Source organism: Atractosteus spatula, chromosome 6 (genome assembly GCF_055471065.1).
Source record: "Atractosteus spatula isolate fAtrSpa1 chromosome 6, fAtrSpa1.hap1, whole genome shotgun sequence".
Lineage (NCBI taxonomy): Eukaryota > Metazoa > Chordata > Actinopteri > Semionotiformes > Lepisosteidae > Atractosteus > Atractosteus spatula.
In genome coordinates, this window is record NC_142711.1 from 16425229 (window position 1) to 16692105 (window position 266877).

The following is a 266877-nucleotide window of genomic DNA, read 5'->3' on the forward strand; positions in this document are numbered from 1 at the left end:
AATAGGGGCTACAGTCCAGTACAGTAGACCAGTCCAGTTACAATAGGGGCTACAGTCCAGTACAGGAGAACAGTCCAGTTACAATAGGAGCTACAGTCCAGTACAGTAGACCAGTCCAGTTACAATAGGGGCTACAGTCCAGTACAGGAGAACAGTCCTGTTACAATAGGAGCTACAGTCCAGTACAGTAGACCAGTCCAGTTACAATAGGGGCTACAGTCCCAGTACAGGAGAACAGTCCTGTTACAATGGGAGTGAAGGGCTCAGGCTGTGCTGACAAGTTGCAGACACTCTGCACACTCACAAGCACTGGACAGACACACTTACAATGAACACTGGAGACACGCAGGGAAGGAAACGTGAGGGGAGGGCGATGGGGAGGACGCGCTTGATTGGGTCCTGAGATAAAATAACATTTATTAAAATAAAATAATGGTAAAAACTGCTGCTAGAATAAAGAGCCTCTTGTAGAACGAGCAGCTTTCGTCGCTGCGACACGAAAAAGGCGAACCTAAGCAGCCGCGTCCGCCCTTGATGTTGGAGGATGGCTAGCGTGATGGCGGACTCGGTCGCTGTACAATCGCTCTTTCTGCAGCTCCAGGGAAGCTCCAGGTCTTCCCCATTCCTGGCTTGGGGCTGCGAGCCGGATTCCCTGAGGACGGGGGTCCCCAAGACGGCGGCCTGGGGCCTCCTAGTTAGCAGGGTGAGTCCTGTTTCATTCAGCGGAGAGACCTCCCCTGGGAGCTCGGGCCCAGGCCATGACACATCTGCGGCTGGCAGGGTGGAGCTGTGTGAAGGGCTGGGGCACGCACGGTGTTAAGTTGTACAGTAGGCCTGGGTGTCGCTGGAGCTGTGTGCGGTAAGAGTTGCACAATGGGACTGGGGATCAGCGAAGCTGTGTGTATTCAAGATGCCTGCCACTGGAACCCTCTTTCAAGTCTGCTCATATAGCTGAGCCCCGAATCTGTGCAACCTTCTTGTTCACAGCTCCCTTAACCAGCCTCTGCAAGTGTGCACACCAGGCATGTACCTACTGCTCTGTTTGTATTTATTGTCTGTGTGATGGTCTGTCATTACTGTCATCAGCAGCCAGATCACCTTGCAACTCACAGCTGGCAGCCCACTGAAGCTCAGCAGGTGTGAGCCTGGTCTGTACCTGGATGGGAGGCCTCCTGGGAAAAACTAAGGTTGCTGCTGGAAGAGGTGTTAGTGGGCCCAGGAGGGGGCGCTCACCCTGTGGTCCATGTGGGCCCTAGCCCCAGTATAGTGACGGGGACACTGTACTGTAAAAAGGTGCCGCCCTTTGGGTGAGATGTAAAACTGAGGTCCTGATGCTCTGTGGTCATTAAAAATCCCAGGGTGTTTCTTGAAAAGAGTAGGGGTGTAACCCCAGGGTCCTGGCCAAATTTCCCATTGATCTTTACCAATCATGGCCTCCAAATAATCCCCATCTCTGAACTGGCTTCATCACTCTGCTCTCCTCCCCACTGAGAGCTGGTGTGTGGTGAGAGTACTGGTGCACTATGGCTGCTGTCACATCATCCAGGTGGGGCTGCACACTGGTGGTGGTGGAGGGGATCCCCATTACCTGTAAAGCACTTTGAGTGGAGTGTATAAGAAAGTGCTATATAAGTGTAAGGAATTATTATTAATTTTAATTAATATTAATTTTAGTGTTTTGTAATGTACAGTGTGCATTGTGTGGTGTTGTGTGATTGCACTGTCTGCTGCACCGTGCATGTCCTGAGAGTTAAGAATTTCTATGTACATGTCTGTATGGTAAATAAACTCCTCTGTCTGTGCCTATCTACTGTCCCCTGCAACAGAACCCCCTGCATCGCCTGCAAATATAACATCCACTACGACACACATTCCAGACCCTCTGGGCAATTCTGGATCACTCAGATGATATTATTGACCTTATTTACTGCAGAAAATACCCAGCTATCCCCATTGGTGAGACAGGAAGGAGACTGGCAGACCATTTTAGGGAATTTGTCTGAGCTGTGAAGATCAAAGATCTCCCCAGACCGATAGTTCCCCATTTCACCTCTAACGGCCTCGGCCTTTCTGATCTGAAACAAATAGCTCTGAACATAAATACACATTCAGGACAAGCGATAGTCTTGCACATGTTACACCACACACACACACACCCATCTCGCTCTGCCGGTATCACACCGTCACTTCACTAATCCGATCGCTTCATACAGAAACAGTCACTTCGAGATACCGGCGCCACAGGGAGGAGAAATATATCCATTTCTCCTGGCCACAGGCTGTCTGAACCTCCTCCTCCCTGAAGACAGCAGCTGGAAATGGGCTTGAAGAGGGTGGTGGGGGGGGGTCGTCGATGATCAGATGGGTTTTCCTTTGAACTGCAGTAGAGTACAGCTCCTGAAGCTCTTTCCGGGCTCGGCCAGTTATTTTCCTAGCGATGTTAACAATTCTAGCCGGTTTCCTTTACTCTAAATGTTGAGGCTGCCATACCACACTACCAAAAGTAAGGATGATTTCCGCCAACACTCTGTAAGCCCTCTCTAAACCGTTTTGACTCACCCCCAGCCTTTCAGCGTCCTGATCAAAAATATATGCTGGCTAGTTGTCCTAAAAATGCAGTTGGTATTCTCGGCAAAGTTTAAATCTTCATCTGTTACTATGCCTAGGTGTAACTGAAACACTGAACCGAGGGAGAGAGCAGGGCCGGCGCTACAGGGGGTGCAATGGGTACCGCTGCATCTAGCCCACATCTTAAAGTGGGCCCCTTTCCTAACGTCATTAAAATGACAGTTTTTTTTTAGAAAAGACCACCCGTAAAATAAACGAACAGGAGTTCGTATCAGGGGCGGGGAACGCTGTGTATTATCCAATAGCAATATGAGTCTGGCGTATTTTCAAATAAAACACAATAATCTATTTGAAAACACGGCTGTGCGGATGATTTGCGACTGGTCACTGGCGCGTCGATTCCAAAAGATGTTGAATTGGATAACGCGACCTGTTCTCCTGCAGGACAGAGCAACAGACCAGCTTACATTGAGCTAAACCATGTTCGTGAGTGTGCAACATGAACGCGATCCAGAAATGTAAGCCGGGTAGCCAGAAACGCAAAGAACAGAAAAGACAATTCGAGAGGAAAGGTTTTTCGATCGCTTACTGGACACTGTCATCAGTGAGACAGGAGAACGTTTTCTTTCTTGAGCGAGTTCAGTCGTCTTTTTGGCATTTTGTTTGACATGATAAATACCGGAGATAATTCAACCGAAGCAACGAACTTGCCTTGTTTTTAGGAGACATTCATGGCGGAGATTTAGCAACTGAACTAAAGTTTGTCTCAGCTGCTCCCCAGTGAAGTCAACTCTGCGTCTGACGTACTGCAGTATTTGGTCAACAAAGATATGAAATCTGCGTTTCCAAACACAGCGATAGCATGTCAAGCGTTTTCAACAATTCCAGTTGCTGTCGCCAGTGCTGAACGCTCGTTTAGCAAACTGAAATGGATCAAAACATATCTAAGGTCCCCCATGTCGCAGGGAAGACTGTCAGCTCTGGCTTTGCTGTCTATAGAGAACAGCACCGCAAGGCAGGTGGATTTCAGGGATATCATCGCTAAATTTCTCAAGTTGTAAGGTAGGGCCATGTTCTTCACTTTTAAAATAATTAGTTACTAAGTATCAAGGTGGGGAGCTGCGTCAGCATGCGTACTGTAGGCTGCAAAGGAACAAGTAATAGGTTTATTCCATACTGAAAAAAAGAAGAGAGAAACAACGTTTCGGCCGTGGAGCCTTCTTCAGGTGTGAGGAAGGCAGGTGGATTTCACGTCAAAAGATTTTCAATTTTTTTTTTACAATATAACTATCTTATTCAGATATCGATCTGTTCTTCCACGGTTACATTCATGCGGTGAATGTAATGCGGTGCCATCCGGATGCAGCGGCATGCGGTGCCATGGCCCTACCTTACAACTTTGACAAATTTAGCGATGATATCCTTGAAATCCACCTGCCTTGCGGTGCCGTGGAGCCTTCTTCACACCTGAAGAAGGCTCCACGGCGGAAACGTTGTGTTTTCTCTCTTCTTTTTTTCAGCATGGAATAAACCTATTACTTGTTACTAAGTATCAAGTTCAATATATGGGCCAAGTATGGGTTGCGCCGGCCGTGGGAGAGAGGTTGGAAATCTGACGTATTACTGTCACAAGTAGCCAGTTCTTTGGTTTTGTCAACATTAATAAGAAGCATGCTTGTACAGTAGAACTTTTCTGTAATTGTCACGGTGCTATAATATTAACATATTCAACTTGACAAACACAACCAGACACGCACAGCGCACAGTGTTAATCACGTGTTAAGTGATGATCGCATCTTCACAGCTTCACGGGTTGGTCAAGACTACTGCAGATGAAGTCATAGAGGTGGGCGGTTGCTATGGTTACAAGCTGTGTAGTAGTTCACAGCATCTGGACGGCGGTTAATGCAAGTATTTAATTTTATTTAATTTTATAGTGCTGTATACATATTTTGAAACAGAAAAATAAAGTAAGAAAAAAAAAGTCTGAAAATGTTTGATCATCCCCTCTCTTTCTCCGACGTGGTTCAACCCAACAGGAGATCCGCCTCCCTGTGAGCGATACCAATTATGGCAGAGGTGAGACTTGCTAAACGTAACTGAATATAACCGTGAAAGAACAGATCGATATGGAGAAAACATGAATAAGATAGTTATATTGTAAAAAGAAATTGAAAATCTTTTGACGTGAACTGATACTTAGAGGTCCGAAGGGAGATTTTACGGTGTTATGTTTCCTTGTCCCCCTGATGTGCTCCGCAGTAGTGTGTCCCTTTTGCGGCCGGACGGGGAGCCAAGATGGCGGAGGCGGCAGGGTCCCTGCTCGAGTATCGAGAACCACCAACCCTGGACAGCGACGGCGAGGCTACTAAGCCGCCGCCACGGAGGTGAGGAGTGGGTCCTGTCTGCCATGTGATCCTGGGCTTCACAGACAGGGAAAGAGAGGGCTTCTCTGGTCAAGCAGTATCGAGAGGACAGAGACGAACAGGGAGTGTGTGTGTGTCAGAGGGAGACGGACAGTGTGTGTGTGTCTTTCTGTCTGTCTGTCAGTCAGAGGGAGACGGACAGACGGACGGAGTGTGTGTGTGTGTCAGAGAGAGACGGACAGGGAGTGTGTGTGTGTGTGTGTGTGTCAGAGAGACGGACAGACGGACAGGGAGTGTGTGTGTGTCAGAGAGAGACGGACAGACGGACAGGGAGTGTGTGTGTGTCAGAGAGAGACGGACAGACGGACAGGGAGTGTGTGTGTGTCAGAGAGAGACGGACAGAGACAGGGAGTGTGTGTGTGTCAGAGAGAGACGGACAGAGACAGGGAGTGTGTGTGTGTCAGAGACGGACAGACGGACGGAGTGTGTGTGTGTCAGAGAGAGACGGACAGACGGACAGGGAGTGTGTGTGTCAGAGAGAGACGGACAGACGGACAGGGAGTGTGTGTGTCAGAGAGAGACGGACAGACGGACAGGGAGTGTGTGTGTCAGAGAGAGACGGACAGACGGACAGGGAGTTTGTGTGTGTCAGAGAGACGGACAGAAACAGGGAGTGTGTGTGTGTCAGAGAGAGACGGACAGAGACAGGGAGTGTGTGTGTGTCAGAGAGAGACGGACAGAGACAGGGAGTGTGTGTGTGTGTGTGTGTGTCAGAGAGAGACGGACAGACAGCTACACATACCTCGGTTTCACTATCAGCTCATCTGGGAGTTTTGACCTGGCAGTGAAGGCACTGAGGGAGAAGGCACTTAGGGCTTTCTACACAATAAGGAGGCTTTTCACCATCAACCCACCAACAAGAATCTGGCTCCAAATATTTGAAAGTGTAATCCAACCCATTGCCCTATACGGCAGTGAAGTGTGGGGTCCCCTCACAGACAAGGAGTACACTCAATGGGACAAATGTCCCATTGAAACTGGTCCTGAGGCTCACTGGCCCGAGCCACAAAGCCCTGCTGGCCAAGAGCTGAGCCCAAAACACACACACACAAATACAACATAAACTGTAATGCTACAGAACCCCCTAAACAGACAATACACACTAGCCGAATATTTGACCAAGATAAGAAAGAGGGAAAAGAAACAGACCCTGAGGAAGTACAGGCTCAGTGACCACAGCCTGGCCATAGAAACTGGGCGACACAGACAGACCTGGCTGTCCAGAGAGGACAGGCTGTGCTCCCACTGCCAGCGGGGAGAAACAGAGACAGAGGTGCACTTCCTACTGCACTGTGACAGATACTCTGGGATTAGAGAAACATTCTTCACCAAATTTACAAATGTAATCCCAGCACTTCCACACCTGTCAGAATCACAACAGGTCCCAATCCTGCTGGGAGAGGGAGGAGGGAACTCAGTTGAACTGGCAGCCCAGTAACAGTGAGTCTGTCTCCCAATAATGCTCCATCTGTCTACAGTATATGTAAATATTTTATAATATGTCTTTGTTGTAAATGTCTAATATGTCTGTAGATTTTATTTTACTTTTATTTTTTGTTTTGTTCCATGTTAATTTCATTATTTTATTTGCTTTGGCAACACTGATTGTACCCATCGGTCATGCTAATAAAGCACCTTGAATTGAATTGAAATTGAGAGACTGGCTCTGTTGTATTGTTAGTGGAGAGAGAGAGACAGAGACGGGTACTGCTGTATAGTTACTGTAGAAAGAGAGAGATGGGCACTGCTGTATAGTTTGCTATGGATAGATATATAATTGCTGAGGGTAATTGATCTGTTTCAGGTGTCTCTCCGTGAGGAAACAGAGGAAGGGGATTCCGATGAAGGTGCCAGAGAGACTCATCACTGAGGATGAAGATAGCCTGTCCGAACACAGCGACGCGTATTCCAGTAATATTGTCTCTGACACCCCCTCTCTACCTCTCTCCCTGACACACACCCCTTCATCCTCTCTCCCTGACACACCCTCCCCCTCTCTCCTTGCCACACCCCCTCCCTGACACACACCCCTTCCTCCTCTCTCCCTGACACCCCCCCCCCCGAAACACACCCCTTTCTCCTCTCTCCCTGACACACACCCCTTCCTCCTCTCTCCCTGACACCCCCCCCCGACACACACCCCTTTCTCCTCTCTCCCTGACACACACCCCTTCCCCCTCTCTCCCTGACACCCCCCCCCCCCGACACACACCCCTTCATCCTCTCTCCCTGACACACACCCCTTCCCCCTCTCTCCCTGCCACCCCTCCCCCTTCTCTCGCCCTGCCACACCCCTTCTCTCTCCCTTCCTGTACTGTCTGTAATAGCATCCAGTCTTTGTTAACCCTTCTGTCTCTCTTTAGGTACTCAGTGTGTGCGGGGATTATACCCTGAGGCTGTGGGGGTGCAGGATACCCCCCTCCCTCCTGGAGAGCTGCCCTACTATCTGCCAGACCCCCTGAGCAGCGATATGTGGTGAGAGGGAGGAGCAGAGAGAGTATGTCTGAGTGGAGTGATGTATTAAACATTAAACCTGCCTGTCTGTGTGTGACAGTATTAAACCTGTCTCTGTATGTGACAGTATTGAACCTGCCTGTCTGTGTCTCTGTATGTGACAGTATTGAACCTGCCTGTCTGTGTCTCTGTATGTGACAGTATTGAACCTGCCTGTCTGTGTCTCTGTATGTGACAGTATTGAACCTGCCTGTTTGTGTCTCTGTATGTGACAGTATTGAACCTGCCTGTTTGTGTCTCTGTATGTGACAGTATTGAACCTGCCTGTCTGTGTCTCTGTATGTGACAGTATTGAACCTGCCTGTCTGTGTCTCTGTATGTGACAGCATTAAACCTGTCTGACAGTTGTTAACCTGTCCATCTTTCTGACAGTGTGCCAGAGCTGGTAGAGGAGGATGTGGGCTTGATGGTTCAAGGAGGGCTGTATCGCGCTCCCAACTGCCGTGTCCGAGAGGTGCATTGTGGGAGCCAGGCACGTCTTTGTGTTTTTGCTATACGGGACATTGCCAAGGGAGAGGAGATCACCGTGGACTATGGTCTGGGAGACTGGAGTAGCTCTCTGGTGAGACGTCCTGTACTGATGGCTCTGTGTGTCTTGTGAGTGAGTGAGCTGTGGTGTGGGCTGTGATGTCAGTACTGTTGACTCTGTGTGGCTTGTGAGTTACCTGTGCCGTGTTCGTTCTTGATGCGTTTTTGCTGATATGACTGTGTTATTTGCAGAATTTCCACAGCATGGTCTCTCCAGTGGGCTACGACTGTGGTTCTGACTTAGACAGTGACCTGAAGAAGGTGAGTCAGACATATATGAAGTCATATGCCTCTTCATGAGAGTAGGGCTGTCCTGCTGTCCTCACTGAACTCCACACTGGGCACCTGCCTGCAGTGTTTGGGCATTCTGGGTACAATCTGGCCTTGCTAAACAAAGACCGCGCTGTGGGTTCAGCAGTTTAGACCACACCGTGGGTTCAGCGGCCCAGAGCTCGCCGTGGGTTCAGCGGCCCGGAGCTCGCCGTGGGTTCAGCAGTTCAGACCACACCGTGGGTTCAGCGGCCCGGAGCTCGCCGTGGGTTCAGCAGTTCGGAGCTCACCGTGGGTTCAGCGGCCCGGAGCTCGCCGTGGGTTCAGCAGTTCAGACCACACCGTGGGTTCAGCGGCCCGGAGCTCGCCGTGGGTTCAGCGGCCCGGAGCTCGCCGTGGGTTCAGCGGCTCTGTCCTCTCTCCATGCAGGACGGGCCGGTGGGAGGAGTGGCTCAGTATCTGCCCTCCTGGTCTCTCTCGCCCTCCTCCTCCACGTCCCACTCGGAGCACAGCGCGGCCGACATCGACGACGAAGACACGGGGGACACGCCTGACCCCCCCGCCCCGCCCGCCCCGGCGCGGCGTGCCCCCTCCAGTAGGAGGCACCGCTGCGTGTTCTGTGGGCGCCGCTTTCGCAAGATCGCCCGGCACCTGCAGCGCGCCCACGCGGGCGAGACGCGGGGGGCGCCGGGGCGTGCCAGGGGATCCCGGGACTGGGTGCTGAGAGACCGGGGCGACGCCCGCACCCCACCGCCTCCGCCCCCTGAGTGCGGGCCCTGCTGGAGCGGACCGGCGCCCCCGGGGCGGCATCAGAAGAGCGGCAGCAGGCAGCGGGGGACACTGTACACCGCGCGAGAGGAAGAGCAGCCCCAACAGGAGGAGGAGCGGCCGGCAGCGGGGCGCAGGTCTGTCAAAGAGGGGGGACAGGGCGAGGACAGACAGACGAGCTCCAGTGTGCTCCCTCGAAGTGACGCAATCTCGGACCTGAAGGATCTGGGGGAGCCCTGCAGGTAAGAATCTCTCTCTCTCAGTGCAGTGTTGATGTACTGGAGTGTCCAGTCAGTGTGTCTGGACTGTATTAACCCCTCTCTCTCAGTGCAGTGTTAATGTACTGGAGTGTCCAGTCAGTGTGTCTGGACTGTATTAACCCCTCTCTCTCAGTGCAGTGTTAATGTCCTGTAGTGTCCAGTCAGTGTGTCTGTACTGTATTAACCCCTCTCTCTCAGTGCAGTGTTGATGTACTGTAGTGTCCAGTCAGTGTGTCTGGACTGTATTAACCCCTCTCTCTCAGTGCAGTGTTAATGTACTGGAGTGTCCAGTCAGTGTGTCTGTACTGTATTAACCCCTCTCTCTCAGTGCAGTGTTAATGTACTGGAGTGTCCAGTCAGTGTGTCTGTACTGTATTAACCCCTCTCTCTCAGTGCAGTGTTAATGTCCTGTAGTGTCCAGTCAGTGTGTCTGTACTGTATTAACCCCTCTCTCTCAGTGCAGTGTTAATGTACTGGAGTGTCCAGTCAGTGTGTCTGTACTGTATTAACCCCTCTCTCTCAGTGCAGTGTTGATGTACTGTAGGGTCCAGTCAGTGTGTCTGTACTGTATTAACCCCTCTCTCTCAGTGCAGTGTTAATGTCCTGTAGTGTCCAGTCAGTGTTGATGTACTGTATTAACCCCTCTCTCTCAGTGCAGTGTTGATGTACTGTAGTGTCCAGTCAGTGTGTCTGGACTGTATTAACCCCTCTCTCTCAGTGCAGTGTTAGTGTACTGGAGTGTCCAGTCAGTGTGTTCACCCCCCTTTCTCCTGTCTTTCAGCCCCCCCTCCTCCCCCTCTCTCTGCAGTGCTCCTCAGGGTAGTAAACCCCACATCCTTCCCCTGCTCTCGGACCTCTCCTCCCTACACGCCCAGCTGCAGCAGCGGCAGGAGCGTGCCCGTCAGGCCCTGTTGGACCCTCAGCAGCGCCTGTCCACTGGCCTGGCGGAGACCTGGCGCTCCCTGTGCCACAGCAGCCTGGCGCTGCTCATCTTGTTCAACCGCCGCAGAGACTGCGAGGTCTCCAAGCTCCGTGTGTCCTCCTACTGCCAGCGGCGGAGAGTGGAGAGCGAGGCCACAGAGGAACGGCAGGCGCTGATGGGACAGGAACTGTCGCTCCTTGACAGAGAGAGACCACTGTGTGACCGCAGCCGCAGGAAGGTGCTGGGCGTCTCTGCAGCAGCTGCGCCCCCTGCTGGCAGGGAGGAGGACCTGGCCTTAGAGGCGGCGCTGTCGCCCTTCGAGAGGGAGGTGTTGTGTGACCTGACACGTGCCAAGGTTCAGGGGAAGAGAGGGAAGCTTGTGCCGCTTCTACTCACTGCGGAGATGGAGAGCAGCCTGGACCTGCTGCTGAGCACCAGAGACCAGGTGAGGGCAGGGCCGTCTTCTTCGAGGCATGGCTGTTATCCCCATCAGGGCGAGGTCTGTCTCGGGGTGTGGTTAATTTCCCATCAGGGCGAGGTCTGTCTCAGGGAGTGGTTAATTTCCCATCGGGGTGTGGTCTGTCTAGGGGAGTGGTTAATTTCCCATCAGGGCGAGGTCTGTCTAGGGGAGTGGTTAATTTCCCATCGGGGCGAGGTCTGTCTAGGGGAGTGGTTAATTTCCCATTGGGGCGAGGTCTGTCTAGGGGAGTGGTTAATTTCCCATTGGGGCGAGGTCTGTCTAGGGGAGTGTTTAATTTCCCATCGGGGTGTGGTCTGTCTAGGGGAGTGGTTAATTTCCCATCAGGGCGAGGTCTGTCTAGGGGAGTGGTTAATTTCCCATTGGGGCGAGGTCTGTCTAGGGGAGTGGTTAATTTCCCATCAGGGCGAGGTCTGTCTAGGGGAGTGGTTAATTTCCCCATCGGGGTGTGGTCTGTCTAGGGGAGTGGTTAATTTCCCCATTGGGGCGAGGTCTGTCTAGGGGAGTGGTTAATTTCCCATCGGGGCGAGGTCTGTCTCGGGGTGTGGTTAATTTCCCATCGGGGCGAGGTCTGTCTCAGGGAGTGGTTAATTTCCCATCAGGGCGAGGTCTGTCTAGGGGAGTGGTTAATTTCCCATCGGGGCGAGGTCTGTCTCGGGGTGTGGTTAATTTCCCATTGGGGAGAGGTCTGTCTCGGGGTGTGGTTAATTTCCCATCGGGGCGAGGTCTGTCTCAGGGAGTGGTTAATTTCCCATTGGGGCGAGGTCTGTCTAGGGGAGTGGTTAATTTCCCCATCGGGGTGTGGTCTGTCTAGGGGAGTGGTTAATTTCCCCATCGGGGTGTGGTCTGTCTAGGGGAGTGGTTAATTTCCCCATTGGGGCGAGGTGTGTCTCGGGGAGTGGTTAATTTCCCCATCGGGGTGTGGTCTGTCTAGGGGAGTGGTTAATTTCCCATCGGGGCGAGGTCTGTCTCGGGGAGTGGTTAATTTCCCATCGGGGCGAGGTCTGTCTCGGGCAGTGGTTAATTTCCTATTGGGCTGTGGTCTGTCTCTGGGTGTGGCTCATGTTCCCATCAGGGTGTGGTCTATCTGAGGCCTTGGCTAATTTTTCCTGCATGATGTCTGTCTTGGAGAGTGATAAATATTCACATCAGGGTGTGGTCTGTATGTGGGCGTGGTTAGTATTCAGATGAAGGCATGGTCTATCTGTGAGTGATTAATATTCAGATGGGGGGGGGTCTGTCTGTGAGAGTGATTAATATTCACATATAGGCATGGTATGTCTGTGGGCATGATTAATATTTGGATCGGGGCGTGGTATGTCTGAGAGTGATTAATATTCACATTGGGGCGTGGCCTGTCTCAGTGTGTGGTTGATATTTACATCATTTTTGTATATGTAGACATTTTTGTGTGTGTTCCAGTGAAAACATAATTAAATATTTTAGTTTTTAACTGCAGGATAAGTCCAGATCACATCAGGTAGTCTGGAGTTTTATCAGTTTCCTAACGGATCGATTGAAATTTCTCTTGTTGTCCAGGTGGGAGTGAGCCCTGAAAACCCCTATGTCTTTGCGCGCCCCTTCCACAGCGCGGCCACCCCTCTCCGTGGCGGCGACCTGCTGCGCCTCCTGGCCAGGAGCTGTGGCGCGCGGCGGCCTCAGAGCCTCACCTGCACCCGGCTGCGCAGGCAGGTGGCCATCCTGTCCCAGCTGCTCTCCCTCTGCGGCCGGGCCCAGCGCTCCCGGCTGGAGGGCTACCTGCGCAGGGAGTACCACGTGACCCAGGACTGCACGCGGCTGCAGGAGGACCCGGGGCTGATGGGAAGGGTGGCCAGGGTCGTGCTGGCCGGAGAGAAGGACGGGCTGATGTTTAAGGGCATGACCCTGGAGCAGATCTGCCTGGAGCTCGATGGTAAGGACGCACACAGACGAGCCATCAGTCTCGAGACTTCCTCCTGTCCCACGGTCTGGTCTGTCTCTTTCCGAGAGTCAGCCTGGGTTTCTGGTCCCCCGCCTGTCTGTTTCTGTTCCTTTGCTCTCCTCTTTCTTCTTGTTGCAGTGGGGCTGTTGTCAGGTCAGAGAGTATCAGGCCGATTCTAGATTCAGACAGGAGGACCAGCTCTGTCCACTGCTCCCAGGAAAACAAGGGGAGCTCTGTCAAATCCCAAGAAAACAGCGAGAGCTCTGTCAAATCCCAGGAAAAGATTTGAGGCTCAGTCAGATCCCAGGAAAACAATGAGAGCTCAGTCAGATTCCAAGGAAACAATGGGAGCTCAGTCAAATCCCAGAAAAACAATGGGAGCTTTGTCAGATCCCAGGAAAACATTTGGAGCTCTGTCAGGTCGTAGCAGGTGTGACTGATCAGCCAGGTTTAACACACAGCACAAGTATTGAGTCGGTACGGAATGGGAAGCACTGAGCCTGAACAGGGGATTACGAGACGATGAGGGGGCTGGATACCAGTATCCAGCATCCTCAAGGGCCCCGACACTGCCCGCCCAGTAGATCTGTTGCCCCACTATGTTATTAAAGCCGATACCCTGGTTTCCTTCAGGAAACAGCTATGTGAGACGCTCGTATCAATTAGCTACTAACGATCAGATGAGTCAGATGGGCCGAGTGGCCTCCTGCTGTGTGATTTGTTTATTGTCTTTATTTGCCAGCTTAGATGCTTTTGACTTTGCGCCTCTGTCTGCTCTTTTCCGCGCAGTGCTGTCGGAGAACTCTGCGGATGCGCTGTCGGAGGACGAGCAGGAGCAGGAGGAGGAAGAGGAAGAAGTGACCAGGAAACAAAAGCGCGCGTCGAGCTCCTCATCCCAGAAGCCTTTGCCCTCACCAGCACTCCCGCAGAGCCAACAGAGACAGAGGAGACCCCCCAGGGCACCCCCCAGTCTCCAGATGACGTCCCCTTCCCCGTCCCCGTCCCCATCGGCCCGCAACAGCAACAAGAGGAGCGGAGCCCAGCCCAGACAGGGTGAGAGATACAGACAGACAGGCAGGATGAGGGGGGAGGAGAGAGGGAGACGCATGCCTGGAGAGAGAGAGAGAAATGTCTGTAGATTTTTGTTTTATGTTAATTGTATTTGTTTTGCTTTGGCAACACTGTCATTACTCATTGGTCATGCCAATAAAGCATCTTGAATTGAATTAAAATTGAATTGAGAGAGACTGGAGAGATGCAGAAGGAGGAGATTGAAAGAGAGACAGGACTGGAGAGTGCGAAAGACAGGGAGAGGGGAGAGAGAGACAGGACTGGAGAGTGCGAAAGACAAGGAGAGGGGAGAGAGAGACAGGACTGGAGAGAGGGAGAGGGAGAGGGGGGAGAGAATGCACAGGGCTAGAGACACTGAGAGAGAGCAGTACTGTCAGACCCTGGCACTGACGGTCAATCTGGACAAGACCAGGTGAAGCCAGATCTCAGGGAAACAGGACAGGTACCACTCCATATTGAACAACAACACACTGAAACACGCCCAGCTACATGTACAAATGCAGCCATCGAGAAAGTGCAAGGTGTCGGCCGTTATACCACGGTACTATACTACTACTATACTAATGACGTTTTTATTCTTTTTGAATCATCTGATGCAAGACAGCACTGCTCTGAAAAAACTGCCAGGTGGCGCAGTGCATTCTTAAAACAACTGCAGCTGTGTGTAGTTGTCAGAAAAATCAGTACTGTATTAATATTAACCCATTAGTGCTTTCCTGCGCTAATAATACTGTACACATACTACTAGCAAAAAACGATTTCATTAAATACAATGATTGCACACAACTCCATATAAGATAGTGGATGTCAGTATATCATATAACTCTAATTATTAAAAACAGAATTATTGTTTTGTTAATTTAATAGAGTATATAGAATAAATAGTAAGAGTGTATAATTTACTGCTCATTATTTAATTAAGAATGTATTATACAGTGCCGTACTGATTTCCTCTATTATTGCAGTTTTTTTACACTGAATGTTTTCAGGTCTTCAACCAAAATCTAATGTTGGATAACGGGAGCCTGAGTGAACAAATAACACTTTTTTCTTTTTACTTATTTCATTTATTTAATTAACAAAGTTATCCAACACCAACTGGCACTGTGTGAAAAAGTAATTGCCCCAATTAAAGGGATAATTAGAGTCAGCTGATTGAACACAGTCAGGCTTGATTACAGCCAGCCCTGCTCAATATAAACCTCACTTATTTTGACCCTCACCATCCGAGTCAAGTTACCAGCACAAAGATGCGCTGTAGATGTTCTGCACAAAGTGTTTCGAAGGAAGTGTGTGGTTTCAGTCACTGCAGCTAAAGGTGGCGCAACCAGTTATTAAGTGTAAGGGGGCAATAACTGTTTCACACAGGGGATATGGGTGTTGGATAACTTTGTTTATTAAATAAATGAAATAATAATAAAAAAGTGTTTTGTTCACTCGGGTTCCCTTTATCTAGTATTAGATTTCATCTAAAGATCTGAAAACATCCAGTGTGACAAATATGCAATAATAGAGGAAATCAGGAAGGGGGCAAATACTAGTGGCTTTAAAAAAATTAAACCAGATATTGTGTTAAATTACATGAAATTCTGGTAAATTGTATTACATTTTTCAAACCCGTTAAATTTTAATAGTGATTCAGTGTATTTATAATTTAGTTATTACTACATTTATTATTAATATTAATTCAATATTTTTACACTTAATTTACAACATTTTTAAAATTAACATTAAAATGAACAGAAATGCCAGTTTAGTATACATATTATTTATTATATCTATTTTATTATTATATAGTGTTTTTTTAATCTCCAAGGAGCAATTTGTTAAAGAAAGAACAACTTGTGCATGAGCCGGGAATCGAACCCAGACCTCGTGCTTGGCAGGCAAGACATTCACCACAGAACAGTCTGTGCCTCACTCTGATTGGATGGCTGAACCTGTGGGATATTGGGAAATGTAGCTTCTTACTTCATGCATTTAGTTCAATGAGCAAAATGAACTGTTTTTTTTTATCCTGAAGTTTCATTTTCCATTCTGCTGAAAAGAAACATTATATAAAATATATATAGTATATCTAAACAACACAAAATGAGAACCACTGATGTTGTAATGGATTGCAGAGGAAGTGAAACCAAACCAACGAGAAGTGTTTCGAAAATAAATGATATGGATAAAAGCGCTGAAAGGAATCCACCGGTCGTTCATCGTATTGCGTTAATTCCCTCTTAATTCCCCCTGCAGAGACGGCAGCTGCAGCCCACTGGCCTGTTGTCCGTTGACAAAACACAACAACAGGTCGATTTGCAGGGTAAAGACGTCTCTCATGCAATTCAAATGCTGGCCGTGTTTTGCTTGGGGGGCAGGGAAATCAATGCAAATGCGCAAATTTGATACGATATTCCCTTGACCCATTTTTATTTTGTTTGTATCTAAAGAGGAACTTAGATGAAACATCTGTTAAATATGAAATAGTGAAAAAAAACCCTGCTTTGGTACTGTCCCGAAAGTCACATTTAAAATGAAACGTTTCATCAAATTAAGCAAATGAGGTAATATTCCTTTTTTGAGTAATTCAAACAAAAAAAAAATAGATGTAATTAAAATACTATTTATTTAAGACAAACACATCTGTAGGTGCCATAGTAGTTCAGGTGGATAGCTGCGTCAGCATGCGTAGGCTGCAAAGGAACAAGTAATAGGTTTATTCCATGCTGAAAAAAAGAAGAAAGAGAACACAACGTTTCGGCCGTGGAGCCTTCTTCAGGCCTACTCCTCACACCAGGCTCCACGGCTGAAACGTTGTGTTTTCTTTCTTCTTTTTTTTTCAGCATGGAATAAACCCATTACTTGTTCCTTTATAGGTAGCATTGTTGATATTAGAGTAAGACAGCTGTCATGAGAGTACCATTGTTGACAACGGTAATCATTTATTTGAAGTTAAGTAAAATTAATTAATATCACTGAATTCTAAAAAGTGCAAAAAACCTATTGAGGAAAAGCTAATTTTCATACTCGAAGAAATATGTAATTAAGGAGCTGATCGATCGTTGAAGGAACAGAGAATTCCAAGATAACATGGGAAAAGCTGGTAGGAAATGCTTGGGGAAAAAACGGGAAAACTGCCTGCAAAAACTACATCTCTCAGAAATCCAAGGTTCTGCTTCTCTGGGTACTGCAGGCCCTACCCAGCCTTGGCTGTGTACAAGTACTTACGTTTGTTCAGTGATATGTTGTTTATTGTTTTTAATTTGAACATTGCAAGTGTTCAAGGGAAATGTAGTTAAAACGAGTATGTCAAAACGTTTCCTAAATAACCACAGCAAGTAAGTGAGTTAAAGAATTTGATACATAAACTGTTAATGAAGAAGTGTCCAGTCAGTCACTGTGTCTGTATTAACCCCTCTCTCTCTCAGTGCAGTGTTAATGTACTGGAGTGTCCAGTCAGTGTGTCTGTACTGTATTAACCCCTCTCTCTCAGTGCAGTGTTAATGTACTGGAGTGTCCAGTCAGTGTGTCTGTACTGTATTAACCCCCCTCTCAGTGCAGTGTTAATGTACTGGAGTGTCCAGTCAGTGTGTCTGTACTGTATTAACCCCTCTCTCTCAGTGCAGTGTTAATGTACTGGAGTGTCCAGTCAGTGTCTGTACTGTATTAACCCCTCTCTCTCAGTGCAGTGTTAATGTACTGGAGTGTCCAGTCAGTGTGTCTGTACTGTATTAACCCCTCTCTCTCAGTGCAGTGTTAATGTGCTGTAGTGTCCAGTCAGTGTGTCTGTACTGTATTAACCCCTCTCTCTCAGTGCAGTGTTAATGTACTGGAGTGTTCAGTCAGTGTGTCTGTACTGTATTAACCCCCCTCTCTCAGTGCAGTGTTAATGTACTGTGGTGTGTTAACTCGTCTCTCTGTTTCTCTCTCAGGGAAAAGAGGGGTGTTGAAACGGCCATGGTCAGAGGCTGAGAGGCGAGCAGTGGAGGAGCACCTGGAGAAGAATATCCGTCTTCTCCGCGTTCCGGCCAAGGCGGAGTGTGAGCGCTGCCTGGCACACTGCCCCCTGCTGGGTGCCAACTCTCGGGACTGGAGAGCGGTGAAGTTCTACGTGCACAACCGCATCCAGCTGATCAAGAGGCACTTACAGAGGAGCGGCCTCAAGAGCTGAGACTGCAGGGGGCAGGGAGAGGAGGAGAGAGACAGGGCAGGAGATGGGAGGAGGGGAGAAGGAGGGGAGCAGAGGGAGATGAGAGGAAGAAGAGGGAGACGGGATGCCGAGAGAGGTGAGAAAGGGAGGTACTGTAGTAGAGGGACAGACTTACCTGTGGACGATCAGCCCCAAAACCTCACAGTGATGGGAGAGAGGGAGAGAAATCCTCTATTGGAATCTCACTAAACTGGACACTTTTATAGAACAAAGTATTTATTTGTTATTATTTATTGATTTTTGTAAAGATGGCACACTCATGTTGTTTCATTTGCTGTAATAAAGAAAAAAACAGATTTTGTCCTGTTTGTCATCCAGTATCCTTGTCTTGTTAACATTGTGTCCTTATACCTGTAGAACTGCAGACAGAAATATTGCTGCAATGCCTAAGTTCAGTCCTTCTCCTCTGAATGTTTCTGAGTCCACAGTGAGCTGTATGATCTCAGTCCTTCTCCTCTGAATGTTTCTGAGTCCACAGTCAGCTGTATGAGCTCAGTCCTTCTCTGAATGTTTCTGAGTCCACAGTCAGCTGTATGAGCTCAGTCCTTCTCTGAATGTTTCTGAGTCCACAGTGAGCTGTATGATCTCAGTCCTTCTCCTCTGAATGTTTCTGAGTCCACAGTGAGCTGTATGAGCTCAGTCCTTCTCCTCTGAATGTTTCTGAGTCCACAGTCAGCTGTATGAGTTCCGTCCTTCTCTGAATGTTTCTGAGTCCACAGTCAGCTGTATGATCTCAGTCCTTCTCCTCTGAATGTTTCTGAGTCCATAGTCAGCTGTATGATCTCAGTCCTTCTCCTCTGAATGTTTCTGAGTCCACAGTCAGCTGTATGATCTCAGTCCTTCTCCTCTGAATGTTTTTGAGTCCACAGTGAGCTGTATGAGCTCAGTCCTTCTCCTCTGAATGTTTCTGAGTCCACAGTCAGCTGTATGAGTTCCGTCCTTCTCTGAATGTTTCTGAGTCCACAGTCAGCTGTATGAGTTCCGTCCTTCTCTGAATGTTTCTGAGTCCACAGTCAGTTGTATGAGCTCAGTCCTTCAGGACTCGGGACTCGGGACTGCGGGCGGGTCGGGACCTCAGCCCAACAGAACCACATGCTGGATCTTTCCCCCGGTCTCAGCACTGCTCTGTGCTCTGCGTCAGCTGTACCGGAGGCGGCACTGTCCAGACGGAGTGGCTCTTCTCATTCGAACGTGGTGAAAAGGGGCTTGCGATGATCGATCTCTCAGACTGGATCCACCTGGACCGGCCGGAACCGCCACCGAACAGGAGCTGTGTCGCTACAGACACCGAGATGTTGGGCGAAGTATCTTCTGCTGCAGCAATGAGGACGCGCTCCGAGGGCGAGTTGGCAAGGTGTTGAAATGATCGCAGTGGTGCCAAGTGCTCTGCCCGGAGGAACTCATACTGAACGTCTTGTGCTCTGCAGCAGGCAGATCAGCTTCAGATACAATCTCATCATCCAGTTCAACTCTGGGAAAGATGTGTCTCTGCTGAGTATCATCTCCCTTTAGCGGGCTTGTCTTGCTTCTTGAAGCGCTCGGTGTGCGAGGTCACACCGCCAGGACACGTGTGGTATATTAAGGGTGTTGGCAGGGCTTGTGGGAGACTCCTGATCCTGGATGGACTCTGAGTCATTGAGGAGCTCGGAGCGCTGGGACCCTGCCAGGACACTCATTACTCTTTATTAACCCCTCTGACTTCACAATGGAGCTGCGCTGCCTTTTCCCTTTCCTGTCTGAGGAATTAATGTCTGAGGAAGCATGACCCTCCCATCCTCTCTCTTTCACTTGAGCATGGCCGGTCCGTGTCAGCTCCGTATTTTTCCCCAGTGTAGACTGTGTGCATTTACCCCTCTCTCTCACACACACACACACAGAATGTGTCACTTCCCTCTTTCTCTCTCCTTCCCTCTCTCTGACAGAGAGTCGGTACTGAGACAAGTCTCCTGCCCTGAAAACACAATGATTCTGCCCAAATCAAGCCGCTGGATTCCTTTCTGTCTGACCCTCGCACTTCTCTCTCAAGGTAAAAACTGCTTTTAATTATATTAATTCTTGACTTCTATCATTTATTTTTATAAAATAACCTGTTTCAATACAGAGCTGTAGTCAGTCCTGTTACAATAGGAGCTACAGTCCCAGTACAGTAGAACGGTCCTATTACAGTAGGAGCTACAATTTTAATACAGGAGAACAGTCTTGTTACAATAGGAGCTACAGTTACGATACAGAAGAACAGTCCCATTATAATAGGGGCTACAGTCACAGTACAGTAGAACGGTCCTGTTACAATAGGAGCTACAGTCACAGTACAGCAGAACAGTCTTTTTAAGATCAATAGTTACAATATGAACTACAGTGCCCTCACCATCTGTGGGATTATAATTTAACACCAATGCCTCTCATTCAGAACTCCCCTAAAACTGTGCTTTTACCCTCATCTCACTGGGCTGTACTGCACTACAGTTTTTACCATACACATAACAATGAGAAAATCAGGAAGCTGAATATTTGCACTAGGACACTGTCAGTGTATGAAACAGGTCTTTTCTGTTGTTTTAATCAGGATGATAAAGCCAGTATTTACTCACCCAGAGCCCTCAGACTTGACTAATCAAGTGCTGTTCTCAGGATGTGTGCAGTTCCCGGCAGCTTTGGCTCGTGATCCTTGGCACTTGTTTCATGTGGCTGCAGCCCTGAGTTTGAACTGTCAGGCTCTGTAGCATCATCTGTAAGAACGTGCTTGTTTTTCTTACCTGTGGGTCCAGTGAAAGAGCATTTTTCATATCGGTCTGGTGAGTTTGAGTGTTGCTGGAGTTTTTAGATTTCTGTGCTTTGTCTTCATCTCTGGGGCCCTGGGGCCACAGCTCTTACCTGGACCTGCACAGCGATGGGTCTCCCCCATCATGTCTGTCTGTACAGCACCGACCTGGTGCTCGGGGGACTGAAGGCTGTTTCAGTCCAGTGTGAGTATGCTCAGGGCTGGAGTTACCATCTTCCTAGAGTGGCAGAACAACAGGACTGGACACCCAGCCTTTGGTGACACCCTGAGTTTCTACTGGATGTAGTGGTGACAACTGTAGCCAGAGAGCAGAGCATGGTAACCCTGAGCATACACCCACAGCACCAACCACCAGCTCCTACAGACCTGCACCCATCTCAGCAGACCTGGACTCCTGCCCCTGTCCACAACACGTCAGTCAGTAGGGCTTCCCCTGTGTGCATAATGCCCTGCGGGTTAACTGTGCTGTGCAATCTCTCTCTGATCTGTCTCACTTCTGCAAAAGCCCGGAGAGTGAAGGCAACTACAGTTCTGTCTTTCTGATCTGCCGCCTGGTCAGTGCACTTACACTGCACACATTTCGCCCAGATCTCTCTTAGAACCCTCCTGACCAGCAGGACACTCTGCCATGCAGACTCCCCTCACAGTGGCCGCTGCCTTGCTGAGCCCCTGAGGTCTGACGGACCGGATTCCAGGGTGAGAGCAGGGCTAGACCCTGTCCGGTGATGATGACCCATCATCACCTGTGATGGCCTGTATAACTGCACGCACCCCCAGCCTGGAACGACAAACAAGTGCACCTTGTGTTACAGTAATCAGATCAGGGCTTGACACCAGTGTGCCTGGCAAATTCTGTCAGTTAATCATTATGCTCCTCTTGTCTGGGAATATGTAGAGGTCACAATGTGGAAATGCGGTTTCTTTGTTCACCAGCACGGTGAACACGTGGGCAGACTTACCGCACAAACGTTCACACTCGATAACAAAAGACAGAAAGACCCAGTATCTACTGCTGATATTTACAGAAACTGCGAGTACCTGAGCCTAGCCTTTTCCAGAACCAGGAAACAGGTTTTAACCCTGCAAACGAGGCCTAGATAAGAACACAGGAACAGAGATCTGATCAGCACACACTTAGTAATTAATCCCTGGATCTCATCCAGCTGCTTCCTGAAAGACGTCTGGGCTGTGAGAGTGGAGAAGAGTCTCGTTAACATTGTATCTTTCCTGTGCCGTCTCCAGAGAGCAAGTCTAGCCTCACAGAGAAGAAATCATGTGAGGATTCAATCTCTTGATATCTGTCACACACAACATATTCCCCCTGAAAACATACTGTCTGTAAGAATTCCCAGTCACAAGAAGAGCTGTGGAGCAGCTGTGGAATATTTCCTTCTTGACCCTGTTCAGAGATGAACATGTTGGCTCAGACTGAACCTCTGTCATCTCAATTAAACAGACACAGGTATCCATACAACTCATGCAATATACAGTTCCTCCCTAATATAAACCTCTTCAGTGAGAACCACTGAAATTCACCTTCAAAGTAAATTCCCAACCAATGGCAGCTTTTGTGCCTCCAATCTTCTGTATAAGGAGTGAGATGTTCTGTTACTTTTTCCCTGTATTTTCAAGCGTTCATTTGTGGGTTTTTCTGACGTTGCCCTCAAGAAAGGAGCTCCTTTTCAGCTTCACGAAGGGTCACAAATAGGGTTAGCTGGCCAGGTGAGTCTGTCCTCCCTGAAGTTCACCCCCAACCCCCCTGGTGCAGCAGTTCCTCTCTGCTGCCCTGATCTGTGTGCAGTGGGGCTGCTGTGTGTCACTTCACTGGGTGAAGTCCAGTACCCCAGATCACCCCCAACCCCCCTGGTGCAGCAGTTCCTCTCTGCTGCCCTGATCTGTGTGCAGTGGTGTAACGAAAGCATTCTTTCAGGACCCTGTGCAGATGACACGATCTGGGGTAGAGTGGGGGAAAACACGGGGGAAAAAGTATGCAGGAGTCGGGAATGAAAACAGGGGGCATGTCCATAGTGCGCAGGTGTTCTGGGGGGTGAGTCCGGGGCAAACAATCCAAATCAGAGTCCAGTGGGAAATCCAAGAGGAAGGCAAAAAGTCCAAAGCCAGGCGGTCCATCCAAGACGAGGACAAACAGGATTAAAAACTGGAGCGGGATCTGGTGGAGGATCGGGGGGGGAAAGGGGGAATGGGACCAGATGCTCAGATCCCAGACTCACTTGGTGTGGAAACCAATGCAGAGCCTGGAACAGAGAGGGCGTCTGGCTTTTAAGGTGGACTGGAAGGAGGCTGGAATAGGGAGCAGGAGCACAAAATCAAGTCTGAAGTGAAAGAGTCGGAGCTCCCTTAAGGGGGAGGGACTACAATCGTGACAAGTGGGGCATATCTCTGTGGCAGAAGTGGGTCTGTACTGTGAGTGGAGATCTTTAGGATCCTTCAGGATAAAAAAAAAACTCTGCTTTTATTCTAATGACTGTCATTAATAATGTCCTTAAGTTTTAACACAGACTCACAGAATCCTGTACTTGAACTCGAACTTTATTGCCATACTGTATGTAACCGGTACATGTGCTGGTAGAAGTAGAAATAAAATAAATAAATAAACAAGGACAGGCTGATTAAGAAGATCTGTTGTATGTTAGTAAAATACTGACCTGCTCTCTTGCCTGGGGGGCTAGTGTGCTGAAACTGACAGGAGACCTGTGTTGTCTTCCAGGAGCTGTGATGGGGAAAGCTGTGATCACTCAGGTCCCGAGTCTGGTCACTGGGACTGAGGGGCAGTCGGTCACTCTCAACTGTACTGTCCGTGATACAAGGGCTGGAGCAGTGAGGTGGAGCAGAAACACAGGCAGAGCCAGACAGCCCTTCTTCAGTACAGGAAGTGACATCAGAAACCCCCGCGTGTTCTTTATATTAGAAAACCATCTAACAGACAAGTCCATCAGAATAGACAACCTGACCCTGGGGGACTCTGGGGTCTATTACTGTGACAAGTACAGACCTGGTTCCTCCAGTGAGATCGCAGTCCCAGGACCAGGAGTGACTCTGACAGTGACAGGTGAGTGTCTTCAATCTCACTCCACTCTCTCCAGGATCAGAGCTCTCCCAGGGGCAAGAACAGATAACCAGAATAACCAGAGCTGCTCCAGCATTCACCCAGGCCTGATCCTGAGAGGTGAAGATACTGTACATCACACTGGAGTGAAAACATGACATTGTCAATGTGTCTCAGTGTGGCAGTATTAGCAATGGGTCAGTAGTGCTGTATTCACAGTGGGCCAGTGTGTGATAATCACAGTGGGTCAGTAGTGTTGTAGTCAGTGTGAGTCAGAGTGCTATAAGCAGCAAGTCAGTGTGAGTCAGTGCTGTAGTCAGGGCGTTAAAGCCTCTGACTTTGGAATAGCTTTAAAATGGTTTGAGTCTTTTTTTGTCAAACCAGGAACAATTTGGTTAATAATTAATAAAAATGGTCCCAAATGTTCCCACTCTCTTCAGGAGCCAATCAGTGGCTTCATGAGAAGACCCGATCCACAGTGAATTACAAGAAAGCCAAAAGAATAACATCTGAATGAAGTAGTTAAGATTTATATGATAGGTAAGAAAAAAAATAATGGAAAGACATAAAACAGAAAAGGGGAATATTAATATTAGTGTTATTAGTGTAATGTTATTACTCAATTAAACATTTTAATAATACACGTAAGTGTAACAACTTACACTGCCACCTAGAAATATAGACTCTCTCACAGCTTGTAAATCTAGACCCATATATTTGTTTAGTCAGGCTTTTCATTAGTGTCTGTACTTCTCCCTTTTCCACTTATAATCGCCATCTTTATTTCTTTGTTTGTGTATCGTGTTGTTCTGATTTAATTTCTCTATTTTTTGTGAGTTTTGTGTTTTTACCTTGTAAAGTGCCACTTTACCACTGCAGGGTGACAAGGGCACTGGAATAACTCCTTCTCACCCCTGATGTTGTAACCAGAGTGCCAGTCAGCCTCTCTCTTGTGCTGCAGTAAGACTACACAGTCCAGAGCTCCAGGGCCCTAGTGCTGGCAGAGTCGTGGTGCCAGGAAGCATCACTCTGAACTGCAGTGTGACTGGACCTCAGGGCACGGTTCTGTCCTGGAGAAAGAACAGCAATCGAATCAAGGAGGAACCGAAGGGACAGCTCAGCAGTGTCCTCACTCTGAACATCACAGCAGAAGACATCGGAAATAACATCACCTGTGAAGCATCACACTTTACTACCAGCAAGGAAAAGACCATACAACTCAGAGACCACATCGGCAGTGAGTACAGTAATACTACTGAGAGAGAGAGGGGTTAATACAGTCCAGACACACTGACTGGACACTCCAGTACATCAACACTGCACTGAGAGAGAGGGGTTAATACAGTACAGACACACTGACTGGACACTCCAGTACATTAACACTGCACTGAGAGAGAGGGGTTAATACAGTACAGACACACTGACTGGACACTACAGGACATTAACACTGCACTGAGAGAGAGGGGTTAATACAGTACAGACACACTGACTGGACACTACAGGACATTAACACTGCACTGAGAGAGAGGGGTTAATACAGTACAGACACACTGACTGGACACTCCAGTACATTAACACTGCACTGAGAGAGAGGGGTGAGAGGAAGAGGGAAGAAGATAGTGAAGAGAGAAAAATGCCGCAGAAGGAAGTCAGGGGGAGAAGTGGTTAAGCCCCATCGTCGTCTCTGTAGTTTCTGCAAGAATAAAACCAACTTCACCCTTTTCCGGGAACAGAAATAGAAATAAAGAGTAAGAACCTGCTGGCAGTTTTGAATTAGTGGATCAGTGAGTGTGAGTCCCTGTAGCCCTCTGCCTGTCTCTCAGGATGAGCTCTAGACAGGTGTAGACAGGTGCAGACTGAGGACAGGAGGCACTGTTTACACAAAGGGCTGTGGGAGCATGCTGCCAATCAGGGATGTAGGTTGTGAGTTGTAGTAACTTGTGTTTTGTGGTTGGACAACAGGTGTTTAATTTGTGCCATCTCTTTTTCCATGTGTGTTCACACTGAGGAAGTTAATTTAGGAACACGACCCAGGTCACAGAAGAGAGGAGGCCATCGGCCCATCTGGCCTGCTAGGAAGACAGTAGTTAATTGACCCAGGATCACATTGAACTGCTTCTGGAGAGAAGCCAGGGGAGCTTGTTGCACACAAACTGTGTCCAAACGTTTTTAAAATTAGTTTGAAAGGTTGTGTTTAGGTAGCTTCTTTTTAAGAATTGTTAGGAGTGAAAGTGTGCACTGTGAGGTACAGAAGAAAGCAGGGTCTTCAGACAGGTCACAAGCAAGAGGCGGCCATTCCACCTGTCATAGTGATCCTGACAGATCTTCAACACATGAGTGACCCACCCCGCCCTGACAACCCCTCTGCAAGCAGGAACCCCAGATTTCCCCTGAACCTGCAGCTCAGACACAGGCAGGAGCAGAGATCTTCATCTTCCTCACTGTCCCCAGGCTCTGGGACACAGGCAGGAGCAGAGCTCTTCATCTTCCTCACTGTCCCTGGGCTCAGACACAGGCAGGAGCAGAGCTCTTCATCTTCCTCACTGTCCCCGGGCTCAGACACAGGCAGGAGCAGAGCTCTTCATCTTCCTCATTGTCCCTGGGCTCAGACACAGGCAGTAGCAGAGCTCTTCAACTTGAAGTCTCTCTCTCTCTCTCTCTCTCTCGCAGTCTTGCTGTACACAAATGCTTTGGACTAAAATTTCTGCCCTTGCTGCTATTTTGACAAACCTCCTGATCTCCTATCACTCTATCCCCCTCTCTTTCTCAGTTGCCCCTCTACCCAAAATTTCAAAGGCGGCCTCAGTGAACCACACAGTCACTCTGACCTGCTCTGTTCAGGGCTACTACCCCATGAACATCAGCATCACCTGGAGCCACCAGGGCGGCGCTGCAGAGTTAAAGGATAACCCACTGCACGATGGAACCTTCAGTGCTGAGAGAAACCTGAGTCTCACTCTGCAGGAGAAAGACAGACTTACAGTGAACTGTACAGCAGAGGTACTGGGACTGAATTCACCCAAGATGACCCAGTTCGTACTGGACACACAGGAATCTTCTAGCACAGGTGAGATACAACAAGGGAGATGGATCAGACTCAGAGCCCAGCAGTCTGATCCTCTCCAGGGCTTTCTGACCCGATGCATCTCCTGCTCCTGCATCCTACAGGACAGACACACAGCCAGCCCACAGCTGGCACCAAGCCTGGAGTGGAGCAGACTGCTGTGCACTGGGAGTGTGATTGACAAGACTGTAAAACCTGGAGTGGATCAGACTGCTGTGCACTGGGAGTGTGATTGACAAGACTGTAAAACCTGGAGTGGTACAGACTTCTGTGCACTGGGAGTGTGATTGATAAGACTGTAAAACCTGGAGTGGATCAGATTGCTGTGTACTGGGAGTGTGATTGACAAGACTGTAAAACCTGGAGTGGTACAGACTGCTGTGCACTGGGAGTGTGATTGACAAGACTGTAAAACCTGGAGTGGATCAGACTGCTGTGTACTGGGAGTGTGATTGACAAGACTGTAAAACCTGGAGTGGATCAGACTGCTGTGTTATGAAAGTCTGTTACTTAAGAGTAAAATGGGTCAGGAAGGAAAGTCATGTTCTCCTTTGGTGTTGTATCTCCTTCAAAAGATTCTTAACCAGTATGTGAAAATCTCTTATTCCTGGTTTGGGGTTAGTACAGTTTCAGTCCATCTTTTTGAACATTTGTGCTGAATTCTACACTGTGATACTGTGTCAAAACACACAGTGGTACCTGTACCAAACTGAACTGGTCAAAATAGTCAGTCTTTCTGGTCTGTGAGGTGCTAGTACTGTTTAAGGTCTCTGTGGTTAGTCTTTCTGGTCTGTTGAGCTGTGAGAGAGGTTACCGGTTAGAGCAGGGAGCCGGTGTGTCTGTGTGAGATAAGGGGGTGCAGAGAGCAGGGGGTCGGCGTGTCTGTGTCAGTTACGGGGGTACAGAGAGCAGGGGTCTGTGTTACTGTGTCAGTTACAGGGGTACAGAGAGCAGGGGGTCGGCGTGTCTGTGTCAGTTACAGGGGTACAGAGAGCAGGGGTCTGTGTTACTGTGTCAGTTACAGGGGTACAGAGAGCAGGGGTCTGTGTGTCTGTGTCAGTTACAGGGGTACAGAGAGCAGGGGTCTGTGTTACTGTGTCAGTTACGGGGGTACAGAAAGCAGGGGTCTGTGTTACTGTGTCAGTTATGGGGGTACAGAGAGCAGGGGTCTGTGTGTCTGTGTCAGTTACAGGGGTACAGAGAGCAGGGGTTTGTGTTACTGTGTCAGTTACAGGGGTACAGAGAGCAGGGGTCTGTGTGTCTGTGTCAGTTACAGGGGTACAGAGAGCAGGGGTCTGTGTGTCTGTGTCAGTTATGGGGGTACAGAGAGCAGGGGTCTGTGTGTCTGTGTCAGTTATGGGGGTACAGAGAGCAGGGGTCTGTGTTACTGTGTCAGTTACGGGGGTACAGAGAGCGGGGGTCTGTGTTACTGTGTCAGTTACAGGGGTACAGAGAGTAGGGGTCTGTGTGTCTGTGTCAGTTATGGGGGTACAGAGAGCAGGGGTCTGTGTTACTGTGTCAGTTACGGGGGTACAGAAAGCAGGGGTCTGTGTTACTGTGTCAGTTATGGGGGTACAGAGAGCAGGGGTCTTTGTTACTGTGTCAGTTACAGGGGTACAGAGAGCGGGGGTCTGTGTTACTGTGTCAGTTACAGGGGTACAGAGAGCAGGGGTCTGTGTGTCTGTGTCAGTTACAGGGGTACAGAGAGCAGGGGTCTGTGTTACTGTGTCAGTTACAGGGGTACAGAGAGCGGGGGTCTGTGTTACTGTGTCAGTTACAGGGGTACAGAGAGCGGGGGTCTGTGTTACTGTGTCAGTTATGGGGGTACAGAGAGCAGGGGTCTGTGTTAATGTGTCAGTTATGGGGGTACAGAGAGCGGGGGTCTGCGTTACTGTGTCAGTTACAGGGGTACAGAGAGCAGGGGGCTGTGTTACTGTGTCAGTTATGGGGGTACAGAGAGCAGGGGTCTGTGTTACTGTGTCAGTTACAGGAGTACAGAGAGCAGGGGTCTGTGTGTCTGTGTCAGTCACAGCATCTCGCTGTCTCATTCAGGAGGGGTAAAGAGATCAGAATAAATGTTGAGAAAGACGAAGCACTTCTGCTTCTCTGTTCCTAAAACACAAAACCACAAGCTGCAGCTTCTGATCTCTGACCCCACAACTCCTCACTCAGCACACTGCAAAAACCTCCTGGCAACAGAGCCACCAGAACCAGGCATGAGGTTAGGAAAACTCCGCTCTGCCTACTGCACGACTTGCTCTCGAGCTCCTCAGTCCCTCAGCCTCTCACGTACGAGGCCAGAGCCTCCACCACTCCTCTACCGCTCCCTATGTTCCGTTCAAAGGGCTAAGGCCTTCAATAGCTGTGCCGTGCCATTCAGGATTTGAACTCTCAACCTCTCTGTTCCGTGCACAGAGCCCAGGCCAACCTTCCACACTGCAGCTTATAGTGAAGTATTCATCTGGGTGTACTGTTTCTGTTAAACCAGAACTCCTTCAGATCGGGCAGTGGGTATGTTCAGTGTGTGTTACAGTGTACAGTGGGTATGTTCAGTGTGTGTCACAGTGTACAGTGGGTATGTTCAGTTTGTGTTACAGTGTACAGTGGGTATGCTCAGTGTGTCAGTGTGTGTTACAGTGTACAGTGGGTATGTTCAGTGTGTGTCACAGTGTACAGTGGGTATGTTCAGTTTGTGTTACAGTGTACAGTGGGTATGCTCAGTGTGTCAGTGTGTGTTACAGTGTACAGTGGGTATGTTCAGTGTGTGTTACAGTGTACAGTGGGTATGCTCAGTGTGTGTTACAGTGTACAGTGGGTATGTTCAGTGTGTGTTACAGTGTACAGTGGGTATGCTCAGTGTGTCAGTGTGTTATAGTGTACAGTGGGTATGTTCAGTGTGTGTTACAGTGTATAGTGGGTATGCTCAGTGTGTGTTACAGTGTATAGTGGGTATGTTCAGTTTGTGTTACAGTGTATAGTGGGTATGCTCAGTGTGTATTAGTGTACAGTGGGTGTGTTACAGTGTACAGAGGGTATGTTCAGTGTGTGTGACAATGTACAGTGGGTATGTTCAGTGTGTCAGTATGTGTTACAATATACAGTGGAATGTTCAGTGTGTGTTACAGTGTACAGAGGCTATGTTCAGTATTTATAAAAACATTAACCTGTATTCCTCCACTCTGTCTTGGAGATGACACACAGGGGTGCCCCAGGATCTGGGATGGGCACCCCAGGGGTGGAGCACAGTGCTGCCTTGTCTGTGTCCCGCCCCACACTCTCCCTCGCAAACGCCGTTACATTCCCAAACCCACTGTTTCAGGATCTCATTCCTGACCGGACCCACCACACTCTCACAGGCACCAGATTCCACAGTTTCTCTCTCCTGGACCACTTATCCAACCGCGCCCCTCTCCCTTCAGTATTCCCTCCTGTAGAATTCCTCTTCTCGACCGATCTCCCGGTTCCTGATCTTTTCTCCTGCCTTTTTTGACCCCACTTTTTAGGTTTTATCTTTCGGATGGTCTTTTTGGGATTTCCCTGGTTACTGGACTCATTGCCTCTCCTATCGACCAAGCCTCAGGATTACGTCTTTCGGATATTGTCCCGGTGCTACTCTGCATTCCGCAGGGTTCACAGCTACGCATAAGGATCCTCCCATTCTACCTGACAGTCTGTGCTCATCCGCCCTGTTTTCCCTGTGCTCTTGGTCCTCCAGATAGCCCCAGTGAGAGTGAGACTCAGCCCTCTGTCATCGTGGTCAGCGTGGTGACTGTGGGGGTCATCCTGGTCCTGCTGGTGGCCATGGTCGTGTGGCGTTGCTCTCATCACCAGAAAACAGGTACCTGTCTCTCTGCACACCTCCCACTGCTGCCTCCACTGCAGCTGGTGACAGGGGCTGGGTTATTAGTGTGACTGCTGCTAGAATTGTTCATGTCTCCATAATCATAGTGGTGCTATGACTGCTGTTACTACTACAAGTATTAATGATATTTCTATTACAACTACTGTCTCTTCTACCGCTGTCACGCCCTCTGCAGCCAGAGGGCGCTCCTCCTCTGTCCTGTCCCTAGTTTCCGGTCTGCTGTCCATCCTGTCCCTCTCTTTCCCTTGGGCTATATATTTCCGGGTCTTGCACTCTGTCCTGGCTCAGCATTGACGTTCGGATGTCCTGAGACCCGCCTAGCACCAGGGCGCCCCACGTCCGCTCCCTGAGGGCATAGGTTTCTATACGGCATTCCTGAACTCTTTGCACTAATGAGCCCGGGCCTTTTTCCCGTTCCGCCGCTACCCATATGGGTCTTTTTCCGCTCTCCTGCTCCCCACGGTTAGTCCCTTTGGAAGTCCATGACAACAGCACCTGCTGTCTCTTCTACCACAACTACTGTCGTCTCTTCTACTGATGCACTGGATACACAGAATAATGGAAATGTATTTTATCTCTTTCAGGAGGACAGAAGGGAGATGTGAGGTCAGTGTCAAACACCCCTTTCTCCCTCTTTCTCTTTCTCGGCTCTCTTCTCTCTCTTCTCTGCTTTCTCTTCTGTTCCATAGTGCTCTCTTGCCCAAAGAGTGGCAGTTCCCAGGACATTCTCCAGTGATCTGAATTTCAAATAATGAAAGCCATCAGAGGAGTCTTATTCCTTTCATCTTGGTCTAATTAAAAAGGAGGAATCAGTCGGTGTCCCTTGTTCCTCGGACAAATGACTTTTATTGATCTTAATAGAAGTGGTAGCTCTTTCGAACATGGATATTTGAAATCTTAAAATCAAACATTTGTTTCATTGTCCAGGGGTTCCCAGCTTATTGGATATTAAACAGTATTCCATATGGTGACAAACCAGAGAGACAGGAATCTGTATGTGGGAGTCTTCTGGGTGTTCTAAATTATAATGAATCTGATTATCATGATAACATAGAGGAATCAAGGGTTCTGAGACTGTATGGTTCAGAGTTATTAAAATCTTTAGGGGGTTTAGAGATAGGAGTTCGGTACAGACATCTGGTATCAGATATCACACAGTCTGATCCAATGAAATTGGGGATGTCTTTGTTTCCCCTGTTGCAGCTTTTTCAAGACAAGGAATTGTTTGCAGATTACACCCAGAAAACCAACACCCAGCTGAAAGTGTGATCCCCAGTTCTTGGGTTTCTCTCTGCGCTGACAACTGAAAGAAATCCATTGAGGAACAATCTTCCTCTAAGAGCCCACCTCTCTGGTGCTTCAGCAGTCTGACAGAAACCACAGCCGACCCCTCTGGGGCTGCTGTTCCTGTGCTGTCTCTCCATCTAGGGTTCCACTTAATGATTGTCTCTGTTTTCCCTGTCACAATACAGGCCAGAAGATCCCATCAAACACACTTCTACTGAAGATGCAGTGAGTGCTTTATTATTGTTACTGTTGTTGAGATTTCCCAATATTACAAAGTGTATTATTATTTTCACTACATAAAGTGTCCGTGCTGTATTAACCCCTCTCTCTCTCAGTGCAGTGTTAATGTACTGGAGTGTCCAGTCAGTGTGTCTGTACTGTATTAACCCCTCTCTCTCAGTGCAGTGTTAATGTACTGTAGTGTCCAGTCAGTGTGTCTGTACTGTATTAACCCCTCTCTCTCAGTGCAGTGTTAATGTACTGGAGTGTCCAGTCAGTGTGTCTGTACTGTATTAACCCCTCTTTCTCAGTGCAGTGTTAATGTACTGGAGTGTCCAGTCAGTGTGTCTGGACTGTATTAACCCCTCTCTCTCAGTGCAGTGTTAATGTACTGGAGTGTCCAGTCAGTCGTGTGTCTGTATTAACCCCTCTCTCTCTCTGTGTCTACAGGAAGTGACTTATGCCCGACTCTCTCTTTCCTCCAACCCACCTCGTCACGCTGCAGTCTCACAGGCCGCTGAAGCCTGTGTTTATGCTCAAGTCGGGGGCAAGCAACCAGAGGGCACAGCAAGAGGGACTGGAGTGACACCAGAAGAGGTGACTTATGCAGGGCTGGATCAGTCCAGGCTGAATCAGGGAAGACGCAAAAGAAAGGACGACGCTACGCAATATCAGGAGACAGAATATGCCAGCGTCAATATTAGAAAATAGGAGTACTGTGACCTTTGACCTCGGAAGGAAATTGAATGAAAACTCTGAGTGCAATCACACCTTCCGGACACCTTTTTTAAACCAGACGTTTCAGTTCTGTTCCAGGGTTGATGGAAGAGAGGTTGTGTCTTATTATAGCTCACCACAGTCTGCTGTGAAATAATTATAATAAGAGCTTCCCGAGTCTACAGAGAATTACTTTAAAGAGCATTAATTCTCATATTCTCTCGGTGTATTAGGAGTGCTGCAATAAGAGATTAAGAGATGAAAAGGCAAGGTTATTGAAATCAGGGGTCGGCATGACAGTGAAGTGATTAGCACTGCTGTCTCGTGGCCCTGAGGCTCCGGGGCCAGCTCCTGGCATGCTGTCTGTGTGGGGTTTCTGTGTTCTCCTCGTGTTCCAGTGGATGTCGTCGGGGTGCTCTTGTTTTTTCTGGATATTCTGGAGGGGTTCATTGGTTTCAGGGGAAACTGGCCCTGTGTGGCCCTGTGTGGCCCTGTGTGAGTGTGCGCGTGTCTGTATCTGCGAGTGCCCTGCAAAGCGCCTTGCATTGCTTTTACACCAATTCAGTGCTTATTCAAATCAGCTTGGCTGTAGTCCTGCAAACTCATAAATAACTTTAATTGAGAAAAGGGAAGATTTCTGTCGTCCCGTGTGTTCTCACCCTGCGCCTCCACATTATCGCTTGCTGACTGGAGCAGACTGCCGCCTGTCTCGAGCACAGCTGGAGAGAGCAACCAGCCGCCACTGTCTGTATATTTCATCTGTCGTTTCTTATCAACTGTCGGCTGTAAATAAAGCTAAGTGTGAATTCATCACTGTCGGGGTGTTTGTTAGAAGAGTCCAGAAAGATCGTGGAATACTGCGGTAAAGTCCAATGAGATCATGGTATACTGCGATAAGACCAGAGAGATCATGGTATAGTGTAATAAAGACCTGAGAGATTAATGCATACTGCAATAAAGACCAGAGAAATAAGGATGAACTGCAATAAAGTTCAGAGAGACGAGGTCCTGTTCATGGGTGAGTCTTTAGTCCTATTCCTGGTTGTCTGGTCCTCTGTCTGGAGCTGCAGTCCTGTATATGAGGCTCTAGTCCTTTTCCTGTCCTCTGATCTTCCGCACCATGACTGAGGGGTGGAATTTCACACCACAGGAAGTAAGAGTATTGCAACAGTCTGGCACTGACTGCAGGCAGGGTTGTGAAACAGCGAGTCTGGTCACGTGACAAGCACACACACAGGACACCAGTCCATCACACATGGACAACAGGACGTTGATAATTGCTGGGTGCAAGCTGATTTTCTCCGGGGAGAATTCCTATTTTTAGCTGATGCTCTGTACTTCCTCAAACCATTGACATGAAAAACAGAAAGTTTCTGAATGTGTGAAAATAAACTGCCAGAAACCGCAATGCCCCAGATGGGGGAAATACCTAAGGAGATCAGCAGTGCAGCTGGAAACAGGGCATGACCTCTGACCTTTGACACAGGAATCTGGTCCTGACCTTCCTCATTACTGGCAGACAGATGGTACAAATCCTTTGCCTAAAAACGTTGATGGAAATAAACCAAGATAAAAACACTTACAGTAAGTAAGGGTGGGTTTTACTTGGAGCCCAATGAGGAAGTGACTGACGGCTGGCAGTTATTTTAATGTAATGTGTTTTTATGTGAAGTGTCAAATGTATCATCTTAGGGGAATCTGTAAAGATGGTCACACCTCTCTCTCATGTACTGCATTCGTGTAAGAACTTGCAGAGCTTCAGTAGTTTGAACTTCTTAATGCTCCCGATCATGACCTGTTGCTGTACCCAGCTGTCATTGCCTGCATCACTGATAACTGTGTCCATCTCATCACTCATTACTGTGTACACCCCATCACTGATCACTGTGTCCATCTCATCACTGATTACGGTGTCCACCACATCATTGATCACTGTGTACACCTCATCACTGATCACTGTGTACACCCCATCAATGATCACTGTGTCCACCTCATCGCTGATTACTGTGTCCATCTCATCACACATTACTGTGTACCATCATCAGTGATCACTATGTCCACCTCATTATTGATCACTGTGTCCATCTCATCAATGATCACTGTGTCCACCTCATCACTGATAACTGTCCATCTCATCACACATTACTGTGTACCATCATCAGTGATCACTATGTCCACCTCATTATTGATCACTGTGTCCATCTCATCAATGATCACTGTGTCCACCTCATCACTGATAACTGTCCATCTCATCACACATTACTGTGTACCATCATCAGTGATCACTATGTCCACCTCATTATTGATCACTGTGTCCATCTCATCAGTGATCACTGTGTACACCTCGTCACTAAGTACTATGCCCACCCCATCATTGATCACTGTATACATCCAATCACTGATTACTATATACACCTCATCACTGATCTCTGTGCCCACCTCATCACTGATCACTGTGTCCACCTCATTGATCACTTTGTACACCTCATCATTGATCACTGTCCACTTCATCACTGATCACTGTGTACACCTCATCGCTGATCACTCTGTATGCTCTGATCACTGATAATGTTATACACAGGCAGAAGAGTCGTCTAGCAGGTATTGACTGTGGAATGAAGGAATATCAGACACAGGAGGCAGTCAACATTGATAAGTATCTTCCCCCTTTACTTCTGAGACAATATGATTACATCACATCACCATGTTTTTACAGAACTGCATTAACTTCACATAAAAAGTAACATTACGCTGTCTACAACACAATACCACAAGAGGAAGCTTTATGAACGTAAAACTTTTCTGACTTTTTGTTATTTTCATTTCCAGTAGTTTAGCCTGAGCAGTTCCAGGAAGTAAAATGCTCTTAACTCTTCTCCCGTATTCAGAGCCTATTTGCAAAGGTGGTTGATAGTCTAGTGCAGAGTCAATTTATGGTGTTGACAGTCTGAACAGGTATGGATTAATGCTGGAGGTCGACACTGGACAGGTGTCCAATGTTGGGTCATAGTGGAGAATGTTGGTTCACTCTCCACTCCCTCCATAGGGTACTGGTGTGGATTCATGGCAGAGGTCAACAGTCTGGACAGGTATGGATTCATGGTGGAGGTCAACAGTCTGGGCAGGTGTGGATTCATGGTGGTGGTCAATGGTGTGGATTCATGGTGGAGGTCAACAGTCTGGAGAGGTGTAGATTCATGGTGGTGGTCAATGGTCTGGACAGGTGTGGATTCATAGTGGTGGTCAATGGTGTGAATTCATGGTGGTGGTCAATGGTCTGGACAGGTGTGGATTCATAGTGGTGGTCAATGGTGTGGATTCATGGTGGTGGTTGATGGTCTGGACAGGTGTGGATTTATGGTGAAGATCAGTGGTCTTGACAGGTGTAGATTCATGGAGGTGGTCAATGGTGTGGATTCATGGTGGAAGTCGATGGTCTGGACAGGTGTGGATTTATGGTGGAGATCAGTGGTCTGAACAGGTGTGGATTTATGATGGAAGTCGATGGGTGGGTGTGTTGTCAGTGGAGGCTGATGATCTGGCATGGTATCTCTTTGTGGTAGAGGTCAATGGTCAGGCATGATGTCAATTTGCAGTGTAGCTCAACAGTGCAGACTGTAAATCGTTTGCTTGACAGAGAACAAGAACCGTATCTTTCACTTAATTGAATTGATCACTGAACCTATAGTATACTACTTAGTAATTGTGAAGCCTGAAAACCACTATTACCATAATTGCCCTGTAGGTGGCAGCAGATGCAAACCACAGCAAGCACCAAGCACTCAACTTCTCTGAGTCAGTAAGTCAGTACTACTTGTGCCTCAAGTCCATATCTCTCTCTTTCTATGGCTACCTTAAGAAGAAGTCCATAAAGGGAAGTTACTGTAAGTCATGCATATCCTATTATTATATTGCAAGCAGCAGCAGACATTGTTTCTGGCTTTGTGCTTTCTGTTATTGCTCTTAATGGTGAGGCTTGTTCAGTCACTGTGCCCTGGGCTCTAACCCATACTCTTCTCACAATCTCTGGGCTCCAGGGGCCTGTGGCAGAAATGGTCTGTATGTATGAAGAGCACTGTGGGCCCCCCTCACCCCCATGGCACAGAGCCCGGAGCTCACCCAGCCTGTCCTTCAGAGGTCCCAGGAGAGTCGGGGCAGCACCTCATCTGGGCCACCTCCTCCTGTGGCCCTGACATCCTGCCCACACAGTCTCAGAGACACAGTTCCTCGCCATCTCCTTTCCAGCTCTCGTCCTGTGAAGTTTCTCCAAGACAGCCCAGTCCTTCATTGTGGTGTGGCATCCAGGATTGGTCACAATAGTCAAAATATTGTCTCTTTAGAGCCTTGCATAGTTAGAACACGTGTTTCAGGACTTCTGTCCCCAAGGCCTTAGCCAGTAATTGTAACAATCTGTCCAATGCAGAGCCAAGTCCACGTCATCTGAGGTCCAGGTCAGACACAAGGATCACAACAGGGGAAGATCATTAAGCTGTCCCTGGTCTTCAAGAAAGTTTCATGCTTTGGCGACTACAGTTAGAGTTTCTACCCTGCTGGTAGAACAGTTCAGAATTTCTGTCTGCTCAAGGGAATGCTAGTCTGGCCACACACTATTGTTCACAAGAGCACAACAGAACAGAGATATGGTGAGAGAGGAGACAACAGAAATTCTTTCAATAACACACACACACAACAGGGCAGAAGACACAGTGAGAGAGAAGACAAGAGAAATTCTTTCAATAACAAACACACACAACAGGGCAGAAGACACAGTGAGAGAGAAGACAAGAGAAATTCTTTCAATAGCAAACACACAACAGAACAGGAGATATGGTGAGAGAGGAGACAACAGAAATGATTTTAATAACAAATACACACAACAGGGCAGGAGATATGGTGAGAGAGGAGACAACAGAAATTCTTTGAATAATAAACACACACAACAGGGCAGAAGACACAATGAGAGAGAAGATAATACCTTAGCAATAAACAACATAAGATATACAGCAAGAGAGAGGAGACAACAGAGAATCTCTCTGTAATGAACAGAAAACAGGACAGAAGACACAGTTGGAGAGAGATGTCAGAGAATCCCTCTGCAATAAACAGACACCAGGACAGAAGACACAGGGAGAGGCACGAGATAACAGAGAATCCCTCAGCAATAAACACACAAGATAGGACAGGAGGCACACTGACACAGCTTGAATCTGATCTCATTGTTGAGCAGGGAGCTGTGCCATCAGTCGCTCACGTCTGGGTTGTCATTGGTCAGTGTGTGCCAGTACTCTACTTTCTTATCTTTGTGCTTCAGACACTCAAACCAGTGCCTCAGTCTCTCTCCTTTAGCATCGATTCCCAGCTGGATACCACCTGTGGGCATAGAGACAGAAAGAAGGGACTGACTGATACAGGCTTTTGGGGTCTCTGCAGTCTGTTAACACTGCACTGAGTACAGCACTGCAGTTTATTAACACTGCACTGTGGACTATTAACACTGCACTGAGATTCAGGATCAGTGGGGCAGTGTTGTAGGAGATGTTCTGTCTTTTTCACTCAGGACACTGTGCTCAGTAAGGAAGGCCGGTATTGAGGCATTCATGATACAGCAGAATATTTTGAGCCGGGCAGAGCTGGCTGCATCTCCGAGCTACTGTGACTCAGCATCTTGCTGTTAACTCTGTCTTGGCCACAAACCTTTCGTGGTCTGAGGGCTTAGAGTTTGTCTAGTGGCTCTTGGTTTGTGATCAGGAAGTCTAAGAGGGTTGTGATGGTCTGTTTATCTATGATTATTACTGTTTTACAGATTTTGTAATGCTTCTGCACTGGGTTACCTGTAGTCAAGAGTTTTGAAGCGTGTTGTTCCAGATTCTTTCATTTTGCACGCCCTGTTCTACAGGTAATGACTTTTTAGATTACTCCACTTTTGCAGTGTGCTCAGTAATATCTGAATTTTCTCATCATTAGTGGTATTTGTCCAGGCTGTTTGTAGCCTATCTTCATGCCTGGTTAAGGTCATACATGGCTGGTCTGTCACTGTGTCTCTGTGCTGGTGTGCTCTGATGTAGAGTGGTCAGAGACTAATGAGTTTGTGGCCTGACAGTGAAGGCACTGATACAGGAGGGGTCCAGGTCAGTGATGGCTTAGACCACCACACTGCTGCCCACAGCTGAGCTGTAGGTGAACCTGCCTAGGGAGTCCCCTCTGGTCCTGCCGTTGATGATGTACAGGCCCAGCACTTGACAGAACTGGAGCAGCTCGCGCCCGGTGCTGTTGACCGTGGTGTCATGGCTGCACCTGTGTGAGGTGACCGGTGTGTGGTACAGAGGGGATTGGATAGTCCAAATATGGGTGTTTCTCTGTGTGCAGGTGAAGTTGGCCAGTGTGCCTGATTGTGTGTTGAGGTCACCGCAGAGCAGGGCGTTTCCCAGTCTCTGGAAATGACAGATCTCTGTGGGAAGAATGTGGAGAATTCCCTCAATGTAATAATTGGATTTGGTAGGGGGAATGTACTGTAGACTGCTTTTTTTGTGCAAATGATATTTCTACTGATTTTGAGCCAAATGCATGACCTGTTTCTCTTTACAGGTTGTATGGAGTGACTGTACCTTCTCATCTGTAACATTCAGTAATCTCTGCTCTGAGTGACTGTAGTGCCTGTGCTCTTGAGGACATGCCTGCCTGCCACCCTATCTTAGACATCATCACATCCCTCCCTGCTGAAACACTGAGGAGCTCATACCGTGCACATCGCTCAATACTAATCTAGACATCTGTCTGAATATATGTAATTTCACACTTCTTATCTGGTATGAGAAACTTGTGCAGAATTTCCACACTATGAAAAAAACATTTGAAAAGCAGTTTAAAGTCACAGCTACGTGCTCTTATTCTTCAGAATGAGCTGGTTATTGGTGATTGATGAATATGCTGATGAGCTTAGTGCAAATGAAGTAGAGCCCTGTGACTGCGTGAAGTCCTATCTGGTGCTCAGTGATGAAGTCAAGTAGGGCCTGGAGTCTCTGGTGCCCAGTGATGTCCTCACAATCCTCCAGTCCCTACAGGCTCACCGATAAAGTCGTTGCTCATCCCCAGGTCATAATCCCACACTGAGATCTCGAGAGTCTTTTTTGCCAGCTCCTCATGAGGGATCTCATAGACAAACTCCTGAGAGACAGACAAGTCAATATATTAACATTGCACTGAGAGAGAGGGGTTAATACAGTACAGACACACTGACTGTACACTCCAGTACATTAACACTGCGCTGAGAGAGATGGGTAAATACAGTACAGACACACTGACTGGACACTCCAGTACATTAACACTGCACTGAGAGAGAGGGGTTAATACAGTACAGACACACTGACTGGACACTCCAGTACATTAACACTGCACTGAGAGAGAGGGGTTAATACAGTACAGACACACTGACTGGACACTCCAGTACATTAACACTGCGCTGAGAGAGATGGGTAAATACAGTACAGACACACTGACTGGACACTCCAGTACATTAACACTGCACTGAGAGAGAGGGGTTAATACAGTACAGACACACTGACTGGACACTCCAGTACATTAACACTGCACTGAGAGAGAGGGGTTAATACAGTACAGACACACTGACTGGATACTCCAGTACATTAACACTGCACTGAGAGAGAGGGGTTAATACAGTCCAGACACACTGACTGGACACTACAGTACATTAACACTGCACTGAGAGAGGTACCACAGTAATAATGCATATTTTAATGCCAGCTTCAAGACACACTAACAGAGGTGATATAGCAACAGACTCACCTCATTGAATTCAGGGTTTAGAGTCTTTTTCTTGACAGCTGTCTTGTACTTGGACTTCTTGCCTGTGTCAGGACGCAGAACACTGCAGAGAGATAGACAGCAGGCATGAGAGACAGGAGAGACTAGCGCACAGAAAGGGCACAGCAGGAGAGACACAAGACCAGACTGACATCTTGACGAAGGGATCAGAGTATCCGTTGGAGTCCATGGCTGCCAGGTGTGCACAGCGGACAATGCCGACCAACAGCGCCCCCCGCTGGACAGAGTAACACAGTGAAACCAAGACGCGTCCCCGATCTACACTGGCCACAGCCTGGGAGAGAGAGAAGTGAGAGTTAGGATATCGCTCTATGTATGGGCAGCTCCTGGTAAAACAGATACACCAAGCAGCCAGAAGGGAAAGAGAGAAGAGCTGTTGTATATCCAGTGTGAAGCAAAGCACTCAAAGACTGAAAAGCCTGCTCTCGTGTTTGACTTTCTAACTTCAATTCTTCAGTCGCTCTTGAACTGTCACAGCAAACCCGCCCCAGAGCGGACCATGGTCTTCTCCTGTCTTCCTGTGTAACCACACTGACACGTTCCTCCCCAACGCCCACGGCTCCTAGCTGTTATCGCCGGCCCCTCTTAGTGAAGTCTGCACAGCCTTGTTTCATTGCTCTCCACTCGGAGTTTCATTCCCTCGGATCTTCCATTATCGTCACTCATCACCCCGCCACCGTTCTTCAATGCCTTCACTCTTCATTAATCTCAGTTTCATCTAACTCCTCCCTCCCTGCTGATCCTGTTTGGCCCGTGACACCTGTTTGTATGCACTCCTCTCTCATCCTACTCTCTCTCTCAGGCCACACGCCTGTCCATTGATGGTGTAACCAGGAGTGATATCCAGCCTCCCACTCCCCTATCCAGCTATTCTCGTACGCCGTCCCATTAATCCAGAAGAGTGTTCATTTCCACTCACAGACTATCCTATCTGCTTCTTCCCTCTGGATGCCTGTTATCTAATTATCCTAGGGGCGCCTCATTTTATACTGGTTGCTCTCTCGTAACCCACCTCTACCTCCCTCACATGCTGATCAATTGTACCGAGGAGTGAGACAGAGAAAAGTGAATCTTCATGGGAGCCGAAACTCCTAAAACTCACAAGATTCAATGATGTTACAGCCCCTCCGAGAACAGGAACAGAAATACCCCCAAAACGCAGCCACGTTGATGAAGAAAAAGTGCACTGACCTCTTCCTCATATAGAGCCATTCCTCTCTCTGTGTTCATGGTGAGCTTCGTCTACAAATACAGCAAAAGCAAGATCAGCCTGTGTGTGCAGCTGTCGGGGTGCGAAGATTTGATTCTGCTTATCTGTGTCGCGAACAGGTCTGCTGCACTAGGGGACAGTGAGAGAAGAAACAGCTGCACGAGGGGGCAGTGAGAGAGAGAATAAATTTATCAAGCAGGGATGTTAGAACAGTCTGCTGCACCTGGCCTTGAACTACATGACTCGCAGATCACGTTAACTGCTCTACATGGATGACCTGGTCCTGTTGTCACCTGTTGTCACAGAACAGGGGCTTGCAGCAGAGCCTGGCACTGCTGGAACAGTACTGAGAAACCTGAGCACTAACAGTCAACCTGGACAAGACCAGAGTCATGGTTTCCCAGAAGAAAGCCAGACCTCAGGGAAACAGGGACCACTTCACACTCAACAACACATTGAAACACACAACCAGCTACACATACCTGGGTCTGATAATCAGTTCATCTGGAAGTTGTGACCTGACAATGAAGGGCTGTCTGTAGAAAAGGCCATAAAAAGCAGGCTTTTCACCATCAACCCTCCCACAAGAAGCTGGCTTCAAATATTTGAATGTGTAATTCAACCCATTGTCCTATATAGCAATGAAGTGTGGGGTCCCCTCAGAGAACAGGTTCACATAAAATGTGCTAAACACCCCATAGAAACCCTGAACATGGGGTTCTGTAAAAAACATCCTCCATGTGCAAAGAGAATCTCCAAACATGTGCAAGTCAGAATTAGGCACATACCCACTGCTGATCAACATACAGTATAGAAAAGATCAATATAGATGGTCACATCTAAAAAGCAGTAACCAAAACTCCTACCACCACAAGGCCCTGTTGAGCCAAGAGCTGAGCCCAACAAAGAGCCCTCTGATCCAGCTGGTCCTGAGGCACACTGCCCTGAGCCACACTGACATCAGCCAGCCTCAGGACAGCACTGCTAGAGCACCACAACTCAGACTCAACCACATCACAGCACAGATCAAACAGCAATATCTCACACACTGGGACACACACACAAACATAAACTGGAATGCTACAGAACCCTAACAGACAATACACACGAGCTTAATAATTGACCAGCAAATATTGCTGTTAAGAAACAGGAAAGAGAAACAGACCCTGACAAAAGTACAAGCTCACTGACCACAATTTGGCCATAGAAACTGGGTGATAGGACTGGCTGTTCTCCCACTGCCAGCGGGGAGAAACATAAACACTCTCTGCACTTTGTGCTTCACTGTGAGAGTTGGGGGGGGGACCTCAGCTAAAATGGCAGCCCAGTATGTGATCTCCTGTCACAGCCTGAGGAACAGTGAGCCAAATACAAGTTGCATATTATATGTAAATGTCTGTAGATGTTGTGTTGATTCTACATACTTTGGCCAAATTGTAATTCGTTGGTAATGCCAATAAAGCTTGTTGAAATGAATTGATAGTACTGCTCCTCTAGGGGGCAGTGAGAGACTGTACAGTTGCACTAGTAGGCATTGAGGGACAGAACAGCACCATTTATTGTATTAGCTGCGTCTTTATTAACTCTAGTTGTATTAACAAAGTCTGGATTCTCTACTGGTGCCCTAATTGCCAGCATTAACTGTCTATTTGCAGTGCCAGTATTAAATAGCAGCTGTGTAACTGTACAAAAACACCGTGTTACTACCAGCTGCTGCCTCTCCAGACAGATGTTGTAGTTCTTCGTCTGTCCAGCTGTCAGCTTCTTCAGGGGAACCCGAGTCTCCCCAATGAACTCATTGCGCCCCAGCCTGTCCATATCACAGACACACAGCCTGAGAGAGACACAGGGGAGAGAGCCACAGAAGCACAAAGGATGAAGAATGAGGGTCTGAAATTCACAACAAAATCCACATCAAGTTTTGTAAAAATCTCAGCTCCAAACTATGCTTTTCTCTCTACTTACTGACTCATCAGAGTCCATCACTACTGCTCTCCTCTCTCCTTACTGACTCATCAGAGTCCATCACTACTGCTCTCCTCTCTCCTTACTGACTCATCAGTGTCCTTCACTACTGCTCTCCTCTCTCATCAGTGTCCATCACTACTGCTCTCCTCTCTCATCAGTGTCCATCACTACTGCTCTCCTCTCTCCTTACTGACTCATCAGCGTCCATCACTACTGCTCTCCTTTCCTTACTGACTCATCAGAGTCCATCACTACTGCTCTCCTCTCTCCTTACTGACTCATCAGTGTCCTTCACTACTGCTCTCCTCTCTCCTTACTGACTCATCAGCGTCCATCACTACTGCTCTCCTCTCTCCTTACTGACTCATCAGTGTCCATCACTACTGCTCTCCTCTCTCATCAGTGTCCATCACTACTGCTCTCCTCTCTCCTTACTGACTCATCAGCGTCCTTCACTACTGCTCTCCTCTCTCCTTACTGACTCATCAGTGTCCATCACTACTGCTCTCCTCTCTCATCAGTGTCCTTCACTACTGCTCTCCTCTCTCATCAGAGTCCATCACTACTGCTCTCCTCTCTCCTTACTGACTCATCAGTGTCCTTCACTACTGCTCTCCTCTCTCATCAGTGTCCATCACTACTGCTCTCCTCTCTCCTTACTGACTCATCAGCGTCCATCACTACTGCTCTCCTCTCTCCTTACTGACTCATCAGTGTCCTTCACTACTGCTCTCCTCTCTCCTTACTGACTCATCAGAGTCCATCACTACTGCTCTCCTCTCTCATCAGCGTCCATCACTACTGCTCTCCTCTCTCCTTACTGACTCATCAGTGTCCTTCACTACTGCTCTCCTCTCTCCTTACTGACTCATCAGTGTCCTTCACTACTGCTCTCCTCTCTCCTTACTGGCTCATCAGAGTCCATCACTACTGCTCTCCTCTCTCCTTACTGACTCATCAGTGTCCTTCACTACTGCTCTCCTCTCTCCTTACTGACTCATCAGCGTCCTTCACTACTGCTCTCCTCTCTCATCAGTGTCCATCACTACTGCTCTCCTCTCTCCTTACTGACTCATCAGCGTCCTTCACTACTGCTCTCCTCTCTCCTTACTGACTCATCAGTGTCCTTCACTACTGCTCTCCTCTCTCCTTACTGACTCATCAGCGTCCTTCACTACTGCTCTCCTCTCTCATCAGTGTCCATCACTACTGCTCTCCTCTCTCCTTACTGACTCATCAGCGTCCTTCACTACTGCTCTCCTTTCTCCTTACTCACTCATCAGAGTTCATCACTACTGCTCTCCTCTCTCCTTACTGACTCATCAGCGTCCTTCACTACTGCTCTCCTCTCTCCTTACTGACTCATCAGCGTCCTTCACTACTGCTCTCCTCTCTCATCAGAGTCCATCACTACTGCTCTCCTCTCTCCTTACTGACTCATCAGCGTCCTTCACTACTGCTCTCCTCTCTCCATACTGACTCATCAGCGTCCTTCACTACTGCTCTCCTCTCTCCTTACTGACTCATCAGCGTCCTTCACTACTGCTCTCCTCTCTCCTTACTGACTCATCAGCGTCCTTCACTACTGCTCTCCTCTCTCCTTACTGACTCATCAGCGTCCTTCACTACTGCTCTCCTCTCTCCTTACTGACTCATCAGCGTCCTTCACTACTGCTCTCCTCTCTTCTTATTGACTCATCAGTGTCCTTCCCTACTGCTCTCCTCTCTCCTTACTGACTCATCAGTGCTCTCCTTCACCTCTGCTATTCTAACTGATAAGCTCCTTGATGTCTCTTCCTGAATGGGTCTGAAATGCTCCTAGAGCCTCTGTGTCATCCTAACTCCTCCCTCTTTAGGAGGTCTGAGCATCATCTCAGCCAGGGGGTTTAATCTCGGCCTAGTGAAAGAAGCCAACATTTCAGGGTCAATGTTACCGCAGTGTCTTCTGTGCCATGTCGGCCTCTGTGATGCCATAATAGGTCAGAGTCTCATTCCACACTGGGTTCAGAGTGTTACGCAGAGTCTTCGTACGTAATTTGTTTGCCTGAGAGAGAAAGAAAATGCTCTGTCTGACCTATATTATACTGAGAGAGAGGGGTTAATACAGTACAGACACACTGACTGGACACTCCAGTACATTAACACTGCACTGAGAGAGAGGGGTTAATACAGTCCAGACACACTGACTGGACACTACAGTACATTAACACTGCACTGAGAGAGAGGGGTTAATACAGACACACTGACTGGACACTCCAGTACATTAACACTGCACTGAGAGAGAGGGGTTAATACAGTACAGACACACTGACTGGATACTCCAGTACATTAACACTGCACTGAGAGAGAGGGGTTAATACAGTCCAGACACACTGACTGGACACTGCAGGACATTAACACTGCACTGAGAGAGAGGGGTTAATACAGTACAGACACACTGACTGGACACTCCAGTACATTAACACTGCACTGAGAGAGAGGGGTTAATACAGTACAGACACACTGACTGTACTGTAATAGATTCATGTTATAGATTTTAATGAAAGTTGACATATTGGTCTGTAACTAAATGGGTTAGTTTACTCACCCCTCTTATTCATGATCACTGTCTGACCATTTTCCAGTTTCTGGATTGTACCTGTGTCTTCAGTGGTTTTTGGAATAAGTGAGTCAGTGGCCTTTTAATAACACACCAATGTTATCCAACAGCACATTTGTCCTTCAGCTGTCTGGAGGCTGCTGTGATCACAGCTCCCTGATGTCTCTATCACCTCTGTCTTGAGTGTTTGACAAGTCCAGATCAAGTGGACATTCCCTCCCGGAGTAGCTCTAACAGACGGAGAGAGTAACAGTCTTTAGCCATGTCAATGATATCAGCTTCAGTTGCAGTCTTTCCTATCAGTTCTTCCCAGTCTGTGTGCGGGAAATTCAAATCCCCCATTATCACCACTTCTCCTGCACAAAGACATCCCTGATTCCATCAGATCAGACTGTGTGATATCAGACGTCTGAATGTGCTGGTCTTTACTGGACCATTATCTCTGTGCCCCTGATAGATATGAATAACTCTGGACCCTTGATTCCTCTAGGTCATCGTCGGCAGGAATGATTATGAAAACTGCAATGAAAGTGACCTGGTTGTCATTCCTCCTGAATTTCAGTTTCTATTTCACCAGGAAGTGTCTGTGGAGGTTTACTGATTATTGAGGTTTGGAGAGATTTGGTTTTAACCCGCCGGGTGAGGAGCCTGGGGCTCGTCAGAAGATACGCGCGGGACCCTGGAGCAGACCCAGCAGCTGAGAGGACCCCCCCAGGCACCGAGAGCATCGTTCACTGGGCCTTATTTCGGGGTGCTGAGATTGGTTCTGGGGTACGGGCGGTGCACCTGTGAAGACCAGCGAACACGTTGCTGGGCTTGTACTCAGGACAGGTGACTGGAAAGACTGTGCTCACCTGAAATGAGGGGCCTAGGAATTGTTTCTGGTTTTACAGGCTGGTGGAAGAAATGAGTGCAGGTGGATTCTAACAAAATAAAAAACCAACCCAGGGGGAAAATAATAGTTCCTTATACTTATATAGCGCTTTTCTGGACACTCCACTCAAAGCTCTTTACAGGTAATGGGGATCCCCTCCACCACCACCAGTGTGCAGCCCCACCTGGATGACGTGACAGCAGCCATAGTGCACCAGTACACTCACCACACACCAGCTCTCAGTGGGGAGGAGAGCAGAGTGATGATGCCAGTTCAGAGATGGGGGTTATTAGGAGGCCATGAGTGGTAAAGACCAGGGGGAAATATGACTGCCAAGGTTAATACCTCTACTGTTTTCCAGAAATGGCCTGGGTATAATAACCACAGGTTTTACAACTCATCCGAAGGACGGCACCTTTACGACAGAGTTGTGACCCCATCACTATGTGGTAGATGTGTTAGAAGAGAGAAGGAATGATGGAAATCACTTCCCAGCAGACCAGTGGGAACTCAGGCAACTTCAGTTCCTGCTAAAATGACGTTGTCTGGGTGGTCTGAAGGTACAGTCGGAAATGATGTTAGGAGGCAGATGAGATCAGAACCGGCAGTGATTCGGAACTGCACTGCCTTCGAACTTGAAAATGAAATTGAGAGACAGAGCCGTGGTATGGAAGAAGCCCAGAGCAGGAGCTGGAAGAGATCAAATTGACTTGAAATAGGAAGTCATCGCAGCCGAGGGGTGTAAGGTGAGCTGGAACAGCGAAACGGACTCTGGTTTGCAATTGCTGCCCCAGGAGAGGCAGCGATGTCGGCCGGGCACGACCTGAGCGGTGCGAAAGAGCTCCGAAACCCCTACCGAGGACCCTGATGAAACCGGGGGGCTGCTGGAGACGACAGTAACTCGCTGGAGAAGAGGGACGGGCCCTCCTGGTTCTCCAGAAAGAAATTCACCCCCGCGGGCCGTCCATGCGGCTGGACAGAGGGAGGAGATGGACAAGGAGAGGTCTGAGATCTGTGCCAGAGAACGTAGATGAGCCGATCGAGACGCGGGGGGGGCGAAAACATCAGAGCGCTGAGCAGAACCTAAAGACGTTTCTGAAGATATTCTCGAAGTCTCTGGAGGGATGAGGTGTTGTGTGAATGAATAGAAACATATGGATATTTCTACAGTCAGCATGCACATTGTTTCAGCTTCCAGGCACTGATGAGTTACAGCCGGAGAGGGACACTGAGTCATGCAGGAGCAGTGAGCTGTCTGACTGCATCACCAGCTCTGCTGCACACAGGAGCTTTATCTGAACAAATAACATCTGCAGTAATGACTAACACTAACCCCTCCCATCAACCTAGCATTCGATCTCCCCCTCTGTATCCTGTATCCACTCAGTGTGTCTGTATTAACCCCTCTCTCTCAGTGCAGTGTTAATGTCCTGTAGTGTCCAGTCAGTGTGTCTGTACTGTATTTACCCCTCTCTCTCAGTGCAGTGTTAATGTACTGGAGTGTCCAGTCAGTGTGTCTGTACTGTATTAACCCCTCTCTCTCAGTGCAGTGTTAATGTACTGGAGTGTCCAGTCAGTGTGTCTGGACTGTATTAACCCCTCTCTCTCAGTGCAGTGTTAATGTACTGGAGTGTCCAGTCAGTGTGTCTGGACTGTATTAACCCCTCTCTCTCAGTGCAGTGTTAATGTACTGGAGTGTCCAGTCAGTGTGACTGGACTGTATTAACCCCTCTCTCTCAGTGCAGTGTTAATGTACTGGAGTGTCCAGTCAGTGTGTCTGTACTGTATTAACCCCTCTCTCTCAGTGCAGTGTTAATGTACTGGAGTGTCCAGTCAGTGTGCCTGTAGTAACCTCTTTTTCATCCTTGTCCTCTGTCTCTCAGTGTCTGTCCTGGGGTATTTTTGTCAGCACCAGCATGTCGCAGTGAAGTCGCAGTGAAGTTCTGTTCCCTCTCTCCTGTGGTTTAAATATTTCATTTCCTCTCTATTTTTGGGAAGACATCTGTGTGGTTTTCACACTGTTAGAGGAGGCTGTCTGTCTCCCTCTCTTCCTCTTGTAGGTGAGACTTCACACAGCCCAGTAGTGCCATGGTCCCCAGATTTGCCCCCAGCAATCTCGGTCTCTGTACCTGCCCATGTCTGCCTCAGCAGTGGCTGTGCAGAGGACCGGTCAGGGCTCTGCAGCGCCCCCTGCTGCTCGGACTGTGAGCTGCTCTCAGTAGGGTTCTGGGGAGGGCTGGACCCATGTCCTGCTCGGGCCCTGCTGGTCTGGGGTGGAGTCAGCAGGTATCAAGCTCCTGTTCTCTCTCTGCGGACTGACAGGCCCAGGTATTCCCAGCTCCCTGTGTTTTCCGCTGGGCTGCTGTTTGAGTTGAGCTGGGGCTCATGTGTCTGTGTCCCTCTCCCAGTGACCTGCCGTGACCTTGACAATCTGCACTCGTCCCTTCGGGGTTGGGGGTTGGGGGTTGGGGGGGGGAGGAGGGAGGGAGCTGTGACAGCAGTGGGAGGTTGTCATGGAAACTGGAGAGATTGTTACGCAGGGCACGGAAAGGAGGGAGGGACAATGGGAACAGCCCCTCACACACCATTGGCTCAGCACAGCTGGGCTGCTTCCTCAGCGCCAGTTCTGTCTCTGTGTCCCAGTCACTGTGTTTCTGTGTGGATTTCTGTCAGTGTGTGTCTGTACGCCAGTGTCTGTGTGTCTCTGTGCTCCAGTGGCTGTGTCTCTGTACTCCAGTATCCGTGTGTGTGTCTGTACTCCAGCATCAATGTATGTTTGTACTACAGTGTCTGTGTGTGTTTGTACTACAGTGTCAGTGTGTCTGTCTGTACTCCACTGTCTGTGTGTGTCTGTACTCCAGTATCTGTGTGTGTGTCTGTACTCCAGTGTCTGTGTGTGTTTCTCTACTCCAGTGCCAGTGTGCGTCTGTACTCCAGTGTCAGCGAGTGTCTCTGTACTCCGATGTCTGTGTGTGTGTCTGTACTCCAGTGTCTGTGTGTGTGTCTGTACTCCAATGTCTGTGTGTTTCTGTACTTCAGTGTCAGCGAGTGTCTCTGTACTCCGATGTCTGTGTGTGTGTCTGTACTCCAATGTCTGTGTGTGTGCCTGTATTCCAGTGTCAGCGGGTGTCTCTGTACTCCAGTGCCAGTGTGTGTCTATACTCCAGTGTCAGTGTGTGTGTCTGTACTCTAGTGTCAGCGAGTGTCTCTGTACTGTTCTCACTGTGTGATATAATCTTCAATCTGGTACCACTGATGTACCTTACTTGCCCCAGGCAGCAGGTGCAGTTTGACATATGGGTCAGCCAGGCCATTAGAATCCATGGGTTTCAGCCCCTGTAGAGACAGAAGTGATGAATGTTGAGCACTCTGTGGGGACTCATTTAGCTACTGGACAGTCAGCCATTATCTCAGTGCTCCGCTGGGATCAGGGTCAGGATACTGGGGTCACTGGAGCAGGGAGAGTCAGCAACAGTCCTGGAATTAGTCAGAATGAACTGGCTTCAAAAACATGGAAGCTACAACAGAACATAAGATTACAGGAAAGTTGATTGTTAATTGATCAAGGATGTCATCTAACTGTGTCTTGAAAGAAGCCATGGCACTGGCTTCAATAACATGGCTGGGCAGCTTGTTTCACACTCCCACCACCCTTTGTGTTCTCAGTTATTAAATGCATTTCCTGGAGTTTCCTTTGTTTGTGTTTGGGCATATGGAGATTTTTGCTTTGTGGTACTCTGACAGACTCTGGGAGGTACTGGGATACACTGGGAAACTCTGAGACACTGTAATACTCTGGGAAACAATGAGATACACTGAGATACATACTGGTGTAGTGGTGATAATGATGATGGTGATGATAGTGATGATGGTGATTAATGGTGATGATGGTGATGGCGCACCTTGGCTCTGTGCACACTGCAGTTGAGAGCGTTGTTCTCCTGATCAAACAATAGGCTGAACTCCAGGGTTCCAAGGTATGCTGGGAGACACATCAATAACCAAAGAGAGATCAGTAGTTGAGCAAAGGATCAACCGGTTTGAGATGGAGAGATGAGAGAGAAATGCGCTCACTAGCATCATCCGAGTCGTAACTGTCCCCTTCTGCCTCGATGTCCGATTCCTTGTCCCGCTCTCTCTCCTCTTCCCTCTCTTCATCTCTGTCCTTCTGCTCTTCTGGAGGCTCCGGGGGGTCACAGCTCTGGATGGGGGGATCCCTCTTGGGCAGGACCGTAGCAGGGAAGTCGTGGAATCGGGGGAAGAAGTCTGAGATCTGCTTGATGGGCCGAATGGGCCCAGGGCACACATTGATCGCCATGTGCTCCTGGATAGAGATTTTGTGGGATTTGGGGACACTCATACTGAGAGACTTGCTGGCTCGTTGTAAAAAGTTACTGCTGAGAAGCTCTGTGCTACAGAGTGCTACTGTAGAAAAGGTCTGTGCTATGGAGTCTTACTCTCCTCTATGCAGGAGCTCTGTGCTATAAAGTGTTACCACAGGGGAGCTGTGTGCAAGAGATTGTTACTGTAGAAAAGGTCTGTGCTACAGAGTGTTTCTGAAGAAGAACTCTGTGCTACAACGTATTACTGTAGAGGAGCTCTGTGGTACAGAGTATTACTGTAGAGGAGCTCTGTGCTACAGATCGTTACAGTAGAGGAGCTCTGTGCTACAGTGTATTAGTGTAGAGGAAAGCTGTGCTATAAAGAATTAGTGCAGAAGAGCTCTGTGCCAGTGCAGGGTTAATGTAGTTAAGCTCTGCATTAGTGCAGTGTGACCCTGTGTCAGTTTAGTGTTAGGATAAATGAGCTCTGTGTCGGTGCAATAAGAGGGAATATGAGGTCTGTGATAATCTGTGATAATTGTATCTATTACTGCAAGGGTTAGTAGAGTGTAGCCCTGTGTCTGTGCATTGTTATTGTAGATACAATTGTTATTGTATCAGAGCATTTTTAGTGTAGAGTTACTCTGCGTCAATGCAGTGTAGCCCTGTGTCTGTGCAGTTTAGTCCAGTGTCAATGCAGGGTTAGTGTTGAGAAGCTCTTTATCAGTGCAGGATTAGTATAGTTGAGCTCTGTGTCAGTGCAGGGTTAGTGTAGTTGTGCTCTGTGTAACTGCATGGTTAGTGTAGAGGAGCTCTGTGTCAGCGCAGGGTTAGAGTAGTTGAGCTTTGTGTCATCACAGGGTTAGTGTAGTTGTGCTCTTTGTCAGTGCAGGGTTAGTGTAGAGGAGCTCTGTGTCAGTGCAGTGTTAGTGTAGCAAAGCTCTGTGTTAGTGCAGGGTTAGTATAGTTGAACTCTGTTTCAGTGCAGGGTTAGTGTAACAGAGCTCTGTGTCAGTGGAAGGCTTGTGTTGAGGAGCTCTGTGTCAGTGGAAGGTTAGTGTAGCAGAGCTCGGTGTCAGTGCAGGGTTAGTGTAGAGGAGCTCTGTGTCTGTGCAGGATTAGTGTAGAGGAGCTCCGTGTCAGTGCAGGTTTAGTATAGTTGAGCTCTGTGTCAGTGCAGGATTAGCGTAGAGGAGCTCCGTGTCAGTACAGGGTCAGTGTAGCATTAGTGTAGAGGAGCTCTGTGTCAGTGGAAGGTTAGTGTAGCAGAGCTCTGTGTCAGTGCAGGATTACTGTAGCAGAGCTCTGTGTCAGTACAGGGTTAGTGTAGAGGAGCTCTGTGTCTGTTGCTGCAGAAGACCTCTTAGCTGGTAGGTGTCTGTTCTGACTTGCTCCAGAGCTGTGCACTATAACACCTGTGATACTTGTGTCTTTGTGAAGTCTTGGTGAGGATAGGAGTTCTTATCTGTGCCTTGCAGTCTCTCTACCATGACAAAGAAATTCATGATTAACAGTAAAGTGGCACTCTGGCTGTTAATTGGAGTAATTAAGGGTTATTCATAGAACTGATCTCACAAACCAATGGGTGCTTTCTGATAACTGGCTGCTGTCATCTCATCTGGTGACTTCACACACCCAAAGAGCAGATTGACATGAATCCGTGAAAACATGGCGTCTAAATTTACTTCTCTTTAGTGTGTCTGTGTTTATTTTTACATATTTACGGACGTAAGCAGCTGTCTATCCCCGGCCTCAGTCACACCATCAGTCAAACACACACTACAGCTCGTTCGCACCTGCAGAGACCGCTAGTGTTCAAACTGTGCTAACGAGCTCCTGTGCTCCGGATGCGGTTGTTTGAGCTGGGCTTCAAATCTCAGGCTCCGTCGCCGTCCATCAAGACCGAGGAGATCTAGTTCCTCTAAGACCTTTGAGAATGAAGAGAAGGTACAGACCTTTCTGTGTGTGTCTAAGGTTTATCAGAAGGGGGGGTGGCCCTGGTGTGAGTGTGTGTTTGGGTCTGTGTGTCCTGGGATGGACAGGTGTCCCATCCAGGGTGTACCCTGCCTCGCGCCAGTTGCTTGCTGGGATAGGCTCTGGCTCCCCTGCGACTCAGAATTGGATAACGTGATTGGAAAATGTATGGATGGAGCTGGTTTATCAGGAGCGGGAGATCAGCCTGGGAGAGAGAATGTTAATGATCACCACCTGCTTACAGAAATCAGCCCAGACACAGAAACATTTAAATGCACAGTCTACAAACAGATAAACACACAGCGACAAGCCCTGTTACTGCCGTGTAGTACACACACAGACTCTCTCACACACACACACACACACACACACACACAGGTTTCCACACAAACATGCCTCTGGACACACAGACACTGCAGAAACAGGTGCACATGCAGTCAGCGTGTCACGGGCTCACAGGCAGAGACAGACGTACCCGCTACGGCAGATCGACATCAGTGGGCTTCTCTGCTTCCCCGTCTCCTCTGTGTGTCCGCTGTGTTTCAGCTCCACGCTCCACTGAGCAGCTCCCAGCGCTGAGCTGCTGTTTTCTCACTCTGTCACTCCCCCAGACCCCCCCACCTCCCCCACCCCCTCCTCGCGCTCGGCCTCAATAACGGCGCGTCCTTTCAAATCCCTGCGTCCTCCTTTCTCTCCCGGTGCAGAGGGAACACGGAGGAATTAACCTCTTCCCTCTCCGAGCAGCCTCGGGGAGCCCACACTCCCCCCTCGGAGGGAGAAGCACCCTCTCTCCCGCCTCCAGTGCCCAGTGGGGCAGGAGGGTGCTCCGGTGACGGTCCCGGGAAAGCCAGAAGACTTCATGCAGTCCTGACGCAGCTCGTCCGCTCAATGGCAGTCGTGGGCAGCAGGCTGGTGTGGTTCGAGCTCGGGAGCGTGGCACACTGGGAAGGTAAGGGGTGAAGTCAGAAGCCTCCTAAAGGAGCAGAGTGGACAGTCAGGGTCCTGACACCCTGGTCCAGATGCCCAGAGTGGACAGTCAGGGTCCTGACACCCTGTTCCAGCCCAGGGTGGACAGTCAGGGTCCTGACACCCTTCTTCAGATGCCCAGAGTGGACAGTCGAGGTCCTGACACCCTGGTCCAGATACTCAGAGTGGACAGTCAGGGTCCTGACACCCTGCTTCAGATGCCCAGAGTGGACAGTCGAGGTCCTGACACCCTGGTCCAGATACTCAGAGTGGACAGTCAGGGTCCTGACACCCTGGTCCAGATACCCAGAGTGGACAGTCAGGGTCCTGACACCCTGGTCCAGATACCCAGAGTGGACAGTCAGGGTCCTGACACCCTGGTCCAGCCCAGTGTGGGCAGTCAGCTTCCCCATATCCTTGTCCATCCCAGAATCCCTGCATCCCAACGCCCTGATCCAGATACCAAGAGTGGACAGTCAGGGTCCTGATTAACTAGTCCAGCCTAGAGTGGACAGTCAGGGATCTTGAGACCTGGGAAAGAGAGACACTCTGATCACAGGACAGAGAAGATTTTTTTGCTTCTGTCATTATTGTGCAGAAAAACAACACTCAGTCCCCCAGGGTGGCAGATCTCAATATCGGTTTATTATGCAGCTGCTTTCTCCCACTCCCACCTCCCTGCCTGAACCTCCTCCCCTCGCTCCCTCCTGCGCCCCTCAGCTCTGGCTGGGGTCCGCCACGCGGCCGATGAAGAGGGGGGCCCTGGCTTGGTCGCTCCACAGCAGGGTGATGAAGGGGTGCAGGGCGGAGAAGGAGGAGAAGGAGCGAGCGAGGGAGATGGACGAGGCGCCAGCAGCCTCGACTCCAACCTCGTTCAGGGAGATGCGGGCTTGGTGACGGGCATCCGAGAGGACCAGGATATCTTCTTCCACAAGACCACAGAGGTTTGGACTATCGAAGAGCACCCTGAGACCTGAGAGAGAGATTAATACAGCATTATACAGTACAGACACACTGGACACTCCAGTACATTAACACTGCACTGAGAGAGAGGGGTTAATACAGTACAGACACACTGACTGGACACTCCAGTACATTAACACTGCACTGAGAGAGAGGGGTTAATACAGTACAGACACACTGGACACTCCAGTACATTAACACTGCACTGAGAGAGGGGTTAATACAGTCCAGACACACTGGACACTACAGTACATTAACACTGCATTGAGAGAGAGGGGTTAATACAGTACAGACACACTGGACACTAGAGTACATTAACACTGCATTGAGAGAGAGGGGTTAATACAGTACAGACACACTGACTGGACACTCCAGTACATTAACACTGCATTGAGAGAGAGGGGTTAATACAGTACAGACACACTGACTGGACACTCCAGTACATTAACACTGCACTGAGAGAGAGGGGTTAATACAGTCCAGTCACACTGACTGGACACTCCAGTACATTAACACTGCACTGAGAGAGAGGGGTTAATACAGTACAGACACACTGACTGGACACTGCAGGACATTAACACTGCACTGAGAGAGAGGGGTTAATACAGTACAGACACACTGACTGGACACTCCAGTACATTAACACTGCACTGAGAGAGAGGGGTTAATACAGTACAGACACACTGACTGGACACTCCAGTACATTAACACTGTACTGAGAGAGAGGGGTTAATACAGTCCAGTCACACTGACTGGACACTGCAGGACATTAACACTGCACTGAGAGAGAGGGGTTAATACAGTACAGACACACTGACTGGACACTCCAGTACATTAACACTGCACTGAGAGAGAGGGGTTAATACAGTCCAGACACACTGACTGGACACTCCAGTACATTAACACTGCACTGAGAGAGAGGGGTTAATACAGTACAGATACACTGACTGGACACTCCAGTACATTAACACTGCACTGAGAGAGAGGGGTTAATACAGTACAGACACACTGACTGGACACTCCAGTACATTAACACTGCACTGAGATAGAGGGGTTAATACAGTCCAGTCACACTGACTGGACACTCCAGTACATTAACACTGCATTGAGAGAGAGGGGTTAATACAGTACAGACACACTGGACACTAGAGTACATTAACACTGCACTGAGAGAGAGGGGTTAATACAGTCCAGTCACACTGACTGGACACTCCAGTACATTAACACTGCACTGAGAGAGAGGGGTTAATACAGTCCAGACACACTGACTGGACACTCCAGTACATTAACACTGCACTGAGAGAGAGGGGTTAATACAGTACAGATACACTGACTGGACACTCCAGTACATTAACACTGCACTGAGAGAGAGGGGTTAATACAGTACAGACACACTGACTGGACACTCCAGTACATTAACACTGCACTGAGATAGAGGGGTTAATACAGTCCAGTCACACTGACTGGACACTCCAGTACATTAACACTGCATTGAGAGAGAGGGGTTAATACAGTACAGACACACTGGACACTAGAGTACATTAACACTGCACTGAGAGAGAGGGGTTAATACAGTCCAGAGACACTGGACACTCCAGTACATTAACACTGCATTGAGAGAGAGGGGTTAATACAGTACAGACACACTGACTGGACACTACAGTACATTAACACTGCACTGAGAGAGAGGGGTTAATACAGTCCAGTCACACTGACTGGACACTGCAGGACATTAACACTGCACTGAGAGAGAGGGGTTAATACAGTACAGACACACTGACTGGACACTCCAGTACATTAACACTGTACTGAGAGAGAGGGGTTAATACAGTCCAGTCACACTGACTGGACACTGCAGGACATTAACACTGCACTGAGAGAGAGGGGTTAATACAGTACAGACACACTGACTGGACACTCCAGTACATTAACACTGTACTGAGAGAGAGGGGTTAATGCAGTCCAGTCACACTGACTGGACACTCCAGTACATTAACACTGCACTGAGAGAGAGGGGTTAATACAGTACAGACACACTGACTGGACACTCCAGTACATTAACACTGCACTGAGAGAGAGGGGTTACTACAGACTCTCTCCTAGTCTCCTAGTATGAATTTGTGAGTGATCACCCTGACTGGCCACTCTCTCTAGTGCAGAGTTAGAGGCTTCTATCTCACCCAGACTCTCCATCAGATGAAGCAGATCAGTTTTAGAGTCCAGTTTGAGGTGAGGCAGGGCCACTGTGGCCTCCTGGGGCTCCACACTCTCCATGGTCTTCACCAGCTTCGTCAGAGTCTCCAGGTTCAGCCTGTCCTCCACCTCCCTCAGAGCCGAGGTGGAGAAGACCCGAGGCAGGAGCACATAGAGGCTGACATCTCCAGACAGGAGGAACCTGGCCACCTGAGAGAAGACAGAAGTTCGAGGCATATTGGAATGGTGGACTTCGTCCCCACCACACCCGGAAAAGCAATTCAAGTTCACTCGGCTTAGAGAGGGCAGGGAGCAGAGCGAGCAGGATGGATTTATCTCTCACCCTCTCTTTTCTCTTTCGCTCCCAGACTCTGAGAACTTCAGCCCAGCTTCGGCGAATCAGATCATGGCAATCATCTCACATGAGAGGAGGCTGTTCAGCCTATCTGGCCTGTTTGGCATTTAGATCAATCTCAAGTTCTCCTTCAAATGTCTCTTGCAGGAAGCCAAAGCACCAGCTTCAATCACACAGCTGGGCAGCTTGTTCCATTCTCTAACCATGTGTGTAAAGGCTGTCAACCTTTTGTCTCAGTTCCCAATCCCAGTACCTTGGCCTTCAGCTCCGCGATGTATTGGATGGCCAGCCTGTAGTTCTTGCTGTTCATGACTGGGACTCTGACACGCTTGTTCTCCAGCGTGGTGAATATCTGCTCGTCTGTCTCATTTTCATTGAACCGCATCTTCCACTTCCCTGTGGACACAGAAAGTCACTCATACTCTCTCTCTACCTGCGTCTAACCAAACCCTTCAATCTGATCCTGAGACTCACAGAGACTCACCTGCATCTAGCCAAGCCAAAACTCTGATCCTGAGACTCACAAAGACTCACCTGTGTCTAGCCAAGCCCGCACTCTGATCCCGAGAGACTCACTCTCAGCCAGCGTCTAGCCAAGCCCGCACTCTGATCCCGAGAGACCCGCTCCTCGCCTGCATCCTAGCCAAGCCCACATTCTGATCCCGAGAGACCCGCTCCTCACCTGCGTCTAGCCAAGCCCACACTCTGATCCCGAGAGACTCACTCTCTGCCAGCGTCTTGCCAAGCCCACACTCTGATCCCGAGAGACTCCCTCTCAGCCTGCGTCTAGCCAAGCCCACACTCTGATCCTGAGAGACCCGCTCTCTGCCAGCGTCTTGCCAAGCCCACACTCTGATCCCGAGAGACTCCCTCTCAGCCTGCGTCTAGCCAAGCCCACACTCTGATCCCGAGAGACTCTCTCTCTGCCTGCGTCTAGCCAAGCCCACCATTCTGATCCCAAGAGACCCGCTCTCTGCCTGCATCTAGCCAAGCCCACACTCTGATCCCGAGAGACCCGCTCCTCACCTGCGTCTAGCCAAGCCCACACTCTGATCCCGAGAGACTCTCTCTCTGCCTGAGTCTAGCCAAGCCCACACTCTGATCCCAAGAGACCCGCTCTCTGCCTGCATCTAGCCAAGCCCACACTCTGATCCCAAGAGACCCGCTCTCTGCCTGCATCTAGCCAAGCCCACCATTCTGATCCAGAGACACGCTTGAGTCTAGCCAAGCTCTGCACTTGGATCCCAAAACTCTTAGACAAGGGTGACGTCTAAGTTCCGCAGATCCTGAACCACACTGAAGTGTAGCTGCAGGAGTAACAGTCCCAGCACGTCCCTGAGAGGGTTCAGAGGAGTGTATCTGCCACGTCACCATGTTCTTGTATCTTTGTCCTGACGGGCTTTCTCTGCCTGTGAGATGAATGGACTGCAAGGGGAGATCACAGGGCTTGTGCTGGATTCTGAGACTGAAGGGCTGCTTGTCATTCTAAGTCATTCTAAGGGGTCATTGGACCAGGAGGCAGGTCTGATCTCCATATGTGTTGACACCTGTGCATGCTACTCTGTCACTGTTTTGATTTAACCTCTCGAATAATATACATGTATAGATCAATTCATTAATTAACCCTATTACCACCCAGACAGGCATCAAAGAATACCATTTACAGAAAGCCCAGAAAACACCTAATTTTTAGTCATCAAGGTTAGCAAAACCCACTTCATCCCTGATTAACTTGAATCAGCTGCAGATGTCTCATCTCAGAGGTTTCTCAAGGGTTTAAAGTGAGGAGATACATTCAGAAAAACAGTCCCCTCATGTAGCAGTAGAGAACAGTACCAATGTAGTAGACGGCATTCAGCAGCATGAACTCAGTGTTCTGCGGGACTGAGTCAACCAGATGCTTGATCTGATTGTGGGTTTTCTGGGCCACCCAATCATTGATCATCTGCAGGTTGGTGGCGCCGTTATTGGTCAACTGCTGAGGCTTTGCCCCATAGAATTGCTGCGATTGGTCACCAAAGAAGTCTGTCAGTTTCAGCCCTAGAGGTAGAAGCAGAAAGAACAACAGGCCATTAGGTGAAGACCCAGGTCATTTGGCCGATGCCTGAGGTGTGATGATATCTGCAGACCCAGCAGGTCACTCAGCTGATGCCTGAGGTGTGGTGATATCTATGAACCCAACAGGTAATTCAGCCGATGCCTGAGGTGTGATGATATCTATGAACTCAACAGGTCATTCAGCCGATGCCTGAGGTGTGATGATATCTATGAACCCAACAGGTCACTCAGCTGATGCCTGAGGTGTGGTGATATCTGCAAACCCTGCAGGTCGTTTAGCCGATGCCCGAGTTGTGATGATATCTGCAAAACCAGCAGGTCATTTAGCCGATGCCTAAGGTGTGATGATATCTGCGAACCTAGCAGGTCATTCAGCTGATGCCTGAAGTGAGATGATATCTGGGAACCCAGCAGGTCATTCAGCTGATGACTGAGGTGTGATGATATCTGTGAACCCATTGGCCCAGACAGCCAGAATGCTCTCCTCTGATCAGTAACAGAGCTGCTATCATGGCACTAGTAGCACCTGCAGCACTACCAGAGCTATAACATTATGTATATGATGATATCTGTGACCCCAGCAAGCTGTGGTCTGTGAGTTCAGCACTGTTCCTCTGACACAGAGCGACGGGATCAGGCCCTGTGTACCAGGCTTATAGTAGATCCGGGAAGCCATCTCCACGCTGCCCCTCAGGTGTTTGGTCAGGCTCAGCACCTCCTCGTGGACACAGGTGAAGTTCTGGGGGAGAGACAGCACATTCTCCAGCGTAGTCTGAGTGTCCCCCCGGGCACCTGGCAGGTGGAGAGAGACAGATGCTTCTCACTGTTTGGAAACAGTGCCTTTAGATCTCTGGACAGGAGGCACAACTTTACACAAAAAAGTGGTGAGGGTATGGAAGAAGATGCCCAGTCGCACTGTTGAAGCCGACACCCTGATTTGGTTCAAGACACAGCGGGATGAGATCCTGGGATCGATCTTCTCAATTGATCTCAAATGAGATAGGTGGTTATCTCATGGCCTCCTCTCAGCTGTATCCATTCTTACTGTCTCGTATTCTAGCCGTTACAGATATTAGAGGGGTTTAGAAAGGTGGTTTACAGGGAGAGACAGGGGAGACTCAGGACAGACAGAAGAGCTACTTTCATACTGAAAATGGCACAGAGACAAAAGATTTTATAATCCTGCAGACCAGGGTCCCACACTCCTGCTGCCTCAGTCCAACACAGCTTTATTGTGTCACTTAATCCCAAACTGAACCCACCGGTTTCATGACTGGAAGATTAAGAGAATGTTTTGTCTACTCAAAAGTTTGAATTAAGAAAACAAACTTCTTGGTAAAGAATTGGTAAAAGTAGTAGCAAAGGAAGTAAGTGTTACAACTTCCTGTTGCCGGATCTCGTGGGAACACCACAGTGTCCGTGCTTAATAATATCGCTGGAACACAGCAGGCTCTCTCACCCAGCAGGAGGAGTGTCAGCAGCTCAGCGACGCTCACTGGCGATATCAGCATGTTCCCCTTGTCTTCGATTCGGCGGGCCTCCTTGTAGAAGTGCAGGGCGAACTCCGTCAGCGATTCTCCCAGAATCCCCCTGCCTGAGGCGGAGGGACCCTCCGTGCACAGCGGCCAGGGCTTGCTGTGGCCGTGGCAATGCGATGGCGGAGTTGTTGGAGCTGGGGTTGCTGCATCAGTTTAGAGAGATAAAAGCATGAATTTGCACTTGTCTGAGAATCTGCGCGTACTGTACTTCTCAGCTGCCTATCACATCAGAGAAGGATGCGAGTTATAGGAGTGATTCACCTTGTGGTACATGGAGTGCTAATCCGAGAGCAGGGGCTGAACAGTTCACACGGTAAAGATCATCACATAACATTTCAACAGCTCAAAGTTCAGAGTTCAAAGTTCAAAGTTCAGAGGACAGGAGAGTCCTCTAACATCAAACAGTAGTGGTGTGCTGATTGCTTACAGTCACTGTCATTTGTCCCTGACACTTGTCACTGTCACTGTCACTGTCAGAATCACTGTCACTTCTGGAGTTACCATTCACTCTCTAACCTCCCTCACCTGCTCGGCAGTCTGCTTATATAGACTGGGGAAGGGCACATGGCTGCTCCCTGCTCTACTGATTGCCGAGAGCTTCCATTTTGTAGCTGACAATTCGGCCATCTTGGTAGGAGCAAAATGCCCAAGCAGTGCAGTACTTTATGGGGATGTGTTTGGCAGGGTTGCGTTCTGAGTGCAATTTGCCAGGGTAATGCAGGGTTGTGTCTGTTTGCTGGCGGGTTTCTGTACGTGTTGTGTGGCTTGGTGGGTTGGTTTGTTTAGCCCAGCTGTACTTCTGTTCTAATCTGCCACTGAATTTGAATTTCAGTGAATCAGCAACCTGTGACACAGTTAAGACAACAGCATCACTCGTACCCCCAGCCAAAGATAAAAGACACTCCTGTGCCTCATCGCACAAGAGCAATAAACCACAACCCGATAGGCAATTCAGAAACATCTGAATACAACACATGCTTATCAGACATGATCACATTGCTACTTTAAAGCACAAAATAGATCTATATGTGTTTTCTACTTATTTAGACAGAGCCTGATTGGTCACAGTTGAACCATGTGACCTCTGTCCTTGTATTCCAGACCAGCTCTGTGAATAAATTATGACTTCGAAGTGCTACATGTACATGGAGAGCAGACTTCCTTACCTGGGACAGTGATGGAGTTCAGGTCTATTGGTAACAGAACCATGAAGTCCAGCAGTGCCTCCTTCAGTGTTTTAACAAAATCACCCAAATCAGGAGCAGAACTCTGATGAAACATGAGCTCCATGTTGACTACGATGAATTCCTCACTAGACACACAGAGGAAAAACAAGGAGAGAAGAGACAGAGAGACAGACAGAAGGAATCACAGCCTGTCACTCTGCACTCAGTATGGTAATGAACTGTCAGCATGATCTTCTTACATGGATTCACAATACTGAACACTATAAACATAGAGATGTACCGAACACCGCACTGACCAATTGTTTAGTGTGTTAATGAACACTGCACTGTGTAACTCAGTAAATTAGGGCTGCACTGAGCACTGTGCTGCGTACTTCATTGTGTCATAGCTGTACTGGACACAGCACTGTGTATCTCATTGTGTTAGAGCCGTAATGAACATGACACTGTGTATCTCAGTGTGTTAGAGCGCTACTGAGCATGGTGTTATTTCAGTGTGCTAGAGCACACTGGTCAGTGTCTGTATCAGAGATGTGTGGTGAGCGTCTGTATCAGAGATGTGTGATCAGCGCCTGTATCAGAGATGTGTGATCAGCGTCTGTATCAGAGATGTGTAGTCAGTGTCTGTATCAGAGATGTGTGATCAGTGTCTGTATCAGAGATGTGTGATCAGCGCATCACTACACGTCAGAGATGTGTAGTGTATCAGAGATGTGTGATCTATGTCTGTATCAGAGATGTGTAGTCAGTGTCTGTATCAGAGATGTGTAGTCTGTGTCTGTATCAGAGATGTGTAGTCAGTGTCTGTATCAGAGATGTGTGATCAGTGTCTGTATCAGAGATGTGTGTGTGTAGTCAGTGTCTGTATCAGAGATGTGTGATCAGTGTCTGTATCAGAGATGTGTGATCAGTGTCTGTATCAGAGATGTGTGATCAGTGTCTGTATCAGAGATGTGTAGTCAGTGTCTGTATCAGAGATGTGTAGTCAGTGTCTGTATCAGAGATGTGTGATCAGTGTCTGTATCAGAGATGTATGATCTGTGTCTGTATCAGAGATGTGTGATCAGTGTCTGTATCAGAGATGTGTGTGTGTAGTCAGTGTCTGTATCAGAGATGTGTGATCAGTGTCTGTATCAGAGATGTGTGATCAGTGTCTGTATCAGAGATGTGTAGTCAGTGTCTGTATCAGAGATGTGTGTGTGTAGTCAGTGTCTGTATCAGAGATGTGTGATCAGTGTCTGTATCAGAGATGTGTGATCAGTGTCTGTATCAGAGATGTGTGATCTGTGTCTGTATCAGAGATGTGTGATCTGTGTCTGTATCAGAGATGTGTGATCTGTGTCTGTATCAGAGATGTGTGTGTGTAGTCAGTGTCTGTATCAGAGATGTGTGATCAGTGTCTGTATCAGAGATGTGTGATCAGTGTCTGTATCAGAGATATGCGATCAGTGTCTGTATCAGATGCTGGTTCCTTATAGACAGATTCAGACACAATAGATATGATTCCAGCTGTTGATCGTCCTGTGCTGCTCCTGACTGGGACACAGGAGGAGCCTCAGGAGCTCCACCAGGATCATTGGGAATACCGATCTCATGGGTGTTCTCACCTCCCACATGGGAGACATGGGATTACACATGGGTTCAGTTACATCCCTAAACCAGCCTCAAAGGCACAGCCCAACACCTACCCGACTTCTATCTTCTTCACTTCAGAATGAAGGAATCCGGTGGGATATTTATTCTTGTACACATTGTTCACCTGCAAGAGAATTGGAGATGCTCTGGAGATGACACCATCTCTGGCTCTTGTCTGAGCACCCTGTCCTACAGGTACAGGAACTAGCAGTGACTGTTGTCTCTTGGCTAGCCGATCCTGACAGGGGGAGATGCCTGTGAGACTCAGCAGAGACCATATTTGGGAGGAGGACAAGGAAGAGGCACGGCTACAGTGAGAGCCCACAAGCATCCACCTGCCAAAGGAGCCAAACAGTCACTGGCAAGACTGTGGAGGGCAGGTACTGCAGCACAGAGGTTCATGAGAAACTGCCAGCTGGCAGGAGGCTGCTTAGTCTTACAAAGGTACACAGCTAGTACTGGGTACATGTGGGTATAAGTGTGTGTAGTCTCATGTGACATTAGCTGGCACTGGGCATGTCTGGATATTATTATGCAGGAGACTGGATGAGGTTACCCAGCTGGCACAGGGCATGTAGGGTTATCATGGGCAGGAGGCTGCTAAGGTCAGTATGAATAGAACCAGCTGGCATTGGGATCGGCCAAGACGAGAGCCTCTGAAATTCTGTCTGTCTGGCAGTCAAGAGCCACAGAAGGACAGACAGGAAGACTTCTTGGCTCTCTAAAAAGAGCACTGCTGCCCATCTCTCGTTGCCCAGTAAGCCCCTGGATAATCCTCAAGACTACGACTGGAAAGTTGTCTAACAACTCAAAGATGTAATGAGGGAAGTACCACAGGAATCTCTAATAGGACCACTGCTCTTCCTAAGAATATCAATGATGTAATTAGTGGAGTTCTGCAGGAATCTGGTACGAGGTCCACTGCTCTCTATACTGTTATTATATCAATACTCTAGATTTTAATATAGGTCAATCTTCACACACTCTCACCTGCTCAGTAAGTCCAGCCTTAAAGGTCTCGGAGACCTTGGACCCCAAATCATCAAGACCTTCGTTTGTACTTAGATCCATGTTGAACTGGAGAGGCAGCGTGGTCCCTGGTAATATGCCTGCAATGTAGAAGACAGCGTTATCGAAGCCCAGACTGAAGATCAATGACCGGTTCAAGTATCAATCCAAGAATCAAACTTCAATGGCAATATCAACAATCAAAACCAAGAGAAAAGTGTAATATACAGATGGTATGTATTATGCGAATGGCATTCCACTTGTACCAGCTAACTGAAGAAAACAGTGTTCTGGAAAGATCAGTCACAACAGAGCAGCAGTGGTTTAAAAAATGCAAAGAAGGCAGATGTCATAATAATCAACTTGTTAAAGTACAATAAAGCCAATGAAACCTTTAAAGAATCCAGCCTCAATAGGTCCACACTGATAAACTGCTCCCTTTAGACCCAGGAACACATGCATGATTTTGTTATGGAAAAAGAGTAAAATCAGTCAAAGACATATTATTACAAAAATAAATGATTTTAGAAGAAGAAAAGAGAACTACGCTGCAGCTTGTGTTCCATCAGGTGATAGATATGAGTGATCACTGACAGCATACTTCTTCTCAGACTGTGAGCCCACAGTCCCCTCAGCAGAGACTGGGCATCAGAGACAGGACTGGCACTGCAATATTCTCTGACAGTGAGCCCATAGTACCCTCAACACAGACTGGGCATCAGAGGCAGGACTGGCACTGCAATATTCCCAGACTGCAAGCCCACGGTACCCTCAACACAGACTGGACATCAGAGGGAGAACTGGCACTGCAATGTTCCCAGACTGCAAGCCCACAGTACCCTCAACACAGACTGGGCATCAGAGGCAGGACTGGCACTGCAATATTCTCAGACTGTGAGCCCACAGTACCCTCAGCAGAGACTGGGCATCAGAGGGAGGACTGGCACTGCAATATTCTCAGGCTGTGAGCCCACAGTACCCTCAACACAGACTGGGCATCAGAGTCAGGACTGGCACTGCAATATTCTCAGGCTGTGAGCCCACAGTACCCTCAACACAGACTGGGCATCAGAGTCAGGACTGGCACTGCAATATTCTCAGGCTGTGAGCCCACAGTACCCTCAACACAGACTGGGCATCAGAGTCAGGACTGGCACTGCAATATTCTCAGGCTGTGAGCCCACAGTACCCTCAACACAGACTGGGCATCAGAGTCAGGACTGGCACTGCAATATTCTCAGGCTGTGAGCCCACAGTACCCTCAACACAGACTGGGCATCAGAGGCAGGACTGGCACTGCAATATTCTCAGACTGTGAGCCCACAGTACCCTCAGCAGAGACTGGGCATCAGAGGCAGGACTGGCACTGCAAAATTTGTACAGTATGTAGGAAATCACACCCAGTCACACACAATCTTTCTTCCCCTCCAGGACACCTCCTGAATTCCAAGACACCTCCTATGATCCTCCATTTGTGGGGAATTACTCTGTATTTGGGAGAGCTCTCTGATCCCCACACTCTTCCTGTATCTGGAAGATCTCTCTGATTCCACGACAGTCCCTATGTATTTGAGAGAGCTCTCAGACTCCTGGGCACTGTCTCTGTATCTGGGACAACTCTCTGATCCCTACACACTCTCTGTATCTGGGAGAGCTCTCAGACTCCTGGACACTCTTGCTGTATCTGGGACAGCTCTCTGATCCCCACACACTCTCTGTATCTGGAAGAGCTAACATGATTCCAGACCTGCTCTTACCTGGGGCAGTGATGGAGTTCAGGTCTATTGGTAACAGAACTGTGAAGTCCAGTAGCGCCTTCTTCAGGATTTCGACAAAATCGTCCAAACCAGGAGCAGAACTCTGATGAAACATGAGCTTCATGTTGACAACGATGAATTCCTCACTAGACACATAGGAAAAACAAGGAGAGAAGAGACAGAGAGACAGACAGAAGGAATCACAGCCTGTCACTCTGCACTCAGTATGGTAATGAACTGTCAGCATGATCTTCTTACATGGATTCACAATACTGAACACTATATTGAACAACAACAACTAGAGATGTACTGAACACTATACAACTATAAGTGTGTTAAAGCAGTGATGAAAACTTTCGTGATCAATGATTCAGTGTGTTAGAGCTGTACTGAACAGATAACAACCATTGACTCAATGGTTTTGCAGCAGTACTGCGCACTGCAATGTGTAACGCAGTGCGTTAGAAGTATAGAACACTGTACTGACCAATAACTCATTGTGTTAAAGCGTGACAGAACACTACACTGTCCATTCACTCAGAGTCTTGGAGATATACTGAGCACCGTACTGTGTTAGAGTTGTACTGAACACTATACTGAACAATGACTGTTATACAGAACAGTCATTGTGTCATAATAAATAATCCTTATGCTTATGTAGCACTTTCCTGGACACTCCACCCCAAGCTCTTTACAGGTAATGGGGATCCCCTCCACCACCACCAGTGTGCAGCCCCACCTGGATGATGGGACAGCAGCCATAGTGCACCAGTACGCTCCCCACACACCAGCTCTCAGTGGGGAGGAGAACAGAGTGATGAAGCCAGTTCAGAGATGGGGATTATCAGGAGGCCATGAGTGGTAAAGACCAGGGACACCAGGGATCACACCCCTATATGTTTTTGAGAAACGCCCTGGGATTTTTAATGACCACAGAGAGTCAGGACCTCGGTTTTACATCTCATCCATGTGTTGGAGTTGTACTGAACACTGAGCTTTGTAACTCAGTGTGTTAGAGCTGTGCTGAGCTCTGCACTCTGGGTTTCAGGGGTGGTATTATCTCTCAGATGCGAGACTAGGGATCGGTACAAGTTTATTAAAATGGCCTCGAAGGCACAGCCCAGCTCTTACTCGAGTTTTGCCTCTGTCACTTGGGAATGAAGGAATTTAGAGCCATATTTCTTCTTGTACGCCTTCTCCACCTGCAAGAGAATCAGAGATGGTCTGGAGTTTACTTCCTCTCTTTCGGGCTCTGGGTACTGTCATACCAACCCACTCGCCAGATTGCAGGAAGATGCTTTCGAGTAACTACGCTATCAGTGTAACCTGAACCACACTCACATTCAACCCATTTCCATGACAAGGCAATCTGGCAGGAAACTGGCTGTTAATGACCACCTACCTCATTTAGTACAGTGTGAGAGCAGAACTCATGTCACACTCTTGCACACTCTCACAGAAATTCCTCTCAAGACTCGGCACTGCTTGTGTTTGCTCTCCTGGCTTTTTGACCTCACTTCCTTGTATATCTCTTTATCGGATTTCACTTGAAGATATCTCCTGGTTCTGGACTTTGTTTTGCTTGTTTCAGTCTTGTCTTTCGGATCGTCCCATGCACTGTCTTTCTGTTACTTCCTGGCTATGAACTTTGCTACGTTTTGGATTACTTTCCTGGATTGTGATTAGTTGAACACTCACTTTGGAACTCTGCTCTCCAGTTATGAACCCTGCTATCCCCTTGACTCCTCCACTGAATGGCAGACCACAGAGGTCTGTACTAGGACTACTGCTCCGTTTTATGATATCAAAGCTCTTGATTTGTATATAGGGAAATCTAGAATCTCACACTCTCACCTGTTCAGTAACTCCTTGCCTGAAGGTGTGGGAGCTGTGGAACTTTTCAACATCAAGAAATTTGAGAAAAGGTAGCTTCATCTTGAACTGGAGAGGCAGGGTGGTCTCTGGTCCTGAGGCTGCAGTAGTAGGTACAATAGGCTTGGTGTCAGGGCTTCCCAGTGATTCAGCTGTGTCTGTTGTACCTAGAAGACCACAGAAAAGATCTCCAGCATATTAGAACTCCAGCCAACTAAGAAAATGATTCTTGTGTTTGGATTCAGAATTGCTTTTTGATTCCAAAAAAAGCAGGATCAGCAAACACTGTTGAAGCAGCACTTGAAATTCAGAAAGATTTCGATAAAATTAAAAACTGGACAAACATCTGACAGATGCTGTTTAATGTGGACAAGAGCAGGTTTTTTGATTAAGGTTGTAAAAATGTAAACTGCATGTCATGCTCGCCCCGCCTGGACAGCTGTAAAACAAGCTAGCCTTACCATGGCAACCAGCAAATTTGCTATTCACCTGTCAGCCGGTTGCCGTAACTATCAGCTCAGGCAGAAACTCTGTTCCACCTGCGTTCACTTTATACTCACGCCTGTCTCGTGAAGAGTAGACTGTTAAGGTTTTTCCTTGTCAGTGCTCTGGTCTCTGTTGTGGAGTTTTGTTCAGAGCCTAATCTTCATGCCCTAGTTCTTGTGTTTCTCCCTGGATTCTCGACCCGCTTGTCTCGCTCATTTTTCTCCTGTTTTTTCCCTTTGTTCTTTGAACTGTGATCTGCTGTGTCTCTGTGTCTACCAGGCTATGCACCTTGTTCTTTACTACGACTCTGGACTGTATTTGCCTATTCATTACCCTGCCTGCTTGTGCCTGCTCTGCCCTGCATTTGGGATCCTCAAGTGACCCGCAGATTCTATATAACATTACATGCTACATACAAAATGGGAAACGCTGAGCTATAAAATGCTGCTTTTAAAAAGTCTGAGGTGTTTTCATTGAGGCATCAATTACATCTTCTACACAGTGGGGAAGTAATAAAAAGTGCAAACACAAAGCTAGGACACATATTTATAAACAGAATTCACGAGATGTTTTGATAAAACTGCACAATGCTCTAGGAAGCTATGAACAGTTTTAACTCATTTATTGTGTGATCTCTTTAGTCTTAAAGGAATGTCCTACACTGACAGACTGAAGGAACTGAATCTCTTCAGTCTGAAGAAAATGTCCTACACTGGAGGCTGAAGGAACTGAATATCTTCAGTCTGAAGGGAATGTCCCACACTAACAGACTGAAGGAACTGAGTGTCTTTAGTCTTAAGGAAGTGTCCCACACTGACAGGCAGAAGAAACTGAGTCTGTTTAATCTGAAGGAAATGTACTACAATGACGCTACGACACAGAGACTCACTGACATACTCAGTCACTGATAGACACACAGCTCTTATGTACTGTAAGCATGTCTAAGAAGATGAAAAGCAACGTTTAGAAAAGTCAGTATCTGTACTGTTGCAAGTATTTTCTCTTGTGTGATGTACAGTACAGTATCTTCACCTCTCAGGATCAGGCCTGGGTGAATGCTGGAGCAGCTCTGGTTATTCTGGTTATCTGTTCTTGCCCCTGGGAGAGCTCTGATCCTGGAGAGAGTGGAGTGAGATTGAAGACACTCACCTGTCACTGTCAGAGTCACTCCTGGTCCTGGGACTGCGATGTCACTGGAGGAACCAGGTCTGTACTTGTCACAGTAATAGACCCCAGAGTCCCCCAGAGTCAGGTTGTCTATTCTGATGGACCTGTCTGTTAGATGGTTTTCTAATATAAAGGACACGCGGGGGTCTCTGATGTCACCTCCTGTATTGAAGAAGGGCTGTCTGCCTCTGCCTGTGTTTCTGCTCCACCTCACTGCTCCAGCCCTTGTATCACGGACAATACAGTTGAGAGTGACCGACTGCCCCTCAGTCCCAGTGACCAGACCTGGGACCTGAGTGATCACATCTTCCCCCATCACAGCTCCTGGAAGACAGCGCAGGTTTCCTTTCAGTGTCAGCTGACAGACAGCAGGAGGCGCACTTTTCCCTATAGTTCGGAGAAAGTATTCACCTGAGCTTCAACAGATCTTTTTTAATCAACCTGTCCTTAATTACTCAGTATGCCATTTCTATTTCTACTGGCATCTGTGAATCTGTATTAAAACTCAAAAAGATATCATTGATGACAATAATTACAATAATAGTAGAACCTTTCACCATGAAGGATCCTAAAGCTCTCCACAAACAGTACAGACCCACTTCTGCCACAGAGATCAGCTCCACTGCACACAGATCAGGGCAGCAGAGAGAAACTGCCTCACCAGGGGGGTTGTGGGTGATCTGGGGTACTGGACTTCACCCAGTGAAGTGACACACAGCAGCCCCACTGCACACAGATCAGGGCAGCAGAGAGAAACTGCCTCACCAGGGGGGTTGTGGGTGATCTGGGGTACTGGACTTCACCCAGTGAAGTGACATACAGCAGCCCCACTGCACACAGATCAGGGCAGCAGAGAGGAACTGCTGCACCAAGGGGGTTGTGGGTGATCTGGGGTACTGGACTTCACCCAGTGAACTGACACACAGCAGCCCCACTGCACACAGATCAGGGCAGCAGAGAGAAACTGCTGCACCAGGGGGATTGTGGGTGATTTCAGTGAGCCCTGAGGGGGTTCTGACAGGACACCAGGGCCATCACCCCTAATTTTAGGATAAGATTTTAATGAGCAACCCGTCAGGACTTCAGTTTAATGTCTCACAGGAAGAACAGTGCCTCCTACAGGACAATGCCTGTGATCTCCACACTGGAGAAGATGGCTTGGGCATTCTGGGAAGAGTGCCACCTGCTGAGGGCAGGAGAAGAGCACATGCCACGGCAGGACGAGAGGTGTGTGGGTCAGCTGACCACGGCCTACAGGCAGAGGGTTGTGTCTGGTTCCTCAAGTCTTTGCGGCTTGGCCGGAGATCCCTGCTGCAACATGGCTGACATGTTAAATAAGCAAGTCCAGCTGGAGCTCCAGGCCTCTGGACTCACAGGTGTGAACTCCTTGGTGAACTGACTTCACTGTTGCAGCACCTGCGGGGCTCGGAGCAGCTCATTCACGATCATGCAGATCAGATTTGCAATGTGAATATAGACCAGGCCGTGTCATTAACAGCTATTATAGTAAGAAGAAGGAAGAGGACCAGAGTGATGGAAAAGCTTCGTACCTCTGTACCTGGGCAATAGAATAGAGAGCAAACCCCCTCCCACTCCTGTCTCCTCACTCTCCTGTCTCTTAACTCTCCTGTTTCCTCCCACTCCTGTCTCATAACTCTCCTGTTTCCTCCCACTCCTGTCTCTTAACTCTCCTGTCTCCTCACTCTCCTGTCTCTTAACTCTCCTGTTTCCTCCCACTCCTGTCTCTTAACTCTCCTGTCTCCTCACTCTCCTGTCTCTTAACTCTCCTGTTTCCTCCCACTCATGTCTCTTAACTTTCCTGTCTACTCACTCTCCTGTCTCCTCCCAGTCCTGTCTCTATTTGTCAGTGTGACAGTGTGATGAGTGTGTCTGTGATGAGTGTGTAAGTGTGATGAGTGTGATTAGTGTGTCAGTGTGATTAGTGTGTCTGTGTGATGAGTGTGTAAGTGTGATGAGTGTGTCAGTGTGATTAGTGTGTCTGTGTGATGAGTGTGTAAGTGTGATGAGTGTGTCAGTGTGATGAGTGTGTGTGTGATGAATATGTCAGTGTGATGAGTGTGTCAGTGTGATGAGTGTGTGTGTGATGAGTGTGTAAGTGTGATGAGTGTGTCTGTGATGAGTGTGTCTGTGTGATGAGTGTGTCAGTGTGATGTGTGTCTGTGATGAGTGTGTAAGTGTGATGAGTGTGTCTGTGATGAGTGTGTCAGTGTGATGAGTGTGATTAGTGTTTCAGTGTGATGAGTGTGTCTGTGTGATGAGTGTGTCTGTGATGAGTGTGTAAGTGTGATGAGTGTGATTAGTGTGTCAGTGTAATGAGTGTGTCAGTGTGATGTGTGTCTGTGATGAGTGTGTCAGTGTGATGAGTGTGTCTGTGTGATGAGTGTGTCAGTGTGATGTGTGTCTGTGATGAGTGTGTCAGTGTGATGAGTGTGTCTGTGATGAGTGTGTCTGTGTGATGAGTGTGTCAGTGTAATGTGTGTCTGTGATGAGTGTGTCAGTGTGATGAGTGTGTGTGTGATGAGTGTGTCAGTGTGATTAGTGTGTCAGTGTGATGAGTGTGTAAGTGTGATGAGTGTGATTAGTGTGTCAGTGTGATGAGTGTGTCTGTGATGAGTGTGTCAGTGTGATGAGTGTGATTAGTGTGTCAGTGTGATGAGTGTGTCTGTGATGAGTGTGTCTGTGTGATGAGTGTGTCAGTGTGATGTGTGTCTGTGATGAGTGTGTCAGTCTGATGAGTGTGTCTGTGATGAGTGTGTAAGTGTGATGAGTGTGTCTGTGATGAGTGTGTCTGTGTGATGTGTCAGTGTGATGAGTGTGTCAGTGTGATGTGTGTGTCTGTGATGAGTGTGTCAGTGTGATGCACGTGTCTGTGCAGAGAATAGTGCTAATTCACACGCGAGCCTGCACAAAGTAACAAGAACATGTCTGCAGCTTCCTTCTGCACTTTGTCACTCAACAAACAACCCTGTGTGGGAGTATTGATCAGCGCTGGTTTTGATGGGTCACTCATTAACTTCCACACACTGGTGCTGCTGGCTGACCTGCTTCTGATTCAATAATATTAAACAGCAAAACAAATCTGGGGGTGCTTCAGGAAGATTAGGTGAAATCACCAGCCCTATTGTAGAAATTTGGGGCTATTTTTGTGATATGTGGGGAGACAGCTAATTTCAGTTTCCCTTTTGTTTAGAAACTTGATATACAGTCAGTTAGATTCAAACTCTCAACCTCTGGTTTCCATGACCCATGAGGTGAAGAGCTCAGGCAGCAGAGAGGGCACAGTACAATGGTCACCCCAAAAGAGTTTCCTGGGGGCAGCTAGAAGAAGACACCCTGGCCCAGCTGGAGCACGTGTGGGGAAATCTTTTAGCTCCAGAGGGATCCCAAGACTGGGAATCCTGGGTGCGTGTTTGCTGGGGCTCTTGTGGCTGTGTGGGGCCCTGCAGGTTGTGCAGGACTGCCCTTTTCTCTGTTACCCATCATGCATCAGCTGTAACAGTGTGCGGGGCTGGTGGTGTGTAATCACTGTGAGTCCTGACGGCGCCACGCCCTCTCTCCCCTCGTTTCGGTTTCAAATTTACTTCCAGCTCTGCAAGCATCTGAACAACATCTCCCTGAAAACTACCCTCCAGAAGGACCCTCAAGGTGTTTCACTCTTAAACAGCTAGAATTTTCATTTTTGACCAAACAAAGGGACAGAATGCCAAGAATTCCTCTTTGAGCGCCAGAACTGTCTCCCTCCCGACCAGCAGAAGACTGAGAAGAGATCTGAGCTCCAGAGCTTTCAGGACACGTGTCGGTGTGTCATCCTGACTTGCTGTCCAGCCCCCCTGCCCCCACTCACGCCTCCTGTCTCACCGTGCGTGTCCTGTTGGCTGGTCTCGTCTGACTCTCCTGTCTTGCCCTGTGAGAAGACAGAAACAACGTCAGTGTGGCGATTATCTTCAAGAAAATCTTCCAGAAGCACAAATAATAGTAAGGCTTTTGCAGTTTATCCCAAAACATCTCATTCCCAAGCAGTGGGTGGTCTCCGCTGAGGAATCCCGAGTGCCCCTGAACTTCCAAGAGTTCCAAGAGTCAGTCTAGAGTGGGGTTTAAGCCAAACACTCTACTTTCACAAAGAGACATGGGTGGTCAAGTGCTCACAACCTCAGTTCCACGTCACCTCCCTCACCAGCATACTGGAGAGGTGGTTCGGACATTGGGGTCCAGGGGGAAGAGCACCACCTGCTGGTCCATCACTGCTATTACCTCCCATCCCCTCAGCATCTGGGGCTTGACCAGATCAGGTGGGAAGACTCTTGTAGCAGCTCTTGGAGTCCCTGTCCAGAGTCTAAGCTATGCTATAGGATTATTGTCGATGAAATTCTCTAGGGACAGGAGAGCAGTGACAACAGGGGATAGGCATGTCTGCAAGCCTACAGTGTTCAAGCACCACCTCCACCACTTTGACTGACACACGCTGAATACCTGGAGCTGTGAGTGAGACACACAGAGGACACCTGGGACTGGGAGTGAGACACTTAGATGACACCTGGGGCTGGAGTGAGAGACACACAGAGGACACCTGAGCATGGAGTGAGACAGACACAAAGAGGACACCTGAGCCTGGAGTGAGACAGACACACAGAGAACACATGGGACTGGAGTGAGACAGACATAGGATGGGGGTGAGATATATGGAAGAGTGCAGCTTTTCTGCAGATGAGACAGGGAGACTGTTATGGAAGTCAGGGGCTAGCCGTGGAGAGAGACCGGCGAGACAGGAGGACCGTATGCGTAGCGGCAGGAACAGAGCAAACATGGGGGTTCAGTCCGGGCTCAAGGTATCGGGTGGAGTCGGAACGAGACGTAAGCCCTCAGGTAGTGGACATGAGGTGACCTGGTGAGGCGAGCCTCTCGACAACCGATCCCAATGCTGAGCCAGGAGGATAGGGAGACCCGGAAATATAAAACCCCAGACAACAAGACACACCGGAAGAACAAGAACAGCAGAGGGAAACTAGGAACAGGACAGAGCAGGAGCGCCCTCCAGCTGTAGAGGGTGTGACAGAGACAGTGTGACACTGTGACAATGGGATAGTGTGACACTGGGAGACGGAGACAATATGATAGTGTGAGAATGTGACACTATAGCAATGTGAGAATGAGAAAATGTGACAATGTGAAACTGTGACAATGCGACACTGGGAGACTGTGACTGACAATGCAACAGTGTGACACTGAAGCAATGTGAGAATGTGACAATGTGACACTGTTACAGCGTGACAATTTGAAACTGTGACAATGTGACACTATAACAATGTGACAATGAGACACTCGGAGACTGTGACAATGCAGCAGTGTGACAATGTGACACTGTAGCAATGTGAGAATGAGAAAATGTGACAATGTGATACTGTAACAATGTGACAATGCAACAATGGGAGACTGTGACAATGGAGCAGTGTGACAATGTGACAATGCAGCACACAATGTGACAATGCAGCACACAATGTGTGACAATGTGACACTGTAGCAATGTGAGAATGAGAAAATGTGACAATGTGATACTGTAACAATGTGACAATGTGACAATGGGAGACTGTGACAATGGAGCAGTGTGACAATGTGACACTGTAGCAATGTGAGAATGAGAAAATGTGACTGTGATACTGTAACAATGTGACAATGTGACAATGGGAGACTGTGACAATGCAGCAGTGTGACAATGTGACAATGCAACGGTGTGATACAATGACAGCGAGTTGTTACCTCGGCAAGCAGCAGAAGTGTGAAGACGCTCAAGATCCACAATGTCCTCATGTCTAAAGACAGAGGAATGAGGAGAGAGTGAAATACAGGCAGGAGCAGACAGGAGCAGCGACCTCTCCTGGGCTCCACGCCAATTACTTTTACAAATCCTGCTAAAACACAGGCTTGAGAAATAAAGAAGAGTCTAGGATAATTAGTCAGTATTAGTGTAACGAAGAAACCAGCGCCCTCCATCTTCCCCTCTGTCTGTCCCTGACACTCAGCCTGTGTCTGTCTCTCAAACTCAGACTCAAGAGTTTCACTGGCATATCTACACAATTACAAAAATAGGAGAACATTGTTGAGAGTCAGGCTCACTCTCTGTTCCTCAGGCTGTGACAGGAGATCACATACTGGGCTGCAGCTCTATTGTGATTCCTCCACCAGCATGTTTGGAAGTCGCTGGGAGATGTGGAAATTCTGGGATTAGATTTATTATTTTTCAGGAATAATATTTGTCTAATCCGAGAGTATTTCTCACAATGCAGTAGATCTCTCCCAGTGTTTTCTTTTGCTGGTAGTGGGAGCACAGCCTGTCCTCTCTGGACAGTGAGGTCTACCTGTGTCGCCCAGTTTCTAGTCCAGCCTGTGGTCACTGAGCTTGTCCTCTCTGGACAGTCAGGTCTGTCTGTGTCCAGTTTCTATGTCCAGGCTGTGGTCACTTGTGCCGGAGTGAGAGAGTGAGACTACCCCTCTGGACAGTCAGGCCTGCCTATCTCCAGTTTGAAGTTCAGGCTGTCATTGCTGAGTCTGTCCTTTCTGGACAGTCAGGTCTGTCTATGTCCAGTTTCTATATCTAGGCTGTGGTCATTGAGCCTTTTTCTCTTTCAGACTTACCTCTCTCTCAGTGCTCGTCAGTGTTGACTCTCAGACTGTCTGACTGTGTTTCTGTGAGAAATGCCATCTCTTTCTCTCTCGATCCTGATTGGTCGATACAGCTCTTCAGGCCTAACAGAGATGATTGGGAGAGAGGGAGAGGGAAGGGAGGGTTAAAATGTTAACCAGCAAGGTAATAATTAATACTGTTGCTCACAAAACACAAACAAGTAGCTTCTGCTAATATTTACAGTCCCCTCCTCTAATGTACCCTGAAGAAGCAGAGACTGTCTCAGATGTTTGATAAAATTCTATACTATTGTCTTTAAACAGCAACCACATGACAAAATAAATTGTTACAAACAAGAGTCCAACTGTTTCTAGGAACTATCTAGTCTCCCACAACCCTTTGTGTAAAGAGGTGTCTCCTGTTGTCCTCTTGTTTTAAATGCTGTAGATACTGAAGATGTCTGCTGGATTGATGCTGGCTGTGCCTTTGAGGATTCTGAACACTTGTATCAGGTCTCCTTATAGTCTTCTTCTTTCCAGACTAAAGAGAATAAGTTCCTGCAGCCTGTCGGTGTGAGTCTGGAATGTTAAACAGTAACAATCAGAAATAATGGCCCATTCGGTATTTGGGCAGTGGGGTCAGGGACTTGGTTGTAGTTCAATCTCTTGCTGTGGACTCCTTCACAGTAAAGATATCTCAGCTTTGGATTTGAATATTTTTTTATTTAAAAACGAATTCTCAGTCTCAACTCAAATACTTGAGTTTCCCTGAATGCCTACGTGCAATTTGAGAATTAATCATTTATGAGAAATTGTATCAAAAGCCTTATGAAAATCTAAATACGCCTTATTTTGTGTGTGTCATCTACTGCTGTTGCTTATTCAAAGATCTCTAAGAGATTGCTCTGGCAAGATCTACCTTTTCCAAATCCCTCCATTAACTACTATGACCTGTCCAATATTAAAGCTTGGTGATTTTAATATTCATGTTGATTCTGAATTTTTATCCACTTCAGACTGTTTTGATCTGACTCAACTGGTAAACGTCCCCCCCCCCCAACATCTGTGGTCACACCCTTGACCTGGGCTGTGCTCCTGGCCAGAATGTCTCAAACATTCATAATCTTCATGACCTCGAAGAAGACATTTCTGATCATAGTGATGTGTAATCTCATGTCTGTATCCCTCTTTCTTCAGTGATATGTAAACACACAGTTTGTTTTGGAAATCTGAAATCTGTGAACCACCGTGATTCCTTGAATCCTTAGTCCTCCACTTGTTCAAGACTGGTAATCTTCAACAGCTGTCACTAATTTGAACATTGCGTTGACCAATACGTTAGATAAACTCGTCCCCATTAAAACTCACTCAGCTTCCTTCAGGTGCTCCTCTCTACGGTACAGTGTTCACCTGAACTTGACTCTTTGAAACTAACTGGATGGTGTCTGGAAGCCTTTAGCAAAAAAATGCAGCCTAGTGGTTCGCAGTCAGACATATAACGAACACCTGCGAATCTCTTTTTGCAGGAACAAGGAACAAGCCTGTGCGGAACCGTGACGGTCACACAGGCAGCCTGCGTGTCCCCTGCGGAGTGTGTGTTCCCCCACTCAGCCCTGTTCCAGTAACTCGCAGCTCTGGGCTATTCCCTGCGTGCTTCCTGCAGGTTTCCCATTCATCCAGCATTTAGGTTTCTTATATTCCGGGATGACGCTATGAGTCCCATAGAGTCTCCATACTCTGATCTCTTGTCTGCATAACATCAAGCCCTGGTTGACATCAAATTCCTTGAAGCAAAAAACAGAAATTTTACTGGTGGGCCGCTAATGTCAGCTGGAACAATAATGGTGGATGGCTTCCCCATTCATACAGCCAGCAACCATATCACTCTGCAACTCACAACTGGCAACCCAGTTGTCAGTCTGAAGCTCAGCAGGTGTGAGCCTGGTCAGTACCTGGATGGGAGACTCCTGGGAAAAACTAAGGTTGCTGCTGGAAGAGGTGTTAGTGGGGCCAGCAGGGGGCGCTCACCCTCCAGTCCATGTGGGTCCTAATGCCCCAGTATAGTGACGGGGACACTATAGTGTAAACAGGCGCCGTCTTTCGGATGAAATGTAAAACCAAGGTCCTGACTCTCTGTGGTCATTAAAAATCCCAGGGTGTTTCTCTAAAAGAGTAGAGGTGTAACCCTGGTGTCCTGGCCAAATTTCCCATTGGCCCTTACCAATCATGGCCTCCTAATAATCCCCATCTATGAATTGGCTTCATCACTCTGCTCTCCTCCCCACTGAGAGCTGGTGTGTGGTGAGCGTTCTGGTGCACTATGGCAGCCATCGCATCATCCAGGTGGGGCTGCACACTGGTGGTGGTGGAGGAGAGTCCCCATTACCTGTAAAGCGCTTTGAGTGGAGTGTCCAGAAAAGCGCTATATAAGTGTAAGCAATTATTATTATTATACGTCAACTGTATTCTGGAATCTGGGAGTCACACTTGATCCTGTCCTGTCTTTTGAGCCTTCTGTGAAAAATTCAATTAAGACGTCTTTTTTTTCACTTTAGAAATACTGACCTCATTATTTCCATCAGTGTCTGATGCTGAGTGCCTGATTCATGCCTTTATAACATCGAGGCTTGATTTCTCCAACTCTGTTGCAGTATGTTGCAGTATGTCCAAAACTCTACAGTTAGACTTCTAGCGCACACTGGCAGCATATCACTCCTCCACTGAAGTCTCTCCATCGGCTGCCTGTTAAGTCAAGTATTGAATATTAGATCCTGTTATTGACCTTCCAGGCTCTAAACAATCTGGCTCCATGTTTACACTCCCTCCTGGAGACTCTTTCTCGTGTTTTATTTTTTCGCTTTTCCTTCTTTATCACCGTCTACAGTGTCCTTGGGTTTGGAAAGGTGCTTTATCAATGAGAAGTGTGATTATTATACAAAGGGAAGAGCATTTAAAGCTGTGAACAGGAGGCAGTTTACACCAAGGCTGGTGGGATGTGGAGTCATAGGGATGAACTTCTGGGACCAACTAATAAAATCAAGGATGTGATGATGTAAGTGGAGTGCTACAGGGGTCTGTACTGAGACCCCTGCTCATCTGAATTCTAGCAGTGATATAATAAGTGGGAAACCACAGGGGTCGGTACTGGGACCACGGCTTTTCTTTATTTGCTCTCTATGGGGCTCCTAGCATGAAATCAAACAAAATCAGAAATAGCTGCAACAATTCAAAAAAAGAACCCTGTGATTTCCAAGACACTGGCTGTCAGGTACACTACAGTGGTATGGTTTATATAATCAGTGGTCACTCGGTAACTAGCCATGAAATAAGAATGGTGGAATAAGATAGGAGCCAATTAGCCAGCCTATTTGGTTGTTAGTAGTTAGTACAGACCCCTAACTACACCACTAATTATATTACTGATATAAAGAGCAGTGGTCCCAGCACACAGGCCTGTGGGACTCCACTAATTGTATCATTGAGCCTTCTGAGAAAAGAAATACACCAGATCACCAGATGTATTTTAAGTATCCATTAGTGCTTTATCTAAGACTTCCAACAAGCTGATTAGGCAAGATCTTGCTTTTCTAAATATTATAAATGGTGACATAGACCTAATGTCTATGTGTAACAATACATATGATGACATGAAATCCCTCATTTAGACACAAAGTATTATTTGCTAGTGAATATATACTTTGGCTATAAAACAAACATAATAGTTTTGACTTCGCTGTCCAAATATTTTTGAATGCTGAGGTCTGTAAGAGTCTTTAAGATCTGCAAGATCATTGGCTGATGGCATTTAACCTCTTTCTAATACACTGCACTGCACAGAGGTGCATCAGGTGTAAAAGGGAAGACACAAGCCCTACAGGAGATGGGTGGCACTACAAACAGCAAAGAGACCTCAAGGGAGGTCAGTTGAGAAGGCGCAGGGCACAGTGAGACAGAGGAGAAGGACGCAGTGAGACAGAGGAGAAGGACACAGTGAGACAGAGGAGAAGGACACAGTGAGACACAGGAGAAAGACACAGTGAGACAGAGGAGAAGGACGCAGTGAGACAGAGGAGAAGGACACTGTGAGACAGAGGAGGAGAAGGACACAGTGAGACACAGGAGAAGGGCACAGTGAGACAGAGCAGGAGAAGGACACTGTGAGACAGAGGAGAAAGACACAGTGAGACAGAGGAGGATGTGAGTTTCACTGTTGACACCAGAAAGCAGTAGGACATGAGTTTCACCACAGACATGAGGAGGGCAATGCGCTCACAGTGAGGACAGAGTCCAGGATTGGTGCTGTTTGTCTTGGAGCCGTGCGGCACTGTTACAAGAAATCAGGAGTCTGGAACTGGCAGAGACTCTGATCAAACACACAGAGTGACTGAGGGAGCGGGCATTCCTGTCTCCCTGGGGCTTTCACTTTCAGAATGTCTCTTTCTTTCTCTCCCAATCCCACTCAACTCATCTTTCAAGACTCAGACAGCTCGGTCTCAATGTGATGTGGTCACAGAAGACAAAAGCATTGTGCTGAAACTGTGTAGCACAGTAGTAAAGTGTCATTTACAATACTGTGTACAATTTTAGTGACCATGTTATACCCAAGATATTGTTATCTGGAGTCAGTCCAGACATGGGCAACATGAGTGTCCCACACTAACAGACAGAAGGAACTGAGTCTCTTTAGTCTGAAGGGAGTTTCCCACACTGACAGGCTGAAGGAACTCAGTCTCTTTAGTCTGAAGGGAGTGTCCCACACTGACAGGCTGAAGGAACTGAGTCTCTCAAGTCTGAAGGGAGCTTCCCACACTGAAAGGCTGCAGGAACTCAGTCTCTTTAGTCTGAAGGGAGTTAAGTCCTGTATTTAAACAAAAAGAGTGGTGGGAGTGTGGGACAAGTGGTGTTGTAGCCAATACCCTGGCTTCTTTCAAGAAACACCAGGATGACATCCTCAACCACCAAACAGACTAAATGGACTGCCATATTTGAGACCGTGTTTTTTATGTGGGGAAGCAATAAACAACAAACAGAATACTCCAGAATACTTGCGTTTCTATAAACAAGTCTACCCATCCATCTTCTAGCTGCTTCATCCAATTCAGGGTTGTGGGGGAGCCAGAGCCTATCCCAGCAAGCAATGTGCCACACACACACTCACACCAGGGCCAGTTGTCCCAGTAGCCCATTCATCCACCAGCATGTCTTTGGACTGTGCGACGAAACTGGAGCACCCAGAGAAAACCCACAGGGAGAACATACAAACTCCACACAAACATCACCCCAGGAATCAAACCCAGGGCCCCAGGTCTGCAAGGCAGCAATCCTATCCACTGCACAACTGTGGGTTTTAAATCAAGTTCCAGCTTCGCAACACCTACATCTCTTTCAGATCATTGGACTCAGTTTCAGTCGGCAGACCTGATCTCAGGTTAAAGAAGTTAAAGCTCTTTAGTCCAGAACAGAGGGTGAGAGGAGATTTTAATTGAAGAATATAAGATTGTAAGGGACCAATATGAATAACCCGGAGTTCTGAAACAAAGACACAGGGTCACAAATGAAACTAGAAAGGAATTCATTTATATGGAGAATAGGAAATGTATCTTTACACAAAGAGGTGTGGGTGTATGAAACATCTTCCAAGCCAGGCAAGTGAGATTCACTTACTCAGCTACTAAACTGCCACACATTTTAGGCTTAAGAGTCTCTTCTCATTAGTTACCTTCCTCGTTTTTGTGTGTACCCTGTCTTTCCTCCCTCTGCTGCTCTCTCCTCTCCCTCTGTCTCCTGTGTCACTGTCTCCTGTCTCTGTCCCACTGTCTGTCCACTCTCTGTTAGTCTCCTCTTCCTCTGTTTCCTACGTCACAGTCTCCTGTCTCTGACCCACTGTATCTCCTCTCTCTGTTAGTCTCCTCTCCCTCTGTCTCCTATGTCACAGTCTCCTGTCTCTGTCCCACTGTCTGTCCACTCTCTGTTAGTCTCCTCTCCCTCTGTCTCCTCTCTCTGTCCCACTGTCTCTCCTCTCTCTGTTAGTCTTCTCTCCCTCTGTCTCCTGTGTCACAGTCTCCTGTCTCTGTCTCCCTGTCTCTCCTCCCTGTGCTACTCTCTTGTCCCTCTGTCTCGCCCCCTGTCTCCCTCTCTGTCCCGCCCTCCTGTCCCTCTCCCTCTCTCTGTCCTGTGGTCTCTCCGGACTCTGTGTTACTCTCTCCTCTCCCCTCCTCCTTATCTTCCTTGGTGTTTCCTGCAGTCTCTCCTTCTCTCGCTGAGTCCTTCTCCCTCCTCTCCCTCTCTGCTCTTGTACACTGGTTGTACAGTGACTGTAAGTATGTGAAGACACACAGGGGGTCAGGTCTGTTTCCCATCAGAAGCATGTCTGTCACATCCAGCAGCTGATCGCAGCCAGCCTCCTGCCTGAGAAACACAGACTGTCAGTGAAGAGACAGACAGGTCATCATCACACAGAGACTGGCAGTGAAGAGACAGACCGGTCTTCACACAGAGGCTGGCAGTGAAGAGACAGACCGGTCATCAGCACACAGAGACTGGCAGTGAAGAGACAGACCAGTCATCACACAGAGACTGGCAGTGAAGAGACAGACCAGTCATCACACAGAGACTGGCAGTGAAGAGACGGACCGGTCATCACACAGAGACTGGCAGTGAAGAGACAGACTGGTCATCACACAAAGACTGGCAGTGAAGAGACAGACAGGTCATCACACAGAGACTGGAAGTGAAGAGACAGACCAGTCATCACACAGAGACTGGCAGTGAAGAGACAGACTGGTCATCACACAGAGACTGGCAGTGAAGAGACAGACAGGTCATCACATGGAGACTGACTGGCAGTGAAGACACAGACCGGTCATCACACAGACAGGTAGTCACACAAGCACTGGCAGTGAATAGACAGACCGGTCATCACACAGAGACTGGCAGTGAAGAGACAAGCAGGTCATCACACAGAGACTGGCAGTGAAGACACAGACAGGACATCACACAGACAGGTCATCACACTAGCACTGGCAGTGAATAGAAAGACCGGTCATCACACAGACACTGGCAGTGAAGAGACAGACAGGCCATCACATGGAGACTGTCAGTGCAGAGACAGACAGGTCATCACACAGATACTGTCAATGTAGAGGCAGGTCATCACACAGAGAGCCTGGAAGGCAGACTCACTCTGCAGTGGTAAAGGCCAGGCTGAAGTTTCTCTCTCTGTCCTCAGCCCTCAGAGAAGAGAAGTCAAAGGCGTGAGGGAAGAAGTGGTGGACAAGAGCACAGAACGCCAGCCCATCAGACCAGGAGGAGGAGTAGTTCTCTATGGACACTCCCTGAGAGGAGAGACACCAGCATGGCTGAGCTGCCACACATACTGCACATTCTTAAATATAAACAGTCATACCTAGCAACCACTTCCTCCCCTTGTAGTACAGCCCCTCTACGCACAGATCAGGGGGGTTGTGGGTGATCTGGAGTACTGGACTTCACCCAGTGAAGTGACACACAGCAGCCCCACTGCACACAGATCAGGGCAGCAGAGAGGAACTGCTGCACTAGGGGGGTTGTGATCTTTAGGGAGGATCCAGCCCAGAGAGGGGTTCAGACAAGATACAGGGTGCCACATGCTCCACAGCCCTGCAGTCCAGAGCCCTGACAGCACCCCCATATATTGTCCTGTTCTGATGAAGTCTGGCTACGAAGAACCGTGTACACTGTAGTAAAGTGTCCGCTGCCTGGCACTCTGCTCATACAACTCGTTACTCTTGTTATTATTACCGGGTATCCCGCGGTCCTCTTGCGGCACCACTGCAGGAGGCGCTGTTTCACAGATGACCCGTCAGACACACCTGCCCTGCGCGACCTCTGAACTTTGAAGTTGGGGATAACAGGCCCCCTGAGTGAGAAACAGAGAGAGAGAATAATGCGTATGGTGCACTCCGGAAATGCTGATGACATTGAACAGGACAAATAGCAATCATCTAAAACCCAGTAATCTAAAGCCCAGGATGGCCCATGAGGAATGGTGTTCTAGAGCTGCTGTCTTTTCGGAAGCTCCCTTTCAACAGCATTTCACTCCTCAGAAACGTCAGCTTCCTGACAACCTTGAGTCCAATGCAAGTGGACGCTGTGCTGCAGTGCTCTGATCTGCCAGGAGGGGGCAGGCAGGTGTCAGACCAGAGAGGGAGAGGAAACATCCTCCACGTGCAGAATAAAACTCCTAACAGTGCGTGCAGGGCTGAATTAGGCCAATACCCATTATTGATAAACATACAGAAGAGAGTAATAAAGTATTGGCTACACCTAAAAAAACAGCGACCAAAATCACAAGGCCCTGCTGAGCCAAGAGCTGAGCCCAAAACAGAGCCCCCAGAGCCAGCTGGCCCTGAGGCTCACTGGCCGAGCCATACCGACACCAGCCAGCCTCCGGACAGCACTGCTAGAGCACCACAACTCAGACTCAACCACATCACAGCACAGATCAAACAGCAATATCTCACACACTGGGACACACACAAACACAACATAAACTGGAATGCTACAGAAACCTAAACAGACAATACACACTAGCCCAATATTTGACCAAGATAAGAAAGAGGGAAAAGAAACAGACCCTGACGAAGTACAGGCTCAGTGACCACAGCCTGGCCATAGAAACTGGGCGACACAGGCAGACCTGGCTGTCCAGAGAGGACAGGCTCAGTGACCACAGCCTGGACACAGACACTGGACACAGGCAGACCTGGCTGCCCAGAGAGGACAGGCTCAGTGACCACAGCCTGGCCATAGAAACTGGACACAGGCAGACCTGGCTGTCCAGAGAGGACAGGCTCAGTGACCACAGCCTGGACACAGAAACTAGACTCAGACAGACCTGGCTGTCCAGAGAGGACAGGCTCAGTGACACAGCCTGGCCATAGAAACTAGACACAGACAGACCCGGCTGTCCAGAGAGGACAGGCTGTGCTCCCACTGCCAGCGAGGAGAAACAGAGACAGAGGTACACTTTCTACTGCACTGTGACAGATACTCTGGGATTAGAGAAACCAAATTTACAAATCTAAATCCCAGAATTCCCACACCTGCCAGAATCGCAACAACTCCCAATCTTACTGACCCACTAAAGCAACAGGCCAGCCCCTCCTCCTGTGGCTCGTGAGGTGACTTGGCACAGGGACAGTGCACTGACCCACTGACAAGTTACTGTCCCAAGACACACTGAGACAGTGACACACTGACACCAGCTCCAGACACACTGACACTGACACACTGACTCCAGCTTCAGACACACTGACACTCTGAGAAACACTGACACACTGATACACTCTGAGACACACTGGGGCACACTGAGACACACTAATACACTCTGAGACACACTGCCATTCTGACACAATGACACACTCAGACACTGACACGTCTTATATTGATACAGGTACTCCTCCTTTGTAAGAATGGCTTGATTGCTGGGTATGTATTAGTGCAGTAGTTACTACATGCTCATGTGCGTGTAGTCAGTGTAAAGGGTACGGAGACAGTACATGAATGCTGCCCTGAGAGCAGTCAGTCCTCAGTGATCAGACAGCTGCTCACACACAACAGGCCCTACAGGATCCAAGCACAGTGGCACAGTCAGACAGACTCACTCGGGGCAGCTCTGCTGGAACTTGGCCAGGATGTCCTTCTTCGTCCCTCCCGCAGAGGATCGAGGGGCTGTTCTGGAGCGAGGGAGTGAGACAGAGCTTGGGGAGCTGGAAGACTTTGGGGTGATGGGCGCACTCTTCTTCTTCCTTGGCCCCTCCCCCCTGTTCCCAGCATGCTTCTCTTCTTCAGCGACACGTCTGGCCCCCTGCTGTCCTGCAGTGTCGCCTTTCTCCGGAGCCCTGCCCTTTCCACTGACCGAAGCCACAACCGTGTCTGTTGTAGGAGTGGCCATGTGCTCCGAGGGTACCTCCCCTTCATCCGTAACCCCACCCTTTCCACTGACCGAAGCCACAGCTGTGTCTGTTGTAGGAGTGGCCATGTGCTCTGAGGGTACCTCCCCTTCATCCGTAACCCCACCCTTTCCACTGACCGAAGCCACAGCCGTGTCTGTTGTAGGCATCGCCATGTCCTCCGGGGGCACTTCCCCTTCATCCGTAACCCCGCCCTTTCCACTGACCGAAGCCACAACCGTGTCTGTTGTAGGAGTGGCGATGTGCTCCGAGGGCACCTCCCCTTCATCCGTAACCCCACCCTTTCCACTGACCGAAGCCACAGCTGTGTCTGTTGTAGGAGTGGCCATGTGCTCTGAGGGTACCTCCCCTTCATCCGTAACCCCACCCTTTCCACTGACCGAAGCCACAGCTGTGTCTGTTGTAGGAGTGGCGATGTGCTCCGAGGGTACCTCCCCTTCATCCGTAACCCCGCCCTTTCCACTGACCGAAGCCACAGCTGTGTCTGTTGTAGGAGTGGCCATGTGCTCTGAGGGTACCTCCCCTTCATCCGTAACCCCACCCTTTCCACTGACCGAAGCCACAGCTGTGTCTGTTGTAGGAGTGGCCATGTGCTCTGAGGGTACCTCCCCTTCATCCGTAACCCCACCCTTTCCACTGACCGAAGCCACAGCCGTGTCTGTTGTAGGAGTGGCCATGTGCTCCGAGGGCACCTCCCCTTCATCCGTAACCCCACCCTTTCCACTGACCGAAGCCACAGCTGTGTCTGTTGTAGGAGTGGCCATGTGCTCCAAGGGTACCTCCTTTTCATCCATAACCCCGCCCTTGCCTCTGACCGAAGCCACAGCCGTGTCTGTTGTAGGCGTCGCCATGTCCTCCGGGGGTACTTCCCCTTCCACCTGAGCCACACCCCCTCCACTGACTGAGACCCCATCTGTGTCTGATGTAGGCGTGGTCTTGAGCTCACAGGGTACCTCCTCTTCGTCTTGAGTCACGCCCCTTCCATTGACCGAAGCCACGGCTGAGTCTGAAGTGGGCGTGGCCACCCGCTCCGAAGGTACCTTCCCTTCTTCTGGAGTCTCACTCCCTCCGCTGGCCGCGCTCATGGCTGTGTCTGCTGTGGGCGTCACCTTGCCCTCACTGGCACTGTGCTCATGTGAGGAAGGCAGATCTTGATGGACACTAGACTCACGCTCCGGTGTGCAGATCCCTTCCTCTTTTTCATCCACGTGTTCTTCAGAGTCTTGGCTATTCACAGCCTCACCTTCTCCTCCTAGGGACACCGTTTCTTCTGGGGACTCCTCAACCTCCTCTTTGTCTTCAGAAGAAGCTCCTCTCACGACCACATCCCCATCTTCCAGCTCTATGGATACACCTCCTTCTCCAGCTCCACTTTCCTCCTGTGTGGAGAACAACACAGAGACAGACAGATTATAATGACAACATACACAGCATAATACGAATGGTGAGGATGATGAAGGTGACAATAAAGATAAGTGACCTTGTCCCGGTTCTCTTCAGACTGGTTGGTCAGTTCCAAGCTCTCTGAATCCTCCCGAGCAGGTGCTGTAGGGTCCCTTGTGTCTCTGTCCACACCTGGTGAGTCCATTTTCAAATCGCAATTCATTAACTGACTAATTAATACACACTGTGAATAGTGCAGGCTACTCTGAAAGCAAGAAACCTCAGCCTCCGGGTCTCTGTCTGACTCCTTCAGCGATTCCTCCCTCTGTTTCCAGACGCTCTCTCAGTGCCACATCGCCAGTGTGCTCCTCTCTCTCCCTCTGTGATAATAAAGGTCACAGAGACCAGGCAGGAATCCCAAAATAGACACACAGGTCTTCACATAGCAGCTGCTGTCTCTGAAACTCTACACCAAGAGACAACACACACAGCAACTCACAAACAAACAGACAACACACACTGTCACACAGCGACTCACAAACTGACAGACAACACACAGTGACACACAGCTACTCACACACTGACACACAACACACATTGACACACAACACACACAGCAACTCACAAACTGGCAGACAACACACTGACACACAGCAACTCACAAACTGACAGACAACACACACTGTCACACAGCAACTGACACACTGACACACAACACACACAGCAACTCACAAACTGACAGACACACACTGGCACGCAGCAGCTCACAAACTGACAGACAACACACACTGACAAAAAGCAACTCACACACTGATAGACAACACACACTGACACACAACACAGTGTGCCACAGTATGTTCATATTATATATTATACACTAGTTTGTCTGTATTATGTTATATCTTATAATTTTTAAACTAGTGTGTCTACAGCCCCTTGTCTTACTATAGTTTCAAGTCAGTGAGTCTGTACTGTATTAACCCCTCTCTCTCAGTGCAGTGTTAATGTACTGGAGTGTCCAGTCAGTGTGTCTGGACTGTATTAACCCCTCTCTCTCAGTGCAGTGTTAATGTACTGGAGTGTCCAGTCAGTGTGTCTGGACTGTATTAACCCCTCTCTCTCAGTGCAGTGTTAATGTACTGGAGTGTCCAGTCAGTGTGTCTATACTGTATTAACCCCTCTCTCTCAGTACAGTGTTAATGTACTGGAGTGTCCAGTCAGTGTGTCTGTACTGTATTAACCCCTCTCTCTCAGTGCAGTGTTAATGTCCTGTAGTGTCCAGTCAGTGTGTCTGGACTGTATTAACCCCTCTCTCTCAGTGCAGTGTTAATGTACTGGAGTGTCCAGTCAGTGTGTCTGGACTGTATTAACCCCTCTCTCTCAGTGCAGTGTTAATGTCCTGTAGTGTCCAGTCAGTGTGTCTGTACTGTATTAAACCCTCTCTCTCAGTGCAGTGTTAATGTACTGGAGTGTCCAGTCAGTGTGTCTGTGCTGTATTAACCCCTCTCTCTCTCTCAGTGCAGTGTTAATGTACTGTATTTAGTGTATCTGAAATCTTCTACTATTTCTCAGTCAATCAGCACTAACCAGGTGTCTTCAAACATTTCTTAAACTGACTTCAACTGTCATTATCAACCCCCACCTCTTAGAATCACCTCAACACATGTGTCTTTATCTCTGTCAGCAGCTCCATTAAAATATATCCAGGGTTCAGCTCTTTACTTTCTCAGTACTTTTCCTCTTATAACACAAGACATATTACAACGTACAGTATTAGATTAGAGTACTTTACTGTGGGGTATTAGACTGCAGTACTTTACTATGAGGTATTAGACTACTCTACTTTACTGTGGGGTGTTAGACTGCAGTACTTTACTGTGGGGTATTAGACTGCAGTACTTTACTGTGGGGTGTTAGACTGCAGTACTTTACTGTGGGGTATTAGACTGCAGTACTTTACTGTGGGGTGTTAGACTGCAGTACTTTACTGTGGGGTATTAGACTGCAGTACTTTACTGTGGGGTGTTAGACTGCAGTACTTTATTGTGGGTTGTTAGACTGCAGTACTTTACTGTGGGGTGTTAGACTGCAGTACTTTATTGTGGCTTGTTAGACTGCAGTACTTTACTGTGAGGTGTTAGACTGCAGTACTTTACTGTGAGGTGTTCGAATGTAGTACTTTACTGTGGGGTCTTAGTCTGTATTACGTTGCTATTCAATGCCGGAGACCCTCTTAGAATTATTGAGTAAAACAAATTATTTCACATTATGAAATGATTGTTTTGTGCAAGACCTCCAGGCGTATGAGTCACCTCTAGTCCCATGTAGCTCAAAATCATCCTGGTGTAATTTTTAACTGAAGCACTAGCTAGATTACTGATATTGGGGTTGTCCAGCTGTAACTGCATTGTTGGCTTAATTCAACTCCTCTCGGGAATCTCCAGCATGGCTCGTTCTTCAGGGATAACTGTCCTCTCGGGAACCTCCAGCACTTCTTGTTCTCCAGGGAAAACTGTCCTCACAGGAATCTCCAGCACGGCCCGTTCTCCAGGGAAAACTGTCCTCACAGGAATCTCCAGCACGGCCCGTTCTCCAGGGAAAACTGTCCTCTCGGGAATCTCCAGCACGGCCCGTTCTCCAGGAACAACTATCCTCTCGGGAATCTCCAGCACTTCTCGTTCTCCAGGGAAAACTGTCCTCTTGGGAATCTCCAGCACGGCTCGTTCTCCAGGGAAAACTGTCCTCTCGGGAATCTCCAGCATGGCTCGTTCTCCAGGGAAAACTGTCCTCACGGGAATCTCCAGCATGGCCCGTTCTCCAGGGAAAACTGTCCTCTCGGGAATCTCCAGCACGGCTTATTCTCCAGGGAAAACTGTCCTCTCGGGAATCTCCAGCACTTCTCGTTCTTCAGGGACAACTGTCCTCTCGGGAATCTCCAGCACGGCTCGTTCTCCAGGGAAAACTGTCGCCTCAGGAATCTCCAGCACTTCTCGTTCTCCAGGGAAAACTGTCCTCTCGGGAATCTCCAGCACGGCTCGTTCTCCAGGGAAAACTGTCCTCTCAGGAATCTCCAGCACTTCTCGTTCTCCAGGGAAAACTGTCCTCTCGGGAATCTCCAGCACTTCTCGTTCTCCAGGGAAAACTGTCCTCTCGGGAATCTCCAGCACTTCTCGTTCTCCAGGGAAAACTGTCCTCTCGGGAATCTCCAGCACAGCTCGTTCTCCAGGGAAAACTGTCCTCTCGGGAATCTCCAGCACGGCTCATTCTCCAGGGAAAACTGTCCTCACGGGAATCTCCAGCACTTCTCGTTCTCCAGGGACAACTGTCCTCTCGGGAATCTCCAGCACTTCTCATTCTCCAGGGAAAACTGTCCTCTCGGGGTATCTCCAGCACGACTCGTTCTCCAGGGAAAACTGTCCTCTCAGGAATCTCCAGCACTTCTAGATCTCCAGGGAAAACTGTCCTCACGGGAATCTCCAGCACAGCTCATTCTCCAGGGAAAACTGTCCTCTCGGGAATCTCCAGCACGGCCCGTTCTCCAGGGACAACTGTCCTCTCGGGAATCTCCAGCACGGCCCGTTCTCCAGGGACAACTGTCCTCTCGGGAATCTCCAGCACTTCTCGTTCTCCAGGGAAAACTGTCCTCTCGGGAATCTCCAGCACTTCTCGTTCTCCAGGGACAACTGTCCTCACAGGAATCTCCAGCATGGCTCGTTCTCCAGGGAAAACTGTCCTCACGGGAATCTCCAACAAAGCTCCAGCTTAGCCTATGTCCAAGAGGAAACAACCTGTAAAGAATCACCATCACAGACTCACAACTTTTATTTTGAATGCTCAGGGGGATCCATAAGAAAGGTTAGATACAAGAGGAGGGCACTCAGCCCATTGTTCCAACTGAAAAGGGTCTGTAACATCATTTGCCTTCACTGAATGCCTATAGCAATTCCTGAGCCAGTCCTGGAGCAGGTGACTGGGGACTCAGCTTACAGCCACAGAGGTATTCTCGAAACACTGGCTCTGGAGATGACTGGTGTCAACAAACAGACAAAGCCAAGGTAAAGGAGGAACCGAAGGCCTGACAGCGAGAGACCAGTACCGACAGAAACAGTCAGAATTCAAGGTCAGACACCAAGAGACAGGTACTGAAAGGGACAGACAGAACCGAACGCCAGAAAGCGAGACACCGGTACTGAGGGGGACAGATGGAACTGAACCTCCGACAGTGAGAGACGGGTGTTGAGAGAGACAGGACTGTCCACATGGGAACGTTTGAAAGTGAGAGACCTGTGCTGAACCAAAGGTCCAAACCCATCAACGGTGAAACCAGTAAGGTTGACAATGAAGAAGCCAGGAGACAGCCCTGATGGGGGTCGTCAGGGAGCCACTAGAGACTGAGGAACTTCTCCATGTCATGTTCTGTTCGCTGGGAGAGCTCTACTGGACCTGACCAGCCTGTAACAAGATCCAAGACCCTCTCGACCGCTGCCTCTACTGGATCCACCCTTCCATGCTTTGGTCTTCTCAGCAGGGTCCAGACTGACGCACAGAGCCCCTCACAGCGCGCTGGGTTGCAGGGGGACGTTTTTTAAAGCTTCACTCTGAGAAAGATCTGAAGGTTTCATTCACCAGCTTCTAGGTCCACACAGGGGACCATAACCCGTCCAACCTGAGTTCTGCTGGTGCCTGCCAAGATCACAACCGGCCAGCAGAACAGAAGCAAGTCACAGCCCGTACACAGATCGTTTTTTATTTTTCTCTGTTTTTTATTGTCAGCTTCATCCTCAGTTTATTTTGGCACAGGTACAGAGACATGAAGTTTTCACTCTGTAAATGACAGACAGACACACTGAGACACAAACAAGCAGACAGACAGTCACTCCCACAGACAGACACTCAGTGGTTGTTCCACAGTACATCAGAGCCATTAAGGAATCACACAACAAGTTCATGAACAGGGACACTGGAAGAAGCCAGTCATTCTCTTCCACTGTAGTGATAAAACCCATGATTGTGCTATATAACACACCCGAATGAATCATTGCAATATTAAAATCAAAACAGGAAATTCAAAAACAAAAAGAAAAAGTAGAAATACAGTAATTAGGTAAAATACTGATTAGTTATTAACTGGGATTATAATTAGACACCCAGTGACACTGACAGCAGTCTGAGACACTCCAAGCTGTACTGGACTGACTTTACTGTGATCTTGATTAGTTATTAACTGGGACTATAATTGGACTCCCAGTGACACTGACTGCAGTCTGAGACACTCCCGGCTGTATTGGACTGACTTTACTGTTAGCTGGATTAGTTATTAAGTGAGATTATAATCATACTCAATTGACACTAACAGAGCAGTCTGAGACACTCCAGACTTTACTGTGAAAGTGATGTGTCAGAGAAGGAGGAAAAGATAACCCGAATTACTATTATCTGAATTTACTATTATTCTGCAGTTCAAAATAGACACAATGCAGAACAAATGTAAATGCATAAAAACTGAAAATACCCATGGTTAAGATGTGTTTCAAACATCAAAGATGTCACAGAGAGGTGAGAGTTCAAACATGTCTTGGAGGTCAAAGGTTAAGAATTCAAATGTCACTTCTCAAAGTAAGGCAGGTAGAAGAACCGGAATCCTCTCTTCCCTTGGACAGCGCAGTAGATAAAGATGACATGATACACTGAGAGAAAGAGAGACAGGTTATTACTTACCAGGACTGCCTAGATACTCCAGTACATTAACACTGCACTGAGAGAGAGGGGTTAATACAGTACAGACACACTGACTGGACACTACAGTACATTAACACTGCACTGAGAGAGAGGGGTTAATACAGTCCAGACACACTGACTGGACACTCCAGTACATTAACACTGCACTGAGGCTGTGATGAGGCTGAACAAGCTCATCAGGAGAGCAAGCTCTGCCATTGGGTTTGACCTGGACTCCTTGGAGGTAGTGGCTGAGAGGAGAATGATGTCCAAACTAGAGGCCATCATGGACAACTTCTCCCATCCCCTCTATGACAGGCTTGCAGGAATGAAGAGCACGTTCAGCAATAGACTGATTCATCCACGGTGCGACAGGGAGCGCTACAGAAGGTCATTCTTGCCGTCTGCCATAAGACTGTACAACGCATCCACCTTGCGTCTTGGCAGAGGCAACATCGACAGTGACCTGTTTCTGGACTAAACGCATCTACACATCTACTGCTACATCTGTTCTCTTTCTTTTTCTTTTTCTTTTTCCCGTTTACAACCACATTTTGTGCAATATATGCCAGGGACCTGTGCAATACATTTATATTTATATCTATAGTTACATCTATATTTATATTCATATGTGTGATATGAGTGTGATACGATTTTCTGTGTACTGTTCTGTTCTAGTTTGTTCTTGTGCGTCCGGACTGTGAGTAACTCTTGTATTGTATTGTATGTATTGTACCATTATTATATAATTCGTTACACTGTTACACTGTGGCTGTGTTGTGTGTGTTGTAAGCTGCTGTTGCACTGCAATTTCCCTCACGGGATCAATAAAGTATCTATCTATCACTGAGAAAGAGGGGTTAATACAGCACAGACACACTGACTGGACACTCCAGTACATTAACACTGCACTGAGAGAGAGGGGTTAATACAGCACAGACACACTGACTGGACACTCCAGTACATTAACACTGCACTGAGAGAGAAGGGTTAATACAGTCCAGACACACTGACTGGACACTCCAGTACATTAACACTGCACTGAGGGTGTTTGGTCTATGGAAGCAGTGTGGAACCGTGGTTCTGGACTCAGACATGGAAGGTTTTGGCTTTAAATTCCAGGTGAGATCTACGTCCACCTGTATGAGTCTGCAGGTGTAATCACAGCCCTTAAGGTTGATGTAGTTAATTGATGGGACTACTGTGTGAAATCATCCAGTATGTTGGAAGATGGTGTGACTAGCTGACTAGACCGTCGCTGCCCACTGTATTCTGTAGGCCAGGACGTATACTGTTCCCACAAAGATCGCTCTCTTTGACAGGCAAGAGGCTAGAAAATCACAGGGACTGACTGCTGCCGCTGCAATCAAGAATCTTTCGTGTGCATGAAGGGACTGCTGGTCCCTCTGATACTCCGAGGTTAGGCTGAGGCTCATGTCCGATCAGGAATGAATGACAGCTGCCAGGGACCACTGCTCCCAATACTAAACACACTTCATGAACCACATAACAAAACAAGTCCCAGACGATCCAACACGTACCTCCGGGAATGAAGAGGAGGAAACCAGGAACAAAGAAGATGGCACTGGACACACCTGGAGAGAGATCACGCCAAGACACACTGAGAGACCCCAAGATACCCCGAGACACACTGACACACTGACACCAGCTCCAGGACACTCTGAGACACTGACACACTGACCACTGACACCAGCTCCAGGACACTCTGAGACACTGACACACTGACACACTGACACACTGACCACTAACCACTAACCACTGACCACTGACCACTGACCACTGACCACTGACCACTGACCACTGACCACTGACCACTGACACCAGCTCCAGGACACTCTGAGACACTGACACACTGACACACTGACACACTGACACACTGATCACTGACACCAGCTCCAGGACACTCTGAGACACTGACACACTGACACACTGACAGACTGACACCAGCTCCAGGACACTCTGAGACACTGACACACTGACAGACTGACACCAGCTCCAGGACACTCTGAGACACCGACACACTGACACCAGCTCCAGGACGCACTGACAGACAAGATAACACACAGACACAGTGACTGAAAGACAGACAGGACGAGAGACTGACTGAGCACACAGATAGCACACAGGCACACTGACAGAGAGACAGACAGGACGAGAGACTGACTGAGCACACAGATAGAACACAGGCACACTGACTGAGAGACAGACAGGACGAGAGACTGACTGAGCACACAGATAGCACACAGGCACACTGACAGAGAGACAGACAGGACGAGAGACTGAGCACACAGATAGAACACAGGACACTGACTGAGAGACAGACAGGATGAGAGACTGACTGAGCACACAGATAGCACACAGGCACACTGACAGAGAGACAGACAGGACGAGAAGGGGGTATTATTTACCTGCAGCAGGATTCATCTGTACAGCTATACCAGCGAGTATCAGAGCTGGAACAGAGGGGAGGCACCAGGTCAGAGGGTAACAACACAAGATTTTCTTTTTTCTAATGGAATAGGACAGAACCAGTGGCCAGCAGGTCTGATTCTTATTTTATATCCTATTACTAATTATCCCCCTGTGGCAGACACGTCACCCCTAAACCACACCCACCTCCCCCACCGCAGACACGTCCCCCCTAAACCACACCCTCCCCCGGTCGCAGACACGTTACCCCTAAACCACCCCCCTTCCCAGCCGCAGACACAGACGGACAGACGGACAGACGGACAGACGGACAGACGGACAGAGGAGAAGACAGAGAGACGGACAGACCCAGTCCAGTGAACAGCAGCAGGAAGGAGGCGCAGACGACTCTCCTGTTCTTCAGGATCAGGGGGTGTCGTGTCCAGCTGTGGAAACAGCAGCAAACTGAACGCCATGACTAACTGGACCCTCCCCTGCTGTGAGGTCATATCCTTGCAGTAACACCCCCCCGCAGTGACACCCCCACGTAGTCAGGTCACAGAGTGTCACAAACCTCCCTGCAGTGACACCCCCAGTGAGGTCACACAGTGTCACAACCACCCCCCCCCCTGTATAGTGACACCCCCTTGCAGTCAGGTCACACAGTATCACAACACCCCCTTGCAGAGACTCCCCCTCAAAGTTGACCTCCCCCGTGCAGCTCAACAACATCCCATGAAAGTCCCAGTCCCAGAGAAGAAGACAGGCAGGAGAACTGACCGACCAGCTCTGTCATGTCACCTTCAGTGGCAGAGTCAAAAACACCCACAGCTGAAGCACCGAAGACTTCCTCACACACTGCCTCCCCTTGTCCACACTCACCTGTCTGCTGCCAGCTGCACTTCCCCTCTGCCTGCGAAGGACTGGGAGGCGCTGTCCCGCTGGAAAACGCAGTTCGGGACAGTGGAGAGACTTCTCCTTCAGACTCACCTGAAACACTCCCTGTAGGACCGCTGGGTGCTGGAGCTCAGAGTACTGAAGGACCACTGAGAGCTTCGAGTGGACAGAGAGCTGGGATCCCTGAGAGACAGAGAGGTCAATACAGACACTGACTGGACACTCCAGTACATTAACACTGCACTGAGAGAGAGGGGTTAATACAGCACAGACACACTGACTGGACACTACAGTACATTAACACTGCACTGAGAGAGAGGGGTTAATACAGTACAGACACACTGACTGGACACTCCAGTACATTAACACTGCACTGAGAGAGAGGGGTTAGTGACAGAGGAGACAAGAGGAAGGATCCCTATGTAATTCAAATAAGCAGTCAGAGAGACAGATTCTCAGACGCAGCAGAGAACCAGACCTGATTTTGAAGAAACTGTTAAAGGCATGTCCACCAGAACTCAACCCGTCCTCATCGTTCTGCAGGTTCTGATGGACAGACAGACAGACAGAACCAGTTATTGCTTAAGAGGAAAGTTCACAATCACATCGTATTAACTCATCCATTCATTTACTCAAGGACGCCCCGTCCTCTCTGTCTTGTATTTCTCTTAGTATTACTTCTTTAGGGTCAGTTTCCACAGAGAGACACCAGGGTCAGTCTCCACACAGACACCCATAGAGAGACTCCAGGGTCAGTCTCCACACAGACACCCACAGAGAGACTCCAGGGTCAGTCTCCACACAGACACCCACAGAGAGACTCCAGGGTCAGTCTCCACACAGATACCCACAGAGAGACTCCAGGGTCAGTGTCCACAGTGAGACACCCACAGAGAGACTCCAGTGTCAGAGTCCACAGAGAGACAACCACAGAGAGACTCCAGTGTCAGAGTCCACAGAGAGACACCCACAGAGAGACTCCAGGGTCAGTGTCCACACAGACACCCACAGAGAGACTCCAGGGTCAGTGTCCACAGTGAGACACCCACAGAGAGACTCCAGGGTCAGTGTCCACAGTGAGACACCCACAGAGAGACTCCAGGGTCAGTGTCCACAGTGAGACACCCATAGAGAGACTCCAGGGTCAGTGTCCACAGTGAGACACCCACAGAGAGACTCCAGGGTCAGTGTCCACAGTGAGACACCCATAGAGAGACTCCAGGGTCAGTGTCCACAGACTCCAGGGTCAGTGTCCACAGCGAGACACCCATAGAGAGACTCCAGAGTCAGTGTCCTCTCCCTCTCTCCCCTGTTCCAGTGTTTGTCCCCAGTCCCCAGTCCCCAGTCCCCTGGTACCTGGTATTTCAGGCTGGACTGGTCAGCCTGTGCGGAGGAAGACACCCCGATGGTCGTGTTCGTGGTTTTGGCTGGTCCCGTGTTGGCAGACTGTCGTGTGAAGCTGAGCGTCCCAAACCTGGAACCCCCTTCAGCCCCCTCTCTCCCGACCTCGGCCTCCTCGTCCCCGTCCAGGGAGAAGGCGTCGTCAATATTGAACTGAGTCGCCATGGCAACTATAGTCTCCCTCCTGACACTGACACTGAGGGGGACACGAACAAGGTCAGCCTGAACACCCCGAAACACCACCCCCGCTCGAGGTACAAGTCCTACTCTTCCTCATCACACACGGCCCTGACTACAGCTGGCATAGTGCCGTCTGGAGGTTCTAGAGTAATACCGAACAGTGCAGCACCACCGCACAATGAATTATACACTAAACCACATCAACAGCACAACAGTCCTGCTAACTGTATAACGGACTATCGCAGGGTAGAATTTAGTGCCTTGCTGTAGGTGCAGTTTAATGTATAACGCAGTATTATACTGTAGAATCAGTTTACTGCATAATGGATTACTGCATTGTAGACTTAGTTTACTGCATCATGGGACACATTCTAAGTATAGTTTCCTGTAGGATGAGTACTATGGAGTATTTAGTGTAGGCACAAATAACTGTAAACTGTATTTACTGAAGGCATAAATAATTGTGAAATATTATACTGTAGTGTTGGCACAGCTTGCTATAATAAAGTACAGTATACTGTGCTGTACCATGGTGTAAGTTTTGCAATCTGTAGTGCACTGTCTATTGAAGTGTACATGTTACTGTATAATAATGCACCGAGCTGTACTGTATGGTCTGTTGTGGGTATTTGGTGAGGGTGTATTGTACGTGTTAGTGTACAACATGACCCTCAGGTGTACTGTATGGTCTGTTGTGGGTATTTGGTCACGGTGTATTGTACGTGTTACTGTATGATAACGTATTGAACTGGGAGCCCCAGTCCCAGCTGGTCTTACTTCTTTCCCGCTTGGGTATCCGGTCCTAGCACCGTTCGATCCTGACCGCTCCTCCTCCTTCAACGAGTGATGCAGTCCTGAACTCAAAAACCAAAACAAACCATTAAGTATTTTTCGCAGATCCGGCACAACCCCGGCACTCCAAAACTTAAACTTCCCAAACTTTGTTTCCTCTTTCCAGAACGGCGATCGACAGGCGATGTCTGGTTTGAAGAAACACAGAAAGGCACGAATAATCGATATACGAGTCTGTGCAGCTACTGGCTCGTCTGCCAATCGGTGTCCGCGTCATCAGAACAGAGCGACTCTGAGACGCTGACAGGAGCTCCAGACTGACACCAGCTCCAGGACACACTGAGGCACTGTCACCAGCAGCTCCAGGAAACACTGAGACACACTGATACTAGCTCCAGACTGACAGACTAACACAGACACACACTGAGACACCGAGACAAACTGACACCAGCTCCAGGACGCACTGAGATGTAGTAAAACACAGCCCTACTCTGACAGAGCAGTAGGTAGGTGTGGTGAGGAGATGCATTCTGTGGAGTATATTTTGTATCATTTTTAGGTCATGTTTTCATCCACCCATCAATTTTGTAATTGATTTGTTTTCATTTTATGTTCACATTTATACTGTAAATAGTGTCTTTATGGTAAGTAAATATTTGTCATCTCCAACACTGTTGATTCATATTTATAAGCTGTAGTATGTTGCTCGTACAGTATAGAGCTGTTTATACAACGGAGAGACTCGATCCGACACGATTCATCACGAGTCGATCAGAGAGACCCGACTGAAGCCGAGTGGAGCCGAGCTTTACCGAGTGAGAGTTGCAGTCATGGAGGAGCAGATAGCGAGGCTCAGTAAGGAGGGGATCCTGAAAAGGGTGATCAGCGGCGGTAAGGGAGAGCTGTCGGCCTTCCTCGACGGAACCAAGGTAGGAAGCGAGTCGTTTTGATGGAAGAGGCTGTTTGGACGTGTTTGAATCTTGGCTATCTTAGGTCCTGGTTGCAACACAGAAACCGGACTCCGTTTCTCAGCCGTGATACCGCCTTCACAGCTGAGCTGAATAACGTTGTGTGCTTTGTGTCTTCGTTTACATAAAATCCAACCTTTTAAATATTTTTATTTCACAATATTTCCCTGCTTTTTTGAGGCAAAGGGTTCCTAAGCCCTTGGGACGAGCTCTGTGCGTTGGTGGGATGTCGCTGACCGGATATGCTTTGTGTCAAACGTCCGGCTGTCTTGTTCACGCTTCTCGCCTTTTTATTGGTCCAGTCACCTGTCGGTCACGGATTCCCCGCACGTTTATTGGTCCGGGTCTCTGACACTGTTTTTCATTGGTTTATGTTCCTGTCCGTTTTGGCCTCTCCTGGGTTTGGTACTACCCAAAGCCAAACACTTGAAAAAAAAAACACGTATTTTTTTAGCATAAATTAAGTTATTAATCATTCATCCACCAAAAAAAAAAAGAAGAAATAAAAGCATCGATGTTGTTCCAGTGATTAAGTCACTTATTTTACAACAAGGCTTGTCTGGGCTTTTAGCAAAACGGTTTTCAGTACCAGAAGTATCAGTTTTACACTGTGCGATTACCTGGGGGAGGTGTTAAAACAATATACTGGGCCGTATTTTTTGTTGTACCGGATTTAACATATTACAATGCATGAGCTATTATTGGTCCTATCCCATGAGAACCCACTTTACCTGCACTGCTGATCTGGAGTAATAGCCTTCACCCAGTGAAGTGACACACAGCAGCCCCACTGCACACAGATCAGGGCAGCAGAGAGAAACTGCTGCACCAGGGGGGTTGTGGGCGATCTTTAGTCTGGAGTGGAGTTTATACAACACAGTGGGGGGGATGGAAATACAGATCTGTATAAAACACAGATGTATTAACCCCTCTCTCTCAGTGCAGTGTTAATGTACTGCAGTATCCAGTCAGTGTGTCTGTACTGTATTAACCCCTCTCTCTCAGTGCAGTGTTAATGTACTGGAGTGTCCAGTTAGTGTGTCTGTACTGTATTAACCCCTCTCCCTCAGTGCAGTGTTAATGTACTGGAGTGTCCAGTCAGTGTCTGTACTGTATTAACCCCTCTCCCTCAGTGCAGTGTTAATTGTGTTAACTACTGTCACTATGTGATCTCAAACAGCCCATCCTGAGGCAGCAGGCTGTCCCAGTCCTCAGGGGGGTAGCTGCGTGAGCCTACGTAGGCTGCAAATGAACAAGTAAAGGTGTATTCCATGCTGAAAAGATAAGGAAACACAACGTTTCGACTCCACAACCGACTCAGGGTGGGCTGTTCGAGATCACATAGGGACAAGACCCGAAGAAGGCTCCACAGCCGAAACGTTGTGTTTTCTTTCTTCTCTTTTCAGCATGGAAGACACCTTTACTTGTTCCTTTCTCTGTTCTGGAGTTGTGATCACTGTTGCCTCTAAGCTGCGCGGACGCGTGCCTTTTTTTAAGCTGCGGCGCAGCACAGTCAGAGGGACATTTTTTGTGCGGAAATAATTTTGACAGTGACTGTGAATGTTGGCATTTTCCCGTTAATGTTGACCTTCACGTGTATCTACGGTTGTGGCTCTAGTATTAACTTACTTCGTGTCTTTTACATAAGTTAACGCACTATATTATACTTTCACCCCTCTCTATGTGAGGCGTTGCGTAAAAAGACAATTGTATAATATTTGAGCCGTACTGAACCGCCACCTTGCCTGCATTAAGCGCAGATTGCGAACGCGGATTCAGTCTGATGAACATTATAAAAACAAAGTCTCGACACCGGCTGGAAGAGTTACATTTAGACATGCTCATGGGAATTAAGTCGTACCAAAACACTGGAGAGAATATTAATGTCGACGAGGAGTACACGCGATGGTTGTCGTTGAAAGACAGACGCCAGAAATGATAACTGAACAATATGGTTGTGTACCGCACGAGTTAGGTTTAACTTGCTGTTTTTTATAGTGATTAGTGAACTGTTGAACTTGACTGTCGAAGTTAAAGATATGCAGTGCGTGATTTGCATTATAGTTGCAATGTTGTGAATAAAAAAGTCCATGGTAAAACTGTTTGCATTAGCGTGCACAATACTAAGTACGTAAGTAAGCGGTTTATTGCAATTCACAACAATCAACTGTTGAACAAACATCAAAGGAAATATAGAAAAATAGACATTTGCACGGTGTAAATTGAATCTTCAAGAACTTCATCAAAGTTTTTTTTAGAATTCGGAAGGTGCGGTTCACGCATAATTAATGACATTACTGAACAGCAAACGATCAAAAATTCAGAAAATGTGCCAAAACAAACGGACCTTCAGGGGAGTCGTTAAATAACACAATTTTGCAATTAATTATCAGTCAGCCCAATAGGTAGTACTTGAAAACATCTCTTAATACTACATACTGTACTGCAGGCACTTTCTTTTAGTTAACTATTGCCAACTTTCACAAAATCAACAACAGATATACGTGTCATTATGCCCCTTGGGCCTTGCCTGGGGTCTTTTCGGTCGATCACCGAGTTCTCACCTGGGACCGGTTGAAGCCCTGGGCATCCTGCACTACAGCTTTTTAAGTCATCCGCCCAGCAGGAGAAAAACCTTCGAGGGAGCATTGGTGGTGATGTCCTGCCCGCTCCTGTCCTGCAGGTGGTGTTTCACTATCGCACAGCCCTCTCCTCCGATGGGACGGTGCTGGATGACTCTCGGACCATGGGGGGGCGCTGCAAGCCCATGGAGCTCATCCTGGGCAAGAAGTTCAAGCTGGCTGTGTGGGAGACGATCATCAGCACGATGAGGGAGGGCGAGATCGCCGAGTTCACCTGCGACACCAAGGTACCGGCGGTGTGATGAATCACTGCTGAGCCCCCGTGACCGTCAGCAGCACCAGCAGAGCCCGAAACTGCCGCGTGTCCCCCCATCACCTCGCACTCGAGGGTTACTCCTGAGCCCCTGTTCACGCCAGCGGCCAGTGCCTCTAGTTCTCTGAGGTCAGGAGGAATTACCGGCTCGTCGGTGGGCGTCACTCCTCTCTCACCACAGCCTTCAGACCACCCAGAACCACTCAGGAGCCTCATTGACTGGAGGGGTCTGGGCTCAGATATTGGGGTGTTCTAATCGAGTGGTATGGGGTCAGGTGTTGGGGTGCATCAGTGGAGCACCCCACTGATGCACCCCATCAGTCTCAGTGGAGGGGTACAGGGTTGGGTATTGGGTTGTCTCAGTGGAGAGGTATAGGGTCAGGTATTGGGGTGTTTCAGTGGAGAGTTGTGGGGTCAGGTATTGGGGTGTCTCAGTGGAGGGGTACAGGGTTGGGTATTGAGGTGTCTCAGTGGAGGGGTATGGGGTTGGGTATTGGGGTGTCTCAGTGGAGAGGTATAGGGTCGGGTATTGGGGTGTCTCAGTGGAGGGGTACAGGGTTGGATATTGGGTTGTCTCAGTGGAGAGGTATAGGGTCAGGTATTGGGGTGTCTCAGTGGAGGGGTATGGGGTCAGGTGTTGGGGTGGCTCAGGGGAGGGTTAGGGGAACGAGACTGAACTGGACGTGATGTGAATGAGCTTGCAGTGTCTTGTCTTCACTGTGTCCGCAATCAGTTCAGTTCAAGCTGCTTTATTGGCACGACCAATGAGTGAATCAGTGCTGCCAAAGCAAAACAAATACAATTAACATAAAATCTACAGACATTTACAATACAGACACATCATAAGATATTTACATATAAACATGGAGCATTATTGAGAGCCAGGCTCACTGGTCCTCAGGCTGTGACAGGAGATCACATACTGGGCTGCCTGTTCAACTGAGTTCCCTCCTCCCTCTCCCAGCAGGATTGAGACCTGTTGTTATTCTGGCAGGTGTGGAAGTGCTGGGATTAGATCAGTAAAGTTGGTGAAGAATGTTTCTCTAATCCCAGAGTATCTGTCACAGTGCAGTGGAAAGTGCACCTCTGTCTCTGTTTCTCCCCGCTGGCAGTGGGAGCACAGCCTGTCCTCTCTGGACAGCCAGGTCTGTCTGTGTCCAGTTTCTATGTCCAGCCTGTGGTCACTGAGCCTGTACTTCCTCAGGGTCTGTTTCTTTTCCCTCTTTCTTATCTTGGTCAGATATACGGCTAGTGTGTATTGTCTGTTTAGGGTTCTGTAGCATTCAAGTTTATGTTGTTTTTCTGTCTCTCTCCAGCACACAGCTGTGTACCCCCTGGTCTCTCAGTCGCTGAGGAACATCGCTGAAGGGAAGGACCCTCTGGAAGGCCAGAGGCACTGCTGTGGTGTTGCCCAGATCCATTCCCATCATTCCCTGGGGCATGCTGACCTTGACCGCCTGCAGAAGGAGCACCAGCCTCTTGTCTTCACTATAGAACTGCTGCAGGTCAGTCAGTGTGTCTGTATTAATACAGTACAGACACACTGGACACTCCAGTACATTAACACTGCACTGAGAGAGAGGGGTTAATACAGTCCAGACACACTGACTGGACACTCCAGTACATTAGCACTGCACTGAGAGAGAGCGGTTAATACAGTCCAGACACACTGACTGGACACTCCAGTACATTAACACTGCACTGAGAGAGAGGGGTTAATACAGTACAGACACACTGACTGGACACTACAGTACATTAACACTGCACTGAGAGAGAGGGGTTAATACAATACAGACACACTGACTGGACACTCCAGTACATTAACACTGTACTGAGAGAGAGGGGTTAATACAGCACAGACACACTGACTGGACACTCCAGTACATTAACACTGCACTGAGAGAGAGGGGTTAATACAGTACAGACACACTGACTGGACACTCCAGTACATTAACACTGCACTGAGAGAAAGGGGTTAACCACTGGAGTGTCCAGTCAGGTCTGGACTGTATTAACCCCTCTCTCTGTTTAAGGTTCTGCCCCCAGGCTCGTACAGACAGGACGCCTGGGCAATGTCCGATGAGGAGAAGTTGGCTGCTGTTCCTATTATACATGAGGAAGGGAATGAACTTTTCCGCCAGGGCCAGATCACAGCTGCTGTAGAGAAATACCACAATGCCATCGCCTGCCTGAAGAACCTGCAGATGAAGGTTATCATGATGTAATTAACAGATCTGTGAAGAAGAAAGAAAACCCCTCACCCAGAGCTGCTTCATACAGAGCCTTCTGATGCAAAAACTCCTTCTCTCGGAGCCCCCTGACTCGGAGCCCCCTGACTCGGAGCCCCCTCACTCGGAGCCCCCTGACTCGGAGCCCCCTCACTCGGAGCCCCCTGACACAGAGCCCCCTCACTCGGAGCCCCCTCACTCGGAGCCCCCTGACTCGGAGCCCCCTGACTCGGAGCCCCCTGACTCAGAGCCCCCTGACTCGGAGCCCCCTGACTCAGAGCCCCCTCACTCAGACCCCCTGACACAGACCCCCTTCTCTCAGAGCCCCCTGACACAGAGCCCCCTCACTCTTAGCCTGCTCACTTGAGCCCCCTGAAACAGACCACCTCACACAGAGCCCCCTGACTCGGAGCCCCCTGACTCGGAGCCCCCTGACTCAGACCCCCTGACACAGACCCCCTTCTCTCAGAGCCCCCTGACACAGAGCCCCCTCACTCTTAGCCTGCTCACTTGAGCCCCCTGAAACAGACCACCTCACACAGAGCCCCCTTACTCTAAGCCCGCTCACTCAGAGCCCCCTGACACAGAGCCCCCTGACACAGAGCATGTTTGTCTAATTCCAGAATATTTGTGCAGTACAAAGCCTCTGTCTCTATTTCTCCCCACTGGCAGTGGGAGCACAGCCTGCCAGTGTCGCTCAGTCTCTATGGCCAGGCTGTGGTCACGGAGCCTGTACTTCGTCAGCCTCTGTTTCTCCTTGCTGTTTCTTCTCCTGGTCAGATGTTCAGATAGTGTGTGTTGTGTGTTTGGTGTTCTGTAGCATTGCAGTTGGTTTTGTGTTTGTGTGTGTCCCAGTGGGTGAAGTAGTGTTTGTGTTGTGATTTGTAGCAGTGCTGTCCTGTGGCTGGCTGGTGGCAGCGAGCCTCAGGACCAGCTGCCTCAGAGGGCTCTTCTTTGGGATCAGCTCTTGACTCAGCGGGGTCTTGTGGTGATAGGAATTCTGGTCACTATTTCTCAGGTGTAACCAGTATTTGATTACTCTCTTCTGTATGTTTCTTAGAAATGTTTATTGGCCTAATTCGGCCCTGCACGGGCTGTTTGAGGTTTGTCTCTGCACATGGAGGATGTTTCTACATTTGTCTCATTTAGTGTAACCCAGCTCTGCAAGCAGACCAGCACTTCACTGCCGTATAGGGCAATGGGTTTGATCACACTTTCACATAATCGCAACCAAATTGTTCTGGGGGTGGTTGATGTTGTAGAGCCTACTTCTAGTGGCATAGATGGCCAGTGTGTCTTCCCCCCCCAGAGTCTGCACTGATATAAGAGTACTGTAACAGTGATCTCTCTGTGTCCACCAGGAGCGGCCGGGGGACCAGTCCTGGATCCGTCTGGACCACATGATCACCCCCCTCCTGCTGAACTACTGCCAGTGCCGGCTGCTGCAGGGGCAGTACTACGAGGTGCTGGAGCACTGCTCCTCCATACTGTACAAGTATGAAGGTACTGTAGCCCTGCGCCGGGCCGTGCTGTAGTACGCCCTCTAGTCTGGGTCTCTGACACTGGTGTGACCAGGCTGAGAGAAGACAAGGAGAAGAGACGCTGACCAAATACAGGCACAGTGACGTACTAAAGTGTCCTCTGTATTTACCCCTCTCTCTCAGTGCAGTGTTAATGTACTGGAGTGTCCAGTCAGTGTGTCTGTACTGTATTAACCCCTCTCTCTCAGTGCAGTGTTAATGTACTGGAGTGTCCAGTCAGTGTGTCTGGACTGTATTAACCCCTCTCTCTCAGTGCAGTGTTAATGTACTGGAGTGTCCAGTCAGTGTGTCTGGACTGTATTAACCCCTCTCTCTCAGTGCAGTGTTAATGTACTGGAGTGTCCAGTCAGTGTGTCTGGACTGTATTAACCCCTCTCTCTCAGTGCAGTGTTAATGTACTGGAGTGTCCAGTCAGTGTGTCTGTACTGTATTAACCCCTCTCTCTCAGTGCAGTGTTAATGTACTGGAGTGTCCAGTCAGTGTGTCTGGACTGTATTAACCCCTCTCTCTCAGTGCAGTGTTAATGTACTGGAGTGTCCAGTCAGTGTGTCTGGACTGTATTAACCCCTCTCTCTCAGTGCAGTGTTAATGTACTGGAGTGTCCAGTCAGTGTGTCTGTACTGTATTAACTCCTCTCTCTCAGTGCAGTGTTCATGTACTGTAGTGTCCAGTCAGTGTGTCTGGACTGTATTAACCCCTCTCTCTCAGTGCAGTGTTAATGTACTGGAGTGTCCAGTCAGTGTGTCTGTACTGTATTAACTCCTCTCTCTCAGTGCAGTGTTAATGTACTGGAGTGTCCAGTAAGTCATAGTGCCTCTCTCTCTTTCAGACAATGTCAAGGCGTACTTCAAGCGAGGGAAGGCTCATGCTGCGGTGTGGAATGAGAAGGAAGCCCGTTCGGACTTCGCCCAGGTGCTGAAGCTGGACCCCTCACTGGCGCCAGCTGTGAGCCGCGAGCTGCGGGACCTGGAGAGGAAGCTGAAGGAGAAGGAGAGAGAGGAGAAGGAGAAGTACCGCCGCATCTTCAGCCAGAGCACCGCCCTGTGAGTCACAGACAGAACAGGAGGGGGAGAGGGGCTGGAGTCTCTGATCTCTCAGTATCTCTGCCTCTTACTTCTGGCAGTGGGAGCACAGCCTGTCTTCTCTGGACAGCCAGGTCTGTCTGTGTCCAGTTTCTGTGTCCAGGCTGTGGTCTCTGAGCCTGTCCTCTCTGGGCAGCCAGGTCTGTCTGTGTCCAGTTTCTAGACAGGCTGTGGGCAGCTAGCCTGAGGAACCTTGAGTTGGCCTCTGTAATAAAAATCCACCCATCCGTTATCTAACCACATTGTCCAATCCAGTGTCACAGAGGAGCTAGAGCCTAGAAATGCCCCTGGGCACTAGGCAGGATACACCCTGGAAGGGACGCCAGTCTATCGCAGGTCACACAGAAACACACACTCACACCAGGGCCAGCTTTCCCAGAATGCAGTGAATCTACCAGTAGGTCTTTGGCCTTTAGGAGGAAACTTGAGTACCCAGAGGGACGTGAACGTAGGGATAACATACAAACTCCATGCAGATAGCTCCCCAGGAACCGAACCCAGGGCCTCAGTGCTGCGAGGCAACTATGCTAAGCACTGTACCACCTTCTAATAATAATCCAAATAAAAAAATAGAGCTGCAGTCCAGTTTGCTCTCCTGCCAGCAAAGCTCTTCAGCTTAAGATTGGAAGAAGGGAGCACAGATGTGGGGTGAAGGAATGGAGAGGCCAACAGGACGTTTGAATGAATTAAAAACCACTCTGCTCTTGTTCATGTTTTCTGAGAGCCCTCTGCTTGTCTGTGTGTTTCTCAGGGCCGAGTGAGAGCGCTCTCTTGCGACGTCAGGCCGGGCGAAGGAAGCGGATGTTTGTACTGGTGGCCACACCAGCGCTGCTGGCGAGGCCTAGCTGCGGCGAGTCTGGGTGAGCCTCCCTGTGTGAAGACGTCCCGGTCTCCCCTCATGTCCCGGTCCCGGCTGAGCCCTGACCGGACCGGAGAAGGCTCTGGACTCCCTGGCCCGGCCTGCTCCTTACGAGCTGCTGTCTTCGGCTTTCTCTCCGCTGGTGTGAGCCGAGAAGGCGCTCAGCCCAGAGCCGCGCCCGGAAGCACAGGGATGCCAGTCCCATCGCAGGGCATCTTCCTAAACTTGTATAGAAACATTTAAAAATATATATTTAACCCTTGTTTGTAATTCCTGTATTTGTACCAATATTATTTTGTTGCTGCGATATTCTGTTTATGAAGTGGACTGTCTTCAGTTGCCAAGCACTGTTGTATATAAACTCTGCACTGTATCGCAAATATTAAACCCATTTATCCACCTTTCTGACATCCGAGGCTCTGTAGTTTGAAACACCCCTCTGGACAGGCACCTCACTGATTCTCTACCTGTTTAACCCAAGGACACTGGCCTCCGCTCCTGTCTCTCCCAGGACCCCAGTGTCTCTGTGTCTTCAATCCAGGGACACTGGCCTCCGCTCCTGTCTCTCCCAGGACCCCAGTGTCTCTGTGTCTTCAATCCAGGGACACTGGCCTCCGCTCCTGTCTGTCCCGGGACCCCTGTGTCTCTGTGTCTTCAATCCAGGGACACTGGCTCACCTCCTGTCTGTCCCAGGACCCCACTGTCTCTCTGTCTTCAATCCAGGGACACTGGCTCACCTCCTGTCTGTCCCGGGACCCCAGTGTCTCTGTGTCTTCAATCCAGGGACACTGGCTCACCTCCTGTCTGTCCCAGGACCCCACTGTCTCTGTGTCTTCAATCCAGGGACACTGGCCTCCGCTCCTGTCTGTCCCAGGACCCCACTGTCTCTGTCTTCAATCCAGGGACACTGGCTCAGCTCCTGTCTGTCCTGGGACCCCACTGACTCTGCGTCATCAATCCAGGGACACTGGCTCGGCTCCTGTCTGTCCCAGGACCCCACTGTCTCTGTGTCTTTAATCCAGGGACACTGGCTCCGCTCCTGTCTGTGTCTTCAATCCAGAGACACTGGCTCAGCTCCTGTCTCTCCCAGGACCCCACTGTCTCTGTCTTCAATCCAGGGACACTGGCCTCCGCTCCTGTCTGTCCCGGGACCCCACTGTCTCTGTGTCTTCAATCCAGGGACACTGGCTCAGCTCCTGTCTGTCCCAGGACCCCACTGTCTCTGTGTCTTCAATCCAGGGACACTGGCCTCCGCTCCTGTCTCTCCCAGGACCCCACTGTCTCTGTCTTCAATCCAGGGACACTGGCTCGGCTCCTGTCTGTCCCGGGGCCCCACTGTCTCTGTGTCTTCAATCCAGGGACACTGGCTCACCTCCTGTCTGTCCTGGGACCCCAGTGTCTCTGTGTCTTCAATCCAGGGACACTGGCCTCCGCTCCCGTCTGTCCCAGGACCCCACTGTCTCGCTGTCCCAGAGATAAGAGGGCCTAGTGCCACAGGGAGAGCTGGGAATAAATGATCCAGTATCTGGAGACTCATGAAGTTAGAGCTGAGAAGACTGATAAACTGATCAGAATTTGTGCTGCAACTTCCCTCGCTGCAAGCAGTGCACAAACTCAAGAGTCACTTCAAACAGACAGATCTTCTCCCTCAGTTCCTGAGCTAACTGGCTCAATGGCTTTTGAAAAGGAAGAGCATGAGCAATCTTGTGGGTTTCTCTGCACTGCTGTCTGAACAGGAAGTCTCTACACCTGCTTGGCATTACGATGTTAGGCTGGCCTGTCTTGAAACAAGAGTACTCTCGGAAGGGTGGTAGGGGGGTGGAACAAGCTGTCCAGCCCCGATGTTGAAGCCAATACCCTGGTTTCTTTCAAGACGCAGCTGGATAAGATCCTAATGACCAAACAGGCTCGATAGGTCAGAAAGCCTCCTCTTACCTGTGACTCTTATGTTCAAAAGCATAAAAGAGTATATAAATCCTTACATTTACTCCAAGATTCCACTACTTGGAAGCCCAACACCAGGCACTCAGAACGGGCTGCGCCATGCCCGACACCAGCTGATCAGAAGAGCATTGTGGGAAACCCTTGCTGCTTAACATCCTTTCCATACACCGCCAGGTTCATGGATTCAGATCCCCACTCCAGAATCCGAGAAGCACCCAGGTCTCCCCCAGCATCACAAGAGCATTGGGTCACACTGGACTCAGTGTGCACACAGTCCCTGTTCTCCCGTCGGACACGAGGGCAAGACTCACCTCTCCAGTCACAGATATACAAAGAGACACTGTTTTCATTGCAAATCGATTTTATTTAACTTATTGAAAAAATTCAGTTTACAAAATGTGATTAGAAGTTGTAAAAGTAATGATCCATGAGAGAGGAGAGAGGAGGGAACTGAGCTCATGAGAGGGGGCTGGGGGGGGCGAGGGGGCCGGTCGTTATGTTCTGGCGTTTCTCTCTGTCTCAGCCAGGCACTCCCTCACCAGGGCGCGGGCGTGGATGATACCTGAGAGAGAGGCGCGAGTTAATCCAGGATGACAGAGCAGGAACAAAACACCTGTGTCAGTGTGGAGTCCAGCAGTGTGTGTGCAGTGTGTCAGTGTGGAGACCAGCAGTGTGTGTGTGTTTGTGTGTGTGTGTGTGTCGTCCAGCAGTGTGTGTGTGTGTGCAGTGCCAGTGTGGAGTCCAGCAGTGTGTGTGCAGTGTGTCAGTGTGGAGACCAGCAGTGTGTGTGCAGTGTGTCAGTGTGGAGTCCAGCAGTGTGTGTGTGTGTGTGTGTGTGTGCAGTGTGTCGTCCAGCAGTGTGTGTGTGTGTGCGCAGTGTGTCGTCCAGCAGTGTGTGTGTGTGTGTGTGTGTGTGTGTGTGTGTGTGTGTGTGTGGAGTCCAGCAGTGTGTGTACAGTGTGTCAGTGGAGACCAACAGTGTCTGTAAGGTGTGTGACTGTGTTAGTGCAGTGTGCTGTACATCAGTGTACCGTTACTGATACAAAATCCATACTTGTGTTGATCAGTGGGAAAACATCTGTGTAATAAAGTAGGGCAAGGGTTCCCAACTCCAGAACCCAGCAGGTTTTCCATGTTTCTTTAAGTCAAGAGAAACTGGCCAGCGTTCAGTATCCGAGTGCAGTACCTCGTTTCAGCCTCTCCATGGCGCTCTTGCTCCCAGCGTAGGTCGGTCTGATCTCTTTGCCCATCTCTTCGATTACAGACAAGAGGTCGGCATAGGTGGACTGAGAGCCCTGCGAGCCTGGAGCCTTCAAGGACTGCAAGAGAACCAGGAGCTCAGTTACAGAGAGAAACCAGCAGCATCATATCCTCACAATGGGAGCTCTGCTGTGGTTTAAACACTGGATGAGCCTGAAGTCCATGATGCACCAATTCACTTCACTCTGTGGTGTCTAGTTCATCAGTTTCAGATAACTGGAACGACGGGTGACCAGGGAAAGTGCCGGTCAGCCCTTAGACCACGCAGGCTCTCGCTGAAAACGCTGACCACCACTCCAGCTCAGTAAATCCCTGGTTTCGATCGAGGAACCCAGGCTTTCTGAGCCAATCTTACCCTTTTTGCTTAATGTGATCGTCAGACAAGTAAGATTGTAGGGTTTGCAATGAAGAGGAGTTTCCCAGCTGACTGCATCAAAGGGCATTAAGGGGCTCAGCTTTCCAAATTTAGTATAAAGCTGCAGAATTGCTCCCAACACCGCCCAGTGAGATTCACACCAAACAGCTGTGAATCTCAGTGAATGTGTTTGTGCAACAGCCTAACAGCCACAGGAACTCGAGAGTTTCTTGCTCTAGAGGGGGAGAGAGAGACCAGACTGACCACTTGTTGACTTGGCTACAATCTCCACACAAGCAACCAACTCAGTGAACCCTAAGACACCCTTTCAACTCCAGGAAATGGTAATAATTCCGTTTGAGCATCAGATGGGAAATAAGAGGATTAAATTGCTACAGTTTAAGTTATACAACAGCAAAATGTCCAAAGAAATAAAACTATTTTTTGTAATATTCGGTGTAGATAATGCAAAGCACAATTTGCCCTGATCTGTGATGAAATGATGGAAACAAACCCCTGTAGGTCTGGTTTAGACACGTTAGCCAAGTATGCAGCATCAGCATTTAACAGGCGTATCGGTCTGTAGTTTGGTGGAAAGTCTCATCACTTCAGGTTTTCCAGTCAGTAGGGACCCTAACCTGAGTGCCTAGAGACCCCTCATCTCCTTTCATTAGTGGGGACCCCATCTCTGTACCCTAACCTGCCCACCCAAGGATCCTAGTGACCCCTCATGTCCTTCCATCAGGGGGACCCCATATCTCTGTACTCTGACTGACTGACCAAGGATACCAGTGGCTGTCCATGAATAACACCCCTCATCTCTTGGAGAAAGCCCCCGGATCACAGTCTGACCCAGGTGGGGGTGGGTTAATGTCCGGCTCCAACACTGATGCCCAGAACAAGCACGAGATCTGATTCCTTAGAAAAGGACTGCCTCACATCCAGTATCTACTGGGGCTTGCAGGTAAAAGTTACCGGCCATTGTGAAACTAACGTGTTAAAGAGGTTTCAGAGGGGAGCATTGTCATTGTCAGTGTTCTCTGGCTACAGAGGAACAATGAGGGTTAATTCCACACTGAAATGTGAAACACCAGCTTGCTGTGCCGTGTTATAATACTTCTGGATTAACTGTGAAACCAGGGCTCAGGTCAGCCCAACTTGGAGTTAAAAAGTCACTGGACTCCCCAGGAACTCAGAGCACTCTAACCTTATCATCAGATAAAGAGAGCCCTACATTTTCCTTTATAAAGCCTTCAGGAAATGCATAACCTTTCCCCAGTAGTCTACCTCACAACTAGTCAACTAGACACAGACCTGCATGACGTCACTCACTGCTCCACTGAGAATGCTGCTGCTGGAGAGGCTATAAAAAAAGCTGCAAATTGTTGTTTTGTAAAGCGCTCACTATGTCAATGAATAAAGAAATCCAAAACAATGCATATTTGGATGTTAAAAAAATATAATTTCCAAACCGAAAATATAAGAAATACTAATCACAACTCTCTCTTTGTGAGTATGCAAGTGAGCTGTGGATCCCCAGAAACACTCAGTTCCTTCAGTTTGTTGTTTCTGAAACTAAGAACCGTGACTTGGGTCTGCAACTGTAGATTTGTTACCTAAATTTCAAACACTTCCACCCATCCTCCTAATGCCACCCAGGATATATGTAAATACTGTATATCACTGCAGAGTGCGTTCAGGCCTGTACCTGTGTGTATTCAGCACACAGACCATGGAGGTTAGGGCCCATCCTTGACATGGAGTATGTGTTACAGCTGAGTGAGAATCACAAGGTGTCTTGTGTTTCAGGACCGTACCTGCACGTAGCCCATGGATGGGGGACCGAAGTCATTGAAGAGAGGCCTGTAACTGGAGGAGGAACCAGGAAGAGAGGAGGATGGAGAGGAAACACTGGAACCTGAGAGAAATAAAGAGGGAGATTAATATAGTCCATCAACACTGCACTGAGAGAGAGGGGTTAATACAGTCCAGACACACTGACTGGACACTACAGGACATTAACACTGCACTGAGAGAGAGGGGTTAATACAGTCCAGACACACTGACTGGACACTACAGGACATTAACACTGCACTGAGAGAGAGGGGTTAATACAGTACAGACACACTGACTGGACACTACAGTACATTAACACTGCACTGAGAGAGAGGGGTTAATACAGTACAGACACACTGACTGGACACTCCAGTACATTAACACTGCACTGAGAGAGAGGGGTTAATACAGTCCAGACACACTGACTGGACACTCCAGTACATTAACACTGCACTGAGAGAAAGGGGTTAATACAGTACAGACACACTGACTGGACACTCCAGTACATTAACACTGCACTGAGAGAGAGAGGGGTTAATACAGTACAGACACACTGACTGGACACTCCAGTACATTAACACTGCACTGAGAGAGAGGGGTTAATACAGTACAGACACACTGACTGGACACTCCAGTACATTAACACTGCACTGAGAGAGAGGGGTTAATACAGTACAGACACACTGACTGGACACTCCAGTACATTAACACTGCACTGAGAGAGAGGGGCTAATACAGTACAGACACACTGACTGGACACTCCAGTACATTAACACTGCACTGAGAGAGAGGGGTTAATACAGTACAGACACACTGACTGGACACTCCAGTACATTAACACTGCACTGAGAGAGAGGGGTTAATACAGTACAGACACACTGACTGGACACTCCAGTACATTAACACTGCACTGAGAGAGAGGGGTTAATACAGTCCAGACACACTGACTGGACACTACAGGACATTAACACTGCACTGAGAGAGAGGGGTTAATACAGTACAGACACACTGACTGGACACTCCAGTACATTAACACTGCACTGAGAGAGAGGAGCTAATACAGTACAGACACACTGACTGGACACTACAGTACATTAACACTGCACTGAGAGAAAGGGGTTAATACAGTACAGACATACTGACTGGACACTCCAATACATTAACACTGCACTGAGAGAGAGGAGCTAATACAGTACAGACACACTGACTGGACACTCCAGTACATTAACACTGCACTGAGAGAGAGGGGTTAATACAGTCCAGACACACTGACTGGACACTCCAGTACATTAACACTGCACTGAGAGAGAGGGGTTAATACAGTCCAGACACACTGACTGGACACTACAGTACATTAACACTGCACTGAGAGAGAGGGGTTAATACAGTACAGACACACTGACTGGACACTCCAGTACATTAACACTGCACTGAGAGAGAGGGGTTAATACAGTCCAGACACACTGACTGGACACTCCAGTACATTAACACTGCACTGAGAGAGAGGGGTTAATACAGTACAGACACACTGACTGGACACTCCAGTACATTAACACTGCACTGAGAGAGAGGGGTTAATACAGTACAGACACACTGACTGGACACTCCAGTACATTAACACTGCACTGAGAGAGAGGGGCTAATACAGTACAGACACACTGACTGGACACTACAGGACATTAACACTGCACTGAGAGAGAGGGGTTAATACAGTCCAGACACACTGACTGGACACTACAGTACATTAACACTGCATTGAGAGAAAGGGGTTAATTCAGTACAGACACTGACTGGACACGCCAGTACATTAACACTGCACTGAGAGAGAGGGGTTAATACAGTACAGACACACTGACTGGACACTCCAGTACATTAACACTGCACTGAGAGAGAGGGGTTAATACAGTCCAGAGACACTGACTGGACACTCCAGTACATTAACACTGCACTGGGAGAGAGAGAGGGGTTAATACAGTACAGACACACTGAGAGATGAATTCAGACGCGCCAGTACCCCATGTTCAGATATAGTCAGCTCAGTTTGAGTAACACAGAGTGAAGTTTTTTCAGATTCCAGGTGAGCCAGAAAGGTACGCAGGCAGGGATTTTTCTCGGACCCTGAGAGACGATTATGTGTAGTTGTGCGATCAGTGGAGAAGAGGTGAACATATACAACAGCACCAGTGTTACAGGTTCTTGTGCGAGGAAAGGACCACGGTCCAGCTTTCTTCAGGCGACTGCACCAGGAAAGCAGGCTGGCTCACCCGCCGGGTCTGGCTCTGAGGGGAAACGAGATTCTAGTGACTGGACACCCCAGCACATTAGCAGCACGCTTCCGGATAGGAGATCACGTATCGCTTGGGAATGGACAATAAATACCGAACGCATCGTTGTCGGTTTAACCCAAACAGCTGTTGAGGGGCACGAACACAGCAGTGCGGGGCTGAGGGTAAGTGGGGTCTGGCGTGCAGAGTCTCACCCCGACTCTCAGAAGAACCTGAAGGCGGGCGTGTGGTCCCCGAGAGGGCAGCCTGTGCCCCGTTTCTCACTCTTACACGCAATCACACTGGCAGCGCGTCTCTCTCACCGGGGGGAGTGTGGTTGGTGCCGGAGGGAGCCGGGGCGATGGGCTTGTAGCTCATAGCGTCAGGTCGCTGCGCCGCTCGGACTTCCGCCGGTCTTCGCTGTCTGTCCACAGGCGAAACACGCCGATCTCCCACGGGGGACTCGGGCACGGAGGGCACGGAGACGGAGCAGAGGAGAGCAGAAGTCTGGGCTCAGGAGCGAAGTTTAATCCCGACCGGGAGGGAACGCGCTTTATGCGGACAGAGGCGGATCAATGGCGGATCTCGGCTTTTTAAAGCTGGTTTCAAACCGGGAAGCGCCGCCGAGTTGTGTTTCGGAGAAAAAGAAGGAAGAGAACCTGAGCTTTTCGATTTTGTTTTGGGTTTTTTTTTTTAAAGTCGTTTCTTTCAAAACTCCAGAGCGCTTCCCTTGTGTGCTATGTTTGTGGATTTGTATAGTTATGCAGCTCCCCGCTCTGTTGCAGAATGAAATTAAATAAAGCAGTAATAAAAAGCGGAGCAGAGCGATCGTCGGGAAACCAGCCGTCCACACCGGCCTGCCAGCGCTTCCTGTCCCGTCGTGCCCTGCACCGGGCTCTTCCCGGGGAGGCGTGGTCCGTTTGCAAAATAACGATGACGCGCAGAAGCAAAGAGCAGCGATTGGCTGACATATTCCCACCCCTCATGTTCCGCCCACATCGTCACTATCGCCACTGCAGTCCGTCCACTGCCAGGGCCAAACAAAGGAAAACTACAGTTCCCATGAGCGCGAGGTACACGGCGGTTTTCTTATAAACACGAGATGGGGTCGCAGAGCTCTATGGGAATGGTATTTTTTTAACTCCCGACCTTTCATTATTGAAGGCTTATTCTCTCTGCTCTTTAACTGCACCATTTAAAGAGACAACATTATTTTTTAAAATAAGCAACAACCATAAAATATATACTATATAAGTTTTATATAGATAAGATAAGATCACTTTATAGGCCATATACAATTTCTTGTATTAGGACTTTGACCTTTCACATACCCCAGCTTGCTCTCCATGAGACACCCAGACAGGGAGAGAAGCTTGGGGGTCAGAGCACATGGTCAGCCATTTATACAGCACCCCAGGAGCAGTTGGGGTGAAGGGCCTTGCTCAGGGGCCCAACAGAGTAGGATTCCTCTGCCAACCACGGGATTCAAACCGGCAACCTTCCAGCCTCAGAGCCACCGCACCACCCTTTATATAGATTATATAGATTAAATACAGCATAGGAACATACATGTATACGTTTACATGCTATACATATGTTTATGAATGAGAGGGTGTCATTCAGTTTAATCATTCTCAAGCGGCAATTTCAGCAGAAAGCAGTGCTGGTGTAAAGTTCCATGTAGCTGCCACCCCCACAAACATCACAAACCATGAAACCCTCCTCGTGCGTTAGTGCCGAGTTTGTGCTGTTTTTGTTTCCGGGATATAGCGGTTTAGGGGTGTGACGTCACTCAGCCCCAAAATGGCGCAGGAGAGCCGGACCGGTCTTATTCAGTTAGTGCTGCGTTTGTGCCGGTTTGTGCCGTTGAAAGTAACTTCCCAGCTGCTTTCCTTCCTGAGATATAGCGCCTTGTTTTTGGGGTGATCACATGACCACATACGGCAACTTTGACCGCTACTAACCCTGCCCGCGATGATTTCAGACACGATTTCACCTGGGAGGAATATGATGACTCAACAACAGCAGCCACACAGTATCTATTATTGAAGAGTCTGCATCACTAATGGAGCCAGAGCTGTCAGCCTCAAAGCTTTAAGTCTGTTCTTCTTGGGAGCAGGTAGAGCTGTGGAGTGTGTCCAAACAGCAGAGCCAGTGCCAGTGTCTACAGAGAGCTGGAACAGCTGCTGACACTCTCCCCTCAGCTCTTCGGACAATACTTTAGTGTTCACCTGCTGCTGTGTTGACCGGCATCTTTTTACCAGAGTTTGCGACCACACAAGTTGGTATTTGCAGTTCCTGGAGTATGCAGTTGTTGGAGATCATTAAGTTGGGAGGAAAAATAATACTTTTCAAAAAGAGTAAAAAACACATTTAACAGGTCTCTTTGCTAATTCCATCCACCTGGATGGATTTGCAGCCCTCATAGATATTCACTTACTGTAGGCCTTTGGTTTAACGTCCTGCCAGGCAGTGCGGAGGTCACCTTGTTTTGTTTATAACGTGTATCCAACTGATGTACTGGTGATTTGCTAAACCATTATTTGCACTTTTAAAGCAGAGTAGTTCTAGTTCATGTTTCACTGGTCATTCTCAAGAAATCTGCTGGATTGATTTTGTCGATGCCTTTCAGGAATGATCATAGTCTTCTATGTTCAACACTTAAGGAATTCAGTTCCTTCAGTCTGTCAGTGTAGGGCACTCCCTTCAGACTAACGAGACTCAGTTCCTTCAGTCTGTCAGTATGGGACACTCCCTTCAGACTAAAGAGACTCAGTTCCTTCAGCCTGTCAGTGTGGGACACTCCCTTCAGACTAAAGAAATTCAGTTCCTTCAGTCTGTTAGTGTGGGACACTCCCTTCACACTAACGAGGTTCAGTTCCATCAGCTGTCACACGGCCTGTCATATGCAAATATTCTTATGTTCCGATGTTAATGCGGGTGTTAGTATGAGCTCTCAATAGTGAAGAGGCTGGTGTGGAATACAGTTTCCTGCGTAAAACAATTGTCAAAGCATGTCAGTTGAACATCATAAATGTCAGACTGTTTTGTTAAGGTACTTCGCACAGTCACAAGAGAACTCTTACCTTCATACTAAAATTTTTCAATTTGCTCTATGGTGCTGTCTCAAACAACAGCTGCAAGATAGGCTCATGAACATCAGATTCTAATGTCGTGTTTTCACTTTGCTGAATAGTTTAGTGGAAACATGCAGTGCTTCTTCCTTCCTACACGACAATGTTTCAATGTTTATTTGATCAAATAAGTAACACATGTCCCTGTGTGGATAACCTCATGTTCTGTCTTCTGTCACTCACGATTGTTGTTATACCATGGTCCTGTTGTCATAGATTGTGTTAGACACATTTTCTAAAAGAGACTGATACATATCTAGTTTATTATTATAGTACACACTCACAAAAATCATTATGCATTATACGTACATTTCTGAGGCATTGTACAGATTCACAGATATACAATAACAATTACTGTCTTCAACTCTCTCATCCTCAGTAATAAAAGGATCTGACTTTAAAACAGAGCAGGCCATCCTGCCTCTAACACAGCCCTTACCGGTAAACAGGCATCTAATATGAAACAAATACAGAGATGACGAAGCTCAGCAGACAGATCACACTGTTCCTGTTGGAAAGCATGACCAGACATTAGATCACCACAGGGCAGCAGCTCATTACCAGAAAACTGTGGACATAGTATAATCCCAGAGTTTCTAAGGAGAGATCTCACGGTTCCTGTGGGAGAGCATGACCAGGCATCAGATCGCCACAGGGCAGCAGCTCATTAATGGGAAACTGTGGACATAGACCCAAGTTTCTGTTAAGAGATCACATTGTTCCTGTGGGAGAGCAGGAATGGTTAATCAGATCGCCACAGGGCAGCAGCTCATTGTTGGGAAACAGTGGACAAAGGCGCCGAGGCTCTGTGGAGAGATCTCACTGTTCCCATTGGAGAGCATGACCAGACATTGGATCACCACAGGGCAGCAGCTCATTACTAGAAAACTGTGGACATAGTTGTAAGCCCAGAGTTTCTAAGGAGAGATCTCACTGTTCCTGTTGGAGAGAAGGACCAGATATCGGATCGCTACAGGGCAGCTTTTCATTACTACGAAACAGTGGACAGGGACCTCTCCATGGAGAGATCACACCATTCCTGTAAGGGAGAGCAGCATGAGACATCAGATCACCCACAGAACAGCAGCTCATTCCTTCAGACAGGTGGGGGAGCAGGACACGGGGGAGATCTGGGCGACAGGAGATGAAGAGTCATGGTGACATCGGGACCCAGGCAGTGAGCTGGAGTTCCGAGCTGGGGGAAAGGGGAAGGGGGCTGACTCTCTCTGGGGAGGAGTGGCCTGCACGGACTCCAGGGATCCAATCCCGAGGCTGCATCACCGCGACGACAGCATCATGACAAATTCTGTGGAAAGCGGGAGACGGGGGACAAAGTTAGCGGAACCGTCTCTGATCGCTGGGAGTCTCTGTGAATCTATCTCCGTGGGTTTGTGTGACTCTCTGAGGCTCTATTCGAGTCTTTGTGTGTCTTTACCCATGAGTGTCTCTGTGTGTCTCTATGAATCTCAGAGACTCAGAGTCTCCACCTGCGTGTGTCTCTGCAACCCTTGTCACCTTTCAAACACCCCCTGTCTCTGCCACACAGAGGGATCACAAAACACCCCATCATTCGATATGCTGCTGTCATGGCAACACCGGGGACAAAGTGGCACCGACCTTGCCTTCTACATGATCAGCACCGGGCTGGAGAAGCTCCAGGGGAAATACAGGACTCACATTGCACGGAAGAAAGAGCAGGTGTGTCTGCTGCCCTGCCCCTCTGAGCTCTGTGTCAGCGTGGGAGTGCATTCTAGAGCCAGGCTCTCCCTGCACAGACCCGGCAGCACAGCTGTGCTCAGTGCTGAACACACAGGCTGCGTCATCAAAGAAATCAATACTCATCTGAAGTGAAAACACAAAAAAATGTGCATCGATTTCTAGGCAGCTGCAACCTCCGGCACAGCTCTGAGGGCTGTGTCCTCTTGTCTGATTGTCGTGCAAGGGGGTAATTTCAGGGCTCTGATAACAACCCAGGGCTCTGTGCCCTTACAGGCAAGGCTCGTAACTCACTGCCCCCCAGAACTGCCTCTGTGAAAGTCCCCTGGGCTGGGCTTGTGTCACCAAGTGGCAAGAGTGGCTGTGGGGCAGCAGGAGTCGGGGGCTGTACTGAATTGTAAGCTTGCATGCAGCGGTCAGTGTTCTCAGTGTCTGTTTCCTCTCTCTGATCAGAGTCTTCATGCACAGTCGGTGGACTGCAGGACACACTGTTCGCCCAGATGCTCGTTGATTACCACACAGTTAGGGATGGCACAGTGAGGTGTGTGGTGGAGCTGAGCCAGTACAGACCAGACCTGGGGCAGAGGAGGGCAGCCTCAGAGAGAGAAGGCTGACATTGAATAATCCAGGGGTGTCTCCTGGACACAGGAGAGGACTTGAATAGCAGAGGGAGACTCTACACAGGGTAGCAAAGGACAGCTCCAGGCTGCTAGTATGTGTTTCGTCCTCTGGCTCATTATCAAGGAATGCTAGGCTCTGAGGTTCAACAGACTTGCTGAGTTGTTTTCTTCAGACTCTCATAGCCCACTTGAGTAAAGAAGTGCCTCCTGTTCTCAGTCTTACAGACTCTCCTCCTGAGTGGTAAACTGCGTGTTATCACTGAGAAAGACATTCCAGATATTCCTGCCTCGTAAGAAGTTACAATATTGCAGTTTTACTGCTCTGATTGCCCAAAAGAAAGGATTTCACAAAAATGTGACTTGAAACCATTGTTTGCAAGACTCCTACGATGTTTTGTTGGAAGGACTGAAGGATTGCATGTTTGTGATGTCAGAGGGAGAAAAGTTTAGGTATCTGTGATGTCAGAGGGATGGAATGTGGTGATGTCAGAAGGAGAGAGGTTTGGGTATCTGTGATGTCAGAGGGATGGAATACAGGTGATGTCAGAAGGAGAGAGGATTGGGTATCTGTGATGTTAGAGGGATGGAATATAGGTGATGTCAGAAGGAGAGAGGATTGGGTTTCTGTGATGTTAGAGGGATGGATGATCTGTGATGTAGAGGAGACTGATGGGGATCTGTTATGTTCTCAGGAATGGGGGACAGAAGGGGATCTGTTCTCAGGAATGAGATATTGATGAGGATCTGTTATATTCTCAGGAATGGAGGACAGAAGGGGGTCTGTGATGGTGATCTGTTCTCGGGATGGGGGGACAGATGGGAATTTGAGATGTTTTTAGGAAGGGGGGACTGCTGTGCTATGTGGGAGTGGGGGTTTGTTTCTCTAAGAGCGCAGACTGTTGCCTTCTGTTCTGGGGAAGAAGGGGGAATTACTGGAGAACTATTATTTCATTTTGTTTTTTACTTTTCTCTTATACAGTATACTGTATTGTATAAACTGTATATTTCCTGTGTATTTATTTCCATAATTTCCTTACATGTTTTGCCTTTGGAAAACTGACTCTGTGTTATACCAATAAATGACCTTGAACCTGAGCTCAGAGTCTCCCCTCAGCTCAGTGCCTCTCTGACTCTCCTCCTGCCTCTGTCTCACCATCAAAGTCCACATGTCCATCTCCATTGAGGTCAATGTCTCTCAGCACTTCTTCCAGCTCCTCTCCACTCAGCTGCTCCCCCAGCAGAGACCGGGCCGCCTCTCGCAGCTCTGACACACTGATCTCCCCGTCCCCATCCACATCGAACTGAGGGAGAACACAGAGACAGGACAGTGGACACCAGATCTCTCGGTGTGTTAGAATCACACTGAGGGTGAACACAGACACAGGACAGTGGACACCACATCTCTCTGTGTGTTAGAATCTCACTGAAGGTGAACACAGACACTGGACAGTACTGATGATAAACAGAAACAAGGTGATGGATTATCAGAGTTCTCTTGCTGTATAGAAGACAGTGTGATACTTATTCAGACTGATAGACAACATCATTGTGAATCATTAGGCAAAACATACAAACCTCCTTGAAGGCGCACCTCAGCTCTCGAACCCCAACCATGTGAGCCGTCTCAGCCAGCATCCTGGGCCCCATCAGATCACAGAAATCCTCAAAGTCAATCCGCCCGCCCACTGAAGAGACAGCAGGTACAGGTCATGTCTGTGACACAGCACAATCCACCCACTGCAGAGACACCAGGTATAGACAGAGACAGATGCACAGCGACAGAGACAGGTATAGACACAGAGACAGAGACAAGGTTATGTAGCAGCAAACACTGACGTCTCATCTTGATCTGCTGGCTGATCTCGATCAGCTCCATCTCAGTGGGCATGTAGCCCATGGTCCGCATGCAGTCGCCCAGGTCCTTGTAGCTGAGGTACCCATCACAGTCTGTGTCGAACTCCCTGAATGCTTCGCTGAGCTCTGCGGAGGGAGGGACACGGTCACAGCTTATCCACCAACCTGCAGCTGAGAGCAACAGTCTGGAGCTACAGTCTCCTCTGAGCTCTGGCCAGTTCACTGAAATCTGTCTGCAGCAACAGTCTCCTCTGAGCCCTGGCCAGTTCTCTGAGGTCTGGAGCTACAGTCTCCTCTGAGCCCTGGCCAGTTCTCTGAGGTCTGGAGCTACAGTCTCCTCTGAGCCCTGGCCAGTCCTCTGAGGTCTGGAGCTACAGTCTCCTCTGAGCTCTGGCCAGTTCCCTGAGGTCTGGAGCTACAGTCTCTACTGAGTCCTGGCCAGTTCCCTGAGATCTGGAGCTACAGTCTCCTCTGAGCCCTGGCCAGTTCCCTGAGGTCTGGGGCTACAGTCTCCACTGAGCTCTGGCCAGTTCACTGAAGTCTGTCTGGAGCTACAGTCTCCTCTGAGCCCTGGCCAGTTCCCTGAGGTCTGGAGCTGCAGTCTCCTCTGAGCCCTGGTCAGTTCTCTGAGGTCTGTCTGGAGCTACAGTCTCCTCTGAGCCCTGGCCAGTTCCCTGAGGTCTGGAGCTACAGTCTCCTCTGAGCCCTGGTCAGTTCTCTGAGGTCTGTCTAGAGCTACAGTCTCCTCTGAGCCCTGGCCAGTTCCCTGAGGTCTGGAGCTACAGTCTCCTCTGAGCCCTGGACAGTTCCCTGAGGTCTATCTAGAGCTACAGTCTCCTCTGAGCCCTGGCCAGTTCCCTGTGCAAAATCATGAACTTTGTGAAAGTACTGTATGGACGCCATGTTGTTGCTGGCAGTGGAGAAACTGCTGGTCTCGAAACCGACGAGAGTTCACATGAATTGTGACGTAAAAGTGGCTCTTTCTACTCACCAGTCTCTGTTAGTGGACGAGAAACGTGGTCTCCTAACGTTTATCCTTTTTTGTCTTTCTGAACTCCTTTATATATTTTAAATAATGTCGAGTATTTGGCTGTTTTGAACATAGTGGACGCGCACAAGACAGAGGATTGGATCAGCAGAAGCCCAACGGTTTCCTTTTCTACGGGATGGTCAGATAACCAAGAGATGGGTGATAAACATGGGCACTGATGCTGGCCCCATCGACAAGTCTCTTGACGAGACTCACCGCGATGCATGATCAAATAACTACAGGTTGTGCAGCAGATATTTCATCCCAGAAATCCCATCCGATCTGCGTGCAGAGTTAACAAGCAAGTAGTATTTGTCGGCAAAATTGTCTCGAGGTCAATATGTTGAATTCAGTACGATTGCACTTATTCAAACCAACTGTTCAGGCAATGGCACTGGCAGTGACGCAGCATGCCCTCCAGAAATATAAGTCCTGCTCGGAGTTTTCTTTTAGGAGTGATTTACCATAAAATAGCCACCCATGTAAATAATAGAGCACTTTTGAAAAACCTGACACATGAATATGTGTGTATTTTAGTTGATTGGCAGGTTGCTCTTTTTTTGCAATACTTCGATAAAGTATCTAGAAACATGTTGCCTGGTCTGTGTCAGTTTCGTGAAAATAGTTCAACTGAATATACAGTAGCAGCAGAATTGGTCTAAAGCTAGTTTACAATGTAATAAGGATGCTTTTGAGTCACCAGAGGTTGTGGTGCCTCGATCTGGATGACGACAATATGGCTCTACGCGTACATTGAAGCCTTTTCTCTTTTTTGTGATGTAACTTGACGGCTGTATATGTTTCATTCTGGACTGAAATGCACTCATCGTTGCAGATTCATTATAACCCCCGAAATGTAAAAATAACTCAGCAATTCCCCTTTGATATCTGAGCAAACTTGTAAAGATATTTGTGTGTGTCTCCTCCTCCTGGTGAGCTTGGCCCTTGCAGATCTGCTGTCTTCTCGTGCATTTTACTTCCCAATTCGCGGAGCACGGAGACAGCTTAAACAGCCGCATTAATCTTACCGTCTATCTCCTCAGGCACCAGGTCTCTCTCCTGAGACAACCAGACAGGAAAGAAAAGAGAAACAAGTTCTTTTCCACTGGGAAGCAGTTAATAGAACAGAGCATCGTTATTATAAAAGCACAAAAAGGCCACATTTGATCATAATTTCTAAGAGTTAACAGGAGCACGATGAAGAGGCGTGCAGTGCAGACTTAGGTATTAGAGGTTCGGATGTGTGTCTGATGCCAGGAGACTGTGTGTCTTTCTAATGCAATAAGCCGACAGTGCCGATGATGTCACTCGTACAGATAATGAGTCAGCACCCCTGCTCCAGAATGTCAGGTCACTGACCGGGCTGCAAAGCTAGATAACAGCCACTGCCTGATTTCTGGGTAAATTAGGGGATTTCCTGTTGGACACATTTGTGTCCACAAGGAATAAAGAGCCGTTAAAGTGGATTTCTGCCTTTTTAATCGGATTAGAGTTCTAGTAAGACAAACATGGAAAAATACACATTGACATGGACACACACTGACAAACCCACACTAACACAGACACTCACACAGACATGAACACATATACCAACACATTCACACTGACAAGAATACTCACACTGACATGGACACACACACACTAACACACTCACACTGACATGGACATACACACCCACACTGACACAGACACACTCTCACACTTGCATGAACACATATACTAAAACACTCACACTGACAAGAATACACACAATAACACACTCACACTGACGCACACACACTCACACTGACATGCTCACATTGACACACATTCACACTCACATTGACACACAAATTCACACTTACACACACTCACATTGACACACACACTCACACTGACACACACTCACACTCACATTGACACACAAATTCACACTTACACACACACACTCACATTGACACACACACTCACATTGACACACAAATTCACACTTACACACACACATTCACACTGACATGGATATGCACACTGACATAGACATACACACTTAGTTTGTGGTAATTGTTGTATATGTTTGTGGCTTTAATGAATAAAAGAGTTATAAAGCATCATAAAATGAAAGAATTTAAACATGTTGTGCAGTTCTCCGAAAGATGAGTGGTTTCTCTCCTGCACACAGCTTTCCTCTTCCTGCATGCCTCTATAGATCACTCGCCCTCATTACTGCTAATGAGGCCTGGCAGTCAGCCTCTGTAACGAGCTATTTATTCTGGAGTAAGACTGGATTATTGAGCTGAGAGATCAGAGGAAGAGAGAGAGAAACAGAGGTGGATCGAAGGGGAGAAGGTGGGATTTAACTTCTTCATTCAGTGGCTGTTATCTAACATGCTAACGAGATGAGATCATGTGGTCCTAGATACCAGTGAGCACCCTGCGTGCCTCTGTTTGTCTGCGTCGGTCTGCGTGTCAGGCTGATCACTTTTACAGTAACGAGTCTGGGTCTCAGCTGCGATAGGTGACTGATGACCAGTATCTCTTCTGCAGCTGCTGGAGTTGCTATTCTCAAATCAGCTTCAGCCTTTGACATTTAATAAGACATAGTATTAATCTGGAACATAAAATCTTGCATAACCTCTCTCATCCACGCATTTTAGAATATACTCTCCTACCCTCTGGAAGGAGCACCAGATCCCCTGTATAAGGACTAAGAGAGCATTTACTTCCTTTATACCATCAAAGCATTTAGGTGTTAAACAATGAAAAGCTTGTTTGGAGGAAGGAATATTATTATTGTTGTTGTTGTTTTAGATACTCTCACAGCTAATTGTCTGTTTTTAATCTAATGCTGTAAAATGTTGTGTGGAGTCTGGTGCTCACAAAGTGAGCAGACTGGATCACCCCAATGTGTCATCAGAGTGAGTCAAAAGTTTATATCATCAGAGCACAGATGAATAAAAAGACTATACTGATGAAATAAGTCCATTAGATAACTAGCAGCTGGGCCACTCAGTGCTGTAGAGATGACCAGGAGAGCTCTGAAGTCCATCTGAAACTTCAGACAGTAGTGTCTCTCCTGCTAAAACACGAATCTGTACGTGTCGGGCCTACCTGTCCAAACAGCGCGTTCAGGAAAGGGGAGTACATCTTGGTTGTCATGGAGACCTCGCTGTCCCTCTTGCCGCGGTTCCTGGGGGTCTGGCTGTCCGAGGAGGAGCCGCGCCGCAGCGGGGGGGCGTCCCCGGGGCAGCCTCGCTGAGAGACGGAGGAGCCGCGCCGCAGGGCTGGTTTCAGGGGGGCGGCCTCCGGGGGAGGGGGGTCCCGCGGCCCGGGGGGCACACTGACGTAGCAGGGGAGAGACAAGGTGCCTGTTAGCGCCCTCCCTACTCCGCGCAGCTACAGCGCCTGAGGCTCACCAGGTTTGCTCTTTAAGATCCCCACGAGAGCGCGGACAGGGTTCAAGCTGTGAACCGACGTGGTAGCGGAAAGACTACTGAACTGTTACTCTTCCCTTTCGTGGAAAGACTCGTCGTTGTATATAGCGGAGGAGACTCGCCTAACGACACGACTACACACCGGCACACCGGCTCGCTCCCTGGCTCAGGAACAGAAGCGCTCTGCCGGTGCGCAGGCAGTCCACGCAAACCCCTCACTATTACAGGAAATGTCGAGAACTGGAGTCTGATGAGACGCTCTGGGAAGCGTCATTGAAAATGCTGGTGGGGAAAGCTGGAGTTGTCTCCAATAAGGCTGCCAGTTGCAATGAGGAGCTGGCTTTGTAACAATGTCTGCATGCATGTAAAGGCACTTTAAACAACAGCTGGCTGCTGAGGAAACAGCGCAGACGCTGATCTAGGTATTCTCTTTGCCCATGTAAAGTCTGAAATAGAGACATGACTGATGGAGACCTTTTCAGTCTTTCAAGCACTGTATAAGCACAGCAGCCACTGGAGTCCCTAAAGTGTGTGTTTGAGTTGTTATTGACGTCCATGATTGTCCTCTGTCTTTCTCACACTTTGGGACAGGTTCTGACAGCTGGTTTGTTACTCCTCCCAGATCCACTCGGACTAGGACGCCTCCTGTGACTCCGGAGGCTGAGCAGGCAGCTGTTAATCCCTTTCCCAAGGAGGCAGGGACTCAATGCAGAGCCAGCAGTGCTCTGGTGGCTCTTATTTTAGTGCTGAAGGAAACCAGTGAAATAGTGCTGACAGGGGTGATTAGCTCAGCTGTATTGTACGCAAAATTAATGACACAGGAGCCAGTGCAAAAACACACACAGCCCTGGAAACAGTAAATGTGTCCCAGTTTTTAGTCCTTTGGTTTTGCTTCAGGCAGAAACCACGAGCATTTAAATCCTGCTGATTTAGTGCCACCTGTGATAAAATATCCCTTGCAATTCCACACCGACGCCCAGAGGTCCTGCAGTGTCCAGTAGCACCTGTGCAGGAACAGAGGACTGATCTGTGAGCCACTCTCAGCTTGGTGCGCACCGGACTGGAGGTACAACAATGCTACCGGTTCAAAATCGAACAGCCCCACTGCCTCTGATGCAGTGGAGCTCACAGGAGTTACAAACTGCACAACGATGACGGCAGGCAGATGACCTTCATGCCATCACTACATTAGGCATTCATTCATTCATTCGTTCATTTGTTCATTCATTCACTCTAGACTGAGACAGGACCCGTTCCCAGAGGAAAACAGCCAGAAAAGAAACCCTCTGCTCCTACTGCACGTAGCGTTGGACTTCTGGAATGATAGGCATTTTGTGATTAATTTGAGCCCTCAACATGCCTGTGAAATGTCAGATGAAGAAACAAATTTCTTTCAGGCGTATCTGGTTTTTAAATGTTATTTCTACAGGAAACAACCCATAAAAATCAAACTAACCTTTTATCCCATGAAGTAAAAAATAAAGATTTTGGGCTGCAGGGCACACAAACCCCACTCTCAAGTACAGAAGATGGTTTGAAGAGCTGATAAACCAGCTGTGATTGAGGGTTAGAACAGAGATTTCGGGTTTGGGAATGATAGACAAAAGCCCCTTTTTCTGATGGGAGCTGCGAACTTAGGCTGAAGGTGTATGTGTGCGCTGCGGACTGGTCACACAGGCTGCTGTGAGTTACAGATCGGACTGGCTGCAGCAGAGCGAAAGAAGATGGATTGAGCTACAGATATTAATCTGGAGAGGAACGTCTCGGGATTTCTAAAAGCCTTACGTTTTTCAGAATCGCACTGGTCCAGAGAAACAGTATAAGAGCAGTGCAGCTATACATACAGTATTCCACTAAAATATAGCTTTGCAAAGTTAATGTAGGTGCAGCTAACCCCTTTGAAACACAACCAATTCACTACTGCAAAGCCAATAATGTTGATAGTTATTTTCAATGAGCTACTCCCCAAAACTGAAAACTCTTGATGGGACTAGGGTGGGGAGCTGTGGCCCCAGATTGAACCTGGTTAATATGGAGGGAATTAGCCACATCACCCTGCAACTCACCACTGGCAGCCCACTGAAGCTCAACAGGTGTGAGCCTGGTCAGTACCTGGATGGGAGACTCCTGGGAAAAACTAAGGTTGCTGCTGGAAGAGGTGTTAGTGGGGCCAGCAGGGGGCGCTCACCCTGTGGTCTGTGTGGGTTCTTATGCCCCAGTATAGTGACGGGGACACTATAGTGTAAACAGGCGCCGTCCTTTGGATGAGATGTAAAACCAAGGTCCTGACACTCTGTGGTCATTAAAAATCCCTGGGTATTTCTTGAAAAGAGTAGGGGTGTAATCCCAGCGTCCTGGCCAAATTTCCCATTGGCCCTTACCAATCATGGCCTCCTAATAATCCCCCTCTATGAATTGGCTTCATCACTCCTCCTCACTGAGAGCTGGAGTGTGGGGAGTGTTCTGGTGCACTATGGCTGCACATTGTTGGTGGTGGTGGTGGGGAGTCCCCATTACCTGTAAAGTGCTTTGAGTGGAGTGTCCAGAAAAAGTTTCTATTAGTGTTATTATTATTATTATTATAAGAAATTCTCTGACCTGTCTGTGGAGGGTAGTCTTTCCTTCTCTGCCTTCTTGCGGGAAGGTTTCTCCTTCTGTGACATTGCGTGGTGAGTTGTGTCAGTGGGGGTGATCCTGTCAGGGTGCAGTACTAATGTGGATCCTTGCACACAGCAGCATCAGAGACTATCTCAGCGTCTGTGCGAGAGTGCTGCAGGTTATCAGTCCGATTCAGCTGTTAGTGCAGTTGGGCTTGTTGGAGTGCTAGGATGCAGTCCTTGCTTCAGAGTCCCTGCAGAGAGACAAGGACAATGTATCTTCAGCAGCACAGCTCAGACAGGTGGAGACAGTGTGTGCTGTATGTACCTGCCTCCTCTACTGTCCCATCCACTAAGGAGTCAACATTGAGCAGAATTCACTGGTATCAGCCTGACATATGTCCATCATTCTGTGCTGAAGAATAATAAGACCAAAATGTACAATATTTTCCTCATATATAGAAAAAAGAGTTTATAGGGAAAGATCTTGCTGCTCTCTGTAACAGAAGGGAGAAAGACAAACTGAAGAAACAAAGACAGAACAGGAGGAAAAGATTTTTAAATTCAAACTGAATAGGGACAAGGGGAGACTGAAAAACACAGACAGAGGGACACAGACACACAGAGACACAAACACACATAAACACAGAAACAGAGACACACAGAAAATGGACACACCAACAGAGAAATACACACACAGACAGAGACACACAGAGTCACACACAGACAAACAGACACAGTCACACACAAACAGACACACAGACAGAGACACATAGGGTCACACACAGACAAACAGACACACAGTTACACACAGACAGACACACAGAGAGACACACAGAGAACCTGAGACAAGAAGAGAGACAGTCGAATCAGAAAAAGCCTGCTACTCACCTCAGACAGACGGTAAGCAGACAGAGAGACAGGCAGACAAAGAGACAAAAGTAAAAGTTACTCTATCTCCTCAGTCTCTGCCTTCTTCAGCTGAAGAGATGTGAATGACCACTGGTGTCTCCCTTCTCTCTGTCAACCCCCCAATTACCCCCCCCCTCCGCCCAACCTAATCTTTTAAGATGTGATTAGCTTGCTAAATGTGTCCAGATTAGAAACTGAAACGTGTTTGCGATTTGAAGTGACTTTGAGAACCTATGTACTGTACAGTACACCTTTGTGTGCCTCCTGATTGATGTGTGGCAGGTTCAGGGGAGTGGTTGAGTCTTGGAAAGAGAAAGACAGTGAACCATGGAGATGTTCCTACTTTGACAGAGTGTGACTTCCAGATAAGATGAGAGCTAACGTAAAAGATAAGAGAATCCACCTTCTGGATGGTGTTTGACAGCGGAAGATCATTCCAAATACAGGTTGTGTCATTCACATACCCCCTCACTGCACCCAGCTGCAATTTCTCCTGGTGCCCTGCGGCTCACCTTTCACGATTCTTTCTGAGGACATTCGCTGGGTTGACTTTGTTAATGCCTTTAGGAATTTGGAATACTTGTGTCAAGTCAAATTAGAGTTTTCTCTTTTCTAAAGGACTCTCCCTTAAGACTAAAGAGACTCAGCTCCTTCAGCTTGTCAGTATAGGACACTCCATTGAGCACTGTTTCTTATTTTGTCTGTAAAATGTTGATTAAAACTATAAACAATATTCTAACTTAAGCCATACTAGAATGTTATTCATTTCTAAGGGTATATATCCTTATATATTGTTGGCCTTTTTATTGCTTCTGTACCTCGTCTTGAAGAGGGAAAGTTCTTGGAGATCTTTTGTCAGCTGGCAGTTGGCTTCTGCGTGTGATTAATCCTAATGCAGCCATATCAGCAGCCCTATCACTCTGCAACTCACAGCTGGCAGCCCACTGAAGCTCAGTAGGTGTGAGCCTGGTCAGTACCTGGATAGGAGACCACCTGGGAAAAACTAAGGTTGCTGCTGGAAGAGGTGTTAGTGGGGCCAGCAGGGGGCGCTCACCCTGTGGTCCATGTGAGTCCTAATGTCCCAGTATAGTGACGGGGACACTTTACTGTAAACAGGTGCCGTCCTTTGGGTGAGATGTAAAACAGAGGTCCTGACTCTCTGTGGTCATTAAAAATCCCAGGGCATTTCTTGAAAAGAGTAGGGGTGTAACCCCGGTGTCCTGGCCAAATTTCCCATGGGCCCTTACCAATCATGGTCTCCTAATAATCCCCATCTCTGAACTGGCTTCATCACTGCTCTCCTCCCCACTGATAGCTGGTGTGTGGTGAGTGTTCTGGTGCACTATGGCTGCCGTCACATCATCCAGGTGGGGCTGCACACTGGTGGTGGTGGAGGGGATCCCCATTACCTGTAAAGCGCTTTGAGTGGAGTGTCCAGAAAAGCGCTATACTGTATAAGTGTGAGGAATTATTATTATTATTATAATTATTATAAATATAATGAAACCTCCTAGCAACAGTGCGGAGAGCAAAACCAGACTCATGCTTTGTTTCTTTATCCCAGTAACAGTGGATCTGTAACATTAATTGAGGATTGTAAGATTGTAAGATTAATTGATAAATTGTCTGCTATGTTTTCGGGGAATTCGAAAGCTGACTCTACTTCAAAGCCACCAAATGCCGTTTGTTGGGAATGTTGGACATAAGCTTTAGCAATATGTAGGGGACTGTGGAATTACTGTGGAGAATCCCACTTCCAGCAGGAAGCCAAAAATCTGATAGCAGGGCAGGCAGCAAAATAATAATAATAATAATAATAATAATAATTGCTTACACTTATATAGCGCTATTCTGTACACTCCACTCAAAGCTCTTTACAGGTAATGGAGACTCCCCTCCACCACCACCAGTGTGCAGCCCCACCTGGATGACGTGACAGCAGCCATAGTGCACCAGTACTCTCACCACACACCAGCTCTCAGTGGGGAGGAGAGCAGAGTAATGAAGCTGGACGATGGACCAGTAAATAATTTTAAATTAGTTTACTTGATAGTTTTATGCTGCAGGTGAACATCACCCACCTACAGTATAAGACAAAACCACGCCAGGGCCAAGTAAATAGCTTGATAAACACATCAGTTTCCCTTCGGGATCAATAAAGTCTTATCTACAGCATCTAGCTGAGGAAGAAGGAACTTTGTCAGGCACTGGCTTCACATCGCCCCCTTGTGGTGCAAAGGAGAACTGCTCTCCTCAAATTGTCCTTCTCAACCATGTGTGTAAATAAATACCGGGATACAACTTGTGTTAACAATAAGCAGTTTTAGGAAAATAAAATAAAAACTGTTTTTTATTCTGTTTTTTGTTGGGGAAGATTATTTGTAAAGTTACCGTTTGAAAGTGTGTGAATAGGGAACATTCTCCTTTAAGAGTCCCTGTTGGCTGTAACAAGGGGGAGGAGCTTTCAGTATTGAAGGCCAACACGTGGGCCTCCTCAGGCTGGTCTGTTACTGGGTTCAGTCAAGGTGGGGGAGGCATTGTGCTGCTGTTTCAGCAATGGTCAAGGTTGGTTCCTGCCCTGAGTTGTGGGTGGAGCGAGCCTGTGGCTGAAGTGGGGTGGGGAATGTCCACAGTGAAGACACTCCCGTGTGGAGCCAGTAGCAGTATTTAAGGCAGACCCCTGGGGCCTCCTCAGGCTGGTCTGTTACTGGGTTCAGTCAAGGTGGGGGAGGCATTGTGCTGCTGTTTCAGCAATGGTCAAGGTCAGTTCTTGCCCTGAGTCCTGGGTGACTGTGGGTGGAGTGAGCCTGTGGCTGAAGTGGGGCGAAAGCTGTCCACACTGAAGACACTCCTGTGTGGAGCCAGTAGCAGTGGGAAGGTCTTCCTGGACTGCAGCAGGGTGGAGTGCTGGTTCCTGGGAGCAGCTCTGACTGTGCTGGTGGAGCAGGGACTTGTGGGCTATGAGGTGCTGTAGCAGTACTGGCAGAAAGCCCAGCTGAGGGAGGATGTTGTTGGAAACCAGATTGGAGGGGTTTGATTAGGTTGTATGTAATGAGATAAATCGTTACATGCTGTTACTACTCAGTTTCTAAATTTCTTCCAAGACAGGGTAAGTTGTTTAGGCCGTCCAGCATGATTTTGATTTTTAAGAACTTCATTTTCTTTTCACAAATACAGAGAATCCCAAAATGGAAAGCTTTACATGAATAAATATATATATACTTAAAACAGTATATAGGAATGCATCTCATTAAGTTTAGACAAGGTAACGGTTACATACAGTAGCAACAATTTATCTTGTGCAGGTGCATTTTTCCCCAAGTCATTTTTCATCACTCCAAAACGGGACAAATCCCAGTCTTCACTTTTACATGATAAAGTTATCACAGAGTCTTGAGGTACAGTCCTTTGCCCTCTATTTTCCAGAGCCTATAAGGACTCCTCATACTGGGGACAATGGGGGACGAGGTGATGCAGGACTGAAACAAAGCAGTGAGGGTGGGATCTAACAGGGAGATGGTGGATTTCATTTGCAAAACCTGTTTATTGAGGCAAGTGGAGAGAAGTTAAACTGGTTCCCCTTCTCTCTAAGCAAGCAGGGAGGAAGTGTGGGATTGAGGTCGTGGAGAGAGTATGATGGCTTTTGTCAATCTTTGTAACTAATGAACTCTTAATGTACTGTAACATTGGGATGAGGCAGCCAAAGAGGTGGGTTGGTTTAGTTTAAGCAATCGGTTTATGGTGGAGAGGTTTCTAGGGTTGTGTGAGAAATGGCTGGATCTAGTGGACTATTGCATTCTTGTATACAGACAAGTGCTCCTTCCGAGCCTGAAAATGTACATTGAGGCCAGAAAGGGTGCCACTTACTCAAATCTATGGGGAAACTGCCTTCAATGAAGAAAGCTTGTCAGTGTACCATAGGGCAGAGCGAGAGAAGGAAATGGTTTGTGTTTTAAGAGGAGCTACGGTGTTGAGGGTGGTAAATGAACTGTCATGTGAGAGGGGTGGGGGAAGAGTGTGAAACGGGAAATTCAAGATCCAAGAGAACAGCTAAGTGGTCGGTTCAAGGTACCTGAGAAACAAGTCATTTGCAATTGCTACAGTAAATCCAGGGTGTGTCCTTTACGAGGTGGCCTAAGTACAAGCTGGGTTAGCTCACAGCGTTCTGACAAAGCTAGGACATTCTTAGCTTAACTGGATGACTGTGAATCGGTATGGATGCTGAAGTCGCCAAGAACAAATCGTGCCAAATCAAGTCAAATGCTTTTTTGAAGTCAACAAAGTAGGCAAAAATTCTTCCTTGCTTTTTGGTGGACATGTTTGTCAGTGTGCATAGGGTGTAAATGCGATCTGGTAAAAAGCCAATCTGACTCTTGCTCGGGACATTGCGTTCGGTAAGGAAGGTCAGTATTCAGGATACTGCAGAATACCTTCCCCAGGTTACTGTTCACACAGATGCCCCGGTAATTGTTGGGATCGAGTCTGTCTCCACTCTTATAGATGGGCGTGATCAGTCCTTGGTTACGGGTCTAGGGGAAACATCGGGCTGTCATGATGAGATTGAGCTGCTGTGTCTCAGCGTCTCATTGTTGACTCCATCTTGGCCACAGGCTTTGTGTGGTCTGAGGGCCTGGAGTTTGTCCAGTAGCTCCTGCTCAGTGATCGGAGAGTCTAAGGGGTTTTGGTTGTCTTTGATACTCAATTCCAAAATTGAGTTTTTCCATAAATGGTGTTTTGGTCTGATTGATTTGTATTTGAGCTTTTGATAGAGATTTTCAAAGTATGTTTGCCAGATTGTTCCATTTTGGAAGGCCAATTCTTCTGGTTTTGATTTATTTAAATTGTTCCACTTCTCCCAGAAACAGTTCTGATTTAGTGATTCCTCAATTTCTGCAAGTTGTTTATGTATGTGTTTCTTTTCTTTTCCAGTGTGTTTGTAAAGTTTTACCGTGTCACAGTATCTGAGGCGTAGATCTGTGTTGTGTAGTTGTCTGTATTTTTGATTTGAGAGTTTTCATAGTGCATTTCTGATGTTTTTGCACTCTGTATCAAACCACTTTTCTTTTGTTTTTGGTAGTTTTTTTTAGTTGTTTATAGCTTAGATTTTGATGCTAGTTTGTGAAATAGGTGCTTTAGTTTTTGTGTGGCCAAGTTTATGCCTAATTTGTCCGTTTGATACGGAATGTTTAGGAATGTGTCCGAATTTCTTCATCGCCCAGTGCAGTTTGGTATCTGTCTAAGCCGTCTGTCCCATCTGTACGCCTGGTTGAGGTCGTACAGCAGGCTGGGCTGTGTCAGTGTGTCTCTTTGCTGGTGTGCTCTCTTCATGTAGAGTGTGATCTGGCTGTGGTTGGAGAGTGGAGTTTGTGGCCTGACAGTGAAGGCACTGATACAGGAGGGGTCCAGGTCAGTGATGGCCTAGTCCACCACACTGCTGCGCAGAGCCGAGCTGTAGGTGAACCTGCCTAGGGAGTCCCCTCTGGTCCTGCCGTTGATGATGTAGAGGCCCAGCCCTTGACAGAACTGGAGCAGCTCGCGCCCAGTGCTGTTGACTGTGGTGTCATGGCTGCACCTGTGTGAGGTGACCGGTGTGTGGTTCAGAGGGGATTGTCCGAATACGGGAGTTTTCCTGTATGCTGGTGAAGTCTGCCAGTGTGCCCGTTCGTGTGTTGAGCTCACCACAAAGCAAGACGTTTCCCTGGCCCTGTAAATGACCGATCTCCGAGTGGAGACTGGGGAAAATTCCCTCACTGTAGTAGGGGGATTCTGAGGGTGGGATGTAGATGGCACACAGGAAAACCTCATTTTCTGTACAGATGATATTTCTTTTGATTTTAAGCCAAACTCGTGACTCTTCTCTCTTTACTAATTGTATGGAGTGACTGAGCTCCGCTCTGTACCACACAATGATCCCCCCAGAGTCTCTGCCCCGGGTGATTTGGGTTTTTTTGACAGAGGGCACCATGATCTCCTTGTAGCCAAGTCTCCCCGACACAATGTCTCCTGTAGGATCATGTCTGTTTCCTTTACTTTCTTGATAAACTCAGGATCAATGCTCTTCAGCCCAAATGCTGATGAGCCCAGACCCTGAATGCTCCACATACTAATTGTTAGAGATCTCATTGTTAGCATTTGAATTATCTTTGCAATTTGTTATTGTTATCTGGAACTGTATCAAATTCTTTTGGACATTTACATCAACAAAAACAGTATTGTGCTGGATGTGTGTCTGTCAATGTGGGTGCTGGTAGTTCAGCTCATAAGCTGGATGCAGATGAGATTCAGGAGCTGCCGGATTTCTCCCAGCTCCAAACCGCTCGGGATGGTCTGGTCTGGCCAGGGCTGCGGCGTAGCTGTGCAGGAGGGGCTTGGTCCGGTTCTGCTGTTGTGCTGGGTGGGGTGGGTTGGTGGTTCTGATCAGGTTCAGCTGCTGGTCTGGGTGAGGGGTGTGGGGTGGGGCGCTGGTTCTGATCCCATTTGGTTGTTTGTCTGGGTTGGAGGGCTGTAGGGTGGTACTGGTTCTGTTCTTTGTGGGTTGAGCTGGTCTGGGTTGGGGGTATGGATGCTGGGGTGTTCCTCTGGTTGTCCTCCTTTTCTCTCTGGGGTGGTGTTTGGGTGTTTGCCCAGTGTGGTGTCTTTTCAGGGTCTTGGCAACAGGGTGGACAAGACAATTCGGGCGAGATTTCTAGTTTTCATAAATGATGCTTTGGTCTGATGTATTTGGGAGCTTTTGGTACAGATTTTCAAAGTATGTTTGCCAGATTGTTCCATTTTGTATGGCCAATTCTTCTGGTTTTGGTTTATTTAAATTGTTCCACTTTTCCCAGAAGCAGTTCCGATTTAGTGACTCCTCGATTTCTGCAAGTTTATGTGTTTCTTTTCTTTTTCAGTGTGTGTTGGTAATGTTTTACCATTTCAAAGTAGCCGAGCTGTAGGTGAACCTGCCTAAAAAGTCCTCCCTCTTTCTCCAACTGCAATCAGGTTGTGCTTGGATGATCATGAATGAGGGGTTCTTGCCTGGCACAAGCTCCAAGTTCCGACTCCTCTGTCTACAGTATGATCTTATATGGTGTTCCTGGACTGCCCATAGTAAATCATTTCCCCACAACTTAACTAGGTAAACTTTGCAATATTTTACAATTTATCTAAACAGACACGTTCTAGTCATCTACAGCTGTAACACTAGTGGTAGGATCCTGTGGAAGAGGATGGTAGCAGGAAGTGTTTTGTAAGTTATCTGGAGGCTTCGTTATATATAGGTCCTTTTGCCACACCATAACAGCACTTCCTTTGTCCTCTGGTTTGACCATCTGTTGCGGGGTGATGGGAGTGCCTGAACTTCTCCTCGGGTGAGGTTAGACCTGTTTTCTTGGTTTGGAAAAGGTCTTGGAAGCTTGATGGCTGCGATGGTTGATATTGAGGTTGTCAGCGATGAGCAAAGTGCTACGAGGCGAATCCTCTGGCGAGAACAGTTGAGGTTAGATGGGGTTTGGGTGATGTCCAGTGTCTTGAACTGGTACAAAACTGAGACCTTTGAACCGAGGCATCCTGTGAAAAGAAAAGGTCTGAGATATGGTAACAAGATGGGTATTAATGGAGGGAGTAGATACCTTAAGGGGTTTCTTTAAAAAAAATTATCTGCAAAAGCAGGTCTGGTATAGTTTGTAGTTGAGTGATCTGATGTGATTAGTAATAAAATGTGGAGCTGTTTACTGTAAAAACTGCTCCTGTAAGTAATATCTGAGGGGAAAAAATGATACAGTATTAGTTTCTTGGAAAATGAGTGAAGGTCTGACAGTATTGATCCAACAGCTGCTCCTGATCTATGGGCGACAGCAGGTCCAGGTCATCGGTTTAAAAGCGGGAACTTCAGTCTAGTTTGGCATGTGCACAAGTGCGATGAAATGCTTATTTGCATGAATGCGCCAATGCAGAGACATTAAGTGAACATGCAGAACATCCGCAACGGTTTTAGTTAACAACATTCATAGTCAGCACAAGCAATGTGCAAAAATCGGTGCGAGTCAGTGGCAGAGGTAAAAGTCAATCGGCCAGTTTGGCGGAAGAAACGCAATGAATTTCCAGTTGGCGTCAATGGGAAGGACTACTTCCAGATCTCTGCTCGGAGCCCTCAGTCTGCCCGTTTGTGTTGATGGGTTAGAGATGTTTTTTAGGATGGGTTGAGTTTGTGGAGGGATTGTCAGGGTGAGGTGTACGGTTTCGGTTTCCCTCTCCTTGTGCCGTCTCTTCTGGTAGTGTTGTAATGTGGTGAGTGTATATATAACTTTCTCGGGGTATTGGTGGTTTTGAGTGTCTGAGCTAAGACTGAGGTTTCTGTATCTCCTGTTTCTGGTCCTTGTTTTTGTGGTCTGTTCAAAAACCAAATTGAATGTCGCTTATTTTAAGATGGACTTTGGCATTACAGTAAATTGGACACGAATTCCATGGTATTTGTTGATACTCGCCTGCTCTCCTGTTGATGTTGGACTATTTTCTTAGCATTGGTAGGATTTGCAGGCTCGTATTGTCTAGCGTTTGCCACTGGGTACCAGTAATTGTTCCTTATGTGGAAGTGTTGGGCTTTATAGTGTATATAATGAGCTCATGTATTTATCCATACCTGCTGGTGTCTTGTTTTAAGAATGGATTCATTGAAATTGTCTAGGTGGTGAATTACTTGTATACAGAATTGATTCTCTAAGTGTTGTGATGTTACAACACTTCCCTACACCTCACAGTGTCGGAGTCGATAGTGGCTTTCAGTTTCTCTTCCCATTTCTTTTGTTCTCTGGGTGAATACCGGCTGGCAGGATGCTTACTGATGAGTCAGCCCCCAGTCCGGGGAGAAGTGGGAGTACTCCTGCCCTTTCTTTCTGCCAGGTGAGCCTGACTCTTGCTGTGGGTTGGTATGTAGTACTGCCTGGTTCTGTGCTCCGTTATGCATGAGCTGTGCTTCCCATCTTTAACCCTCTAGTATCTTATTCTCCTGTCTTCCTTCCTGAAAGGAGATTTCTTAATGGAAGCAGGCTGTTCTGGCTGCTTTTCTCCTACAGTTTCTGAAGGAGCTCCTGGAGAGAGGAATGGTATACTCACCATTGCAACATTCTCCAGTTGTATCCTGTTCTGCTCTAATTTGTTTAATCCTAGAGGGAATATTGTTTCTCCAGCTGCCTCCTGTTGATCAGAGCAGTGTAGGATATCCTTGAATTTGTAAGGTGTGATGTCTGCATCAAAGTTAACCTAACATGCACTTCTCTAATTCTGATATTGAAGGTAATGTGGATCAGATGGGGTAGGAGGGTTGCTTGGACCTCCAGACAATTGTGCTATGCTCCTAGAACATGCGATGAAATATTTGTATTAACGGTTTATCAAGCAGGTGGCCATGTCATGCTCAAGTGACACTGAGAACTGTAAGGCTCTTCTGATTGATAACAACCCTTTGTTAGGACTGCATGAAAACTACCTGGTTAGTGCTCCACCATAACCTGTTACTGTATCGCATTGATCACGAGTTACAGCTACCAGAATGCCGAGTCCAGATTTGACTGCTGACCTGAGAGTTGAAGCTCCTTTTAGAACTCAGTGGTGACTCAATTCTAATTCCCCTTTTTGTAGGGCGTTTCTCTGATTTCAAGTGAGTTTTTGCCCTTGGAATACATGGTTGAACTGGACAGCACCATCCAAGACACTAAGTCGGGGACGTACTTGGGTAATTGAGTATGCCTTAAATCAGACTGGACCCAAATCCACCCTTCTTGAAACCAGTCCTCGACTGTGAGGTCTCACTGGTGCAGAACAGGTGATAGTGACACTGCTTCTTGGTGGCTGGATCATGACCAGTGAGGTATTCTGGAAGTAAGGTCCTGATGCAGCAGAGTAACGGGAGGGACTGGATGAGAGATGGTTGCCTGTTAGGGAATCTGAATATTTCATACAAAGGTTTACCTACACCTAGTGAACACCCTGACCTTTTATAATGCCCCTGATTTTCTCCAAATGCTTGGTTAATCGTGTATGCTAATTTAATGTTGGTAATCAATGGTCAGCTACCTATTGTATATAAGTGTAACCTGTATCCTGTCTGTATAAATGTTTTGTTCCATATTCTCAAGAATCGAAGACTTCAATGTAAATACTCAATGATCTGCTAGGAACACTTAATTCCTTTTGGTTTTAAAGACAATGTCCTGGGACCTTGTGACCTTCAAAAAGGTATATGAAGTGAAAAGGCCCATTTCACTTAGCGTGAAGTCTTAATGAAGATTTCTAATCCTCTTTAACCAAGCAACTTGATGCCTCTCTGTAAGTACAGAGGCCCTTCAGATAAGAGATATAATGCAGAAGGGCTTTAGACTTGGAGTCCATTTCTTCCCAAGACCATGGTACAAGGTCACTGTTCATCAAAAGAAGATTCACCAATGAGGGGTCTGCAGGATGGATACTGGAGCTGCACCTGATAGCGTCTTAACCAATCACCAGCTGTGATATTAAGCCTTACAAGCTACAACCTTGATGAGGACGTCCTGCATATTTCATTCAAAGTTATGGCTGGAATAAGTGCTTCATTACACACAAACGTCAAGCAAAGCTACCGGGGGGCTGCTGCACAAGCCATAGTGCTCTCTCCTCTCCACTCCTGCACTGGGCCACCCCAGACAGAGCAAGCAGCCACCCCTTCGGACTGCAGACCTGTCCAGCCAGCTCCACCCTCTCAGGGGGGCGTTTCATCACCTCAAGGACTTCTACTCTCCTGGTCTTTTATACTGTGAATAAAGAAGTTTCATACTCAGTTCCTGAGTTTAACCATTCCACCCCCACACATCTGAGGTTTAGTTGAGCCTTAAATGCATTACCTCAGTATCTGTGAGTATGGGTGATAAACCGTAATGTTATATTGTATTTGAACTTAAGTTAATAACTCTACAACCGATAATCCCTGAGTGAATGATCAGCCTTTTGTATCACAGCAGGTCATTTCACAAATATACTATTGCATTTTTAAGCATGTTTTGGTTGTATCAAATAAATCAATATACAATTTACAATGCATGACTTTAAATGGTTTGATTCCTGAAAGTCTTCCCTGAAGTATTCTTGCAGTTTCACAATTTAGAATGTTACAGTACACCCTCACACATCTCCAGTGGTTTTAATTGGACCTTTTTACAGCTCTCTGGTGCTCAGGGGAGAGGGAAGCTACTACAAATGTCACATTTCTGCTGAAAACAAGCAGTATGAAAGGGGGGGAAGAACTACATTTTAATGTGGGTAAGAACTGATTAAATTGATACACAGGGAAGTAATTGAATCTTGAAATGACATTTTTCTTTGTCTTTTTTTTGTAGCAATTAGAGGTGTAAAAAATTAACCACCTCTTCCAGATGTCATGCCTATCACCCCCCCCCCACACACTCTTTTATTAATCTTAGTGACACATTCTCCAAGACCTGAAATCCATCATGTGTATCTGAACTGAAAGCCTTTGTCTTCAAAACTCCTGTATCGGAAAGATCTGCCCCTCCTAAATACTGTACCTCAGCTGCTAACTTAACAAGCTAGCTTGTGGAATCGACAGTCCCTGTGACATGAGGAATTTATTACTGGAACTGAAGTCACTTCAGACCTTGCTAAGATAGCAATTCTACCGCACCAGTGAGGTGTGTGCTTTCTATATTTGATGCTAAATTTTGCACTTGAAGTTTAGAAGTCTAGAGAATGCCTTTCACTCTTCTCTAGTCTGCTTTACTTCACTCGTGGGTCTCTGTTAGATTGTGCTACTGATGCGTTATCAAGTACTTCCATTTATTCCCCACCCTATATAAAGAGCAGAAACTGTGAGGCTGGGCTTCACCAATGAGGTCCTTAGAAACAAGTAGGGCCATGCTCCAAAGAAAACTCTTAGGAAGAAATCTGAGCATCTCAAAGTTATTGATGCTCAGCAGTCTGGAAAGGGTTATAAAAACGTTTCTAAGGATCTACTGGCATGTAGCAAAATGCCTGGAAAAACGAGGTGCGAGCGACTCAGTCTGACTTCAGCAATCACAGGAAACATCCAGTTGCAGACATTGCTGCTTGTTTTATCTTCCTGCAGTTAGAGAGTATTGATCGACGAGGTGCAGATAGCCAGTGGCGGAGGGGCGATTGTACTGTATTTACTTTATTTGCAATTCAGACTGAAGAGCCATGAGTTGTTTTTTCTGATAACTAAACCTGAAAGTATTTAGTGTTTTATAATGAGATTTTTATGATGTGTTGATAGCCATTAAGCAAATAATATAATAAGTGATGTGTACCTGTAGGAGTAATCTGTGGCTGCTGATTGCAAGTTAGCAGAGGCCCCTGGGGGAATGGGGGCCAAGGGCCACCCTTTTTTCAACCATCCGACACTGGAGGGGGTGTCCGCACCACACTCCAGCCAGCCTCTTAACCCCCGCACTGCTCATTTGGAAAGCAGGCTGAGTGGACCTGGGAGCCGGCTGGAAGGAATCGGAGCAAGCTACATCGCTTCCCCCTAGCTGGGCTTGAACCCGGGACCTTCCAGGCAGGAGCTAGACCCCCTTGCTGTGAGGTTAAAAGGGGCCAGGAGACTGTGGTTTGCAGTGATCTGGGAGGAATGCGTTTTTTTAAATGTGCACAGAAAGCTTCAGGAAACCCCATGCTTGTTTACATTTTTCGATTGTCGGTCTACTTCTCCAGATTTATGTACAGTAACATGCATTCCTAAAAAGTGATCCCATCTTACTAAACTAACAGAGCAGGCTGGTCTTTTTTACCATTGATTCTTGCTGTAGATGTGTGAAGGGGTCTAGCAGCAGGGAGCCTGGTGCTACTTTTTCCAGGGGTCCCTACAGAATACAGACCACTCCTCCCACACCCTGGGAGATTCGAAATAGATACTTCGAGTTGCACATCACATGAAACTACTCACCCACTACACCAAATTCAATTTCTCTCCTGTAGGATGGAGGGCAGGGTTGAGCATATTTTAGGAATAACTTCAACTGACCTTGTGCTGAATAAGCCTATTTAAAAGTATCAAATGAACAGTGACATGTTAAAAGTGAGAATATGAAACCAACTCTTGGTTGGTATAAGACCTTCTGGGAAATGTAAGGAACACATCTTGATGTGACTGCTGTTCTGGAAAACAAGGCTTGTGATGCTTATGAAGACAATAATATGGAATAATCTGAAGAAATACTTCCACTTACAGTATATACACCTGTCTAAGATGGCTTCAGCTTATTAAAAGTGTCAAATTAGGCAGCTTTGTAAATATTGTAATTAACCTTTAGACAGAACTGAAGTGGATTTAATAATAGTAACACTCAAGTATGACAAAGCCAAGATGCATTCACCTATACAGAACTGATGCCAGTGTAGTGTTTCATAGCCGTTCAGGGACGCCAAATATGTAATCATAGTGGCTCTCTGAAGGCACCAGTTCTGTAGGGTTTGGGCATTTACTGAGACAATTATCAATTGTAGCAGTAAATCACAAAGTTGATTCTTTTGATGGCTTTAGAATCCAACCACGCGACATAACTCAAACAACGCGCACACACAGGTACTAATACACGAGGATAAATTTATTAATACATAGAATATGCATATAAACCTAACAGATCTTATCGAGAGGGTTATCAGAATACAAAAGGTATATATTCAATCAGTTACGAAGTGTTACACATCAAGAGGACATACGTTCAGTATATCATTCATTAAGACCGTTTCGTAAAGTGAACTTGGTTACAACTTCTACATTAGATACTCAAAACAAGTACATAACCCTTAGGAATTAAATTGATATCAACTGGTTGGGATAGCAATTGAATTCTCGAGCTGTAATGCATTGAAGTTGAATACTCATCCAATTTCTGGGGATTCAGATCTCCTGCAGGCACAAACAATCAGCTGCAGGCTTGTTGCTGTCCAATCCGCGCTCTCTGGCTCCGTGCCAGGCTGTGCTGTGCGGCTTGCGACGGTGCGCTGCTGATGCTCACTGACCGGCTAGTTAGTGTTGGCTTTAACTAGCAAAGTTTGTGCACAGGAGAAAAGATGACTGTGGATCCCAGCAAGTCAGGAAGAGGACCGGTTCGTTCCTGATGAAGAGCTAGTTCTGAATAGTGATTCAGCTGTCCACAGTTCTGACCTGTCCACGAGGCCTGCTGCTGGTTACTCTCTGGCAACCTCCACTCTAGACTCTTAGAACAAAGGAAAGTTCTGGCACTCGGACACACTGGCCGTTCCGTGGTTGTCCGGGCTGAGTCTCGGGATGGTCAGGAGGCGCGCTGCGAGAATGTCCTGCCCTTGGGAGCCTTCTGCTCCTGGGCCGTCCTGCCCTGGAATTCTCCTTTGAATTCCCTTTAGAACAGTCCACAGAATCCTCTCCAGAATCTTACTGAATCTCCCGAATCTGAATCTTGTTGAATCTGAATCTCACAGGCTCTCTGTGTTGCCTGTTTTTACCTGGAGGAACTTCAGCTCGTTGATTGGCTGAAAGTTCCATGGGCATCAGAGTCCCACGTGGGTTACTCAGCCCTACCAGTCCCTGATTGGTTGATCAAGGTGAGATATGAGTCACTTAGTCCTGACACTTAGTAATGCAGTCCAGATGTCCATCCGGCACTCCCTAGACTGATAGGCGCCAGTGGATGACCATTGATCATGATAGCCAGACTTAGCTAAGTGCATCCCCCTTTGGGAGCTGTCCTAGGAAACCTTAAATCATCTTGCATGAATAGTTTCTCTGTGGCTGCACCACAGAGATGAACAGAGAAATGGGGCCTCATTTGGGAAGCTCAGAAACACTTAATTCTGCCTTATTATTAAGCCTCGCCGCTACATACCCCCCCTTTTTGAAGGTCACGAGGTCCTGAGGCGTTGTTGCCTTCAAAACAAAACAGAGTTAAGTGATGTCCCTTGCCATTAGAACATTAATCTTAAATGTCTACATTACTCCTCGAGAATTCATACCGGAACCAGCATTGGATACAAACAGGATGAATAACATCTGGAGTATGTATAAACACGGTAGGAGACATTATCTAAGTCTAGGAATTACACATCAGGAAGTTCACTGTCAATATCTGATACCTCTGTGGTAGATATTTGGGGAGAAGTCACTTCCTTTCTTTTGGCATGCTACCTTTGACTCATTCATGCTACCCGGAGTACATCTTGATGTAAGAGTACATCATTCAGAGTACACTGTCAGTCATGATCCAGCTACCCGGCAGCAGTGTTACAATAACACCAGTTCCTGTTCCCAGCCCCCCGATAAACCACAACACCTGTGTTGGGTATCTGCTAGGGTGGTTTGGAGGTTTGTTCCATTAAAGCAAACTAACTACCTGTACCACTTCAGGGCTTACTGTTTCTTGGATTTCTATCCAATTCCTTAGTGTGGCACCTGAAGGCATCCATGACCTCAAGTTTGGTCTTATGTTGTCTGGTTCTAGACCGTACAGTGTTAAGTTACCATGCTGTACTATGGCCTCCTCAGGAACTTAAAGGAACTGTTTTATTAGGTAGCTGCATCATGCCTGTCACAAGTCACAGTGTCAGTTAAACGTGGTGTGCTGACCAGCCATTTACTTCCCACCTGCTCTTCATGGGGTTCATTAACCTTCCTCTGCTCGTTAGTAGCTTTACACCCTTCATTGGTGAATCGTTTAGACACAGCCAATGGATAGCTTTGGTAGCCATACCCATCTCAAGATTTGGAACCGAATTCAATCTTGGTTTGCCTTCTGGGTGAGCTATGAACGATGGGGTTAATGTCACACACTCCTCTACTGAGAAGAGTGGAATCAAGTGGGTTGGGAATTGTGCCGTGGTTAGACTGGCTACAGTGGCACTAAGCTCCCTTAACAGGTCTTGTGTCAACATTCTGGCCTGTTGCACACAAGCATAAACCCACTGTATAACACCAACAATCATGTCCACTGGTTGGGGAATAAGGTTTAACCCTGTTGCATAGGAAATTGCCTGTAGGGTTTTCCCTAAGCTTTCCAACTTTTGATGCTGTCGATACAGTCTGTCACTACCCTCTGGTATCTCTGACACCTGCCTTCTTGGGGCAGTCAGGATGAGAGTGCCAGCAGCACACAAACCTACCAGAAAAAGCAAACGTGCAACAGTGGCGGCAGCAATCAGTCTTCCCAAAAGTCTTTTCGGGTGGCTGATCCCAGTCATCTCCTTCTGAGTGACTGTTGCCTTTCTAAGCTGGCGCAGCGTGTACATGGTGTCTTTCTCAGTATGCCATGTGGCATCTTGGGCACCAACATCCTGGAAATCTGGGGAGATCTGACACAGCTGCTGATGCTGCTCCTCCTTTTCCAGGGCATCTGCTTTTTCGATTTGTTCATGCCTGTGCTCTAGGAACCCTGCAGGGGGCGGTGCAGCGGTGGAGCATACCTGACCCTCGGCTGAGTGGTCATCTGGAGCACCTGAGTGATCTGGGATTGTTATCCCATTCTCACTGTTCAGGTCCACCCTGCACACTTCCTGATTGAGGAATCCCTCTATTGGCATGTTTACAATCGTTCGCTGGGCGTGGGTGTAGGACACCTGCTCGCTCCCCCCTTCCCTCGCTAGGGGTTCAGGGAGCTGCCCCAGCACTGGGATAGCTAGTTCACTGTCTTCGAACTCGCTATCACCCACCAGGCCCATGTCAGTGCAGGCGGGGATTCTGACACCCCTCTTTGCGATGTCCTGCACTGGCAGGCGGGTGACTTGACCATCCAGCTCCAGTCTGGCTGAACCACTGTTGGTCAGACTCAGACTGACAGACTGAGCTGGTGGCTGTAAGAAAACCGGCTCGGCTTTCATTCCCTGTCCCTTCTGGGGGACTGGGTGTGTTGGCAACCCTGCCGTTGAGGCAGGAACAATCAGGTCAGTCTCACTCACTACCTGGTAGTTGTGAGAAATAATGTTACCTGACTGCAGGTTCCCTGGGTCACAGCAGAGGGAATCGGCATCTGGGATCAGGTGTGTCCACAGCGCAGTAGTCTCAGCGTCCAGCTGGACCTCCTGTCTAACCTGTGAATGTTGCACCAGGGGCACCTGGCGGTGGCCCTGTGACAGCTGCTCAAGCAGATCCTCACTAATAGAGGACCTCTCAGGGCTAAGGGCGAGGGCTACATCACCAACCTGCTCTCCTGCCATCTGGATCCCTTCCACCACTGCAGGGTGGTGGTCCTGACCCCTCTTGGGTGCCAGGGTGCACAGGGAAAGCTCCTTTTCATCGCCAGGTGGGGAGATCTGCTCCTCTTTAGGGATGTAAAAGGTGTGTGCTTTACCTGGTGGATCAGGCGGCTGCTCGGAGCACCGCTCCTGTGGCATGGAGGCTGTTGGGACCTTGGCCAGGGCACGACTTCCCTGTATATCCGGGGAACAAGAAAATATTTTTATTTCTTGTCCAGAGGGAACAGAAGGAATCTCCGCATAGGCTTCTGTGTTCGGTGGGCACTGTGTAAGCACAGTCTGCCTCTTGGCCCCCCTTTCCTTCTGTACAGAAGGCTTAGGAGGCTTGACCTGTTTCCACACTTTGCCTTTCTGGTGATCCACCAAAGGTTCCACTCTGAGTCGCATACCCTTTTCTTTTTCTACCCGTTTGAGCTTGCCGTGTGACATCAAACACCTTTCAACCTCAGTGTCAATCAGTGTCTCACTGGGTAAGACATCTCCCATGGCAGCCTTGAGGTAAAAGCTTCGTGCTTTTCCTCTGTGTTTTACTGCCTGCTCTGTGACTTCAGGGGTGGAGTCAGCACTCGCTTGGGAGTGGCCGACCTCATCCAGGCAGGAACCCTTCCGCTCAATCAGATAGACTGAGGGAGGGAGAGGGGGCGGGTCTCCGCCTCCTCCAGTGGAGAGTATCAGCTCATTCACGCTTCCGGCAGCCTTGGGGAGCGGTTGTCCCTGTCCTAATAAAGCTTGTTCAAGCCTGGCCAGGCGGGCGGCTACTGAATCCTTTTGTTCAGCCTTTTCTAGCCCTTTCCCTTCCCCGGTGTTCTCATGGCACTTAGGACGCTGGGTGCGGTCCTGTGTGAGTGCTTTGGAACGGGGCTTAGCCAGCTCAGGAGCCTGTGCTCCTTCGAGCAGGGGGGAATTAACCCTGCTGGCTCTGACGGCGAACACAGTCGCTTTAGCAGCTTTTTGCTCAGAGCGACTTTGGACATCATACTCCCAGGCTTTCTGCGCGAATCTCTTAATATCAGTCATTTTCATGGTCTGTGCATCTGTATGCATTAAGATCATCTTTCTGACTGACGGGTGGAGATTCGCAATGAATAAACCCTTGAAATGTGTGTTCTCTTCGCAACCCTCATAATTTCGCCCTGCAAAATAAGTTCGTCTAAGTCTCTCGTAATATTCGCGAGGGGACTCTGCTCTCTCGTGCTTAATGTTAAGAGCGGCGGCTATCGCAGCAGTCGGGTCAATAAACGCACTGTATTCTTCGATAAGTGCTTGACATAGCTGCTCAAAGTCATTACAGACTTCTTTCATCTGCCTAGCCATCCACTCATGTACAGCTCTGCTGGTAGTTTTCCTGACCAGAAACACTTTCTCCTGTTCTGTGGCGTTTGGCAGGAACTGCAGGTTATACCTGAGGTCTTGAATATAACTCTCGATATTATTCTCTGACACTGCGGGGTCAAATCTCTCTATGTCCTTCGCTAGCTCTCTCAGAGAATGGAGATTTATTCTTCTAGCTTCTCCGCTGACGGAGATATGGAAGAGATCGTGGTCAGACTTGTCGCTGCTAGAGAGAGTGCTTAATAGCGACTCGAATTCAGACCTTTTAGCAACCATCGTTAAACTTAAAGAGTATTACTTTTAAGTACGAAATCACAGTTTTACCACAGAAAACCACAAGATCAGGTATGCAATCAACCTGGTAGATTGCAAAAGATCACAAAACACTCAAGCACTGCTTAAAGAGCAAGGGGAACTTTTTTTTTTTCGGCTTTCAGCACACTGTATTGTCGTGTATGAAACCCGCGGCGTTTTATATGAATTATTCCGCTTGGTTGATTCATTTCAGTCTTGCCACGCCGGTCCAGGGACGCCATAAATGTAGTGTTTCATAGCCGTTCAGGGACGCCAAATATGTAATCATAGTGGCTCTCTGAAGGCACCAGTTCTGTAGGGTTTGGGCATTTACTGAGACAATTATCAATTGTAGCAGTAAATCACAAAGTTGATTCTTTTGATGGCTTTAGAATCCAACCACGCGACATAACTCAAACAACGCGCACACACAGGTACTAATACACGAGGATAAATTTATTAATACATAGAATATGCATATAAACCTAACAGATCTTATCGAGAGGGTTATCAGAATACAAAAGGTATATATTCAATCAGTTACGAAGTGTTACACATCAAGAGGACATACGTTCAGTATATCATTCATTAAGACCGTTTCGTAAAGTGAACTTGGTTACAACTTCTACATTAGATACTCAAAACAAGTACATAACCCTTAGGAATTAAATTGATATCAACTGGTTGGGATAGCAATTGAATTCTCGAGCTGTAATGCATTGAAGTTGAATACTCATCCAATTTCTGGGGATTCAGATCTCCTGCAGGCACAAACAATCAGCTGCAGGCTTGTTGCTGTCCAATCCGCGCTCTCTGGCTCCGTGCCAGGCTGTGCTGTGCGGCTTGCGACGGTGCGCTGCTGATGCTCACTGACCGGCTAGTTAGTGTTGGCTTTAACTAGCAAAGTTTGTGCACAGGAGAAAAGATGACTGTGGATCCCAGCAAGTCAGGAAGAGGACCGGTTCGTTCCTGATGAAGAGCTAGTTCTGAATAGTGATTCAGCTGTCCACAGTTCTGACCTGTCCACGAGGCCTGCTGCTGGTTACTCTCTGGCAACCTCCACTCTAGACTCTTAGAACAAAGGAAAGTTCTGGCACTCGGACACACTGGCCGTTCCGTGGTTGTCCGGGCTGAGTCTCGGGATGGTCAGGAGGCGCGCTGCGAGAATGTCCTGCCCTTGGGAGCCTTCTGCTCCTGGGCCGTCCTGCCCTGGAATTCTCCTTTGAATTCCCTTTAGAACAGTCCACAGAATCCTCTCCAGAATCTTACTGAATCTCCCGAATCTGAATCTTGTTGAATCTGAATCTCACAGGCTCTCTGTGTTGCCTGTTTTTACCTGGAGGAACTTCAGCTCGTTGATTGGCTGAAAGTTCCATGGGCATCAGAGTCCCACGTGGGTTACTCAGCCCTACCAGTCCCTGATTGGTTGATCAAGGTGAGATATGAGTCACTTAGTCCTGACACTTAGTAATGCAGTCCAGATGTCCATCCGGCACTCCCTAGACTGATAGGCGCCAGTGGATGACCATTGATCATGATAGCCAGACTTAGCTAAGTGCATCCCCCTTTGGGAGCTGTCCTAGGAAACCTTAAATCATCTTGCATGAATAGTTTCTCTGTGGCTGCACCACAGAGATGAACAGAGAAATGGGGCCTCATTTGGGAAGCTCAGAAACACTTAATTCTGCCTTATTATTAAGCCTCGCCGCTACACCAGTATAGTTCAGTGACTAAATCGGTTCACAACCTGCAATAACTTTAATGTAACAAAAATGCTTAAGATTTACATTTTATGTTGAGATTTCTAGTGTGATCTTTATACTGTCTATATTGAGATTGTGAACTACTATGCAAAAAGGAGAAAAAAAGAATAAATCCCACCATGATAAACATAAAAATATATATTGACTTACACTTGATTCCTTAATATGTATTGAATTCCAACACTGAAAACTTAGTTATTCTGAGTATCAGGAGCTCTCATCCTCTATGTTGAATATACAGTATTAAGCGATTTATTAGGTTGTCGACTTCTCATATACAAGCAAGCATCTATTGTGTTATTACATCAAATGTTTTATGTGAGGCAGAGTCATAGAATACTGTTTCAGTGACAATGACTCATTACTGTCAATACAATAAACTTGAGCACTGAGCCAGTAAGATGGGCTGGGTTAAATGGTTTGGAAAATTGGGCAAGCCTTCCTGAAGGCTAACAATCCCATAGAAAAATTGAAGATAAAACTATAAGTCTGCACACACAACTGAAGCCTTCACTACTCATTAAAACAGCATATACGGATTAGGATAAGGAAGTGCAGAAAGAAGCCATTGTTCTGAGTGCAGGGCAAGAGCGATTTGATCTTAGATTGCTGCTATAACAGAACTGCCTACTTGGTAAACACTCATATTGAACTGATAAAGGTGTTAAAATGGATACTAAGGGCAATGTGGTTTTTTTTCTTTCAATTCGTTTCAATGTTAGTGTGGGTACAAGAGGTTAGTTCTCCTCCAAATGTTCTCGAAACGATCATGTAGTTTTACTTGTGCAGTACGCCTGCAAGCACATCTTACAGGATTCACCCATTTCGTATGCTTTTAATAAGTAAATTGTGCAATGATGGGGTGAGTCCACTTGGGGTGCAGTCACAATGTGTAAAATGGAACAATGCTGCTTTGTTTCTGGAATGTCCTGGTTAAAATACGCAGTAGCAACCTAGTAAGCATACTTCAGACAGTGCACAAGCATGTTAAGTGCTTGCATTCCTTGTACAGAAGTTCAAGCATGCTAATGATATGATGGTATCCCACTATGTGAAAATTAAGTCAAACTTACATGCAGCTCATGGGAAGTCTATGAAACCTGGAACTTTAAAATTGCAGATCAGACTGAAACTGAAGAGAAGAAGGAGATACTTCCAGGGGTGCGTTTCAAAACGTATTTTCATAAGAACAGCTCATACAAAAATGCAAGTTTAAAAATACAAAAATAACACTAGTAAAGCAAAAACAAATACAGGAAAAACTACACAGTTATGGTTAAAATGTTACAGTTCATTTCTTTATACAGCCAGATGTATAACCACAAAAGACATAAAAGAAAACAAGAAACTGTCTCAGCAGGCTGCTCCACATTGCCCACAACTGGAACCATTGCACACCACTTTGAAAAAATCTCCAAAGCTTCAATCACGGTTTTAAGCCTGCACAAGAGTTATGTGAAGAGATTAATTTCACTGGGTAGTATTACCTTAAAATTAGGTTATGTACTTAATCTGTGATAAGATTAAAATTCATGGTCCGTTTCTGAATGTTACTGCAAATTAGTCTGTACTTGAATCTGCAAACTTAGTCTGACTGTGGAGCAGCCTCCATTTGAGTAGAAATGGCAATCTTTATAATAACCTTTATAAATGATTAAACCTGCAGCCTTGAAAATTAGCTTACCATCTTCGAATTAATCTTTAACTCAACAAACTACATCCAGTAGAGTGTCCTCTCTCCTGGAGATCACTGAAAGGAAAAAAAAAGTGCTGCACGGACAAAGCTTTTCCCCCATGATTGTTTCAATTAAGCTTAGTAAGAAAGACACAACCGTTTCAGTGAGTTGCTAATAAACGTGACTTATGACAACAAACGTTTTATATTTTAACAGGGGCCAGTTGATCTTTTTTTGATCTTCATTTTCAGTTCTGTAATTGTTCTGCAATTTTCTTTTGTCTCATGTCAAAGTCCAGGCACAGTCCCATTTCCTCCCAGTGCTTAATTAGCTTATGAACAAAAACCTGAGAGTGGAACACCAGATAACCAGTTTTTTTCCCCATCTAGACATCACAGAAAAAAAACAACCTTTTGTTAATACTGTGAGGATCCCTCAATACCTTACTGTACATCTGGGATTATTGCAGTCTAGGAAAACAACTTCACAAGGAGCTGGTGTCCATCAGGCACAGTCCCCCTCCTCCACAGCATTCAGCTGGTATCTAGTGCAACAGTACGGATCAGAGGAAGAGCCCGAAACACAGGCTGTCCTACCATCGGCTCACACCATTCACCCTGCTCCTATTTACAAATTTACACTGCCTGCAGGATATAAAATGGGTTCCTTCTAAAATGACAGAAGTTGAGAAGCACAAGACCGTCACAAACAATTTTTACATTCATTAAAAATTACCAAAAAAAAGATAAAAAAATGTATCCACCTCTAAGTATCCAATAATATTGGTGAAGTAATGTAAATTCTAAACGCATTATAGTGTTATAAAAGTGACAAAGCCTGAACATTGATGTTAGCATTTTTCACTGTACTGTATATGGAGTGTACTGCTGAGCCTAAGAACATTTACTTACATTAGTAACACTGACGGTGTATGTACTCATTTCATTAGACAATCAGAGAGCCTGTAATTATAATACACTTACTAGCAACATGTAGGAAATCACCTCAGAATACACACACAAACCAGTACACCAGTGCTTAACATTGCAGAAATACCGCATCCAGCTCCCACACATCAAACCGACCGCAGATCAGCAGGACACGGTCATCGGAACAGGCAGAATTCCTTTAGCCCTGTTTACAGCATTTCTATGAGCCCAACGAAACCGATGTCAAAACTGCGTTATGAACACAATCACTTCTTAGCGCAAACCTCCGCCAGAGTTCTGAATTTCGGCCCCAGTGTGTTGAGAAAGTCGTATCCTTCGTCAACAGCCTGGTCGCTGCAGCAGCCCACGGATCCAGCCACCGAGCCCCTGCCTTCAAACTGATAGGAGTGAATGATGTCATCGGCGTAGCGGTCATCCTGCTCTGTCAAGAAGGAGTTCAGTTTCTGGAAAACAAAGAGTGTTACTGAGAAACATGCCCACACAGAGACAAGGGTGCTATTTCTCTAGTGGTGCCTGAAGGATATATGGTACAATGCTGTTCAGGATAAACGAGAAGTCAATAAGTCACCCTAGGTAAGAGGATGTGAAAAGAAGCTATTTCAGGTCACACAGGGGAATTAGTGTAGAAAAATGGCTGTTTAATATAATGATACACTGGCTGTACATGAAGTACATATTTGCTTGTTAAAAATACTAAAACATCCAATCTTGTCTCATAGAAATGCTTCACAAAAGAACATCACACTTATTCATTCCCACCCATATTGGCCTTGTAATTGAGGGACTGTGTAGCGTGCCTTTCACCCATCAAGAAAAAAATCATTTCAGCCGAGCTAAAGGTTTTGCAAATGCTTTCAAAATGAAATGTGTAAAAAAAGAAAAACAAAAAAAGATTAATGTTCTTGAATCCTGGCTTTCAATTTCTTCAGACGTCTACAATCATCGATAAAAGATGTGAAGGCCGTGTCATTATACTCCATTCTGCTACAATGAAAATGTTTAAAACCCATCTGAGGGGGGAGGAGAGTTCTTAATGTGTTCTTCATCACACCAACGAGACAGAAGAAAGTGACTGTCTCAGTATCCATTGCATGGCAGGGATGTGCCAGATATGTGATTTACTATACACGTTTCAAGCTTGGTTAAGATTTCAAACAGCGTATAATCCATCCATCCACATTGTGTGCACAGACGGAACTCCAAAGCCCTTATGACCTATAATGACTGAATTCCATCTAACACACTTCTTGTGACATTAAGCTCCGAGCTTTCTGATCAGATAGTTTTGTTGCATTGGAAGACGTCTGAAATGGAAATCCAATGGGTAAATTGATTCTTAAAATGTAAAGAGCTTTAGAAAAATATATAACAAGGATGTAACTGCTGAGTTGTGTGCAGATTGTCAGAAGACAGTTCGTCAGGACAGGATGTACTGTCTAGATGACCCAATTAGCCCAGTGCAACTGCTAAGCTTGGCAAAATATGTATTGGCGCTTCTTCTTTCGTTTCTGTTGTAAACGTTCTTGCCCTAAGGAAAGGGGAAGTATTAGATGGGGACTAAGTGCTGTATTTTCCGCTGCATTACAACATCTTTATAAAAAGCCTGTGCTGCCTGTAGCAAGTTGAGTCTCTGCTGCACTCAGCAGAGTGACAGCAGGGCTCCCAATATTGCAATATTGAAATAAAGACCTTACTCAGGTGAGAGCTCTCTCATGGCTTCCTTGATAGGTATATTTCCATGACGCGTCCCAGTTCTACAGGGGTTTGACTTTTTTTTAACGTATTAGATAACTTGGAATCACAGAGAATCTCACTATTAGAAGTCCCGTATTCTCCAATTTATATAGTACCGCAAGGTTTTATCAAAGCACAAAAACCACTGGCCTTCCTCTTAAGATTCATATCTTCAAAGACCCCAGACCAAGCAAAAGTGTGAATGTGCCACTTTTCCAGACTCACATTAACCGTTGTGAAATGGGACCAAGCTGTAGGAAAAATGCATCAAAGGCAGCGCGTCTCGGAAAAACCATTCCTTACCCGTCCCAGAGCCTCACCTTGCTAATGAACAAGCCGTTGGTTCTCCAGGTGTTGGTGTACTCGGCCAGTTCACCGTGGACTGCTCCTCCATACTGCTCCTCCAGCATGAGGTGGGAGGCATTGTAGTTCCCAGCGCCGCTGGGGTAAGCGCCGTTCAGAAACATGTTCCCGGACGTTTGGTAGGTACTCTGCATGGTGGAGAAATTGTTGGAATTCAAAGTTCCTCCCATCCCGCTGCCGTTGATGAAGACCTCCGGCCCCTTCTGATCCAGCCCGGCTCCGCTCACAGCCGGCCTCATGATGTTGGAACTCTGAGAGACAAAAGCAAAAAGGTTTGTAAATCGAGGGGGGAATTTTGCTGGACGGAATTTACACGGTTTTACAACCTGGAAAACAATCATTTGCACGCTTAGTTTGACAAGGTACAGCTAGAGCACAAGGCGTTGAAACAAGGTGACCTTCTGATTCACTTTCAAAACTGCATTAACTATCAGAAACTTCAGAAACCTCAGGAGTGCTGTGCTGGTCACCAGGTACTACAGCTCCCATCCACTCAACTATTCTATTCCCCTCACATCACGTTCTGTTTTATAGTAAATCTTACAAACCAGTAACATCATCTTGCCGGGTTTCTAGTCTTTCACAGGCCTTTTCACATACAACTCTGTGAAAGTGGTAGAAGAAAGAGACAGAGCTGTCCTGCCGCAAGGTATAAGAAGAGGAAGACCTACAGAGACACCATTACCGAACTCCACATCTGATCCGCAATTCTCACATTCTCTTAACGAGATGATCATGGGTCCTGCAGAAACGTAAGCATGACCTAGGGGATACCAATGAGAATCTGAGACTGTAAATATTGCTTTCACGTGGCTGGGCAGCTTGTTCCACACTCCCACCACCCTTTGCATAAAGAAGTGCCTCCCGTTGCCCATTTTAAAAGTACTTCCAATTTCGTTATTCTGACGAAGCCCGTCAAAAAGAAATTCATTACAAACAAATGACTTAAAAAACGAGTACAGTGAACTGCAGGCAGATGAACTAGTGCTTTTTTTAATGCGTTGTTTAGGTAATAGATGGCAAACAGGTGCAACTGTTTTGGTATCAAAATGTTTCAGGCAAAAGCAACACGGACTCTGCCTGCATTTGGGACTCTGTAAACAGGTTGAGTTTTCCCACTTTTTATGTGAACAATGAAATCCAACATCAAATATTTCCTCAATCTCACAAAATTCCCCTTTTGAAACAGAAGGCTCCCCTTTTTTAAAATAGAAAACCCATTTTCTGGAAAAGGAGTTTCCTTTTCAATAGTGGTAGTGGAGCATGACACGCTCAGGAAACTTGGCAGAAAACGCAAGCCTGGTGGAAACGAGGCAGACAGTGCATTATGATGAATACAGCTTGGCAGCTCTGCTCTGAGACGTCTCCGCGGCTCTAACACTGGTGCTTGAGGCACAGCAAGAGCAGGGAAATATAAAAGAACATCTTTGTACATCAGGGTGGACTGAACAGGCCAGCTAGGCCCTCTCCGTTTCCAGTAGGGAGCTGTGTCAGCATGCATAAGCTGCAAAGGAACATGAAAAGGTTTATTCCATGCTGAAAGGAGAAGGGAAAAAAGAGACACAATGTTTCGGCTGTGGAGCCTTCTTCAGGTGTAACATCTGTAACAGGCTCCTGAAGATCCTGAAGAAGGCTTGGCAGCCGAAACGTTGTGACTTTTCTCTTCAGCATGGGATACACTTTTATTTTCCTCACTTTCTTTTATTTTTCTCATCTTCTTCTAAGGCATGGTACCGCGGTGTGAAGAAAGCCTGTGCAATACTTCGAAAGATCGCGCACAACATGATGTAGAAAGTAGTGGAGGGACTAACTGGTAGGACTGCCAGCGAGAGTAACAGGGTGATATTGCCTGGGACAGTCTGTCCCCGGCGTTGTTCTGACAAGGAAAGGAAACTACTAAGTGAAACTCCAAAAACACACGTCTCATTTTTCAAACCTGCCTTGAAAAACCTGTCTTGTCCCAGATAACATGTTTTGAAACATACAACACTCACTACTACAAAACATCATATTATCTACCAAGTACACGTGGACTCCTAACGTTATGTTAAACATAACAAAAGTGTTCCTATGGTAATGGTAATGTTACACAGGCAACAGACACAAAGCCCAGCACTTCCGAATTCCCACTGCTCTTGTATTTAAGTACCTGTTGCTGACTATTTGCAAAGCACTCTTTATTATTTAATCTGGTTGATCCCCCTGAGCATGTCGACATGCAATCAACAGATGGAAGGTCACTGATAACATGTTTTCTGTGTATACTGCCCTGTGCCTTTGAAAGTCAACAGCTAAATGAAGAGTTTCGCCTGCTTCTAATCAAAGAAACGAGACACTCTGACACACAGAAATGGGGAATGTCTACTACACTCGAGAAAAGGTGAGCGTTACAAACCTGATGGAGAACACAGAGATGTCAAAGGTCTGTCACATTTTCTTCTCTGCAATCACTAAGTAGTGAAAACCTCATGAAGCAGCTGAAATCAGTTGCCATACAGACATTTCTTAGTGGCTTTTCGTTAATTAGACAGTTATTTAGTGGCTTACGCATTAGTGACTGATTGCGTCCATTAGTTTGAACTGGTTGGACTCTTAGGGCTTAGTATTTAACTGAACTCTACCGACGTCATCTGCGTTCGCTAGCGGAAGTTGGAGGACAGGGCTTATAGGTCCTATCTGCAAAACTACACTCATATCAAGGCTCACACCCACCATGACCTCTTCGCCCGGTGCCTCGGTATTGGACTTCAGGAGCATGCCGTCGGTCGCGTCACTGGCATCAATGTACACCTTCTCTCTCTTCGTTCCGCATGCAAAAACCAGGAAGACGCCTACATTTCACAACACAAAACGGAAAAATTGTTATCTTGCCACGACACTCAAGGTGTACAATTGCATCTCCAAGACTGAACATTTCTGCTCGATACCTGAGTTCATGTTCAAGACTATCAGGGTTTTGTTTCGAATCATGCCAGTGCATGTTTCCCTCTATATCTACTGTAACTTTCTGTGTTTTTACTCTCTGTCGTACCCGTGAGTCGAGTACAGTTGTGTTTTTACTCTCTGTCGTACCCTTGAGTCCATTACAGTTGTGTTTTTACTCTCTGTCGTACCCGTGAGTCCATTACAGTTGTGTTTTTACTCTCTGTCGTACCCGTGAGTCGAGTACAGTTGTGTTTTTACTCTCTGTCGTACCCGTGAGTCGAGTACAGTTGTGTTTTTACTCTCTGTCGTACCCGTGAGTCCATTACAGTTGTGTTTTTACTCTCTGTCGCACCCGTGAGTCCATTACAGTTGTGTTTTTACTCTCTGTCGCACCCGTGAGTCGAGTACAGTTGTGTTTTTACTCTCTGTCGTACCCGCGAGTCCATTACAGTTGTGTTTTTACTCTCTGTCGTACCCGTGAGTCGAGTACAGTTGTACTTACACAGGAGAAGTAGTAGAGCCAAGGACAACAGCATGGCCAGGATTCCCCACGTGCCGAATGCAGCCGAGCTCTGTTGTGCCAGACACTGTCCATCAAGACACTTGCAAATCCTGACGGTCACGCTCTGCTCTTTCCCAATGTTCTGAAGATCGCTGATAATTAAAGGTACAGTGTACGTTCCCCTGGGCAGCTCGTGTACCGCTTCAAGTACAACGGAGGTTGCTAAGAGAGAATTTCACACAAAGTCAAATGAGAGCAAAACACAAGCTTTCGTCAAAGCTGATGAAACGTTATCCACGGACAGGCGTCACTGCTGAAAGTAAAGGTGGACAAGAAAAGTTGCTAGTAAAAAAATAACTTTTCTGCTATCTCACATTTTTAAATGGAAACAGATCGTCCTTCTGTCCATTTTCCAACAGCTTCTTCAAAATTAGGGTCATGGGGGAGCCAGAGCCTATCCCAGCAAGCAATGGCTGCAAGGCAGGGTACTGACAGAGCAGGATGCCAGTCTATCACAGGGCACACCGAGACACGGACCCAGGCACACTCACACCCAACACCAGGGCTAATTTTCCCAGGAGCCAATTAACCTACCAGCATGTTTTTTGGACTGTGGGAGGAAACCGGAATGGAAACGGATCATAAAAAAAATATAAACGATACATTTTGTACAAGTGTTTACAAAACGAAAATTGACATTGTAATTTGACCACGCACTCCTAAATTTCAGAATCACTGTATACCTTCATGGTCTTTTAGCCTCCATTTTTCATCTTGTCCTTGAGCCAAGGTAAAAGTAAAAGGTGCGGAAAACGGATCCTCATCGTTGTCCTGGGCTACTACCTTCACAGAGCCCGGCTTCCCCGGCTGCTCGCAGATTATTAAATCTTTGGAAGTGACTTCTGGAAAGTTATCATTGACGTCGTCTATGTAAAGGATGACAGTCCCAGTGGCCGACTTGGAGCCTACAACAATTTAAAACAAAGTTAGTTTCTGCACCCTCATTTGTGAAAGGATTTAAACAAAGAAATAGTTGAACGGTTTTAAAAGTCTAATGGGAGTAACCAAGAACATTTTTTTAAATAGATGGCATAATTAAAATTGAATGGTTTTACCAAAATTCTTAAAAGTGAAATATAAATTGATCCGATATGAATTCAGTTTTAAGACCTGTTAAAGCATACCAAGGCATCTGGAAAAAAAATGTAATTGCCGGCTTATAACAAACGTTGTAAGCCTCTAGTTTAGCTCCATTCTGTAACATTACCGATACCAAAAGCAGTTGAAATAAAGACGCTGACAACCCAAACATCAAATAGATCAACTCTATGAACAGCAGCAGAAATAAAAGACTAAGATTTGCAGCTGGATGAAAACCAGGAATACTGGAGAAACTGAACCAGAACATTAAGAGCGGAGTAGGAATGTGTATTTTCACAGCCCAGTCCAGTCCACCAGTCTCCGGATCTCCAGGTCAAGCAAGCTTTTACAAAAAAAAGTTGATGACAGTTGATGATTTCAGCTAAAACTGAAAACGCATCATTTTTAACCCCTGTAGATATCAGCTAGACCACCGCAAATGAGTCCTAAACTGTAGAAGTACAGGTAAAAACAAAATAGGGATGCAGAAGCCCATTCCTACTCTCTATTAATGTCACAACTGCCATCAATTGTGTATAAATAATCTGCCAAAAATTATTTGGATACCATAGTAAGTAAACGTAACTTACTCTGGTCAACAGCACGCACAGTAATGTTATACTTGTTATCCTTCACAAACGATGACTCTCGGTCTATTACGTTAGCAACCTTGAGCTCTCCAGTGGTTTCGCCGACATCAATCCATGATGCAGGATCCGACACTTCGTAGTACCTAAGGAGTCAAATAAAATGATCAGAATTTTCCCCGCTTTTGGTAGGAAGTGACAGCTCCTGGGTAGAGAGACTGCGGTCTTGAACTTTCTCCATGTGTAGAAATGGTTTGTAACCTCTTCCCGGCTGAGATTTCCACACACCTGTCAGGTGAAGTCCAACCTCACATTTCTGGATATAGGGAGGTTGCCTTCCAAACCCAGCCCCCAAGATCTATCTAATTATTCACACAGACCCAATTCTAATTATTCCATTCATGGAGCTAATGAAACAAGAAACTCATTCGATTGCTGTGGCACTGTTCAAACACAATGAATCCGAATTCACCTAGGCAATACAAACTCCATCCACTGTACTTAAATATCTCTGTAAAACCTTACAAAAACTTTGATTCTTTGCCACAAAGACTTGATGTGGCTCTGCTACCAGACATTGATTCAATTTCCCAAATTTGTATTCTTTATTCTTCTAAGATCATACATCCAAAAAGTGACAGTTTTCATGCTCCACACATAGTGAGAAGATACACACAGAAATGTCTACTATAGCCTGGAACCTGAGTCTCAACATCAGAGGAGCATTACAGAACACGGACTGAACAAAGTTGTTTATATGTACTGTGAGATATTAATAACACGTGCCACGAATGTTACTGCTTTACATACTGTAGCAACAATCTGTTCCAAGACAACAGTATCGAAACGTTTTTTGTAAGCATCAAGCAATACAGTTTGAAATCATGCAATTCACCTTATCTTCTAGCACGTTCTGATATGGTGCAGACATACCCTGGACTCCATGAATTCTGAACTGCTAGTAAATTAAACAAGGACTGCATTTCTCAGTTGTTAAAGGTGTTAATTATAATCTTGCCCATCAGATTCAGAACTTAATGTGAAAATGTATAACATCATGTGTTACACCTATTATTTTGAAAAGAAAGCTACAAGCACGTCAACATACTTAAATATATTCTTACAGTATATGGAAAAAGGAAAACCAATTACTGATGTTTGCATTTTTGCAATGCTGCAAGCGTGGTTACATAGAACTATTAAACATGTTAGTTTCTTTTGTTGAAAACGACAGCTTAAGAATTCCTCGATTTCTACACAAAAACTCCCATGAAAACATCTATCCATGATTGGAACGCACACGAAACTTAATCAGTCAAAATTAAGAACATCTGAGGGCATATCTAAGTACAATACACCATAAAATATCTTTAATGAGGCTTAACATGTTAAATATCAAGATAAAGTATATTTCCCATTGCAAAACCTAAACTAGCTATATACAGCTGTTTTTTACTGGTTAAATTGTTCTAGTCCTGTGTGTTGGACTTTTAGAGTATATTTTTTAAAAACATCTAGGCTAATTTACTGCTCAAGAGTAGTAATCTTAATAAGTTGCTACGACACTGAAGAAAACTAAGGGAGGATTAGATGTAGGCATGACTGCATTTAACATTTCTTTAATGAAAGCACTAGAAATGTCAGTTTTATCATTGACATGAAATGTTCGTGTTAAGATTCAATGGAGCAGAACAAACTTACTTTATGCCACTGCTCGTTTTAGTTTCTGGGTCAGTGGCTGTGTACCTCCCAATAAGTGTACCATTGGTCAGGTTCTCTTTAACTCTGATGAACATGTTTGGAGACGAGAACTCGGGACCCTCATCCACGTTGACCACATTGACGTCTACAGGAATGGAGGCCCAGGGGGCCGTAGTGCCAACGAGTTTGGCTTCATTCTGAGCTGACACCTCCAACTTCAGATTAGGGGTTTTCTCATAATCCAGAGCCTAAAGGTGAACAAGAAACCAGCATTTAAAAATCAGTGTTTTAACTTGTCAATTCTATATAGTTCCTCTAAATCAAGTTTTGTTTTGTATTGCTATTTTCAGATCCGCACTTCAGGTTTTCCCATATGACAGCACAGCAGACCAAACATTCTCATGGCTTGTAGTTTAGTATTTTGTAAACGCACCACACCCAAAATATTACCAGCTAACACGCTTCATCGACAGTCACATACACACTTAATGAGCAGAACCCATGAAACTTTGTGCTTTTTCAAAACATGCTACATTTGTTAATTCATCCTGAGAAAGATAATGATACAAGGACTGCATTTCGTAAACAGTTTGGGCATCTTATTCAAATTTTTTGAATACTGAAGTGTGTTCCTGAAGAAATGTGGTTATGTCAGCCAGAGAAAAGTGCTTGATATGTTGTACTCAGTACAACAGAAGCTAAATTAATCTTGCTATGTGGAAATCTGGAAATCACGATGAGCAACCAGTGTACATTCTTCAGACTCACGCTATAAAAAGCCTGCGAGACATGTTCACTCAGTTCTTGCTAATGACCTTAGTGTTAACATTTCCAGTGTGGGCTTTCTGCTTTGGCTGCTTCTACTGTCAACTGTGCCAGATTAGCACAGCCTTGTCCCTATCTTACATGCTGCTCCAAATAAAACACAGAACCGTGTGACAATCTCTTGCACAGAGTGACCTTCATTTGAAAAGAATTTGATTTCTACACATCCGTCGTATAACAAGATCGCTTATGCACCACATTACAATGGTATCTCTGCCTGTATTTTAATAATCCAAGTGGAGCACATTGCGATTCCTTGTTTGACCAGCAGTGACAGTTGAACGTTTTCCATTCATGACTGTTATTATGCTTTAACTTATTTGCACTTTTAATATTTAAACTTTTAATTCTAATTACTTCCATTTCTGTAAATCATCATCAGTAATGTGTTTAGGAAATACACAAAAAATACCTATACAGTATATATATATAAAACTGTGAAATACTAACCTTTGAAACATATAAAAGTGCCTCATTTGTTTCAGGGTCTGTTTCTATTCTAAAATTCCTATTTTCATTGCCTTCTGTGATGAAGTACTTTGCGTTCCAGTTGGGAGTCTTCTTTAAATCCTTGTCATCCACCGGTATACGAAGAAGTAGAACATCGTTCTTATTTTCTTCAATTTTCACATTATACTGTCAAAAAAAGAAGAATGAAAAAAAAATTAATGATCGATTAATCTGAATGGATTCAAAGTCTTAAAAGGTCTATTTTCTGCATGCTTACACAACTGTACTACAACTGATAATATCAGAATGGATAATTAGCCATTATAAAGTTTCAGTTGTGAGTAAACATGTGAAAACATGCAGTATAAATGTTTCCACAGAGCTTACTAGTGGCAAGACCCGGGCTCTTACGATCCCACACTTTAAGCTAGTACCCTTGTCGGCTGATCTGCTCCGAGCCCATAGGTTTTCCAGTATTTATATTCTGTAAAGCAGCAAAAGATTACAGGAGAAAAAAAAATAGTGTGCCACAATACAAGTTATTTTCTGAATGATTTAAAAAGCAATGTGTGTTTGGAAGCAGGCGCTTGTGTTGAGGTTTAGCTCGAAAAGGTTCAGAGTCGAATGGGCTCTGACAGCATCTTAAACACAAAGCATATTGTCTATTGGATTCAACGTTCATAAAAGTCAGCTTCAGGCAGAGGAGAAAAAAAAACACACCAGAAATGTAAAAAGGTGTGTTCAGTGGTGCAAATAGTTACAACGAAAATCAAGAGACATTTCAGACTAAGGCGCACAAAGGAAGAAACCCGGAACTTACAGAACTCTGCTGGAATGTCGGTGGATTGTCGTTTATGTCATCCAAGACGACAGTAGCAGTTGCTGTACTGAACAGGCCGTTCGGCTGCCCATCCATATCGCGGACCTCCAGTATGATTTCATATTTGTCTTTTACCTGAAATACAAAGTTCCATCTGAACAAAGCACAGAGTACCGATTCTCCTCCGGTACTGGTGGCACAGAGAATTAGGGGCAGGAAATCCACTATTAAAAATTTGCTACTTTCCTATCTAGTGAGTGATAGTGAGTGGGTAACTAACCTACAGGAGGTCTGTGGAAAGTTATTTGATTTCTTTTAAGACCCGTATGCCTCCAAGGCGATTGAAGCATGACAAGATGAGGGATGGATTCACTATTCTGCATCTTCCATAGTGAAACTGCACAAGGTGCTCCTTGCTGGTGCATCGACTTCCCAGGAGCGCGGTCGTGAAAGCCACACGGTGCTCGCTCTGGACGTGGCTGTGGGCAGGGAGGAGCCCGGTACCTCGGGCGTCGCTTCACCGCCTGCGCAGGAGAAGGATCTCCGCGGGACGTAAACCAGAATGCAGCCTGCCTGCTTGTGTGGAAGGGTCCCCCGCTGATGGTGGCATTTGGCAGGGATGATGAATGACACCGCACCTTACTCCGGAAACGCACTCGGTTCAAACAAGCGGATTCACGTTTCCACACTGGTGACTGCAAAGTAAAGGTAGTGACCCCTTCATGCCACGGCCCTGCGATGAGTCAATTACAGTCTTCGAGATTCGCCAGACCCAGCCTGCACAAAGCTTGTGCCATCACTGATATAGATTCCAATGTCAGCAGCCTATACGAATCCGAATGCCTGCAGGAGTGATTTGGTCAGCTTTGCTAAGTGGAGGCGTTTGGCAAGTTGCAATGGTCTGCGATTCTTATTCTCTTCAGCTGAAGATGAAAAATGTTTCGAAAACCTGGCCTTTGCCGACACATCCATTTATGCACGTTCTCGGGTTTTTTTTTTACAGCCTTATTTGTAAGGAACTCGAACGGCCTCTTCATACTTTCCTTTCACGCAAAAAAAAAAATCTATTTTAACCAGAAACCTTTGGTCCTCTACTGGACAGGATTGGATCACATTTAGGAATTCCAATTCAGATTAGAAAGAGAAGCAGAATTTTTATTGCCACACAACAATAATTAGGGGGATTTGCTTAGGGTACAGCAAGAGAACACTGATGGAGCAGACGTACAGTAAAACACATGCAATCAAAGACAAGCAAAACACAATCACAAGCATACTGTATGTAAACATTAACCTTATGATTGTATTTCTGCATGCATGAGATCTTGCTGACAAAGACAAAAGTGTCAAACAAACGGCACTATTATCACAGCAAGGTCCTATTTGACATGCACTCCTAATGCCCTCTTAATTTACAGTATATACTCTTAATGCACACACTCTTAGAAGATTAGGTAAGCCTTAAGGTTAAATCCTGGATCATTCTACAATATACGGAGCCAGTTATTCAAATAAAACCTTACATCTGAGAAAAAGACTGCAATTAAGTCACACTGGACTGTCAGTGTAACAGTACTGTCAGTACTTAAAGGGGAACTACAGTCCTAATTTCTCAGACTGGTTTTTACATCTTACTAACAAAATAAATTCATCGATGCTATGGAATATGTACTAATTTCAAATTAAGCACAGAATCGTAAACTTTGTGAAAGTCAGGTAAGTCGCCATGTTGTTGCAAACTTTCATTTGAGGTCCCACAAATTGCAACGTGATGCAGCCCTTCCTGCTCACTAGTCTCCGTAATGACTCATGTACTGTGATGTACGAGAGAGTAAGTACGGGTTGTGCAGCTAACAATTCACCGCAGAAATGTTCCAACGTGATCTGCACGCAGAGTTAATAAGTAAGTTAAAAGTTTGCAAAACCGTCTCAAAATTGAGAACGCTATTTCTGTTGGATTTAAGATGTATTCACAAGCCTGCTTGTTTACAGTGTCACAGCACCACATCACGGCACTGTAGGTTTCACTGCCTCGTTCTGAATCTCAGAACATGGCATGAGCACACCTGGACAATTTAATCTATTTTGCAATGTAAATTGGATGTTTTAAAAGTGACTGTGTACATCTAAGTTTTATTGTGGTTTGAAATGCAGATTCTTTCTAACCCCGAGATACACAAATAGTGTTACAGTTCCCCTTTACATCAAGCAAACTGGTGAAACAAGGAAAAAGAGTAAAGAGAACCCAGGGGGAAACTCACCTCTCTGTCAAGGGAATTGGACCTGGTGGAGAGGAGTCCGCCTGAGGGATCGATGGCAAACAGGTCACCCCCAGAAAGGAGTTTGTATCTTAACTTGGTGTGAGGCGTGTTCGGCTCATCTCTGTCAGTAGCATTTGCTCTTCCCACTGAAGTTCCTACATTTTAAAATGTATAAAAAAAACAAGACAAACATGGCTCATTGTTTCATTGTTCGGACTACTACATCCTGAACACCATCCATATCAAATGAAATCCAAGATTCATTAAATTGTTGATGTTTGCAAAGAAATACTAGTGCACTAGTTTACTTGGAGCGCAACAACGCCCAGAAAATGACTATCAGCATTTTACTGGATAATAAAATATAACATTCAGCAGTTGTCTCCACATACTTCACACCAGCTTACTTCTTTTGCAGTAAGTACTCCATAAAATGATCTAATTACTATTCTCTGTACGTAAATTATTTTCAAAATGCTGCTTAGACAAATGTATATGACTAGGACTTTACAGCTTATAAATATTTGAAGTATACCGTTTCCAACCAAACCTTTCTGTAAACAGTTTATCCAATCATTATGCCAATACATTATGCAGTTTTCCCTATTATGTACAGACATCTATTTACACGACGGGTCTATTTACAGTATATACATATAAATGTATGAATACCATTCTTACCAGAAGAGCAATGCTCAAGAACGGAATATGTAAGCGGGCTGGCGAACACAGGTGCGTTGTCATTGACATCCTCAACTTTTACAGTGACAGGAAGTGGCTGATCCGTTTCCTGATGAGTGCTTACACTAAATACCCGTGCTGTAAACTGAAGACACACAACACATCTTTATGAAATGGATTTCCAGTCATTTAACGCTTGGATTTTTAACTTCAGTGTCATGAAAGCAAACATGTCTCTGACAAGACGTATACCACTGTGTTTGTGTACTGCATCGCACTATTTTTTTTTTAAATTAACAGCCTCTCATTTGTGATGCCCAAGCCCCAGACGTTTTCCGGTTAGCCTAGCCCCAAGCTTGCCATGACTCCTGTATGATCCACGTGCTTCTGATTAGGGAAACCACCAGCCTCTATAAGTTACTCTTTGGATATCCTCTTCCTAATTCACTGCATACTCATTCTGTTGTTCCGTGTGATGTTTTGTCTGTTTTATCACTTTAATATGATTTAAAATCATATAATTCAATATTTTTTTCCCCATCAATAAAGTGGTATAATTATTAGAGCAATTTTGTCCCGGTCATTCCTCTCAAAATAAAACTGTAAATGGATGGAATACTTACAACATACTCGGCTTTTTCCTCCCGGTCCACAGACCTGTGCACCTTTAGAAGTCCGTTCGGCTCCACACTGAACAAACCGACAGGTGCCTGATCCACTCCAGGCCCGAAGATCCTGTAGTAAACTTTGTGCTCCTGGGCGCTATCGGATCCAATCTGTTATTTTAAAATGGACAGGGAAAATGGGAGGATTTTAATTTCAACCTCGTAACGATGACAAAAAGACTTTCAAATAACAAACACAACTAAACAAGTGACAATAACTCAACTGTGTGAGGGACTCTTTTTAACTAACTTGTATTATACATAATTACATACAATAAAATAACATGTTTTATCATCATGGATTGGTTACCATTTCAATGTTTTTTGGGAATGGAGGCACGTCGTTTTCTTTTATGCTGAAGGGCAGGGGACTCCATCGTCTTTTAGTGCGCCTTAGGGTTTTGTTGCTGGGTACCTTCAAAATGAAAGAGAACAGCAGCTCTTTAAAAACACAAAGGAACCAATGTTGTCATCTGGGAATCTTCCAGCCTAGGATGAAATTAACTGAGGAGCTAGCAGAAGCAGAAAATATTTCTTTTTTAAGTTTTAAGTAATAACAAATAAGGCAAAGAATTGACTGTCCCTTCGGGATCTAATCTGGCAACATGTACAGTAGTTCAATTCTTTGCCACAACAGAGTCCAGTTCTGATGTCCCTAGCCTGTTCTGCTATCAGTACAAGATCTGTAACCATCTGTATTCCACACACAATAGCTACTATGTTTCTACTGATAAACCTGAACTAGTTACAAGAAGAAAAAAATCAATCTGGTTCCACCCCTGTGCTCAAATATGGTTTCTTCGGGCTATTTTTGCAAGTCTATGAAACGCTCTTATAATGGAATAGCTAAAGGCAAAGAAAGGAGACACAATATTTTGGCTTCGGAGCATTCTTCAGGTGTGAAGAAGCACAAAACACGACAAAATGTTGTGTCACTTCTCTTTTCGGCATGGAATAAACCTTTGCCTCTTCCTTTGCAGCCTACGCAGGCTGACACCGCTACCTAATTCACTTTTTTATGCTAACTTGGTGATAAACAGTGTTAATTTAATTTAGTCAACGTAAATGCTGATGAAAATGTTCGTCAGCGACCTGTTTTTCAATGTAATTAACGAAGACGAAACGCTCACGTACTGTAAGTAATCCGCCAGGACGAAGACTACACTGCTTTGTATCTTTTGTTTGAGTGCAATAAGACGAGACGGAATGACCCGTTTGAAACTCATACTGAAATGAGACTTGTCACATGAGGTTCGCCGTTTGCACAGTCCCTTTCTGTCTGGCCTGTAGCGGGCTGGCTGTGACGGACATACTGCAATTCTAGGGCCGCTACAGGGCGAGAGTCCGAAGTACTGGCGTTTGCCGTTTTCTCTGCTCTCTCGTTCTCCGACTGTCCCTCATCTCCAGCCGGTCTTTTCGCACACGTCATGTCACGAATTCTAACACAACGCGAATACGCCGTACTAATTGGATTAAATGTTTAAACTGGAGCACCTGGTTTAGAAAAACAAAAGCCACGAAGATGCAAGAAATGCTTGTGCTCCTCCGTGCTTTCAGCTAGAACAAAAAGAACTGGCGGTACTTTAAATAGAACGAGCAAACCAGAAAAACCTACTGTAAAACAATACTGAAAAGAATCATAAAATACATTATAAATTGAAAACTGCAAAAAAGATGAAGCACCGTCTGAGACGCAGTACCCCAGACACTTTTGCATTAACACGTGCGTTTTTTTATATTGGAGCCAGTCAACAAACTAACAAACTAAAAAAAAACTGGCAATTTTATAGTTTGCGTATTAGGAATTCACTATTTTTTTCCTCTTGGCTAGAGATTAATGTATAAGAAGTAAGTTACTCTTTTAAAATGCTACATGCACTGCATTTCAGCTTCGCAATGGCGCTCTGTTAGAAATGTGATTCTTGTTCATGTTTTATTTTCAAAATGCGAAGCAGCACATATAATAGCAATCGGAAAAAAATGTTCTTTAATTACATGTAGTTTGCTTATAGCGCTGGGTGTTCAGGGAGAAGGTGTGATCGTAGCGCCAACATCTTATAACGCGTGCAGGCATTTATTTCTCATTTACTCGTTTCTTCAGAAGAGGGCGTGTGGAGCGAAAATGCTAACAGACCCGAAGCACAGGACTGTCGACAGTGTTAGCATGATAGTGGCACGACGTCATTAGCACACAGACTTTATATTACTTCTCCTGTCCGGTGGTAATAGTTTCTCATGCAGCAATTCCCCTATAGTTATTGCAAAGTCAGTATTGGCAGGAGCCTCTGCTGAATACATCTGCAATAATATTGCCTAGAAACTATGAAAAAAAAGTTACTTTGAAAAAAGTACTCTAGCTATACAAAAAAAACTATCTAAAACTAAAGAATTATGATGAACAGTGCCAAAATAGATTTTCTTAGGAGAGATTCGTATGATATCTCTTTATATACTAAGATTGTTTATTATGGTTAATTATGAATTATTACACATTTTTTAAATTGTATTTGATATTTGACCTTTCCGGGGATCAATACACTTAGAGATTGTGTAACAAAGTCTTACGCTTTTCGACAGAATCTTATCAGATGTGTTAAATGTTTTCTTAGAAAGACATTTTATAATACCTTTATACCTTTTATTAGACAAATACATCAAACTGCTGGACTAAAATTTGACAAAAAAACTAGTTCTATTTTAGTAGACTAAAAGTAAGACTAGTTATTGTCAAAATGTAGTCGACTAAACTAAATTAAAAGCAGGTGACTAGAAAGTGACTATGACTAATAGACACTTTAGTCAACTTGACTAAGACTATGACTAAATCAAAACTGGTGACTCAATTGACATTGGTGATAAAGTAATAAAAATGTCATGAAGTATAATGCTGTATTAACATTTCATTTAAAAAAGCACAGCAAAGGCAAAAAATCTTACAAACCAGACAAAATGGTTCATGTTTAATTTAATTCAGACTGTCAAAAGATAGTTTGTAGCCGATGTCAGTTCTGAATTAGGAGGCAAAGGTGTAAAATGCTCAAACTAAATATGTTAAGTTCCAGAATAATTATGAAAATGAATTAATAACATAAAAAGCACTGCGCATTTTGTGATGCATACACATCAGTTTACACTACATTTTGTGCTGGTACTGACCAGCTTCTTGTTGTCAAATCGTCAGAAACAGTTAATCACATTTCTAAACAAAAAGAAATACAGTAAATGGCACCCAAGCAGTGACCACAAACTCAAGTACCTAAAAGATACAACTGACTTTTATTCCATTAACTGAAAACTGCTTCACCCAAACACTGAGAACGGAGAGGACAGTTAAGTTTTTGCCTCCTCTGGGACAAGGCAGTCATGCAGCATTTTACCACAATTTAAATGATTAATATCCTTCATTTCTACCTCTCCTAAAGGGCTTTCCACTGAAATGAATTGGGAAAAACCAGAACCATGGTTTAGGTGCCTAGATCAGGCCCATAAATCCGGGATTATTTTAATCCAGCCCAGTTTGCCTTTGGCCATTCAGTAGAAATCTGAAAACCATTTCCGTCAGATCCACAGCACACATTCCTCCATTCAGCGGCACTGGTTTCAGACACCGCGCAGCCTACCTCCTGGGGTTCCGCAGACAGTGTGACGTACACGTTCCCCTTCTGTCCCGGTTCCTGGCCCTCAACACGGATCAGGAAGGCCCTCCCTTCGGAGGGGATCCTGGTGTTCTGAAGAGCGCTTATGGTCCCGTCCACCTGAACCGCAAAGTCCAGGTCGCTCGTCGTCAAGCGCAGCTCCTTGTTAACACACCGCCCCAAGTCAACTGAAGGTGTGAAAGAAAGGGGGGAGGAGAGATGGACAGCGCCTTTTAATTTTATCGCCTGCCAAAATAAAATCGATGAAACACCCAGGAGACAAGGGACAGCCTCAGGTACAGATCTGTTCATCAATAATGGATAGGGAGGTGGATAGGGCCCATCCTACTTTAATTACAGCAACAATCATCTTCACAAAAGCAAGAGAGTAACTCACAACCATAACCTTCGACCTTTTATGGCCAGGTACGGTATTTGCATAAGATATCTGTAGGGAACGTTTCCAGTTTGGTTTTTTTAAGACGTGGAAATGTTCCACAGCAGCTGTACTCCAGAAAGCTGCACGGTTGCCATCAAGTCGTTAAGAAAACGTATTTATCTTCTCGACACGCAAGATGCCGAAAAGGACATTTTGCTGCGGATTTCACCCACAATGTATAAAGGCCCCCATTGCTAGCGGTAACAGCTGCAAATATGCGAGGTTTCAGTCCCGTAATGGAGCGGTAAATATCCAGTCAGTCCCAGCTGTCAGAGGTCATGCTGGTTATCTTATCACTCTGCTATCATCCTCCTCCCACAATATTTCAATGGAGTTATAATCTGTCAGCCTGGAACGCCGATACATCGAAATCGGCTGTTCCTCACCCATGATCCACACCCCTGGGGCACATGCTTGACACCGAAACATGAATGGTTACCGTCACATAGAGCACTTTTTGAAACTTTCTCATCTTACACAACGATTCCCAATGGAGGGAAGAAGAGTTGAAAGTTTTATCGTCCGCAGACGTCTCACTGAACGAACTGCGGTGAAATGCCAGCCCTGGGCATTCTGGCAGTTCCCTCCATGATTTCAAAATGAACGTTTCTCTGCACACCAGCTTCCCAAACGGCTGCACACTCTATTTGCAGTCCTGTGATCGGAGGTCAAATCCGCAGCAAGCCTTCAGCTTTAAAAACAGACTCAGAGTCCCCATACTGCTGTTGGAGGAGTTAAATACAGTGAAAGTCTTTTCATTTCCTAGTATTCCTTTAAATTATATAAAGGAGAGATGTAGCTGTAAGAAACCATTCTAGTTTTTAAATATAATAATCTGGTAAAAGCTAGTTTTATATTTGGCAAAGAAGCAGCAATTCTTCCGCACTGCCCAACCTGTTAATTATTAACAGTTCTCAAAATAAAGATGCAGAATAATTTTCTGCCAAATTATTTTATTACCTTTAGAGACGATATATCCCGTCTTTATTTCCTCGGGCACTGTTGCATGTAGGGTAGCTGGAAGGCAATGATCCGCAGACACAGCAACCACCTACAGAAAGGTTAGGTTCGAAAACATTATTTAATAAATCCATTTCATGAATTTGCAGGGGCTTTCAACAACTGTGTTCTTTAAGGCAAGAACCTTCCAAGCAAAACGGTGCACAAGTTAAGTGCTTAAAGCGCTCTTTTACATCGCAATCCTAGAATCACTGGAACAAATACAAGAAAAGGTGATGCTTTGGAAGTATTACCAAAGAAGGACAAAGGGATAGAAGGTTTTTTCCTGACCAATGGAAATCTATTCTAGAAAACCTGCTCTCATATGAATTCTCAAACTGTATCACACTACCAGATGTAAATGCATGCTAGATACTAATGAATTAGTAGACTTCTAGAATGAGTAGTGGCACAGTCACAAATGACAGCACAGAAGCACAAACTGCAACAGGAAAAGAGGATCCTCCAGTGTTATTAGTAGCAAAACCCATCCCGAAAGGTTTACTTTAAGTAGCAGCAGTGACGAATTGAGTGATAGGCATGGCAGCCCTCACAATTTATACGAGAGGTACGACTTTCATGAGCTACGCAAAGGGGTTCAAAATGATCATGGCGATTTCCAGCACACACTGAACTAATTCTACTTCATATCGACTGCTTTCTACGTGACGGAAAAATAGGTGTAACTCACATTCTTCCTAGGAGGTACAACGTTACGCTGTATTAAAATCCTTAATTTGCCTTCGGCGATTATGATTACGATTTGTGCAGCCTGCCTTTAATCAGGGCAACGGACTGGGTTCTGATTAAATCCTGCTGCCAGTGTGAAATGCCCGTCACTGGACAGGGCAAGCCTGGAGCAATGACTCACTCAGGGGTGCAGACATCTAAGCGAGGTGAAGAGTTTGAGGTGGCAACCTTTTCCAGCTAAGCCAGCAGCAGCCTTGTTGGACAAAGGATGAGATCATGTCATCCTGCAGACAGGAGGCAATCTCATTCCTGACTCAGCACACTGTATACATTGTATATTCACACAGGCGTTTTTCTGAAAGCATTATTTTGAGCTTATTGTCATTATGCAGCCCCACTTTTACTTTCCAAGAACATAAAGGTTACAAAAAGAAATGTGATTTTGTCTAGGGCTTTGGGTTACTAGAACCTACACTAACTGATTCTAGCGTCTCTTCCAGTCCTTTCCCGGAGTAAGGAAAGTTCCTCAAGAACACGGCCCCACAGCAGTTCCACGTTCGCACAAGCCTTTGTGTGAAACACGTGCACTGACGCTCAATTTCCACTCTTTTCTCATTTGCGAGCGGCGATCAAGGGCACCGGTTTCCATGAAAACACTGCACACTTTGTAGAAAACACCACTGCCACAGACGGGAGGGAAAATGGATCTCTCCGACGTACTAAGAGGAATGTAATCCTAGTTCCTTTGTTGTAATGCGAGCTGCTGGATCGAAGAAGTCGGGCGTTCAACGTTTGCTGTGAGCTTCTGGGTCACCCGACGCGAACCCCGCCGCACATACAGTACAGCACGTGGCCTGTAGCCCTCACTGCTAGCTCCCTTGCCCAAGACTCTCACATTCCAGGTCAGAAACAGGCTGCCATCCTCGCCGTCAGGACGTCTGATGCCCTCCTCAGAATGTGGAAGCGCTTGTCGAGAAAATACGCCTAAAAACCCAGGGCAGCAAGTATCTCTGTGTACCAAGGAAGGACTCCTGAGAGCCGCTTGAAGACTTTCAGTGAAACACCGTGATCTCAAAACCAAATTTACAGCTTACATCATGACGAACTCCCAAACTGAGATTTTAAAGTCACGTAAATGCCTTTGCTAGCGTACCCTCTCATTCGAGCTGTACAAAAGCTAAGGGATCCTTAAAATAAAATAAAAAAAGTGATCCTTAAAATGGCCTAGGCTACATACTACAGTGGTGTTCATGACACTAATTCCCTTCCATTCCTGCTAAAAAAGTTTGAATATTTCAAATCATAGGTCTTTCACTAGCACATTAGTGAGCACACTAGCACATTCACATTAGCCAAGCAACTTCAAAATTTCCCTAATGTCCATTTTCATTCTTCCTTACATCTTTAGACTGCTTCTCCTGATGAGGGTTACCGTTTTCTCACAAATATACACACAAACGGTACATTTTTATTTCTGTGGGTGGTCAAGAACAAAACAACGGCAATTTCTAATGTTACAATTTTCACAAAAGAAACAATAGAAGTTTTCTTTTGGTTGCACATCTTTAAAAAATTAGTTGCCTTATAGGCACCCGCAAACCAAGACAATGAACATACAGGCAAGAGGTTCACTTTGTTAAATGCAAATTTAAACAAAATTGTAGCAACAACTTCTTTTACCATATGAAAAATGAGAAGTTTAAAAAAATCAGAAAGCAAATATAGATACATTCCCATGTCACTGAAAAGGTGTTTAATAAAAATTTTCATTCATAAATTAACAAGACAAGTTTTTAAATACACACTCCCAGTTGAATTACTTCAGGCTATGTACTGAACAGATCTACGGCTTTCTGAAGAACAGTTACAACATCTGCAAGCCTAGAATATTCTGTGCAATACCTAGACACCCATCGCCATTGAATGTATGCGTAAATAGTGTGAATTAAACGTGCACAACTCTTGTAGTGATGTACTGTAGGGATTTAGTTAGCCAAGCAGGAAACCTTATAAGCTTTCATACCTTTCACTATAGACTATAGACTATAGACTATAGTACAGTACCAACTTCCACGCGGTTTCTATTTCTCTGCTTCAGTGATAGATCTCATGACTTCATACTTTGAAAATACTGGCCTTATAGAAAAAACACTAATATATACACCATCTTGGCGCATTAGAGAAAAGGCAGATTTTAAAATCTTAATATTGAAAAATATATTAAATAAATATGAAATACTCTAGGATTAACAGAACTCCACACACACATCAATACGTTCCTATACAAAAAATGTCCTTCATTTCCAGTCACAAAAATATCAATATAGTTTCCTTGAATATTCCGTTAAAATCATTTATAGGTTTCGCAAAACCCTTTTCTTCTCCAGGAAAACACTTCAAGAGAACCGACGTTTCACTCTAACGATTAAGTATACTGTATAAAATGAGCCTATTTATCTCAGCACAGTCCGTAAATTTATCATGCAGAAAGCGTACAGTAGATGATGATCCTATAGAATAGATTAATTAACTCGAATATACAAGTGTTTTCCCGTGTCGGCGCAGAATCTATTCACCGCGTTTAATTAGTTGTACTGTATACTCGCACACTGCGAGATTAACTCTGCAATTTAAGGACTAGCACTAAACGAATACATAGATGAGAAATATCCGCAATATTTCGATTTAAGTGACTGTAAATGCATCCTGCCATCATCTTTCGCTCTACCACACCGCCTATGACACACAACTTTAGTTTCGGTCGTAACAGATCAACAATACAAAAAGTTCTTACCGTGAAAGAGAACCAGACATAGAAACGCGCCAGTGGGACCATTTTTTAAAAATATATATAAATCAATTTTTTGTCTGGTTTGCAAAACAATAAGGCAAAAAAAAAAAACAACTCGCTTTTGATCGCACCAGAGCACGAAACGCGTATTCTGCGAACTGACCAGGTACCGGGTTGCTCCGCACTGGGTGGGGACAAGCCGAAGGGAGGCGGCTCGGTCCTTTCTCTGTCCGCACGCAGGGTGGGTGCTCGCTCCACCCAGGCGACTGGGAACAGACCTGCCTACCTGGCCCGCACGTCAGCCGGGCTGCCGGCGTCGCCCGGTTTCGCGGACCTCCGCCCTCACAGTCACCCTGGAGAAGAGATTTCACCTGCGGGTTTTTATCTTGAGGTGATTATTAGTTGGTGGGCATGATAAAATACACTCTTTGTTGGGGTTTTTTCTTTTCTCGTTGCTACTCATTTAAGCGAAAGTGCTGATTTTTTTGGGGGGGAGGGCTGAATTCATAGCACTTTAACCACCATTTTATGTACGGTATTCTCCTTAAAACAATAAAACACTGAGGCTGTAGCGTTTCATTTACTGTACATCTTTTAGAATTACAACTTAAAATACAAAAATACAAGTACAAAATATTCTATTTTAAACACATAATTAAATATATCATTTTATTTATATATTATTTTAGTTTATTTAAGGTATAATAATATATCATTATATATTAAATACAAAAAACGTTTCAAGACATTTTAGACAATAGGTACTGATATTTTCTTTTCGTTACAATAACACTAAACATAAAAGCGTGAAATTACAAACGACACCATTTTGCCAATCCAGCTCGTTTAAATTCTAGTAGCTAACTGATCAGACGATTTTTCAAACAGCTGTTTTTTTTTTGAAGGAATGACATATTCGCTTCAACAACATTGTTACGGTACAATGTGGTCATCTCACACTAACTCTAGAGTTTTTTTGTGTTTAAGGTGACTCTCGTCTACAGTTTTAAACCGACTTCCACGTAGTTTACACTTGTGTTTGCCGGTTCTTTTTGTCAGTGTCGATCCTGAAGAACTCCACCGGGTTGGCTTTGTCAGTGCCTTTGTCGATTTTTTTTTCTCGACAAAGAAAAGGCGCGACATACCTGTGGACACAGGTACGCAAACTCAAACACGTTTGGCCATAATGCCGGGGTCATGCCGCACACAGCTTGCATAAAATCCTCGTGATGACGCGGGGAGCAAACAGAAACAGCAGTGCCGCTGAAGAATATTCAATGATGCGATAAAATAAAGAAAAATTAAATATTTCAGCCTTTAATTATATATCCCAACATTCTGCTGGCCTTTTTACTGTTTTCCCACATTGTCTAGAAAAAATAGACACTGAAGTATTCATAGTTTGCGTCTTGAATCTCTTCATTTATATCTACTGCAGTTTGTTTTTTTACTCGAATTGGGCCTAACTTATTATATTTGCCTCAAGTCCTTTGCAGCTTCTAATGGCTTTGTAAGTAGTGAAACAACAAAAGGCAAAGAAAATGTTAGGCTGTTCCGTGTAAAAGCACAGAATCGAAATCCCAAAGTGGTTTGTCAGAATTGGACAATGCACTAGCAATCTTTACAGTGCTATCAAAATCTGGTCCCAGTGTAGAATAAACACGTTGCTGCTCTGGAATCAGTCTAGAGCAGCGCGGCCAGACATATCCCAATGCGTAGTGGAATGTTTAAGCCTTTAAAGTCTTGAACACAGAAGATTATGAGGGGACCCCATCCAAGTACAGTATTTAAAATCCTAAAAGGCCCTGACAAAGCCAGCCCAGTGAACTTCTTCATTATCAGCAGTGAAACACAAACCAGGGGACACAAGTGAAAACTATTCAGAAGGCTGTCGGAGAACAGGAGGCACTTCTTTACACAAAGGGCTGTGGGAGTATGGAACACGCAGCCTAGCCATGTCATTGAACATGATCCTGGTTTCTCTCAAGAACTATTTTACTACTAACGTCCAAACAGGTTAGATCGGACAAATAACCTCCTTTTGTTTTGAAACCTTATGTGTTAAACCTCGTGTGTTTTGAAATCTAACTGTGTGTGTTAAGTTTCCTTTTTTATATAATTTGACAACAATGGCTCTAAAACAGATCCCGCCAGTGCTAATTCCATAGCCCCAGTTTGAGTATTCAGAACCTATCTGTACCTTTTCCCATCTCTGTATTATCCAATTCTCGTTCCAAAGGCAATCCAATCCAATTATCCAGTATTTAATCGAATGATTGCCTTGAATTCCTACCACTTACGTTTTGAGAAGTAGTCTTTTATGCGTGGGGTTTGTATGCTTTCTCTGTGTTTGCCTGGGTTTCCTCCCACAGTCCAAAGGCATGCTGGTACTGTAGGTTAATTGGCTTCAGGGAGAACTGGCCCTTGTGTGAGTGTCTATGTGTTTGTGCCTGTGTGTGCCCTGCGGTAGGCTGGCACCCCATCCAGGGTGTTCCCCGCCTTGCCAGGATAGGCTCCGTCTCTCCCTGTGACTCTGTATCGGTTGCAGTGGTGAGAAAATGGATGTTTATGGATAAACTCTGTCTTATTTCTTCATAGACTGGTTCCCTGCTATTGAAAAAGTCTTTTGTGTTGTTCGCTGGTCCAATTTCAAGTTGAAATTTTAAAGCCTTTTTTTTTGTCTCTGAGGTTTTAGCCCACAGAACCTGCTTGGTGTACCTCCTGGTTGATCTCTGAGTAATCTGGTAAACGTCACTTATCCTCCTAAATCTGATACCTGTTTCCTGTCACTCGTCTGGCATGCAGGAACGTTTCTTTACCTCTCCTCTTGACATTTTAAAGTCATGATGTGGCATTTATGAAAGCTGTTCCCACAGTTGATTTTTTTAGTATATAAGATCCAGGCCCGATGGAGATACGTCTTTCTTATTTTGGAAGCAACCCTCCAATTCTGAGCCAATCACGAGTAGGGGAGGAGGAAAGGTACAGTACAGTAGCTTGCTCGGACATGCTGGAACAAACCAGTTTAATGACCTGTTCTGGCCAAATGTGACACATGACACAGCCCAATATCCTTCTAATCCAGTTCCATCCATCTGGGAGCGAAACACACCCATAACGTGTCATTATTTTATATTTCTCCAACGCCTTTTGACATAATAAGCAAGCTATTAATGTGTCACATTCCTAATGTCAGAGATCGTTCATTCTTATGCAATTAATGCATTGATTCATTTTATCCTGGTGTCAATCATGATCTCTATGACAGACCTGTGTACAGCGTTCGAGGGGCTTTCCCCTGGAATTCAAAGCAATGTTTAAAAATAATCAACAGAAAAATACCAAAACAAGTTACAGTTTGAAAAGAAGATATTATTCTTGACTGTAATTAGGGTCAAGCTGGGCCCCAGGTTCAATTCCTGAGGTGCGGTCTGTGAGGAGTTTGCATGTTCTCCCCTAGTTTGCGTGGGTTGCTTGCCACAGTCCCCAAACATACTGGTAGGTTAACTGGTTTCTGGGAGAATTGGCCATGTTGTGACTGTGTGTGTATTTGTTTCTGTCTGTGCCCTACAACGGACTGACGTCCCATCCACGGTGTACCCTGCCTTGCGCAGTCAACCTTTGACTGGTTGTCTAATGACTTACTACGCATGCAGTGGAATATCCTGATCCCATAACCATCACTAGCTGAGAGTAAAGGAGCACCAGAGGAGAGTGTTGATTAAATGACACTTATATGTGTTGCCAGCAGCCATATCACTCTGCAACTCACAACTGGCAACTCTTTTCGAGAAACGCCCTGGGATTTTTAATGACCAGAGAGTCAGGACCTCAGTTTTATGTCTTCATCCAAAGGACAGTGCCTTTGTACAGTATAGTGTCCCCGTCACTATACTGGGACATTAGGACCCACATAGACCGCAGGGTGAGCGCCCCCTGCTGGCCCCACTAACACCTCTTCCAGCAGCAACCTTAGTTTTTCCCAGGAGGTCTCCCATCCAGGTACTGACCAGGCTCACACCTACTGAACCTCAGTGGGCTGCCAGTTGGTGATATGGCTGCTGGGTGTAAAGGCAAGGGGGAAATCTGGCCAGGACACTGGGGGAACACCCCTACTCTTTTTTTTCTCAAGGAACACCCTGAGTGTTTTATGACCATAGAGAGTCAGGACCTCAGTTTTACATCTCATTGGAAGGATGGCTCATTTTTTTTACAGTAGACTGTCCTCATTACTCATTACTGTACAAAGTTTTGTCAAACATTCCACAACTGATTACATACTTATCCGAGCTACTTCAATTTCTTTTTCATACTGTACCTACAGTATAACAAGCATATATTTTTCAAGCAAATACAGGAGATCATCCTTTTTCCCAAAAATATCGGCATGGCAGAAGTATCAGACTTGAAGATCATACTTTATTTAACTCAAGTGTAGTTAAAATATGTGAAATGAAAGAATGTGCACTCTAGAGCCAGTGCACTGCATTTAATTTAATAAAAAGCATGGACAGCATTTGTGATTATTATTGACAGTAATTGTCTTGTAAGGATTGGGGTTTTTCTTTTCTCAGAGACAACAAATACAAACATAGTAATTACAAAAAAAAAAATCTGGCATAAAATCTGGAAAGAGGCATTTGGAAACAGTATTACTAGGATTAATGAGCCAATACAGTTTGGGCTAAAATGTCTTGTTGATTTTGTTGACTTTGAGTGCACAATTATCTAACACATTTAGGATAAGAGAATGAAAGAGGAATACTGTAGTATGATGCACACTCTTTTTATGTATCATACAATCATACAGAAAAAGAAGCTAGTTTCTTCTGCAGTTAAGGATGTCCATCCACCCATTATCTAACCTCTTCATGTAATTCAGAGTCGCCAGGGGAGCTGGAGCCTATCCCAGCAAGCAATGGGCACAAGGCAGGGTATATCCTGGACGGGATGCCAGTCCATCGCAGGACACACGCTGACACAGACACACACTTGCACTCACACTCAGACCAGTGCCGACTTTCCCAGAAGCTAATTAACCTACCAGTATGACTTTGTGTCTTTCAGTTTAAGACAGGCATTCTGGTCTTAATTTCTATTAAAATGATTTTTGGCATAATGCCAACGGCGATTGTTGTCTTTAGATAAACACTATAGATTAACTTAATCTCACTTAGTCACACTGTCAGAGCAGGTGCCTGGAAAATTAGGCCCAGATTCTGCTCTTCCTTGTGCTAATAGGGGTGCTGTCCATAACTGCTTTATAAGACCACTTCAGACATCAGAAAATAAAAACATGATATGAAAGAAAAAGAGAATTTAGAAATGTAACAAAGCATAAAAAATTGAAGAATAAGACTGTACAGTATATCTGATTAACCTTTGTAGTCATGTCTGTGAGACAAAGCTTAAAACTTTCTGGACAAGAACCCTTTCCTCAAAAGTACATCAAATGTAACATCGATCTGCTGTGAATATTTGGGTAAAAGGTACTATTTATTCACACATTTCACACCAGCAGTGTGAGTAATATGGAAAGGAACAGAAAAGCATGATCTAAACCTGTGCAACAGTCAATCAATCAGCAAATTGATTTCTAGTGTTATTTTAATCTTTGGATGTCTGGAGTTACTGTAGTTATTATACTGGAGGAAGCATGGTGCAAGTAAGGAGCTGTCCACAGGATACGAATTTAATGAGATTTTCCCTTTTTTTTGCTTAGATTTCATCGGAAAGATATTGAACTTTGGTGTAGGTATTTTATGGAAGAAAAATCATCCCTTAAAAGTGAATACAGGTGAGGCTATTCACAGCATAGTGTCTTTTCAAAGCAGAAGACAAGGTTTGTAGCAATGAGGTGAAAGTACATACCACAGAAAAGACATCATTCCTAGTAATGACACTCTGACTGTCCAGTCAGACCATGTGAATGGTTTATAAATGAGCATCTTCGGCAGGCTGTCTCTAGTACGGAAGGTCAGGAAACTGTGGAGGCCCAGCACAGATTTCGGCAGCAGAAGGCGTTTCTAAGGCAACCTAAAAGTAATTGAATTTAAATCTGTTGAATATTACAACACGAAGAATACAACTGAAATAAAAGCAAAACATTTTTTAATACTGTATGTAAGAGAATGTGACACTTCGGTAGAAGGCGTTTGTCTCTGAGATGAAACAGGCTCAGTGACAGAGTGATTATATGCATAGATTTTGAAGTTGTGAAAGACTTTTGAAGTTGCTGGTGGTGAAATTCAAATATCCAGTTTCTGAAAAATCACCAGTCTTTGGGTTCCTGAATATTTAAATGAATTACAAAGGAAGTACAGAAAAGCAGATATTTCAGAAGTTACTTTCCTTGAAAGTATGAATTCTCTTTACTTTTGTTTTTCTGTTCCTTTGCCATTACTTTTTATCTGTTGGTTATGGGCAATGAACCATAAATTGAATTGTGGAGGTTTACTTGCAATTCTCTATCTAGTGAAAATGAACAGAAACACAATCATGTTATTTAATCTTTCTTGGAAGAAGTGTTACTCACTTACTGTAAGCGCGGATCTAGGCAGTAACAGTTTATAACAGGATTGTTGTTCTGATGTACATAAAAGACCCACAAGCGCACTGAGAGTTCACTGTCCTTGGGATGATAATATGGCTGTAAATATACAGCAAACAAAACATTACCGACTTTGAAACTTATGCTTTGCTGTCTCGAACAGGCTCATCTTAAATTTGATAGAGGGTGGGTCTGACAGCAAAATGAAAAAAAGAAAACTGCATCCTTCTTAAACTCATAAGTATCTTTTTTGTGACAGTGTGCCTGATTACAATCAGGCCAGGGTAGGTGGACAACAAAGGTTAACAGTAAAATTCCAGCCAAACGAGTGCTACATTACATTGTCTTTTAACATTAGTGTAGGTCCATGCGCATTTTCCCTTCCTTAGTTCAATTACAGCAAGAGTCTTCAGTTCTTCCCATAATCTTCACACCAAATTAATGTTTTTTTTTGTTAATTCACTTAAATAATAGCTGGTGTGTTTGAAAGTAAGATGTTCTCCTGTAAGATGTTCTCATGCGAGTGAATAGCGTTATGCACATGGAAAGCAGCTCTTATGTTGCCAAAGGATGACAAAGCTCTTTCCATACAGTAGAAGAGGAAACCCACCTCACTCACAGCTGAGGAGTAGCACTGTGTGACACATGGCAGACACAGCTGGACAGGTGAGAAACTACTTCAGCAGTTGAATGAAGAGGTGCTTTAAGTAACCGGATTGGGCACCCACAGAGTGGAATCGGACATGACGGTTAACACCCCTGTTCTTACGAAGAGGGGGCTGGAATCCACAAACTAAGCTGTAGAGACCTTGGCTTGTCCATACTGGGGTATTAGATTTGGAAATTCTGGACCAGACGGAAGACTGACACCTAATGGTCCAGCAGCAGCTCGTACAGCGGCCAGCTGGTTTTCCTTGGAGAGTGGAGCCCTGGTGGGAGTATGTGTGTCTGTGTCTGTGATGCACTGGTGTTCAATCTGGGGTGCACTCCTTGCGCCTGGTGCTTGACCCCCCTGTGACCCCGTATTGGATAAAGCCGTTGGCAAATGATAGATAGGTGCTCCATCGGAATATTGACAAAGCCCATCCCTGTTTAGATTCTGAGATATCATGAGATCGGGCTAGAACTTGCTAATTCTACAGCCGTCTGTTTTGACTACTCTGATAATTGTTGCTAGAAACTAGAAAACTAGCTTCTCTCGTAAATGCTTGATCCTCACCGTGATGATTCGGAATTATCAAGCTATGGTTTTAGCTATTCCCGCTCATCTGAAGATTTTAGGAGATAACGCGAGACATCGGGAATATAATCAGCACAAACAGACATGAGTAAGAAACCACAACTGCTGTTTTTATTATTCATCAGCTTAAGCTGAACAGTGCATTTTCTCTTGGGAATGCAGATGAAACCCATCCCTTCACCACTACAATTAAAATTGAAAATGCTGTGTTCTTTTGAGAACAATTTTGAACTGTTGGATCTATATGCGTGTTGTCTCTTTTGAAAGAGGAAAAACCTGGCAATTTTGCAGTGGGGAAAAAAAGTGCTTCATAAGCAGTCTTGCGGGTTTTTCCGTCATGAAGGCCTTTTTCTGTTTCAAGGTCTAGAGGTCTAGTGTTTATCTAACCGTACCATACACAAGCAGTGACCTCTGTGTCCTGGCTTCAGGAATTTAGACAATTTAAAGCTGTTTAGGGTAGTGGAGGAGGAGGACAAAGCCAGTGTGATGAGTCCATGCAATCAGTTCACAGGCAGATAGGCGTGAGAGCCTTTGTCAAGTGTCTTGAGTGTGAAAGCTTTTTGCGTGAGTCATTGGTACAATAATAATCCATCTAAAATGCAATACTAAATTAATCCCATTCTGCTATCAATAGGAAATGACAGAACAATAGGTAACTGGTGAAAATATATTTTATAGATGTGACTGTGTACAATACAAACTTACAGAGAGTTTGCACATGAACATACAGTAGAAAGCTTTGGCGCAGCACAAGAAATTGAGGCAATGTAGTGGATTTTGCCCGCTCTCAAAAGGACGACTGAATAAGGATACATGGCTCGCTTATAGTTTCAAATGGTAGCTGTTGTTCATTAGCTTTTACAGATGCTTTGACAGCTGTTTATAAACGATATAACCCCCTTTTCCCCCATCAATTTGTCTAAATCAGAACAACAATTTTTACAGCAGTGCCCTCTTATTCTACTGCTATTTTCACTAAACTCTGATGTAGCTTCATTCTACTAGTCAGAAGTGATGAAAACCAGAATGCACTGTATAGGGGCTTGCTCTGTAAATAACAGGCTTTTTTAACTAGTTAGTTTGTTTTACGCTGATATTGTAAATGTTTTTTTAATAATATGTAGCCTAACAAAGCAACAAAATCTCACTAACATTCATTGTTCTTTTCACACTTAAACATAATTAGTACTTGTCATTTATAAACAGATGTCAAATGTCTTCAAGAGTGAGATGTGGAAGGTAAGTGCTTAGATACAAGCAACAAGATAGCAGGTCAAGTGAGAAATCACAAGCAAACAAAAAATTGAACCACAGCTGTTTTCTTCATTTTCGTAAACCTTGCCAAGGGCCTGGACTGGATGATGTCAGTATTGGAAGGTGACAATTAATCCTAGGACTAGTCTGGGAAATTAATCTGTGGAAACAAATGAAATGTATTTGCACTCGTCGGCAAGTAGTGTGGATGTTATGAAATGCCTGCAGACAAAAATTTGGCAAGAGCCTGTTAAGAGACGTGTTAAAACAGCCCTGCTCAGCTAAGGGTCTGTAGGATTGTTCCAGCTTTGGAGGAAGCACAACTCTCAATTTAAAGAGGAAATGGCTCTTCTGAAGTGTCTCAGTTTATGTTTCCGTTACACTGCTATTATAACTTAAAATGACGAAAATCTTTGTAGGAATTTTGCTATGAGTTGTGTTATTATGAGGCTTATGTTCATTTTACTTACAAATGTGATCTTGGAAAAGTATTATGCATCGAAAGTACTGCTTACTTAGCTTAGAGAAATACCCAGCTCGAAAGAGAGAGAATCACAAGGCTAATGTTTTCAATAGTTCACCTGGAATGACAGGTGAACAACATTCAAAACCCTGCATTTAATCTGTCTTGTTGGGGCCGCCCTTGTAAAGAAGCAACTTTTCTACACCGTGGGAATTTGCCTTCTCTTTGTAGGAACCATGAGAAATCTAATGCTATGCCTTTAATTTAATCTCCTTACATTTCACCTCACCTGCAAAGAAACGTGACGGTCACGTTGATCGCAAACCCTTTCATTCACACTCACATCACACAGACACTGTCACTGTTCTTGCATACCATGTGGTTAATTCTGATTTCACTTGAAGATCTTTATTGTACCCCGGTTTATGGAATAGTCATTAAATTAATCTGGTTCTTATCTGAAAGCATCAGATTTTACGCATTTATACAGGTATCTCCAAAGTGGCTGCCAGACCCAGGCTGGGCTGGCAAAAGGGATGTAGAAAAATAAATGAATCCAAAAACAGCGTTGTCCAATTTTCCTAATTTCAAAAGCTCACATTAATGTAGGGAGCAGCAGACTTTTGAAATCTCGTTTCATATTAAAGTACCAAAAATGAAAGTGAAACCAAAAAAAACTTTCTTAAAGTGTAAGAAATAAGATGCAAAGTAAATGAGCAGTAAAATAAGAGTGGGCAGAACCTTGTAACATTTTCCAATATTAAATAAAATATTAAAATCAATTAGATACTATAGTATAATAGACTCTATGTACGGTAGTAATTTAGTGCTTTGGAGGTGTACAAGCAAAGTTAGGATCTTTAATACAATTTTATTCACACAGTATTAGATTTCACTGCAATTTTTGTTGTTGCTCTATGATTTTTTGCTATAATTTATACATTATATAAATTTCTATGTTTTTTCATATGCTTATTTAAATTCTATTTTAAATGGTTTTGACTTTTATATTATATAGAAAGGTAGTGCAAAATTTTTGCCTGAGTCTATGCTAATGTGGCCATATCACCCTGCAACTCACCCCTGGCTACCCACTGAAGCTCAGCAGGTGTGAGCCTGGTCAGTACCTGGATGGGAGACCTCCTGGGAAAAACTAAGGTTGCTGCTGGAAGAGGTGTTAGTGGGGCCAGCAGGGGGCGCTCACCCGGTGGTCCATGTAGGTCCTAATGCCCCAGTATAGTGACGGGGACACTATAGTATAAAACAGGTGCCGTCCTTTGGATGAGATGTGAAAACCGAGGGCCTGACTCTCTGTGGTCATTAAAAATCCCAGGGTGTTTCTCGAAAAGAGTAGGGGTATAACCCTGGTGTCCTGGCCACATTTCCCATTGGCCCTTACCAATCATGGCCTCCTAATAATCCCCCTCTATGAATTGGCTTCATCACTCTGCTCTCCTCCCCACTGAGAGCTGGTGTGTGGTGAGAGTACTGGTGCACTATGGCTGCCATCACATCATCCAGGTGGGGCTGCACACTGATGGTGGTGGAGGAGAGTCCCCATTACCTGTAAAGCGCTTTGAGTGGAGTGTCCAGAAAAGCGCTATATAAGTGTAAGCAATTATTATTATTAATGTCTAATTTTTCAAAATAAGAAACGAACATTAGAATAAGAATAAATCCTTACACTTACAGTAGATAGCTCTTGTGTGGACACTCCACTCAAAGCGCTTCACAGGGAATGGGGACTCCCCTCCACCTGGATGATGATGATTTCGAATTATTGCATAGGTTGTCCATAGAAATTTCATGTTATTTCAGACACCGGTAAGAGAACATACAGTAGGAGAGGATACACATGAGAGAAGGTAATTCGGTCCATTTTATTTCTTGGGGTACTAGTAGCTAATTGATCAAAGGCTCTCTTTCAGCTATTTTGTGAAAGAAACAGTTTTAGCGATATGGCTGGGAAGCTTGTTCCATACCCTTAAAATATTCCAAACATACCTTCTCTTTGGATATAGGCCAGGACTGATTGTATCAGCATGATAGTGATCAAACTGTAGGCACAGAATTTTGAAATGTGACACATTTACGACTATGACAAATACATGTGTCAAATTGTTAAGTATGAACTTTTGTTTCCTGTCATTTTATTTTGACTTACTTTATAAAAAGGCGGATGCATTTTATTAACAGATTTCAAACAAGAAAACAAAACTAGTTGTTGGATTTGTTACTAAAGTAACATATATGCTCCTAAATATTTTATAATCCCATAAGATATTAAAGCACAAGTATTTCCAGTTTAAATGCTTTTTCTTTGCACTTCCAGATCCATCTCTTAAGAGACATCTTTAAAAAGTGGTGTGGATTCGTGATTTGCTAATTCCAGTCCTGATAGCTGAAAACACCCAAACCATGATCACTTAGAATTATCCTTTTTGTGAAATAACAAAAAAACTGCACGCACATTTTTTCAAATTTATATTATGCAGCAAATAATATAAAGAAAGATAAGTTACCGTAAATGTTACAAGAACTAAGGAGAAAATCCTGAAATATGTTGATTTCATTATTGTATTCATCCAGACCCATGAACTTGGTATTTGGTTGAAGAACCTTTGGCAGCAAATACAAAGTATTTTTTTGGTTATGGCTCTAGAAGCTGTGTACACTGGCTTGGTGCAATATTTGCCATTTCAGCTTTAATACTGTACATTTCCTTCTGCATAATTAAATTTAATCAAAGGCAATTAAAATGACTCATCAAGATTTAACCAATCACGAAACAAATCTTTGTCAAGGTGGATATTTGTAATTAAAATGTAGAAATAGGGTATGTATTAATATGACACTGAATTCAATCTCCACCTGGTTAATCTATCAATAGTGCATTGACAGTAAGTGCTCCTAGCAGGGATCTCATCCTGGGTGACATGGCCTTGTGCACTAGTAACCCCACTGCAGAGCAGATGAGGTAGAGACATGAGAAACTGTTTCAGCTTTACGAAAGTCAGACAGCACAAGTCAACAGTAGGACACCTACTGGAAAAGTGCCATGAAATCTGTGATGATTAACTAATGTTACCCGCTGCAGCATCACACCCATATTTACTACTAATAGTGCTTTCATTGTGTTTTTTGACCCACAGGGCTCCTAAAGCATATGGAGATATACTATATCCATAATTGAAGTGCTGCTCCACCTGGGTAACGTGCAGTTATCATCATGTGCCAACAGACCAACCATCCAGGAGATCGGGTAGAGCAATGAGAAATTGCTTAACCTGTTGAAATAAGGGACACAGCGAAGGAGTTCTGGAAGGGACTATGTGGCCCTGTACAGCAGAAACCTGTTCCCTGAGCTCCAGCGCAGGACTGGACAACCGCAGTTTCAGAGCCAGGACAGGGGAAAGAGACATGGACAACAGCAAGCAGTAGGGCTTGGAGGGACTCTTTCATTGTGCAAATCCGGCCCCCAAATCCACTTGTTCTGATTAATAATGGACAAACACCTGATTGAGAAAGTTCTTATTCGATGTACCTTTGATAATTTGTTAGAGTGTGTACTTATTGTGAAATGTTTTTTTGTGAAATTAAGTTTATTTTGATAGGGGAATAAAATGTTTGGACTGTGGGAGGCAGCCAGAGCACCTACAGTCAACCTATGTGAACATGGGGAGAACATACAAACTCCAGATGGATAGATGGATAGCACCCAGATCCAGGATTGAGCGCGGGGCCCCTGTGCTGTGAGCCAGAAATGCTAACCTCCGTGTCACCACCCCTTCACAAAGCACCATAGGATCTTAATGGTGGTGTAGTCAGGATCTTGGTTAAAGTCCCCTCCAAAGGACAGAACATCCTACAGGACAGTGTCCCCAGTGACCACACTGGGGCAGTGGAGAGGTGGTCATGAAAGAGAGGGAAGACCTACAGTTGGTAGGTCTTCCCTACAGTTGGTCCACCAGCCCCACTCCTCTAGTCCATTACGGAAGTGGTATGGGCTTGCTGAGCTTCGAAGACCTGATTGATCAGGCTGCATGATGTTAGCACTTTTGTGTGAAGTTTTATTAAGAACAACTACGCTGAAAACAATACTGTGTATTGCTGCATGCACATGCAAACTAAAATTCAGAAAGCTTATAAACAAAGACGGGTGAGTCATAGAGCTAAATCTTAGGTGTGTGCTTTGGCCAGCTTCCAGTGGAGTCAAACCCATCTACTGTACATCTGCTGCATTAATGGGACTGCATTCTCTGGCATCATTTCATATCCTGTTTGATGAGAATGAAATGAGACTGGCTAAATCACTGCTTAGTAAAAGGGTGAGGTGCCTCCTCCTAATCAAAGCGTATTATTATCACTGAGATGAATAATGCACCATACAATAGATAAACCCGGCAAACCAGCTAAAAGTGACAATGCCGCAAATTGTTTCAGAATGTCCTGTGTTAGCACTCTAATTAATTAAAGCAATATATTGTAGCAATAAAACACACAAAGTTGTCAAATAGATTAATTCTCACAATAATATCATGATAAGGACTATCATGAGAGATTATTATTCATGCCTACTGCTTTGAACAGTGAAATGAGAGATCACAGCACACATTGTAGTAAAGGTGGAATATGAACCAAGCCTGGACAGTAAAACATTAACCCACCAAAGGACTGGTACATGTTTAACTGTCTTTCTGCATTAGTTAAAATTAAACCAGAGAGAAGCAGACTCATGGGAAGAGTAGCTTTAGAACACTAACACATTGGTTTTCGTTACTCTAGTCATAAAACATTTTTAAAGAATTTAAGATTTTAACTTGACTTCAATTTCCAGTGTTTAATTGCATTTCTCTGTATTTCCAAATTTGTGATCCTCCTCAGTGTCTGCTTAAATTGCTCCTTCCATACTATCCTCCTAAAAAAACACACAGTGGTACAGTGTTTGATAAGACTTCAAAAAACCCAAATAGAAGTAATGACTACTTCTCTACTGCAGAGCATAACTATTAAGCCCTCAGTGGGATTTTGATATCTAATTTTCCTCCTGTCTGCACAGCCTCGGGCCTTTCACACTAATTCGTATTTTCACGTTACCCTGTTTGGAACAGAGGGAGTTCACCACGTTGCAGCCTTTGCTGAAAAAACAGACTGCTTTGCTAAAAGCCCAGAGAGAACTGCGGTGTTAATAAATAATTTGACAAAACGAGAACTGTGTGCTTCCCCACCATTTTGGTTCTTATTTGTATAGTCTGCGAATTTGCATTTTCTACAAACTAAAACAAACTCCCAGCATGTTAAAAATAAGAGAACATAAATAGTTTGTTTCAGTGCCCTACAGTTTCAATGCTTCATTTTTTTTCTTACAAAAAACGGTATATATTCTACAGCTGAAAGCTTTCAAACTAAACCACTCCAAACGTCCACAAATCTCTGCATTAACAGATACATTTTGTAGGTTGTATCATTCTTATTGTTTTTTTTCCCACTGCATGTAAAAAAATGTTATGTTCTTCATCTGTCATTGAGTAATTCCCACAGTCCAGAGCCTTTTTTACGTTATCTTCTTTCAGGAACACTTGGTTTACATTTCGGTTGTGGGGGTTGCCATGGCGATGTTATCTGTGGCGCTTAAAGACTTTGTGCTCTTGACGGGCGGCGCAGAAGGCAGAGAGGAATGTGAGTGAAACCTGCTCAGGGCAGCCCTGGGTGTGTCTGCAGAACTACAGACAGACCAGAAAGAACAGGACTGCGCCGCCACGCCCTGTTCCACCTTTTCGATTTGCTTTAAGCCCAAACCAGCGGAGCAAAGTGAGTCACATTGTTTTGAGACTTTCTCTGTGTTTGCTTTTTGAAAAAGGGAAAATATAGCCGTGGTAATGTAAAGAGGTCATGCCATTTAATGCAGTTTACTTAAACCAAAACGAACCTTTCAGTTTGTCTGAGGAATCACGGAAAACATTAAAACTGACATAGGACACTTATATCGATAATGTATATTGTTTGCATATATTTTTAAAATACACTACATTTGTTTAGACTGTTCTAAAAAACAGTCATGAGACATACATTCAGCTGTCAAACATAAGCTTTATTTCAATTGAATTCTTCCAACCAGACTCAAATGAGATGAACCCACAAGATATATATTTATATTCCAAATGCATCCCTGAACTACCCCAGACACATTCATCAAGATAAGGTTCAGCCCAATCTTCAAGCTTAACTCTCTCAGCTTCCGTTTGTGGCATTGTTGTGTCTTAAATTATTGGCATCGAGATTCAAAACATCTTTTACCTGAAATTCCCCCAAAAAAGCATTCCTTTTCTTCAGAACAAACATTACTGCAACGTCTGCCAATAAGAAGAAATACAGCTGCAAACAGCAAGGACCAGGGACAAAGTCAGCTCCCTCATGACCACCCTGTTCAAGTGTGTTTACCAGTTTCAGATTCATTGGTTGACAGATTTTAACTGTGAATGCATACCGTATGTGTGCTTCTACCTAATCCAATAGCCCTGCTGAATGATAAATTCTCAAGATCCATCAATCCTGAAATTCCAGAGTATTCCTCCCTTGCACATAAATGCAGTGCGAGATCGTGCCTGCTATGCAAGAAGACAATACAAAAACATGCCGCACAGTGGCCTGGCAGTCAGTGCTGTGATTCCAGCCTGGGGTGCCTTCTGTGTGGAGTGTGCGTGTTCTCCCCATGTTTGTCTGGGTTTTCTGCAGGTGTCCCACCTTCCTTCCACCTGCGAAAGACATGCTGGTCAGGAATAATGAGCTATTGTAAAAGATCTTTCTCCACAGGCCTGCAAATGCCCCAGTGTCTTGTCTAGAGTGATAACAGCCCTAGCCCTTACCCAAACTCTGACCTTAGCCTTTGCACCCTGTGCTTCTGGGATATCCTCCATGTTTTTACGCTCACCAAGAACATGCAGCTTTCTTGAAAATGGGTGAATAGAAACAGACTTCGAAAGGAAAAACACAAACTCAAAATTAACTGCTCCCTACACTCAAACTTTATAGCTCCCTACAGTTCTGAACTTCAATGGACAGTATTGTAAGTTACAAGTCCCAAAACCCCTTAAAAATGAGTTTCACAGAAGAAACGTTAGAACGTATAGTAATATCCTTATGTATTTAAAAAGTTCAGCATGGGCCCCAAATTGTGTTGATCATTTAGATTGGCTATTCCACACAAAGAACTTCAGACAGTTTTGTACCAGTTTGTAATGCTTTGTGAGTTTTTCTGCAGAGGTATCAATTCTACATGACCTCAGTATTAGACATAAAACAACAAGTGTAATACTGAGGTAATGTCTAATACTGAGAACAATAGTAGACATAAGAAGAATAAGAATCATGCTGTAGTTGTGACAATGACTCATGACTTGTCATGCCTTGACAACATAGACATGGGCAGGTTATTTGCATAAGAGGACACAGTGACCCTCTGCTGGGTGTAGACAGAGCTTGTACACCTGTTCACATCCTGTAATGTTTGCAAGGGCTCTGTGCTGATGTTGTATTGATTTGCTCTGGCCTGTGAGTTGCAGGAGCCATGGTAGCTGAGACGGCAAGGGCATCTGGCTCCTGAGTAGAAGGTCCTGGGTTCAATCGCAGGTAGGGGCAAGCAATGGAGCTTGGTCTAATTCCTTCCAGACATCTCCCAGGTCCACTCAGCCTGCTTTTCAAATGAGTACCAGTGTTTTAGTTTCAATATCATGTACACCTGTCCCTGGATTCACCGGTATTATTTAAACCCGGGGCTCTGCATTGGAAGACGGACGCCCAGAGGTCCGCCGAGCATCAAGTCGCCCTACGTCCGCGGCTTGAAGGTGTAGGCTTCCGATTGGCATCCTGACCCAGCTGAGTCCGGGGCTCGGAGCGCCTGGCCTCGTCACTCCGTTTTTAATTTCCTAGTCCCATGCCCCTGTTTTTTAATCATCTTGTCTTGGATGGATCACCTGGTTTTGGATTTTGGGCTGCGCTCCGGATTTCCTACTTGGACTGTTTTTGGACTTGTTTGCCTGCGCTCCCCCCTTGCACCTGATCACTGTTGGCACTGGCCCCTGTTCACCATCCCTTCCATTCCTCACCGGGTTTTCCCTGTAGGCCTTCTCCAGTCACTTCCGGATTATACCGTCTGCATAGGGTCCTAAACTACGGACTTCACTGGAGTCAGGACCGGCTCCCGTTCCACACTTCTAGTGTTGGATGGTTGAGAAAAATGGTGGCCCTTGCCCCCCATTCCTCCAGGTGCCTTTATGGCCTGAAAAAGGGACCTGACCTACCTACCTGTGGGTTGCATGATGGTGGGAAAGGCTGCAGGCTCTTTGCAGGTGACTGAGTCTCAGAGCGCTGTGGTTTTTTTGTGCAGACATAAGGTAAAGCTGAGGAGCTTTGCAATCAAAGAGCGCTTTGTGAGCAGAGATTCCAAGAGGATCCTTCCTTCTAGGACTAAAAAAAAAACAGCTCCACATAATATAGTGCAAGGTCACTAGCCCTTTCTGTCATTGATATAATAACACAAGTAATAATCCAGAATAAAATAATTCCAGAATCATAACTGGAGTGATGCATTTGCAGACTTGAAATTACAGACTCTTGCCATTACCTCTCATGCTGGAAGGACAAAAATATGTTAAAACAATATTTTTATGGTTTTTGGAAAAAGAGGAATGGTGAGACACTTAGCTCTCTTATGTTAGCAAACTGCAGCTTTCTCTTAAAAACCACAGGAATTAGCTCTACAGCAATATTGTTCACTTTACCTCAATAGCAGATATGTCCTCTGTGACCTCTCTATAGTACCTGAAGTAACAGACAATAAGCAACACCCAGACTAATCAAGAAATAGTTGCACTAAGACGTAACCTAATACTTTAAGTTAAGCTCTGGAACTCACACGATTAAGGAAAATACAGTGAAGAAAATAAACGAAAACAAGTTGACATGGTTCTTTCAGACATTATACTTGATGATAAAGATAATACAAGTATAGAACAGCGATTGCTCTTAGGGATACGGCAACATTCCAGTCTCCTGGTTCTGGGAGAGTTTGCAAAAACAAGAGCAAGCAATGTCGTTTAATTTAACTGCAGTTATTCTGATGTTAAATTATATTAAATTTAAGTTCATGTAATGCAAGAGTTTTCCTGCTTGTAATACCGGAATGTTTAATGTTCTTATTCCGTGCATGTTTTTATCTGGTAAAAGGTTCACCCATCCTTATTACTAAAGAAACCACGATGAGCTCTCCAGTGGACGAGAGAGTACACGACTCTGAATGGCCCGTCAGCTATGAGTCCAAAAGCTTACCCTCTATGCTGTACCACCCCCTCTTCACTTGCACTTGATAGTTAAGTCTATTTTTAAAGATATTAAATGTTAAAATAACCCTCCCCCCACCTCATGACACAGCAGGCCAGCGTTATCTGTCGGCATAGGAATGCACGGCCTCAGACATTCATTCTGGAGTGCAGATACGACACACTGCCTTGCAAAAGTATTCTGGCCCTTACAACAGGGCCCCATTTTATGAAAATACAAAACATTGCATCCACATTTAAAAATATTTTGTTCAAAACCCCGAATGCTCAAATTGAAGAATTTCAGGGTCAAGATAACTTACAGTTACTGTAAGCAAAAACTAAAGATAACAAACTGAAACAGACCGAGAACTCAACGTTTGGCAGCAATTACAACCGCGAGTCCATTTGACCGAGTCTCTACTAACGCTGCCTATCAGTTTGGTGTGATATTTGCCCATTCATCTTAAGTAATACTTAACTTTGGGTATTTGCGTTATTAAAACATGCCAGTGCTCAAGATCAAGGTCTAATTATACAAATAACTTCGTCGTGAAGAGGTGAGACACTATATGCATTTGCATGTTTTTTCTAAATTGAACATGGCATTCGAGAATGCAATTTTTTACAGAAGTGAGACGTATTAAAGAGAGAACCGTACGCAGATATTATGGTATGCTTGTATGATAGGTAACATATGCATAAGCCTCAAATAACCCTTTACTGAATGTATGGATGGATTATATTATATGGATTACTGAATGTTGCTGGTATGAGTGTTGCATCTTTGTAGTTAGATGTAAAAACATGAACGCGTTTCAAAACAAGTACTGCATGCTCTTGGAATGCTGGACGTACTCCTGTTCTCTGTGCGTAACAAAATGTTCTCTTCTCACAGTATATAATTTCCAATGGATGCCATTCTCGAGTGCAATGACAAGGTACTGTAATTCATACCGATGATGAAATAAGCCCAGAGTAAGTAAATGGTTACTTTTACAAGGTCATGTACTGTAGAATTCAAAGCACACATGGTCTGTTTCATTTACGGTGATATTTACTTGTAAAACCTTGATATTACAGAGGATTGTTTCCAGCTAAAGTATTTCTTTCTGTGATTCCTTTTTCAGAAATCTACCAACGTAACATCTTTGATGGAAAAATACATCCCAGAAATAGGTTAATACTGTAATTTTAAAATTATTTTCTTAACATAAATTTGTCTGTTGGAGAGGTTGTGTGAATAAATCAGGCTGCAAAGTGACATGTTAGAAATGTTACATTTTGGGGAGGAATGAAAAAAAAATGTTATTTAGTACTAGAAATAGGTATTTTCCTATTTGTCCATACTCCCTGTTTACATTTATTTCTCTTGCTAGACAATCACTCTGGTACCTGCTGAAATATTTTTTAAAAAGTAAAAAAGTAACAGGAGACAAAAATAACAGGCACTCAAGAAATTTTCACAACACAAAATTTAGCTGTAGTACAGAATTAGACAAGTGGAATATCTCATAAATAGGTTAGTTAGGTGATCTAAATTAGGAATTGTTGAGCAATCTCATTGGCAGGTCTCTTTAAACATGCTCTCAGTTATGCTGTTAGTGTTGATTCTAGTGTACTTCAAGCCATGACCTGCAGTTTTTCCATCATTTTTAGGCATCTCTAATTATAGGATTCCTATTAAAATTGTCAATCTTTATTCCCACAAGAATAACACAAGGTTAGTGAATGGTTGTCAGTAAACACCCATTCTCTCTTGAACTGTAGTCTTTCAAATCCATCAGGAGAAACCATTGTAATATGAGCAGAAATTCGAATGAGTACAGGAATGTTTTTTTAATCCTTAATTACTGAAGTATACAATAAATACATTTCCAGCATATTCACAATAAGGAAAACAAAATCTAACTACTATCTCCTACACAAATAGTGGAAGTAATTTGTGTTCAGACTGAAGCAACAAACTTTTTTGTTTTTAATTTATAAATAAGAGATAACAATGCTGTTTTAGTTTTTTTTTCTGCTGATTAACAACAGGTGGCACTAAAGCAATTTCACTGGTATGCTATTCCCTGAAAAAACAGTCTTTCCAAATTCCCATTGCAGGAAGGCCTTGTTTACTCTTGTGAGGAAGTAATAAAAGACACAGGAGATGTATATCTTTCTCCGAGTGTGATGTCAAAAGACTGCCAATTGTTTCCTGTTGATTCCAGTTAAACCTGTACAGCTACAAGTGGTTGTGGCGAAGAAGTCATAAACATTTTCTAAGACGCATGCAAGAAATACTGACTCTGGATTTTAGGTTAATAAATATATTTAAAAAAACTGAACAACATTGTAGGAAATAAACACACAGTACTGCTTTGTAATGTCATTGTACATGTTGGGGAAAAAAAGTGACAAGGCAACCATAATAATAAGACACACATAAATAAAGTACAGCACAATATAATGAAAAGTAATGATAGAAAATGATTTACAGTACTGTATGTACTGTATATAGTACAAGTGGAGAGCAAATTTGAAAAAGTTTCAACCATGGAGCTTTCTTCAGCTGTGCTTTGACTCTGAAAATGGCTCCATAGCCAAGATGTTATGTTTATCTTTTTATCTTTGCATTACCCAACATAGGATTCACCTTTACTCCTTCCCCTTCTGAAACACACTGTATATACCGTATACATTGTTCAAAGTACAGTCTAGGATATCCATGCAAGGTGCAATCAAAAGCATTGAACAGATGAGCCTGGTCTTAGCTCTTTGCTTTTGTTCAATTTTGCCCTCAGATTATTATTGCGATGGTGTCAATATGCGTACTTGGATATGGCTTCGACCTGTCCTTTATAGAGTGGCGCAGGTACGGCTGCCTTGAGAGCAGCTCTTGCCAGCTAAATGTTTCCCACCGGGTGTCTGCTGTTCGAAATCAGGAATGACTCGTTTACTGGGCTGCGTACCTAAAAGGGATTTGATTTCACAGCCGACAGTGGGGCGTGCAAGGCGGTGACTAATGGCGCCACGCCCGTGTTGGGAAACGCGGCTGCCAAGGGCTGTCAAGAAGGACGATGTGACGTGCCCCTTGGCACTTAACGCCCATGCCAGTATCATTCGGAAACCACTGCTGTGGTTAAAGGCGAAATTCTAAACGTGAGCTCATATAGAAAACACACCTGCTTACCTTCTTCTCCACAATGTTCAGTGCTGGCTCCCTGCACAGCGCGACCCTCGCCAGGCTCCTGCAGTCAGAAAATGCGTGCAGGGGAAGGCTTTCATTGTGTGCAGGGAAAAATCACTCTGGCCTGCGAGAGGCCTCCTGCAGCACACTCTCATCCCCCCCAAGAGGCCTCAAGGTGACAGCGAAAGAGATTTCTGGACGTGGAAAATATTTCCTAACTATCTTTTCACCTTTGAGTAAATTAGAGAAGTACGTCTCTGTATTGTCAAGTTTTGTTCCTCTGAATACCCTCAGACTATATATATTTTTTTTTAATTTCAAAACACCAAAGCGTGAGCTTCAGCACATTGCCGAGTTGTGTCTTTGGCTCACCTGGTGCGACCGTGCAAGTAAAAACACGCTGTCTGGAAAGACACCCCAAAACGCAGACCACACCCTGCAGCCCATTGTGCGTCTGCTGGTGACACAAGGGGTTGTGGTCCTGCTCGGACCGGGGGGTAACAGCCCGGCGACATGAGGACAGATCCATGCTAGTGAAAGGGAGGGCCGCTGTTGAGGGTGGAGAAGGGTGTGAGCTGTACTCTTACAGAGGCAAGAGGATTTATTAGAGGCACGGGCTGAGACTTGTCTTCTTTTCCAGCTAGCTTTTGTGAATTTTTCATGAGAAGTCTTATGTGGATTACAGCTGTAAAAATGCCAAAACATTACTTAAGCTCTTGCTCATACTTAAGAAAATGAGTTGAAATTCTTATTAACAATTAATGAAAAGTACAACAAACAATTATCATTATTATTATTACTAAAAGCAGTAAGAAGAACATAGGAGACAAAAAAGGTTTGTTTCCTTTCCCAAAAATGTTCTCTTGTTTTCTCCCTAAAACACAACAATGCAATTCAAGAGAAAGAGATATTAATGACATAAGGAGCAATCTTCCTGAGTAATACTGCCTGCTCTACCCAGTCATGCCACAGTTCCTGAGTAATTGCATGCTTTTTAACTCTGAGGACAAACAACCGTTCTGGAAGCATTTACATGTGGAAAAGCAGTTGATCTGATCTGATTCTCGTTTCATGGTTAATTTAGGATTTCCACAAATGGTGAGACGGTGTCAAAATGAAAACACCACAGCTGCCGCACTGGGAATGACCTGTCAATGACAGCCCTGGCACTATGGACATAGAGACCAAAGCCAGGTGACTCCTGTGCATCTGCACATGGCTGCAGAGGATGCTGCTGTTGATGAGATTGATACCTTTGTCCCATATTCAACAAGCATGCATCATATTGTCATGAAAGTAGGGCTGCAAAAACTAATCAGAAAATAGGCCAAGCAGATAAATCAATAAGTAAAATAAATATTCATACCCCACAATGTATAAAAAGATTTTTGACAAGAATATACCTGAGTGATTGGTATAGTAAGAGATCCAAGGAATTCCTTATTCTCTGGCACGGTTTTGGGTGAAAAGAGTAATAATTCAGGCACAGTATAGTTTACTGTGTGTATTGTATTAACAGCGACAACACACACTAAACTACACACAATTTAAACATACAACGCACAAGTTACAGTATCCTATGTACAAATTCACAATAAGGTATGGACTTACAGTACATCCTAACCATCCAGAAAACCACAGCAGTTGAATCTCTCTGTAAGCCCAGATGCCACTAAATGAATGGGAGCCTATCTCCCTATCCTAACAATGCACCCACAAACCAGGAGAGGCTGTTTTTACCAAGGGATCCCTAAAAAACACAGAATAGCAAGCTCTCTTAACAACGTTCAAATATCTAGGCTGAGGTATTGACCCCTGAAGAAGGCTCCACAGCTGAAACACTCTGTTTCTTTTCTTATCTTTTCAGAGTGGAATAAACCTTTTCTTGTTCCTTTGCTACCTGGCTACAATCTGGTCTTTCCAGGTGATCTGGAACAAAGAGCTCTTGATATTTTCCTGTCCTGTATCTTCCTGATACTGAGTAATATACTGCCTTCCCAGACACTTAATCATTTACACGGAACTTAATTAGCTGAGGTAAACATTACGATTGCTTTGAGCACTGAATCTGACCCTCTACATCTTTGCCAAACATCCCTTTGATTTGAAGCTGGAGATGTTGACAGATTTGTAGAGACACTTCCTAGTCACCTATAGCTGTAATAACATTATAGCGCTCTGTCTGACTATTTCTGTATGTAAAGTTTTAACTTCTAGCATGCAGGATAGAAATAAAATAAATCCTTAAGTTTAATTCTTAAATTACGTGGTCTGAGAACCGGAGTAAAATTTGCTACAGTATTGCAAACTACTGAACAGATAATGACTTTTAAAATTTCAATCAATTTCAGAGATTGCAACATGTCACTCAAAAGATTTGCTTGCAGCACTTACAGTAAGTGATCATTTTCGCTTTACGAATATCCTTAACTATAGAAGAATCATATAAATCATTTGCCTTTTTCTACCACAATCATGTTTTATGACTTTCAAATGACTTTTAAATGAACAAATTTCTGTTCCAATTCAGACAATAAAGATATTTTTATGAAATGCTTGGTGGGAGACATGGTGGCACAATGGTTAACAATGTTGCCTCTCTGTGCTGGGGTCTTGGGGTCAATTCTGGACCTGGGGTGCTCTCTGTATGGAGTTTGTATGTTCTCCCTGTGTGCACATGGATTTCCTCTGGGCAGTCAGTCTACTCCCAAAGTCCAAAGACACGCTGCTTTGTTATTTGCTCCTGGGAAAATGGCCCTATTGTGAGTGTGTTTGTGTCAGTCCAGCCTGAGATGGACTGGCATCCTGTCCAGGGTGTATCCTGCCATGTGCTCATGGCTCGCTAGGACAGACTTGGGATAGGCTCCGCTGCGACCCTGAATTGGATGAAACAATTAGAAAATGGATGAATGAATTAAAGACTAGTGAACTTTGTATTTGCAACAAGAGACTGCAATGCTGAAGTGAAACTGTCCTTGAATTGTTCACACTGTACTTTCCAATGATCATAGCTGTCATGCATGAGTCAGCTCATACATCTGTTTTCAGAGATTAGTCTGTGTTCCATTATTTATACTGTATCTGTAAAGAAGATTTTCATGTCCAAAACTCTATTTGTTTTTAAATGATAAGCATGTGCAATAACTATATATACTGTATATACACACGCACACATGCACATTTTTTAAATTCATGATTACTGTTTCTCAGCCCTACCCTCTTGAAACAGATGAAAATAAAAGAATGTCTTTGCTCTTAGCAAACGTTCCGCACATAGGTTTCAGTATCATTCACCAAGTAATCGCATGACAGACATTTCAGGCAGCTTTCACTAATTAAAGCCATTAAATAACCTCATAAGAGGTAGGGCATAACAGATTTTTAAGTAACCAGAAACATAAAAATATAAGAGCAACAACACATCAACATATCTTTAAGCACTGAGGACATTCATATTTTTAACTAAAAAAACTGTCTGTATTTTAAGATTTAGAATAAGAATTATGCTCAGAACAATATGAACTAAACCTGCCTAAGGAGACCAAAAGCATTCATGGGCATTGATTAAATTGAAGATGAGTACAGTATGTCTTTTAACAAAAGAAGTCTCCACAGATGTTTTACTTGGGATTTATTTTGGAATAGTTATTGTAGATGAGGTAGATGGTTATTTTAAAACACTTAAGAAAATTCAGTGTATCGTTTTACCATTTAGAAACAGAACTTACAAATGGCAAAGACAATTTAGATTTTATGGAATCTTTCCCCATATTTATCTGTAGAACAAAGCTGAAACATTACTATCTTTATATAGTGCATATAGTACATCTGTGCATTGTTGAGAGAGTCTCTATGAGCTTTGTACACACTTTCTGCTGAGGCTGCAATATTGTATTATAAGATGGACATAAGGTTGCAGCTATGTGATTCTATACTGTTACATAGGAATGCGTGCCACCAACCTCACCAACTGTGTTAAAAGAAGTCATCTTTAGCCAATAGGGAATTAAGAAGACAGGCGTGATTCTGGAACTCTGCCAATCTGATCAGCACAGGGAAGCGAGATAGATAACAGGAAAAAATACTTAAGGACTGTTCTAGTACTTTAAGAAAAATACACCGAGCACCTCCGTGTGTTTTGCTCCCATGAGCGTGAAATAAAGACTTCTTTTAACTTCCGAGACGGACTCCCGACTGTCTTTTACGGGGAAGCGGGAAAAATCTCTCCAACCGCATGGATTTTATTTGTGCTGTAATCAACATTCTCACTTTATTCGAAAAATTGTTTAGTTGTGAGAAAAGACCCCGTGCACGTTACAAGGTTTAGATCTTCGACCTGTACAACATATTCAGCGTCTTATTTTTGACGAGTGTGAACGCCCTGTGTGTTGAATAACCTAGAGCAAAAATTCCATTTCGTCCTTGCGATACCTACAGCAAGTTCTCAACAGTATTAACACTCAACTGTATTGTTCTCAGATACCTAGAGTGTAACCTGACGTACTGTGCAATCAAATGTGCTTTGCAATGACTCTACACACCTTAAACCCTTTTTGTTTTGGAGTTGCCCGGGCAACAACACGGGTCTTAACCATCGGCACAGAGGTCAGTTTCACCCCATACAACGTACAACAATATCGTTCAAGGCTTTGGTCTCGTTTCCTTTTGCTAATCCGCTCTACAAAAAAAACTCTTTTTAATGTATTATCGGCTACTAGGAGATGTATGAAAAAAACCATTAGCCTTAATTCACTTGCAAAATACCAAAGCTCTTCACTGTCTTTATTTTCCACATCAGTTTTCCGATAATGAAATCGTAGATCCGCCGAGCCTACTTTCACGAATAGTAGTTTTCAGTACCAAAACTAGATGGCATTGGTTCACAAATGTGGCACATGTGGGCTCTATGGATTTAAAATGATATTTTAAGCTTAAAGTATGCTAGAAAGCAGTATTTTAAAATTTGTAGATCACTATTTTACGCACCCCGTATCTGTCTAGCACCTACAGTACACTCCATGCACATTAACCTGGCTTTTACTCCTTTTCCCTGACTCAGCCTATTTCACATGATAGTGACTCATTTGAAAGGCCCAGACAGCGGCTAAAATAATAAACACAGTATAAAACAAAAACACCCAGTCTGACCTTCTATGAAACATTGAGTTTATATGAATGGAGAATGTAAAACGATACTTTGATTGTCCTTAACATGACATTTTCAAAGCATGGCCTGTTTAAAACAAATCATATGGTGGCACTGTGGCTAAGGATCTGTGCCTGTGGCTGGAAAGTTGCTGGTTCAAATCCTATGGCCGACAGAGAAATCCTACTGCGTTGGGCCCCTGAGCAAGGCCCTTAACCCCAGCTGCTCCTGGGGTGCTGTATAAATGGCTGACGCTGTGCTCTGACCCCCAGCTTCTCTCCCTGTCTGTGTGTCTCATGGAGAACAAGTTGGGGTATGTGGAAAGACAAATTCCTAATCCAAGAAACTGTATATGGCCAATAAAGTGGTCTTATCTTATATTGGCCAAATACAGGAGTCCTATGATCTCAGACCAGATGGCATACTAAACCAGACTACTGCTGTAGAGAGGAGATGTACAGTGAGGAAGAATTTTAGCATTTGCCTTTTTATTAAGTATATAAAATAGTGACTTTTTCATTAGCTCATATGCCTTTTGCTTAGCAACAGTACTGTATAAAAGGATAATTCAAGCATATTATTTGACCTTCTGACATTGATATTACAAACCGCAGAATGTCTAGCTCATTTTCACACCTTTTATTTTTATACTTCCTTTTGTCTGTATGCAAGGTAGAACTGCTTCTTAAGAAGAACGTGAAGAACGTGGTCAGTTACAAAGAAATGTTTGTAGAGAGAAAAACAGCTCCTAATATGGAAACTTGGAGTGAGCTTTCCTGTGTGTGTCTACTGTATAAAATTCATTGCATATATCGTCTCGGGGAGTTAGATGTTTGTAGATCTGTATGAGAGATTGCTCTCAGATCTGCATGATCTATCCTCCTCATGCGCATGAACAAAGGACTCGGCCTGACCACACCTAACCTGAGCGAAGACTTTTCTTCGACAACAGTAACAGTCTAGGGACAGTTGCTCGATCTACTGTATATCCCTGAGAACTATGGCAGCAGCCGGTTTTCATTCCAACAGCATTCCAACATGACTATTTTCCAAATTTGAGTTTTTAACTATTTTCTCTTCGCAGTCCTGGGTTTCAGAGATACCTTCATTTTACTGTTTTTTTTTTACCAGGACACTAAGAAAAAAAAACCAGAAATGTGTCCTTAACTTAATTTAAAAAAAAAATGTTGTCAACTTTTTATCCACCCAAACAATTCCCAACAGGTTTGCAAACCGAAGATGTACAAACGCAGGTGCAAAACACCGTCGAGCTCGCCTATGGTCCATAAGGATAGCTAGCTCCGTTTGCATTCAATTTCTTAAATTCCCAAAAACCTAACAACATGAGAAGGGTTACAAACAGTAGAAGACCTTTGGCCATCTAGGTAAATGATCTTATCTAGCTGTTCCTTGAAGGGAGCTGGGATTTCAGCTTCAACGACACGGCTAACTTGTTTTCGTCTTCTACAGCTCTTACATGTATGTCACGGAATGCCTCCGAGTCTTGCATGCTCTTCCCAAAGGTGTTCACTCAGGCTTGTGTCCTCAGGCTTACAGTAAACCGGGTCTTTAAAACAAATCTCATTTATTAGGGACATTTTCTAATAGCAGTTGACTTAAGGGTTTGATTAGTCTTTGTCATTTTGAACTCAGGCGTATCACCTGGAACTTGGGAGTACCAGCAGTGAGGAGCTCAGGGCCAAACGTGACTCGGTTCACTAACTTGATTCCCGTATTTGTCATACATTGAAACCAGGCAGCTCAAAGAAATTAATAATCACGTCAGACAATGAGTTATCAAATGTAATGGGGTCAAATGCTCCGTTTCATTCACATTGTTATATAATAACCTTAATATTATTTTATTTATTTTTTATAGGTGCATTTCAATTATTGTTTCACACTTTGTGTTGAATCTCCCACCCTTTTTTTTTAGTTTCTCCTGATGGTACATTGTGCAATGAGGATGGCTATCTGCCGTGTGTTTGTGCAGGAGAAGGCAGATATTGGAATTTAGAAAGGCAGAAACAGTGTAAAATAGATGTGAGGTGAAGATGAAGTAAAATGAACGTGTTGTGAATACATACGCCGATGTAGTTTCCAAGAAGGGTGAAGTCACAAAGTCGAACAGTGCCCTTAGTACTTTGGTTTTTGATTGATTGTACTTTGATTGCGAGCACAATCCTTCCTTGCACAGAATCTATGCTTTTGCTTGATCTAAACGGATAGAAAACGTCTTTTTACTTTTTCCTGCAAACATAAAACACTCGACTTTCCAAAAAGAGGTGTCGTGGCGATGGGAATATCCAGAACATTGTAAAAACAGTTTCTGCCCTGCCAGGTTCCACGTGGCTGTTGGAAAAAAAACCCCGTCGTGCCATGAGGAGAAAAACAAGAAGGGTAGGAGGATCTGCATTTTCCTTCCCGAAAGCAAGTGCAGGAATTGTAAGGTGACATTGTTTCCATTTGGAGTGAGGCAAGCGAAGCTCCGTCCACCTCTTCCTCAATACCCTCCTAGCAGGGCCTGAGCCCGGTTGTAGAGCTCTGTATCGTTCTGAATAATTATCACTATTTCCAAATTCAGCTGCAATCATGAAATGTGTCACGTCATCTTCAGTTCACATTTGAAGAACTAAAACGTGAAGTTTAAGAAATAATATTTGATAAATTCCAGCATAACTTTGTTTAGAAACAGGAGGCTGCTACTTAGACCTGAAATGTGTATGGTGGGGGGAGTAATTATTTGTATAACTGCGCGAAAAGTGAAATATTCTCCGAATACACCTCACGATAGTGCAGCCTCGCACATTTGTATAGTTTCGCCACCGCTTCACAATGTTATTATGATATCGACCGGTCCCTGCGCCATTCTCCTTTGCCGCCTTGACTTCACTGACATCACCACGCCGCACAAACGTATGCCATGAATACTTTAAATTAATGAAAAATAGACTTCTAATGTGTGGTTCTACCGACTCTATATACGTGAGGAAAACAGACATTTCCTATAATTATGTATCAGGAATGACAGCGTCAGGTAATTAAATGTTTAAAAAAAACTTAAAGGAAAAACTTAGGTTACCGGCCCTGCCTTTTGGGGTGTGAACATGGGGAAACTCCCTTAAGCACCACCTTGCTGCTTATTATACTTAACAAAGAACCACCTTAGAATAAAGTGTTGTTCTAACGTGACACCGCGTTATCAACTCAGAAATCGTACCCTGCTGGATTTTCACTCGGCAAGACAGTTTCCCACAGAAGACTGACCAGGCATGGCCACTCTTACAGGTGTCGGCTTGTGGCTGCTTGTAATGCTACCGGTGAGTGAAAAAAAAGGATGTTTCGTGTTATTCATCCATTTTTACCACACTATTTCTTTATTTTCTGCTTAAGTTTTAGTTGTTATCTTATAACTTTAGGTAACAGGTGTAAAGTATATTGTTACAGTTCGGTAGATATATCTAGAACACTTTTCATGCTCCTTTGTTTCTGAGTTACAGTACTTTCAAAACAAGATCGGTGCAAAGCATCACATGCTACTAATAATAGGACAGTTTTGTGAGGAATTCGGTTGTCAGATTTTGTTACAAATGACATTTCTGTCATTGCATTTATGATCTGAATATACAGTAAGACAGCAGACGTAGCATAGATTCAATTGACAAATAATGGTTTTCAATTTAACTTTATTTACAATATAGCCGTTCTAGGTTACTGAGCATTTAAAACCTAAGTAGGCTGCTTTACTCTTAAAGGTGGTCTTTCAGGACTACGAGAGCGATATTTCTTTTGAAAGGCTAGATGAAGTAGGCATCGATTATCTGGCATCAATTAATCTTTGTAGTTACAGTACTGGCAAGCCACACCAGTGGAAACTCCGATGTCCCCTTTGCTTTGGGAAGCGATTGCCTTGATAGAGTTTATTTCCAGACTAAATACCTGTAGAGTTAGACCACAGAAGCACATAAAAATGCAGTTTATGTGATTGTATATCGGTGGAAAAAAAAACGTTTATTTGTTAGCGGGAGCACTTTAATCTTGGATAGCTGCTTAATTAATGGGCGTGAGGGTGTAACACCCAAATCTACCAAAACCTGCACAACGAGCAATGACTTGCTCAGAGAAAAATACCGGCAACAGCCAAGTCTGAACAAAGGTTTCTTTAAAGCCCTTATAAAAAAATAACATAACAATGTACAGTACAGTGCATGTGTGATGTATTTTGCCAGTTGGTTGCAAGTGGGGTTACACACACGTCGCCTATAGAGTAAATGTATTTTGCATTGAGACATTGAGAGATGGGAAACTTAACAACACAAAAGGTCTGTAATTTAATGAAGCGGTATACAGTGTTACAATAACAGATACAGAACGAATGACCGAGGTGAATATTTAATTTCAGGGTCTGAACCTCCATATCAGGAGTGTCATTTGAAATCCAAGATTGAAAAGTCTTTCATAGGAGCAGAACATCAGAATACCCTGTTAATTATTCTGGAAATTAGGTGATTATACATTAAATATACAACTTTCTTCACCTCCCTGTCACACTATGATAACCTTAGTGGTGTAGATTTTCTTTGGCGAAAGGGCCATATTGATAATCCAAATTATTCTGAGGGTCTCTAACATAGTAGGTTTTGTTGTTTTTTTAAATAATGCAACCAGAGAGTGCCATTTTAATATATTAAAATACAAAAAAACATGAATATTACACAAAGGTTAATGTTTTTTCTGCAAATGCAGGGTTTTATGATTAATGTATTACTTTGAATGGAGTGTCCAGAAAAGCGCTATATAAGTGTAAGCAATGATTATTATTATCCAGCTGTCACAGTATTGATTTAAACATTACAAAGTGTAAGAATAATATAAGGGATCATTCATCTTGTCTAGCCCACTTGGTAGTGATCTCATCCAGCCCTTTCTTGACGGAAACCAGGGTACCAGTTTCTGCAACATGGCTTGTTCCACACTCCCACCACCCATTGTGTAAATAAGTAACTTCAGCTCTTGGTTTTAAACATCGTTCTGCATTGTTTCCACTTGCGCACTCTGGTTCAATTTTCCCTATTAATACAAAAGACGTCTGCTGGATTGCCTTTGTCAATGCCTTTGAGAAATTTGGATACTTGTATCAGGTCCCCTCTTAGTCTTTAAACTTTTTTAAACTTTTTTTGATTTAGGCTTCAAAGCAATCTTGTTTTGGGACCTAATTTAGCAGAAGGGAAATACCAGCCAACAGTGATTTTCTCTGAACACTTTTGCAAAGGAATAGAAACAAAAAAAACCTGTTCTCAGCATGAACTCAGGACTGGATTTGGAAACAATACCAAAATAAATGTGCTGTTTATCAAAGGATGCTGTTTGAGGTTATTGTGAAATGATATACTGCTTATGGAATACCAATTTCATTAGGGCAGGCTTCATTTTCTGTGTTGCCAAATGTGTGACAGATTCAACGATATCATGTGAAAAACTATTACTCTGTTCTACTTTGCAAATATTCTACAGAGAACAGACGCACTCGCAAATAAATACACCATTGAAAGCTTAGTAAGCCACAGGGCTCCTCGTTACATCTTAAGTTTCAGAATCAATGCATAGGTAGAAAGAAAGATGGCCTTTTTGTTCAAATTAAGTCACTGCTTCCACTGCAGTCAGACAGCAATGATTTCACTGTTTCTGGGGAGAAAATAGGAAAAAGTAAGCCAAGAACCTCAGTTTTTTTAGCATCTGTTTGAAAGTGTGAGTACTGCTGCTTGAATTAGTCATCGAGCTTCCCAGCACCTTGACAATAGAGACCCAAGTCAAAAACTGCGATTGGAAAACGCCTGCAGGAAGCCAGTAAAGGGAGAGAGCTCACCTCACTGCAGGTACAGTGTATCAACCTGTTTGGCATGACATCATACGATTTGTTCGGCACAATCAGACACAAGTCGCTCCTTCTTTGGGAGGCAGACATCAAGATCTTTCCCCATACCGATTTTTTCAAATCTATATTTATTAAGCATGTTCTCACAAAAACAAAACAATCAAGGAAAGACAATGCCGTTCACAAGGATGACAAACAGGACCTCCCTCCCCTCCCTGGTATTCCCCGCAGTCAATACATCACAGACTCCCCAGACAGACTTCTCTCAAGTGAAAATACCGCAGTACTGCGTGAGTGAGCTCCATGAGCTACTGCCTGCCAATCAGGTGAGATGGGCTGACTGGTCTCCTTCTTATGAGGTTGGGTTGTCAGAGATGTAGAATTATTCCATTACGCCATCTTTGTGAAAGTGCTCTTGTTTTCTCATTGAAATCCAAGTCGAAGAATAAACGGTTAAACAGGTCCAAGTCTGTGGTTCACACTTCAGGTGATGCCAGCCCCACTAGTTCTTAATAAAACCACAAACGTATTCCCCGTTTCATCTGTTGCCAAGGACAAACACAAACATTTCTGACACATCTCTCCACTCAGGTATGATGACCTAAACCCATTCTGATACACTACCCTGTACCAGCACATGATTCAAACTGATTTTTGCAGATACGTAGATTTTTTGACATGCTGTTAACAAGCAGTCCTTTGCAAAGTCTATATGAGTGAAGGCTTGAATTGCCTTGAGAATGGAGGCATTTTTAGTAGCTTTCGTCCCCCTTATTATTTTTTTTTTGCACATTTTCAAACTATTGTTCTTCTCAGATAACCATCATTCACGATTCGCTATTTAAGGCTAGCTCTAAGAGAAGTGGGACAGAATCTACAACCGTGTGCAAGGCATGCATTGCAAAATTCACAGCTTGTATTGCTTCTAGTAGTATCCAGAATTCCCAGGAGACCCCATGTCAACTAACCATGTTGACGTCAAATGTTAGTTATTATAATATGAATTTACCTATGTCTAGTCTCTTCAATAAAATGTTAGTCTACCTGCTATCCAAAAAATATAGAGTCATTTTTCTTAGAATAACTATGAATTCGTTAAAATTATTTTATATTCTATATATACACACACACATACTGTACAGCTCAGTGCAATTCGATGAGCTTGAACTCTTCCGGGATGGAAAATCAGCCTTTTACCTTATTAGAACTGTGTCGGGGGTTTCGGTGTGGTTTGGATCTGGGAGGTTCTTGAATGACGGGGTTCAAGCAGATTCAAAGAGAAGGAAAGAGGAAGGAGGGGAAGGAAAATGGAGCACCTGAAGACATTCTGTGCAGACACAAGGAGCACAACTGCAGAGCGGTGAGGCAGTAACCGGAATTATAGCCAATGCAACAGCAAGCTCTCCTAGTATTGAACAACTGTACTGTAAATTAAAAATGAATACATTATGTTTGCAAAAGTTACTATATACTGGGTGCAAGGCAGGAGAACTACTGTACCTGGATGGCATTTTTCTAAATGGTCCGCTTTGTTTTGATCTACGTACATGGATTGTATAACTAACAGTTGATCAAACCTAGCAGCTTCTTATGGCTGTGGAATGTTGCCACCTTCTTGTTATGTACAATGGACCTTGATTCCCCCAGATGTATTACTGTCGATTGTGTTGCTCTGACACAGGACGTTCATACATGTGGCAAACAAAAGATGGTTTTCTTTTGGCGATAACGGCAACGGTTGACTAATGCATCTTCCTTTGCGATATCTCTGAATCGTTAGACCAGTTGACTATGTTGTTATACTGTACAATCAAAGAGTAATTGACTAGTTGATTTCCAAATCTCACCTTACACAATATTGTATATTGATAATATTTTTATTCCTTGGTTTGTATATTTTTTATTATACCATGTTTTGAGATTTTTTTTTCCCCAAAAAGGCACCTTCTAAAACACAGATTATTATTAAATAACTGTAACGGATTTGTGTTCCTAATATGTTGGATGTTTATGTATAAGCTCCAAATATTTTGCCTTGCAGAAAAAACCCCGAAAAAAAAACAGATAGAAGTGAAAATTTTACAACTGTTAGTAAATCAATATAAATAATACTGCATGGAAGAAAATGAACTGTTGAAGAGCTAGTGAAATGCCATTAATACTATCCTATAAGAAAAGGCATCCATCCATCCATCGTAAGCAGTAGAAGACTGAAACCATTGACAATATTTTTTCTTGTCTCAATACGTTCGGGTGGTGCAGTGGGTAGCACTGCTGCTTCTCAGCTCTGGGGCCTGGGTTCCATTCTGCTCCTGGGTGCTGTCTATGTGGAGTTTGTATGTTCTCTCCATGTTCACGTGGGTTTCCTCCCACAGTCCACAGACACACTGGTAGGTTAATTGGCTTCTGGGAAAATTGGCTGTGGTGTGTGCCCTGCGATTGACTGGCCTCCTGTCCAGGGTGTGTCCTGCCCTGTGCCTGTTGCTTGCTGGGATAGCCTCCGGCTCTCCTGCGACTCCGAACAGGAAGAAGTGCGGTTAGAAAATGGAAGGATGAATAAGTGCACAAATCAGTCTGTAAAATGATAAAAGTGATGATTAAATACCCATCTTTGGTCAACCAGCAGAGGATGTCTACATGCTTTAGAAAATGAGCATATCAATTAATGTGTGTGTGTGATGAATATTAATACATGACTATTCAGTCCACTAATGATGCTTTTCCAGAACCTGATCTTACCGGTATGTGATGAAGATGAAATATATATTCAAGTTATGTACTGTTTTATATTTAAAGGTTTTCCAAAAACAAGTGGAAGCAAAGGAAAATGTGCAACTAATGAGGCAAAAAAGAGAGTGGGTTATTCCCCCAATAAAAGTACCAGAGAACGAGGACTACACAAAGAAGGAATATATTGCCAAAGTAAGTGTTTTGTTTTCATTTTGAAAATTCACAACAAGACAGCTTGTGCAAGTACTGCAAATACATACAACAAAGTTTTTACTTCAGATAAATAGGTTGGGGTCTGCTGTTCTTTAAAAAAAATACATTAAAAAGAAGATATCATAGATGTAGAAGTAGGAAAGCAATTTAAAACTTGTCTCATTTTCATCGTTAAACTTTCAGTAACAGACCTCTGCCATCCTTTCATTTATGAGAGGTGGTGGAGACTACAATCTACAGCACAGAAGGTTTGCATTGTCTCTCAAATGAACAACCCACTGAGATTTGCATGATTTTCAGCTGTAATTATAAGTGTATATTTCACACTGCGAGAACTGTGTGCTGCCTCCGTACCCTTTCCTCTTCGAGCAATTGGAGCCTATTCCTGGCACAGACTTTGACTCCCTGGTAGAATCCAACAAGAACAGCAAACAAGACAGCACTTGTTTCTGTTCGCTTGCCAGGGATTCTCATTCCACAGGATCAGTTCCAAATGCCTCAATATCTCACTTGCTTGTTTTTTTTACCATACCTTTCCATACCTTTATTTTCAAAGACTTTTTTTTCCAAGTCTTTGAAAATAAGCAGGACCAGGACAACAAACACACAACAACACAGCTGTAAGGTTCAAAAACATCCTAGTGCCATTCTCTCAGTAGTGCAGGGAATTCAAAACAGCACAACCAAAAAAAAACAGAAGCCTAAGCTTTTCTTCAAGCTTCTAACTAAACATCTTCCTGAAGTTCCCTCAGTACCATGACTGAGCAGCTACACTGCTTACCAGACTCTATTCAAATTTCCCCAAAAACCAAATCCCTCCCTTCAAGACTCTTCACAAAAACTTCCCAAAAGCCCCAAAGCTCACAGTTCCTTCAGTCCCTGGTTGGTTATTCTGCTCTGGTAAGTGGTGCACATAGGGGTTCCACCTTCTGCCCCCTGCAACAACAAGCATCCAATCCCCCCCCCCCCATACTGACCCAGGAAGCGTCCACTTCCTGTTTTTTAAAGAGTCACCTGACCAATTACCGTCCTGCATCTGGTCAGGTGATAGAGCAGCAGCTCATTCCCCAGAGGAATCTGGGGAATGTAGTCCCTACTGGGGCTGTGCTCTCACACCGCTAATATAATTGATAATGTGGAATATTGTCATTTTTTCTATGTCATTGACTATTTTCACTTTTTTTTCTTTTTAGATTCGTTCTGACCAAGAGTCTGCAAAAAAAGTGTTCTACGAAATAAGAGGAAAAGGAGCTGATCAAGAACCATTTCACATATTTGTTGTTGATAGGAACACTGGCAATATTAGAGTCACAGACATCCTGGATAGAGAGGACATTGCATTTTACAATGTAAGTATGTTTTTTTTACAGTTGATCAGCTCATGGTACGTCAATTATTACCCTCAATGTGCACACATTCTTCTTTGCGATAGCTATTGCACAGTTTTGTAATATATTGAAATCACAGATTCCTCTCTGTTACAGCTTACAGGTGTTGCAACAGATGCGTTCGGAAATATTGTGGAGACGGACATTAACCTCCGCATTGCAGTTGAAGACAAAAATGATTGTTTCCCTGTGTTTAAAGAGAATCAGATGGGAAAAGTTGAAGAACTCAGCAAAGCAGGCAATTCTTTTTCTGTTTTTCCTTCAAAAGTAGTATTCTAAATTCCAAGCACTGCCTCTGCATAGTTTCTTACACCATAACAGTCTGTTGACTGTTGAACTCAGTCTTCAGCACTCTGTTCACTACAAGCTTGTTTCTGTTGTTAGTGTGTGTGTGTGTGTGTGTGTGTGTGTGTGTGTGTGTGTGTGTGTGTGTGTGTGTTAAAAGTGCTGAAGAGATTCTTTCAATATGCTGCAGAAAGATGATGCACAATGATGTAAAAAATACCCACAGGGTTTCCAAGATCAGTAAAGGAGCTCACTCTGAGTGCAAAATGATCCCACTAATTCCACCAATATCACCAGGGTTCCCCGATATCACCCAACTAGCTGAGTGCTATCACTTGGGTAGGACTGCTCCGGTGAGATAGAAACAGACGTGACATCCTGTTGAAATCTTGTGAAATCAGGATGAGCCTGCAGGAAGGGCAGCAAACGCTGTCTCAATTGAGCAGCCATATCGCCCTGCAACTCACCACTGGCAGCCCACTGAAGCTCATTAGGTGTGAGCCTGGTCAGTACCTGGATGGGAGACCTCCTGGGAACAACTAAGGTTGCTGCTGGAAGAGGTGTTAGTGGGGCCAGCAGGGGGCGCTCACCCTGTGGTCTATGTGGGTCCTAATGCCCCAGTATAGTGGCGGGGGCACTATACTCTAAAGAGGCGCCTTGCTGCAGATGAGATGTAAAACCGAGGTCCTGACTCTCTGTGGTCATTAAAAATCCCAGGGCATTTCTTGAAAAGAGTAGTGGTGTAACCCCGGCGTCCTGGCCAAATGTCCCATTGGCCCTTACCAATCATGGCCTCCTAATAATCTCCATCTATGAATTGGCTTCATCACTCTGTTCTCCTCCCCACTGAGAGCTGGTGTGTGGTGAGTGTACTGGTGCACTATGGCTGCCGTCACATCATCCAGGTGGGGCTGCACACTGGTGGTGGTGGAGGGGATCCCCATTACCTGTAAAGCGCTTTGAGTGGAGTGTCTAGAAAAGCGCTATATAAGTATAAGCAATTATTAGTAGTAGTAGTGTTGTGCAGTGTCGCTATATGTTGATTCTTGTAGTGACCAGACCATTCTTGGCCCAAGTGTCATACCAGGCAATCAGTCTTCTTGAGGTGTCATGACTCGTGATGTCCAAAATGACCTGTGTTTTACAAACTGCTTTTGGCTCTTAGGTCTGGTTAAAAATTGACTGACTGTGAACAGGGACAGCAATCATACATGGCCAGTGGCCAGCAAAGTGACAGTGCGCTGGCTTAGGCCAGAATCCAACCTGCAGCTGTTGTCTGGATAAATGTAGCATATTGGTTCCTTTCTATGTTTCTCCTTCTTGATTTTCATGACTTAACATTCAGCAGGTTGACTCACCTTATCGCGTGTGCTCAATCAACTCTCTCACTGATGAATTGCTTCTGTGCTCATGCAGCAGTTAAAATCACTCAGGTGCATCATGGTCAGTGTCATGGATGATCAAGTGTTCATGAGACTGACCGCAAGGCCAAATATTTAATGGATATTCAAAATGATTCGAACTCAATTTAAAAAAAAACACATACTGTACATAGAGCATTCCATGTTACTCAGACCATTGCCCAGTCCATTGTGAGCACTACAAGCCTCAATCTCCACACCACGCCATTACCTTTAGATAGGTAAGATATTAAGAAGCACAGACAAAGACTGTTTCGATGGACAGCAGTGAGGAAAACAGTATAAGACTAATAGTTATTTAATATTACAGAAAAATCTGTTGCTCTACATTCACAAGCTGTTTGACTAATTCACCTATTTTTTGTCTATATTCTCAAAAACGGAGGCTTTTAAAGTTAAATCCATGTCCCATACATAACACACGCTTCATTCATTCTGTGTTGAAGATATATTTAAACTTCCTTTGGTGGTAGAACATTTTACAGATTAATATTTTACAAATCCAGAATTGATTAGTTATTCATGTAGTAGTAAAAGAAGCAACTGAAAATGGCTACTGAAAGGAATAGTGGTCATCGTGATAGTGCAACTTTTCTGTTGTTAATATGATTTGTTTATATGGAATATTGACATTACAAAAAGGTTTGATTCATAAGATTTCTTATTATCTTATATTCTAGGCACCCTTGTCATGCAAATAATTGCTACAGATGATGATGACCCCGCTACAGACAATGCTAAAATTAAATACAGCATCGTGAGCCAGTCCCCACCAGAGCCACAGATGTTTTATATAGACGAAGACACAGGCATGGTTTACGTTAAAACAGATACCCTTGACAGGGAAGTAAGTGTTTTTTGTTGTTTTTTATTGTTCAAGTGATGTGCAATTCAGCGTACTTTCTGAAATCATTCTTTCAAAATGACTACCATGAAGAGATTATCCTAATAACAGTACTAATACCCTATGACAGGTGGTTTTCATTGGAAATGGCTACGCAGATTCATTCAGTCTTTGAGTTCTATATACTTGATTTCATTATATACTATTAAAACGATGTAGTTAACTACAATTATAGTTTGCCAGCTTCATATAAAAGTGCCTTTTAAACATAAATGTGAGAGCGCATTTTAGTGTTTGTACTGTACATAATGTATACCAGTGCTGATGTATGTTTTCTCTTGACTGAAGTTTTGTTTCTTTTTTGCAGACAGTAGACACGTACACTTTAGTTGTACAAGGCAGAGATTTGAATGGAAAGATCACTGGCAATGTCGGTCAGGGGACAGTTAAGATTCAAGTCTCAGATGTCAATGATAATGTTCCTACACTGGAGAAAGATGAAGTAAGAACATTTTCAGTTTCATATTTGTGATTAAATGTCAATTTTATTTTGTTCTGTATATTTGACAGATATTTACATATGATACATGTATATTTCCAATAATTCTTTCCACTTTTCTGGACATGCTAATGTGTAGATTATTGAGTTCTAAAGATTCAATCTATCTTTTGAAAAATGCAGAAACTATTCTTTAATTGTTTATTTCTGTGTTCTGTATCTTGGAAAATGAAAAGAAGACTTTCAGAATATTCTGCCTATACTGCTAACACCCAATTTATTTGCTGTACATTCATTTTCAATATTTATTAATTTATGCTCATTATCAATAACTATTAATTTATAATCACAGAGTTATAATTTATAATTTTATTTTAAAAGCATATGATAATTTGCCAGGCTGCCATGAGTAGATTTATAAATGACAAGCATCTTTAAAATTATATTTTTATTTCTCAAATTAACTTGCAGGCAATGAAAATGAATGATCATTATATCCTATATGAGTGGCCTGAATGGATTTGCTTTTTTGGATTTATGCTAAAATAAAACAACAACAACAAATACATGTGAAAAAGACGTTTTGACTTAATTCTACTGCTCTTTTGATTTTTTCTTTCAGTATTCTGCCAGTGTGGAAGAAAACACAGCTAATGTTGAAGTCATGAGACTGAAGGCCTTGGATAAAGATCTCGAATTTACAGACAACTGGGAGACAGAGTTTGACATTGTGTCAGGAAATGAAGCAGGCTACTTCAGTATCGTGAAGGACCCTCACACTAATGAAGGCGTCTTAATGCTGAATAAGGTATATATTGCAAATTGATAGCTGCGTCTCATGTAATTGCATGTTAAATACCAGCCTTTAGTATTTTCCACAGCCGAAACATTGTGTTTCCTTTCTTTTCTTTTCAGCATGGAATAAACCTGTTCTTTTAGTATAAATCATTTTATGCCTTTTATGCCTTTGCTGCCCATGCTGTATTTAAACTCTTGTAACTGCATGTTAAATGTTTAGCATTGTACAGATATTATTATACATATACGGGTATATTTTGATATTTGCTCTTTAAACTTTGCTATAATAGATGTTGAACACGTAAAGGATATGGTGCCTTCTTGTACAGCATATGGGACTACTACAGCTGGTGCGTATCCTATAGAAGGGAATCAGGGTCTCCATCGTGATTTCTTTCTTCTTCCTTTAAAGGAACTAGATTACGAAACGATGCAGAACCTCAACCTTGCTGTGGCTGTCAGAAACAAGGCAGAGTATTCTGGTGCAGGTGCAGTAGGATTTAGCTCCGGATCGGGCTCCGGATCGGGCTCTGGATCGGGCTCTGGATCAGGCTCTGGATCGGGCTCGGGATCGGGCTCGGGATCGGGCTCCGGATCAGGATTTGGATCGGGATTTGGGTCAGGGAAGACCTATCCTATTAAAATTCAAGTCAAGAACCAGCCTGAAGGTCCCAGGTTTAGTCCAAAGGTAAAGGCGATCTCTGTTTCTGAGGGAAAAAAAACCCTCAACATCAGCAATGTGATTGCAAAATATCCAGCCATCAATGAGGACACTGGGAAGCCCGCTGAGAGAGTCAGGTGAGTTTTCACTGATTTACCAGGTTTCACTTGGATGATTGTGAAATTGAAAGTGCTAAAACATTTGTCATGAGCAAAATCCAGACAGTTTCAGGACATTTTGACGCCTGACAGTATTGTCCTGAGACATTCATCCTGAAATTTGGTGAGCATTCAATGAGAACAGTTCCAGAACAGAAGTACAGCGGGTGATTGTTTGAATCATTTTTTTCATATCCAGACAGTCTACGGTGGCCCAGAAGAACAAAACACAAAACCAAAAATGGGTGCTCAAACAAAAATGAGTGCACCAACAAAAACTTAAAGAAAATATTGACATTTTTATATTAAAATACTAAGAGTTCTAGAGTACGAAACTCAGGTCATGAGATTCTCATAGAAACATAGCCCTGGAAAGGTTGGAGCACCTGATAGCATATTGCTTTGGCCTCAGTGTGGACAAAATGAATGTTTTTTCACCAAGCTGTCCTCCACGACACAGACAGAACATCCAACTGTTGTGGCGTTTTTTTCACGAAAATTCACGAAAACTCAACATGTGCACTCCACTCAGTGCTGCCCTCTCACCTTACAACAGATGTCATGTCCGTTGTGAGAACCTACTGTACTTCTGTTTTTAACACATATTTGTGCACCCATTTGTGTTCATGTTGTGTAGGTTTTTTGTGCAATCTTTTTTGTATGCTCTGATTTTTGTTTGTGTTGTGTCAGTTTTTTGTTTGTGAACTCAGTTTTGATTTTTGTGTTTTGCACTTCTGGACATTCAGATGTACAGTATGTACAGATCTTTACATCTATAGCTGAAAATCAGATGTACTATGTTATGAACTGTGTGACAGCTGACGATATAGAAAATGATGTAACCATTCAGGTGGAATTATCTTTGCTTGCATGCCATCTGAGGATTTCAGTGTCTGCTTTAGAATTTGGCCACATCATAAAAAGATATGCTTTGGCATGAGAGAAATTAGAAACTGCAAGAATACATTATTTTATTATCCATTCTGCACTATTAAAGTGTATCTGAAATGTTGGATAGAAAATAGTGATATTCTTCGGTCATGTGTACACTTTGGTAATTTTATGCATTGAGCTTTTAATTTTACACAGGAGAATTCTATGTGTACTATAGATTATAAACTTTTCCATGGTTAACACTGATGTTTTTCTGTTATTGATCCTTTATAAGCCACAGGTTTTTTGAGGGCATTTGACCCTCCCAGTTTGCATATGTATTTCCAAGTACTTAAATATAATCATTTTAAAATATAATTGAAACATAAATTTACTTACTCCCAAACTGCCTAAAGATGGTTTAAATGATGTCCTCCCATTTGACAAATTGATCATTCACTATGATCCTTATATATTTCTTTAAGCTCCAATTATATCATACTTGATAAGAAAATTGTGAGAACCACTGTACACTTCTAAAAACCCCACTGATAAAGAAACACTGCAAATAAACTAATGCTATATGTGGGAGTCGATTTTGAAAAGGAAATGCAAGTCTCTCTATAAAGGCGATTTTGACATAATGTAGGAAAGGCAGCAGTAAACACATTCAGAAAAATCGATAATAGGCCAATTAAAAGAGCCTGATTAGAACAATGGACACTGCTGAGAGAAAAGGCAGTGTCTTCAAAAGGTTGTGTGTGACATGAGGTGAAGTGCAGTACTCAGGGTTAAATGAATGACTTGCTACTATCACCTCTAACAGACCTGCACTATTAGTGATACAGAAATTCACTTCATTTGTTCATGTGCACAGGTGTCATTTATCATCACTGTGTTTTCTGGGTTATTACAGATATGCAAAGGCATATGATCCTGACAACTGGCTGTCAATTGATGAAAAGACGGCAGAGATCAAACTGAACAAGCTGCCAGACCGGGAGTCCAAACACTTAACTAATGGCACATACTACGCAAAAATATTGGTTATGACTGATGGTACGTAAAAATCAATTGCTAAAAGGCACAGAAAAACAGTATTCTGTGTTTTGAAATGTGATGTTAGTAAATCCTTCGTTGTATCTGCTTGAGTGCTGTGCCCATTAAGTCATTTCTCTAGGTCAGCCTCATGAAGTGCTACTTCACAGTAGCTTAACAGGGAATAGATGTAGTGCTGTTGTTGTGCATTTCTCATGATGAAGTAGCTTTTCAACACAACAGCTGGGCTCTTGTCAGTCTGTCACTCAATGTTCTTGCTCCACTTTCTCCATTTACTACGTAGGAGAAAATCCCCCATGAACATCTTTGAATGCTTAAAATTAGATTGTCTTTATTGCCATAAAACTGACCTTTCCACTGCAGATGGCTGCTCAATTGTAATTGTAAGTGATACATCTTCACTTACTTAAAAATATTTCAACCAATGTGTTTTCCAGATATGCCTTCCAAAACTGCCACCGGTACGATTGCTCTCCAGGTGGAAGACTCCAATGACCACTGTCCAGTTCTGACCAGTACCTCCCAGGTTCTGTGTACCAAGAGCAAAGCTGTGTTTGTCACAGCTGAGGATGGAGATGCTGATCCCAATGGACCTCCCTTTGATTTCAAAATCATTCCTGAAGGTACCAAGGGCACGTGGAGAGTTGAAAAACTGAATGGTAAGGACTGGTTCTGAGAGCAATTTCAACTTATTTTAAGCGTGTGTGTTCTGTGCTTACACAATCAAGAGAATTATTGTATTTGTGACTCTAGGTATTATTCATACCAACTCCAGCAACGTCACTCATCAATTTAAAGTGTAGAGACTGTTGTTTGATGATATACTTTCATCTATTTTAATTAATCCTAGAAATGGTACTTCTAGTGAATTAGCTGTGCTAAATAGAGATTTGAATACTTTTAAGCAATACTGTAGAAATACTGTAAAATGGTGTTGTGGAAGTAGACTTTTCTAGTAATGAAAAGTTACAAATGAGAGGCCATCTACCCATGGTGAGGAAAGGGAACACAGAGGTGCTGACCGTGACATATTTAGAAATTCATGAATTCTGATGTCCTTGTGGTCAATTGTTTTACATTTTACAACATGCTACACAACACCTTGGATACCATCCATCAGTCTTTGCTGTGACCAGTGCATCTTAAATTACCTCTGTGGAGTCCGTCAGAGGCATTTCCAGTTTCTTGGAATCAGGGCTATAAGCTCCATCCCATAGTTGTTTTTATACACTTAATAAAAGTGTACATTTTCTGTCAAATGTAAACAGTGTATAATTACTACTGTATATATATTTTTTTTATTGGTGAAAACTATTGACAGCCATCTTAATACGTAATGCTCAATTATTTCTACTCCGATAATTTTTGTTTCTTTCGGCTTCGATAACCTTGGGCACGTGCTTCCTGTAATATTCAAAACTGTTTTCTTTTAGTGTTTTGCAATCAAACTAGTAAATAAAAATAATAAGGAAAAAAATCAGAATTTATTGTTGTCCTTGTGCATGATGGAGTATCTGTATATTTCTCTCTTTTAAGACACCACTGCAATCCTGCGAGCCCAGGACAACCTGTGGCCTGGCTCATATGAAGTCGCTGTGGAGGTGAAAGACCAACAAGGACTATCCTGTCCTGATAAGCAGGTTTTCAAAGTTGACGTCTGCACTTGTAAATATAATGAGGACAACTGTGCAAGTGCAAAGAAAATGACTGGCGCTGAATTTGGTCCTGCAGGCATTGGTCTGCTGCTTCTTGGACTTCTGATGCTGTTGCGTAAGTACATGTCAACAAAGTTTCCATACATGTACAGTATTTCACTACTCATCCTAACTCCTTCAACCTGGTCCCATGAATTCTGGAGAGCCGGTGCCCTGAATCATAAATTCATATTATTCAGGCACTGTAAAAGAGAGTTATACGGCTCAGGACATCCTTGAAAATACAGAACACAGCTTTGTGTAGTGACATCAATTGCGATGTCATTCTCCACAGAACCCCTCAAGAGGGTGATTGCTCCATTGTGTGGCAGAGTTTGTATGTCCATTACTTCATCACTGCATTGGCCATTTTGTATCAGATGGCATAGCTTGACAACTTAGAAAATCTTCATTAGTAATATGATTGGCAGTATCAAATGTTCCCATCTGGAAAATTACTAGAGAAAACTACTGCATCCACATTGCAGCTGTTCAGTTCTCTAAGATGCGTCAGATCTGGAGATGTTACCTCAGTCACTTAAAAACTACAAAGTTCCGTGCGTATTGCACAGACTGCTCAGCCATTACACACAAATAATTCAAAACAGCATGAAAGAGGTGGAAATAGGGCTGAGTGCATTGAGCTAAGAAAGTTTTTTTACAGGTATCCAACTGATTTGGACAAACTTTTCTGATTTAAACAGAACTCATCAGAAACTTAATAACTGCACTATGCATTAGTTAAACCAGTCTCATGTGACTTTCTTCGGCTATTTATATATTTCTGCATGCCTGTATAGCAATGCAGTAGAGTTAAATATCTAATTAATAATAAGATAATTTATAGAGAATGCAAAAATGTTTGTCACCACAAAGAATGTGCAATAAACAAACTCACAGTACAATTACAGTTCAATTTCATTAGTATTACATTAAATAGTGCATTTACACTTACATTAAATAGTGCATCTACTATTAGAAATCATTCATATATAATTACAGTTCAATATGAATATTCTCTAATAGTAAATGCACTAACGTAAGTGCCGGGTGATAAATGTTTCGAAGTAAAGTGCTACTGAGTACAGACACTCTATATAGCTGTCTTTTGTACTTCCTGCTTTTATGCCTTTCCTTTGTTACTTACAATGGCCAAAAGGTGAATTACTCAGTCTCTTTTGTTACCACACCCACTACATTTTGGCACAGAGCCGTCTCATCATCCAGCTCAAACGATCATGGAAACAGGCCTATTTTAATCATTTTTTGTACAGCCACCAGTGTGGGAAATCACACAAAACCCGTTAGAATGTTAGGGTGTTTACCAACCAGAGGAAGTCATGAGGCTCATCAAGACCATATAGCTCATTGATCTGAGGCGCTGCTCCTCCAGCTGTTTCTCGAAAGAAGCCAGGGTTTCGGCATCAACACCATGGCTGGGTAGAACAGTGTGTTCAAGACCTCTCCCGCTACCCTTTGTGTAAACAGTGCTTCTGGTTAATGTATGTGCCAAATACAGTTCCATGTAGTTTCCACTCGCGTCCTCTGGCTCGTGTTGAACCATTGTGTCTGAAGACACACATTGGGTAGTTTTTCAGATATTTTTCAATTTGTCTGTATGAGGGGAATTCACCCTGCTGAGTTAGCTGGGCAGAAGAACTTCGAGTTATTGAAGTCAAATATGAGAGCCTGGAATATTCCCTACTTGGATGTTGTAAGATTTTTAAGCAACGGCTGAAAACGTGCTGCAGGTTCTCTTCAGAGGTTTAGTTTCTTTTAGGTGTCATTCAGACGCTTTTTCAGTAAAATTGACGCTTGTGTGGCCACACATATTAACGAATGGCTCTTTCTTCTCAACAGTGGTGCCTCTGCTGCTGCTGTTCTGCTCGTGTGGAGGGCTTGGGGTCGGGGGCAAAGGAGGGGCTTTTCTTGACATGCCTTTTGACACCAAAGAGCATTTGATTTCATATCACACAGAAGGACAAGGCGAAGACAAGGTAAGCTGAGCTATCTTAAGCTTCAAAGTAATTATCAGCAATGACGTGCAAATTTAATATATATATATAATATTATATAGGTATATTTTCAACATATTTCCTTTTGAATTTCTTTTGAAAGACACGATAGTTCGAATCATGCTACAAACTATTTGAAATTGTAACAACTAAAAAAGAAACTATTGAAATACGTTTCTCAAGTCCTGAATTATGTTTTCAAACACTGTCTATAAACCGAAGGAAATATTATGCCCACAGTGAGAGAATTTCAATTGGAGTGGAGCTTGGAAAAGTAAGAAGCAATGAGAAGTTGTCCCTCATTTACCAGTACTAATGTGTGTGTGTGTTTTAATTAGAGAGAGGGCGGATCCTGATTACCTCAATCAGTAAATCCACTCATTCAGAATGCGGAAAAGTTTGCTCTGCGGGAAATGGCCGAGCAGTTTGCGCTAAACAATATTTCATCAATGGTGTGTTGGGATTTCACGTAGCGATCCAGCGCAGGTAATTTTTGTCTTTTTTCACTTTTCCTCTCCGCGCTCGCAGGCGGTCCCGCCTCTGGAAGCTTACCAAGGAGGGTTCGTGTCTGGCGTGGGGACGCTTGCTGCAGGTTCGAGAGGGTCGCAGACGGCGATTGCAGAAGGTGTCTTCGGCAATGGACAGAGTACAATTAGACAGACGGCCGGGTTCGGCGTCAATGCAGAGACTGATGGCCGAGCTCTGGGAGACATTAATTACCGGCGGAACTCGAGCATTCGCAACTCCAGGTCTGAAGTCCGGGAAAGTTACTATGATGGAATTGCACTCCCTGACGCTTATTTGGAAGAGTACTACATGCAGGTAACTGGCTTGACTTACAGCTCATTTGCATGGCATTAGTACCGCATAAGGTGCTTTAAAATAAACGCCGGATATAAACGTTCGCTCTTTACACATCGCTGCGTGAGGTACTACAGTGGCTTTGAAGTAATCATACGCTATGGTGATCATTCATCAATTACAGCTAATATTTATCATGCAGCTTAACTTTAATTCATAAGTCAGGGAGAAGTAAAAAGCATCCATTATTAAAAACGTACAACATAGTTTGTTCGTAATTTACTGAAATCTGGGCATTTAAGCAGGCTATACAGTATTTTTGTACCTAAACATTATTAGTTAAGAAATGTATTTCACAGTCTGTTTCTAACAAGCCTGTGGCTCCACCCGAGTGTTGAATAGGGACATTTGTCGTGTTTACTGCCAAAACATGGATAAAACCAGTTACCTTAATACACAGTACAAAAGAAACATCAATTTGAGACTCGAGTAATAGCATAGAGTCCTAGTGCTGCAGAAAGAAAAGCACTGAGTGATAAGTTGTAGTCTTTTTCTTTCTTCCTTCCCTGTGATGCCACTGTGTTAGATGCAGCAGGTGCTGTGAGAAAGCAGTGACTGCAGGCACAACAGGGATTCTTGTCTGGACCGCATTCCACAGAAGGCTGTGCTCCTCTTCCAGAATCCACTGTTCTCCAGCATCTTATCAGACTAGTTTCTCTCAATGTGGCACTGCTGTCTGTGGGTAGACTAGATTAATGGGTTCAAGATTTTGTAACTGGCCGCGATCCAGAGGCACCGGAACCGCAATCTGTACATGGCACCCGTCTCTGGGGAGTTCACTTGTTCTCCAGGTGGTTCTCTTGGGTTTTCTGCAGGTACTGTAGTTTCCTCCCATCTCATGGGGACATTAAGGATGGGTGCGATTGGCTGATTTAAATGATCTCTTCAAAGGTTCAATCCCCCATCCCGATGGGGAAGGAAACTGGGCTCTCTGCCTTGCATTTGTCATTGAGTAGGAATCATGCATATACAGTATATGTACTTGAATGTTTTTCCTTGTCTGTGCTGAAGCCATCATCGCTGACTGACCTCTTATTGTTGTCTCCTTGTATGCTGCAGAAGTCCATGTGCGTGGCCGAGGAAGACCAGATTCAGAAAGATGGCTTACTGATTTATGACTCTGAAGGACAAGAATCCCCTGGGGGTTCAGTGGGATGCTGCAGTTTCATTGAAGGAGACGATGATTTGGAGTTCCTGAATGACCTGGGACCCAAGTTTAAGACCCTTGCTGAGATCTGCACGAGTAAAGAAATGAAATCGGAGGTTTTGGTCCCTCCTGCTGTGCCTACTGTCCAGGATGTGGCTGTAACTCGCACAGAGATCAAGAGAGAAAACACTGTGATAACTGATGCTGTGAGACCTCAGCCCAGTGCTGTTCCTCAGCCCCAGATCCAGAAAAACGTTGTCACTGAGCAGTATTCTTCCACCACTCTCCCAGCCATGCACCTCAGAGAAAATGTCGTAGTTCCCAGTCCTGCATATGTCATCCAACAGCCTGTCTATTACACTACCACCCCAGCGGTTCAACCCACTCGGTACATTGTGGAGCCGCAGGTCCACAACACCGTGCTTGTCTCAGAAAGGCCAGCTGCTCCTAATGTGCAGGGTGTGCTGCTGCTGAATGAAGGCCCAGGCTCTGAGAAGGTCCTGTTTCAGGAGAAGAGAGTGGTGTCTGGCTCTGCTGTGCAGGGCGGAGCGCTGGGTTACCTCCATGGGACCTTGAACAGGGGTGAAATCCCAGGCTCTCAGAATGTGGTGTTAGTGGAGACGAAGGCTGGGTCAGGGCAGTTTGTACAGGAGGGGATTTCTGGGGCTAATCAAGGATCCATGCACAGGGTTGGACTGCCAGGGTCACAGAATGTAATGATAGTGGAGAGGAAGGCTGAATCTGGGCAGTTTGTGCAGGAGGGGATTGCTGGGCTTAATCAAGGAGCCATGCACAGGGTTGGACTGCCAGGGTCACAGAATGTGGTGTTTGTGGAGAGGAAGGCTGGATCAGGGCAGTTTGTGCAGGAGGGGATTTCTGGGGCTAATCAAGGATCCATGTACAGGATTGGACTGCCCGGCTCACAGAATTTAGTATATAGAGAAACAGTATCGTCTAGCTCAGGTGCACAAGGTGGAATGATGAATGGAGGTTCCTTTTACATGAGTGATCTGCCTGGCTCTCAAAAAGTAATTATGAAAGAGAAAATTGATTCTCGGTAATGTGTGCAGAGTATCAACTCTGGGTAAGAGAATAATACCTTCTGAATGTAACCAACACGCTTTCTGTAAGCTAGTTTAGTTCTTTATTTTCATTAATTGTAAATTAATTGTCTGACTTTTATAAAACACTTTCAGATCCATTTAATTTTACAACTACAAAGTTCCGTTCACAATCAATTATTACTGGAATCATGGGCATTCCACATTTAACGCTAAAAGGGCTGTTTGATATTTTAGTGTATGAAAAAATCAGAGAAGATAACTATATACTCCAATGAATTTCTGTTTGTGAAGGGATGCGTTTCTGAGAGTTTTATCAATGTTAAGAATACAATGTACTTTTATCAGAATGCCAGACTATAATAGTCATAGGAAGTAACTATATAAGTCTTTCTTCAAAATATTTTCATTTGGGGATGTTGTGTTGCATAAGAAAAGTAATATGTCACTTTATTTCTGAGTATTCTTTGCGAATGCTTATTGATGGGAAAAACTGATATTTTAGAAAATGCTAATGTAAATAGTGTGCAATGTTTCTAAGAGGCTTAACATATTTTTTTCTAAAACATATGCTATAATCAGTCAGTGATGAAAATCCACAATAAGATATGTCAAACACTAACTTTGTCATTTAAAAAAAATACATGAATTAGACCAGATTTCACTGAGTAGATATACTGCTGGAAACCTGTCTCTGCATTAGGTTAGAAGACATTTTTAATAAGATCAAGTAGGTAGCTGCGTCAGAATTCGTAGGCTGCAAAGGAACAAGTAAAGGTTTATTCCCTGCTGAAAAGAGAAGAAAGGAAACAATGTTTTGGCTGTGGTGACACCCAAAGAAGGCTCCACAGCCGAAACATTGTTTCCTTTCTTCTTTTCAGCGTGGAATAAACCTATATTTTTAATTAATTGTGTTACAATTGTATATCATATATATATATACACACAAGTGGATAACTAAACTAAGACTTTAATAAATCCCAAAAGAAAAAAACAAGCCAGTTATAATGTCCTGTATTTAGAGAAAATGCAATTGTATTTAAATGTTCTATTTTCTATTTACATATGTAAATACAGACACACACTTTTATTAGTTTTTGCTTAGGGGAAATTGTACATTCTGGTTTTTTTTCCTTTGTGATATCAATAGTCGTGTTGGAATACATAGTGTACTGTGTAAATGGTGGGACATTTCCTACATTTTTATATTTCATACTTCAGAGCTGAATAAAGTTGCATAATTATATGCATTATTATTTAATAACGTTTTATACAAAGAAGTATAGTTTTAAAAAAAAAGAAATTTGGTGTATGTTGCTGGTATGACTACATTATTGTAATCGCTGCTATGTTTTTGCAAGAAATAATTTTTAAAAAGACGCATAACAGCTGTACCTTTTCACCATATCCTGTCTTACTTGGACTTACTGCTCAATAAAAACAGTTTGAACATTATATTCGTTTTGTGGCGTCTATGCCCCCCACCATCTATTCCTCTATCAGATGTTGTATTTTGTTTAAAATTCTACGCACAAAAAAAACCCCAAAACGCACACTATATTTTCACCCCTGATAATATACTGTATCGTACTTTACAGATCTTTAGTAAACTTTGAGTAAATAGCGAATATTCGTTTCTAAGATCTCGGTAACGTTCCAACAGGAGTTCATGTACAGTACGTCGATACCTAAAAGCGGTCGAAAGGCTGACTCTATTAAGTGAAAAAACGGTATTTTACAGATCTACTGTGCAATGTAATTCGGGGCTCTAGCCGCGCCGGTGCCGAGCCGGGTAGCAGACCGCAATCCGCGGACACACGTCAGGGAGGGGAGCGCTGGTTTCTTACAGCCAAAGCCCGTTGTCGGAGAAGGGGGATGTCCTCCCCTGTCCGGCCCAGCAGGTTTGGGTGGGGTCTGGCGCTCCCTGACGCACCACCACCCCTCTCTTCCCTGGAACTCGCGGTAAAGGCTAGGCTTTCGAGAAAAGCGTGACATAGGTGGCGTTTTAAACATTCTACAAAGCGGCCAAGTCACAGGTTGTGCCCCGCTGGATTTTTAATCGGAGAAAGGCGCTTTCAAAGAAGACTGATCTGCCATGGCTCGGGTTCCGCAGGCAGGCATCGGCTTGCTGCTGCTCGTAATGTTCCTGGTGAGTTGAGAACGCACCGGCGGGGCTGTTGTTGGTGGGCTTAGTTTTCCGGCTTTCCTCTTCGTGTTCTTCGAAGTGTTTCGGTCAGGGAAACGCTCTAACTACACCGTTTGAAATGTGTGAACTAAAAAAAAGAAGAAGGTGATATTAATGAAAGGGCTCAAAAACTCCTGAAGTACATACAGTAAGCCAGCGTTCGCCATGACCAAGGGCTACCGTGAGACTTTTGTCAGGACCACTTAGGTGTTCAGAATTGCTACAACGATTAGTTTCTTTTGAGGTTATTGTGGGTGTAAAGATGTTTTTTTATTATTACATTTCACTGTGAAAGAACACCTATTTTTAAAAAAAAATTAAAGCGTAGTTCTGTTTCAAATGGAAAATGTTCAGTTTTAGAAAGTGACCTTCTTAATAAGTTACAGTTTGTTTTGCTTCAGAGCGTTCTGGTAGTTACCTTTCTTTCAAGGGCCTTGAATGATAAGTTGATTGAGTGGTTGGTTTATTTATAATTTTTACAGCCGTAGAAACGGGTAATAACCCTGCGGTCTTCCCGCAGTACGGAAGTACTAAGGTAAAGTGTGTTTTTGTTTCGCTCGCTGTTGCACAGAGTGCTCGCTTTTTGACCCCAGGAAAACGTAAAGCTGTGCATCTCTCGTTTTTCTACTCTTTTTGAATAGTACATAATAATAGTAATTAATAAATGTTAATTGTAATGTGTAATACTATCAAAGCTCCCACCTGGATGTGGATAGAGAACTGTACTAATCTGTAGGTTTGACGACTGGGCGTGACGCACTATTACCGAAACCACACTGTTCAAGGACTAGTTTTTGGAGAAAGCAACATATTTGGAATTGTTACGTTAAAAGTGAAAAACATGATGTTAATAGTAATGCAGGATATATAGTAATAGTCATAAAACCTTACACTTTTGAGGAATTGGAAGAAGCGCAGAGACATACTACAAGGAGTGTAAAATGGGAGAAGCAGGTGACTTAATTTAGCTTTTGTTAATGGGGCCGAAGACGAGGAGAAATTTGAAATTTAATTAATTATATAAAACCGTTAAAAATCCATTTTTATTTCAAAACATTCTGTTGATACAGATACTAGGGGCCGTTGAATATTGCAACAAATTACTTCACACGAAGTAACATTAATTTTGTAACGTGACACGGATAATTGTCCTGTTTTGTCTGAAAATAGAATGTTGCGGTTTTTGGAATTTTAGGACAGTGTGGAATAATTAGCTGCATGATCTTCAACTACTGAAAAAATAAAAAAAAGATTCATAAGACCAATGGATTAAAACTAAAAAGTAAAAAATAAAAATAAAAATGTAATATAAGAAAATAGAAGAATGACTCAAGTTTATGCAGCGCAATATTTACTAACTTGGGAAGAATTGTTGACTCTCCCACCCCGAACTAGTTTTCTTAAAAAAGCTTTTAAAAAATAACTATTTAAGTGATCAATTGACTGCAAAATGTCATTCGAAACTTGAAAATTCCGATCATACTCTTTTACATTACTCTTTGAAATATGATGGTTTTTATGTTTTGCACATCCATCCAGTTTATTTAGTAAATGTATCAAGTGCTTTGTTCACAGCTTTCGTACTGTGATGGTGTGTTTGTCTCTGGTTTGTAGTTGAACGAGTCATTCAGAAGAACAGCATTTTGTTAATCCTTTGCTTAAAAACGGCAAACTGAAAGAAGTGACAATGGACAAAAAAAACGAGATGTTGTTTCTGTCAGGACATGTAGTTGCAAGATAAGATTATGACATGCATCTCTGAGGTGTCTGAGTTTCAGTGCAGCCTTTCAAAAGAAACCTACCCAAACTCAGATCAGCATGCTAAAATCTTCAATACAAAGGAAATGTGAAGAAATTATGTAACATTTACGTGGCATATATACTGCAGTGAAAAAATATTTGCTGTTTTTTGAAATGTCAAAAAATGACTGTATTTTTGTGCTTGTGCCTCTGCCTCCGCAAGATCAGTCAAGAAAACTGCAGGCTCTCAAATATAAAACCATCTTAGATTCGCTATTGTATTTTACAGTATTTAACTTATTATTTTCATACAATAAGGAAATTGGAACTAGTTGTTATTGCTTTAAATATATATATATATAAAAATGTTCCTTTGTTCTGTAGATCCAGGTCTGTCTTTGTAAGTAGCTGTGACTCTAGTTTCAGGGAAAATAAAATAATCATTGTTTTTCCTAAATTCCCATTTATCTTCTCATAGCATACGGAAATGTTTGTAAACAATGTCGACATGCTAAATATGATGGATTTCGGTGTTACCTGGTCGTTCTAAGCCCTGGGAAAATTTGATTGGGAAGTTCTTAATCATCGAGCAGTAATGCAGATTACTTGTTGGCTGTGCCATAGATTAAAAGACAGTGGCTGCAAAATGTTTTTTCTAACCTTTTTTTTTTTGACAAGAGTTTAAAAGCGGTAAGGCCTGACATGAATTCCCCTTTGTGCTTGCCTGCCCTGGTTTCCAAAGCTATGATGCCATGAGTGTTAATCACTTGATAAGCAACTTGATAAGGGAGTGTGTGTGCACATGTGTGTGATTGCTGAGGGCGCAGGCTGAGTGCACAGATTAAGGTGTGTCCCTCTCACGGGTTGGATTAAAGACTGTAAGTGGTGATAGCAGTCACAACTTGCATAAGAATTCCGTCTGTATACATTTGTTACTTTTGTGGAGCAGCTGTTCCAGCTGTTCCAGTTTAGTGTACAACATTAGGGCTCAATGATAGTTGGTCATAGACAGTTTACAGTATTATATACTAAAAGGTAATAAAGCCAAAAATGTGTTGTTGTTTCCACTACTTGTACATGTCTTAAATGCCTTTCAGGGAATAAAATATACTCTAAATATTACGTTTTAAGTCTACTGATTTCTTATGTTACCCAACAAAATAAATTCAAGGCCTCCCTAAACCTTTGTATTATTCACCACTGTTAGGCTTCCAGGCTTGGAAACCTAACAGTGATTGTAAGCATATCTTAGATACAGTATCTATCTTATATCTTAAAAGCATATTAACTATTATTTCTTGACCACAACCAGGAATATTTCATACAATCAGTTCTTTTCAGGTGCCCTGAACCACACACCTGTCTTGCACAGTACAAGTACATGATCACCAGCACACCAGTGATGAATGGGACTGAGTAAATAAAAAGACTGCAGTTGTTTATGGTGTTTTAATTGTAGACGAAAAACATCTTCCTGGACTTAAACTTGATGCATGGAGCGGTACAGTGGTGCCATTATGAGCAGCGCTGTGGCCCTGGGTTCAAGTCTGGACCTGGGGTGCTGTCTGTGTGGAGTTTGTGTGTTCTCCCCATGATTGTGTGGGTTTCCTCCAGGTGCTCCGGTTTCCTCCCACAGTCCAAAGACTGTGTGTGAGTGTGTCTGTCTGCCCTGCGATGGACTGGCATCCTGTCCAGGGTGTACCCTGCCTTGTTCCCATTGCTTGCTGGGATAGGCTCCAGCCCCCCACCGACCCTGAGAGAGAAGAGAGAGGTGGTGGTGTGTCATGGAGCGCCAGACCCCACCCAAACCCAAACCTGCACAAGTCTAGCTTTTACCGAGAGTTCCAGAGAAGAGAGAGGTGGTGGTGTGTCATGGAGCGCCAGGCCCCACCCAAACCCATACCTGCACAAGTCTAGCTTTTACCGAGAGTTCCAGAGAAGAGAGAGGTGGTGGTGTGTCATGCAGTGCCAGACCCCACCCAAACCTGCACACACCCACACCAGGGGCAGTTTACCCAGAAGCCAGTTAACCTACCAGTATGTCTTTGGACTGTGGGAGGAAACAGGAGCACCTGAAGGTGGCGGGGGGGAACATGCAAACTCCACACAGATAACACCCCCGGTCCATAATTGCACCCGGGACCCCAGGGCTGTGAGGTAGCAATGCTAACCACTCGGCCACTTTGCCACATCCAGTCATCCATCCATTTTCTGACAGTTTCTTCTAAACCAGTTATAACAACAGACGGCGAAATTCATCATTTTAACGAGAGAGCTAAAAATTGTTTTGTTCCAAAAGAATTATAACAATTTGCCGAATGGTCTACGTCCTAACCTGCTTCCAGCCCCTGGTGCTATCCTCCCCAGACTGTTGTATCTTCCGGGCTGGTTTCCCTGCCTCACTGTCCACTCCAGTTTATCCAGAGTTCAGCTGGTTGCCCTTTGTCCCCCGGGAATAACTCCACCACTCCAGTCCCTCCAATGACTCTTTATCCCTTATCTGATCTGATTCAGAGTGCTGGTTACTCCCTGAGCGCTGTCTCACCCACCCTGCTCCTACACAGGCAGTCTCTTATCTTCCTCCTGCACCATCCCCCCCTCTCTCTGCTCATCCTCTGCGTCCCTGTGTCCTGTCTCCAGAGCCTGCTCACTCTCCACCCTTGACCTTCAGGGGTGGAGCGTGAGCTCCGCTCAGAGATCAGAGCTGAACTGTAGAATGGTTACAGACAAGAAGACGCCCTCCACCTCCAGCCCACCATCCCCTTTGGTAGTAAGTAGCTAATTGACCCTGGGATCTCACCGAGCATTTCTGTGAAAAAGCTAGGGTAGTGGCTTCAACATCATGGCTGGGTAGCTTGTTCCACAGTCCAGCCACGTAAAGAAATCCTCGCGTAAAGAAGCAGAGCAGGGTGACGTGGTGGTAAGTAAGAGACAAGAGATCACTTTATTATCCATATACAATTTCTTTTCGCATACCCCAGCTTGCTCTCCATGAGACATACAGACAGGGAGAGAAGCTAGGGGTCAGAGCACAGGGTCAGCTATTGTACAGCGCCCCTGGAGCAGTTGGGGTTAAGGGCCTTGCTCAGGGGCCCAACGGAGCAGCATTCCTCTGGCGGCTGCAGGATTTGAAATGGCAATCTGCCAGCAGTGTCACCAGTTCGCCCTCCTCTGCGCAGGTTCAGGGTCCTGGGTTTGATTCCAGCATGTGTGAAGTGTGCCTGTTCTCCCTGTGTTCACACTGGTTTTTTAGTTCTTGTGTTTCCTTGCGTCTCTCAAACACACGCGGTTTAGGCTTTATTGGCTCTGCTAAAAATGTACCATTTGTACCAGACGGTTTGAAGGCTATTTCAGGCTTGGAGGGGTTTGTTGAGCTTTCGGATGTCCTGAGAATGTTGGATCCTACTAGTTCTTACTGTTTCATTTTGTTTTGTGCAGCGCCTGTGTTGCTTTTACAGCTTTATGCTGGCATTTCTGTCAGTTTACTGATTTTCTTGGGTGGCTCTTGTACTTACTCATAATATAAGCGTGGTATACATTAAGTCTTCCCGAATCAGTGTGTCTGCTCAGCACATAGATCATTTCTCAGCAGTGACTTCTGATTATGTCATATCATTTGCATATCCACTGTACGGAGGTGCACACAATTTTTATACATCATTTATCTTCAGCTACCATCCACCCAGAAACGTATTGCCTCATAGCTGTACTGTAGTATTTCATGGAAATTTCCTGGAGTCCATCACAAAACCCACAGCTAAATACTTCGCAAAACTTATACTTTTGTTTTCTGTGAAGAATTATTAATCATATGAAATGGCCCAGAAAAATTACGACGTTTTATGGCAACGTTACGAGAAATCAACATCCTTCTCGTAATACTGTGTACCTTTGATTTCTATTTACAAAATGCCTTAGTAAATGATTAGGAGTGCAACATTCAGTTAAGTATTCAAAATGTTTTTTTCTTAACATAATAAAAAAATATGTTTTATAAGTACGGGTAATGCAGTCCCTTGGTTTCTTTAAATTTAAAATGTTTGATGATATATGTTAACTGGAATTTCCCAATTGTGTAATAGTTGTTTCTTTTGTGTATTTCATATGATTTCTTAACGGTACAATGCAAGTTGGTTTTAGTTTGAAATTATTTTTTTGCTTAGTTTTTCTGGCACAAAATGAATAGACTTGCTTGTTACATGACAAATATTGGCACAAAACAGAAATCGACACAAATAGCCGAAGACTTTGGTTATACTGTTGTCTTTTCACATTTTATACTAAATGGGAAACACAGAATGTATATATTTTCAATTTCAGAACTCAGTAAAATATTCAAATGTTATCCTAGGTTTCATGAAAAAGGTGTAGTCTTTGCAGATCTGCACTGACAGTGTTTCTTGGCAGCTGACTTCACACTAATAACCAAATTATCTTGTGGAAGAGTAGTGAGTTACACAGATCAGTGACAACACCATTTCCAATTAATTTGAGAACTTGTTTGGTTTGTGTATCAAAATGATCAAGGCTACCTGCTGATGAGATGCTGGGGGTGAAGTGAGGATAGATCACTTGGCCAGGGGTTCCAGAACATGTCAGTGGAGACGCACTGCCTTTGTTCCACTAATGTGAGAGTGGGCGTCATCATCTTGGTCAAGTTCCTGGACCTGAATGTTTCTGTTGTAGAATACTCTACCTCCTCCTCTTCCATCTCTCCTGACTCTCAGAATGCCGTGTGTCCACTAATACTCTCTTCATCTCCATCGCTCTGTGTTAGTTCAAGTAGGGAGCTGCGTCAGCCTGCGTAGGCTGCAAAGGAACAAGTAAAAGTTTATTCCACGCTGAAAAGAGAAGAAAGGAAACGCAATGTTTTGGCTGTGGAGCCATGTTCGGTTGTGAAGAAGGCTCCTCACACCCCCTCCTCCCCCCTCACACCCGAAGAAGGCTCCACATCCGAAACATTGTGTTTCCCTTCTTCTCTTTTCAGCGTGGAATAAACCTATATTTTTAATAAATTGTGTTACAATTGTATATCATATATATATAAGTGGATAACTTAACTAAGACTTTAATAAATACCAAAAGTAAAAAAAACAAGCAAGTTATAATGTCCTGTATTTAGAGAAAATGCAATTGTATTTAAATGTTCTATTTTCTAATTACATATGTAAATACAGACACACACTTTTATTAGTTTTTGCTTAGGGGAAATTGTACATACTGTGTTAGCTGTGTTTATGTGATTGCAGTTCCATCAGTAGCTCATGACAATGTAGTGTCTTGTACTTAAATTGTTTCTCATTTTCCTAACATTTAGGTGTAAGCAATTAATTACATGGTCCTTTGACATTTTCTTTTTCCTTTCATTTTTGTTTCGGACTTTCCTCTAATTCGAGTTCAGATCTTTTTGAATTCCTCGGCAGAATTTCTGTTGGAAATTGGATTTGGGATAACTAAAATCTAGCCACCGTACAGTTTATATCCGCCGTGATGTGATCTATAACTGACTGCAATGCGAAGACCTGGTAGTGGTTTATATGAATATTTCAGTAATGGACTTCTTTTATATTTAAAGGTTTTCAAAAATCCAGTGGAATCAAAAGAGGAAGTGCAACTGCAGAGGCGAAAAAGAGAGTGGATCATTCCTCCTGTCAAAATCCCAGAGAATGAGGACTACACAAAGAGAGAATATATTGCCAAAGTGAGTCTCTGTTTATTTTCATTGATAACCTTACAACGCTATTCTTTCATTTGACCTGATTTAAGAGTAACAAGTAAGAATGGGAGCACTGTCAATATAGACTACTCGATAATGGCCCCTGCCCCCGTGAATGTTTAAATATTTTGTCTAGTGGTTATCGGTCACGACCATACTTTATCTACCCCTAGCCTGTGCCTTCTGCATTTTTTCAAATTTTTTCAAATTATGATTGAAACATTCAGTTCAAGTAGGGAGCTGCGTCAGCATGCGTAGACCACAAAGGAACAAGTAAAGGTTTATTCCCTGCCTGAAAAAGAAACACAATGTACTTGTGGACATCTGAAGAAGGCTCCGCAGCCGGAACGGGGCCTATCTCAGCAAGCAGCGAGCACAAGGCAGGCTACACCCTGGACAGAACGCCAGTCCATCACAGGACACACACAGACACAAAGAAAGACATGCACATACACTCCCACCAGAGCCAGTTTTCCTATAGGCAAATTAACCTACCAAGCATGTCTTTGGACTGTTGGATTAAACCGGAAATCCCAGAGGATACACCCATTTGAACACAGGAGAACATACAGACTCCACACAGATAGTCCCCAAGGTCCAGGATTGAACCTGGGGTACCAGCGCTGTAAGGCAGCAATGCTTACCACTGCATCTGTTCAGTACTACGAGTGGTAGGTCTGTATAAGCCTTGCATACTCCAGGGAGTGGGTATACTTTTATACAGATGCACTGAAAAAAGAATAACAGAACTGCTTTTATAGTTTACTCTTAGTTTTCCCACAGCACAAAGTCATTTCTTTAGAAGACTGATTTCTCAAATTACTTATTCATACAATTATATATTTTTTCAGTTATTTTAAGGGCAGCAAACATAAAAGTAACATTTAAAATTAATTACATTTCTGTTTCTTATAAAATAAAGGAATATAGTGTTACTTTCATGATGAAATCCTTTATTATGATAGAGGAAATTTAGTTTTTATTACATTTTGTATTTTCAGTGGCCCTTTGGTTCAGATAAAAGTGCTTAAAAATGAATTTTGGCCTGTAATCCTTGGTTTTGATTTGTGCAGTTGCAGATTCTCAAAGTTTGTGGATTTCTTTTAGCAGGGAGAAAAAATACTTTCTCAAACAGACACAAAGCCCTCAGGTTAACTAGCATGTGTTAATGGCATAACAAGGCCAAACTTGGATAATGTGCTGTGTTCAAAAATATAAAATAGATCTTCAGCAAGAATGTGTACACTTTAATTCCAAAATACAGAGCTGGAGACTAGTTTCTCCAGTGACTCCTATTGCTCCAGTGATGTTCAGCAATAATTAAAGAGTTAATTATTAATTTGGAAAATGTCAAATGAAAAATGTAAGTTTGCAACCACGGCAGTCTTGTTTTTTAAAATGTGTTTTATGGATAGCCATAGCGAGACAGTGGTGCCCTTCTCTCTGCTTTTTTAATATTCTAATTTAAAATCAATTACAGAGGTCATCTAACATGAATGACGTGTTAGAGCCTCATTACTCGAAAAGTAACTCTGGCATTACGGAGAGCAACATATCTGAAGAAGCTATTCATTTCACGACACCCGAGAGCTTTCAATAAAAACTTTGCAGGGCTCATTTCATGGCGCTAAGAGCCAGATGGTAACTCTAACTGAATGGAGAGATCTTGCAAGGTGGTGGAAGAAAGCAGATGGCAGTTGAATAGCATATAATTGAAAGTAGTTTATGGGCTAGAGGAGTGGAAAGCTGGATTACGCAGACATGAGTCATCAAATACAGACTCTGGTGTGCTTGACAAACGCACAAGCAACTCCAAAGGCTTCAATGCTTATTCCACATTTTGAGAACCTGTGGTCTCAACTGATTGGATCTTAAAACCACAGCCTACTTTACTAGTCTTAGTTGTGTTACTTTTGAGCAATTTGTGATATTGCCTGAACTTGAATTTGGATGAATCTCATCACAAAACGCATTCGGTGGGTTTGTAAAAGCCGTCACGCAAGTAATATCACTTATTATTACTTATTATAAACCAAACCACTATAAAATGTAGACTGGACTGGGAGTCTTAATTCTGTATTCTATATTGGAGACCTTCTGGTTTATAAAGAGATTTCCGAAGATGTTTTTGATCCATTTAACAAACTATTTTTATATCTGTAGTGGACACCTCTGTTGCTGATAGACTGCAGAGTGTTGATGACTTTATTCCAAAGGAATCTTTGACTGCTTTAAACTGACCTCTTGCTTAAGTGAGACATTTTTCAGGGTGACCTATTGCGCCTGATGGACTGTGCCTCCCTAGAGACAAACTGCCCCCCTCTTGATTGTGTAGTATCATGCAAGCAGTCATTTGAAATAAGATGATGAACAAGCAATCGTTCAGGATAAATTTGTAACAATGACCCCAGAAAAGCTGTTTGTTGGTAGTGTGACCATAAAAGGGGATATTGCTTAATGTAGCTAATACTGTTGGATTTTTTAAAATTGTATTAAATTTGTACAAAAAACAAATCTGCTTAACATCTAAAAGCTCAACATTATTTTTTTCTGGGTTTTTTTAAATACTATATTCAAACACTGTAATAGGTGTATGTTAGCTAGATACAATGATTTAGCCTAGGCACAGTTCTGTGGCATCCTCATGTATTATTGCAAAAATCTAAACATTGTGCTTGAATTGACAGGAAACATGACTGTGTTCAAAATGGTAGATCAGCAGGTACAGCAGTGTATGCAGAATGCACTGTTTCTTTAAAAATCCAGTTCTTTAAAAATCAGTCTGAGCTGAGCCCCATCACTTTTAAAGCAAATCATACACAAATAAGTAAACAGAACTTAATCGTGAAAATGCATGGGAGTAGGCCCTCTCTGGCACACCTGACATCTGGTTAGGAAGTTTGCATTCGCTCACAGGTCTGTCAGGATTCCCGGACTCTGCTTTTGTGGGCTGGTGTTGGACACTGACTCTCAGGAGCTGGAGTCACATCAGGAGATGTCTGAATTTTTTGCCATTTGGGAAACACTGTTTTCATGCATGTCATTCCTTAGAAAGATTTTTAACAAGGTTGGGGCTGATGCATCAAATGTGATATTACCCATTGATTGTAAATTCACTGTAACCACCAGTGTCAGATAAAAAGTTTCACTAAGTTGAAAATAAAAATACTGGCCTTTTGGGACAAGTGATCAAGCTGCATTTTAGCTCTGACATTTGTGTTGATCCTTTTCCATGGGGAATCAGTTAAATAGTTGAGGGAAATTTTTTTTAAAGCTAAAACGGCAAACGATTAGTTATATAAGCATAGTAGAAAACTGATTCTGTGGAATTCCCAGGGTGTCCGTCACACCCAGGGTTGATCATGGCCCAACAGCATTTTGTTTCTCACATTACCATGTCTCATCACTCTGCCGTTTTATTGTGGGCAACGAAATGCAGATGCAAAGTGTGGAAATTCGTTTTAATAAATGACATTTATTCATCTTTAATTCATGATTTGAATTGGGATCTTGCCATCCAAGCTGTGGCAGACCCACAGGATATCCTTCCTTGTGCTTGTTGTGCGCCAGGTTAGGCTTCAGCTCTGCCGAGACCCTGTGCGGGATAAAGGGTTTTGAAAATGGATGGATAGATCTTACCAGTGTTCATAGAAGGTATTATAGTAGACGTCAACAGTACAAGCTCTGAGTGAATTACTGGTGATCTTTGTAACATGTTGTAACCCTTAACTGAATCTATAAATATTCTTTTTTTTTTAGATTCGTTCTGACCACGAGACTCCTACACGCCGAGTGACGTATGAAATTAAAGGGAAAGGAGCTGATCAAGAACCTTTCAATGTCTTTATTGTTGATAGGAACAATGGCAATATTAGAGTCACAGCCATCCTGGACAGAGAGCAAATTGCAGTTTACAATGTAAGTGTGCTTTTGCAGGTAAAAACGGTATATTCCTTACTTTACACGGACATTCATCGTCATGTAAGCTATTGCCAGCTCAGTAACATAGCAGATGTTTATAAGTGTAATATACCTATCGCACAGCTTTGTAATGTAATGGACAGAACATTTTCACTGTCACCGCTTTGTAATGAACAGACGTTTCTAGTGTTTTACTGCTTTATAACGTGATGAATGTAGCATTTTCAATATGTTCATGTTGGTGTTGTCCTTTTCAGCTCACCGGAATTGCAAAAGACATGTCCGGAAATGAAGTGGAAAAGGACATTGTACTTCGTATTTCCGTTGAAGACAAAAATGATTGTCTCCCTGTGTTTAAAATGAATCAGATCGGAGAAATTCATGAACTCAGTCCAAAAGGCAAATCTTTAGTCTTTCTTTTACTTTTACCCTCTTGTTTCCCAATCCAGGATCTAATCTTTACTCCAGCACAGTCCCTTGCACACTTCAAACATGTACAGGAATTCACTGTCCACAGTCTGTCAGTGGACTATCCCTGCTGTCACCTTATATGTGAGCAGCACTGGAGACGTTAATTCAGAAATGGTGTCACAGATCTCATTGATATGTATTAGTGAATAAAAATAAATCTAATAGTTATTTTAATAGTAGATTAAACCAGTATAGGGTCTCATTCAGAGTGTAAGTTTTAAAACGGTAATTCTGTACATCTGTAGTGCTAGTCTGGACTATTTCATTAGCCCACCCGACGCCCTATCTTAGAGAAATGAATAAGAGCACGAGAAAGATTACAAACAAGTGGCGCCCATTAATTTTATCTGTTTCGTTGGGTTGGTAGTCTGCTGATCTGAGGCTGTCGTTTGGTCATTTTGCGATTGTGGCACAGCAGCCAGATGCCAACGCGTTTGCCATGTGACACACTCATTCATCCCTCACGTCTACATAATACACATTTTGTTAGAGTATTGAAAACTGCGCTCTCAGTTTGGTACAGGCAGGCACCTGCCTTTTGAATGCATTATTGACACACGAAAGGATAACCGTTTTGAGTCGCTGAAGGCTTGAAAAAGTTAAAAAATCAAAATTGCCTACTGTATGCTTTTGGAAAACATGCTTGCGCTATCTACATAGATAAAACATGTGTCTGATTTTCATTTAGTTTTGGTGAAACACTATTTGCTCATAAGATGTTTGTTTTAGGTACCAGTGTCATGCAAGTAATTGCTACAGATAACGATGACCCTGCTACTATCAATGTGGTGATTAAATACAGCATCTTGAGCCAGTCCCCACCAGATCAAGTGATGTTTGAAATAAATGAAACAACAGGCATGATTTATGTTAAAAAACCTACCCTTGATAGAGAAGTAAGTGTTGTCTTCTTATTCCTTAAGTTGTTTGTGGATTCATGTTTTAAATTATTTGTTTAAATCCTTAATGTTATAATTTAATTATCCACATACTAGTCCCAGTAACACAGCCCTCAACACGAACACTAACAAAAAGGAAGGATAAACACAAAATCCTTTGTTGCCTATCAAACTACTGTATGTACAGCATTTGGACTTTTCTGCTCATATCAGTAGAGATATATACAAGCAATGTAAAAGCACTTTAGTGTTAGGACTTACTGGTAATTAATGCACATTTTAGTTTGGTGTCTTTTCGATACCTGATGCTCCGATGATTTAAAGCATGTTTAATACACATTGGTGGCTTTGTCGGTAGAACATGTGTTATGCTTGACAGAACCCTGTACAGTGTGTACAGTGCAGTATCCTAACAGAATGAACTGAACACCCCAGGCATAAATGCTCAACTGTTTGAGTGAGTGAGATACAAATTGATTATTAATAATTTCACATGGCTTTGACAGTAGAAGTGGTTGTAATGCAAAATATACCCAGATTGGAGAGTAAGTGGTGTCAGGTTTGGCAGGTTGTAAATTGGAAGATAAGAACGCCTCCACCCACCCCCTCCCCCCCCTCCAGATTTTCTCCACGGTGAATATTAGGAAGTGGATGAAGTGAGTGATGGGGACACGTATGAGACAAATATATATTGGTATGATTTTTGTTTTATGCTTTATAGGTCCAAGATACCTATACTTTAATTGTACAAGGTACCGACATGAATGGAGCCATCAATGGCAACACTGGAACGGGAAGTGTTGTAATTAAAATCCTAGATGTCAACGATAATGTTCCTACGCTGGAGAAAGAAGAGGTAAAATACATTTTAAGAGGTAGTTTGTTATTGAGTAAACTATGTAGCTTGTATGCGGTAACTGTGTCTGAACGTTAACATTTTGCAATTATAGTTCAAGCAGGGAGCTGCATCAGCATGCATAGGCTGCAAAGGAACAAGTAAAGATTTACTCCATGCTGAAAATAGAAGAAAGAAAAGGCAACATTTCGGCTGTGGAGCCTTCTTCACCCAAAAATGTCCGAAGAAGGCTCCACAGCCGATATGTTGTGTCTCTTTTCTTCTCTTTTCAGCATGGAATGAACCTTTCCGTGTTCATTTTGCAATTGTTTGATTTGTTTTTCAAAACGTTTTGACCACGGTTGAATGAAATGCTTAATATTAGGGTTTTACACTTTTGAAGAGATCCCATGTTCTTCATTGATGGATAAACAGCGCCCTCTAGAGCACAGTATTTCATCACTGTGGCATCCTACTAGACAAGTGTATGGGAACTTCTAACATGAGACAGTATTGCCATCTACTGGTTCACTCCCTGTGTGTAATTCTGCAGTGGTAGATTTTGTGTAGTTCTGTATCTGTTATTTTTCCAAACATCAGGTATAACAATGATACAGTATACAATAGGAAATTTTAGCATGCAAGTTTCAAAATGTGATATTCTGAAAATTAAAAACTACCTAATTTTACAATTCTGTAAATGCATGCATAATTTGCATTCTTCCTCTTAATTTTACTGTTTCAATAATTATGAGTATATGTAATTAATGCTTTTTTATTAAGTTTCTTTCTTGATTTCATGATTGTGAGCTATTTAATTAATAATTTCATATGACTGAGGTAGGACTAAACGTTAGTAAAGGTATATGTTTTTAATTGTCATATTTGGAGATAATTTCAGGAGTTTATCTTCATCCTGTGACTTTTTAGTAGCTGTAGTGGGAACATTCTGTGTAGATTCAGAAAGGAAAAGAGAATTTTCCATAGTCAGAAATAAAAACAGTAAAGTTATTCCTTTACCTTGCATTACCTTGCATTCTGTTCTGGTGGTTTGCTGTCACTACCAGTAACTACTTATTTAAAGGCTAATGTCGCTCTCCTGTTTTTTTCTTTCAGTATGCTGGCAGTGTGGAAGAAAATACAGAAAATGTTGAAATCATGAGGATAAAGGCCTTGGATAAAGATCTAGAATTCACAGAAAACTGGGAGGCAGTGTTTGACATTGTGTCAGGAAACGAAGGAGGCTACTTCAGTATCGTGACCAACTCTAAAACTAATGAAGGAATCTTAATGCTGCATAAGGTACAGTATAGACAATCATTTCAGATACACCATTTTTATTTTCTGATTGTAAGCGAAGGACAAATTAACTTCACGTTCTTGTTGTGCTCGTTTGCAGTTCTTCTTCAGGAAGGTTCTTGACCGGTGTCTGTGTCTGCTCCTTCCATCTTCTGTTTCTAATCCGCTTCATTTCTTTGTATTCGTTTTATCTCCTGTCTTTTGTTTGAAGTGTTGTTTTTTTTTACTTTCCCTTTAACGTTCTTTGAGAAGATGCTTTTGAATTTAAAGGTACTAGATAAAACAAGGGGCTTTTCTTATTGTTATTTCCCGACCTGGGCTCCTGCTTATAGCTCCAGTTGCTGGCTGTGGTCTGCGCTGGGGAGGGGAGTTTGACTGGGGTAGTACTCTAGTCAAATGGCAATGCAGGTATCCATAAGCCAGCTCAGAGATAACAGAAACCTCCCGTGAGGTACAAGGGCAATAATCATGTCTGACTCCATGTGAATAGAGACTGTGTTCTGCCTTTCTCACTTTTAAAACGGAGAGTGTTCAGAACATTACCATAGGGATATTTGGCTATTTGTAGTTATTTATAATAGATATTTAATATTAGATATTAAGATATTAGGTTTTATAAGATTAAGATTTTTGCTTTCCATAACTGACAGGTTCTGCTTTATGCAGAAATCTCTATTATGTAAATAAGTGTATTTCACAAAATTGTCACTTATGTAACTGGTTCTGTATTTCACATGTATATATGATTTATTCTTGTTTGTTTCTTCCCTGCTTTGAATCTGTAGGCACTAGATTATGAAGAAATGCAAAATCTCGAGCTTGGAGTGGCTGTGAGGAACAAGGCAGCTTTTCATGGCTCTGCTGCATCAGCATATAGTTCATCGATGAAAACCTATCCCATTAAAATTCAAGTGAAAAACCAGCCCGAGGGGCCCAGGTTTAATCCAAAGGTGAAGGCTATCTCCATTTCCGAGGAGAGCAAAAAAGTGATGATCAATACTGTGATCGCGAAATATCCAGCTGTCGATGGAGATACCGGAAAACCAGCTGAAAGAGTCAGGTTGGTAGAGATCCCTTGCTTTTAAGTAACGATTTCCTTTTGAGTACTGTGAAATGAGAAGGATTCTAATATTTATCACGGAAAAAGAAGACTTATTCTTGTCTTAAAATACTTAGAAAATCGTTAATAGGAACAGTTATTCCATGTTGAAAGGGGAGAAGAGAGACAATGTTTCAGCCTTTTCTTTTCCTTTCAGCCTGGAATAAACTTTTACCTGCTTCCTTGCAGCCTGTGCATGCTGACGCAGCCACCTGCTTGAACTGCTTTACTTTATATCCGCTTTAACCCCTGTTTATACCCTTGGACGTGTCTCCCTGTAAACCTTGATTCCTGTATGTTGGCTCAAGGCTTACAATTTGCATGCTGTTGTCCAGCTGCAGGAAAAAAGTATTGGAACTGTTCACAGGCTACAAAAAGGAGGAAGCATGGGGGTTTTGGTGGTGTAGGTTGCATGGGCATCAGTGTGCCATTAACAATAGCCTGCTTTGTACAGCTGAACAGTATCAGAGGATTCACCTGGAGAAAAATCATCAATCATCCAGGCTGAAATAACCCAAGGGTCTGCTTTAGAATTGTGCTATTTTTCAAATAGTAGTCAAAATAAGAAATTGTAAAAAATATTATAGCAGTAGCACAAAGTATGTGACTGGATACCTGCCAAACGTGTGTGCGTGTACAGTATGTAGCACAAGTCAAGTGTCACATTCTTATCACATCAGAATACAGGGTGAACTCCAGTCTGGTTTCCCAGCAGTCAGACAGAGTGAAAGCAGTTGCCTAAGGAGAGAAACTAGAGTTAATAGACTGGTTCCAAGTTTTGCCCAGATTGTTTATACTGAATAAGACCAAGTGAACAGAAGGCAAGTCAATTATTATTGTTTCCTTAGCAGAAAAAAACACTGAAAAATTTAAGAAATATACAGTCAGTATATGAGTCAGTACAGCAGTGAAAACAATCTTTAGTTGGAAAATTTACCTACTCATGGTGTTCAGTAAGTGGATAGACAGATTAGAGCTTTTGGAACTTTAGTATTTTTCCTAAACTCAGGCAGTGAGAAAATATTGGTATCACTTGCTTATTATTACTACTTGTTTCTGACCAATTCCACAGCAACTTCAGGCACTGTCTATGTCTCTTATTCACAGTTGAATTTTTGGCAGGTTTTTACAGTAGGTGCCATAGTAATAACATCACCAGAACGACTCATTAACAAGAATATTGACTTTTAAAACCTTTGGAACAAAGCCATCAGAGTGGCATAAATCTATCATTCTATCAGTCTATCGTAGTTAATATATATTAAAACATTTACAGCTCTAAAACTTACTTGGTTTACAATGACCTTTGATAATTCTGTAGAAGTACAGCACAGCACCAGTTGATTTTTTAGATTGGCCATCTAGTTCATTTATAGAATAACTTTTATTTATAGATTTTCCATTCTTTCAGTTAAAGCCAAACATATAATATAGAATATTTGCAAGTTAGGTGTCACGAAGCAGTTCTTTCCGGGCCCTATGCAGACGACGCGATCCGGAATAGTGAAGATACACGAGGGAAAAAGTCATGCAGGAAAGGGTCAGGATACAGGGGGGCGTGTCTGAGGTGAGCAGGTGTCCTGGGGAAGTGAGTCCGGGCGAACAAACAAAGCCAAAGTCCAAACGGGGAATCCAAACGGAAGAGTAGAGTCCAAAGCCAGGAGATCCATCCAAGGGTTAAAACCATGAGCCGGGTCGGGACCGGCGGGGCAGGGGATCAGGAACAGCAAGTTAAAACCATAACGGATCCAGACGCAGCAGGACCCCGGGCTCTCACGAAGCAGAGTTCAATGAGGAACCCGAAGTGAGGTCTGCGTCTGGCTTTTAAGGGGGAGCGGGAATAGGGAACAGGTGCAGACAATGGGAGAAAACAAGGAAGGGCTGGAGCGCCCTTAAGAGGAGGGGTTAGCGATCGTGACATTAGGGAAGCACTATGGTCCACACTGTATAGAAAATGTGACTAATCAAGATGTTGTTGTTACAGATATGCTAAAGGACTTGATCCCGACAACTGGCTGACAATTGATGAAAAGACGGCAGAGATCAAACTGAACAAGCTGCCGGACCGGGAGTCTAAATACTTGACTAATGGCACATACTATGCAAAAATCTTGGTTATGACTGAAGGTAACTAAAAATTCATGGTCGAGTAAAAACAGTAATGTACTCATTTTGAAATATACCTTATAAAATAAGTAAATCAGTTTCTGGAGCTGATCGTGTGGTGTGCACCATTTGTTTTTCTTCTGGCCTGACTCTTAAATGGCAAATTCAAGGTGAAGAAGGGACGGTTTTCATTCACAGTAGTACCATTGTTGTAGTAAATTCATCATAATTAAAAAGGAGATTACTTTTACTCAAAAATTCTGAAATTGAACTTTTTGACATTTGCATAAGAAACCATTGAAAATGATAAGTTTACAAACATGTAGAGTCTAGACACATTTTCCTTGTTTGGTTGCTTAAAGATCTAAAAATCCAATGACATTGTTTCTAAAACGATCTGATAAAATGATAACAATTTTATGGCATTTCTTCTGACGTTTCTAATGATGGGGAGTTACATTACTTTAAGCACGGGGAGTTGCAGGATTTACAAACCACTACAAATTATGAATTTTAGTGCATTATTCCTTTAAAAAATAGTTAAACCATCGTTTTGTTTTCTAGATATGCCTTCCAAAACCGCCACTGGTACGATTGCTCTCCAGGTGGAAGACTCCAATGACCACTGTCCAGTTCTGACCAGTACCTCCCAGGTTCTGTGTACCGAGAGCAGAGCTGTGGTTGTCACAGCTGAGGATGGAGATGCTGATCCCAATGGGCCTCCCTTTGAGTTTGAAATCATTCCTGAAGGTACCAAGGGCACGTGGAGAGCTGAAAAACTCAACGGTGAGGATTGGCTTTGCAAGAAGTCTTGTTTTGCTTCAAAAGCATATCCAAAGGGAAAAGGGTGTAATCTAAAAAGCAGTTGTATTTTTTCATCATCTGCAGACACAGATGCTCTGGTGTCCTCCATCAGTTATTTACCAGTTTGTTACGTGTAATAAATATAATTAAAGTGTACTTAATTTCACTGTCTCTTGTGACTTATATTGAATTTAGAATAAGTAGTTAAGATTTGTTGGGAATTAAATAAAGTGAGATTGAAAGTATGAATAGTAGTTCTGCTTTTACAGTAAAACCTTGATCTCCGCAAGTTCCATACTTGAGATTTCACCTGTTCGCGCAAAATTATTAGTGACCACTATTTCCACATGTGCAGAAGGAGAGTAAGTCTGGATGCACTGCTTCACTCAGCCTGCACTGTTCTCTGGTAAAGGCATAACATAATGATTTTTGAAAGAAAGAGATTCAGACAAATTGCAAGAACAGCAGAGTGAATTCATTGGCTGGGAAGGGAGTAAATATGCTTAATTTATTTTCTTGTCAGTTATTACCATGCGGTCATCAACATAATTAAAGTATAGCAGTGCTGCATTTATAATAATAAAAACAAGATGTCAAAAGTAAAGAAGATGTACTGTACTAAAAATGTAAAAATGTAGCTTTCTCTCAAGCATTCCGTTTGTCCCAACCAAGCTGATGTTTGGATCCCTAATGGTTCAGACATGAACAAAAGGGTTACAGCACTTCACTGCTTCACTCTTCACTGAGCGAATGGAGGGAATGTATCTGCCCCTCTGTTCTAAGGCAAATAATCATCATCAGATTATTTTCTGATCAGGACAGGTGTGTGTGTGTGTGTATATAAAATTAACAGAATTTTATTTTTCCTCTTTAAGGCACCACTGCAATCCTGCGAGCCCAGGACAACCTGTGGCCTGGCTCATATGAAGTCGCTGTGGAGGTGAAAGACCAACAAGGACTATCCTGTCCTGATAAGCAGGTTGTAAAGGTAGATGTCTGCACCTGTGACAAGGAACAGACTGCCTGTGTCAGTGCAAGGAAAACAACAGGGGCTGAACTTGGAGCAGCAGGCCTTGGACTGCTAATCCTCGGATTCTTGATGATGCTGTGTAAGTGCACCTTAGTGCTCTAGTACACTACTCCCAGCAGACAAGCAGACAGAGGTTTGCCTACACTTCTACACTTCCTCAAGTATCAGCGCTGCACAGTACATGTAGATGTAAAAGAGTAAGTGTAACCCCCCACCCATCCAGGGTTGAACCTGGATTTAATTTGTGAGACCTGGACAAGCAGCTTTTTGGAAGAGGTATGCAACTCAGTTAGCACTGCAGATTAATCAGTCAGATGCAACTGTCCCACACCACTTATATATGTATGAAAGCTGTTAGCTTTTTTTCTCGTATAGAAGTATTTAAAACCTAAAACATAAAATGGTCCAGATGTTTTGGTCTGTGTCTCCAAGCTGCTTTCAGGCCATTAGAACAAACTCTAAAAGGATTGTAAGGTTTGGGTGGAGGGGGCATTCCATGGTAACCTTGGTGTGTTCATATTACTTGATTTCTCTGATCTTTCACTTCAGGTCTTGTGTACTGAACTAAGTTGTGCTGGAGTAAATGATGTTTTGTGTAAAGCAAGAATGTAGAATAAAGTGAAATCTAATTGTATATTATTTTAACATTAAATTAAGGCTAAATTTACATATTGCAGAACATATGCATCTGCTCTCTGGAAGATAAGCTCAAATCTAGGGCTGTTTGACTGAAAGCTTTATAGAATATCTTTCATGTTGTAATACGTTCGTAACATTTTAAAACACACTGTTAAGTTGCCTGTCTAAACAGTTAAGATTCTTTAGAATTTTGCCTACATTTTTAGTAGTAATTTTTAATAATATGGCTTCTCAACAGTGGTGCCTCTGCTGCTGCTGTTCTGCTCGTGTGGCGGGCTTGGGGTCGGGGGCAAAGGAGGGGCTTTTCTTGACATGCCTTTTGACACCAAAGAGCATTTGATTGCTTATCACACAGAAGGACAAGGCGAAGACAAGGTAAGCTGTTATCTATTAATTTACTTAATTGTATTGATGCAAATTTAGTAAAATAACACAATGGCATTAAAGCCCAGTTTTAACTGAACCCGTATTTATAGTTTAAGGCATATTTGCACTACGCTGTTCTTTGCCAAATTACTGGAATTATAGGTGACATTTCATGGTCGCTCCTTTGGTTTCTATTAACTCATTTGAACTTCATGCTTTTAGTATAGTTTTGCCTGTTAGATTTTTGATTGGATATCAAAATTGTGTTTTTAAAAAGATACCAGTTTAATCATATGGGAAAATTTAAATCGTAAAATATAAAAGTCATTGCGGTGAATTTTTTTTGTACTGCACTGCTTTTTCTCCTTCACCAAATTAAGTAATTAACCTCAATGAACGATTTCTCAATTGTTGAGAAATTGAGTAATTTACCTCGATTTCTCCTGAACATTGCTGTTTTTTTTCCCGTTATCAATTAGCAGATGTAAACTTTTAGATTCTCCACCAGAGTTGACAGTTAAAAGATTCATTGAGATTCGTGCCAAGTACAATATTATTAAACACGTGCAGGACTAGAGAGCGGCACGTCCAATGATCAAGCAGTTGAACCAGTTAGGATGAGGTGGAACAGATGCTGGAGGTCATCTAGTCTTCTGTGAATGGAGCAAAAACGCTCCAGAGGCAGGCATACAAATTACATAAATAATACCTGTAAAATAAACCCATTATACATGCATGTCAGTGAATTGGCTTTGTAATTAATATAATCATATGCAAATATAATTCATTTTTACCAGATGCAGGACACACAGTTTGCCATGTTTTGACAGCTATAGGTCAGTTTACTTCAATCAGGACTTTTTCAGAGAGTCCTTGACGTCTGAGAGGAGTGTTTGTCAGCAAGAGCTGCACCTCTTCTGATCAGTACTGACACGCCTGAGGGCACCATGTGTCAGTACTGTGATCGGGCATGCCTGGTCTTTCTCTCTTCTCCTGCTGGAGATCAGTGCCATCTCTCGGTTGTAGGTTGACCGAAGAATAATTGATCTAGAATCAGTGTAATAGATGTAGCCTTGATTAAGTCTGAAATGCGCAGTAACACCACAGTCCAATTCTTATTTTCATTTTTCTCCGTGTTCGGCCCACTTAGGCAGTTCCCCTTCTTACTGCCCCTGTGCAGATGAGTGCTGGAGGATATCAAGTCAGCAGTGGACTGATGACAGCAGGGGCAGGGGCAATGACAGGGGCAGGAGCAGGAGCAATGGCAATGACAGGGGCAGGAGCAGGAGGAATGGCAATGGCTGGGGCAGGAGCAACCATTTCTACAAAGGAGTACATGATGGCGGTTAACAATGCCCAGGCGTCTCGGTACAGCTTCTACGCTGGAGGCGGTAGCCGGCACGAAGGAGACATGATGTACAGGGGTAATTCACATGCCTTCACCTCAGGGTTTGAGTCTCGCGAGACTGCCTACGACGGCATGGCACTTCCGGAAGGTTATCTGGAGGAATACTACATGAAGGTAATTGACATACTGTCCTTAATATCTGTGGGGCAAAAATGCTGTTTTTTTAAGTGTGTGTGTTTGTGGGGGGGCTTTTACATTTACAACAGTGGGAAGACTTGAGATTCAAGGGGAACTTGGAGTCTCTGTTGCGCATCACCAACATTGGGACTCTGATGTCCCAAATCTCCATCTTCTTCTGTATAGCGCTGTAGATCAGTCCTGCCAGCAAATACAGGGAGTATTATTTATATATTTGCTGTGTGCTGTGTAGCGCAACCTCCGAAGACCTCAGAAAAACTTACTGATGGTCATCAGTTTGGAGAGAATTATAAAACCATTTCTAAGGCTTTGGTGACCCATACAGTACTGTATGTGCACTGACAGATAGTCTACCGAGGAGCACTCGTTCTACCTAAATCTATCAAAGAACAAACACGTAGCATATCAATGAAGTTGTAAAGAACCCAAGAAAGTGATGGCTCGTTACAGAGTTTCCTTCTGTGCATAAAAATGGGATGACCAGGCCTACCTCAAGATACACAGTGGAATGACCAGGCTGGCATTGGTCATCCATATATGCTGATGGACATGAAATCGGGCGCATTTTCTTACCGTATACGAGGCTTTCTATAATGAATATGAACCAGCCAGCAATCACGGGTATGTGAGCTGTAAAATATTTTAAATGCCACTTGTGCGCATGCGTGATGTGTGTAGTGGAACATGTACAGTATGTACTGCATATATTGAAAACTATTGATGATATCCAACCATTGATCATATCTCTCCTTTTTGTGCCGTAGAAGTCAATGTACATGGCAGAGGAAGACCAGATTCAGAAAGATGGCTTACTGATTTATGACTTTGAAGGACGAGAATCCCCTGTGGGTTCAGTGGGATGCTGCAGTTTCATTGAAGGAGATAATGATTTGGAGTTCCTGAATGACCTGGGACCCAAGTTTAAGACCCTTGCTGAGATCTGCACGGGTGACAAAATGAAATCAGAAGTTTTGGTCACTCCACCCATGCATACGGTCCAGGATGCAGCTGTAACTCGCACAGAGATCAAGAGAGAAAACACTGTGACAACTGATGTTGTGAGACCTCAGCCCAGCCCAGTTCCTCAGTCCCAGATCCAGCAAAACGTTGTCACTGAGCAGTATTCTTCCACCACTCTCCCAGCCATGCACCTCAGAGAAAATGTCGTAGTTCCCAGTCCCGCATATGTCATCCAACAGCCTGTCTATTACACTACCACCCCAGTGGTTCAATCCACTCGGTACATTGTGGAGCCGCAGGTCCACAACACCGTGCTTGTCTCAGAAAGGCCAGCTGCTCCTAATGTGCAGGGTGTGCTGCTGCTGAATGAAGGCCCAGGCTCTGAGAAGGTCCTGTTTCAGGAGAAGAGAGTGGTGTCTGGCTCTGCTGTGCAGGGCGGAGCGCTGGGTTACCTCCATGGCACCTTGAACAGGAGTGAAATCCCGGGCTCACAGAATGTGGTGTTAGTGGAGAGGAAGGCTGAGTCAGGGCAGTTTGTGCAGGAGGGGATTGCTGGGTCTAATCAAGGAACCATGCACAGGGTTGGACTGCCAGGCTCACAGAATGTGATGTTAGTGGAGAGGAAGGCTGGATCAGGGCAGTTTGTGCAGGAGGGGATTGCTGGGCTTAATCAAGGGGCTGTACACAGGGTTGGACTGCCAGGGTCACAGAATGTGGTGTTTGTGGAGAGGAAGGCAGAATCAGGGCAGCTTATGCAAGACGGGATGGTAGGTTTCAGTCAAGGTACCGGACACAGAGGTGGCCTGTCTGGAGCACAAGGCATGATGATCAAAGAGAAAACAGTATTGTCTAGTGCAGGATCACAAGATGGAATGATGGGGCTGAATGGACGCTCTGTTCAACTGGGTGATGTAACTGGCTCTCAAAAAGTCTATGTGAAGGAGAAGATTGTCTCCTGTGAAAGCGTGCAAGGAACTAGTTCTGGGTAAAACAATTATCTACCTTGAAGATAATTCAGGTTTTCCATTTCGCCTTTACAAACTGTAAGGTTCTTTTTCCTCTGTTGGTGCAAAAGCAAACCAAATTTTTCTTAGAAGCAACATTGCTGCTTGCTGCATAGCTGCGTTAATGTTCAGTGCCTGTGGTTGAAAGTTAAAAGGGCTGTTGTGTTTTAGAGCACATATTTTAAACTTACATGCTGTAAATGTAAATTGCAGGTACTTGTATAAACTGTTGGTTTAAAGGACTTAAAAGGATAGAAAATAAGAGTATTATCAAGTTTGATAAAGTAATGCATGTGTGCAGTATACGTTGGGTAGTGTGTTTTTGTCAGTTATGATTTGCTTTCTGTCCAGTCAGTGACTAGTGTCTCGCCAGGAAAGAGCAGTCCTGGTGTTCTCAGTCCCTGCTTGTGGTCTGGACTTCCAGGACAGACTCGGACAAGCTGCAGCCCTAACTAGCAAAAGAGGCTTTCTGATAGCAGGTGGCTTTGCTTTGAGATCTTTTGAATGTTCCTTATAATTGCTCCTGGTGTATTTGTACTGTATTTGGCGGAGGCTTCCAGGAGGCTTGAAGTACAATTTTAGACACTTGTGTATGGTGAATCGTGCCAAAAGACATTGTTCTTTATTTTTTAAAATTTTTATAATCAAATCATTTGGAATTACGATTTTTATATCGTGACACGTGAATACCAGCACGTCAGGCGATAAAGCTGAAGAGCTGAAGTAAGGACTTTTGTTTTCACATTGCATATAGGAGGGGACCTATTTTATTCACCAATGAAGAGCAGCATCCGCCTGGGTGACGTGTGGTAACCCTTTGTGATGCTGATTAATTACTTCTTGCATTTATGTAGCACTCTCCATCTCAAAAAACCTTGGAGCATTTTACATATGGGAAAGGACCTACAACATCCACCACAGTTGCAGTGCACCCAGCTGAGTGGTATTGCAGGAGCATTGCGCCAGCAGCCCCAGCAGCGCCAGCAGGTAAAGAAGTGAGAAGCTGTTTTAGTGGGTGAATGAAGGGGAAACGTTAGGAAGACTGCATTTCACAAGCCCCCAGTGATCTTTTTCTCGGATCCTGGCTCACACCTCAGTTCACACTTTTAGTTCGCACCTGTAGTGATCAATGGGTTCATTGGGTCATTCAAAGGACAGAAGATATAGAAGCAGCTGCTCCACTAGTTAGGCTTGTTTTGGTTGGCAGAGAAAGTCTCTACCTGAAATCACATCCCCCTTTCAGGATCCCCACTATGCCTATCAAGTAGTAAAGTGAGAAACTACATCACCCTTTGAGATAAAGATGATATGTAGTTAGGCTATTCTATTCAATTCAATTTATTTTTATATAGTGCCTTTCACAACAAGGTTGCCCCAAGGCACTTAACAATGCAAGTGATCATACATGTTGTGAATACAGAACAGGAAAGACCAGAAGACAACAGAGGAGAGGAGCCAAAAACACCTTAGTAAGGAGAAAAAAAACCTCTAGGGGTCCAAGGTCAACTGGCTGCCCAACCCCTTTGGGCATGCTAACATTATACAATTAAAAAAAAGGAATAAATAAATAATGGTATTAATCCATCCATCATGTCTTCTGTATGTCAGTACTCCGTACAGATCTCTGTAGACCAGCAAAATCCTCCTAAACGATAGCTACATCCACGATGTCCCTCTTGGATCCATGGCAATGATGCAGCATCCAACTCAGATGGTGCCCAGCCCGGGAGCCATCTGGACATGTGGGGAGGAGAATAGGATAGTCTGGTCAGAACAGATGTATCTACCTGGTGGGCCAACAGAGAGACACACAGTGGCATGTACAGCAGCACCAGCAGCCATGGTTGCAGCAGGCTATGATGTAAGGTGTGAGTAGGCTAGGCTGAAGTAATAGGTCTTCAGTCTGGACTTGAATACTAGATTGACTCGAATATGGGGTGGGAGACTGTTCCATAAGCTAGGAGCCCTGTAACTAAAGGCTTTACCGCTAACTGTTTTTTTTTATTAAAGATCGTGCAAAAATCAAAGTGAGATTCAGCCATGACACCCAGGATAAAACACTTACATTTTTAAACATTGATATGTTGATTTCAATGAACAAGTAGTCAGGAACTTGGCTACTTAAAGAATAAATTAATCATTTAATGTTCCATCCAGAGTCCCCTCTCTCTCAACTAGGGATTTATTTTGATAAATTCTGTTCCAGAGGCAAGAATGCCCCCACTGATTCTCCAACTCCACTTACACAAATGTCTTGCTTAGCAGCTGAGATCTCGGGGATCAGTTTAGAATGTAGAAATACTGCTGTCGTTTAGTAGAATTACCTCTGTGGTTTCATCTTTTGTTCTATTAAATTGGCTCAAGAATTATTTGATTATATATTTTTATATTTTCAATTGTACGTGGGATCAGGGTTTGTACATACTCGTGATTCATACTATTAATGGACAAAGTTGAATGCACAATTATCTGTAAGCAGTGGTTAAGATTTTTCTCATAAGCAGCATTGAATGTTCTTGTACGTCATAGAATTCTCTTGACAAACTGATGGCAAGGATTATTTTTTATAGTTTTGCTACAATACATTTACAGTATATTTCAATTTTTAAAGTCAAAAGGTAATACAAATAGTGATGAGTATTCTTGTATGACAAATAATACAAAACTGATTGCATGCATGTTTTTATAGGTTGACTACTGTACATTTCTATTTTTAAAATTAAAAAGGTTAAATATTTTAAGCATCTGTAACCTGTCACATGCACTTCAAGTACAAAAGCTCTGTTGTAATTATTTCCTTTTCTATATCTGTGTTCTCTAATCTGTTGATTTATCTTTGGAAAGAGTATCAATAAAAGTTACCATCACAAATTTACTTTTGTACCCTTTTTTTAACCAAGCTATATTTTTTTGCCTGAGTGAAGTTAAACCCCGGGAACACCACAAGAGACCTTATAAAACTCTTGTCGGACTCTTGCTTGTTTGGTTGGTTGCAGTTTATTGATTCCAGGCTCTCATCCATCTGTTCAGTGAAGGGAACCTGCTTCAGTGTGCTGGAATAGCTTGTTGCATAAAGAGCAACCTGTATGTGTAAAGAACCCCTCCTGCAACCAGTCCTCCGTGCACAATCTCTTAATTTCTGTTTATGTCCTTGGGCGCCTGCTTCACGTTTGGTCCTGAAACGGTCTTCCGGGTTAACGATATCAGTACTTCTCAAGACATTTTTCTCTACTCAAGACATAAGATGCTTGGTTTCTATAGAGTGTGTGTGTGTGTGTGTGTGTGTGTGTGTGTGTGTGTGTGTGTGTGCCTGCTCTTCTTTGAATTTACTCCAGTGAAGCAATTACCTCTATACTCCTATACTCGGTGTTCCAAGTGAAGTCACACAAGTGCACTGGAAATCTCTAGCAAACTGACAGCCCTGTTGACCGGACCAGTTGCCTGCTGGATGTTGCCATTCTGATCATTCTGATTAATGGACTGGAGCTTTTTTGAGATCTAAGCGGCAGCGTACTGCAGGGTTTAAGTCTTACCTCCCTTGACAGCGCTTTTTTTAGCCTTGTTGACTTTAAATCAGATCCTGCCCCTGTGATCTCTGGAGTCCCACAGGGCTCAGTTATTGGTCCTTAATTATATTTATGTGCTGCAAATTAGGACAGGTTCTCAGAATAACAATGTGACAGTATTCAAAACTGCCTGCATACATCACTGAATCCTCAAATTCCTCATTCAACGCTCATCAAATGTTTTGAAGATGCACTGTTGTGGGTGGTTCAAAATTATATCCAATGAAACCAAAATAAGACCTAGAGGATTTTAACTGGCTCTCCACATCAAGTCTAAATATTAGACAGCTAAAAAATTGACTCTTGGTAGTACAGAAGTTGTCCCCTCAAATTCTGTTAAACATTTAGGAGCAATTAACTCCTCTCTATGATTTTAACTCTGTGGTCATCATCTATATGGAAATAAGATTCTAGAGCATATATGTGAACAAGTAACAGCAGTACTGAATACACACAACAAATGATAAAGTAGAAGTTCAGGTGGGTAGTATGTATTTTTCGGAAAGATTTTGACAGCTCAAACTGCAGGTGGAGGACAAAAAAGTGAATGGATGTATGTGACAATAGACAGAGAAAGTACAGGGTCAATGTCCAAACTTTGCTAATTGGTGGAGTACCACAGGGATCTGTATTAGGACAGTGCTTTTACTCATTTATATCAATGATCTACAGTAGGTTCTGGTAGTTAACTAGTGATATTGCCAGATGATACTGAAATAGGAGAATTGGCAAACATTGTAAGACATTAGAAAAGACTTGGTCAAAATTAAAGACTGGACAAATACATGGCATATGGCATTTAATGCAGACAAGTTTCACATGGTAAGCAAGCACAGGTCTTGAAAACTACAAGTTGGGTTTAACTGATCTTGAAACTACAAGGTTCAATCCTGGGTGTTCATGGGCCCAGAGTGTTCACAGCTCCACTCCCTAGATAATGACAAAAGTTTGCTAAAGCCAAAGAACAGGTTGTCTGTCACAGGAGAATTCTTCACTGACCAGTTCTCACTTTCTGCAACATGCTCAGTGCCACTGAAGGCCTTGTCACATAGATCTCTAGTCCAGATTTACTGAAGACTTAGGTGTTTATGTCCATCTTGTAGCTATCCGTTTTCACTGGATGTAAAATTCATATGTATATGTATTATCTACAATAAATGTTGAGTACATTTTGCCATTTAACAAAATGCCACTAGTTAGAGTTTCACACGGTTTAGAAGAGTTAAAACATCTTTTACCTAAAGCTTTATATTTTAACTAAAATCTCATTAATTCATTTTGTCAATTTATTTCATTTATAAATCTGAATTTCTGTAAATGTCCTTAAAGCTGTACAGGCATTCTGCAAAAAAAAACGAGACTCACTCTTGTTTCCAGTATAGAGGCACTGAACAGCAAAACAAAGCTGGCAAGTGCTACCCACAATGCAGCAGCTTCTCTGTCTACAAATTAATTTAATTAAAATCTCTGCAAAGCAGGTGAACCCCTTTCAAAAAACAATAACTTGACCGCAAAATTGATTAACTAAAACTGTCTGTTCTCTCACTTGATTACATATAAATTTAGTACAGAGCCCCAAGGGATTTAACAGGAAACACACCCAGAAAAACACCATGCTGTAATGTGAAATTCTATGCTAGGATCCAGTGCCATATAGCAGTTAGCTTTGAACTTGGTTTTGATGACGTTGTATTCAATAAAAGCAAGCTCTGACAGGAATTAGCTATACAGTGCTCTATTTAGGCCTTCGCAAGAACAGTTCGTATTAAAGGTATTGATTTACATGAATCTTCTTTTAAGTTGGAGAACTCTACACTATTGCCTTGCTAAGCTAAAGACATGTGGAGATAGTATGCATGACCTTAGGTATTTTAATAATAATTCCTTACCTTTACATTGCCTTTCTTGATACTCTTCTCAAAGTGCTTTACGGGTAATGGGGACTCCCCTCCACCACCAGTACACTCCCCACACACCAGCTCTCAGTGAGGAGGAGAACAGAGTGCTGAAGCCAGTTCAGAGATGGGGGTTATTAGGAGGCCATGAGTGGTAAGGACCAATGGCACATTTGTCCAGGGTACTGGGGTTAACTCCCCTGATCTTTTTAAGAAACACCCTGTGACATTTAATAATCACAGAGAGTCAGGACCTTGATTTCACGTCTCACCCAAAGGACAGCAGCCAGTTTAAGAGTAGACACTGAACAGAAAGAATATAAATACTGCTGGTGGAGATGTCCAGCCATCTCCAGGACTTACTGAGGGTATTCTTAAGCAAACAGGGAGAAGGTAACATATTGACTCCCCTTTGACTTTTACACTAAGCAGTGTTTTTCTGTTTCGTCTCTGCAGTTCTCTTTCGCCTTTAATTGTGCCTCCTGGTTCATATTTTTCTGTTTATTAATAAGTATAATGGGTTGATATTGCATTTAAATTGCTTCCCAGAAGAGTCAGTACTGTAGGTGCAAAATTAACATAAACAACTAGACTTTTATCACCTTTATGAGGTAGTTTCTCATAACATGTCAAGACAGGACAAAAACCACTATGAATCATCAACATGCATATAACCTTTACCAGCACAAAAAACCCCTTTCACATGTCTGATAGATGTAGGGGAGAGCCTCTGCCTCAGGCGAGCTGCTAGTCAACTTTGAACACGTTACGCCAAAGCAATTAAAAGCACAACCCGTCTTGTGTAATGAATCAGGTAAAACAATAAGGTAACAGTGAGCACAATGAAAACAGCCACACTGTGAATAAAGAGTACAAGAATAAAACATATCAGATATTTAAAACACACAGACAAAAACTGATGATATTTGCCAATGCACCTGCATTTTGCTTGAATTTTGCTTGGGATTGTTATACCTCAAATATGTCAAGTCTATAGTTCACGTTCCTCCAATTTCTGCACGTAAAAGTCATTCTAATAAAACCATACAGTATATTATTGCTTATGCTTGGAATAGAAAGTAACAACAATATGATTTGATTGTTTGGCAGAAAGGTACAGTATCTTCACATTTCGTTAGTCTTTGTTTGACTTTGATGAAATGCTGACTTTAAAATCCTTTAACAAAAAAATATTATAATCTTGAATTTAGAATGGTGTAATTTCTTGAGACTGGGTGCAAAAATAATTGCTTATCCGTATTTAAGATCTGGAAGTTGCCTTAATTGCTGTGAACTTAAATACCCAGGAACTCAATGACTTTTGTGACATGCAGTACAGACCTGATGAATATACTGTACAGTTAGCAGCAGTGCAGAGTCGTGCTTCAGACTCTGGAGAGACTCATTCATGCCTCTGATGAACAGTAAATAAAAAGATATCATTTAAGATCCCTGTAAATAAAACCTCTACCACCAAAGATAACTCTGGAGATCTGGGGGGCAACTAGAAAACCACCTTCCGCTGACCTCTCTGCTCTCTGCTTGGTGTGTATGTTGTTAGCAGGTCATTTAATATGTGGGAGCTAAACCTTTCTGTGCTTTCTGTGTAGTTTGTAGTTATGTGCTTTTATAGTTTTTATAGTCCATCCTAGAGTGAACCGGGAGCAAATATAAAAATCCTAACATTGAATATACTCTACATCCTGTATTTTGAGCAAGCTGAAGTCTGGATATAGTACAGGCGAGTACATGAGACAAAAAGCTGTTACAATAGTCTTGTCCGGATGTATCAAATGGATTTGACACACCCTAGAGCAGGTTTCATAAACAGGAACAGCTGTAAAGTAAAGAGACAGCGTGTGGCAAGTAACTCTCATAAACACGCTCTTTCAGCTTTCAGTTTCTAACTCAACTTGTTGTCAGCCCTTGCTATAGAAGAAAGAAACTGACTGACTGAGCAGGCGACTGGTGAATGTTTGTGTTTTGACGCATGAGTTTTGTGAAGAGTCTCGGAGGCAAGCATCATTTATAACTCTATAGTTTTCTAGAGAGGGCTGTGAAGAAGTCTAGTGAGAAGCTCAAATAGTCTTACACCAATTGGTTAAGATACTGAGGATGGCATTTCCCACAGCTTCCTGAGGACTGTAGTTCAGTCAAGTGTAGTTCTTGTCTGCAATTATCACCCTCCAGCAGTACGTATCAGTTTTTCTGTGTCCTGTGTTAGAAATCACATTATTTAGGAAATATTTCTGAAAAGGATGAAAGTTACTATACACATATTTTAATGAGGGAAGGAAAACAATAGTTCTTCAAATTACATATTGAAGCACTTGGGTAGAGCCTATAGCCACCCATGTTTACATCAGACATTCATACCTGGGTGTAGAACTCAGTCTGATCTGGGTTCATTCCAGACCTGGCCTGAGTATGTGAGTATATTTCGGAACTAATTGAGAAGTGAGGATAGCCTTATCAGAAACAATCATTGTACCGTGTGTGGAAGTATTTTGTTGTACAATTCTAATGTTCAGTATATGCAATATGCAATGTAAACACCGTAGTAATGACAATTCGTAGTAATGACAGAGGGTGACCAGAGATGTACTCAGACTACAAGATTTCTGATCTTTGCTGAACTGCACTGTAACTTACATCCTTTAGATTTTGGTGTAGTCAGTAGGATACATCTGTGTGATAGTGGTTCTGGCTATCCTGATTCTGATTTCCAAGAGAATGTAGGCAGACAGTCTTATCATAGACAAAATACTAACCTCTCATAGGCCTAGTGGATAGTGAAATTAATACTAAGAACTGGTAAGGTGTGCCTAAGAACTATACAGGTAACAGACTAGGAGGAAGACAATACAGGCAATGTAATGGTCAGTATTTAGGGCATGTAATTATAGACAGGGCACAACAGGCACAGCAGCAGAGAAATCTTAGAAAAGAACGTACAGGCTATGGGCTGAAATAGGCAAGAACAGAGTTATTAGTGGGAGAGCTAGGGATTTGAAAGCAGAGTTAGGGACTACATGGAAATGTAAACAGAATACAGTAGATAGAACAATATGAATGTGAAAATAGGATTAAAGGTTAAAGGGTCATTCTTTCCTAATAGTAAAACCTCCATTTTTTTGTTTAACATAAATTTATTAGTCATCCATATTTATTTTTCAGAAAGTAAGGAGGATAGGTGACGATTATTTAAGGTTGAGGAGTCATGGGGTTTATTAGACCAATGTAGCTGTGCCTCAGCAGAATAACAGTGAAAGTTGACATTTTGGTTCGTGATGATGATGTCCTCCCACTGGAAGAAAATGTTACAAAAATGGTGTAGATCTGAGCACAAAACCTTCTGGAACTTTGGATGTAACTTAATAAACTTAAATACTGTTACAAATGGGGGTAACTAAATTAGAGAAAATCAGGAAAGGACAGAGCAGATTAATAAATAAGTAAAATATCTAATCATAACCCCCAAACTGTAAAGATTTTCAGACATCAAAATCAGACATCAGTCAGACATCCCAGGGGGCTAACGTCCTAACTACCCAGAAAAACCCGGCTGTTACCAAGTCTTTAACTCTTAAATAATGCCTACCAAGGCTAAAAGAAGATGAACTGCCTTTCAAACTCAATAGAACACAGCCCGCAGTTAAATGTCTCTGTCTGTACACCCAGATGCCACCAGGTTAATGGGAACTGGTCTCCCTGTTCTAACAACGCAACCAGTAACCAGGAGTGGCTGTTTTTAACCAAGGGATTCTTCACACAGGAAATCAGACTTCCCTAAAATAAGTCTGACAAATACTAATAAATACTAAGCTCCAATCTGGTCTTTCCGGGTGATCTCGCCTACAATATCTTTCATTTTTTGTCTTCCTCTCCATCTCGCTCCTTCTGCTTTGCCATCCTCTAACTGTGTGTGGTGTCTTTTCCGGAGAATAACACTTAATCATTTACCCAAACACAATTAACTAAGGTAAACCATAATAATCTTTACGGTTGCTTTGATCACTGTATCTGGAACCCCTACATCTCAGCCAAACATCCCTGTGCTTTGGAGATGGAAATGTTGACAATTGCCAGGGGTTATTCATTGTATCTACGTTCTTAGACACACTTCCATAGTCACCTGTAGCTGTAACAATATGGACAGACATCACGTATCAGGCAGCACTGGGATTTGTTGATGAGGTATGATTTGAACCAGGTTTTGACAGAGCAAGGTTTGGCAATCGATGGTGTCAAAGTGTAAACTTCAATCTAGAAGGACAAGCAGTGTATGAAGGCAGAATCACAGGTCATTCAGTATTCTGGTTAACACGGTTTCAGTATAGTTTGATGAAGGAAATAATATTGCTGGTTTGTAACTTCATTCTTTAAGATTTTAGAAAAGAATCGGTGATTCAAGTCATTTCTATAATGTTTTAGAAAAATAAAGTCCCAATTTTTCTTGAAAGGTCTGTTTAGCACTCCAGCCTTAATTGCAGCTAGAAAAATCTAGGAAGGAGAGCAGTGTTCATTTTATTTAATACGGGATGCTCAAGTGTATGAAGTAATCTACATGTTGTTTCGTTGCTTATGGCAATAAATACAGTTATTTCCGTGTGACAAAGCATATGGATATATTCAAGGATAGGCAGCCAGCAGGGACAAGGTAACATTTCTCATGTTGGGTATAGTACTTTCTGTTACTATTTGCTTCCTAACATTTTTTTCATTCAAGCTGTGTGGTTAGTCAAGAAATATTTGAAGGGATAGGTGCTTAGTGCACCCAACCATTTGCCTGTAAGATTAACTATATTAGGAAGATTGTTTGCAAATCTATCAAGTTCAAG

The 266877-nt window shown here is 44.6% G+C and overlaps 12 protein-coding genes across 14 annotated transcripts; 5 read left to right on the top strand and 7 right to left on the bottom strand.

The window, feature by feature from the left end:
* The first annotated feature begins 4834 nt into the window (after positions 1-4834).
* Positions 4835-18220, top strand: LOC148832317 (uncharacterized). The gene is made up of 10 exons (XM_088918772.1): positions 4835-4955; positions 6799-6905; positions 7358-7469; positions 7881-8070; positions 8229-8297; positions 8736-9316; positions 10116-10701; positions 12274-12646; positions 13445-13708; positions 17647-18220. The coding sequence occupies exons 1-10, from the start codon at positions 4867-4869 to the stop codon at positions 17883-17885; spliced, it is 2610 nt and encodes an 869-aa protein (XP_088774898.1). The 5' UTR covers positions 4835-4866; the 3' UTR covers positions 17886-18220.
* A 1559-nt stretch (positions 18221-19779) lies between these two features.
* LOC148832318 (tyrosine-protein phosphatase non-receptor type substrate 1-like) lies at positions 19780-32970 on the top strand. Its single transcript, XM_088918773.1, has 8 exons — positions 19780-19950; positions 23435-23776; positions 24735-25010; positions 26544-26840; positions 30553-30675; positions 31284-31305; positions 32172-32211; positions 32656-32970. The coding sequence occupies exons 1-8, from the start codon at positions 19803-19805 to the stop codon at positions 32914-32916; spliced, it is 1509 nt and encodes a 502-aa protein (XP_088774899.1). The 5' UTR covers positions 19780-19802; the 3' UTR covers positions 32917-32970.
* Positions 32971-35567: 2597 nt separating this feature from the next.
* doc2g (double C2-like domains, gamma) lies at positions 35568-54278 on the bottom strand. The gene is made up of 11 exons (XM_088919753.1): positions 54187-54278; positions 51490-53916; positions 51318-51397; positions 50677-50751; positions 45877-45986; positions 43682-43808; positions 41956-42006; positions 40896-41038; positions 40726-40807; positions 39990-40086; positions 35568-38292 (listed from the first exon to the last, which is right to left on the bottom strand). The coding sequence occupies exons 2-11, from the start codon at positions 51773-51775 to the stop codon at positions 38162-38164; spliced, it is 1182 nt and encodes a 393-aa protein (XP_088775879.1). The 5' UTR covers positions 51776-53916; positions 54187-54278; the 3' UTR covers positions 35568-38161.
* Positions 54279-55300: 1022 nt separating this feature from the next.
* Positions 55301-77646, bottom strand: serping1 (serpin peptidase inhibitor, clade G (C1 inhibitor), member 1). Of its 3 annotated transcripts, none has more exons than XM_088919795.1 (16): positions 77548-77646; positions 76672-76724; positions 74776-74821; positions 71056-71283; positions 69226-69410; positions 68503-68573; positions 67372-67517; positions 65597-65715; positions 64660-64730; positions 62951-63096; positions 61706-61927; positions 60895-61038; positions 60025-60228; positions 58442-58584; positions 57821-58043; positions 55301-55650 (listed from the first exon to the last, which is right to left on the bottom strand). In XM_088919795.1, the coding sequence occupies exons 2-16, from the start codon at positions 76720-76722 to the stop codon at positions 55394-55396; spliced, it is 2256 nt and encodes a 751-aa protein (XP_088775921.1). In that variant the 5' UTR covers positions 76723-76724; positions 77548-77646; the 3' UTR covers positions 55301-55393. The 3 variants fall into 3 exon arrangements, with proteins under 3 accessions (XP_088775921.1, XP_088775919.1, XP_088775920.1); XM_088919793.1 differs by having other exon boundaries at positions 70879-71283; XM_088919794.1 differs by having other exon boundaries at positions 70879-71220; positions 77548-77645.
* Positions 77647-83093: 5447 nt separating this feature from the next.
* On the bottom strand, positions 83094-89985 carry LOC148832321 (uncharacterized). The gene is made up of 5 exons (XM_088918241.1): positions 88969-89985; positions 87180-88867; positions 85315-85432; positions 84718-84869; positions 83094-83943 (listed from the first exon to the last, which is right to left on the bottom strand). Exons 1-5 carry the CDS (start codon positions 89092-89094, stop codon positions 83562-83564), a joined length of 2466 nt encoding a protein of 821 aa, XP_088774367.1. The 5' UTR covers positions 89095-89985; the 3' UTR covers positions 83094-83561.
* Positions 89986-93613: 3628 nt separating this feature from the next.
* Positions 93614-100480, bottom strand: tmem134 (transmembrane protein 134). Its single transcript, XM_088918242.1, has 8 exons — positions 100275-100480; positions 99273-99513; positions 98395-98462; positions 98010-98099; positions 97389-97465; positions 97019-97063; positions 96131-96184; positions 93614-94558 (listed from the first exon to the last, which is right to left on the bottom strand). The coding sequence occupies exons 2-8, from the start codon at positions 99480-99482 to the stop codon at positions 94476-94478; spliced, it is 627 nt and encodes a 208-aa protein (XP_088774368.1). The 5' UTR covers positions 99483-99513; positions 100275-100480; the 3' UTR covers positions 93614-94475.
* An 86-nt stretch (positions 100481-100566) lies between these two features.
* On the top strand, positions 100567-110263 carry aip (AHR interacting HSP90 co-chaperone). The gene is made up of 8 exons (XM_088918243.1): positions 100567-100795; positions 101004-101218; positions 103941-104126; positions 105469-105657; positions 106186-106362; positions 107742-107883; positions 108751-108964; positions 109755-110263. The coding sequence occupies exons 2-8, from the start codon at positions 101120-101122 to the stop codon at positions 109762-109764; spliced, it is 1017 nt and encodes a 338-aa protein (XP_088774369.1). The 5' UTR covers positions 100567-100795; positions 101004-101119; the 3' UTR covers positions 109765-110263.
* A 1886-nt stretch (positions 110264-112149) lies between these two features.
* On the bottom strand, positions 112150-118423 carry cdk2ap2 (cyclin dependent kinase 2 associated protein 2). The gene is made up of 4 exons (XM_088919078.1): positions 117845-118423; positions 115239-115339; positions 112993-113125; positions 112150-112368 (listed from the first exon to the last, which is right to left on the bottom strand). The coding sequence occupies exons 1-4, from the start codon at positions 117897-117899 to the stop codon at positions 112301-112303; spliced, it is 357 nt and encodes a 118-aa protein (XP_088775204.1). The 5' UTR covers positions 117900-118423; the 3' UTR covers positions 112150-112300.
* Positions 118424-120928: 2505 nt separating this feature from the next.
* cabp4 (calcium binding protein 4) lies at positions 120929-132860 on the bottom strand. The gene is made up of 8 exons (XM_088919122.1): positions 132774-132860; positions 131884-132136; positions 128963-129191; positions 126904-126934; positions 124828-124971; positions 124567-124676; positions 124145-124292; positions 120929-121961 (listed from the first exon to the last, which is right to left on the bottom strand). The coding sequence occupies exons 2-8, from the start codon at positions 131946-131948 to the stop codon at positions 121933-121935; spliced, it is 756 nt and encodes a 251-aa protein (XP_088775248.1). The 5' UTR covers positions 131949-132136; positions 132774-132860; the 3' UTR covers positions 120929-121932.
* Positions 132861-154556: 21696 nt separating this feature from the next.
* Positions 154557-179466, bottom strand: dsc2l (desmocollin 2 like). The gene is made up of 16 exons (XM_088918715.1): positions 179232-179466; positions 175709-175799; positions 174295-174497; positions 170985-171089; positions 170633-170785; positions 170010-170154; positions 169329-169483; positions 167068-167202; positions 166248-166433; positions 164973-165220; positions 163275-163417; positions 162288-162509; positions 161545-161766; positions 160830-160948; positions 158075-158368; positions 154557-156463 (listed from the first exon to the last, which is right to left on the bottom strand). The coding sequence occupies exons 1-16, from the start codon at positions 179271-179273 to the stop codon at positions 156266-156268; spliced, it is 2661 nt and encodes an 886-aa protein (XP_088774841.1). The 5' UTR covers positions 179274-179466; the 3' UTR covers positions 154557-156265.
* A 30100-nt stretch (positions 179467-209566) lies between these two features.
* Positions 209567-231410, top strand: dsg2.1 (desmoglein 2, tandem duplicate 1). Its single transcript, XM_088918059.1, has 14 exons — positions 209567-209693; positions 215045-215170; positions 216385-216540; positions 216676-216817; positions 218966-219132; positions 219497-219631; positions 220251-220436; positions 220839-221224; positions 223035-223177; positions 223615-223836; positions 224714-224947; positions 226732-226868; positions 227415-227708; positions 228807-231410. Exons 1-14 carry the CDS (start codon positions 209646-209648, stop codon positions 229953-229955), a joined length of 3525 nt encoding a protein of 1174 aa, XP_088774185.1. The 5' UTR covers positions 209567-209645; the 3' UTR covers positions 229956-231410.
* Positions 231411-231850: 440 nt separating this feature from the next.
* Positions 231851-259446, top strand: LOC148832328 (desmoglein-2.1-like). The gene is made up of 14 exons (XM_088918597.1): positions 231851-232104; positions 239456-239581; positions 243356-243514; positions 243775-243916; positions 244718-244884; positions 245609-245743; positions 246839-247024; positions 247807-248081; positions 250105-250247; positions 250791-251012; positions 251906-252139; positions 252938-253074; positions 254216-254587; positions 255376-259446. Exons 1-14 carry the CDS (start codon positions 232051-232053, stop codon positions 256558-256560), a joined length of 3537 nt encoding a protein of 1178 aa, XP_088774723.1. The 5' UTR covers positions 231851-232050; the 3' UTR covers positions 256561-259446.
* Positions 259447-266877: the final 7431 nt, after the last annotated feature.

What these genes read in the sequence shown, in the direction of transcription:
- LOC148832317 (XM_088918772.1), top strand. Translation starts at nt 4,867, where the DNA reads ATGGCGGAGGCGGCAGGGTCCCTGCTCGAGTATCGAGAACCACCAACC. An exon ending in CCCCTGAGCAGCGATATGTG is followed by an intron (nt 7,470 to 7,880) that starts GTGAGAGGGAGG and finishes TCTTTCTGACAG; the next exon opens with TGTGCCAGAGCTGGTAGAGG. An exon ending in GATCTGGGGGAGCCCTGCAG is followed by an intron (nt 9,317 to 10,115) that starts GTAAGAATCTCT and finishes CCTGTCTTTCAG; the next exon opens with CCCCCCCTCCTCCCCCTCTC.
- LOC148832318 (XM_088918773.1), top strand. Translation starts at nt 19,803, where the DNA reads ATGTGTCACTTCCCTCTTTCTCTCTCCTTCCCTCTCTCTGACAGAGAG. An exon ending in GGACAGAAGGGAGATGTGAG is followed by an intron (nt 31,306 to 32,171) that starts GTCAGTGTCAAA and finishes GTCACAATACAG; the next exon opens with GCCAGAAGATCCCATCAAAC. An exon ending in ACACTTCTACTGAAGATGCA is followed by an intron (nt 32,212 to 32,655) that starts GTGAGTGCTTTA and finishes CTGTGTCTACAG; the next exon opens with GAAGTGACTTATGCCCGACT.
- doc2g (XM_088919753.1), bottom strand. Translation starts at nt 51,775, where the DNA reads ATGAGTGTCCCCAAATCCCACAAAATCTCTATCCAGGAGCACATGGCG. An exon ending in TGCTGCCTGGGGCAAGTAAG is followed by an intron (nt 45,987 to 50,676) that starts GTACATCAGTGG and finishes TTTCTCTCTCAG; the next exon opens with GCAAACAAATTACGTACGAA. An exon ending in GTCTGGAGAGGCAGCAGCTG is followed by an intron (nt 42,007 to 43,681) that starts GTAGTAACACGG and finishes CTGTATTTGTAG; the next exon opens with ACGAAGCTCACCATGAACAC.
- serping1 (XM_088919793.1), bottom strand. Translation starts at nt 76,722, where the DNA reads ATGAGGACATTGTGGATCTTGAGCGTCTTCACACTTCTGCTGCTTGCC. An exon ending in GTGAAGAAGATAGAAGTCGG is followed by an intron (nt 63,097 to 64,659) that starts GTAGGTGTTGGG and finishes CTGTGTGTCTAG; the next exon opens with TGAGGAATTCATCGTAGTCA. An exon ending in TCATCTGATGGAGAGTCTGG is followed by an intron (nt 55,651 to 57,820) that starts GTGAGATAGAAG and finishes TCTCTCTCTCAG; the next exon opens with GTCTCAGGGTGCTCTTCGAT.
- LOC148832321 (XM_088918241.1), bottom strand. Translation starts at nt 89,094, where the DNA reads ATGAATTGCGATTTGAAAATGGACTCACCAGGTGTGGACAGAGACACA. An exon ending in CTGAAGAGAACCGGGACAAG is followed by an intron (nt 88,868 to 88,968) that starts GTCACTTATCTT and finishes TTCTCCACACAG; the next exon opens with GAGGAAAGTGGAGCTGGAGA. An exon ending in TTCCAGCAGAGCTGCCCCGA is followed by an intron (nt 85,433 to 87,179) that starts GTGAGTCTGTCT and finishes TTTCTCACTCAG; the next exon opens with GGGGCCTGTTATCCCCAACT.
- tmem134 (XM_088918242.1), bottom strand. Translation starts at nt 99,482, where the DNA reads ATGGCGACTCAGTTCAATATTGACGACGCCTTCTCCCTGGACGGGGAC. An exon ending in AGTCCAGCCTGAAATACCAG is followed by an intron (nt 98,463 to 99,272) that starts GTACCAGGGGAC and finishes TCTGTCCATCAG; the next exon opens with AACCTGCAGAACGATGAGGA. An exon ending in ACAGATGAATCCTGCTGCAG is followed by an intron (nt 96,185 to 97,018) that starts GTAAATAATACC and finishes ATCTCTCTCCAG; the next exon opens with GTGTGTCCAGTGCCATCTTC.
- aip (XM_088918243.1), top strand. Translation starts at nt 101,120, where the DNA reads ATGGAGGAGCAGATAGCGAGGCTCAGTAAGGAGGGGATCCTGAAAAGG. An exon ending in TCACTATAGAACTGCTGCAG is followed by an intron (nt 105,658 to 106,185) that starts GTCAGTCAGTGT and finishes TCTCTGTTTAAG; the next exon opens with GTTCTGCCCCCAGGCTCGTA. An exon ending in CATACTGTACAAGTATGAAG is followed by an intron (nt 107,884 to 108,750) that starts GTACTGTAGCCC and finishes TCTCTCTTTCAG; the next exon opens with ACAATGTCAAGGCGTACTTC.
- cdk2ap2 (XM_088919078.1), bottom strand. Translation starts at nt 117,899, where the DNA reads ATGAGCTACAAGCCCATCGCCCCGGCTCCCTCCGGCACCAACCACACT. An exon ending in CACCAACCACACTCCCCCCG is followed by an intron (nt 115,340 to 117,844) that starts GTGAGAGAGACG and finishes TATTTCTCTCAG; the next exon opens with GTTCCAGTGTTTCCTCTCCA. An exon ending in CATGGAGAGGCTGAAACGAG is followed by an intron (nt 112,369 to 112,992) that starts GTACTGCACTCG and finishes CCTCTCTCTCAG; the next exon opens with GTATCATCCACGCCCGCGCC.
- cabp4 (XM_088919122.1), bottom strand. Translation starts at nt 131,948, where the DNA reads ATGTCACAGAAGGAGAAACCTTCCCGCAAGAAGGCAGAGAAGGAAAGA. An exon ending in AGACTACCCTCCACAGACAG is followed by an intron (nt 129,192 to 131,883) that starts GTCAGAGAATTT and finishes CTGCTACGTCAG; the next exon opens with TGTGCCCCCCGGGCCGCGGG. An exon ending in GGTGCCTGAGGAGATAGACG is followed by an intron (nt 124,972 to 126,903) that starts GTAAGATTAATG and finishes CTCCCTCCGCAG; the next exon opens with AGCTCAGCGAAGCATTCAGG.
- dsc2l (XM_088918715.1), bottom strand. Translation starts at nt 179,273, where the DNA reads ATGGTCCCACTGGCGCGTTTCTATGTCTGGTTCTCTTTCACG. An exon ending in GGCTCTACTACTTCTCCTGT is followed by an intron (nt 160,949 to 161,544) that starts GTAAGTACAACT and finishes TGTGAAATGTAG; the next exon opens with GCGTCTTCCTGGTTTTTGCA. An exon ending in ACGGCTTGTTCATTAGCAAG is followed by an intron (nt 156,464 to 158,074) that starts GTGAGGCTCTGG and finishes TTTGTTTTCCAG; the next exon opens with AAACTGAACTCCTTCTTGAC.
- dsg2.1 (XM_088918059.1), top strand. Translation starts at nt 209,646, where the DNA reads ATGGCCACTCTTACAGGTGTCGGCTTGTGGCTGCTTGTAATGCTACCG. An exon ending in AGGACATTGCATTTTACAAT is followed by an intron (nt 216,541 to 216,675) that starts GTAAGTATGTTT and finishes TCTCTGTTACAG; the next exon opens with CTTACAGGTGTTGCAACAGA. An exon ending in AATATTGGTTATGACTGATG is followed by an intron (nt 223,178 to 223,614) that starts GTACGTAAAAAT and finishes TGTGTTTTCCAG; the next exon opens with ATATGCCTTCCAAAACTGCC.
- LOC148832328 (XM_088918597.1), top strand. Translation starts at nt 232,051, where the DNA reads ATGGCTCGGGTTCCGCAGGCAGGCATCGGCTTGCTGCTGCTCGTAATG. An exon ending in AATCTTGGTTATGACTGAAG is followed by an intron (nt 250,248 to 250,790) that starts GTAACTAAAAAT and finishes TTTGTTTTCTAG; the next exon opens with ATATGCCTTCCAAAACCGCC. An exon ending in CGGATTCTTGATGATGCTGT is followed by an intron (nt 252,140 to 252,937) that starts GTAAGTGCACCT and finishes GCTTCTCAACAG; the next exon opens with TGGTGCCTCTGCTGCTGCTG.